At 47.8% G+C, this 244,966-nt stretch overlaps 3 protein-coding genes across 3 annotated transcripts; 1 reads left to right on the plus strand and 2 right to left on the minus strand.

Moving 5' to 3' along the window:
• Positions 1–9,960: 9,960 nt before the first annotated feature.
• Positions 9,961–197,285, minus strand: ADAMTS12 (ADAM metallopeptidase with thrombospondin type 1 motif 12). The gene is made up of 24 exons (XM_036310807.1): positions 196,865–197,285; positions 188,436–188,800; positions 138,993–139,125; positions 96,543–96,739; positions 95,757–95,840; positions 89,674–89,798; positions 86,203–86,352; positions 77,823–77,966; positions 77,125–77,269; positions 75,390–75,482; positions 73,629–73,774; positions 70,458–70,627; positions 62,030–62,163; positions 56,855–56,975; positions 54,482–54,726; positions 53,367–53,505; positions 46,768–46,894; positions 43,358–43,568; positions 37,822–38,937; positions 32,289–32,441; positions 25,032–25,205; positions 22,458–22,601; positions 21,102–21,261; positions 9,961–14,024 (listed from the first exon to the last, which is right to left on the minus strand). The coding sequence occupies exons 1-24, from the start codon at positions 196,989–196,991 to the stop codon at positions 13,846–13,848; spliced, it is 4,782 nt and encodes a 1,593-aa protein (XP_036166700.1). The 5' UTR covers positions 196,992–197,285; the 3' UTR covers positions 9,961–13,845.
• Positions 197,286–210,117: 12,832 nt separating this feature from the next.
• RXFP3 (relaxin family peptide receptor 3) lies at positions 210,118–213,697 on the plus strand. Its single transcript, XM_036308501.1, has 2 exons — positions 210,118–210,123; positions 212,048–213,697. The coding sequence occupies exons 1-2, from the start codon at positions 210,118–210,120 to the stop codon at positions 213,695–213,697; spliced, it is 1,656 nt and encodes a 551-aa protein (XP_036164394.1).
• A 4,095-nt stretch (positions 213,698–217,792) lies between these two features.
• On the minus strand, positions 217,793–241,086 carry SLC45A2 (solute carrier family 45 member 2). The gene is made up of 7 exons (XM_036310812.1): positions 240,609–241,086; positions 238,632–238,808; positions 231,677–232,002; positions 225,230–225,373; positions 224,409–224,532; positions 220,290–220,504; positions 217,793–218,042 (listed from the first exon to the last, which is right to left on the minus strand). The coding sequence occupies exons 1-7, from the start codon at positions 240,991–240,993 to the stop codon at positions 217,818–217,820; spliced, it is 1,596 nt and encodes a 531-aa protein (XP_036166705.1). The 5' UTR covers positions 240,994–241,086; the 3' UTR covers positions 217,793–217,817.
• Positions 241,087–244,966: the final 3,880 nt, after the last annotated feature.

Below are 244,966 nucleotides of genomic sequence, written 5' to 3' on the forward strand. Positions count from 1 at the left end.
TAAGTGCCTTCCCAGGAGGGAATAAATCCCTTCACATATTGCCAGATTCCGGAGGAATTACATAAGGAGAAGAACATACTGATCTACTCTAAGATTTTCTGACTTCCCTTGCTAATTCCTTTTCATGGATTTAAAACAAAACAGTAACTGTTGGCATAAAACCTTTTACCTATGCATAACTATGCCTCAGACCTTCTATTCTAAATAGGCTTTTTCCAGCTTTACTACTCCTGACATGGGCATGGTGACTCAGGCCTGCAAGGCAGTATACAGGCTGCCAACTGTTAGCTGTCTCTCAACAGACTCCAAAACCTGATGGGCACCCTTTCCTGCCCAGTTGGGCACCTGCCCCCTTGGCAGCTAGACACCCTTTACTTTTGGGGGGTCACCCCACACCGCTCCCTTCCAGGACAGCCAACATACATTCAAAACCTGCAAAAGAATCAAAGGTTAATATAACATATCAATACAATGAAACATCATGGCCGCTTTAGGCAGCCAAATCTTCTGCTACTAAACATGTGATCCCATAAATTGTCCTTGTCTCTTTGCAGCCTTGTCCATGAAGATGCAGGCATTATCTAAGTGTATTACACAGTATTGTGGGGGCTCCTGGTGACAGGAGTGATTGCAAGCCATGTTACCAGCATCAGGCAGGTCGAGCACGCCGTAGCTTAAGCTTGAGCGGGTTGCGTTGATCTCGATTGATGCTCCATTTGGTGATGAAGTCTTTCCGGGTCATGGATGGATCCACTGACCGGACGTGAGTGTGATGGATCCAGGTCGCGACGCCGTCTACCTTGAGAGCAGTGGGGGTCGTCAGCACCACAGTGCAGGGACCCTTCCAACGTGGTTCTAGGGTCTCCGGGCGGTGCCTTCTGATGTAGAACCAATCTCCTGGTCTGTGCTGATGAGAAGTTGGGGTTGGGCTGGCCTCGTAGATGGCGCGGAGGCGCGGCCAATGTCCTCATGTGTCTTCTGAAGCCCTCTCAAAGAAAGAGATAGTTCTTGATTTTCAAATTCAGCGAGGTCGTCAGCTTTAAGGTTAGGAATGATAGGGGGTGGCCTGCCAAACATGATTTCATAGGGAGTAAAGCCCAGGGTGTATGGGGAGTTCCTTACCCGGAGTACGGTAGGAGAGCCACCCAGTCCCCACCCGTCTCCATAGTTAATTTGGTAAGGGTCTCTTTTAGAGTTCTGTTCATCCTTTCTACCTGACCTGACCTCTGGGGCCTATAAGCACAATGTAATTTCCAATTTGCCCCAATAGCCCTGGTTACTACCTGCGTTACTTGTGAAATAAAGGCTGGCCCGTTGTCGGACCCTATCATAGCAGGAAAACCATACCTGGGTAAGCTGTCTTCCAGCAGCTTCTTGGCCACCGTCTGAGCTGTTTCATGCTTGGTTGGGTATGCCTCTACCCAGCCAGAGAAGGTATCTACAAATACTAAAAGATATTTATAACCATACTTCCCTGGTTTAATTTCAGTGAAGTCGACTTCCCATTGTGCTCCCGGTTTGGTGCCTCTGAGCCTGGTCCCTCTTTCATTTGATTCCACTCTTGTGTTTGTGAGTTGACAGGTCTTGCAGGCAGATACAACCTGATCTATCTTGGTATCCTGCTGGTGAATCTTGATCCCGGCATGTCGGATTAAGTCCTTCATTTTCTGGGGTCCCAGGTGAGTGGACCGGTGCATATGTTCTAATACCGTGTCCCCGAGCCGGTCTGGCAGTATGAGTTCCCCTTCTGGTGTATGCCACCATCCCTTTATTTCCTTGGCTCTGGGGAGCTTTCTGATGCGTTGCAATTCTTCCTGGGAGTACTTGGGCTGGTCTGGTAAGAATGGGTCCCCTGGGTCTGGTAGTTGTAAGGCCATGGTAGGGACCGAGGTAAGGGCTACGGCCTTTGCAGCCTGGTCAGCCTTTTGGTTACCTCTTGCTACCGGGTCATCGGCTTTCTGGTGCCCCTGGCAGTGGATTATGGCTAACTTGGCAGGAAGCCATAAGGCCGCAAGCAGATCGAGAAACTCCTGCTTATTTTTTACTGTCCGTCCCTCTGCTGTCAGCAGCCCTCTCTCCTGATAGATTGCCCCGTGGACATGAGCTGTAGCAAATGCATAACGGCTGTCTGTGTAAATGTTAAGCCGCTTCCCAGCCCCCAGCGTCAGTGCCTTAGTAAGGGCGATGAGTTCTGCTCGCTGGGCTGACGTCCCGGAGGGCAGGGCCTCCGCCCACACAGTGTCCGTTTCAGTGACCACCGCTGCACCCGCGTACCTGCACCCGTCCCGCACGAAGCTGCTCCCATCCGTGAACCAGGTGGCCTCTGCATCAGGGAGGGGCTGGTCGGTCAAGTCCTTCCGGAGTCCATGTACCTGCTCTAGGATTCCCGCACAGTCGTGTAGTGGGGCATCTAAGTCAGGGTCGGGCAGCAAAGTAGCAGGATTGAGGGCCGCACTGGGGTGGAACCGCACTCTTGGAGGGTTGAGTAGGAGGCTCTGGTAATGGGTTATACGTGCATTACTCATCCATCTGTCAGGAGGCTGCTTCAGGACTCCCTCAATGGCATGTGGGGTTGTGATCCAGATTTCCTGCCCCAGGGTCAATTTGTCAGCGTCCTTGACTAAGAGCGCTGTTGCCGCGATAATTCTCAAGCATGGTGGCCAGCCGGCAGCTACAGGATCTAACTTCTTGGACAAATAAGCCACTGGGCGGCTCCAGGGGCCTAAAGCTTGAGTCAAGACCCCTTTCGCTATCCCTTTGTGTTCATCCACAAAGAGGTGAAAGGGCTTTGTAATATCTGGCAGGCCCAGGGCTGGGGCACCTAGAAGGGCCTTCTTTAACTGTCTAAAGGCAGCTTCATCTTTCTCAGTCCAGTCAAACGCCCTTCCCTCTTTGGGAGCTTCATATAGGGGCCTGGCGATTTCGGCAAAACCCGGTATCCAGAGGCGGCAGTAGCCGGCCGATCCTAGGAATTCTCTTACTTCTCTTCGGGAGGTGGGAGTAGGGATTTTCAAAACAGTCTCTTTTCTGGCATCCGATAACCGCCGCTGCCCGCCCTCTAGGATGTATCCTAGGTAACTCACCCTTTCTCGGCATAACTGAGCCTTCCTCGCAGATGCCCGGTACCCTAAGGCCCCCAGGGTGGCCAGTAGATCTTGGGTCCCCCGCTCACAGTCCTTGGCTGTGTCGGCAGCAATCAGGATGTCATCTACGTACTGGAGGAGGGTGAGGTTGGGGTGTTCCTTTCTGTACTCACCCAGGTCCTCGTGCAGCGCCTCGTCGAAGATGGTGGGCAAGTTTTTGAACCCCTGGGGTAGGCGTGTCCAGGTCAGCTGTCCACTGAAGCCCTCCTCTGGGTCATGCCACTCAAAGGCGAAAAGGGGCTGACTTTGAGGTGCTAGCGGTAGACTGAAGAAGGCATCTTTCAGATCTAATACCGTGTACCAGACTTTAGAGGGCGCCAAGGAGCTCAAGAGAGTGTACGGGTTTGGGACTGTTGGGTGTATGTCCATAACTCTTTTATTTACTTCTCGGAGATCCTGTACTGGCCTGTAGTCGTTTGTCTGGGGCTTTTTAACCGGCAGTAGGGGAGTGTTCCACGCAGACTGGCAGGGAACTAACACCCCCAAGCTCTTCAGTCTCCTGATATGAGGCTGAATTCCCTTCCGGGCCTCCTGAGGCATGGGGTACTGCTTGATTCTTACCGGACCTTCTCCTGGTTTTAGTTCTACCAGGACTGGGGTCCTGTGGGCGACCAGCCCCACCCCTCCTGTCTTTGCCCATGCTGTTGGGAATTCTTGTAGCCATTTGTCCATACTGCCCTCTACCGGGGAAGCCTTCTGGTAGAGGTGATATTCATCCTCTAGCCTCATGGGCAGTACCTGAATGGGGCGGCCCTCCCCATCGGTGACCTGAGGCCCCCCCTTGTCTGAAAGTTATTTGAGCTCCAATTTTGGTCAGTAGGTCCTGTCCCAATAGTGGGTATGGGCATTCCGGTATTACCATGAAAGAGTGGGATACCTGGCCCGTTCCTAAATCTACTGTCCTTCGGGTAGTCCATGAGTACTGGCTCATACCAGTTGCCCCTTGCACCCAGGACTTTTTGTTCGCCAGTTTTCCTTGCGGGGTACGGAGGACCGAATGTTGTGCCCCGGTGTCAACAAGGAAGTTAACAGGAGTCCCCTCCACTCTGACAGTTATCCTGGGCTCGGGGAGGGGGTCCGAACCCTGTCTCCCCTAATCACTCAGTTCACCCAGCTCTAAGACCTTAACTCGGTCAGTCCTGTCTCCCTTCTCACCGGCCTTCTTCGGACATTCTCGAGCCCAGTGCCCTATGTCCATGCAAAACTTACATTGATCCTTCCGTAGCCCCCGCCTCCCCTCTCGGGTGGTCTGCTTACCTCTTCCTTTATTGCTTGCAAGCTGTCGGAGGTGACGGTCTCGCTCCTTGGGGAAGTCCATGGTCGTAGCCAGCAGGACCCTAGCCAGGTCCCGAGCTTGCCTACTGCTAGTGGCAGCCACGACACGAGCTTGCCTGTCTTCTGGAGACTCTCGGTTATTGTATACCTTCTCTGCCACTGCCAGTAAATCCTGTAAACTCTTCTCTCCCAACCTATCTACTTTTTGTAGTTTCGTTTTAATACCCGCAGCCGATTGGTTTACAAAGCTTATGATCACAGCTGCCTTGTTTTCAGGAGCTTCTGGATTCATGGGGGTGTAGGTGCGGTAAGCCTCCATGATCCATTCTAAAAAGGCAGCTGGAGACTCATCCCTTTCCTGCTGAACATTCCCCACCTTGGCCAAATTAGTTGGCTTTCTAGCAACCATTCTGAGACCCCTCATTAGGGTCTGACGGTAGACCGCAAGCCTCTCCTTACCTTCTGCCATGTTGAAATCCCATTCAGGCCTAATTAAGGGAAAAGAGACATCTATCTGGACCTGGTTGGCAGTTGGGTTTCCGTCCACGCCTGGAACCACTTTCCGGGCCTCATTGAGGATCCTTTCTCTCTCTTCCGTCGTGAACAGAACCTGTAAAAGCTGCTGACAGTCGTCCCATGTGGGCTGATGGGTGAAAAGAACAGAATCTAGCAAGTCAATAAGTCCCCCCGGTTTCTCAGAAAACTTAGGGTTTTGTGCCTTCCAGTTATAGAGATCGCATGTTGAAAAAGGCCAATAATGATAGGGCTGGTTGCCATCCGCATCCGGGGGTCCAGCGGCCCTTAAGGGCAGGGTCTTGATAGTGGAGTCGGGTGCTGCAGCAGACAGTTTCCGCTGAGCCCTCTGCCAGGTGAGAGGCGGGCCTCCTACCGAGGCCACTCCCGGAACTCCGCCCCCAGCCACTCCCAGAACTCCGCCCCCAGCCACTCCTGGAACTCCGCCCCCAGCCACTCCCAGAACTCCGCCCCCAGCCACTCCGGGTGTGGAAGGATTGCACCCCCGTGGGCTATATGGGGGAGGAAAGATTAGTTCTTCTTCAGTCCCCCCCTGCAGGATAGGGAGGGGAGGGGCCGAAGGCTGGGTGAGAGTCTTCCTTTTCTCCTCCTTTTCCGTTCTCTGCAAAGCAAGAATGGGCTTCGGCCCAGGAGGACGTGGAGGTAGGAAGGGCCTGAGCCAAGATGGCGGGTCTTCCACGAGGTCCTGCCAAGTAACAATGTAAGAAAGTTGACCAGGATGTCCCCCCCTAAGTTGGAAGACGACATCCCTGACCCGGTGGATGGTGGGGAGGTCAAAGGTCCCCTCCGGCGGCCACCCGACATCACAAGTCAGCCACTCCCTGGAACAAAAAGTCTGCCACCGGTCTTTCCGAACCTCTGCACTGAGGTCCGTGGCTCTTTCCCTTACCTCTCTGAAATGAGAACCAAAACAGGCTTCCAATTCCATGGAAGCCAAACCCGAAAGCTAGACAATGGCCTTATGCCAAACCAGCAGGAGCGACCCGCTTCATCCCAAATCTGCGAGGGGCATACCCATCCCTCTGAGGGGCATATCCATCCCTCCTGGGGTGGCGGAACATCATCCAATTCCCCCCCGCCTGTGGTCTTTTTCAGGCGCGTCCACCTAGACCCCTCAGGCAATTACAGATTCCAGAAACGAGCTCACACCGAACAACACACAACAAACAACAACACACCTACCGCGGTCAGTTAGACTCTTCGGATTAGGGGTCCCTCGATAGTCTTGGGAACCCCGGGCGAGCCCCCAAAATGTTCTGCCCAGATTTCAAGGTTCCCAAGACTCCCAGGGAGCCAGTCAGTCCGATGCAAATGCAAAGAGTCCTTTTAATGCAAGCCGGCTTGCGCTCCCCGTTCACCAGACCCACCAACACAATGGAAAGTCCAGTGGCCGAGAGCAAGAGGACTGATGGGACAGGGGTTTTTATAGGGGGGTGGAGTGAGGGCAGGAGAGGGGACTGTGGGCCCCGCCGATTGGCCAGGCACGAGTCGGTACAGGATATGGTCATAGTGATGGCGTGCACTTCCCTTGATTATTATTGGTTAGTACAGGGAAATCCTGGGTGTGGCTAGAAGCGGCAACTTCCGGGAAGAAGCACATGGCTCTGTCCCAAAATGGAGGACCCAAGGCAAGATGGAGGGCACAGTCCTCGCCCGGCTCCCGCTGCTGTCGCTGGAACACGCCTCAAGGCAGGTTGGCCCTCCCGCACAGCACCTGCGGCCGGCCTGCGGGCGGACCGGGACTCCCGAAGCGGCGCGTCTGGCTGGCACAGGCCCAGCACACGGGGTGCAGCCGGTGGAGTGGCCCAGCTCCGGAAGAGCAGCATCCGTTCAGAGCAGGCCCGGCCCAAGGGGCCGGCGCACTGCAGCAAGGTGGCCTCCCCGGGGTAGGGTACACGCCCCACTCTGCTGCCGCTGCTGCCGCACAGGGGATGGGAGTCCACGCGACCTGCGTGGGCCTGGTCCAGGGGGCAGCGGGCGGGTGGCAGCCCGCGCTGGGCTCCTGCAGTGGGCCGGGGAGTCGATGCCCGAGGCCGCCAGCTGCACAGCCAGGCCGTGCTCAGCGGCTGGCCCACGCAGGCCCCGGCCCCCCCGACCGGGCCCCAAGGGCCGCATGGACCCCCGGCCCCAGCGCGGGCAAGCGGCGACCGACCACGGGGGAAGGGAGGGAAGAGCCAGGCGGTGAGGCCTTCCGCTCCCCTGACCTCCCCCGCGGTCGGTCGCCGCCCGGCCCCACCCCTCGGCCCGCCGCCGGCCACCACGCAGCCGGCCCGGACACTCGGACCCGCTCCGGGGAGGCTGGCGGCCGCGGAGGGATCCCAGAGCCCAGCGGCCAGACTCCTCCTCCCGCACCGCCCGGAGAGGCGGGCGGCGCGCCTTTCAGTCGCCTAAGACCATTGGAAAACACATATATAATTACATATTGTTTTTGTGTTAATCACTATGCTTTAATGATGTTCAATTTGTAACAATGAAATTGGGGGTCACCACAACATGAGGAACTGTATTAAAGGGTCGCGGCATTAGGAAGGCTGAGAACCGCTGGTTTAGAGTGAGAGCGCTGAAAAGCAGGCCATTGCCCTTTGACCCCCGGGGCACCTGCCTGCAGGATGACTCACAGCTCTGTAGGGACCTGTGGGAGCGCTACTGGTGCTGACTTTGGAGATATAAACACTTTAACAAATAGGCACATTTGCAAATAAGGAATTGTGAGTAATGAAGTTTCATTGGCACTTGGAATTAGTGCATGTGGCGGCTTTTTATTTTTATTTTTTAGTATTGATTTCAGAGAGGAAGGGAGAGGAAGAGAGAGAGAAACATCAATGATGACAGAGAATCATGGACTGGCTGCCTCCTGCACACCCCACACTGGGGATCAAGTCCACAACCCGGGCGTGTGCCCTGACCGGGAATCGAACTGTGACCTCCTGGCTCATAGGTCCAAGCTCAACCACTGAGCCGGCTGGCTGGGCCATGTGGTGGTCTTTCATCATAGCCCCAGCGACCTGGCACTTGTCCCATTGAGAGGAAAGACTCCAGTGTTGTGGGTTCAACGCCAACTGGTGCAGAGGTGGCTGGACCCGTTGAAGGGAGAATGAGAGAGAGGAGGGAGGTGGAGGGAGAGGGGGCTGGAGCAGAGGCAGAGCGTGACAAATGACTAATAAAATCGGGAAGGAAGGTTGGTGACCGTCCATGTGAACAGGGCCTGGTGTCTGCGGATGGGCACCCATGGGAGTCAGAGGCGGGCGACAGGTGCCTACCCTCCCTGAGGATCGCATCCAAGGCATGGCTTGCAGGCCGCTGAGAGTGACAGCCCTGGTTGTAGGAGACTCCAGCATCTCAAAAGGGACAGAGAAGGATGGACAAGTGTGAATTTTTAATAAATGCGCTAAGAAAAGGGAGGCCAGGGAACCCTGGGAACAATGTCAAGCTCTCTTGGCATGCTCGGTCTTTCCCACAGGAAGTCAAGGTGGGCTGCGTCCCCCCAGGGGCAGAGTGCAGGCTGCTAGAGCCACAATTGATCGCTGAGTGCAGGGGTTTGGACAGAGTCACTCACGCCAAGTTTTCACAGTTCTCAGTGTCAGGGGCAGAGAAACGCCAGCCCTCTGGGTCCTGCCTGAACCCTTGACCCACAGAGTCGATGAGCACAGAGAAGTCTGGGGGCGTTCGGGGCGCAGCCGTAGTAACTGGACCGTGGCAGTGCACCTCCTCTGGGGGGAGCAGCCCCGGCCCTGCCTCTGGCCGGAGTACAGGCCAGGCAGCTGCAGCCTGGGAGGGGTTGGGCATTCCAGCCTCAGAGTCACGGGGTGACCGACACTCAGCAGTTGGCTCTACGTTCACGCGGGCACAGCGCCACTGTTTGGCTTGGCATCCTGCTCGTAGATTAGAGCCGGGATCATGTCAGGTGGGAGGTCAGGGCGGAGTGGGAAAAGCAAGGCAGCAGCCAGCAGTGCTCTGCTCACTGTGCCAGGAAAAATGGGGTCAGCAAGTAAACAGTCTCCAGGGGGACTGCAGTGAGCAACCCCACAGCGGGGGAGGGCCCGGGGGATGTCCGGGGGGGACTGTGAAGGGACCGGGTTATGAGAAGTTACCAGGTCAGGGGCCTCAGAGAGCACTGACCCAGCCTTTAGCATCAGAACCACTAACACAGGGCGAGGCCCAGGGGCGGGATGGCTGTGGTCCTTGTGGTTGAAGAAATGCCCTTGGATCTTCCTATCTTATTTTAAAAATGTATACTCCATATTACATCTGTGATGCTTTCACCAATAAAGATATATTTTAAAAATAAAGATATGTAAATAGTTAAAAAAATACAAAAAAACATTTTGCTCAAAAAAGTTGTACTCCATACTCCCCAGTAGGCATTTTATATAAAAAACTACTTCCGTTCCCCCAATTTGAATCAAATTGATGATTCAGAGGCTGCATCATGCTCTTCCTGTGGTTTTTCACCTCTTCCTGGACATTCGACTTAGACCCGTGGTCGGCAAACTGCGGCTCGTGAGCACATGCGGCTCTTTGGCCCCTGAGTGTGGCTCTTCCTAAGCCTTAGGAGTACCTTAATTAAGTTAATAACAATGTACCTACCTATATAGTTTAAGTTTAAAAAATGTGGCTCTCAAAAGAAATTTCAATCGTTGTACTGTTGATATTTGGCTCTGTTGACTAATGAGTTTGCCGACCACTGACTTAGACCAATACTCTGGATAAAACAGGAGTAGGTAATGCTGAATACATTGGATCGGGTACTGTAGAGAATTTTAGGCATCACTTCCAATTACCATAGGGCAGATTGCCAATTATTGCATAAACATTCGTGAGAAGAGGCCCAAGTTCTACCTCGCCTGGGCTGTGACTCATCTGGCAACATGCTGATCGAGGGGTGAAGTAGGAGGAATATGCAGGGAGCATGGAGGACATGGACAGCATCCTCCTCAGGGTTGCTAAACTCCAGTTACCGGTGGTGCTGGTGGCGATGGTGGCTGTCTCACAGCAGGGGTCAATGAATCACATGGAAACACCAATGAGTTTGGCCATTTATTGATGCCACACCACGGCAGGCTATGAGTACAGTCTGGTTTTAAATACTGAGGCACCCAGCAGGCGCCCCTTGAGGCTGGACCTGGCAAAGCAGCACAGAGATGCAGGCAGGCAATGGCTTGGGCCATGTACATCACACAACCGTTCTGGAGGGCAAGGATCGGTAGGCTTGTGCTTCCCAACCATGTTTTAAAAAAATTATATAACTTAAAATAATAATAGAAATACGAATAATATCAATATCTGAATTAGCAGTACAAAAACCAGGAGTAGCATCAACTATGTTGGCTAAGTTGTAGCACCAGGCAGTTCACGTCATGTGGACTCTCTCAAGAGTGAACCACTGTGCACCGGGTACCAGACACACTGCCCAGGACTCCCCCCTCAGTCAGTAGGGAGAAGAGCTGAGACCGGCCATCTCTGTCTCTGGGTTAGTGACGTGCAGCTTTCAGAGTTTACAGGACTGGAGCCAATTGTTTGGGAAATTATGACCTGAAAGAATATAAATCCCTCAAACTGTGTTTCAGAAACTTGATGAAGGTTATCAAAAACATTCACTCAACGTCTGAAAGCATCACCCTGGGATGACTGCCAGTTGGGTGTCAGGAGAGAAGGTGGAGGTGCGCTCTTATTTAAGAAAACCCATCATGAAGTCTTTCTTACCAACAAGCAATTGTTTGTCTCATCAAGTTTCCCTATTGAGTCTCTTGCAATGTTACTTTCTCACGGTGCTGGAGTATGTGTTGTGTTCAAGAATTAAATTAACCCATAACTTTTCAGAGAAGAGCTAACTGCCGCGGAGAAAGGCAATGTAAACCAGATTGGGTCTGAGGATCTTAATGTATTTGAGCACCAGGCCTGGTGGCGGCCCCCTCTGGTCACAGAGGCATGTGTCCAGGGTCTCCTGCCAGACTTCTCACTCACTAGTCCACGTTGGGACGGAAGGAGGACATGGATGGAATAAACCAGCAATGCTGCTTCATGTTGGCCCTGTGAGCATCGGAGGGATGGTGCGGATACCACCTGTGTTCTTGCCTTCAGAGTCTCCCTGAAAACCTGAGGCCCCTCTCTTGTTGCAAGCACAGGGACCTGTCAAAACCTTGATGACCCAAAGCGGAGGGATTGTCAAGGCAACAACCATGTTCGATGACTCCAGTAGCAAGTGGGGTCCAGATGGACAGATGTCACACAGCTGGCTCACAACACAGCCCCCATATGGGAGGTGAATGTCCATGATGCGTGACTAGAGGCCATTATTCCGCCTTTGAGAAACTGGAGAATGGCCTCCAGTGGAGCACCTGGCCAGGCCCTCCCTACAGTTCTGCCAGCATTGTCACCTGGGTCACAAATAACATTCTGTGTTTTGGGAAGACCAGCCCCATCAAGTTTGGTGATGTCAGTAGGAAGCCAAGTTTGTTCCTGAGTTTTGTAAGACTGGTCGTATCAGGTCTCTGATGACATGCATGACCTTAGGATAGTACAGTACCAGCTTAAGTCAATCTGGTTTACTCAATTAACCCCCCAGAGAGCCTACACGACACTCAGGGACAGTCTCTGCGAATTGTCTCATCAGAGAAAAATCACCTTCTCCTCTACTCACGTCACTAACAATTTAAGCACCTTCTCTCGAAAACTGTTATTTCACCACAGATTGTCACCAACCAGCAATGCTTATATTTGAAGACAGAGAATACAAGACTGTAATTATTATTTAGACATCAGTTTCCTGGCTTTAGGTAAACATGTCTACTTGCCTCCTGTTTCTGGTCTATCTTGAATTTCATCCCAACCCCAGTGTTTTGTGTTCCACAGAAATTTATCAGAAGAACATACATTGATGGCTTGAGAAAAAAAAGCACCCAGTATAAAAATGTTTAAGTTTCTGGTATCCAAGTAATAGAACTGGCATTGGCCAGCAACACCATTACACGTCGAAGAGAAGATGTGGACTTGCCCGTGTCTATATCTATTTACATGTTTCTGTGAGTTCTGCCACCATCTAGATATTAGCACCATTTTGCAATAGCACCATCTGCTGAACGGATAGATAATTCAAGATCTGGGACGCTGTGTTCCATGATGAAGATGAACTGTACCTGTGTGACTGAAAAATGCTGCCCATCGCATGAAGGCCACCATCCTGCCTTCCCTCTGTCAGGAGCTGAGGGCTTCTTCCCCTCGAGGCCCCACATGCACCCACTCACCGGCCCTCTCCCTCTGGGTTCAGTTCATGAAAATGCCTCCCCTTAGAAGCCAGGAATTCGCCTTGAATTTGAGACCACGGCCTCCTTTGGCTCCTGTTGGGTGGTGGGAACATCCAGGATAAGCCTTCTAACTCTCATTTCGGTTTTGGGGCTCCCCTTGACATGCCTGTGTCCCCCAAAGAAAAAGACCCTCCGAAGTAAGCACTGGGAAGCAGGTCATCCTTACCTCACTTTTGAGAAGGGCTTTTTTTCCCTCTTGACTAGAAATTTGTACTAAGTTCTTATATTTAATACAACTTATCTGATTCTTTGAGATATTTTAACCTGGAGCTCCATTTTCCCACCTGGAATGGGGGCGGGGGTGGCCATGGACTAGGTTGGAGCAGTTGCTGTGTGTGAACCCAGCGAAGAAAAGATGCTCGACCTGCACTGATGACTCAGGCAGGGGATGTGCCGGAGGGGGAATTAGACAGGAAGACACATTTGCTCACAGCGCGGAAAGGAAATTCCCCAAGCAAGTGTGAAGAATAAAGGCCCCGTTCCCTTTCCTCTATGGCTGACCCTTGAACAATGCTGGCTTCGGGGTGCCAAGCCCCACGCATTCGAAAATCCTCATGTAACTTTTGACTCCCCTGAATGTAATTTCCCCTTGTATCCAAGGGGTATGTCAGGGCCCAACCCCACTCCTCGCCACACAGATACCAAAATTCATGGATGCTCAAGTCCCCTACATAAAATGGCAGAGCTCAATGCATCCAGTCTGCCCTCCACACCCACAGACTCCCACTGCAGATGGAAACAGCACAGATCTTAATGGAAAAAAACTCTGTGTATAAGTGGACCCACATAGTCCAAAGCCATGTTGTGCAAGGGTCAACTGTACTAGCACGAAATTAATTTCTGTTCAGGTCAGAAACACACATCAACTGCTCCAGCCTGGCCTTCTGTGTAACCTAAATACCGTAGCGTCACTAAACCCTCCAGTCCCCACCTGCTCCCTCTTGTTCTAGTGTCTCTAGGTGGGCGTGGGGGGTCTGACCAGCTCAGAGAGGGGGTCTCCAGGGGTTAGGGACAGATCGAGGGTGGAGGGGCACTCTCTCCTCCTCTCTACCTGAAAACTGGGTGAAGAAAGGGGCGCTCTGCCTAGATGAACTAAGGGAATGTTCTTGAAAGCTCTCCCGTGATGTTTTAAACAACAGCTGCCCCAGCAGAGAGGGGTGGTGGGGGCAAGATGATTCTACCAAGATCCACTAACAAGATTCTTTGTTCCCTGGATCAGTGTGGCTCTGTTTCCTGGTCCTTTGAGGTAGTCTGGGAAAAACCTGGCCTCTTTGTTTTTCTCTTTGAGGGATGAAAAAGAGACATCATTTCACAGACTTGCCTAACCTGGCACCTGTCCCAGGAGCTGAGCCAGGAGCGGCCTAATTCTCCCGGGTGTCCCCCTGCTGATCAGGGAGTGGCAAGTGTTCGGGGCCCAGCCCTCCTGCGAGGGGCATTGTGTGGCGAGTGGGACACAGCGGATTTTGTTTTGTTATGGTGCAAAGTTGGACCTGAAGTGCACAGAGGAACACTTTCTGGAGTGGTTCCTGGGTTAGCAGAGGGCACGTCAGCAGGCTGCAGCAGGCGATGGTGGCGGCTCCCTCCTGGACTTAGAGCGCTTTGGGGTTCTGGAGCAGCTGTGGCTTCCTTGGCCTTCGGGCATGGACCCCGTGTGCCGGGGCGCAGGAGAGGCAGCACTGAGCCCGCACGGTGGGCACAGAACACTTCTTCATGGCTCTCAGTGTCTGGCAGAAACCTGCTGATAAGTTGTCCTTGGTGCACAGCACATCTGCGGAGGGAGAAACACATTCAGGAAGTACTGACAGTTATCCTTGTCAGTGAATGAGCACAACTGCTGTTCATTCATACGTGAACTAAGAAAGGCTCCTTAACAACCTATAATAATAAAAGGGCAATATGCTAATTAGACTGAACGCCATTCTGGACATCCTTCCTGATGAAGCCGGGGCCAGAGGGAAGCGAGCCCAGGTCCCAGGTGCCTGCGGGTGTCTGGAAGGAAGCAGCCGGGTCCTGGGTGCCGGAAGCCAGAGGAAGGAAGGCCTACTCTTGCACGAATTTTTGTGTGTGCACCAGGCCTCTAGTTCATCATAAAGTGGACGTCCACTGGTTATGTGTCAGGCATTCTGTGAAGTATCTGTGTTAAATGGAATCATCAGTTGTAAGCCTTCACCCCTGTAGAGTGTTAAACACTCCCACCCTTGCCGGGCTGCCAGGTGGGTGATAAGTAAATACTTCTCTGCTTCTGCACTGTGGAGTCAGCTCTCTGACTTGCTTTGGGCAATGGGACGCCAGGAGACGTGATCCCGGTGGGGCCTTGGGATGTGGGGAGGGGTGGCCCTGCCCTGGTGGGTGTTGGCCATAACCATGAGGACGTGGCTCCTGCAGGCACTGAGCCAAGGAGGATGAGAGACTTACAAAGCTGGCCTCAACCCTACCTACAGCTTGCGGCCAAGGCCAAGGAAGGCCTGGCTCGATCAGCTGCACTTTGGCTGACCTGTGGAGGCTGAACAAAAAGTACATGAGTGTAGTTTAAGGCCCTGAGTGCAGAGCTGTTTTGCTACACAGCATTGCTATGCGACAGCTGAATGCAGTGTGTTACGGGCACCGCTTCATTTCCTCTTCACAGCAGTGCTGCCAGATAAGTACAGTGATTCTTTCTGCTTTGCAAATGCGAGATGTAAGACCTCCAGGGGTGAAGAACTGGCACAATGTCATCCTGCTGACAAGTGGCACAGCCGGATCTGGACACAGGCTGCACTGGCCCCACGGCTCTTGCTTTTAGTAGTCATGCCATCAGAGCACCCAGCAATCACCCGGTCAACCAACTAACCAAAGCTCTCTGAGCATCGCTCAGCAGTGAGTAATGTGGTCCCTGCCTCCAGAACTACACATGGAGATGAAGGCATCAGATACACAGATAATGCCCATGACAAGTATGTAATTCGTCACCTGGGCTCTAGCCCTTGTTCCCTTCTAACTAGCTCTGGGCAAGAAGCTCCTTAATATGGCGTGTGTGTTTCAGTGGTTAGAGCTTCGGCCTGTGATCTGAAAGGTCCTAGGTTCAATTCCAGTCAAGGGCATGTACCTTGGTTGCAGGCACATCCCCAGTTTGGGCTGTGCAGGAGGCAACTGATTGATGTTTCTCTCTCATCAATGTTTCTAACTCTCTATCCCTCTACCTCCCTCTCTGTAAAAAATCAATAAAATATATTTAAAAAAAAAAAAAAAATATGGCGTGGGTGTTTGTGTGTGTGTGTGTGTGTGTGTGTGTGTGTGTGCTGCTTTCCTCAGACACAAAGCAGCGCATTTGACTAGATTTCTCAGGAGCTACCACCACACACTCTATAGGTGAGACTGACTGCCTGGCCCACAGACTCCAGGTCTGAAAGGAATTAATTAAGGTCCAAGTCACAGATTTTGCTTCTAGAAAGCGAAATTGTTTCAAAATTGGCTTGAGTGCCTCTGTGAGCTCTGGGTGTCTGTCTTTCTCCTTCACAGAAAAAACTTGAATAGTCCCGGAGAAAAGCTTCTTCACACACAGGCTTCTGTCCTTTGTGAATAGAACTGTAGGTAGAAGTAGAAATTCAGGAAATACCCTCGTTACTCTAAACCTGTAACAATATATTTTGCCTCTTTCTGCTTTCCCACCCAGAGGTCATAAAGGCAAAAAAATTCTTTTTCTCTCTTCAGGACACATCACTCCCCCCACGATGCCTTGCTTTTTGTTTGTTTTTTGTGGAGAAATCAACAGCTTCTGTTATCTCTCAAATTCCATTTTGCGAGCAGATTTTAAGTGTCCTTGACAATAGGTAACATGTAATGCTCCTGGAAGCCCAGGCCTCTTCCTTGCTCACTCTTTTCTTCTTCAGGCCTCTTCTTACACCCGTCATGGCAACCCGCTCTCCTAAAACCCCCCAGGAACTTCGGTGCATGCGCTGGCATCTGAGGACGAGCACACGTTTTGGCCAAGTATCCCTATTGTGGAAGGAAATGTGAGCTCCCTGTCTCCCATGCGGGCGCCCCTCACCCCGCCACTCCCCCCCCCCCCCTTCCCCAGCCCACTTCTCCATGGGGCCTGGGCCTGTGTCACATGTGTTGCTGTGCAGGATAAGGGAAGGGTTCCTTCGAAGGCTTCTGGTTTGAGAACTGGGCTCGGCGTGGAGCCTGGGTGAGGCTGCCCAGCCTCTCCTGAAGCCTCTGGATCAGCCCGTTTGAAATGAATAAAACTAAAAAAAAAAAAAAGACCGTACCCTTTTATGTAATGATGTTTACTTTGAATTTATATTAGTTCACACAAACACTCCATCCATGCTTTTGTTCCGGCCCTCCAGTCCAGTTTAAGAACCCATTGTGGCCCTCGAGTCAAAAAGTTTGCCTACCCCTGCTCTGGATGGTGGACGGAGCAGGTGCATTGCTGGTAGCTCTTTGCTCCACATTCCTTTTGCCATGAGTATGTGAGTGCCCTGGGGCTATGTCCAGAGAGGAAGACAGAGGGGGGTGAAATCTCCGCTTACACCCCTCTCTCCACAGAGCTTCTTGTGGCCATGGTGGGTCATGCAGACCTCTGCTATCCCAGTCTCTGAAGTGGTGTCATTACCGTATTGTTTGCTCAAATGTGGCGCTACGCTCTAACCTGGACTGTTCTGTTCATACGGGTAAGCCTTTCCTCTAAGGGCTAGAGAGTGATCTCTCTCAAGGGTGTCTTCCATTACAAAAAGGGCCTCCTGCAGACCCCCAAATTTTAACCCTGTTGTGGGTTGACTTGTGTCTTCCAAAGTTGAAATCCTGATCATTGATAACTGTGAATATGACCTTATTTGGAAATATTCATTTTACTTTAAATGTTTTTATTGATTTTTAGAGAGAGAGGAAGGGAGAGAGATAGAGAGATAGAGATAGAAACATCGATGAGAGAGAAACATCATTGATTGGCTGCCTTCTGCATGCCCCCTATTAGGGATCAAGCCTGAAACCTGGGCATGTGTCCCGACTGGGAACCAAACTGATGACCTCTTGGTTCATGGGTCGATACTCAACCACTGAACCACGCTGGCCTGGCCTTTTATTTCCTTTTTGCCTTAAAAAATTATTTTTAATTATAGCCGACATACAATGTTATATTAGTTTTAGGTGTACAACATAGTGAGTCCACATTTATATGCCTTACAAAGTGCTCCCCTCAATAAGTCTAGTACCCACCTGTCATCGTATGTAGTTATTATGGTAACACTGACCCTATTCCCTGTGCTGTCCACTGCATCCCTGTGCCTTATTTTATAACGGGCAGTTCCTATTTCTTAATCCCCTTCCCCTTTTCCTGCTCGAACCCCTCCCCTCTGGCAACCATCAGCGTGTTCTTTGTATCTATGAGTTCGTTTCTGTTTCATTTGGTTGGATCATCTGTGTTGTTTTTTTAGATTCCACATATACATAAAATCAAACGGTGTTTGTCTTGCTCTGTCCGACTTATTTCACTTAACATAATTCTCTGCGGTTCCATCCAGGGTCTCACAAATGGTCCTCAAGAGCCCTGGGCACATGCGGAGTCCTGGGAGCCTCCTGTTTGAGGGCAGGGGGCTGGAAGGAAGAGTGGAGGGCCGTGGTGGCCTATATTGGACCCTATGTGCCAGCCTATGTTTAGCAGCTCATTTAGGCAATGACTATGAGCCCAACATCATGACATGGCTGAATTGCATCTGTTCTCATTATTATTGTAAAACAATGAGGCTCGTTATATTCATCAGCCAACTGGATTCCAGCCGAACCATACACAATGCTTATAACTAGGGGTAACTTGGAGAGGAGATCCCCATTTGCCTTTGCCTGTTCAACAGAAAGCATCCTTGGAAATTTAAAGGGACAGTTACTAGTATAAGCATGTTTCCTTGCTGTCAGGTGTGTACCGATTGAAAGGATAATAGTTTGCCCACAAAAGAAAGTTGAAAATCAATTTCAATGTTGTTGACAAATACAGTTTCTGTAAGATATTGGGTTCTTGAAGCCAGGGATTGTCCTACTTATTCTGTACCCTTGGTTTTTAACACTTGCCTGAGACATAGACCATTATCAACACTATTTGCTGAATGAATTACTGAACAAAATCCTATTCATCAAGAATATTCTCCAATAGAAAGTTTGCTCGTTCAGATGTTCATTTGTATCAACTTTGGGTCTAAGTACTGTCCCTGTTACTTTCCTCATTATTTTCTTGCTCTCTCTACCCCTCACTCCCCAAATTAAAACAAAAAATACCCAGGAATAGAATGCATAAGATTTTTTTCTTTGGTTTTTAATAATTACAAATGTAATGCATAGAATATAGGCGATACTCAGTAAATACCTCTGAATGAAATTTCTGATGTTTTATTTCTTAGCCCAGATACATGAAAAGGGTTTTTAGAGTCCCTACTACAGAAATGGTCATTTTGATTTAGATTTGAATTCATTAACAAGTTAGATGGCACCCAAAAAAAGTGCAAAGGCTTGGAGGAGAACAAACTTTACATGAACTCATGCCCGATCTTACAAGATGGACACAGGGGGGTATATTTACTGTGATGACTGGATGGCTGACAAGGACCTAGGCATTGAATGACTTATTTTCAAAGAATTTCAGAGGGCACAGCAGACAGGGTGGGTGGGTGGCTTTTCAATTGAGAAATTTCTTACAGCTGCTCTTTCATATGTTTCTCCATGAGTAAGCGTGGCTCTGCTTTCAAGAGAAGCTAATAATTAACTCCGTGCCCTGATAATTGTTGGCGAATGGAATTCATTATTTCCACCCTTTGCCAGCCAACTGTTAGTTACCATCTCTTCAGTGTTTGAATTCAAGATAAAACTACCAGGAATGCATTTAACCCAGTTTTGATTATTGAAGATTATATTATTCAGCAGTAAGACAGTTAAAGAGAATCTACATATAATTTTAAAATAACTGATAATACTAGGCATGTTCCACCAAGACTGTGTTGCTTCTTCAATTAGAGAAAGTCAAAGCAACATAGAAGGATTCCATTGCCTCAACATCTTATTTTTAAATTAAATTTATTGGGGTGAAATTGGTTAATAATAACATCATATAAGTTTCAGGTGTGTACCTTTATAATATGACATCTGTGTATTCTGTTGTGTGCCCAACACCCACAGTCATCTCCTTTTATTATCATATATATCCTCCCCCACTGCCCTTCACTTCTGATAAATATCATTCTGTGTTCTGTATCTATGAGCTTTTTCCTTTTTCATTTGTTGGTTTGTTGCTTTTTAAAATACCCTACATATGAGTGAAATCACTCAGGTCTTGTCATTTCCACTTGACTTATTTCACTTAGCATAGTCCTCTCAATATCCACCCATGTTGTGGAAAATAGAAATACTTCATCATTTTATGGCTAAGTTCCATTCCATTGTATACATACACCTAGTATTATTAGTTATCATTTTTTAAATCCATTCATCTGTCAAAAGGTACTTAGGTTCTTTGCTCCATGGCTTGGCTGTTGTAAATAATGCTGCAACGAGCATAGGGGTACGGGTATCTTTACAATTTGTTTTTCTGGTAGACAACCAGAAGAGGGGTTGCTGGGTCATATGGTAGCCCTGTTCTTAGTTATTTTGAGAAACCTCCATACACTTTTCCATAGTGGCTGTGCCAATTTACACTCCCACCAGTTGTGTACGAGAGTTCCATTCTCTCCACATCCTTTCCAACACTTATTTCTTGTCTTTTTGATAATAGCCATTCTAACAAATATGAAGTAGTATCTCATTGTCGTTTATGATGTTCATTTCCCTTATAGCCAGTGATGTTTAGCATCTTTTTATATATCTGTTGGCCATCAGTGTGTCCTCCTTGGGTAAGCGTCTATTCAGGTCCTCTGTCCCTTTTAAAATCAGATGGGTTGTTTCTGTGGTTGCTGAGTTGTATGAGTTCTCTATGTATTCTGGGTATGATAATCTAACCTGGTGGCCTTAGGTCGTGCAGGAATAGACTCTGAGTGCAAGTTTGTGTCAAGGGATTCATTAAGAAAGCGCTCCCAGGGAAGACCACTAAGGGAGTGCATGGGAAGCAAGACAGGAAGGGAGGAAGCACCACCAGCTGCCATCTTCGGCGCAGTCCTCACTTCAGCCTGGTTCCACGGGGAGCTCCAGAGTGCAAGTTCTGTCTCAGTCCAGCTCCTGAAGCCAGTGAGCTGCACTGTCACACCCCCACACTCTTCAGCCATTGGCCACCGGCTACCCCAGGGGAAGTGAATTTGCAGGCACTTAAGGCTTTCTAGGTGGAGAGAGAAAGCTGCTGGAGTGTGTGACAGACAACTGAGACAGACCTGGCACCCTGGAGCTCCCCCAGGAGACTAGGCTGAAGCGAGGACTGGGCCGGCGATGGCAGCCTGGTCGGGCTTCCTTTCTGTCTTGCTTCCCGCACTCACCGAATGGTCCTTCCCAAGAGTGTTTTCTTAATGCATCCCTTGCACACAGACCTGCATCTCAGAGTCAGTTCCTGTGGAACCTAAGGCAGGGTGCTGGAGTGCCAGAGGGCCATGCAGTACACGACTGGGGTTCTGAGAAGGCGGGAGCATCTCTGAAAAGTCTTTGAAGAAGGAGAAGTGATTCTCATCCATGTGGGATGACAGTGTGAATGGGCTTTAGGAAAATGGATGAGACAATCCCTTAAGGAATCAGAGTCACACCTCACCAAGTCAGACTGCTTCCTCCCAGCGATGCCGGCTGGCCTTTCAGCATTAAGTTCCCGGCTCAGTAAAGGGGACTGCAGCGACCCAGGAATCAAGTCATGCAGGACAACTTACTGTGAAATCTCTCCCCCTGAGCAAAGCCCTCCACTCACCAGCACTCTTCCTGCAGGCCTGCTGGTTGCACTCTTGGAGTTCGGGAGGTCTGGGTTCATGGTCACACTGGCATTGGTCTTGACCTTCAGTTCTATTGTCCTCTGAGGAAACACAGTGGACAGTCCTCTTCTGAAAGCCACCCCCACAGGAAGTCGTGCACTGAAAGAGTGGGGCACATGGAAAATCAGAATTCTCCCCCAGACCCACCAGGGGAACTCAGCCGAACGCCTCCAACCCACCGTGGTCAAGTAGAAAGCCTCAGGACCCGTTTTGGAGCCACAGAATCATTAATCAGAGGCACTAATAATGTGGAGATGTGAACTTAGGAGGAGTCCATATTACAGATTGTGTGGACTGAAATGGGCTTAATTTACTATTGGGTTCTCAATAGAATGTGTACAGAGGTTGAATTATGTGTAAAATAGAAAAAAAAAGTCTATTTGGGCCCTGGTTTCTTGGCAACCCAGTTTCTTTGAACTAGCTTTGATCTGGGGCTGGAAATCACATGTGAGGAAAGCGTACAGAGCTACAAAGAAAGCTGAGAGCAGGATAAAAAGAGAGGTGGGAGAGGAAAACCACAGTGGGATGGAGAAAGAATGTGGAATGGACCAAGCTGGACCACATGAGGTCTCAAGCCATGCTAACAGGTAAGGCTCCATGGTAAGGTCATGAGGTGGCCACCGGCAGGCAGAAGGGAGGTTTGCTGGCCTGCAAAAGCAGCTTAGACAAGGTTTTATTTTCTAGAGAATCCAGGATAAGACAAGTCAGAGTGACCACTGAATCTGTCTATGGAAGAATTTTATTTCATTTTCAGTATCACTGATAGTTGTATTTATACAATAAAACAACTTTGAATAAGAAATCCTTTCCTCCTTTCCAGTTTAATTCTTTTCCTTATCTCTCCATCCAGCTGGCTGCCACCTAGCAAACTGCTCGGCAGAGGACAAGAGGCCTGGAGCTCGTTAGGCTAAGCCTCAAGCTCCAGGGCACATGCGAGTCCCATTTGCACTAAGAAAAGGCAGAGGATCACAGAAGTTCAGGCCAGAAGTGCCTTTCCTTAGGCTTCGTGCCTCTGGAAAATTTGGTATTTGATCTTCATCTTTTGAAAGTCTTTGATCTGTTTTCTCTTCTGAACTCAGGACAGCAAACATTGACCACCATGTCAGCTCTGGGTCAACCTTAGCAGACTTAGAGGTATATTAGCAGAAGGATACTAGCTCTAAAACATATAGAGACACACTGTCAGTCAGTGGACACCCTGAACATTTACAATGACTATATGTTCTTTTGAAACTAAAGAAAACAAATGCTTTTTTTTAGACTAAAGATACGAAGAGAACACAACTGACTCTTACCAGGTCCCAGTTCCCCGTGGCCCAGTGACAACAGGGGTGCTGGTTGCAGGGGGCAGTAGACACCGGCCGTTGTGCCCAATCACAGAGGCCTCTCGGACAGGCCACACCTCTCTCCTGCACTCCGCCTCCACAGGACCTGGAGCACTAATACACAACAGGGACAGGTTAGGTATAAGCATAACCAATGGACACAAGACACTGGGGGGTAGGGGAGGCCGGGGGAAGGTCAAGGAGGGAAAAAAAGGAGACATATGTACTATTCTTTGTAATATTTTAAGCAATAAAACAGAATTAAAACAAACAAACAAACAAAAAAAAAAAGAGAAAATCACACGGAGACGTCTGCAGTGAGAAGGGAAGAACTTTCTATGGGCACTTTTGTCGTGTGCAGTGTTACTTAGAATATTAGTATCTGTACTGGAATCTGAGCCTCTGTTACAAGTTCCTTACGACCACTCAGTCCCTTCAAATAACAGTGGGGAAACCAAATGAGAGAGAAGGAAGGACACAAAGGAAATTCTGAGGATAAGAGGAGGAGAAAAAAGCAGAAGATGCCAAATAGCTCCATGTAAAATATGTCAACAGAAGGAATTTTGGTTAAAATTCGAAATAAGTCATTCCAGAATGGACGTTGTTATCTGTGTTTTGCCTTCTGGCCCCAGTGTCTAGAAACAGAAATGTAAAATGTAGACATTTTCATTATCATTAGCTGTGAGCACGCGCATTTGCAATACAAGTTTGTTCACCTCCTGTTAAAATGGGATTCAGCTTCTTTTCCTGCTGCATAAAGCTGTGAATTACATGTGTGTCTATTCTGAATAGGCAAGTTAGTAAGTTTGCTCAGGGTTCTGATGCATTGGCTGTAATGCTCACAAAATAAATCTGAAATGACAAGTTGGTTCCTCAACAGATACAACTCTAAAACGTGTCAGCTTTTTGCTCACTAAAATAATTTTACAAGACATATTGTCTCCTCTGCCTAAAAATTTTGGGAGGAAATTAAATAATTCACCAAGAATCTTTGAAAAGAACTTTGAGTACTTTGAAGAATCTTAATTATCATTTGGTAACAAAAAACACACAACACAAAACAATGATGGGTGTCAACATCTTGCCCATATCATGTCAGGCACTATGTGTATGGTGGTACCATGGAAAATGCAAATTATATACAATTAGCCCTTTCTGCTCAATAAAAGAACCAATCTATTGTTTCCACAATGTTCCAACTTTGAGAGTCAACATGGACTTTTCCGCATTTATTCACTCCATTTTTAACTCCATGAGGAGAGGAGAGGAACCCCACATTTGTGATCCGTGTGTGTACCTACACATGGGCATAGAGATTCATGACCGCCTGGCCGTGTAATCTCCAGGCGAAAGGGATGAAGAAGATATAAACCAGCGGTTCTTGAGGTGTGGTCACCAGACCAGCAGCGGCAGCATCTTCTGAGTTGTTAGAAATGAAAAATTTCACGCCCCACCCCAGACCTCTGAATTGGAAACTCTGGGGGTGGGGTCTAGACATCCGTGTGGGAGCAAACCCTCCAGGTGATTCTGAAGCATGCTGAAGCTTGCCACCCACTGGAGCAGAGACGTTCCCACAGCTGCAAGCAGTCTGGGCTGGCTGACTCCACTGACATTCCTGTGTGGCATTAGACAGTGTGTGTGGCCAGAGCAGCATCATGGCGGCTCAGGAAAGCACCTAATATGTCTAGTCTCTCAACAGCTCCAAGGATGTATTCAACTGACTTTTTCATTTTCCACCTTCACTGCTCGGAGCCTAGGAGGGAAGACTTCCAACTTGGTGGTTTGCTCAGAACAGAGACATGAGTCTCAATGTCTTCACCAATAAAGTGGAATTCATAGGCCTACTATCCTGGCTGTTGTGAGAATTAAACCAAATATTGTAGGCAAATGCCTAGCTCACAGACACCCTCAAAACATGCTGGGTTCCTTTTTTCTTTTTCCTATCAGGCATGGATGTATTTGGGAGCAGCATTTTTGTCTACTGAGGCATTTGCTATTGGCAAATTAGATCATCCTACCTCACCAAAGAATAGTAACCTTGTTTCCCTGTGTTGAAGTAGGACAAAGACCTAACAGGGTCTGGGCCCTCACAAAACAGAGGACACGGACACACACACTTCTTTTTCTCTGTGCAATGATCTGGGCATTTGACGGAAAGGTGGAACTCTAAAATATACTGTGTGTGGAAAGGGTCTGTCCATCACCGCCAGCCTGACGCAGAAGCCCAGGAGAGCCATGTGAGACTCCGATATAAATGGCTCTCATCACAATGGTCCATGTACGTGTCCCCAGCAGGGACCCCAAGTCCCCTGTATATCCATTGGGACACTAGGTTCTAATAAAGGCACTGGTGTGTCACCGTGGGAACCACACAACATAGTTCACGTCGTGGACACGGTGAGCCTCCCCACACAGCGTTGGGTCACTGAATGGCAGCCAGTCATCGGCACCAGGCAGGTGTGGTCTTCCCTGAGCCCTAGACTCGCGTGGGGACACAGACAGGCACGTGGTCCGGCCATGTGGACGGTGCCCGAGGGGCTGTACCTGGCTCCAGGGCTCCACCTGCCACTCCTCGCAGGGCTCCGTGTTGCAGCTCATGCTCCGCGGGGGCGGGATGCCGGCCAGGAGCTGGCAGTGAAACGGCCTCAGGCTGCGATGCTCCCTGTCCACGCACTGAGTCTCCCGGATCCGGAAGCCCCCGCTGCAGTTCCTGGAGCACTGTGTGGAGAGAGGATGCCAGGCCTTCAGTGCCCCAGGCCCCAGGAGGGCTCCCAGCACCCGACGGTCTGGGCTGCAGTCGCCAGAGGGTTAGTTCTGGTTCACGACGCCCTGGGAGGTATCACCCACTTTATAGATAAGACAGCCGAGGCTCAGAGTGTTTCTGTGATTTGCCCCAAAGCTCCTGATGAGTGAAGAACTGGACTTCAAAGGGGACCGGGGCAGGGGAGATAGAGGCAGACCCTGGTGCTTCCCAGCCTTTCTCTGCCAGATATTGTGGATGAACAACATGGGTTAACAATACGCCCCGTGGTCCTTATGTCCCGAGTGTCCTCCTTCCACCCTTTGCATTACCCACCAGCCACTGCTCTTCCTTTAGGTCTGGGCTTAAATGTCACCCCTCAGAGAAGCCTTCCTTGGATAGGCCCCTCCAGTTTAACACAGGGATAGGAACTATGGAGCGACTTCTATTTATCGTGTCCATCCTTCCTAGTAGGCTCTCACTGCCATGAAGCTGGAGCCCTTCTCCCCTGGTCACCACTGTGTCCTGAGCCCTTAGCACGGTGCCAGGCACAGCAGAGGTGGCCCACACAAACTTTAGGAATGAACAGATGAATTCCAAGCAAAGGGCAACCAGGGAGGGCTCTCCGTGGGCTAGAGAGACCTGTGGTTCCCACAGGGAGGAGCACATCTTTCATTGTCCTCTGACTCCTTCCGTCACTTATTCCATTGCATTCTTGGCTGAGACAATGCAAGTTATGTCCATAGCTGCAAGGCATGTTTTCATGTGGCCCCCTCTCTACTTGGTAAAAAAATCATGCTCTCTTTCTGGCCGTGATAGGATAATCATGATGATAGGTTCTTGTAGATGGAAAAAGAAAATTCCTCAGAACTTTTCAATCAAGGTAGATCCCAAAATACCATCCCTTTCTTCTGCAACCTGGCATCCCTGGGTTACAGCATGGGAAGATGCGGGCCCGTGTGCTGGGGGGCAGATGGATGCTGCAGTGATCCCATAAACCAACTGTGTTTAGCTTCTCAGCAATAAGCAACACTTGGAAGGCAGCCCCCCAAATAAACTAAAGACTTTGTTTTCCTGCCAGGCTGAATGTACACAGAGAAAAGAGTAGCTGCCAACTTAAAATCAGCCACAGAGGAAATGAGGCAGCGTGCTAATCATTTCCACACAAAGCAGCCATTTTTCCAACAAACAGACGTCTGGGAAAGAGCACATGGTTAGAACAAGAAGGCTCGCTACTAGGAAAAGGACCTTTACAAGAGACATGTGTAAAAAATGCTTCCTTAGCTTCCATTCCATGCTATCGTCTGACATTCCTACATTGAATTCTCAGAACAGCATTACCTTTTGGTCAAAGAGGGACTTCCCATTCAAAGAAACGTGAAGTTTGTTAATGTGCTGAATGAAGAAATAAGGGAAGACACTCCCTAAAGCTGTGACTTTTCTGTTCCATTTTCTAAAGGCCTCAGATTCTGCCAGCGCGAGGGAGGGGCCGGATATCCCATCACTCCACTCCTGACGCTGTTGCACCTCTGGGTGCTGAGGGCCAGTTCCTACATTCCTTTCCTTATTGCCCTGCAGGAGGGTCCCCTGTGTTCCTGCTCTCCTAACCCTCCTAACCCGTGGACCCGACTGAGGACAGGAGCCAGACTGATGAGACTAGAAACACCGGCTGAGGCCCTGTTGCGACCAAACAGGCCTAACGGCTCTCCAGTTACCGCATCAGCTTGTTCAACTGACAGAATCTGCAAACCAGATTGCGTTAGGATGAAGGTGCCCTCAGCTTACAGGGGCCACTGGCAGAGATCAAGTGAAATCAGTGGTTCTCTCTTGTGTTGTTTTTTATTATTTTATTTTTAAAATATATTTTATTGATTTTTCACAGAGAGGAAGGGAGAGGGATAGAGAGTTAGAAACATCGATGAGAGAGAAACATCGATCAGCTGCCTCCTGCACACCTCCTACTGGGCATGTGCCCGCAACCAAGGTATATGTCCTTGGCCAGAATCGAACCTCGGACCTTTCAGTCCTCAGGCTGACGCTCTATCCGCTGAGCCAAACCGGTTAGGGCTTGTGTTGTTTTTTAATTTATGAAACTAACTAACATAGGATCAGGAGGGCAGGAGACTGCACACAATTACCACCCCGACACCAACCGGCTACACGGCCAGCGGGTTAATCACTTCTCCAAGCCTCTGTTCTCATGGTCTTAGAAGGATAAGCCGGATGGTTAAACTATCCTGACATGCTAGAGGGTGTTAAGTGTGGGGTCACTAGATCTGTCCTCTGTTTTGATTTCAGAATACTTTAGTGCTCTTCAAGCTGCATGCCAAATGCTAAACCAGGAGACAGAAAAAAATTCTTTTTGGTTCCTTTCCTTATGCTACAGATTTCTGAGACCCTTAAGATCAAATAATGCATTCCACACAGTCTAAGTTGAACAGCATAAAAATTCGCCCTTCCATCTGTTCCCCCCCCCACCCCCCTTCCTCCAAGGATGGGGCACTTGTTATGCTCCAGGCTCTGAATCCCAATCTAGCAGCAGGGAAAAATGACACCAATGAGTAGAAGCGATAAAGGCTTTATGTCATAGGCTGTCCATGATCTAGTGAGGGCAGGAAGAAGGAGGGATCTGTGTCCCTGAGGAGGTCAGGAAAGGCTGGGATAAAGGGCCGAGGCTGGGGCTGAGTCATGTAAGATGAGCAGATGCTCCCTCGGCTGGCAAAACAGGATGGGAGACATTCCAGGTGGAGAGAATGGCACAGGCAGAGGCGCAGTTCGGAAGGCTTGTTAGGAAGTCGGTCAGAACGCTAGAGCAGAGGGGCGTTGGGCAACGGGAGAGGCCTCCCATCTGGACATCAGTCCTCAACTCCAGCGTCTGGGTTCATGCTTCCTGTGGTCCCAATGGCTCCGATTTACCTGCCATTCCTCTTTAGGGATCCCTTAACCGGAACCCCCCGGGGCGTCAAGAGAGGGCGATGGTTTAGCCATTCAACCAGTGATACCAAGACGAAAACAAACGCAGTGCTTTTCAGCATAGGATCCGCCTTCCTGCTGCTCAGTTTTTGCTTGCTGGGGCCAGAAGCTCCCCTATGACATGCAAGTCTAGGTTCTGACTTTGGCACATTGGGATTTGATATATGTTCCTGGGGACATGTTACATATAAAAGTTGGGGACTCTTTGTACTTAGCAAGACAGAGGCTCTTTCCCTAATTAATTCATTTGTAAAAATTCACATCTAAAAATATGTAGCACTGCCATCGACAACCTGTAAAACGTAGTAACCATGGAGACAAGCAGGACAGACAGAAAGACGTTCACTCAGGAAGGTGGGAGCCGTGGGTGCCGCCTGGCATTGGTGTCACACCCACTGAGGGTTTCAAGCTGGTCCGTGTCAGCACTGCAGCTCTTCCAAAGAGGCACCTTCCTCCTCGGACAGGGTTTAACGTTCTGAAATGGCCGTGCCCCTCCCAGCTGGGGTGCATGGTTCCTGTGCGGCGCTCCCCTTCCTCTGGAAAGCTGTCATTACACTGATGATGCCGCCTCCGGGGGGTGGCTTCTTAAAACTGAGAGAGTTTAGTGCGACCTGTGTGATGGGGTGTTAGTGATGTGCACGCCAAGCTTTTGTCTCCTCCGTGGGAATTATAAAGAGGGGTCTGTATTGGGTGAAAATTAAATTGTTTATCGAAAGCTCTTGTGCAGCGTTGGGTGCATGGTGGTAGTTGGCAAATGCCAGGGCTCAAGGTAGGTGAAGTCCTCCAAGTTCATGGACACTTTGAGTGCCTTGTCTGCCTAGGACGCCTGCTTGAGTCGGTCACTTGGTTGACAGGACTTACTCCACTGTCGCCTGTCCACAGGCCTGCAGTCCCCGGAAGCCAGAGGTCAGTAAACACATGAGAGCCAGTCCTAACCTTCACCTTGAGCTTAGAGTTCCCCCAGGGTTTCACTGGAACAGTCTTTCACCATTTACAAAGTCGTTGCACAAATATTCTCTCTTTTGATCCTTAAAATAACTCCATGAGGCAAGCAGAGGCAATAGTCTCCACTTCATTTTTCAGAGGGGAGCAAACTAAAGCTCCTAAGGTGTTAGATGAATGGACTAGAGTCACATGCTGGCCGGCCACCTGGGGAGAGAAGGTACCCACCCAGGTGTGTCTGATGCCCAGCCCAGCGTTGCTCCCAGGATGCAATTCTGCAGAACTACTTTCCCCAGGTCCGTCTCTGGGACACCCTGAGGACTACAGTCCCGGTTGGTTCTGGACAGACGAATGCATCAAGAGGAAGCAAGTGCATTCTGGAAAACGACTTCTACACCCTGTGAAGCTAGGACCCGAATGTGGCGTCTCATTCTACCGTCACGCGTGAGAAAACAGCCACAGCAGTGGTGTGAGGCTCCGGCAAGCACACAGTGGTAGAGACACAGCTGATGAAACAAGTGCAATTCAGAACAATCACAGTGAGAAACGCGGGGGCCCCAGGTGTGACACCTGTGGGTTCAGGTGAGACTGCAGCACACCCTGCAGTCCCATAAGCGTTAAAGCGTCCCTGGACCTGGGTAGGTATTGGTGGGATAATGCAGAAGGTACAAGGGAAAATTAGGATTCTTCCCTCTGAGAAAGTATCTGTGAAAAGGCAAACCTGTAAACTTGGTAGAACCTAAACCCTTTGGATATTTAAAGCAAAACCAGGGGTCCACTTTCCTACTTAGATTTGCGGGGTTGCCTCTGAGCTAAAAATCCTGATGGAACAGGGAAACTAAGAATCTTTTCCAGTGTGTGGTCGGAACTTCCGACATCCTTATGACCTGTTTAAAAAGTGGGAGTCAAAACCCAGTCTCTCTTCATCATCAGAATTGAAGATAAAGGCCTGGCTGGTTTGGCTCAGTGGATAGAGTGTCAGCCTGCGGACTGAGGGGTCCCGGGTTTAGTTCTGGCCAGGGGCACACGCCCGGGTTGTGGGCTCAGTCCCCAGTGTGGGGTGTGAGGGAGGCAGCTGAGCAATGATTCTCATTGATGTTTCTGTCTCTCTCTCCCTCTCCTTTCCTCTCTAAAATCAATAAAAATACATTTAAAAAAAAAGAATTGAAGATAAAATGGAAACCAACATTCCCAGGCAAAAGAGAAGTCACGTACGCAGTATCCATAACATCTGATCATCAGAAAAAACAAAAGTCAGTGCAACCCACCATCCGTAGCTCAATGGTGTCTGTGATGTTGGGTGTATCTATCATCCCGAGAGAAGAGACGCTCTCTGTATTGACGGGACTGTGTCACCCTAAGGATTAGACTTGAGCTGTGGTGGGGACCACATTCCGCAGAACCTGATGACATGTAGAGACATCTACAGCCACCCAGCATGCTGCGGGGTTAACAGTACTCCCTCTCCCGGCCATGAGGGAGGGACCCAGAGGCAGGGAAGGGATGCCAGGCAGAGCAGGGCTTTCTCGGGGGGTCTGGCCCCAGAGAAGAGCTCCCAGGTCTCTCATCCGTGGTTTACACCAGCTGGAACCCCTAGGGTTTTAACTGGAGTGACGTTTTCAACGTGTGATCTATTCCACGCGTCTGCCCTTCTTATGAGCCGTGTAATTTCCACGGGAAGGACCAAGGGCTAGTCCCAGTGATGGGAAAGTGGGCCTCTAGGACTTGCTCAGAGGTAGAAGATGTTTCTTGAGATTTTTCTGGATATGGAAGAGGATTTATAGCCAAGCGTTTAGTCCTTGTTGGACCCCGAGTTTGTTATGCGTTGGTAGAGAAAGAAACAAGAACCAGCATTCCCCCTGAAAGGAAATGGCATGCCACAGAGGGCGGGGCTTGGCGGGTGGCAAAGAAAGGCCAAGCAGTTTTCTCAGGGAGTTGCCTGCTCCCCCCCCACCCCCTCTTCCAAAAGACCAGAGCCTCACTCTGGAAAAGCCGCGAGAGCAGCGAAAGGACATTCCACCTTCCTGTCTGCAGCTCCGTCTGCCGGGGACCCAGAGCGTCAGTGAGACGCCCGCAGTGCTGCTGGTCGAGGGAAAGTGGCTCCCCAGAGAGGAGACGGGCCTGCAGGGCATCTGGGGCTGTGTGCTTGGCAGACGGGTGCACGCATGGCCCCACCTCTGTGCCGCCTACAACTCACCGCTGACCAGTGCCAGGCAGCCGGGGTGGAGGTCCCCAGAGGCTGGTGTGAAGCAGAGTCAGCCTGGTTAGTGGCCCTGAGCACCCACGCGAGGTGATGCAGCCTTTACAAGAACTCTGCAGGCAGCCCGACGAGCAAAGACAATAAAACCACAGCCCGATCGGCACTTTTAAAGATCAAATTCTCCTTTGCGGTTCAGCTTTCATTTTGAGTCTGGCAGATTCAAGGTAATACTGGCTTTGTGAGCAGCTGCTGGGCCATGATTTGATTGTGCATGAGATAACGTATACTTATTACTTGTAATGGTGAAAGTAAGTAATTCAGAAATAGTGTTACATGCTGGACAAGCAATTCACTCCACAAGTGTCACTCACCCGGTGAGGGAAAGGACAGGGAGATACACACACTCTACTTGTGCTGAGACTACTGTCCTCAGGGTAGTGGGCCTATGGCCACGCCTAGGATTTACTCACCCACAATTTTCTCACAGAACTGAGGCAGAGGGAGGCAGGGACGGGGGAAGGGAGGAGAGAACCAACTTTATAGCAAATGCTTACGTAAGACCTCCTCACCCCCGCAACACTGAGCCTGGTCTGTTACCCTCCCCCCACATACACCCCCCCAACACCGAGCCTGGTCTGTTACCCACCCCCCACATAATCCCCCAACACTGAGCCTGGTCCGTTACCCCCCCTACAACCCACCCACCACTGAGCCTGGTCCGTTACCACCCCCCCCACAACCCCCCCACCACTGAGCCTGGTCCGTTACCACCCTCCCCTCACAATCCTCCCACCACTGAGCCTGGTCCGTTACCACCCTCCCCTCACAACCCCCCCACCAATGAGCCTGGTCCGTTACCACCCTCCCCTCATAATCCTCCCACCACTGGGCCTGGTCCGTTACCACCCCCCCCACAGCCCCCCCACCACTGAGCCTGGCCCGTTACCTTGCTCCAGTTTCCCACTCTCCAGCCGGCGCAGGGACGGAGGTGGCATCTCTTGGCGGGGTCCGGCCTCTGAACGGCCGCACAGTCGGAATCCACCCGGGTGCTGCACTCCACGCGGCGCCAGTAGGCTCCCAGCCCGCATGTGGTGGAACACTGGGGGGGGGGGGGGGACAGGACACAGAGGCTGAGCCCGGCTTCCTCAGACACACCTGGCACCTGCAGTGCTCCTGATTGCTCACTGGAACGGCCCAGCAATCTTAACAAATACCAGCACGGGGCCCCGGCTCCGGGCAAACGGCTGCATCTCAGCTGGCAGGGCCCCCGCATGAGGAACTTAAGTCATTCCCATTCTAATCAACAGCCACGGCTGAGGATCCCTGATTGATATTCGGGAGGACAAGCCAGTGCAAAAAAAGGGGACATTTGTACTGCTTTCAACAATAAAGTTTAAAAAAGAAATGATGCTGGCTTCAGTGCCAAATTGCCGCACTTCACACCAGTGCTGTTCCAGTGACGTCAGACCCACACCTGCCTCCCACCTCACCTCTTACACCACCGCTGTCACTTATCTCAGCGAGGCTCTCCTCACACACTGCGGTGCAAAGGGCATTGTTATAAAGGAACCCAGGCTGGGGAGCTGGCTGGCCCCAGGACTAAGACTAGGATTTTCTGCTTCTAAACCGCAGCACAATATTGCTACAGCGGCACTTCTCCTCCGCGAGTGTCCGTGGGAGTCACCAGGACCCGCTGTGACAGGCAGGTGCTGGCTCAGGAGGTCTGGGAGGGGCTGGAGAGGATGCAGCTCTAACCGGCTCCCAGGGGATGCAGGTGCCGGGGGTCCTCAGACCACATGTGGAGTTAGACAGATGCTATGACAGGATGCTTTCACTCCTGGACCCGATGGCGGTGAGTAAATCAATCACCGTTTGCCACACGCATAGTCCATTCCTCACATGATGTTTTAATTTGTTTATTACTCTTAAATAGCTCAGGTTTAGCAAGGGGTCACCTTGAAAGCTGCACAAACGTTCCCCCTATAATTCCTTGTATCCTACGTGCCTGGTTCTTTCACTTGGTTGCTTTGACTTGCATCCCCTCTTCCGTGCCCATCCTCAGAAGGCGGGGCTGTTTCGGGGCATGAGAAACACAGCTCTGGGCTAGTAAAGAAAAGGGGTGGGAGTTCCATCTATGACATTTTTGGAAGTTTCTTTTGATGAGTTATGAATAAAAACCAGCCTTACATTAATTTCTCTTGTTGCATTTTCACCCTCCATATCATGTCATGTTTCACTGTGTGCGACTTCTTGGGTTAGAACACATATGTAACAGACAAATTCACTGTAGAATCATAGAAAGGGCAGAGTAGAAAACAGCCTAGGCCAGGGTGGGCAAACTTTTTGACTCGAGGGCCACAATGGGTTCTTAAACTGGACCGGAGGGCCGGAACAAAAGCATGGATGGAGTGTTTGTGTGAACTAATATAAATTCGAAGTAAACATCATTACATAAAAGGGTACGGTCTTTTTTTTTTTTTTAGTTTTATTCATTTCAGACGGGCGGATTCGCCCGCGGGCCGTAGTTTGCCCACGGCTGGCCTAGGCCATCATTGTTTCCACTGGGCTCATGGAGCTCCTTCCTCCCCCTCCTTAAGGTTGTTTGTCATTTGGTTTGTATCTCTCAAGTTCCTAGCACTTTCCCCCCTGAACTAGACTATGTGTCTATAACAGAGACAATGACAGCTGAAGTGCACTGAGCGACCCCTTGTTCACACCACGTGCTTTGCAATGGGACTTCGCAGCTCCTCCCGGCAGCTAGTGGAATATAGTTCCCCAGCTCTTGAATCGGGACTGTTCTGTGACTTTGGTGGACAAAACGCAGTGGGTGATGCCCTAACCGGTTTGGCTCAGTGGATAGAGCAGCGGCCTGCAGACTGAAGGGTCCCAGGTTCGATTCCGGTCAAGGGCATGTAGCTTGGTTGCCGGCATATAGCCAGGAGCGGGTGTGCAGGAGGCGGCTGATTGATGTTTCTCGATGTTTCTAACTCTCTATCCCTCTCCCTTCCTCTCTGTAAAAATCAATAAAATATAAAAAATGCAGTGGGTGATGTTGTGCCAGCTCTCAAGGGGCCTTGCTGGTTTCAGTCCTCCCTCTTGGACCCCGTCTCTGCCATGGGAACAAGGCTAGTCTGCTGTGGGATGAGAGATCATGTGGAACCAAGTGGGGTGACCTGGCCAAAGCCATCCCAGCGCGTCCAGCTTCAGCCGACTCTCCAGCAGACGTATGATCAGCCACTCAGCCCAGCTAAGCTGAGCCCCGATAGCAGGACCTCTCAGCTGACCCATAGACCCGTGAACAAACATCAGTGTTTACTGAGGTGTTGTGGTTGGTTGTTATTTGGCGTTGCTGTGGCAATGGACAGTTCTGGGTTAAACATTTTGTTTCCTAAGTTATTTAAGCAGAGCAGGCCCCCGCCTGGTCATGAGGGAAGCGCCTGCCAAGTGTGTGGCTCTGGAAAACTGCACTCTGGGCCGGTTCCCTTTCCCAGCCAAGCTCCCTGGAATTGGTAGCTCTCAATGGCTCCCGCAAGGTTGATAAATTTTTGGTGAACTACAATGTATTCAGTAAGACAGTTTATTTCTGTCAAAGTCAAAGGATGACATCTGAGATGGAATTAATTCTGTGTATCTTGATTAGAATATAATCAAAATGTGTCAATTAACCTCTGGGCTCAAACAGTCGTAAGGTTGAATGTGTACTTCTGTTTATTTGGAGATAGTACTTTCTCACAGAACCGATGAACATTTATCAATTATCACATATTACGTATCTTCAGGACAAAAGCATTAGAACACATTTGAATTTAATAATTCCACAACTGCTTTGAGATTCAGGGGTCAGGTCAAAAGATAAGAGGATGGGAAAAGAAAGTAATTTCTGGGCCATCCTAATGCTACTTTTAAATAAAACTTGTGTATTAACTTGTGGACTGAGAAGGGCTTGTCCTTTCTTATTTGCAGCCCTACTGTGGGGACTCTTCCACCTGAGGACTGTGGTAGTTTACTGAAGGTTCTCCCCTTCCAACTGCAACTTGGCATCCACTGCAGACCTGGAATCACCTTGCGTTATTATGTGAGCGAGAAGTCAACCTCTGTTTTAGCGAACCATAACTTATAATGCTCTGTTTGTCCCAGCAGCCTAGCCTTGTGTGTGTGAGATTTCTAATTACAAATACACATCGTACATATATCACACTTGGAGTATTCTGACATCAACCCTGTAGCTATGCCTTTTATCGCCTGCTCTTTCAGATCCTGTCTGACCAGGCTGCATTCTTTTCAAGGCCCACAGGGTCTTTGATGGTAGGTGCTTTCGGACTACATCTCCATTAACTAATTAACAAAATACTACAAATTAACTAGGAGCCTCAGTTTCCATAATGTGTTCTCTTTGTCTTTGAGTCTGCAGAGGCCATACATGGTCCAGACTGCTTTGATGGGTTAAGACAACAAACCTGTTTATCTGACCTTTAAGACTGCCCCAACTTTTTGGAAGGGAAAATACATTTTGAGGGTGCTACTTTCAAGTGCATCCTTTCAAGGGTGTCACTCACAAAACCCACACAGATCAATTTTATTTCTAGGCTGAACCCACTGGATCTGTGAGCTCAAAAGTACCCATAGAGCCCTCAGTGTTACTTTAAAATACTTCCTGGTGAACTCTGTGATTTTCTCATCTGTTCACCCAGGGTCCCCACTTAATTGGCATGATTTTTATGGCATGTGACTAAAGAAGAAAACAACAGAACAGAAGGCAGAGAGAGTGGTGGTGTTTTCTGATTTGCAAAGTGATGGGTCAGAGGCAGTGAAGTCCGTCCACTTGGGTTCAAATCTCTGCTCTACGACTCAGGGGTGTGTGATACAGGCCAACTACTCAACGTCTCTCAGCTCCAGCTTCCTCACCTCTAACATGGGAAAATATGACCAATCTCCTCGTGCTGTGGTGAGGATTAAATGTGGGAATTTGTGTTAATTAGCACAAAACCATGCTACTGAAGCATAGGACATGCTTTATAAATGCTCCCTGTCAACACCCTCCTCACTAGAGCCCATTAGAACTTTGCTAATGGAAAGAAATATGAGCAAAATGTCAGAAATCTCCATACTCTAAGCATGAATATCTCTTTTCCTCCAGAACCTGTATTTTCCACATGCAAATGGAGATGGTAAGATGCTGCTCCACAGACAGGAAATGCAATAGTTACTTAAGAATTCAAACATGAATCAATGTGAAAACAGAGTTCAAATGTAAACAAAAAATTTTGAAAGTTTGAATTTACCTGTTTATTACCAATGTAGTCAATTCTATGACCCAAGATGATTAATTCATACCAAAAAATTTATACAGCTAAATTGTCAATTGGTGCTGAAATTCACTAGAGACAGTAGATTAGAATAAAAAAAGTTAGAAGATTCATCATCCAAATGACAAGTGTGTCCTTAGACAAGTTACTGAACCACGGAATACCTTGGTTTCTCTATTTATAAATTGGTATTAATCAGACCCTAGATGCTCCTCAGGGCTGTCAAAAGGGAAAAAATAAAAGATTACATATGAAAGTGGCTTGGAAATGAACATGCTTTATAAATTAAAGGTCTTTTTTGTATTAGCTATTATTACTTCACTTCCTTTTAGCTACAAACATGAGCCATGAAATATCACAAAAATGCTGAATAGTTTGAACATGCGGTTATTTTGCCACAAAGTCCTCCTTTGAGTTGTCAAATTACTTTTAACAAGTACATATACTGTGCATTTGAAATTCAAATGGGTGAGAAATGATTTTGATGGCCCCAAGGATTGAAGAGGTTCTAGAAATGGAAAAACAAATGTCACGTCAATGCCTGCAGCCTGACAATAGGGACCGGCATTTTTTCATCACATGTTTTTTCTCCCTCCATATTCTAATTCTTTGAACAAGCTAACATGATCTTTTTGAATATAAGCGAACACACCCACCAGAAAGTAAATAATTGATACCGTGAGCTATAGAATTCTTTAAAGATCGGGTGCTGGAATTCCATCCTAATTGTTCTCACTTGACGGGTTTAGAGGAAGGGCTCAAACGTTAGCTTTCTGAATGAAACGTGCCCTTTCGGTTGGCCATCATCATAGGATGATCACAGCTTATAGCTGGAGGGGCACTGGCGGTGACCCACACTGGCTCACGGTCCTGCAAATGAGAAGCAGGCTCAGTGGGATGGGCCAGTTCCCCACTCTCACACCGCTGGCTGAGCCGGACCTCCTGACGTGGTTCCAGATGCTTTTCACTGTATCTCACCACATCTGTTCTCTGTCCTGGAGATTTCTTTTTTCATTTTTGGAATCAGGGAGGTAAAGAGGGGGGTGAGGGCATAAACCTGATTACTTCATGCTTAGTCCACCTTAGACTGTACTTCAGACAAGCCCATTTTGAAATGTGCACAAGAATGCATCTCCCCTATTTTCCAAATGCAGTAAGAAATGGAACTCCTACCTCACTCCAGTTTCCGACGATCCAGTGCGCAGGGCTGCGGTCCGGGCGCTGCTGGTAACTGGAGACATTCAGCAGAAAGCCCTCGGCCATCAGACTGGTCACGTCGTCCTCGGTGAGGACAGGCCCAGGGCTGTGTGTGGGATTCATGCTGCTGGGAAGTTGCGGGGGGCTGTGGCTTACTGACTTTTCTGAGGGTGCTGGCGGGGGGCCTCCCCGCAGAGGGAGTGACACGGTGGCTGGCTTTCCAGTGACCATCCCCTCAGCTCTGGGTGTCCTGGTTTGGAGAGTAGCAGGTCCCTGGCTGGGTAGCAGTCCTGTCACTGTGCCGACAGGTGGCCACATGGATGCCCCCGCAAGAGAAGGCGTTGGTGGAGGTGCAAGTGGCATGTCTGTGCTTCTTTCCACTGAAGCATCCTTTCTGGGCGCCGTGGTCTGGGTCCATAGGACAGAGCTGCTTCCATTCCTGTTCTCAGGGGGCTCACTGGCTTCCCCTGAGCCGCTGTGACTCTCTGCGTCCAGCTCCCCGCTCAAGGTGCTGGAGAGTGGAGGCACCTGCCGGGCCCCGGGGCTGCTGGGAGCTGGCCAGTCAGAACCGCTCATGGTTGTGGCTAAGAGGCCGCCCTGTGAGGTGGGACCAGGCTCTGAATTGGAAGCATCCTCTCCCTGTGGCTGGGTGCGCAGCGACCAGGCCGTGAGGATGGGCTGCGAGGCAGTCCCGGTGGGAATGGCATCGCGGGTGTCCAGTTCGGTGTGGATGGAGCTGTTCTGCCACCGCGTCCCACCCAGGTCTCCTTCCCGGGAGGCTGTGGTGGGACGAGGGCTGCTGGCGGCCGTGGTGCTTGCGCCCCTGGAGCCGGGCACCGTGGGCGTGGGCAGCATCCTGGGGCCGGATGTGGGCGGGATGGGCTGCCGGGGGTCATGATCAGAGGTCGGTAGCCCTTTCCCACTGAAAACGGTGCCTCTGCTGGGTTTCGGAGCCCTCCGGCCGGACGGGCATTGCTGGAGGCCGCACAGAGCCCGGCTGTTGGGTTTCCTCATCACGTCGCAAGGCTCGTCGTGGTTCTTGGCGCAGGTGACACTGCGAGTCCGCACGCCGCCGCCGCAGGAGACGGAGCACTGGAAGAGAGGACAGCAGTCTGGGGAGGGCGGCCTGGCTCTCCCCCTCAGGTGACGACAGATCAGAAACACACTGCGCAGCTAAAACGTTCACACCTACCTCTGTTTTCTATTTTGCGTCTATACGCCTTTAGTTTCCCCTGGAACTGTGTCCCTTCTGGAGACCCTCTGAGGCTCAGGACCAACCATTCACCCTCCACAAACGGAAGATACAAACCATGAGGGTATAAACGAAGTCTCCCTGGGCTTTGAGTGTTGGACAGTGGATTCACAAAGAGTGCAAACATTTAAATAAGTCACCTAATCTTTTAAAGAGACAGTAGTAATATCCCTCCTAGGGTTCTGATGCTATTAAATGAATGTAAAATGCTTATCCATTCTCTGCAATCCATGAAGCTGGTTCTAATGAACCTTCCCCTTTCTATGTGGGGAATACCCATTGTAACTCCCATAGTCTCACCAACAAGCTCCATTTCCACTCGCCTGGGTCAGGTAGAATCCTATGAAAAGCTAGACATACTCACCCCTGAATGTAGATCCCGGGCCTTTCCTGCCATTTAAGGTGGGTAGTTCATCAAAGGTGGGAGCGACCCTTTACAAAGTGTTCCGTGAGCCCTGTAGCGCGGTACTGATCTATATGGGGTCATGGCCGGGACCACCCCCCTCAGTGTTCCCTCCACGCTCTGCAGGGCACTCAAATCCCAGCCCTGTGCTGGGAGGCGGTGTGACCTTCGAAAAGTTTCTATGCCAGAGTTTCTCCATCTGTACAATGGGGCTTAAAGCCATTGCGAGATACTGTCTGTGCCCGATACGTATTTGCTGTTAATATGTAATTAAATACTGATTGCCGATTTGGCAGTGTCCTTTTGTGACTATGGAAGCAATGCATTAGTCCCCCCCGCCCCCTTTTTTAGATCTCTCACATTTGTGTAGCCCCTTAGCCCTGTGCTTACACTGCTCTGTGCATAAAAGGGTCTGAGTTTGGCAATTGATTTATGGCCCTCAAGTGAAGGAGGCCACAGATAACTCCATCAGGATATTTGGGTGCCACTGGCTGGACAGGCTTGTAAAATCAGAGTAGCATAGAAAATAGACCCTTGTCTTCTTGCCTGATAATAAAATTGCCATCTAGTAAACAATGGCTATTTGCCAGGCACATGGGAAGGGCTACATGGATTATGTTCAAGCCTTACACTAACCCTGTCTTTCTAAGTGAGAAAAGGCGGAGAGAGGTTTCACACTAGCTCAAGGCCGTACAGTGAGGGCTTGCCAGGGCTGTAAAATCTAGAAAAACTGCTATCCCACTAAATCCATTAGCCTAACTGCCAGGAGAAATAGGGGACTCAATGAACTAATACCCGCCACATGGAGTTACTTTACAAGTTAAATGAGACACACTGTGTGGTACAGAGAGCGCTCCACAAGTGATGGATGACATTATTGTTATTTCCATCTATTCACTTTACTTACAAATCATTATATGTGTAGCGTTTACTGTGTGCCTGGCACTGTTCTAGTAAGAACTTAGAAATATTCATTTATTTAATCCTCATAACTTCCCTTGAGGCTAAGTACTACCCCGATCTACATTTTGTGGATGGAGAAAACAAGCCACAGCAAAGTAGAAGGAACCACAAAGAGGTTACCTATCCAGTAAGTGGCCGAGCCAGGCTTTGAGCCCGGGACTCATGTCCCAGAGACCATGTCCTTCACCACTAGACTGGCTGCCTCTCACAGGCTGGTCCCTGGAGTGGTGTCCCCAGTGAAAATGGAGCCACTAGAAATTCAGATACGTTGTCTTTGTTTACAACATAAAGAGCCCCCCTTCTCTATCCTTCTAGCCAGAAAGTAAGTTGGGCAAAACCAAGAGACAAGTCTTGTTGAAACTTGAGATTGGGGGTAGAACCTGGGCTTAGAGGAGAAGGGGCTGGCCATGGCGGGCAGAAAAGCCCTCCCTGGGAGAAGTCTCTAGCTCTCATTACGTCTCCGCTCTGGCCATGGACACAGCTGAGCCCGCCCTTCTCTCCTCGCTTGGGCTGGTAGATCTGCCTTGACTGAGAAGGGCAGCTCATCGATTTGCCTTTCCTCCTTCTTCCCACCTTGGTCAGTACAGGGGGGACCATTCTACAGGAGTCCCAGGCCTCACGGTTCTTGGGTCTTTTGGCCCAGTTACGTGAGAGCTTTAGACTCATCCAGCGTGACCCAAAAGGTCCAGTGCAGACCAAATGAGCAGGCACTGGAATTAAGGTCAATCGCAAGACAAAATCCAGACCATGAACACTATGTGTATATAGCAAGGATCACTAAGTCATCTCTCTTAAAGTAGCTAAGCAGAGCTAGAATGTCAAAGACATTTCATTGTATTCCGGCAAACAGAGTATTTGAGAAATTGAGGGCAAATGTGTACGGCCATTAGCAAGATGGCAGAGGGAAGACAGGGAGACCCATTTGATGAGTATTTTGATTCTGATTTAACTACAGGCACCTGTGCTGGCAACATCTGGATGAAGGCAGTGACTCAGCCTTTCTGCTCTGCTCTGTCAAGTGGAAGGTAGAAACTGGATTTCCTGTCTGCTAACAACACACCTGCAAGGGCCTGTATCTGGAACAACCGACACAAGTACTTGTCCCATCACGCCAACATGTTGGTCCTTTGCCCCAATTAAGTCACATCATTTTGCTCCCCATAAACAGAACACAATAAAAAGAACTCCTCAGCCAAACATGTAATTTCAGTTCTTTTAAAAAGCATTACGACTCTGGTAGTTAGTAAATTCTACATGACAAAAATTAACTGCTTCTGATGCAGCCAAAACATTTTTGGTAAATAGATTTCATGGGCGAGCCACAGTACCCCATTCAGCCTTATTTCAACAACAGTGTAATTTACAACATTGGCTCTCATTGTACCCTCCTGGGAATAGCAGGGGGAATGTTCTGGACTATTGCTGATGTGTCCACATGAATCAGTGCTGCTATCGGCAGTGCACCTGTATTAGTTTGTAGGTACATTTTCTTTACATGTACCTCTGTCTTTTCTTTTTGTCCTATTTCTCCATTTGATAGGACGATCTTATAGTACAGGGACCATACTTGCCATTTTAAAAAAATTTCAGCTACATGACCAAGAATGCATTCTTTACAGGATTAGAAGCTAAATAAGCCCAAGCTGTGACTATGAGCTAATGAAATCGAGTCTTGGAAATAAGGTCATCAAAGTGGCTGTATTCAGAGTTCTTTTGTGTTCAATTAGTTATCTTCAGGGATGGTAACGTTGCTTATACAAATTTTCAAATTCCTCTTCAGTAAACACTTTTAGAGTAACTTTATAAGTGATTAAAATTAATCTCGTTTACTTATAATAAAATATGTTTTAACCCAAAAGGTTTTATCTGAATTGGTCACATTAGTCCCTTAATCATCAAATTTAGTTCTAATTGATTTTCTAATTGATTCTCCTGAACCCAGTGTTTTCCATTTCTCTGAAGGTGAGTTCTAAGAAGCGTTCCTCAGACATTCTGGTCAATGGGAGCATTCCTGTGGAAAGCGTGTGGCTTCCCAAGGGAGCTTATGGAAGTCAGCATCCATGGATAGGTTCTGCCCTGCCGGTTTTTAAAAAGCATTTGTCTTTTCTCACTCCTGAGGTCATTGACTGAAACGTGCATAAGGAAGCAGAGTGGAGCCCCAGAGACTCCAGGACCCTGCGAGATAAAGGGGTCCATTTCCGCCAAAGACCCTGGGCGCATGAGCCTTGATGTTACCAGGTGCCATGGTGACCCAAGGAAAACGGAAGCCTGGAAGTTTTCATGACTGAGCCCACTGATTTCTAGTTACATTCAGAGAATTAAATCAAATTAACTTGGGGAAACGCACCACTTATTTGAATGGATGTGGCTAATAACAGTAGCCATCCTAAACTTAGGTCAGGCCTGGCCTTGACACGTGCTGGAAAGATGGATGTTTCAGAGGCATCTTCGAGGGTCAGGTGCACCGCCTGTCATCCCACCATCAGAGCAACAGTCCTTGGCTTCACTTTACTGGAGCAGCTCCAGGGACACATAAGCCCTGGTCAACGTCTCACAAACTGGCTCTCGGGGTGGTAGGAGCCCTGACTTCCCACTCCCCTGCCAGTGGGTTAACAACAGGCCAACAAAACCCTGACCATTTATCACTGAGCTGCGTGAGCCTGTGAAGCAGGACCCAGCTCTTCCCCGGCAGGTGTCTGACCACTGGACAAGGGAGAGGAAGATCCGTAAGAACAGAAAACAAGCCAATAGAATACTGGGCAGTGGGAAATGCAGGAAATGGGCCAGAGGTGCGACGCTGGCCTCTGCACCATTTTCTCCGGGGTCACTGGGACTGACGCAGAATGGGAGGGGCTGATAAATAATGCCAGCTTCCCTTTGAACTCTGGGCTCACCTCACTCCAGTTGCCTACGGTCCAGTCCGATGGACACAAGATGTCCCTGTTGCAGGACATGAGGGCCTTGGGCTTCAGCAGGTGCAGGCAGTCTTTAGCCGGCAGAGCCTGCTCATCAGAGCCCATGGTCTGGATACACAGCACTGTTCGCGTCTTCTCTCCGTGGGGCCCACATGTCGCCGAACATGCTTCCCACTCCCCTGCCCACCACCTGCAGACACACGTGGACATGGGAGAGAAGATCACCAAAACCCCTGTTATATTATTCTTAAAACAAGCAAGTTAACTTAATTCCTTTTCATTAATCCCTTTGTGAATCTACACGCATGACTTAAGTTTAGAGTCAGATTTTTCTGCTTGTTTGTATCATTTTCATTGTGTTTTAATGTGTGAGAAATACCGTAAATTTGGGTTGATTTGGGGGTTCTGGCTTTAGCATGAGAACTTGTCCATTCGGAGGTCCTGGGCAGCAGCATTCTGTGGTTGCACCGCTCAGCAGACGGATCTGGGTTCAAACCCAGGCTCTACCCCTTGTAGGTAATCGCGTGGTTTCCAAGCTCCGGAGCGTCTGTGACCTGGTGGAGGGATCTGCTCTGCCCTTGCCCAGCTCTTACATCATGCCTGCCGCAAGTCGCCTCTATTAGTTTCTATAACAAAACACCACAAACTTGGCAGCTTGAAACAACAGAAATGTAGTTTCTTATAGTTCTGGAGGACAGACATCCAAAGCCAGTATTACTGGCCTGAAATCCAAGTGTAGGCGGGTGGCACTCTCTCCAGATGCTCTGGGGAAGGCCTGCTCCCGGCCTCTTGCAGGCTGGGGTGGCTGCCAGCTTTCCTTGGCTGGTAGACCCTCATGCCAATCTTTAAGGCTGGTGTCTTAGTGTCTTTCAAATCTCTCTGCTCATGTTTGCATTGCCTTCTCGTGTGTGTGTGTGTGTGTGTGTGTGTGTGAATTTTCCCTCTGTCTCTCTCTTATAAGAACACGGGATGACATTTAAGGCCCAAGTGGATAATCCAGGATAATCTCTTCATTTCAAAACTCATAATCACATCTGCCAAGATCCCTTTCCAAGTAAAGTAACGTTTGTGGCTGTGGGGAAAGGACATGGCTGTCTTTGACCGAGTTTCCAGTCACCACATTCAGGGCCGATGTCCAGTCCCGAGAGCTCAGACTGTGTAGTTTTAAGAGTTACTTTGTCAAGGCTCCTCCTCTGTGTCTACAGGGGTTTAGCCTTGGCTCATTTTCTGTCATTTCTGTCCACCAGCCTCTGCACTCTTGCCCAATACCCATCTCCTTCAAACTCTGCCTGTATCTTATTATAGGGCTACCGCCAACCCTATACGTTCTGGAAATTGGAGGGCAGAGGTAGGAAGAAATAACCACCCTTGTGGAAAGGGAGTTCTGGAAAGAGTGAAGCCCAGTTTGTAGCTACAGGCAAATAAGAAAATGTTAGACACAGACTGATGTCTGTTATAAAACACAGAGCTGCCTTAACCGATTTGGCTCAATGGATAGAGCGTCAGCCTGCAGACTGAAAGGTCCCAGGTTCGATTCCGGTCAAGGGCATGGACCTTGGTTGCAGGCACATCCCCAGTAGGAGGTGTGCAGGAAGCAGCTGTTCGATGTTTCTCTCTCATCGATGTTTCTAACTCTCTATCCCTCTCCCTTCCTCTCTGTAAAAATCAATAAAATATATTTAAAAAAACAACAACAAACAAACAAAAACACAGAGCTGATACCAAATCCACAGCCTTGGACCACATCGTTTTGAGGTGTACAGCCTTGGCCTTAGCACGTGAGTGTCTGCATCCAATGTTTTGGTTCCCACCCACTGCTTCAGACCTAGCCCAGAAAAGAGGAGGGGGGCCCGCCTCTCTGTGGGGGCGCCTGCTGCTCGCAGACCTGCTACGGGCTTTGGAGCCTTGGATTCAGACCTCTGCCATCTCCCAGCTGCTTGATGTGCGGCAGCAATGAACTTTGCTTCCTGTCAAACCGGCACAACAGTTACTTTCCAAGTAACTGCGAACAATGAAGAGAACACATCAGGCACCTCTAAAACGTTGCCAAGAGTGAAGGAGGCACTTAAAACACCCCTACTGTTTGCTTCTCTTCCACTTTCACAATTGCTGTTTCAACACTAAGCAATTCTGACACCAGCTGTTTGGAGTTCAGGGCTCAGTCCCTCCAGACTGCCCACGCCCTACCCTTCAGACGCCCATGGCAAGTCCATGTTGTCCCCTGCGCTTCTCACCTACTGACTAGAAATAGAGGGCTCCCATGACCTCCTCCTCAGGCCCGGTAATTTTCCAGAGTGGCTCACAGAACTCAGAAAACATTTATTTGCTAGATTACTGGTGCATCATTGAAGGATACACTCAGGAACATCCAGAAGAGATGCGTAGGGCAAAGGGCACGAGCTTCCACACCCTCCCAGCACCTCCATGTGGCTCAGCACCCGAAAGCGCTCCATACCCTTTGGAGAGCTTTAATCAATCAATCAATCAATTAATTGGAGGCTTCATTACATCAGCACAACTGATGAAATCATTGGCCATTAGCAATTAACTCAACCTCCACTCCCTCTCCCTCTCCCTCTCCCCTCCCCCTTCCTTCCTTCCTTGCTTCCTTCCTTCCTTCCTCCCTCCCTCCCTCCTTTCCTTTCTTCCTCTGTGCTTCTCTCCCTCTCTTGCCCTCCCTCCTTTCCTACCTCCCTCTTCTTCTCCTTTTTTTTTTAAACATGAACCCCTCATAACAACATCCAAGCTACCTTCTATGATCCCAACATGATTAGTAGAAACTAATATCTCTATTAAAGTGGTTCCAACCAAGGGTGACTTTGTCCCACAGGAGACATTCCGAGACCTTTTTGGTTGTCATGGGTGGGCAGGGTGCTGCTCAGATCTAAACAGCTACAGACCAGGAACCGTTAAAAATACTACAATGCACAAGACAGCCCCCACAACAAAGAACTATCTGGCCCCAGGTCTCAGCAGGGCCGAGGCTAAGAAAGCCAGGGTCGTAACCCTACTCCTCCAGGCAGCCGTAGGTACAGTGGGCACTGGGATCGAAGTGTCCATGTGCTGTCTGGAGGCTGCGGTCCCCTGGGAAGATGCTCTCGGAAAAACCACACGTGATAACGGAAGAACTTTCGGGTAACATAGAAAGTATTCTCCTGAAACTTCGTCTCACTAATTAATTAAACACAGAGCACATCAGCATAGCAACAAGCACCGCTCTCTGTGGAGACAGTGTCCTCGCTCACCGCCTGCCACAGCTCCAGCAGCGCGGCCAGAGGCCTGTGATAGCTCCCCCATATTTATTCTAACAACAGGGCCACGGGCCCACCTTTGTCGCTGAGCAGCGGTTGCAAGCAGACGCCAGCGCTCCAGCTGCCATCAACGCTCACCTGGGCGGACAGTCCTTTTCCCGGCACTTCTTCTGTCTCCCGTTGGGCTGTGTTTCCGGGTCACAGAACGTGGCCTTCACCATCCCGTGGCCCTTCCTCACGCAGTGGGCGGTCTGGCGGCGGATTCCTGGGGGGCGGGCAGGAAGGTTCACACCCATTCAATCCCGAGCCCCCATGCTCGGTGTCAGGCCCCGGGTCATGTTAAGTGCTTATGCTTATAGCTGATGGGAAAGTTGTCCAGAAGGCATTTAATTCTTCAAGTGGGGCAAGGAATAGGTCCTCTTATTGTCCACACTCATGCACAGCTGGCAATGCATGGAAGGACCACAGATATACAGGTAGACTCATATAGAGTCTAACACACAGATTAGAATCTAGCTGTGGAGATAAGGCTCACACACCTGCGCCAAATAAAAAAGAATGAGATTTAAATAAGGAAAGCGGACATCACCACCAGGTATTGCAACACAATTGCTATGATATCTGTTTAGTGAAGAAATAGAGGAGGCAGGGACCTTCATATTAGTTGGGGTTCATCAACTGAAAGACAGGAGTAAAATGCAAAATCGTGTTGTGAAGTCTGAGGGGTTCAGCTTTTCCAGGAGAGGCTCTGACAGCAGGGGCTGAGAATGCTGCTGCCTTCAGCGAGCAGGTCGGGAAGGTAAGAGTGGCAGACAGGGCGCGGCAGGCACAGCAAGCCCCTCTGCAGGCTGGACTTGGCCTTGGACATGTAATCACAGCTGACTCAAGCAGTGCTGGCCTTGACCAGGTGTTGATCTAATCCAGGTGTGTGTCCCAGACAAATACAAACATATAGAAAATGTGTCACCTATGATCAATTTTAACATAAAACTGCAGCCTCACAACAATCCAATGAGGTCAACCCTATCATGTCCACTATCTGACAGATGAAGAAACTGAGGCACAGGGAAGGCCCACGGGCTGGGCAAGGAGAAGGACCCCTGGCCTTGCCAACTAGGCCGTCATTAGCAAGAGAACTTGGAGGAGCGGCCAGAATGTCCTGACTGAGGGGAAGGGGTGGTGAGGAAGAGCGTCATTGTCCCTATGAGAGAGAGAACCCTTCAGTGTTGAAGGCGGAACTTGGGGTGAGGAGACTGAGAGCCCAGGGGACGGAGCCACCAGCTGGCACATGGCAGGCACCTGAAGGCGCCAGCCTGGAGCGCTCATGGTGCACGAAGCACAGAACTGGAAAGGCCCAAGTAGCCCAGGGAGACGGTCACCACCTCACTCTCCTGGCAAGGACGCAGAGGGGCTCCGCTCAGCCACACAGCCGGCAGGACCTGGATGCAGCCAGGCCTCCTACAGCCATCACCGCACCCCACCTCACAGGTGCGCGGCCCCGCCCAGTGGCCCAGGCTGGCATCTCACCCTTTAAAAACGTCCCAGGGAGTTGCAAATAATAAGAAAACCCTTTAAGCCCTGGCCGGTGTTGCTCAGTGGTTAAAGCATTGGCCTGAGTACTGGATGGTCTCGGGTTTGATTCCCGGTCAAGGGCATTCACCTGGGTTGCAGGTTCAATCCCCAAGTGGTAGGGGTGCATGTGAGAGGCAACCAATCAATGTGTCTTTCTCACATTGATGTTTCGATGTTTTTCTCTCTCTTTCTCTCTCCCCCTCCTTCCCTCCTTCCCTCCTTCCCACTCTCTCTCTAAAAATAAAAATCAATGAAAAAATACCCTCAGGTGAGGATTAACAACAACAAAACTATCCTTTAAAATGACTCAACAGCATTATAGTGTTAAATAAAACAGTATTTTTATCCTTTGTGAAAAGAGATGTAACCTTTCAACCATGCAGGCTTTCTCAACTGATAGACGATGTGTTATTCTTATTTTGTCATATAAATAAACCACTCTCATCAGCTGGAAGCGACATTGTGAAGGGAACTTCGCTGGCACAATGAGCGAGTCATTGTTTGGAAAGACAAACTCCCGCAGAGCACCTTGTCCATGGAGGAGAGGGACGGAGAAGGGCTGACGCCAGAGGAGCTGACATGTACCGGCCGCTGTAGCGTTGAAAACAGAAGCTCAGATACTTAGAAGTTTTATTAAAACATCGGGTAGTTTGGCAAACTCTTGATGTCAGAAAATCAAAGGAAGCGAGCAGGTGACTCGCAAAGAGTTTGGAAACATCCCCAAAGGCTTGCTTCTGCGCATGCAGGACAAGGACCAGTGTGCTCAGCGCTCCTGACTCTAGGGCAGCGGTTCTCAACCTGTGGGTCGCGACCCCTTTGGCGGTTGAACGACCCTTTCACAGGGGTCACCTAAGACCATCCTGCATATCAGATATTTACATTACAATTCATAACAGTAGCAACATTACAGTTATGAAGTAGCAACGAAAATAATTTTATGGTTGGGTCACAACATGAGGAACTGTATTTAAAGGGCCAGAAGGTTGAGAACCACTGCTCTAGGGGGAGAAAAAAGGTGCACAAAACATGAAATAAACCCCCTTCGGGATGATAATGACATTGCCCGGGTCAATCCGCTGGGCCAGCAGTGAGGAGGGGACAGACGGACTGGCCTGGCACATACTGTTGAGTGCGTAACTGAAAATTAATAAGGATGCGTCCGAGTTTCTCTGTTGGAATGAGTGGTCCGAACTGATCTAACAGTTTGTTCAAAAGCATAATGCCAGCAATGTGGTTGGTTATGTATGTTTATGTGTATCTTACGTGTATATATGCTTACGCATTCTTATACAGAGAGACATGAGTGACAGCAATGACACAAGGGGTGGGAGTAGGAGTTAGGACGACTTAGTTATTCCAAGGGACTCATGTACCCATGAAGTGGGATAGTGTTATTTGAAAGTGGATTTGGATTAGCCGTAAATGTACATTGTAAACTCCAGGGCAATCACTAAAAAAAGTAACTTAGCCACTCCAGTTAAGGGTTGTCATTAGTTCATTCATGAAGTACAATGGAAAAGTTATCAGACTGACCTCCACTGCGTATCACTTGAAGTTTATTTTATATATTTATGCATGTGATAAACCCCTCATTCCATAGCATATGCTTAAGCCCATCTCAACAAATCCTCCTATTATCTTCATGCAGTCCTACCTTTCATATAAACCCTCTAGCTATTGTTAGAGATCGATATTTGGACTTGGTTGATTTTCCCTGACAATGACAGTGGACAAAGTCAGATGGATTAGCACCAAGATCTGTTGAGACAGTAAAATTCATATCTGACTCTGGTTTTGCAAGGAAGTGAATTCTGTCTGTTACACATCAGGGACGGAGTGGAATATGTGTCCCCATTTATGGTTCTCCTGTTGTATCAATGTATTTGGCCAAATCTCAAGCTACATGGATAGCTGAGCTTTAGTAGAAATGCTGTCAAATACCCCCTGTAAGGATGTTTCTGGAAACCTAACCATCTGTCCCACGCGTGTTTACTTCCAATGAACACGATCGAGTTTCCTAGGCAGCTTAGGACAGTTTGAACCATCTCTAGGAGTGTGGCATGGTCTTTGGCATTTTTAATATTTTCTTTTTCCTACAGAACACGATGCTCCTTAAACAGAGGGACAATGGTAACCCCCAGGGAGAACCCAGCCAAGTGGGGGAGGGAACACCTGAAGTTCCCGGCAGAGCAGGGACGCGTGCTCCCCTTCGTGCAGCCACCGTGGTGCTTGTAGACCCGAAATGCAGAACAGAGGAGTCCACAGAGCACGCACTGGAAAAGCTCACGATCAGAAGTGATGACCCATTTTCTAACAATGGTGCCATCACTACGCGTTTTATAGGAAACAGGAAATGTTGGATAGAATGTGTTACAGCTGACGGAGTTCTGCAGCATTAGAGACGCGATGGGGCAAAAGGGTGGCTTTTACTTCTTTACAAAAGCAGTCTTGCATTTTTGCCAAAATATTTTCTTGTTTAATGAAGAGTCCTGAAGCTTCCTATTGAGACCAGCATCTGGGTCAAGCCATTTCTGCAGCTGTTTCTTCACGGATAACCCAGTGGTTGGGCTTTCATGGCTGATCTTTTGAAGGGCAACTCAGGTGAATTTTCTCAGCAAGTCTTTCGTCATGGGTGGTTATTCTATCCCCTTCCAACTTTTCCTGAAGGACAGCTAGTCCTAAATTCCCCCAGGTCACCCCAAAGTCAGCCCCGGGGGTAAGGCAGGAGAGAAAGCAAGTGAGGCTGAGAGGACAGAAGAATGGACAAGAGCATGGAGAGAGGACCGTCGCTGGTCTCCACGGGCGGTCCCCATGACCTTTGAAAAGTGGGCTATGGAAAACAGGCTGGCTTTGTGACATTCTGCTAAGTTTATAATATTTTGTTGCCAGTTTTTAACATGGATTTATGATCTAGAACAAAGATAATAAAAATTGTCCAATCGTCAAACTAAGGAAATAGCATCTTAGTGAATTTATGCTTAAATAGCCTTTTGATTCAAAGGCACAATAATAATATGTACAATATAAATATAAAAGAAATATTAAATAATAAAATGTAAAGAAATAAAAAGAGAAAGCCAAGAAGACACGATGCTGCAATGTAGGTAAATATCCCCGCAGAAGGGTGAGCAGGGTTCAGGGAAGGGTCTGCCAGGCTCTTGGGCAGAAGCCATTAGTGGTGGCCCCGTGCTCAACTCCAGTGACGTCTGAGGACCTAAGTGCTCACATGAAAAGGGAAGGAAATGAGACTGGCCTCGTCTCAAAGTTTTAAAGCCTTAACTATTGATGAGCTTCAGGCCTAGGAAGCTGGCAGAACAAGGATTCCGCTTTTACCCAGGAGCTCAGCCACGGTGCCTGCTGGCTCCATGACGATTTCTGACATCTCCTCAATGTCACTAAGGGACTGCAGTGCTGAACGACCTTACCAAGTCCTGTCCGGAAATGAGGTCTCAGTGTGGCCAGTGAAATACAATGCATCCCTAAAAGTGAGAGCTCTGAAGACTGAATAGCACATGGAAAGGCACCCATGTTATGGTGTTCAGTGAAAACATGTGTGTGTAGGTACACAAATACATCCATATGCACACCAGTATATGCATCCATGATTAGAAAAATAAATGCTGAAAGGCACTAACGCAAAGCACCAAAGTGCATGTGGAAGGATGGTGACTTTATTTTTAATTTTTCAATAATGTATTTCACTTACTTTTATAATACGGAAAATTCTCTCTGAAAGGAAAGAAAATGTATCGCTGAGTACAGTGTTTTTGGTGGGCTTCCATTTTTACAGTGAGCCGTGTGTGTCCTCTGGGAATAGTATGAGCATTTCATTCTGTGTGTGTGAGGGATACGAAAGGAGACAGGCTGTCTTTCCTCTCTGCCACATAACGGAGCTCACTGTCCCTCAGAGGCAGTGTGGCTGAAATGGCCCGATAGCTGCTGTTAAGGGTTAATCATTGCCTGAGTAAGCAGAGGCAATGCTGAAGGACCAGGCGGTATCAAAACATGCTGCCTGAGACTCACACTTAGTAAGGAGGCCTCATGTCTTAGCTAGCTGGGGTGTACCTTTATGATCACTGCACAGATCGCCCATTTCCCTTGTGTTTCCCAGGCTCTGAAATGTGCCTGCGATGCAAAGGGCTGGTTCATGTTGAAACAGAAGGGAGAGGGGAGGGGGATGGATGTTCTCCTGTTTTATTGAGGCAGGAAGTTCCAGAACAGACTGAGACATGATCCAAAAGGAGTGAGAGAGGGGCACAGTCTTTCTCATATGGCACCACTATCAAAGCCCCCCAAGTGAGCGCAAGGCCCCGAGCCCCGCGCTCGTGGGCCCTGGACAAGTTCGCGGGGCCCTGCAGTGGGAGAGCCGTGCTCTGCAAATGTCCACTCGCCCCTCTGAGTTCCCAGCCTCTCTGTGCAGTGAGATCGTGCCCAGAGGACTAAGTCCCACCATGAAACGTGAGCAGAAGCGATGTGTGTCCATTCCAGGCCAAGCCCCTTACTAGGAGGCAGTCTGCCTCTTCCATTTCTCTCTTCCCCTGTGGGGCCCGCTGGAAACCATGCATTTCAGATGTCTTAGCTTAGAGATTAAATAGGGCCGCCCAACCTGCCTCAGACTTGGAAAGGGTTAAAAACAAACCATTGTGTTGAATTCCTGATTTTTTTTTTTTGTTACTGTAGCAAAACCTACCCCAACCTCACACTTTACAGCAAGGAATCTCTCCAACGCTGGATTTTGTCTTTGTCCGAGAAAACTACTCTCCCAGTTGAACTAAAAACTTCACAAATTTGGGCTAGAAATTAGGTTTTTGGGGGATTTGGCTATGATGTGTAGCATGTCTTTGGGTGGGCTGCTCGACTTTTGTGGTCCTCGTGTCCTCAACCAGAGCAGTGGTTGCTTTAAGTCTTTCTGTTTTGCTTTTTAAAAACACAGGGGACCCTTCCTTTAAACAAAACCTTTCACAAAGACCAGTCTATAAGCCGATGGGAGAAAAACTCTCTCTCCATTTAGACCATGCGTGTACACTTACTCCTCACAGGGTCCCCTGGGCCATCTCTGGGGAACCCTCCGGACCCATGGCTCAGATGGCAAGCCCCTGGCCTAGATGCCTCCACAGCCCATTCTGGAGCTGACGGGGGCTCCTAGCGCGAGCGCTGCCTCTCACCTGTGCCACACGTCACGCTGCACTCCGTCCAGCGGCCATACTGCCAGAAGTACGTCAGCTTCTCCACGTCATTGTCAAGGCCATCTTTCCGGATCGTGTACTCATACTTGATGCCAGGGTTAGTCACCAGGAATAGAAGCTAAAAGGCAAGAAGAGGGAGGTCAGGCCCAACGGTCATGACTTTACACTGGAAACCACGGTCACATAGAAATCCTACACAATGTCCATCGTCTTAAGGTAGTTATGGAAGCAGGCACTGGAGCAAATGCCATTGGAGAACATGCCTCTACTCCCACCTGTACGTCTGTATCTACTTATGTCTATATCAATACCCAGCCAACGATCACCCGCAAATAACCAGCCTGTGTCAACCACACTGGACACTGAAATCAGTCCTCCCAGTGGATCAAATTTTTTTTTTCCATTTCTTTTTTTTTAATTGTCTAAAGTTTTACATATGTCTCTTTTTCCCCCAATTGACACTCCCCCCCCCCCAGCCATTCCCACCCCAAGCAAGCCCCCACTGCCCCAGTGTCTGTGTCCATTGGTTGTGCTAGTATGCATGCTTACAAGTCCTTTGGTTGCTCTCTAACCGCCCCCTCCCCTGCCATTTGTCTCTGGATCTATTCTTGTTCATCAAATTACAGTGGGGCCTTGACTTACGAGTGTCCCAACTAACAAGCTTTTTGAGATACCAGCTGTCTCTCCGCCGATTTTTTGCATTGAGTTGATAGAGTACTTTGAGTTAACGAGCTCCTTAATGAGCTCGGTCTTGGAACGAATTAAACTCGTAAGTCAAGGCCCCACTGTATGTTGATCATTATATCCCACATATGAGTGAGATCGTGATATTTATCTTTCTCCGATTGGCTTATTTGGCTTAGCATCATGCTCTCCAGTTCCACCAGTGGATGGTTTTAAGGGCTCTGGCACTTCATTATGGGGGTTTCAGCCATTTGTAGTCAAAAAAGAATTAACAGCACAAATTAATATCTTGCTTCCCTCCCTGCTCCTTGCTAAAAGAAGTTTTAAGCATTCTTCAGTTGTGTCTCCTAGCAAATACCTTGGGAAAAATTTAACGGATGTACACGTCAGCAGTTTCCTTTCTGCGTTACCTGGAGCCACACGGACTCGTTGGTGGGGCCTGTGGCCATCAGCTTCTCCAGGTCTCCTTTCCTGTCGTACTGAAAGACGGTGCCCGCCAGCTTGTAGTTCCCGTTCCACTGGATAATGAAGCCTCCATTGAGGTAATACTTCTCAGGGTCTTCGCTCCTGATGGCCAGAAAGTTCCCAGCTCCCTCCACCTCCATTACCCGAATGTCCCTTGCTCCTTTAGGGATCAGTCCGATGTCAACATAACCTAAGAAGAGAGGACACAGTGAATGAAGGAGGCACGCCAGCTCAGCGGAACACAGTGGGTTCCTGACACTTTGTTCACTCTCATCATGTAGCACCTTGCCCTCCTCCTGGGTGGTCACTGGGATGGGCAGAGGCACTAAGTCTGGAGAACTGTAAAGAGCTGGGCTGCAAGCAGAATTCTCAGGAGCTCTGTGACTCACTAAGTAAGCAATTTTGCGAGGAGACGTGAAATAAACGCAGATTGTACTCTGAAGCTTTCGAGCTTGATCCAGCGTTTGTTTTTCTGTGATTTTATGTTGATCGCTCAGAAATTGACATCCCCTAGCTAGCTCCTCCATAGCATCTCCGCTCCCCGATTTGTTGCTGCTGCCAGATTAATCATCCTACCATTGCATTGGGTACGTCCTTTGGCTCATCCTCATCGCCTGCAAGTTAAAGATGGATTCTTAGAGGTAATTTAATCACAGTAATTTAATTCCTTAGGAGACTCTTGGGGGGAATCTTGGGTTGATTGCCACCCTGGTGCGCTTGAATACAGCCTGTGATGAGAAACTCAGCTCTGAGCACAGCTTTTTATATTGCTAGATAAGTCTATTCATCAGAGAGAGTTTTTTCTTAGGTTTGCTGAAATATGAACTCATATTTTACTCTCATGTGTTCTAATCCAGCTTTCTAAAAAAGCACTGAGGACATCCGTTTTACGACGGGGATCCGTTCTAGCCAGTCTTCCTGCTTCCTGGGTATCATGGTAGGAGGCACGATGGAGAGGAAAGGAACTAACAGAGAAACATTTCCTCTAAACCAGGGGTCCTCAAACTATGGCCCGCGGGCCACTTGCAGATACAAATATTGTATTTGTTCCCGTTTTGTTTTTTTGCTTCAAAATAAGATATGTGCAGCGTGCATAGGAATTTGTTCATAGTTTTTTTTAAACTATAGTCCGGCCCTCCAACGGTCTGAGGGACAGTGAACTGGCCCCCAGTTTAAAAAGTTTGAGGACCCCTGCTCTAAACATTCGTCCAGCCTATGCTTCTTAAGAACCATCGCCTCATGCACGCGCTAGAGTGGAGGGGACGCGGACTTTGGGGATGGCACTGTGAAGGGAGCACCGAGGCAGGGGGTTCAGAACACTTGAGTTTTAGTTTCTGTGTTGCCACAAACAAGCTCTATGACATTCATCAATTTATTTAACTCCTTACAGTGACGGGGCTTGACTGAGATGATGCTGATGTCCAGCCCATCTGGAGGGGGGTGGGGGGCCCTCAGCCCGGCCTGTGCCCTCTCGCAGTCCAGGACCCCTCGGGGGATGTCCTTAGCGCTGCCACGGAAGCAGGAGAGGCTCCCGCCACCGCCACTGCACTTGCCAGCCGTGAGCCTGGCTTCTAGCTGAGCAGTGCTCCCCCTGTGGGAGTGCATTGATCGCCAGGGGGCAGCTCCTGCATTGAGCATCTGGCCCCCTGGTGGTCAGTGCGCATCATAGTGACTGGTTGTTCTGTCATTCAGTCGATTTCCACATTAGCCTTTTATTATATAGGATGAGGAACCTGAGTTCCCAAGAGAAGAAATCTATGCATCACACAACACAGCAATGCTGGGAGTATATGCACCCATACCCAGGGTTTACTCACCCTTAATCTAGTGTTTTAATGGGGAAATGTGGTTGGCAGAACAGAGATAAAAAACAAATCCTCTTGTATGTCTCATCTTCTTGGGCCTTCTTTACAGAAATGAGAATAATTAAAGAGTTGCAGGAGTAAAGGGTCATTGAGACATTCTATTTCAAGGGAAGGCTTTAGGGTTGGTAAGGCTATCTACAAAGTATCTATAATAATAAGAGCATAATATGCTAATTAGACCAAATGACTTTTTGGACGACATCCCAGATAACCTTTTGGATGAAGCCGGGGCTGCAAGGGCCGGGGCAGCATCCGGGGCTGCTGCCTTGGCCCTCAGAGCCCCTGGTACGCATTTTATGCATTAGGCCTTAATTAAGAAAAATGAACCTATTCATCCACCTTTGCCATTATTTGAAAGTCACAATCTGCTAAAAAACAAAAACAAAACCCAGCCATCGATCTTGCCCTCCATTCTCAGTCCCCTGCCACTTCAGTTATTTATTTGTTTGTTACCAGATCCTTCTTTCTGTTTATACATCTTCCTCACAGTCTGGCAGGCAGAGCCGTCCCCAAGGCACACTCCGCAGCGATCCTCTGTGGCGTTGGAATCGATCTCATAGTCACAGCCGACCATCTGCAGGAAGAGGGGTGGAGGGTGAATGACACGAGCAGGAGGAGTCGCACCTGCCTTGGACCTTGAACTTCCCCTTTCCTTACCCATTCCCCCTTTGCTCTTGGTGAGACTGGGGTTGGGGGCAGATACACTAGGGCACACATGTCTCCTTTTCCTGGTGCAGCAGAGAAACAACCAAAGCATCCACTGAAGGTAAAGGAAAAACTTGCTTAGAGGAGATACAGGGACAGCCTGGGCGGGTCTCTCCCGAGTCAGAGGCAGAACTGAACACAGTTCATAAAGCTTAACTATGAAATGTTTTGGGACTGAAGTTGGGGAAGCAGCAGGTCCCTCCTCCCTTTCAGATGTGCAAACCTCAGGCCCCTCCTCTCTATGGGGACTTCCCAGGGGTGGGGCAATCATTCCACCTGCGACTTGGTTGTTGAATCCCTTTCCATTCCTCCCTGGTTGTTCTCCCTGCCACCTGTCTGAGGACAGCAGTGAACCAGCTGCTGCCAGAGAAAGCTGGCTTAATGCTGAGAGCACTGCAGTCTGAGGGATGAAATCCCTGACATGCAGACCACCCATCAGACCCTGCGGAGCCTCCTGTGACCCCAGCCATCCGGACCTCCTTCCTTCCAGCCGCAGAGCAAGAACTGGCCATTTCTCCTCTGATCGGAGAACAGTCTTGCCCTGTGCACTGGACCAAATCCCTGCTCAGTGCTCTTTCTGTCCATCGGTCCTCCTGCATCTTCATCTTTCCCTCTCCATGACGCCTTCTCAGTCTATCAATATGGCCAAGTATGTCCCACCCTGAAACTCCCGCACTGGCAAAGGAGAGCATCAGTGCTCAGCAGTATCAGATACAAAGAATCATGACACGTGGACTGCAAGGCATGAGCCACGGAGCTCCAGCCGATCCTCCCTGTTGCCTGCCATCTTCCATGGCCTAGGCTCTTGACCACATGTCTATGGTAAAGAGAGGGAAACTAGACCATATTCGATTAGCCAGTTGTTTCTTTTCTGTTTGGAAAGAATTCTGCTCAGTAGTTTTCTTCTCTCTCAAAGGTAATTTTCTTATTTCTCAAATCAATTGGAAGGAAGAACAGTTTGGGTCATAAAATACACTTTCTCTCTACCAGCTAAACAGAGCATTAACACCCACGGACAGAAATAGCCCCATTCCTCAGGCTAACCCTATGGGGACCGGGCCTAAGCCATCAGTCGGACATCCCCTGAGGGCTCCCGGACTGTGAAAGGGCACAGGCCAGGTTGAGGGATGCCCCCACCCCCACCCCCTGCACGAAATTTCATGCACTGGGCCTCTAGTCATTTATAAATGATTTGCAAATATTTCCCCCATTCTACAGGTTGCCTTTGTATTCTGATGACTATTTCCTTTCCTGTGCAGAAATGCATCATCAATTCTTGACTCTGTCATTTGGACTGGAGTAACTTGAGTATTAGAGAAACCAGCTTCCAGTCTTTCACCAGGCCTGGAGCCCTACATGAGTGAATAACCAAGAGGTATTCTTACTAATTCTCACTTTTAGCTTGTAACATTGTTTTACTTATAAATTCTTAAGTAACTGGGAACTAAATACTAACTGGCACCATGACCTAATCCACCTAGAATGTCATTAATTTCCTCCCACAGTCCCTTGGCAAAGGCGGAGACTGGGAGAATGGCTGGTTCTATGATGAGCTAGGTTCCCAGCCAATGAAACTTAGAGTGTGAAGATAGGAAAGATTCATGCTTAACTGAAAAGAACAGGTCTTGCCATTTAAAAAGTGGGACATTAGCAATAATACTTTTCTCATCATAACTTTGATGGCCAAGAGATAGGATGTGAAATTCTGAAGAGAGATCTGCCCACGAGAAATTGATTTTTGGTGTTCAGTATATCACAAAAGTAGCCAAAAAATGACCTTGTGAGAGAACAAAGAATGTTCCAGAGAGTTTCCAAGAGGAATGAGAGAGGGAGCTGACTTAGGACATTAGGAAGGTGGTCAGATGAGGGTAAGGACTCAACAGGGGTTGAAGATATTGATTCTGAAAGGACACAAGTTCACAAATTGGACTTTTTTATTTTAAGAAGTACACAGTAGGCTGATAGTAAGATCAAAAAAGGGCTGTGGTTGGGTTGATCAGAACCGGGATCCTGGAATGAGAGGCTGGTGAAAGGCTCAGAGGAGCTGTCTAGTGGACAGCTGATGTGATAGGTCAGGACATCTGGCTCCTTGGGAGGGACCTAAGCCAAAGCCATGCTGACTGGGAGAAAAGGGAGGAGCAAAGGAACTGAGAGTCAAAGAACTGGGTGCCAGGAGAAGGGCGAGAGGGCTGGCAAGTGAGCAGGCTGCCATAAGACAGACAGCCGGTAAGACTGCAGAGCTGGGAGAGTTGTGATAAAAAATGTCAAAGTTTACATTTATCTATTTGATAAACAAGCTTAGGAGTTCAGTACAATTAAAAAAAGGGGGATGGGCACAGGTAGTTATCTCCTAGGACAAATCCATATCTAACATGCCAAATCTGCATATCTAACATGCCAAATCTGCATATCTAACATGCCAAATCTGCATATCTAACATGCCAAAATGTTGGCAAATATAATTTCAACCTAGAGTGGAATATATGAGCAAAAGCATATATAATAAATATTTTCATATCCACAAAGAAGATGAATTTGACAAACACTGTATACATTTTGTTTTCTGATGGTGTTCAATTCCTTCTAAAAAATCAACAACAAAAAACCTGTAGTAAATGAATAAGACTAACAAAGCTAAAATGTCTACAACCTGGATCTTCAGAAGGTAAATCGCATTGAGGTTATTAAAGGAAATTTGATTTGAGTAATTTTTCAGCTTAAAAACTTAGCTCAGTGTGGTACAGACAGAAAGTAGGTAATTATACTTTCTAAAAGACCTTAACTGGTTTCCAGGAAAAGAAAAGCAAGCAGAGAAAACATGGCATATTCCATTACACTGATTTCACTGGTTTTAAGAGAGGCAGCCAAGACCTTATGTTTTATTCAGAACACCTATGTTTTCTATCACAGGCTGCTGCTGCCGCTGCTATACATGCAAAGGTGTTCAGGCCTAAAAGATCATTCTAGCATCCCATTCATTTCTTGGTGAAATAAGTTCTCAGCCCTAGCTGTGTAATGGCAATCAGCCCCAGCTGTGTATGGGGAGTTTTAAAAATATCAGTGGCCAGGCCCCAAATTCCAGAGACTCTGAATGTTGAGATCCAGCCAGGCATCAGTGGTTTAAAAGCTCTGCCTGTTAGAATCATGGGCAGCCAGGCCTGAGAACCATGATTTGGACAGTGGTGGGCTGTTTTGGCCTGGCTTCACTTAATAACCTTTTTCCCACTCTGGGGAACTCTAGCCTAAAACATATTAATTAATTTTGGCTCTTTGTGGCTACAGCGATAATAAATGAGTCTGAAAGGAATTTTGCCTGAGCTTTTCCAAATCGAGAGTCTGATTAAGTCTGGCTGTTCATCACTCATTCCTGGGAATCAACATATCGCCTCCTGTGCTTCGGTCAGAACCGGAATAAATCAAAAGGCAACTTCAAGGTGGTAAGCGCACCTTCCAGGGGGCTGAACATTGGTGGGCAGGAGCTTTTTACAGTGGCAATTTGGTCCCGTCGGAAAAATACGATAACTATTTGCAAAAAACAAATAAAATGCGTTAAGAGTTTATTGTGTGCCAGGGCTCTGTTACAAGCTTAACATAGATGACCTTATTCAATCTTTCTGACAACTGCAACTATATTTAATTGATTTCAGAGAGGAAAGCAGAGGGAGAGAGAGATAGAAACATCAATGGTGAGAATCATTGATCGGCTACCTACTGGGGATCAAGCCCGCAATCTGGGCATGTGTCCTTTATCGGAATCAAACCTGGGGGACCCTTCAGTCCGCAGGCCAACGCTCTATCTACTGAGCCAATCCGGGTAGGGCTAGATCAGCCATGGGCAAACTACGGCCCGCGGGCGGATCTGGCCCGTTTGAAATGAATAAAACTAAAAAAAAAAAAAAAAAAGACCATACCCTTTTATGTAATGATGTTTACTTTGAATTTATATTAGTTCACACAAACACTCCATCCATGCTTTTGTTCCGGCCCTCTGGTCCAGTTTAAGAACCCATTGTGGCCCTAGAGTCAAAAAGTTTGCCCACCCCTGGGCTAGATGGATATATATATTAACATCTCAATGTTATAAAAGAAAACTGAGCCTTAGAAAGATGCCCAGGGTTACAGAGCTAATAAATAATGGTAATAAGTTTCCATCCTGGAGCCTGAGCATGACACCATTATGCTTTTACTAAGAGTGAGTTAGGTATTTCTATAGCATAGTTTTCCTTTCATTGATTCAAAACACCTTCTCTTTTAAACTGAGGTTTTATGCCTGGGTGTTGGAGCACAAAGCGAGTTCATTAGTTCCTTGCAAAACGAACTGTGAGCAATTGGAAGGACTTTTTCAATGGTTGTACACATAAAAGCATTAACAAATCAACCCAAGTAATTTACATAAAGGCAGAGGTGATTAATGGAGCCAGTGAGGGAAAGTTAAAATAGAAATCAGAAGACCTGTTTATAGCTACCTGTTATGCCATCTCTCTTCCTAGGATCATGTCGGCAATCAATAGAGAACTAAATGTAAAAGTGCTTTGTGAAAAACACTATACAAACTATAATTAAGTTCAGATTTTCCTAAAATTTAACCACTCTGTTGGCAAGAAACCAATGGAAAATGTAATGCCACTGAAGTAATCTATTGCCTTTTTCTAACAAGTCCTCCTTTAATTTGGTTCTTCTTCAATGTGCCCCTGCCCCATGCCTAAAATAATATCCCAGAGCCCATCAACTAATCAAGAAATGAAGACAGCAGGAGAAAACGATTCAGTTCCAAACTGTGTCTCTGATATACACTGAGAAGTCTTGCCTCCCAGACCAAAAATAAAACCCAGACCATATGCAAAGGCCACAATGGGTTTGACGTCCTGAGTTTATAAAAGCATGATTTTATAAAGTTGTAGATTAAGGAAACATACCCAATACCTTACATATGCCATTAATACAGACATTTCTGCTGTTGCCGCCTTCAAAGCACGGGGTACCATCAATGACAGCATCCAGCATTTTCTCGGAAAACTGGCCGTCTATGGGTCGGCAGAAGAGCTCACAAGGACGTGCTGAAGTGAAAAAGAGACAAGTCAGCTTTTCAGCTCAGCACCCTCCCCAAGGACTCTTTTGTACATACAGGTATGACCCCAAGGGGCGTTATCTGGAGATTCCCACCTTTTACCTTTCTATGGCACATGCTGAAAAGTAGGGTTTTGTTTTTCCTTTTCTTCAGTTAGAGTTTCACAGAAAATTGAATTGGGAAGATTGCTTTAAAACACCATGTTCTTTGTTATAAATAATGAGACCTTTCAATCCAACATTAGACTGTGCTTGTAGAAAGAAGGCACCATGCATAAGGGTTAACCTAGAAATTACGTCATTGTCTACCACTGATGCAGGACCTTAGGCAAGCATAACACCTGCCCACTGTCCTCAGCAAGGTCAGCGGACCTCCAAGGGCGGGGGGTTCCCTCTGATAGGGCCAGCCCACCACTATCACCCCCACTACTGTCATAACCCACCCCTAGCAAGTCTCCCTTATTCCCCTCAAGCCCGACAAGCCCTCAGACACAGATTTACAACCACACAGAAACAAGGCATCTGCTTTTTTTTGCTGAAGCTGAAGCCAACCCTTAGAACACTGGAAAGGTCTCCTTCCCCTGTGATAATCATGACATCTCCATGAAGAGGGGCCCTGAGGTCAGGACTTCTCCCCATCTTGCTTCTGCACTACAGAACCATGGCAGCCTTCAGGGTGGGAAGGTGGGGCAGGCGGAGCGAAGCACACTGGGCAGTGGTCAATGGAGTCTTCGTGCTAACCAACAAATAACCTTCCTGGCAAAAGAGCAGCACACGAAGCCATTGCTGTGGCTCCCAGAGCTTGCACAATGACGACGAAGGCCAAAAAGGATCCTCTACGTGAAAGCAGCCACTGTGAAGGGAAGGTTCAGGGCTGTGTAATAGTGTACAAGGCTTGCCTGGCCCGGTGTGGCTCAGTGGTTGAGCATCGACCCATGAACCAGGAGATCACAGTTTGATTCCCGGTCAGGGCACATGCCCGAGTTGCAGGCTTGATCCCCAGTAGGGGGCGTGTGGGAGGCATCTCATCATTGATGGTTCTCTCTCTCTCCTTCTCCCTTCTTCTCTGAAATCCATAAAAATACATTTAAAAAAAACCAAAAAGGATTTATAAGGCTGAACCAGAAGTCCTGTTTATCTGTCCTCTTCTCTGGCCTTTTTTTTCCTGGTGCTCTGGGCATATCATGATGTTGCCCCAGGACACAGGACTCTGCAGAAGGAGGCAGGGGTGGCAATGGAGCGTCTTAGTGGTCATCATGAGTGTCAGAGAGTCTCTGTCCCAGATGTCAACCTCATGGATTCCACAACCTTCACAGCGTTGAGTATTTTCCCTGACTCAAAGGTACTCATCTGCCTGACACAGCCTTTAGTCGGGGCCATGTGACTGTTTTCCCTCCAGCTTTCAAATCCGTTTATAATGCAGCGAGGTGAGAACTCTGAAACTAATTTACCGGTGTACTCTCACCCTCACACATCTGATTCATCCTCTCACAGGAAGCGCAGGGGCTGAATGAACTCATTGCATCAGAGGTTGCATTTTCAATTTGCTGAAACAGGACGGCTCCACATTTTTGGAGGATGATCTTAAGAAGTGATCCTTAGAAGTGAGAGGTAAAGCTTCTTAATAAGGATTAAACATATATCTCAGTTCAAGGAAAAGCTTTGATGCATGTCATGTTTTATGAGTAGATTGCAATTTCACTTTCACCATTAAAAAAAAAAATCAGTTTCTAAAATCCCTGGGCAGGAGGGCTCCATGGGTATGAGCCCTGTGCAGTCGCCAGCATCTCATTTGGCCGGAGGCTTTGTGGTTGCTGTCCTGAAGCTCTCAGTAATTTCATAGTTGAACTTAGACTTTGTAAGTGAAGTCGGTGGCACAATGAAGCGCATGCACGAACAGAAGAGATCTGCCGTGTGCACGTCCGTGGGCCTCGCCAGACTTTAAGAAATACTAAACCTTAAGGGAAAGGCAGAATTTAAAATGTTGTGTTGTTAAAACTAGTTATATTCAACTCAAAAAAGAAGCTCAGTTTAGTGACTAGGCTCAGTTAAGCTGGAGGGGAAAAACAAAGCAAATGAAAACTCCTAATCAAAAATCCCAACTGAAAATCAACCAAGTAATTAGTTAGATTCTGTAATTTGGGGCAGATTTATATGGCATTCTTTTACTTTCTGATATATATATATTATTGTAGTCCCCAAATATATATATATATATATATATATATATATATATATATATATAAGCTAAACATAAGAAGGCATTAAAATTAATATCTTCTACAATAATCACAAACAGATATGAAAACAAGAATAGAACTAATTAAAAAAAAGAATGAAACCTATGTCATTGATGTGTTAGACTAAGCTACCTGTAGTAATGCTCACCATTTACTGTATATTTTTAAGTTCTGTCTCTTGGTTAAGGTGACTAAGAACTGTGATAATAAATCTGTATTGGGCCTTAAGTTGCTTGCTTTAGTGATTAATACAGGGTGGGGCAAAAATTGTTTGTATGGAAGATAATACAATAATGAATAAATAATAATACAAGAATACACTGTGTTTGGGGGTACTCACAGCTGTAAACCTACTTTTTCTCCCCCCTCCCATATTTAGGCTTCAGGATCAGGCCTGGTCTAACGGTTGGCTCTCTGGCACAGTCTGAATATGGCCAATTTACTTAAATTCTCCAAATCGATGAGCTTATCCATAAGAATTGGGTCAAAAACTTAAATTTCCACACGGGATTTTCTTTTGGGGATAAAACAGGGAAATGCATAGAAACCGCAGCGTGAAGTGCCTGGCACAGACTGAGTACCGATACAAGTTCAATGTAAGCTTCAGTTAGGAATGAGTTTTGCTGCCAGTAGTGCTTCCTTGCCTTAAAGGGACAGGAGTTCATTTTCCCCACAAAACAAGAAATCCAAGGGTAGGAGTGTTCAGCTACCCTCCTTATTTCCTCCTGCTCAGCTTCTGGGGTGGGGCGGGTTTCTTGGTTGCAATGTGACTGTGTAACCCTGGTAACAAGAGAGGAAGGGTGAATGGCAGGTGGGCAAGGGACCAAGGGCCAGCTGGGTGGGCACCAGTTAAAAACATTTACAGGAGCTTTTAAAAGATGAGCCTTCCAAGGAAACAGCCAAAGTGTCCTGCGAGAGAGGCCTGGATACAGAAGATGTGGTGCATATACACAATGGAATACTACTCAGTTGTAAGAAAGGATGACATACTGCCATTTGCAACAACATGGATGGACCTTGAGGATATTATGCTAAGCGAAATAAGTCAGAAAAAGCTAAGAACCGTATGATTTCACTCATATGTGGGATCCAAAACTCATGAACGCAAACAGCAGTGTGGTTGCTGCCAGAGGGAAGGGTGGGAGTGAAGGGGTCTTAATCTATGGTGATGGGGACACAGTACAATATACAGATTTTGTAACACAGAAACCCACACCTGGAACCTGTATGATCATATTAACCAGTGCCATGCCAATACATTTAATAAAAAATGGTACTTGTTAAAAGTTGGAAATCCAGTGATTTTGTTTATTTGTATTTCATCCTTTGAATGATCACATATGATCTCACTGAATGAATGGATTATAGTTTAACTAGAAAAAAACAGTAAAAGATGAGCCTTCATCTCTCTCTCTTTGGTCAGAACTGGTCCACAGGAAATATGGGCTAGTGGGTCATTTAGTTTTCCCTCTCCCAGTGTAGGGGAACGTGAGGGTGAAGAGGGTTGTGAATGGCGCTGGGTGTCTGCAAACATCCTTATTATTCCATCATTTCCCCTCTTGAAGCCAGACTCCTAATCTGTGAAATGATAGGCTTGGCTAGAAGATCTCCCAGGCTCCCTGCACATGATTTCTATCTAAACCCCAAGGATTCTGGCAATAAATTCTATGCCTGACCCGCCGGTGGCCCCAGATGCTAGGACTATCCTCCCAGCTCTTGGGGGAGCTGCCAGCATCAGCCCTCAATTGTCACCTGGGCTTGAAAGCACTTCCCTGCCCAGGACACTCACCTCTTCCTGGGGCAGACCATACCCGTCGACTGGTCATGCTGGGCACACAGACATGGCTCCCCTACCCCGAGTGTGGCAACTCAGAAGACCACGGCAGCTCCAGAGCTCCCCGTACAGCTGGGGGAGGCCTTTGTGGAGACTGCATTGCAGCCCAGCTCCCCCCTGCCCAGGCCCACCTCCTCCCCTTTCCTTCCACAGCTGCTGAACTTCCTGCACGCTAGTCTCCGTCTCAACCTGTTTCCTAGGGAACCCGATCTGCAACAATTCCTTAAAGATGTCCCTGAAGGATCCTATCCCACCAGGAGCAGGCTGTGATCTGACCTCATGTCAGACCCTCCACATTTGCTGGAAAGTTCATGGGCATTAAACATTAATTGGGCTTAAATATTTAGAAGCAACAATAGAAATAATGAGCTTACACGAAGAATTATTGGGTGTTCTGAGAAAATTTAAAAAGATCTAAAAAGAAAGAGAGATTCCAAGAAAGTGACAACATCAAGATCAGATTCTGGTTGTTTCCCGGTAGAAGATGCTGGATGTAAACACATTCTATTAATATAGGCTAATGAAGTCCCTGAGAATCTACATAAGTTAGTGTGTGTGTGTGTGGGGGGGGGGGGGGGGCTTCTTAGTCAAATAGACCTATGCTTCAATTCCAGCTTCATTATACAAAATCCTGTAACCCTGAATAAGTGGCTGCCCTCTTGGAGACTAAGCATCTTTATTGCTGAAGGTGGGGGGGTGGGTGAGTGAGAGAATGCACAGTCACGTGCTGATATAAGTAGGGCCTCTGGAGCTGCTGCAGATGCAGGCAGCTCTTCTCATTGGTGCCTGCATGGCTGTGAGCTAGTGGAGTTGCATAATTTTTTTGTCAGGAATGCTGGTAAAGAAAATGCCTATATTAGAAAGTATGCTGATCTAGATTCATAGTTTTCAAAGCTTTTAAGCAGAATTATTTTTTTTTATTCAAACAAGACTTTGCCAACAAGGTAGAGGAAATCAGGATTTTATTACACAAAGATTTTGTAAGTTCAAGTATATAACGGTTAAGAATAAATTAGTGTGGCCAAAACCGGTTTGGCTCAGTGGATGGAGCGTCGGCCTGCGGGCTGAAGGGTCCCAGGTTCGATTCCGGTCAAGGGCACGTACCTTGGTTGCAGGCATATCCCTGGTGGGGGATGTGCAGGAGGCAGCTGATCGATGTTTCTCTCTCATCGATGTTTCTAGCTCTCTATCTCTCTCCCTTCCTCTCTGTAAAAAATCAATAAAATATATTTAAAAAAAAAAAGAATAAATTAGTGTGATTTATAGAAACTATTACAATGAACAAAAATGCTGACATAGAGCTTTTGGATGGCGTTATAGATTTTTATGGGGTGCAGCATCTACTTTTTTCTGTGGGTTTTTGGTTCCCCACTATTGAAGAATCTTGACAAATAGTTGTAAATGATATCAGTTTAGAACAACTCAACCTGCAATTTTAGGGTATTTCTCAGTTAATTGGGTTGATAGGAGACGTTCCTTCTAAGGTCTACAGAAAACCAAATTAATTTGACTGTGTAAGTCAATGTATTGATGATTTCTGATATGTTAAAACCTGACATAATATTTTTAGTGTAAGTGCTGTTCTTTATCGCACTTTTTAAAAATAGTTAATGTTTTTTTGAAAAATGAAATGAGAATCAAGCAATTTCAGAAACCCTGAGATTCCATGAGACAGAGTTAGCAAACTACAAGATTTGATGACGTTTCTATGCTTATTCCAAATGCTTAAATTCTTCTTCAGTCATTGGCTACTTAGCAAATCTACCAAGACACTTAACACTGCCCACTGAGTGAGCAGAAAACTCTGTACATTCACTTCATTCTCTGGTGCCTTCTCAGGGAAGGCTGGAGGGTACAGAGTACTTGATGCACAGGGTAAGTGCTCCATACACAGTGGTTGATATGAATGACCTACTTGTCACTTTTAGGGGTGTCTGTCAACTAAGCAAATAACAACTCTGTTAAGATAAGAGTTTGATGGGGAAAGAAATCAGCGTGCTGGTCAAGGTAGTAGTTACTTCTATTAGCAGGTAAGCCACTATCTATATGTACTAGTATATAAAGCTCTTGCTGGCGCCAATTGCACATGTGTGTTTCCATCTGTCACATGTGTGTTTCAATCTGTCATTGTCGATCATGAATTATAGAGAAAGGGCAAATAACGATATTAAAATATTTCTTCTAATTAATTTCCTTTCAATGTGCATGAATCCGTGCACCGGGACACTAGTGCTCGAATAATAGCACAGGGGCCTGTAAGAAAACCGTGGAATGGAGGATGGAGGCTGAGAGCCCAGGTAGGCAGCGAGCTTAGCTTAATTCCACCATATGGTTTATTCAGCCTCATACTAATTTCAGATGCAAACCAACCACTCCAATGTGAGTGAAATTTATGACTATGTTTTTTTAAAACATTTTTAAAAATTGATTTCAGAGAGGAAGGGGGGGGGAGGGAGAGAAACATCAATGATGAGAGGGAATCATCAATCGGCTGCCTCCTGCACGCCTCCTACAGGGGATCGAGCCCAAACCCAGACATGTGCCCCTGACTGGAATAGAACCCAGGGCCCTTCAGTCTGCAGGCCGATGCTCTAGCAACTGAGCCAAACCAGCTAGAGCATGACTACTTTTATAATTCTCATTTTTTAGTACCTAGTCTATGCTATACAAAAAAGTATGCATGTGATAAATGCTTATAAAAAATGAAAACCCGGTTGAGCCAAATCTTTTTATTCCAAGTCTAACTACTCAAGCCATCAGAGTTCAGAACACACAAGCCCAACTCCGCATCTACAGGGAATCAGGGGAGGGGAAATCTCCAAACTAAGCACCTGCCAGAGTCCTGGGGCAGCTGTGCTACTTTAGTTCTGGAAGGCTGCACCCAGAGTGACAGGACCATGGGCCCAAGAAGTTTCAACGTTCTGCAGAATGCCCAGGGTGTAGGGAAGGCAGCGCCTTTCCTCATTGGTTTTGTTTGCTTGCTTTTTCGCAGTCCACATAAGTATATACATAAGTTACCTGATATTCAAATGCCTGGCTCAGGAAGCTAAGTTGTACCAAAAACAAAATGATTCGTTCTTCTGGAGCATGAATGATGCTAAACTATGGGGAGCAAGGAGCAGACGTTGCCCGTGACAACCAATAGCTCCAAAGTGGACAAAGCACTCTAGGGTCTTTCTTTCCAAGGAATTGACAATAGCGTTTTCATAACAGTTCAAAATACACTGACAATAGCATTTTCATAACAGTTCAAATACATGCTTTTCATTCATTGCCCCACATCTATGAGTCCTCTCGTGTAGTAGCACTACACTGGAATTTCAAAAACTTTCAATCATGAAAAATTAGTTTAGTTATTTTTTTCTTCCTGTCTCAAATCTCCTTCGCTCAGGGAAATCTTTCACGATTCATTCCTCACGGGAATGACGACAAATAGCCCAGATACTTTCTGATGTTAATCTACAGATAATGGTCAGTCATGTTCTTCACCTTCAGAAGAGAATGAGCGACTGGTCCTGAGTCAGTGCAGCGCTGCCATGGCTGCTGCCATTCATGCTCCAGCTCAGCCACATCCCCACCCCTCATGTGCATTCTCCAGATGCCTGCTTTTACTCTCCACCCTTCTTAGACTGTCTTGTATACACAATGTTCCTTCATGGCCCAGAGCTGGTGCTCATTCATTTCTGATGAAGTCATTCCTACATCTTTCCTTGTCCTGTTCTCTGCCCACATGGAATGCCTGACTATTTCGATGCCCCTCCTCTCCTTGCAGTAGAAGGCTACTCAGACTTAAGGATCATCACCGACTGCCTTGGAAGCCTTCTTTGAAATTACTGCAAACCCACAATGACCTTTTCTGAATTTCTGCCCAAAATTACAGTCTGTTTCACACGCTCATCAACAAGCACTTAATGAATTCCATGCGCCACTTATCACTTAATTGCACCTCAGCTGTTTTGAAGTGAGCCACCCAGTTTGACAAACTTGTCTTTTACCTCCTGCAGAGCTCAGCACAGAGCTTGGATGTATTCAACCTTTACTATTTACTGATCAACCTAACTGGACCCTGATTTTACCTGCTAAAATACAAAACATCTAAGGGTACATTTCTCTTTTTGTTGGACTTGGCGGGGTGGCACAGACCCCTGACACATGCTTTCTGATAATGGCTATGGACCTGGATCTGGAATATACTGCTACAGCTCCTTACCTGGATTAAAAACCGGAAACCAGTTGTAGAACGCATTCTTGTAGGGCACCGTGTCAAACTCGCTGCACTGCATCTGCCGAAATGTTGGTGCATCGGGGCGACAGGGGTGGACGTTGCACAGGCGATAGCGTTTCCTTTCTCCAGTGCAGTACTTTCCTCCAAACTTTGGCCTACAGATGAGACACAGAAGCTGTCCTGTTAGTGTCCTTAAAGGCCAGCATCTTCCTTTAAACTCCCCTGGCATGTGGCCATGCTCACACCTTCCCAAACCATGTCCCTCTCTACCCTTCACACTCAACTTTTAAATAAATTCTTCCAAGTTCATACATTTCTGTTTGTGTTGCTGTCCATGAACATTCAATCCCAAGCCTATTCTGAAATAGCTTGATCCCTTTCCACATTTACTCAGTTACCTGGTCATTAGCTGTATTTTTATATTTGTTTCCTCCTCTTTATTTCCATAAACACCAAACTTGTCCAAGCTTTATTTCCATTCCTGTCTCCCCGCTATCCATCTTTTTTTCTTTATCCTTATTCAACCTATTGTACACACTCTTATCTGGTTAATTTTTACAAATACCTGAATTATTTTAGTTTCTTGTTTAAAATCCTTTAATGGCCACCGAATCAAGTCCAGCCTCTTGAGCTTGGCCTTCAAGGCTCTCAAGATCTTGACTTAATTCACTTTACTTCCCATATTCCCCTTCATCTGCACACTGCTCCAGTAACACTAACGTATTTTATATATTTTTTGTGTGCTTCTGGATAGATTTCCCCTCTCTTTAAGTCTCTAAATGTCTATATACTGCCCGTACTTTAAGGACCAAATAAATGCCATCTCCATAATGAATTTTCCCCAGAATCCTACCAGAAGTAATCTCTTTCTCCTCTTACATGACACTTCATCATCCCACTGTATGTGCTTGCCAAAGAGAATTCTCTGACTAAGGGAGTTCATAGTCATTGACGCCCTGTAGGTGGTACAAAGATTTGTCTTTGATATTTGAGTTTAGGCTGGCTTTCTACTCATTATGGTAGAGTGACACTCTATGCCTTGGAATATCTCCAATTCATCTCCATCCAGCAAACATCACTGAGGGCATTTTATGAGCCAAGCCGCACTGGGCTCTCACTGGACAGTGACTAATTAAGGATACAGTCTCAAGGTCATTTGGTCGCTCACTGGCCTGAATCTGTGACCTAAATCCCAGCACAGAATCTGTGACTTGGTTCCACAGGTGTTGTTCTCAGTGAACTTAAGCAAACCGGCCACTGAGATCGTACACAGTCACTCACTGAGGAGACTCTGTGACAAACTGTGGCCTGATGTGGGAATTAGGACCATTTTCTCCCTGAAGCTATATTAGAGAATCACCCTTCAGTTCTTCAACAAGGATGTCCCTTTTTGATAACACAGGTCATTGACCATTATCCCCAAAAGGCTACAGATTGGTGGTAGCTGATATGCAGCATTGACAATGGGTCCCAGAGCAAATCACCTATATTTCCGGATCTCTACAATGGAAATCACTTTTCTGATCACACTGAAATAAATTATAAAATAAAGATTCTCTATAAAAATGGAAGTGTAAGAAATTCTTGGTTTTACATTTATGAATTCACAGAAACCTTATGTTTAAACAAAAACAATTTTTATCAAAGGGTAAGATTTAAAAACAATTTTGTCCAAATTCCTCAAATGTATACTTATATGTGTGGTAAATGATTAAATATCATAATAATGACTATATTAACTACAATTTACTGACAATTTTTATAGTAGGTATTGTATAAAACTCTTTATAGATATTAACTTATTAACCCTGAGAAATTTATTATATATGTGATATGTATATACACATGCTTATATGCACATATAATATACTTATTAATAAAAAGGAGATAGATGAATGTATTAAAAAGCTGTGATACATTTACACAATGGAACACTATACAGCTATTCAAAGAAGGATCTCTTACCCTTTGAGATAGCATGGATGGACCAGGAGGTTAGCATACTAAGCTCACAAGCCAGAGAGAAAAATAAAATATCACATGATCTTACTTACATGTGGAATCTAATGAACAAAATAAACTGACAAACAAAACAGGTCCAAAAACATGGCTACATGGAACAGACTGACAGATCTCGGGGGTGGGGGCAGAAAGAGGTTGACCAAAGAACATTTATGCATATATGCATAACCCATGGACACAGACAATAGGGTGGGGAAGGCCTGGGTTGGGGGCTGCATGGAGGGAGGCAAAGGGGTGGGAATGGGGGACATAAGTAATGCTGTCAACAATAAATAACTCACTAAACAAACAAACAAGTAAATAAAATATAAGATTTGGAATTAAGATATTGAGGGAACTATAATAATGCTTATCATTTGCCTTTTACAAACTATGACTCTTACTCTTCAATTTAGACTAATGTAAAAATAGGTAAAGAAGCTTAATACATTTTCTACTTACAGGAGGTATCATATGTACATTTAAAAAATTATACTTGGGAACTGGTATACCAGAAAATAATGAAATTGATAATGTAAGATATATTTGAACATCAATGGAATTTAAATTTAATTTATATATAATATCATCATACAAATTTAAAATATGAAAAAAGTAAGCAATTTGATTAAAACTTTGAAAGCCACTTGTGAAGTAACTTCTTTGGAATTCTTAACAAGCTAATATGGATCTCTAAGGTTTACAAAATCCTTATCTAAAACTTTAAAATAATAATCCCCAGAAATGTGCCAGCTATTTGCTTAGTTACCTAAGGGAAGAAAAACATTTTTGCAAAACTGTACATTCGTTATGACTGAAGGAAAGCTGCAATCTTATCAGCAAACTTTGGTCTCACTGATCTCCTGCTGATGGTGTGGTTTATCCAGGAGGCCTTAACTGCATAACCTCCTGGAGGCTTTCCCTTTAAAAGAAATGTGCTTATCTCTCCAAGTGATGGAATCGGCTTATTTATCCAAGTTCTAGCAAGAACCCGGTGCCAAGCCCAAATGGAACACGGCAGAACCACTATTTGTTCACCCTCTGGGAATCTTCAGCGTCCCCACTGATTTCCCTCAGCAGGCGTGGGTCACCGATGTTCCAGTGGCCAAGCGGGTCTCCCAGCTACGGGAGAGGGAGGTGCCTGGCCGCACTCACTCGGGGTTGTTGCAGAGCCTCTCCGCGCTCTGGGCCCCGGCCCCACAGGTCCTGGAGCAGTGGGACCAGGGCGACCAGCGGCCCCAGCCTCCGGGAATGCTCTCTGGTTTCTTCCCCACCGTGATGCACTTGCCGGCCATACACCACTGGAAAGAGAAGAGGAGGAGCTGTCAGGAAGGCTCCCACAGCAGGCTGGGTCAAGCACCCTAGACGTCCAACCCCAACTCTCCTCATTGGCTTCCTACAGCCCACGTCACATGGAGAACAGAGAAGAGCTCACAGAAGAATTTCCTCCAAGCGTCTTGGGCCTGAGGAGCAGAGAATTTCAGGAATCGAGGAAACTTCATGGCACCTAGCTGCAGCCAAAGCAGGAGTGTTACTCAAAGTGTGGTTGGCAGATCGCATGCCAGAATGTACATCAACACATCACTCCTTCACGGGGAATGTCCCCAGGAAAAGCGCGTCAGCTCAGTATGCCCTGTAACATAGCTGTTCAGTAACGTCATTGATTTACTTTCTGGCGCAAGCTCCTTATCTTGCTGTAGACAGCAACAAACTTTACAGACTGGTACTGTGATAACACTTCTTTACAGCCCCCCGGGGTACTTAATGTCAGATAACGTTATCCTCCTGGTAAAAGTCCACTGGTTGCCAAAAACCACTACTTGTTAAGAATTTTAAGTTCTTTCTAGTATCAACAAAAATGTCTCTTTTCCTGTAACTCTGCCCAGTGTTTTTAGTTCTGGTCTTTCGAGTGAGTCAGAAGAAAAAAAATCCACTCTCTCCCTCTTCAGGGAAATGCTTTAACAACTGTCAGTTTAGGAGGGTGAACCATATAAAAAGAAAAACAAAAAGAAAATACAACTTGTTAGAAACGGCCACACTACCCGGAAGATTTGGGCATGTTTTATCTGCTGCCCGCCCTGTCATTATTTCTGATCACTGTGTATTGACCAGGTTCTAAAACCTGTGATGAGTCAGGCCCTCCTCTAGCTGCATAAAGATTCCCACCAAATACCTAAGTTCTAGACCAGCCGTGGGCAAACTACGGCCCGCGGGCCGGATCTGGCCCGTTTGAAATGAATAAAACTAAAAAAAAAAAAAAGACCATACCCTTTTATGTAATGATGTTTACTTTGAATTTACATTAGTTCACACAAACACTCCATCCATGCTTTTGTTCCGGCCCTCCGGTCCAGTTTAAGAACCCACTGTGGCCCTCGAATCAAAAAGTTTGCCCACCCCTGGTCTCGACCCACAACCAACCCGATTGGCTTTGTGGAGCAGCAGGCATTACCCACTTCCAGGGAAGTCTAGAGAATATGTAACCTCTCTGAGTTCTTGGGTGTCTGGCTTTCTTGCTTAGCAGAGTGGACAGATCTTCAAGAAATGCAGTCAGGTCGGATGATGCGAAAGAAGACCACAGGTGGCCCAAGTCCACCATCCTTGGAAAGAAGCCACCACGGGCTTGTCCTTTCCGATCTCTAACATGAAGATGTGACCAGCCACGCACTCCACGGAAGTGCATCAGGGGAAGACGGGACGGATGTTCTGCGATTGGAAGTGTAGGATGGGGCTCAGCCCTCTCTCCGTCACCACTTGTTCCCATGAAGGCTCAAAGGCTCAGGGGCGGTGGACCCTTTCCTCCGGCTAGTCCAGCTCTGTGGTCTCCATTCACCCAGAGACAGCCCCCTGCAGGGCCTTCTCCCCAGAACTCAGCGCCCACCGCCCGCCAGCTGCCTGCCTCCGCCCACACGTCACCTTCCTCTCGCCACAGCGGGTCCCATCCGCAGCCGCGTCCAGCTTAGAGCGACAAAAGCCTTTCACCAAGCACCACAGCGTCTGGCAGACATTCTGGAAAACAAATGTGAGATCGCACCTTTTTATATTTCAACACCTGCACAGAAGCGTTTCTACAGTGACGGTAAAACACACACACTCGTCCCCAGTACACGCTGCCGTTCCCGGTGAGCAAGAGGGATGGCCTGGCTCAATGAGTGTTCCTTCTCCTTGTCGATGTGATAGGAAGGAGCCATTGGAGCACTCTCAGCTCAAATGTCATCTGGACTTCGTCATAATTCCTAAACAGTGGCGCGGAGACCATACTGGGCAATAAGAAAATGGGAGATAAAACACATTTCCTAAAAGTTGAGACTGTGATCTCTAGGTGTGTGGCACAATATCCATGTCCTTAGGTAGGGTAACTGGTGGCATTAGCCATCAAGGGCCAATCCAAAAACTGCGGGTAGAAGTTTACGAAGAGCTGGGCGGCTGTAACTTGAGCCTGCTTGCTGAAGGAAACGGAAGGTGTTCCACCCAGAAAGCCTCCGCTTACTTACTCCTGAAAGCAGCCAGCCTGTTTGGGCTGCCGGCCCCTGAGAAAGGAGGCCAAGCCGGGGACACTGCAGTCTCCCAGGAACAGTGGGGTGTAGAGATATTTAGGAGGCAGGATTAGTGGGACTTGGTAACCAGTTATAAGGGAGGGGTGAGGGGTTTTTGCATCAACTTTATCATCTCTGTTCAGGTTTGCTTGTTCTGTGTAAACACATTTCCTTCTTCCTCAGAGTCTTTCTCTAAGTCTCCTTCTGTCTTTATCTCGTTGGATTGGCATGTTTGCATCTGCCTCCTCTCCCAGAGCTGTGCAAGGCCAGAAGCTCTGATTACGGATTTGGAGTGCTCGCCTCCTCCATCTCACTCAGGACACAGCACAGCATCTGGCCCGGGCTCACTGCGAGTTGCTTCTCCTTGTCTACGTGTTCAGAATAATACGTAGACACACCAAAGGGCAGGAGTCAGAATAGTCAAGATCCAGCTTACAAAGAAGTGAAAGAAGTCAGGACTCTATCCTGTGGTTAGTAGGGACCTTAAAATCAGAGAAGAGACATGGCTAGATTTGTGTGTTGTTGTTGTTTTGAAATAACCTGAGCAATGCAGGGGAAAGATTAGGTAGGAGGTAATTACAACAGCGAGGAGAGATGATGAGAGGCCGAATCAAGACAGAAGTAGTGGGAATGAAAGAGAGGACAGAGCCACCAACTCTTTAGGAGGTATCATCAGATGTTGAAAACAAAGAATACATTGGGGATGAATCTTATTCTGATCTTGGGATCTGGTAAAACTCTTTAAACAGATGGGAAATCCAGAAAAGAGAGCAATGTTAGGGATTACATTGTTTGCTATGGAGTCTGTAGGTGTGAATAATTGTGATTCTTAAAAAATCATTATAGAATTTTCTTTACCACCACCCAGTTGCAAAGAATTGCTGGTACCACAGGATACCAAGGAGCTAGAGTCAAGGAATAGAAATGACCCCAACATCAATCCTTCTGCTTTATCAATCCTTCTGCTTTATAGACACGGTGCCTTAATGGAAAGTTTGCATTTCCGTGTCTGGACCTTGGGATTTCCAAATATCTCCCTGGCCCTTCTTTCAGCGTGCTGGAGCCCTCCAGCCCTGCACATGCCCACCAGCGCCACCAGGACACCCGCCACTTACTTCTACTTCCTGGCAGAAGGTAGCATTGGGGCCATACTGCAGCTGGCATTGGTGGTGAACGTCATAGATCACTCCAGGGGCAATGACCTTGGACTTCAAGCCTTTCTTTTGGGGCATATCATTAAGACAGAACCCCCAGCCTCGGCTGAAACGAAGTTAATAGAAATGAGAAGAGATACTTATGATTTCCTTTGTCTTCAGTCTTTCATTCAACAGAAGTTTCTGCCCCTCCAGTTCACTCTTTGTCCTCAAGACAAGCTTATTTCCACAAGACAGAGACCCCTCTAGGCCCATAGTAGGAGCTAAAAGGAAACCCAAACCACATCCCATTCCACTGGTTCAGCTGTGATGTAGGCAATGCCAGCAGCGGTAAAATGAGAGAATCATCACCTTATCCCCCATGGAGTTTGGGTGACCACTTCTGCCATATCCTGGTGGCTCCTGCCAGTCCGCACACCCAGCTCCTAAAGAGCCACCGTGAGACGGGAGCCATCGGGGGACAGGTGTTCCCCTGGCTGTGGCCGGAGGGCAGAGCCCACCTAGATCTCAGGGTCAGAAAGCGGAAGTGAAATCCACCCCTTCAGACGCTGTGGCCTGTGAGAGGAGCTGAGACTTTTCCAGGCCTCACGTAACACGCCACGTGACTTCCAGTGGAAGGGGACCCAAGTGGGGCTGCTCTGAGCCACGCTGTCACTTACTCCAGGAAGCGGGTGATGTACTCCTTGCTGCACTTGGACCACGTCAGCGGGATAGGGTTGTACTGGAGCTGGCGTGACATGATGTAGGGGTGCCTTCTGGCGGACTCACAGTCGTTTTCCTTCCCGTCATGCTGGATGCCGAAGCTGCAGGGAGGCACAAGCCCACAGATATCAAGGAGGCAGGCATGCAACGGGGAGAAGGTCAGAGTTCCCGCAAGGTGAATACCACCGAGCGCTACTTCTGTACAGAAGGCTTCTGCTTCCGAAGTGCGCCTTTCAAGTTGGAGGGAGTAGCTCATTTTCAACCGAAAAGCACAGGGAACATCTGATGCCGGGAGCCAGTCCATGCTTGCTGTTTCAAGGGACCTGGCATATATGGCATACTGTTCTTAATATGTTTGCTCACCTTCTTGGCACTATGTGTTTTAACCAAGGTCTCTGAGAAAGGGTGTTTCCCCAGGTAGGGATTTTTCCCTGAAGTTAGGGAGGGAATAAAACCTCTTAACTAAGCGCCAGGTGGGTAATTAATCACTTTAACTATGAACAATCATGCTTAAGCTACATAATCTTTACTCCCTGGAATGGAGATAAGAAACGCCCTAACCTTTGTAATAGAGATTGATAGGATTGAATCAACTGGTATAAATACAGATGTAATAAGACAGCAAGAGACAGAACTTAGAACACAGAACTTAGAACTCAGAACTTAGAATACAGAGCTTAGAACACAGAACTAAGAAGACAGAACCAGGAGGCACAGAACCTACAAAGAACGTTCTCTAGAGACAGAAGAACTTCGCTGGAGAGAACATGGCAAAAGATCCTGGACAGAAACTGGCCTCAGAACCTAGAGACAGAACCTAGGCACAGAACCTACACAGAACGTTCTCTAGAGACAGAAGAACTTCGCTGGAGAGAACATGGCAAAAGTTCCTGGACAGAAACTGGCCTCAGAACCTAGAGACAGAACCTAGCGAGAGAACATGGGAAAAGATCCTGGACTGAACCTGACTACAGAAATTGGCAAGAGGGAAGAACCTGGCTGGAGAACCTGGACAGAACCTGGCTGGAGAACCTAGCAAGAGAACATGGACACAGAACCTGGCTGGAGATCCTAACCAGAACTTCGCTGGAGATCCTGAACAGAACTTGGCTAGAGATCCTGGCTAGGCTGCTGATCAACTGAACGCTGTCTCCGTGTCATTCCTTCTTCGCCGACTCCATCCACACCTTTGGGGACCCCTGGACCCGCTGGGGTTGGACCCCGGCATCTGGAGCCCGAACAGGGACCCCTAGGTAAGCCCCACTCTCGGGATGGATAGGACTCCACCGTAGGAAGAGGGTGGATAGTCTTCGCCGACTCCGTCCTCACCTTTGGGAACCCCTGGAACAGGATTCCCCTAGGTAAGCCCCCCCGCATTGAGAACCCCCACACTCGGGACGGATAGGACTCCACCAGGGTACTGCAGACCCCCCTATAGAGGATAAGTAGGGTAAGAAGGTGGATAGTACAGAACTTAGATTGAGAAGATGTGCCATACTGAGTCCAAAGAAAGAAGACTCTGTATTGATCTTTAGATTAAGAAGATGTGCCATACTGAGTCTAATGAAATAAGACTCTGTATTGATCTTTTAACACATATGCTTGCTAGCAGAGGAATTAAGGTTACTCCCAGTCAGACAGAACGTTTTATACAAGAAGTATGTCCATGCTTTTCTGAGGAAGGAAAGGTAAATGTAAAGGCATGGGAGAAGGTAGGCCCAAGGAGCCTTATCCTTTACCCCACTGCAGCCTTTCCACCCTGGGAAAGTGCAGGATTGGCAAGCTCTCTCTGGGGTGATAGATCAGGACTCAGGTAATAGCGGAAAGCGCCAATCCTACTCTTAAAATGGATACAAGAGAGCATTTGGGGTTTTTCTTTTTAATGCCCGCTTTTAAAAAATAAAAAAGGGGGAATTTGCCGGGAGCTGGTCCATCCTTGCTGTTTCAAGGGACCTGGCATATATGGCATACTGTTCTTAATATGTTTGCTCACCTTCTTGGCACTATGTGTTTTAACCAAGGTCTCCTCTCTGAGAAAGGTTGTTTCCCCAGGTAGGGATTTTCCCCTGAAGTTAGGGAGGGAATAAAACCCCTTAACTAAGTGCCAGGCGGGTAATTAATCACTTTAACTACGAACAATCATGCTTAAGCTACATAATCTTTACTCCCTGGAATGAAGATAAGAAACGCCCTAACCTTTGTAATAGAGATTGATAGGATTGAATCAACTGGTATAAATACAGATGCAACAAGACAGCAAGACACAGAACTTAGAATACGGAACCAAGAGAGACAGAACTTAGAACACAGAACTTAGAACGCAGAACTTAGAATACAGAGCTTAGAACACAGAACTAAGAAGACAGAACCTACACAGAACCTATAGACAGAAGAACTTCGCTGGAGAGAACATGGCAAAAGATCCTGGACTGAACCTGACTACAGAAATTGGCAAGAGAACCTGACTAGAACCTGGTGACTGAACCTGGCTGGAGAACCTAGCGAGGGAACATGGCTACAGAACCTGGCTGGAGAACCTGGAGAACCTAGCAAGAGAACATGGACACAGAACCTAGCTGGAGATCCTAAGCAGAACCTCTCTGGAGATCCAGACCAGAACTTGGCTGGAGATCCTGGCTGGAGATCCTGGCTAGGCTGCTGATCAACTGAACACTGTCTCCGTGTTCTTCCTTCTTCACCGACTCTGTCCACACCTTTGAGGACCCCTGGACCTGCTGCGGCAGGACCCCGGCATCTGGCGCCCGAACAGGGACCCTTAGGTAAGCGCCCTGCACTCGGGACGGATAGGACTCCACCGTAGGAAGAGGGTGGATAGTCTTCGCCAACTCCGTCCACACCTTTGGGAACCCCTGGAACAGGATTCCCCTAGGTAAGCACCCCCCCATTGAGAACCCCCACATTCGGGACGGATAGGACTCCACCAGGGTACTTCAGACCCCCCTATAGAGGATAAGTAGGGTAAGAAGGTGGATAGTGCAGAACTTAGATTGAGAAGATGTGCCATACTGAGTCCAAAGAAAGAAGACTCTGTATTGATCTTTAGATTGAGAAGATGTGCCATACTGAGTCCAAAGAAAGAAGACTCTGTATTGATCTTTAGATTAAGAAGATGTGCCATACTGTCTAAAGAAATAAGACTCTGTATTGATCTTTTAACACATATGCTTGCTAGCAGAGGAATTAAGGTTACTCCCAGTCAGACAGAACGTTTTATACAAGAAGTATGTCCATGCTTTTCCGAGGAAGGAAAGGTAAATGTAAAGGCATGGGAGGAGGTAGGCCCAAGGAGCCTTATCCTTAACCCCACTGCAGCCTTTCCACCCTGGGAAAGTGCAGGATTGGCAAGCTCTCCCTCGGGTGATAGATCGGGATTCAGGTAATAGCGGAAAATGCCAATCCTAATCTTAAAATGGATACAAGAGAGCATTTGGGTTTTTTTTTCTTTTTAATGCCTCCTTTTAAAAAATAAAAAAGGGGGAATTTGCCGGGAGCTGGTCCATCCTTGCTGTTTCAAGGGACCTGGCATATATGGCATACTGTTCTTAATATGTTTGCTCACCTTCTTGGCACTATGTGTTTTAACCAAGGTCTCTGAGAAAGGGTGTTTCCCCAGGTAGGGATTTTCCCCTGAAGTTAGGGAGGGAATAAAACCTCTTAACTAGTGCCAGGCGGGTAATTAATCACTTTAACTACGAACAATCATGCTTAAGCTACATAATCTTTACTCCCTGGAATGGAGATAAGAAACGCCCTAGCCTTTGTAATAGAGATTGATAGGATTGAATCAACTGGTATAAATACAGATGTAATAAGACAGCAAGACACAGAACTTAGAATACGGAACCAAGAGAGACAGAACTTAGAACTCAGAACTTAGAACACAGAACTTAGAACACAGAACTTAGAATACAGAACCTAGAGACAGAACCTAGGCACAGAACCTACACAGAACGTTCTCTAGAGACAGAAGAACTTCGCTGGAGAGAACATGGCAAAAGTTCCTGGACAGAAACTGGCCTCAGAACCTAGAGACAGAACCTAGCGAGAGAACATGGGAAAAGATCCTGGACTGAACCTGACTACAGAAATTGGCAAGAGGGAAGAACCTGGCTGGAGAACCTGGACAGAACCTGGCTGGAGAACCTAGCAAGAGAACATGGACACAGAACCTGGCTGGAGATCCTAACCAGAACTTCGCTGGAGATCCTGAACAGAACTTGGCTAGAGATCCTGGCTAGGCTGCTGATCAACTGAACGCTGTCTCCGTGTCATTCCTTCTTCGCCAACTCCATCCACACCTTTGGGGACCCCTGGACCCCCTGGGGTTGGACCCCGGCAATCTGAGGCAAGATTTGTCTCGTCTATGCACCCGGGGGAGCCATGTGGCTAATTCAAAAATGTCTGTTTGGTAGAAAGTGAAGAGCTCCCGGTTGGCTTTCTATGAGTCTAGAGTCAGGAGGGCCAATGCTGCCTCAAGCTGTCTTCGTTCTCCTGCTGCGGTACTCACAGCACAAAAGAGCAAAACTGTCTTTCTCCCTTTTCACGTCCTTCTCCCTTTTCACCATAATTTATGGGAGAACATGAAAGGGGAAGCCGATGGGACACTTCGACAAGGGACGCAGCTTAGGAAGGCAGGGTTCTTTGGAAAAGACAATACTGCTGGGGGGAGGGGTGGAGAAGGCAGCAGGAAAAGGGAAAGACCAAATATGAGATGGGTTGACTCCATAAATGAAGCCACAGGCATGAGTCTATGGGAGCTGGGCAGGGCTGCCGAGGACAGCACATCACTCATTCACAGGGCTGCCAAGAGTTAAGCTGACTCAAATAGCATGTAGCAGCAAGATACTAGAACACATCACATTGATCTCCTAGGGGTTTTTGGTAAGGATCAAGAAATCATAGTACCTAAGAAACTGCCTTATTCCATCTACTCATTTCACAGATAAGAAAACAGGTGTAGAGAGGTGAAGGCAATTATCTAAGGTCATCATAGCTGTTGATGGAAAAGCCAGGAATAAGCACTCACTTTTCCCAACTCCAAAGCCAATCCTCTACAGGTAAACGCAGTTTGCAAAGTTCCAATATGACATGAAAAAAATGACAAGAAAGCCCAGGCCGGAAAGGCCAGCCCTGGAATAAGCCAGTCTCCAGGGTTCTTGCCAACGCCACCTTTCCCAGAAGCACACCTGAGCACAGCCCAGCGTTCTGTCCCTTCTTTGGAGGGAGGATTCCAGGCTGGCAGCCGCCTGACAGGCAGGGAGTGTAGCTGAGTCATTTACTTGGCTCCCCTCTGAGTCGCTAGTTAGTGTGATGTGCTCTTATCTGTGGTTTGTAAGTAGCCCAACAAAGTGCATTACAAATAAGCTAAGATCTTTCCTCCACGGGGACCTCCTGGATCCTCCTTATTACCTCACGCAAACATTCTGAAACCAGCTTTTAAAAAATTCATCTAATCAAAGTTACACGTTTTTGGGACAACTCAGACCTCCTGTTCACTGGTGTTTGTTTGATGGTCTTTCCAAGTTTATAGCAGTTTTCAATTTCTTATTTAGTCAATGTTCTCCTTTACACATGGAAGTGAAATGAGACTCACAATGTTACCTACATCATAAGGTCATTGAGATGATTCAGTGGCATGATGCCAAGTGTCTGGCATAAAGGAAGGGGACAAAATGTTACGGGTTGTGACTTTTTAATGATATCAATACAATTATTATTTCATAAGAACTAAACAGGCGAGGAGCAACTAAGATGGAGGCATAGGTAAACACCGGGAAATTATTGCCTCACACAACAATTGAAAATTACCCCAAAGGACTGAGCAAACATCATCCAGAACAACAGGAAGGCTGGCTGAGTGTAAAGTCCACAACTAGAAGGAAAGAAAAGCACGCTGAGAGCCAGAGGCGCTGCGGAGGTGAAGTGCAGAGGTACGGCTGCGCGTGCGCGCGAGGAAAGGGGGTGGCGCCTGAGGACGCGGCTGTCTTTTTGAATCACAAACTCCCGACAGCTCTGAACTCCGGTTCCGGGAAGTCTCTGGGGACCCAGGTCTCACACGGGGAGAAGCTGGTCTGTCCGGCAGCGAGCGAACTTGAGGGCGGCTTTCCCTCAGAGGTGCTTGCAGCCGTTACCGGAACACTGAGACGCGCGACTCCGGGCGGAGAATCGGCCATGGCCGCTTTCTCCGCCCTCTGACTCCCTGAGACCCCGCCCCACCCAGGCTGCCGCAGAGGCTTTTGCATGTGAATGTACCTAACTGCAGCCGAACCAGGCACACCTGGAACTTCCAAGAGAAGGCCCAAGGCCCCGCAGCGGCTTGCATTGCTTCACAGCTGAGCCTCTTCGTGGCTCCTGCTGTGTGGCCTCAGGCAGAGGCTGAATTAGCACCTCCTTAGATCCAGGAGCCACTGTACCCAGTGGTCAGAGGGGGTCCATCCAGACTGCAACTCCTCAGATCCATAAGAGACACACTCAGGGAGCAGACTCAGTGAGCACCAAAGCCCCACTGAAGCAAGTCTTGCCCCAGAAGGGTGTCTTCAGCACAGAAGTTCTCCCACTTTAGACACAGCTGATTCTCACAGCCAATTGGCCTGGAGGTCAATTCCTCCCAGTGATTCTTCAACAACCAAGGCACCAAGAGTGCACCAAGAGTGTCCACCCCAGGTAACTGGGGAGGCTGAGCTACTGGGCCCTACAGGACACCTGGCGCACAGGGCCACTCTATCAACACAGGGAAGCAGCCAAAATGCGGAGACAAAGAAACAGGTCACAAATGGCAGAAATGGAGGAAAGCAAACGACTGGATATAGAGTTTAAGGCCACGGTTATAAGGTTTTTCAAGAATTTTATGGAAACCGCCGATAAATTTAATGAATCCCTCAATAAGTATAGGGAGACCATGGAGGACATGAAAAAGGACCAACTAGAAATTAAGCATACACTGACTGAAATAAAGAATAATTTACAGAGATCCAGCAGCAGAAAAGAGGATCCCAAGAATCAAGTCAAAGATTTGAAATACAAAGAAACAAAAAATACCCAACCGAAAAAGAAAAAAGAAAAGAGATTCCAAAAATATGAAGATAGTGTAAGGAACCTCTGGGACAACTTCAAGCGTACCAACATCAGAATTATAGGGGTACCAGAAGGAGAGAGAGGGCAAGATATTGAAAACCTTTTTGAAGAAATAATGACAGAAAACTTCCCCTACCTGGTGAAAGAAATGGACTTACAAGTCCAGGAAGCGCAGAGAACCCCAAACAAAAGGAATCCAAGGAGGACCACACCAAGACACATCATAATTAAAATGCCAAGAGCAAAAGATAAAGAGAGAATCTTAAAAGCAGCAAGAGAAAGACAGTCAGTTACCTACAAGGGAGTACCCATACGACTGTCAGCTGATTTCTCAACAGAAACCATGCAGGCCAGAAGAGACTGGCAAGAAATATTCAAAGTGATGAATAGCAAGAACCTGCAACCAAGATTACTTTATCCAGCAAAGCTATCATTCAGAATAGAAGGTCAGATAAAGAGCTTCACGGATAAGAAAAAGCTAAAGGAGTTCATCACCACCAAACCAGCATTATATGAAATGCTGAAAGGTATTCTTTAAGAAGAGGAAGAAGAAAAAGGAACTCTTACCATTTGCCACAGCAGGGATGGAACTTGAGAGCGGATAAATACCACAGGATCTCACTCATTTGTGGAATATAATGAACAACATAAGCTGATGAACAAGGACTGATCCAGAGACGGAGAGGCATTGATTGGACTGTCGGGACTTGGAGGGAAGGTAGGGGAGGGTGGGGGTAAGGGGGAAAGATCAACCAAAGGACTTATATGCAAGCATATAGGCCTAACCAATGGACATGGACAACGGGGGGGTGAGGGCATGAGCGGGGGTGGGGGGGGGGTGGGGGGTAGAGGGTAACGTGGGGACAAGGACACATATGTAATATCTTAATCAATAAAAAATATATTTAAAAAAAAAAAAAGAACTAAACAGGCATTGTTTCTCCTGCATTAAACAATGAGTTAAAGCTTATCTCCTTGCTCCTGCTCACCTCATTTTACTCCAGGGAACTGCAGTGTGATGCAGATGGTACAAGCGGTCAGGGCAGAGGAGGCCCCGGGGTCCTTAAAGTGTGTGATTACGTCTAACATTACAGGTGAGGAAGCAGAGGTTGAGGAGGGTGAGTTTCAAGCCACAGCGCCGTCCCACTGCCTATGCCCCTTTAAGGTGCTTCCCATTCCGTCTACTACCTGAGACTGACACATGGACACGGCGAAGAGATCGCAGTTTCCTTGGCCCTTTACCTGTGTCCGAGCTCATGGGCAATCGTGAAGGCCAGCGGGAGGCCCGAGTCTTCATTGATGTTACAGCTCCGGCTAGGCTGGCACATGCCCGACAGGTGAGACAGGCCCAGCGTCTCGCAGGGGCGATTGACACCCCCACAGATGTCTTTTCTGAAAGCAGAGGACAGAGATGCATGAGACATGCAGAGAGTGGAACACCTCCAAAACCTGCCTGGGAAAAGCTGGGCATTCATTCACATTCAGTGTGGTCTGTAGAGCATCATGAAAGTAAGTGTTTAAATGTCCATGCGAGCAGAGGGAGTGATTTTGAATTCATTAAGATTATTCTGATTTCACCCCTGATTAATGAATCTCCCTATCATCTAAGGAATGTGAGAATTTATGCAGATGTTTTATTTTGAGTTGCTTTTGCTCTTGATCTCAGGAAGCAAATTATTTTATTTTTCTCAGAAAAAGAAGGATCTGGTTGAAAATTGAAATTGATTTGGAATTGTAAACAAGGAAGGAACAATAGCAGTCACTGAGGTCTTTCAAATGTGAAATATTTTTGGTTTTTTTTCTGAGGTCTGGGTTCAAAACTCGTATGAGAATTTTTTCTCACTCATGAAAAAGGCAATTGGTCTGATAAACCCATCCAGAGATCAAATCAATTTTCTTTTCAGCTTTACTACCCTATCACTATTGCATATGGGAGGGGACAAACAATCAAAGTCAGAGGGAGAGAGAGAGAGAGAGAGAGAGAGGCATTGTTCCTCTTTTCATCAGGAATTCATTCCCTTCATTATTTCCCTAACCTGAAAGAAGAAAGGAGAGACTCCAGGATCTCCAAAATGCTAGTTACGGCTTTTAAATATAAAAATGTGCACCCACATCCTGGTGGGGACTGTTTCCATCCCTGACAAGCGTTTGAAAGAGTCATTCACTGGTCACTTGGTTTTCTTCGGTTCAAGAAGAGCTCTTTGCCAAGAGTGACTGGCGCAAATGCCAGCAAAGTGTGAGCTTTAGTCAGCTCCAGATCTTCAGCGCCTAGGTTTTGTGCGGATGCCATTTCTGGCCACACATGGTCTGTTTTGTGTGTCCGCTGTTCTACAGGAAAGATAGTGCAGGCAGCTAGGTCCATTAAATAATTGTTGACTGAGTGCTTACTACATGCTAAAGGTGATACAAGGGGGTAATAAAAGAATTGTAGGAATATGGTTTTTGTAGGTAAGCAGCCCAAGCTCCCCAAAAGATCATTAGCTCGACCTCCCCATGCACGGGGTTATCAAAGAGAAAACATGCCTTGACATCCAGCCACCTGCCCCATTTCATGGAGTGTTCAAGCCAAAGCCACATCCTACTGACTGTGACTGTACAGATAACGCAGTTAAAGGGGACCTCAGCATAGTCCTCCCGCAGCCAGCTCTGTCCTATACCTCCCTCCCTTCCTCATCCTCCCTATTTATTCAGGCCAGTGGCTCTCAGCAGGGGCTGCTATGCTCCCCTCCCCATCCTAGGGCACATTCGGGAATGTCGGGGGACAGTTTTCGTTGTCACAGCTTGGAGGAAGGTTACAAGTGTCTCATGGATAGAGGCCAGAGGTGCTGTTGGACATATACTGTGCACAGGACACCCCCCCCACAACAAGGAATGATGCAACCAGAAAGTCAGTGCGGCCGAGGTTGAGAAATCCTGCTTTAGAAACTGCTACTCTCCACTGCGTAGCAGCCAATGAGGTTCATCAGAGCTTGAGACAAGACCCCTGTTCTAAGAAAGAAAAATGATCATGGTAAGAAAAGAAAGGAGAGCAGAGCCATCATACGCACAGTAAGAGTATAGCTAATGCGGTCTATCTGGATTTAAGTCCCAGCTTTACCTGCTAATGGCAATGAGACTTTGGGCAAGGGGCCTAACCAAGCCTCAGTTTCCCCATCTGTAAAATAGGAGTGATTGATAGTAGTCAACCACCAGTGTTCCTGTGGGGATTAAATGGAATGGCGATTGTCTAATAGATGTGGCGCAGTGCTTGGCCCATATAAAACACTCCACAATGCCAGCTCCCGTTAGCTAACTCCCTCATTTCTTCATGTGAGAGTGAGAGGAGAACTCTTCCTGCTTTCAGGGAGAGAAAAGAGACTGAGCTGAGACACAGCTTCCAGGCGACCAGTGCTGGTCCTGGAACCCAGGGTTCTTCCCTGGAGACAGGTCCTGCCTGGACTGAAGTCTTCTCTGGGTTTCAGCCCAGTCCCCTGAGGTTCCCTGGCTGCCTGCTGGCCCCCCACAGCCTCCAGGCTTACATCCCAAACCCTCATTAACCTATTTCCCAGGGAACCCACAACCCGGGCATGTCGCCTGACCGGGAATCAACCATGACCTCAAAATGACCCGTAATCTCCTGGTTCATAGGTTGACACTCAACCACTGAGCCACACCAGCAGGGCCATGTTGGCAAATTTTGATATTTTCACTCAAAAGAGTGAGTCTGATGGTTGGGGTTTCTGGCCAGGGCAAGGCAGGTATTTGGATAGAGTCAGGGCTGATTCTTCTTGGCATCCGATGCACTGGGATTATCCTGTCAAAGGGACAGATGACAGACCAGCGTGTTCAGGGACAACACACACACACAGGGCCTGCCAGTGCAGGGGATTCTCGGTGGCTGAGGGGCCAGGCAAAGGGGCTTCTTTTATTACACATCCCTGGATTTCTTGATGTCTCTGAATCTTCACAGGACTGCCCCATGAGAACTTACTCCACCCTATTAATGTAAGATCTTTATTTGTCTAGATTAAAATAGTATCTGGTATACAGTGGGTGCTCAATAAATATTTTTTGAATTAATGAGCAAACAGAGCCTTCTAAGAGCCTGGGTTTTAGTTCACTAGCTTTTCACAGCTATGAGTCCTAGAAGGTTTGATGTTCTAATTAGAACCACAGGGTCTACCAGTTGTCAAAACAAAATGGTGTGTCATGAGGGTAACGGGTAGAGAGGCATAAGCAAACCCTCTGTCTACTCAGGGAGGACCTGCTCCCCACATTCTGTCCTCAACCTCAGTCAGAGATCAGTTACAAGGAGGACTGATTTCTCTAGAAACTGTCGCATGTTTCTTAACTGGAGGAACATTTTTAAAACAAAAAATAACGGGTGGGAATCCCATGGTTAAAGGTAACTGGAGTCTTTAATGAGGATCCGCAGACAAGTGTTATGATTGTTTATAAAGCCCATAGGGAAGCCATTTTAAAGAGCAAATCACCATTGGGATAGGCAAGGGGCCAGCATTTTGCCAGCAGACAGTTTATTACCACAGAGACTTGCTATCTGTCCCCTCACTCATATGGGAGTCAGGAGTTGCTTAGATCATAGAAGCTACCTTTGGAAATGACCAAGAACAGCAAAGAATAAGGGAATTTCATGAGTTTGATTACCTGGCAGCCCTCCCACCTGCCAGCCCGCCCTGCTTGTAGCCCCAGGCCTCCCCGTGGTCTCTGGGGTACCTGGTGAGAAGGACGGCCACGTCGTGATGGGCAGGGTTGAGGTCACTCTTGGGATTGATACTTTTCTGCCACTTACAGAAGCTGGTCAGTGTCTTCTCGGCATGGTGCACTATTTTCAGTCCTTGCTGGAGAAGGAAGACGAAGAGATTGCAGGGGTGAGTTTACCGTGGTCGGGGCTTATCACATTAGTCCCCAGAAGCAGCCAAGAGAGATGAGCACTGGGTGAGTGCCTCAGAGATCTCGCAGAATTGGGCAGAGGCCAAGTTCCTTCTCTGGGCTAACCCTCTGCTTAAACACTGTGACTCTCATGGCTTCCACAAAGAGAACCTGGAGGGGAGAACTTAGGACAGAAATGATCACTGGGACAAGGAACACTTGAGGGAAAACCAAAAATATGTCAGCAAAGACCCGCAGCTGTTTCAAGTTCTACTTCAGTGGCTCTCTGCTTCCAATGTCAAGACCATTCTGAAAAGGCATTTTTATTGCAAATACAAAATGAATAGACTTGCAACAAAAAGCTCTTCCTTTCACGAGGCATCCCAGAAGCCTGGGGTTGCACTGGGTGGTTTCTTGTCAATGCAACCTTCTTGGTTTGACATCTGTGGGTGAAGGGCCGAGGGTTAGGGCCACTGGTTGTCTGGCAGCAATTAGGATGCTGTAGAAGGTGCCCAGGCTGCAGCTTGCAGGGCTCTTGAGGCACCATGTGGCCCACAGTTGCTAGTGGGGACGGGAGGAGAGGGTTTGCTCCAGATTAACTGGGTGATCACTTGTCAGATGAGGGAGAAGGAAATGGGCTCCCAGCTCCAAGGGCACTCTGGTTTCATTTGAATTTCTGCAGGAGAAATTCCTTTCCCTTTTGGGGGGGGGGGGGGGGGGCGGTCTCTACATTGGCCAGTGATGGCGAACCTTTTGAGCTCGGCGTGTCAGCATTTTGAAAAACCCTAACTTAACTCTGGTGCCATGTCACATATAGAAATTTTTTGATATTTGCTACCATAGTAAAACAAAGACTTATATTTTTGATATTTATTTTATATATTTAAATGCCATTTAACAAAGAAAATCAACCAAAAAAATGAGTTCGTGTGTCACCTCTGACACGCGTGTCATAGGTTTGCCATCACTGACATAGGCCATCCTGGTAAGGGGGGACTACCTGGAGAATGACTAGGGCCACTGGCCCACTGGAATCTCAGTCTATTGCTCTGGGCTCAGCCCCAGGACATCACACACCCTCTTCATCAAACTATGAACTTGCTTCTCCACTATCCTGTATTTTGCTAAGGCCACACCCAAATCAAATTGCCTGTTAGAGACTCTCCCAGCTCCCCACCCATGCTACCTAACCACCAGAGACCATCTTCCTTTCATGAAAGCACAGAAAGATGGCTCATCACTCGTGAAAAGTCAGCAAGCTGGTTAGTACAATGAACTGGAATAGAAGAAACAGACTTTATTGTTTAAAAATCCTCATCGTGCCCTAGCTGGTTTGGCTCAGTGGTTGGAGCGTGGGCCCACGGACTGAAGGTCCCGGGTTTGATCCCAGTCAAGGACATGTACCTCGGTTGCAGGCTAGTTCCTTAGCCCCAGTCAGGGTGTTTATGGGAGGCAACCAATCGATGTGTCTCTCTTCACATTGATGTTTCTCTCTCGGTCCCTCCCCATCCCTTCCACTCTCTCTAGAAATCAATGGAAAAATATAGCCTCAGGTGAGAATTAAAAAACAAACAAAACCACCTCATTGTGACATCATCCAGCAAAATTATGTATCATGGAGGACGAGAGGAGTGATTCTGGGGAACCAGCGGGGCACAGGCAGTCAGGCAGTAGTCAGAACAGCAGCCCTACTGGAATGAATGGCCCACACCCACCATAAGCACTGGCCAGGTGGCAGGCAGCAGGAATGTAAGGGAACAGAAAGGAAGGGAAAGGAAGAAAAGAAAAGAGAAGGAAAAAAAGGGAGGGAAAGAGGGAAGGAGGGGAAAAAAACAGGAAGGAAACATTTCTTAGTCATTTATTATGTGACAGATTTTTACACATATTCTTTCATTTAATTGCACCTTCTCAGCATTATTTGTAAAGAGAGCATTGTTAAGTTCATTATTGAAGAACTAGCTGAAGGTCACTCAGGTCAGATCCTGACAAAGGCAATGAGAACAAGGGCTCCTAGAGGAACCTGTGGTTCTAACTGGGGACCGGCCTCCCTACAATGTCCTTTGAAACATGGGCTGGGCTCACAGCATCGGAAGACCTTACACCAAACCACATGTGTCCGTGTAAGGAAAAGTGAATGTTGATATACTCGAGACACACAATTTAGATGGATCTCAAGGAAGTGATGCCGACTGAAAAAATCTAATCTCAAGAGGTGCACACTGGATGATTCCATTTTATAGCATTCTTGACATGACAGAGTTACAGAGATGGGAAAGAGATTAGTGCTTTCCCAGGGTCAGGTCGGGAGGCAGGAGGTATAAAGGGTAGCATCCTCTCCCCTTGTTCCTGAGCCAAATTCAGCATCAGCAAGGACATAGCCTCAGCATGAGAAAAAGAGTCCTTTTCCAGATGTTGCTGCATGAACTCTGCTTCTAGTTTCCCAGCATTAGGAAGAGCCCATTTCCCCGAAGGACCTTAGGAACTATGCCTCCAATCTGCTCATTTAAATGATGAGAAAATTGGGCCTGGGAGGGGCAGGACCTTAACCAAGTCACACAGCAGGTTTTGGTGGAGTAGGTCCCAGGTTTGCAGCTACTAGTCTAGGACAAGTGGTTTCCAAACGATTGAAGGCTTCTTTACATGTGTTTGCTTTGAGTAACTGAGAGCTTTAGCAACTCCCCAATGGATGACGAGGATTATCGCTTCGTTCTCCACCTCTCACTTCCACAAGTAGACCCTCTACTTCCGTGATCGCCACGCTCTGTCCTCCTCCTCCTCACTGTTCACTTCTCAGTCCCCTCCATGTGCTCTTCTGTTGGCTCATTGCTTAATTCCTTCTCAGTCACAGTCCTATTTTGGGAAATCACCTATACGCTGTTGACTCTCAAATCCATACCTCATTCCAAATCTCTCATGTTCAGATTCATGTATCCAAATCTCTCTCTTTTTTTAAAATATATTTTATTGATTTTTTACAGAGAGGAAGGGAGAGGGATAGAGAGTTAGAAACATTGATGAGAGAGAAACATCAATTCAGCTGCCTCCTGCACACTCCCCACTGGGTATGTGCCCACAATCAAGGTACATGCCCTTGACCAGAATCGAACCTGGGACCCTTCAGTCCCCAGGCCGACGCTCTATCCACTGAGCCAAACCAGTTAGGGCTATCCAAATCTCTTGATGGACATCTCCTTCTGGATGGCACCACAGGTACCCCCATCTCAGCATCCCGGATATTCCTCCCCGGCATGCTGACCTGCTGCTCTCCCCGTATCCCCGGGCTTAGTCCCAGGAACCACCATCAACCCAGCGTCCCAATCTAAAAACACCAGTGTCTGCCCTCCTCTCCTTCATACCCTGCGTCCCAATGTGTCCTCCCGGGCTGCTCATTCTACCTCCTCTTCATCTTTACCCCCAACCACCCTAGCTCAGACCCTCATCACTTCATGCTTGGACTTAGGCGTGCAGCATCGCTTAAGTGCTCTCCTCGTTTCCTTGTTCTCTTTCGTTCCATCCTCCTTGCCGTTGCTACGTCAACCTAATCCAAACCAAAGTCTACCTATAACATGACCCAGGACTCAAGACCCCTCAAAGTCTAGCCTCTGGGGAGCTCTCCCTTCTGTTGCCACCTCACAGTTTATGCTCTAGCAACCTTCAAACTGCTTCTACTACCACTGCCCCCAGCCCTCATTCCCACACCCCACGCTGTTTGTTACCTTGCTCTCTTCAAGCTGCTCCCTCTACCCAGAATATCTTTCTCTCCTCTCTTTCCCCTCTTTAACTTACTCAACACCCATGATTTCTCCCTGCTGCTTTTGTGTGTTCCTCTTATAAGTGAAGCAACGACACACACAGCTGAGTTGCGGATCACTGCTGCTGGGTCCCTGCCCCTGTGTAGAATTTCCCTCTACAAGGCGGGGCATTCAACCCAAGTTCGGCGGCATGGTCTTAGGGATACCTCTCTGCTTTTCTACTAAATGTCATGACTCTTCCGGGAAGTTTTACCAGTGCACGATTTTTTCCCGTCCCCTCAGCCTCTAAATCTCCAAATCTCCTAAGAGGTTAAATCCAAAGAGCACGGACTCATTTAGCTTTTTGAATGCAGTTGACCACAGGTGCCTTGGGAAGAGTCATTAGCTGTGCCTCGCTGCGGTGCAGCCCTCGGCCTGCACAAGACGCAGATGCACCGCAGAGACTACGCTGGCTCACAGCGAGCCTGGGGAGACTTGCGCTAAACAATTTCCATAAAGCAACCTCCGGATTATTTGATCTTGCCAAAACAAACCCCCATCCGCACGAATTTCTCCCCATTTCCTTTGTAAACAAAAATAGATTTTCCTTTTTGTTCTTGCATCATTTTTTTTCTCACCTCATTTTCTCAAGTGAGTCCAATTCACTTCCCACTCCCCCTTTCCTATGCATTAGAGCAGGTGACCTCATCGAGCAGGGAGGTGACCCAGAGGAAGTCAACAACAGCTCACAGAAATAGGCCCAAATGGGAAAGAGAAAATGATTTTGCCAAGTACATGGCTTTTATTATAAGTTGTTCTGTCCCTTTTAAGCTCTTTATAATGAAAAAAAAAATCTTGTCTTGATTTCTTTGAGAAGTCCTGCTGGTAGCAGCTTTTGATTCAATACACAATCTGAACATGCTCCTAGCCAGGCTTGGGTTCCTGGAAGAAAGAGAATGAGCAGAGAAGAGAAAAGCAGTAAAAAGTTTAATCGGAAAACTTCCCAATTGCTTAAGGAATAACTCATCAAACTATCAGAGGAAAAGATATTGGTCTTTCATTTAAAAAAGGAACCAGCCTTCAAATTCTTTGTTAATATTGTTAACATTTATCCTGAAAGAGCAGAAGTTACAGAGGTTATTGTAGAACCACAAATCACCCTGGAGATGGGAAATTGTCAGCCTGGATTCCCAAAATGAGCAGGCTTTTCAACTCCAGAGTCACAAAGTGAACCCAACACAAAACCACTCTGAGACCAAGAAGGCCCTTCTCCGTGATAACACTCATTTCCTTCCTGCCTGTCAGCCCTTCTGCTGCTCCTGCAAGCCAGCGTGACCCTGGATGGCACAGTGACATGGGGCCCACCTGGCTTTATCCCAGCTCCCTGCCTGCCCTCCCAATACTGTCCCTATACTGGGCTTTAAAGAAGTCTCCAACCTCTTAGGACCCTAATCTCACCCTTTAGGCCTTTGACAAATTTTCTCATCTGAGAAATGAGCTAATAATAGTAATGAATCTATAGAGTTGTTGTGGAACCTAAATGATGGTGCTGATAATTATAAGAATCATAAAAATGATACTAACGCCGAAACCGGTTTGGCTCAGTGGATAGAGCGTCAGCCTGCGGACTGAAAGGTCCCGGGTTCGATTCCGGTCAAGGGCATGTACCTGGGTTGCATGCATATCCCCAGTGGGAGATATGTGGGAGGCAGCTGATCGATGTTTCTCTCTCATCGATGTTTCTAACTCTCTGTCTCTCTCCCTTCCTCTCTGTAAAAAATCAATAAAATATATTTTTAAAAAAATGATACTAACAAGTACCATTCATGGACTGGGTTCTAAAGCCAGATACGATGCTATTACATGGGTTAACACATCTGATTCTCCCAGCAATTCCAGGCAGTAGAGGTTATCATCCCCATTTTATAAAACCAAGATATGGAGGCGCAGACAAGCCAAGTAGCCCGCATAACCAGAGTTCAGTGAGGGTGAGGGCAGGAAGCAAGGCAAAGGGTGACAGAAGGAAAGACCAGAAAGACCATGAACGGCTCTGCAGGACATGGTGAGAAAGCTGACATCACCAGATTCCCACCTTTCTGGTACCCTCTCTCTTGTCCATTAAGTGGTTTACTGAAGAAAGGAAGCAGGGAGTACAAAGGTACAGGTCTGAAGAGTGGGGGGAAAACTATCCCTTACCTCTTCCTCTTCAAGTAGAACGAGCCGAACCACAACAATGTGAATTGCATTGCCGATGCTTGGGTTATGGAATAACCCAGTGACCTAGGGTCAGAAATGGAAACCCATTAGCCCATATGAATTGGTAACAGATAAATGCCGGGGGGAGAGGAGGGAAGCAAATGTAATCTTACAGGTCAAGCAGTTTTGTTGGAGTGAAGAGTGAGGTAGGCCTCCAGCCCAACTCACTTTGTGAAATTTACTGTAAAGACAACCTTTCCAAGGTCATTGATCGGCTGTGTGCTTGAGGAGTTGGCGCATTTCTTCTCTTTGCCCCTGTCCCTGACCCAGGGTCTTCTTCTCTTACTATCAGTGACTCAGCAAATGTCCTTCCCCATCTCCACAGGACTAACACTCTCTGGGAAACTAGAAAACATCAATCATGCAAAAGGGAAGCTGGAAATCCAGGGTCATTAGCTCTAACCACCTTGAGGAAATCATTTTCTCGTTTTTGTGCCTCTGTTTACTCATTTGTGCACTGAGGGACATCAATAAGATAAAGTCATACTGAAAGGATTGAGTCACTTGATAAATACTTAGTAGAAAATGTAACTGATAAATTACAAATTGTCCCAGGACACACATATTAAGAGAAGGACTAATATGTCTTGAATGTCCATCCCTCATCATTTCCACGGGGAATAGATTCCTCTCTCATGCTAAACGCACAGCCAGAAAGGAAGGTCTCTCTCATTTGTGGAGTGTGGAGCATTTTTAATGCCGTGTCCCCCACGAAGCCTGACATACCATGTTCATGATGGTGAGGATATAGGACTCCACATTCTCGCTGCCATGATACTCAACCATCTTGGTGTCGGCCACCACCAGCGTCTCCACCCATCTCTCCCGGCTGATGGAGCGCCGGGAGACGCGCCTGCTGGGCCGGGCGCTCCTCTCCCACTGCTCTCGCTGCAGCTCTAGCGCCTGGGAGGTGCCACGGCTGTCTACACATTAAACAGAAGGCAGTCAGTTAATTCTGTGTCTCTCTCCAATATTCCCACTTACATTTGTAAAGACACAAAGCCATAAATTTAATTTGTGATTAATGATGTATGAAGGCACGTTCTTATAGACATGGCTGAAATGGAAGGGACCAATGTAAATGAATATGACCAAGAGAACTGAAATTTGAATCATCCAGGGAAGTTCAACATTGCTGCTTTGAAATAATTGTTACCTATTTCATTAATCAGGTCCCTCACTGTTAACAAGACAGTAGCACCAAGATTGGGAGTGTTCTCTTTCTCTCCTTCTCCTCCTCTAAATTACTCAGTGCCTACTGTCCAAGGCAACGTAGTCGGCTTCAAAATGCCAAGTTGGTACCCTCACCCATGTCTGAAGTATATATTTCTGTCTCCATTTTGCAAATGGAGACACTGACGTTCAAAGTGGCTGGCTACACAAAGTCAGTGTAAGATGCAGGATTTCCTACGCCCTTAAAATCACGCATTTCCCTGGGCATCACACCGTCTCCCAGAGTAAACAACGTAAAACTGGAGAGCAGGAAAGCTGGAAAAGCTACCTGTGGTTCAGGACATCCTACTTCCAAAAAATGGAAAGGGAGCCGGAAAAGACCCAGCGAAAGACAGGGCAATTTCCAGGGCGAGTAACAGCTTTCAGTAGGAATAGCATTTCATAAACGAGGACCGTGGTTGAGAAGGCAAAACCTAGGAGAGGCTACAGAATCATGAGGAAAATTAGAATCATTCTCAACAATCCTGGAATCCTGTAGCGAGGGAGCCCCTCCTTGCAGCTTGAAAGAGGTCTGTTTAAAACCAAGCAGAATGAAGTGCTACTTCAACCATCAGGAAGCTTAGCTCGAGTGGCGGTGGGTCTACTGGGGTCTACTGTAAGAGGCTCCAGTGAGCTCCCAGAGGCTCAGGACAGCGATTTCTACACAACAATAGCCGGCCAGTGTACATGAATCAAAATTATACCGATGTCCTTTGTCAGGTCGGCAAAAAATATAATATATTTTTGCTGTGCCGCAGAATTCTAGAAATTAGCTTATGTGTGCCATGAGATGAGGAAGGTTGAAAATCGCCGGCTTAGGAAGTTGATGAAGGATAAATTTATCAGGAGAATCAAGAAGGAAAGAAGCCTGGGCTGACGGGGAAGCAGAGTCTCAGTCCTTGAAGATTTCTATCTGCCACACACCTCCCAGACCCCCAACCCCTGCACCCCGATCAGCACCCTGGACCCTGGCAGGGGCAGGACCTGGGAGCAGGGTAGCAAACCTCACATCTCCTTCCTAGTCTCCAGCGATGGCCACCCAGCCTCAGCGTGCATACCTCCGGTGGTGGGGCACTCACCTCCTCACAGGCATCTTGTTCTGTTAGTCAGTTCCCTCCTGCGCTGAACTGAAACCCCTCCACTGTCCCTCCCCTCATCAGCCTGTTCCTGCTCTTTGATTCTAAATCCAGGCCCCTTCCTGCAGGTGGCTACAGCCTCTTTGCGTTGTCGAGTTGATTACACTGATTTGCAACATAACCCTTCCCAGTTCCGCAGTCTACGTGAAATAGAACACGCTGAGTAATAGTTACAAAAAATGAGACATAATCATAGGTCTAGGTCTATTCAAATGCTATTATTGTGAATTTTACTTGAAAATAACAAAGCAGCACTTTGATGTAAGACTTTTGGGAAATAATGTAGGGTTGTGTGAGCTTTGGAGGGAGGTCCTGTGAAGGCTTAGGGGGGGAGATGGTTAACTTCATCTGTGGTAGAACAACCTCCTATTTCCCTTCTCACTTACCTTGCGTGGATAAGTATGACTTCCCTAAGAAAACCCCAGAAACTTTATTGGTTTCTAATTCTGCACCCCTACCTACTCCCCTGTCTGTCACCCTCTCATCCCTTTTTGAAGCTCAGGAGAAAGTTCTCAAACTACAATCTGTTTCCAAATCTCTCTGTGCAAGCCAGGAGCAAGCCACGCTCGAGCTCCATGGGGCCCGTGTTTCTGAAGGTTGTTAGCAGATGGGGCCTAGTGGAGGAATCCTATCAGCACGATTAGGTGTGATGGTCTTCTCTCAGTCCTCTCCTGTCTTTGATGTGTGGGGACAGATGTCCTCCAAACTTCCAGAATGCTCACAGCTCTCCAGAGCTAATGTACTCGGACCAGCAGAGAAGCGTCCGCACCCTCGCACTCTCACACAGCCCAGATGAACAGGTCTGCTCCTCTCATGGGGCCTGCAGGCTGGGCGTCCGCCCCCTCGGTGCTGGATCCTCTCCTAGGCTTCAGCTCACAGCAATTGCAGGGACCCTGCCAAAGGCAGCCCCTTAGTTAAAGAGGATCCCTGTGCTCCAGGCTGCAGCCTGGGGTCCCTGGTCAGCTGTGGTCCCCTCTCCTCTCAAGCCCTCAGGTCTCTAAGGTTAGAAGCTGGCAGGGGGCTGGTAGGATAAAGGTGATTGCTCTGCTTCCCGCCATCCTTTCTTTCTTTTCTCACTTCTCCTTTAATCCCCCTCCTCTGCTTTTTATCTTCCCAATGTTGAGAAAGAGAGTTTAAAGAGGGGGAAACTATCTTTAAAGGCCATCAGGTTATTTCCATTTTTCCAGTCAATGATCAGGTGAGTTACACGGTAAACAGTCATGCAGGGGGAATGTGAAAATGAGAGATGGGGCTCTGGGGAAGACAGACATCTATTGATAAATTTTCAACAAAACCTACACTAAGCACTTGCTAAAGGCCAGATCTTGTGCTAAGCACTCTCTATACACAAGATCTCATTCAACTGTGCCAGCAAATTTATGAGATACACCCTAGTATCATCACCATTGCATAGATGGGGAAACTGAGGCTCAGAGATTAATAATTTTCCTAAAGTCACATAGTAAACGTCAGAGCCTGAGGCCAGTCAAGTCTGTCTGATCCCACTACAGCAACAACGGACATTTATGGACCAGGCTGCATGGGTCAGGTCAGCCCTGCTCTACCTGCCTATGAAGAGAGGCAAAGACGTGACCCGATCCTGGCGTGTACAGAACAGCCGTCTATCTAATGTGGCAATGAACACATGACAGTGTCATTATCAGGCTTAGACTAACTCCCCAGGAAAGATACATCAGTTCCATTATGGACAGTGCCAGAGGTTTGTGGACATGTTGGGCTTTGTGCATCTAGGCTGACTTTGCTGAGTCCTGTTGAAGTCATCCCAGACTTGACAGAAGAAATGCTTCTGCTAAGACACTTTAGAAAGTTTGAGAAGCCAGCCGTACACATGTATCTTCAAGGCCTGATGACAAAGGCAGACAGTTCTTCAGGGGCAGGGGAGCTGCCAGCAGTTCTGAGGAGCTCTTCTGGCACCGCCCTCCCTCCACACACATAGACTGGCTTAGTCTGCTCCGGCTGCCGTAACAAAATGCCACAGACTGAGTGGCTCAAACACCAGACATTTATTTTCTCACAGTTCTGAGGCCAGAAGGTCAAGACCAGGAGGCCAGCAATGCTGGGGTCTAGTGAGAGCCCTCTTCCTGGCTCCCCACTGTGTGCCGACACGGTCTCCCCAGGTGTGCATGTGGAGAGAGAGAGATCACTTTCTTGTCCTCTTGTTGTGAGGCTACCAACCCAACTGGATTAGGACCTCACCCTGATGCCCTTATGTAACCTTAGTTGCCTCCTGAAAGCCCTATGTCCCAATACAGTTGCACTGGGGGTCAGAGCATAAGCACAGGACATTTGGGAAGACACATTCAGTCCATACCACACACACACTCTCTCTCACACACACACACACACTCTCACACACACACACACACACACACACACACACACACACACACACACACACACACACACACAGTTAGAGTGCCTCTCTGGGCGGGAATAACTTCTGGATCCCAGCACTTCCCATTCTGCTGTCATTTCCTGCACTCAAGGGCTGTCCAAATAGGCTTTAAGTCCCTAAAGGGCCAGAAGGGCATCTCCTTTAGCTTTGCACCCAGTGTCCAATACCATGTTTGGCAAACAGTGGCACCCAGTGAATGTTTGATGCGTGGGTGAGGGAAAAGCGAGATGAACTGGAACCAATGTCTGAATCACAATACAAACTGCAACAACTGCCTCCTGTTCCCCAGGAGGTGACTTGTTTCAATTAGAGAATTCTCCACACCGCGAGAGAAATCCAGCCGAAAGGACAGGTGAAGGGAGGACATTTTCCCGCCTGACACAGGGCTGACTTTCCTGCAGCTGGGGAAGTGCGGGTCTCCGTGCCGGGCGCCTGCACTAACCGAGCAGAGGTCCCGAGACCCCTGCAGAAGACAAAGAACTGAGACTGTTTCCTTCCCCACATGCTGAGGCAGCACTCACATCGCTCTTGGCTTCTCAGTGCTGCCTCGCTCAGGAGCGGGGGCAGGGTCATCTGCAAGCAAGCAGGCCATGCCTTGAGGAGGCTGCATGGAGGAGGCTCCAGGGGTACCAGGAGCGAGGAAAGTGAAAGCAGAGCAGGAAGCTCTGAAATGGCCAAGTTTCTGGTACTTGAAGGGGGCTCTGGAGCATCCAGGAGCCTCTGGCATGGGCAATGGGGCCACCTCTTCTTCCTGGAATTCATTCCTTAAGGCTCTGCCTCTGACCCTCCCTCAACGCCCCCTCCCCCCTCCCCGAGGTCTCTCCTGCTGCCTCACACCCAGCCTTTCCCTGGAGAAGCAGGACTGCTGCGGCCTGTGGAGGCTGAGCTCTCACTGCAGACAGTTGGCTTTAGGCACGGCCTGCCTGGTCTTCTGGAGAGATCGGAAGGCACACGGTTTCATGGAGATGGAAGGAAACACGACTCATGCTAGGGAACTCAATTCACGTGCGCTTTGAAACACAGCAAGAACGTTCTGAGTGACACCTACTGCACTGCTGGTTTCCCAACTGAGGCGCAGTATGTCTGTTAGTAAGGAGCTGGTAGATCACATATTTCATTTCACCAACTTGATCCCAGGGCAAAACAGGTCTAAGCTCACTCCCCAGAGTCCCTCGGAAACCAAACATCCTGCCTAATAAATGGTAACTTGGCAAGGCAGCAAGAGTCAGGCTGGACGGCGAGTAGAAAGACGACTTTGCGGGCAGTGCTCAGACAACACCTCACAGGGACCTTGTGAAACCAGCCGCCCATCTCTGAGCAGAAAGCAACGGAGCCACTCCACCCCAATGAGGCTTACTTTCAAAGGAAGTCAGAGAGGCCATATTTACATGTGGTCCTAGTTACACACCGATGGGTATGTTATATACATAGATGTTGGGGTCCAGCCCCAGCAGGTTCAAGGAGTCCCCAAAGGTGTGGACGGAGTCGGCGAAGAAGGAATGACACGGAGGCAGCATTCAGTTGATCAGCATAGTTGGGTTCTCTAGCCAGGTTCTGTCCAGGATCTCCAGCCAAGTTCTGTCTAGGTTCTGTTACATCTGTATTTATACCAGTTGATTTCAATCCTATCAATTTCTGTTCCAAAGGTTAGGGCGTTTCTTATCTCCATTCCAGGGAGTAAAGATTATGTAGCTTAAGGGTGATTGTTCGTAGTTGAAGTGATTAACTACCCGCCTGGCACTTAGTTAAGGGGTTTTATTCCCTCCCTAACTTCAGGGGAAAATCTCTACCTGGGGAAACAACCTTTCTCAGAGAGGTGACCTTGGTTAAAACACATAGTGCCAAGAAGGTGAGCAAACATATTAAGAACAGTATGCCATATACGCCAGGTCCCTTGGAACATATGCTGTGCAGATGTTTCTTCCCTGCAGCGACTGTGTCAAGCAGCAAGGATGGACCGGCTTCCGGCACATAGATACACAAGGGCATGATTTGCAGTTCGTTCCCTCTACCTAGTGCTGACTTTCATACACATATAACTTCCCGCATGCCAATTTATTATAAATATAGTATTTACATTCATGCAGGTTTCAAAACGTTCTGGTTTCCTCCCAGCATCCACTGCCCTCCCTGCCCAGCACGGGGCTAAAAGAGGTGTGTTTCCTTACAATCTCCTCCGTGGGGCTTCTTTGGTGGCTGGCTGGTTTAGTTTGGTTTCTAGGACCCTGCACGGGGAATGGCCTTGCCAGAGTGTCAGCGTTCTGTAGGTGACTGCTTTCAGCTTTGCACTTGCTGTGACCTCAGAGACTTGTCCTTAGCCCCACCCCCCTGCCCTCCCACCCCAAACCCAGACCCAGAGCTCTGAGAAGCCGCATCCTCAGCATTTGGCTCTTTTCCCCTCCCACCCTCACGCCTCCCTCACTGTATTTCTCCTTTTCCTCTTCAGCCTCTGAGAACTTTGCTCATGCGCTTACCCACTCCACTATCTGCGCTTAAAGAAACATTCTGTCAAAGCTCTTTCACGCAGAATGGTGAAGTTTTGCATCCTAGGGTAGGGGTGGGGGTTTCTGCAAGGTCCCTAGTTTTCAATATCTTTTGTGTCACTTTTTAGGGTAAAATCCAGACTCACTGTGCTTACCAAATGCTCTCTTTACTTTTCATCAGGGAGGAAGTGCTACGGAGTCTGTAGCTTCCCCGTGTGTCAGAAGAATCTGCTTTCTGAAATAGTCTGAGACACTGAGCATCTTTTCCCTTCGGCCCTCTGCGACCTCCCGGCCTGACCAGCGCGTCAGGGCAGAGGGACTCGGGGGACATAAAATCCCTGAGGGGCATCGGGCCAGCTGCAATCAGGGGTCACTTTGCTCTTGTGCTAAAAAGAGAGATTCTGTAGTTGTTTTTTTTCTAGTAAAAATCAGAATATATTATTCTTATTACGAACCAATGGCAAAATGTTACCTGTTATTGAACGTAACAGATAACATGGACTTGTCAGTTCTCTGCGCTTCATTTCATTTCTTCTGCCCGGACCGGCCTGCTCTCGGAGGGAAGCCTCTCTCCGCAAGGCTGAGCAGGACCAGCGTCTCACTCGTCCGTGTAACTCACGGCCCTGGGGTTTCTTAGCATGCAGTACACATGCTGATTGAGCACGCGGATTCTCTCACTTCATGTTTATTTGTGGGGGTGCACAGAGCAGTAAACGAAACAGAAACAAACTCATGCTCACATTCTACTAGCGAATCTAATCTGAGTTTTGTCTTTCAGTCACTACACATGGGCCTGACTTGGGGGCGGTAGCAGAGAGGAGAGCTCTAGCGAAGCTGGAAGTGATACACCACCCAAGGGCTCCTTTGGGCTCCCCAGGACCCAGTAATGAGTAAATGCTGAGCTGGTCTTAAATATATGTGAAGACAAAGGCAACACCAAGGGTGACAAGACACTGGGCCCTTCATGGGCCTGGTGACAGGTTCCAAAGGTGCTCTGGACCCCCCTCACACAGGACGGACCCCCTCACACAAGATGGTCCCCCTCACACAGGATGGACCCCCTCACACAGGATGGTCCCCCTCACACAGGACAGGCCCCCTCACACAGGATGGCCCCCCTCACACAGGATGGGCCCCCTCACACAGGAAGGGCCCCCCTCACACAGGATGGGCCCCCTCACACAGGACGGACCCCCTCACACAGGACGGACCCCCTCACACAGGATGGACCCCCTCACACAGGATGGACCCCCTCACACAGGAAGGGCCCCCCTCACACAGGATGGGCCCCCTCACACAGGACGGACCCCCTCACACAGGACGGACCCCCTCACACAGGATGGACCCTCTCACACAGGAAGGGCCCCCCTCACACAGGATGGGCCCCCTCACACAGGACGGACCCCCTCACACAGGATGGACCCCCTCACACAGGATGGTCCCCCTCACACAGGATGGACCCCCTCACACAGGATGGGCCCCCCTCACACAGGACAGACCCCCTCACACAGGATGGACCCCCCCTCACACAGGATGGACCCCCTCACACAGGATGGACCCCCTCACACAGGATGGGCCGCCCTCACACAGGACAGACCCCCTCACACAGGATGGACCCCCCCTCACACTGGATGGACCCCCTCACACAGGATGGACCCCCTCACACAGGATGGGCCGCCCTCACACAGGACAGACCCCCTCACACAGGATGGACCCCCCCCCTCACACAGGATGGACCCCCCCTCACACAGGATGGGCCCCCTCACACAGGACGGACCCCCTCACATAGGATGGACCCCCTCACACAGGATGGGCCCCCCCTCACACAGGATGGAGGATGGACCCCCCTCACACAGGATGGGCCCCCCCTCACACAGGATGGACCCCTCACACAGGATGGGCCCCCCCTCACACAGGATGGACCCCCCTCACACAGGATGGAACCCCCCCTCACACAGGATGGACCCCCTCACACAGGATGGTCCCCCTCACACAGGATGGACCCCCCTCACACAGGATGGACCCCCTCACACAGGATGGGCCCCCTCACACAGGATGGGCCCCCTCACACAGGATGGGCCCGAGTGAGGAGCAGACACTGGGGAAGGACCACGTCAGTCTCGGGCAGCCTCTGGGCGCCTTGCCGCTCGTCCTCACTCAGCAGAGGAGTTACCCGTGGGGGGGAGAGTGGGGATTTCAAATGCTGGAGGTTCAATGACCACAGAGGAGCCACGATCTGGAATGTCCTCGCAGGAGTGTCTCGGGGCAAGAGAAAGTCATTCCCAGGAGAACTGGAGCCCAACTGTGCAGGGCCAGGCCACAGTCCAGGGCACCCGAGGCCACAGACTGAAGGCCAGGGTGTGGTTCTGATGGGAGACCTGAATCCCACAAAAATACTGGACTCATCCTTTCCCAGCTTTCCTTGCGGGTCCCTTTCATTCATTCAAGGGACATACCATCCACGACAGGCTCACATTAACTTAGATTCGTTCTTCTTTCCCAACCTCTGCACTTTTCCCGGCATCTTTACCACCTCCAACTCCCAAACCCCAAAGCGAACATGTGTCAAAATTGGGCAAATTTTGCTTCTTAAAGGAAACACTATTCTGGAGTAAGGTGCTCTCCTGCCTCTAAGGGACAAGGGGTCCCACAAAATAACAAGGCATCCCCACGTCAGATCTGAAACTTCTTAGAAGTTCATTAGAGAAAGTGAAATTGGCAATTTTTTTCTTTTATCCACTTTATTCTATTTTCTATATTACTATTATAGCTAGAAAAAGGAACTTTAAAAATATGGTGAAGACCCTGACTTTGATGAATTTTATAATTTGATAGCAGCATTTTTCTGCATTTCTTCTCTAATTCTCGCATTGATGTTTGTCCTTTTAACCAAGGCACCAAAGGCTATTTTCCCCAATCGTGTTTAATGCTCCCCTAGCAACAGCCTAATAATATAATTTCCTACATATTTATTGAGAAATAGAAATCTGCCTGATTTGGCCATTCATTACCCGGTTCTCCCAAAGTAGAGAAATAAACCTGGAGGGGCAATGCAAAATCCAGGAGAAAAAAGGAATTACTCCAAGTAATAATCCAGCCATTCTTCTGTGAAGGCATGAGGTTGGTAAAGAGCTTTGAAAAGATGAGCCAGCACTTCCATTAAGAAATTAGACATACGTGAGGTCTCAAGGGAGACACCGAACTTAGCCAGATAAACACATTCCCCGGGGCAATGGAGAGAAAGAACACCATGGCCACAGGAGCACAGGCCAGCACGTGGCCGCCAGCACGCATGGCATCGAGCTCTTGGAATGTGCCAAGTCAAAACGGAAATGTGCTGTCAACTACACCTGGACGTCAATAGCCGGTGTCAAAAATAAAAGTAACCGACCACATGAACAATGTACATGGATTACATATGGCAATGATAAGATCCTGGGGATCTTGGGCTCAGTGAATTATTAAAATCAATCTCACCTGTTTCATTTTATTTTTCTCTGGGCTGCTAGGAAACTGTGACTTGCATTTGTGGCTCACATCATACTTGTATTGCATAGAATGTAGGTGGAGCTTAAGGCACCTTATGTCAATCCAGGGTCTCCTGTGTATTCGCTGTCTTGTCTGAATTCTGACGCACAGAATTGCTCTGAGAAAGCAGTGAATCAGGATGTGGGATAAGCATCAAGCAAGATACTAGTGCCTGCCACATCCCGGAGTCACAATAAGTGTTATTTTGTTTTCCTCAATCACATTTCGTAACTAAGGATATCACTGCACCAGTAAGTCCTCCAGTGCCCTTTCGGTCCCTAAAGAGACTGGATCAGGGATCCCTTTCTTGAGGACTAAAGTATGCGCATTAAGGCACTGGTATTTCAGGAAGTGGCGTTATCAGAGTAAGACTTTTCTAAATAAACTAACAGTGTAGTTAGCCAGAGATTCCATGTTGCAAAACATTCCAGCGAAATGAGGTTTGACAATAACATAAATTAAACGTCTTTCCCTGGGCTTCTCCTGATGGACCCTAACAGCATGCAGCCCGCGGGTCCCGCTGTGACTTCCTCCCCCCTGTCCCGGGGCCACACTCCATCCATCCTGCTGACAAGCCCACCCTGGTGTAACCTTCATGCCTCTGCTCCCTCTGTACTTTGAGGCTGTTTCCTCAGCAGCTCTTTGTGGCTTAGCATTGTCAGCCTGACATACGGCCCCTGTAGGTCTGCTTGCTTTCTGGACTCTACATTTGAGAGTCTAGAATGGATTCTGCTCTGTAATCCTCCATCTAACTCCTTGTTTGTTGGCCCAAGAAGGCAGCTTGCTCATCAGACATCTATACCACACGTAACTCCTCCATGAGATGGCACTTTAGGCCTGCCGGGTTTTATTCTCAAAAATAGGGTAGTGAACTCAATATACTTAAACTGTGATGTTTAATTAGGCATCAGGTTTTGTGCAAGTATTCACAACCTGCCAGGCCTGTGCTGGTCTCTCTGGGGGAAAGATAAAGTGCAAGCAAAGGGTTGATCGTGTAGCCTTTACAGAACTCAGAAAGGGCTGGATAATTCCAAACGGCCCGATCCCACACTATTTCCATTTACCTAGTGATTAGGGGACATCAACTCTCCTCTGTAATGATGTTACCCTTTGCTTATCCAAATGAGTTTGTGTTTCTGAACCAACACAAACAGGGAGGGTGGGAGGAATCCAGAGAGGCCGAAAAAGGGCTGCAGATAGAGGCTGGGGCGAGATTCTCATTTCACTGCCAAGACTCCATAAAGTGGACATTTCCCATGTCCATAACTGAGCGGTGGGTGACTCACCGTGGTTCCCAGCATAGGGGCATGTAAGTTGAATGGTGCCACCAGAGAAGCTGAAAGAATTTAAAGGGAATGAGTGGAACTGGTTCTTGCCAATAGGAGCATGTCCAAGCTCACACAGTAGCAGCAAAAGCAAAACCTAAACCTAAACCTCCCAATTCTAAGTCCATAGATCAGTGACTCCTCTGGCCCAGGCAGCCCTTCCAAGCCCGTGTGTTTCCTTCTGCTTGAGTGGATTTACCACCAAGAAGAGCGACTTACGAGGAATGGAAGTGGGGAAGGGAAAGAAGTGGGTGTGGAAGTCAAAGACATGTGCCTAAATACAGACAACCAATGAACTCCATCCACATCCATGACGGACCATACAGACCTGTGCTCGCTTCTTCCTTTTGAGTTACCCGTTGAGATTCAAAAGGGAACAGCATGGACAGCTACCCACCATCCCAGCACAGCCCCTGGGAGGCCTGAGTCAGTAAGAAGTTCTCCAAATCTGAACATCTAGAATTACTGAGACACTCTCCTCACATTCGATATGTTCAAACACCTAAAATTTAGATTAAGATGCCCACCCAGGCCAGGGCACAGGTGCTTTGAGTAGGAGCAAACCCATAGCCCTGACCTTCCAAACAACCACACTCAGAGCCGGCAGTCAGGACAATGACCCAGGTCCTTTGCCAACTGAACACTTAACCGTGGATATACAATGCCAAGATATAAACCACACGACCACCAGCACAGTGCCGTTCCCATAGTCTGCCTTCAGCCGCTTGAAATGAAAATGGAAACCCCCCCCTCCCCCGCCACATCCCGCAAACCCAGCCACAGAACCCAAGCTTCCCTGTCATTTTCCTTTTTCAGGTTTCCTGTTAATGTCAACGTAATGGAGAGTGACAACCACCAACAGCAACCTTTAAAGGATTTTGTAGTGCAGACACTGGGTCAAATGGATTTTCTGGGTATTCACCGAAGGCTAAAAACAGATTTAAATCTCCCATCACCCATCCCACAGAAGAAAGGTTACTAACACGACGCTAAATGACTATTCACAGAACCTTAACAAGCACAAAGTTCAGCCTGATTCATCCCTGGGACATCATTCTCTCGTAGACACTCTTTTACAAGAGAAAAGAATTGACCAACTGATGAAGGCATTGATAGCACTAGTTTATATAAAGCAACATCTAGGGGATTTAAGAAAAAGAGTTCTGAAGGCTCGAGCAACTTGCTAAATCACTGGCCAGATCAACTTTCTGCTTCTGCACTCAGGTCTGCACTCCAACGTCATCATAAAGGAAGCTGGAGAATCTCATGTAGAAAATGATCCTGAATCCAGTTTCCGCCACTGGAGCATGGAGTCAAAGAGATGAGGCCGTAGGTTGGACCCCATCACAACCATTCCAGAGGCTCACCAGGCCTCCCTTTTCTAATCCCAATGACCAAGTTTCCCCTCACTCCCTCTCTTGAAAACAAACATTACCAAGCATCTACTATGAGCTAGTCACTGTGCTAGATGATGAGGAAACAACTTGAATCTATTTGTAAAGACTCACCACAAACAAGTGAGACAACCAAACAGATAAAAAATCAGAGGTTCTGCCCAGCCAGCATGGCTCAGTGGTTGAGCGTTGACCTATGAACCAAGAGGTCACCGTTCCATTCCCGGTCAGGGCACAGGCCCAGGTTGTGGGCTCAGTCTCCTGTGTGGGGTATGCAGGAGGCAGCCATTCAATGACTCTCTCTCATCATTGATGTTTCTACCTCTCTCTCCCTCTCCCTTCTTCTCTGAAATCAATAAAAATATTTTTTCTTAAAAAAAACAGGGGTTGTAATATTCACTGTGAATAACACAAAGGGGCCGCAGAGACAAGCAGAAGTGTAGGGGAGAATGTTTTTAGTAGGGTAATCAGGAGAAACGACTTCGAGGGAGCGACATGTACGCTGAGACTTAGGTGATGAGAAACATATGTGCAGACACACAGGGAGAATGTTCCAGCCAGTGAGAAGAGCAAGTATGAAATCCTTACAACAGGAACAAGCTTAGGGTACCAGGAACTATCAGAGCGATGGGTTGGGCCATGATGAATGTGGGGCAAGTGGCAGGGGCAGATGAACAGATAGGCAGGGCCAGATGACACATGGCCTTGAGAGATGGCAACGAAGGAAGCACATTAGGGATGACATAATCACCTCTGCCTCTTCTCCCTTGCACCGAAGATCCCAATAAAGCTGTTCACGCCCACCATTTTCAAATACCATGTTCTTCCCCTAAGCCAGCCTTATCCCAGCTCAAGACCCAGACAATGTCCTCACACCCGAACCATGGCCTGGTGAGTGACTCACTGACCCTGCACAGTTTATCCCCAGAACCCTGAACCTTCTCCCGCTTCCAAACCCCCTCCACCCTCCCCATAGAAATGCACAGGGAACTTGCCAAGGCACTTTGTTACTGATTCCCTGCAGGACAACCACCTTGGGTAACCTGGCCCCGTTGCTAGATACCATTCAATTTTTACAGCTGACTGACTGTTTCTGCTTCCTTTTCCATGATTATTTTGAAACACATAGGAAATACTTTGGATCCACAAGTGGCTCAGGAAGTTCTAAATTAAAGCTCTTGCTGAGCTGCAGCTGGCCTGCCGGGCTCCAGACCTGGGTCCGTGCTGCACAAACAGACGCCTGGGCCTTCCAGACACCCTGCCGCTCCAGCGCCCTCTGGAGGCCGGGACTGTGTCAACAGATACACAGCCATGCCCTCCCACAGAGGCAACATGCGAGATGAACGCCGTTCAGTGAATGTCATCATTGCCTCCCGCGCAGCTCTTCCGTCTCCTCTCTGAAAATGCCCACACCGTTAGAACTGCAGGGTCTTTTCCGATGCGGGATCTTTTCCAATTACTACTCAACACAGACAGCACAATGGACCCTGCGGATGGAGTGACCCTGACCGTGAGCAGCACAGAGGTCAGTATCTTCACCTCAGTTTTGGGCACAGAATGATGTCCACCTGCAGAGGTCTAAAGCTGAATCAGCACTACTGCTTAGCTGCTCCTCAGTGAATCTGGATCATTTACGTGACATCTCCCTGCCTTCGTTTCCTCATCTTTAATTGGAAACATAGCGAAGTATATCTTGTGGAGTTATTATAAAACATTAAATGAGTGGATGCATAAAACACCTACAACAGTAGTTGGCCACAGCTACTTGACTGACACTGTAAAAATGAATGAATGTAATCTATTACTATTAACAATTGATCTGCTAAATAGAAACTGGCTGGAAAACCTAAAATGCTCACTGTCAGTGACCAGCAAGGATAGCCTCAGGGCTTTGGGTGATGACAGCAGGTCTCAACATGACCCCCAAATGCACCGACTCCCCCAGAAAGGGAAGAAGTGTCCACGTGCTTTGCAAAGGCAAGCTTCCAACGCGTAAGGACAAGATCTTGGGGATGAAAAGACACTTGTGTCGAGGAGGGAAAGCACCTTATGAAAAGACAGTCACAAATTCCTCACCTTTGCAGTGGACTGGCCTCTTGCAGGGGTGGATGAGCTTGCAGTGCCACGCCCCGTGGAACCAGTTGTGCATGAGTGAAAAAGTTACAGTGGGTTTCAGTGGTGCCAGGGGTGGGGAAAAGAGTCAGTGAGGTTGACAATGTAAAGAATGAAGTCAAGGCCATTTCCAAGACCATGGAAGTAGGCAAGAAACTACTTCCATGATTATTCATGTAATAAACTGTCAAAGATGAACCAGTTTGGCCTCTCAATTCAAACCTCACCCCCCTTGAGCCTCCTGAGTCTCTCTTGCACAAAGAGATGGATCCAGATGAGATAAGCTGATGCAATGTCCGCCCGGTGCTGGACTCTGGGACTTGGCTCACTCAACCCCACATCTGGTCTCAGGATCGCCATGCTGCCTGTGGACTACTGGCTGGGTCAACAGCAATTCAGGTCATGGCAGCACAGGGGACCTGGCTAGACCCCATATAGCTTGGCCTCATTTTAAAATACATGTGGGAGTTGGGAGGAATTCACGTCTCAATTTTAAACAAATCCTACCCAGATACCCCACATTCCACACTCGTCTTGTAATTGCGAAGGCCTGCAAGCTGGGGTCTTCAGGCTCTGAAGTGATGTTTCTGACTGACACTGGGAGATGCTTCCCACTCAGGTCTTAGAGTTTGATGCACAGCGTGAAACACAACAACAAAGGGGACAATCAGTATTGTCAAAAGGGCCAATCAGGGAGCCATGCTGGCCCCCTCCGTGCAACCTGCTTTCTCAGGAATTATTGTGTGTGATGCCCCAGTCAGCAGCTGCTGGGCATGCTGGGAGCTCACTGCTGGGGAAATCAAGCTCCAGGGAAGCAAAAACAGAACCCAGGGAACAGAAACCACTGATATACAAAACAGTGTCCTCATTAGTCCTCACAGGAGCTTCTGAAAACATAGACTAAGGCTATACCTTTTTCTTGTTTATTCTAAAGCACTTTTGATCCTCAAAACTATAAGAGGCATCGCAAATGGGAATTTGGGAATGGACCCAACATGGGCGTTTGATTTATGTATGGAGCCCGCTTTATTTCACAAAGGGGAGAATGTGGCCCCCAATGTAGACACTGTGTCCAGATAGCTCACATTAGGAGACAACAAGAAAAATTAGGGGAAGAAGCTAAAATGAGTGAAAAACAGCGAGACCAATTTAAAAATGGGTTACTATCTTCTTGTCTGGTCCATAAACTTGGCTCCGTTCTAGCCATTACTGAGGGAAAATGTGATTTGTGGTTCAAGCCAGACTGTTTCCATGACAAAAAGCCCCTTGGGTCAATAGAAGCAAAGCTATTTCTGAGACCTAAACAATAAAAATGTTAGGGCCCAGTTATTCTGGTTATTATCACTCAGGATAAGAGTCTCAAAGATCTAGTCTGACAAGGAATCCCCTTCCAGCGTGAGAGTCAGCCCACATGTCGGATACTTGTCCTCCAGGTGGGGACCAGAAGCATGGGTGTGAGCTTCGGTTGTGATACCACTTCTGTGTATCTGAATGTCAATGAAGTAATGGCCCGGGGCTGTTTAGTAATTACCCATTCTCAGAGTTGATTGACTTGCAAGGGTTCTTGTTTGTTTTTTACTCCAGGCAGGAGTTGGTTGGTTGGTTGGATGGTTGGTAGGTTTACAGACGCACATATCTGTGTCTGCACATGTGCTTGACTCAGCTGTAGACCTGCAGCTGGAGCTCTACTACATGCGTGTAAATGAGGTGTGCGTGGCTGCAGCAGGTCATGTTATCTGGGTTCAAGGACTCTGCTGGTCTGTTATGGTGCTTCTGTGGAACAGATGGCTCTTAAAGATCCCTGTTTGCGATGCCTCTTATAGTTTTGAGGATCAAAAGTGCTTTAGAATAAACAAGAAAAAGGTGTTTAAGTCTATTTTCAAAAGCTCTTGTGAGAACTAATGAGGATGTTGTTTTGTACACTGGTGGTTTCTGTGCACTGGGTTCAGTTTTCAATATGAAAGAAATATTGGATACTTTAGTTAAAAGGTTGTAAATAAGGTGAGTGGTTGAGACTACCCTGACAGTAACATTGTCATATATATATATGCACAAGATAATGAGATATGCTTTTGTTTATTAATGATAAATTAATGATAAAAAATGATAAATTAGTCTTGAAGTGTTCAGTCCGCTCTTAATAAGAGGTGGTAAACATTATCCGTTATCTTCTGTGTAATTGGTCCAGATAACAGACATGGCTACCCACCAGGAAAATCCTGTGCTTTGTGCTGACTTCGTAAATCCTTGATTTTTAGAAAACAAAGAAGGAAGTGCTGAAGAGCTGGGGCTCCTTACAATGATGTTATTGACATATTGCTGTTCAGATACTGGGTTATTGTTCTGGTTAACAGGTAGCAAAGCAAAGCTATTCGGTGTTGTTGGGCACTTTAGCTTCTGTTTGGGAAAAAGAAAAGGTATCTGGTCTCTTTGGATAGCTCTTTGTGCTGTTACTTTTCCAAGATAAGACCCTGAATTCAGAAAAAAAATAGTATTGCCAAAGTAATTTTAAGCATCACATCATCACATTGCAAAACTGACTGTATGGCACAAATGCCAACCACTGGCTTCTTCATCTCGCCGCCCAGGCCGACGCCCGAGCATGTGCAGGAGGATGCTAACAGGGTGAGGCCTGGTGAGCATGCTCCGTGTTTCTCAGCTCGGTCCATACCGTTGTGAGAGCTGCCCTGTTACAGGAAGGGCCCAATCGTGAAAAGAAGCTCACATTCTTTTGCACAAGCAGGACGCTTCTAGGGTTATCTAGCTGTGACATAATAAGGAGCATATATTTGGTCTCTGCCTCTGGTTGCTAACACAGAGCTCCTAAAACTCTTGGAATTTCCTGAGTGAAGGAGGTTATGGAAGCATCTCACACAGATGTTTGGAATGTCCTGGCTGATATTTTTTTCTAATATCTTATTTTCTAATGAGGCGACTGTTGGTGGGCTCCTGGAGAGCATCAGGATGAGGGCTCCTTGCCAAGGACTAGGCCTCGATTAGAAACTTGGAACGTTCACCCCACCCCTCATCCTCCTGGGAGGGGAGGCTTGTGTCAATAATCAACTGTGCCTAAGTGAGGAAGCCTCCATTAGAACCCCTCAGCTGCGGGTTTGGAAAGCTTGTAGGCTGGTGAATGTATGCACACCCCACAGTGGCACACCCCAGGCTCATGGGGACAGCTGCTCCCGCACTCGGGACCCTTCCAGACCTCACCCTATGGACATCGTCATGTAGCTGTTCATCTGCATCCTTGCTCACATCCTTCATAATACACTGATTAGTGTCAGTAAACGTCTCCTTGAGTTTTGCGAGCCATTCTGACAAATTATTGAACCTGTGGGATTGGGAGATGTAAGAACTCCCCACATTGTAGGCAAATCAGATGCAAGCGTGGGTACCCTGGGACCCATGACTTGTGACTGGCATCTGAAGTGGAGGCAGTCCCATGGGGCTGAACCCTGAGACCTGTGGAGTCTGATGCTAACTCTGGGCAGTTAGTGTCAGAATAGAATTAGATTTTAGGACACCCAATTGGTGTCCCGAGAGTTGGAAGATCGGTTGGTGTAAGAAAAACCCCACACATTTGGTGTCAGAAGTGTAGTGGAAGAGAAAAGGCCTTCCTTTATTAGTGTGATAGTATAAATGTTATGATTATGCTATTAGTATAATTATGATGATGTTACTAGTGACAGCATATTAGTTAACAGCATTTATTAATGTTAGTTATTCCTGTTACTAGTAGAAATATAGGCTGTCTCTACGTGTGTACATGGACTTTGAACAATTCTAAAGGCAAGGCTTATTAACAGACATTTCATTTTCAAAGCTGAGCCAGCAGCTGTCAAAGCATGTAGACATTTGGGGGGAACACCCTGTATGTGTCAGAGATCACACACTTTACGGGATGCATGGCAAGGCCCGGGAGATCGTTAATGCCTTCAGCATCCATCATACCTTCTTCCCTCCGGAGAAACCACAATAACACCTGATACCGTGCTTCTGAACTTATTACATGTCCCAGAGAGGCTTACTCCCTTCCCTGGTTTCATTGCTGGTCACCACGTCCCCTCAGGCTGCCACCCACAGAGGCATGCTGGTCCTCTCGGGCGTCTCCCAAGGCTCTGCTAGCAGCCGAGCGAGAACTGGGGCTCCCTGGAGGCCTGTCTCAGGGGCCCAGAGGAAGGAGCTGCGCCCGGTACTCCTAGTTATTATGCTGCGGGCTGGACTGCTGTGTGCCGGCGGGGCGTGGGCAGTGGGCAGCCTGAACCAGGGCACTGAGGGGGCCCCTTGTAGCCCAGAAGCAGGGAATGTCATAAAGCAGGCGGCTCACTAAGATCCAACAGGGCGAGCATGCATTGTGCACGGCAATCAATGGTGTTTCTTTAAAAACATATAGACTGTGGGAATATTTTCTAAAATGTTCTATTTTTAGATAGGCATCTAAAAAACCCCTTTGTTGTTCTTGTTCATGTGTCTCTAGCCCTTGATTTGGCAAAGCATGCCACTGTAAACTGAAATGGCCCATGTATAGGGTAGTGGCAGCTGGGGCTCATTGCTCAGAATTCCAAGATTTCTGCGGAGACTCCTTCCTCTGTGTGGCAAGGGAGTTATTTGCGTAGATTGGCTAAACAATCTGTCCTCTTTTTTTCCTGCAATATACCAGTAATTGAAGAAATTGATTACTAAACTTAGGCCATAGCAGGAGTGTCAGAACTGAGTTATATTCCATTTGATCCAGTCTGGCAAGCCCGCTGCAAAGCAATGAAGGCTGGTGACATATGTGGGCCTAATGTCTACAAAACCACCCTGGGAACTGGTTGCATCAATTCTGTAGCCTGCAGGTTCCAGACTTCCAGGCAGTAAGGAGGGTCGCTTCCTGGTACTCTCGACACTAGCAATTGGGGCGACCGGAGAAGAGAAGAACCCACACACAGTTTCAGGCATTGAGTGTGAAACCTGGATGGAGGTGAATTTCTTAACTTTGTCTCTCTAGTTTTGGAATAAATGAGCATGTGAGAACGGTTAGAACAAGCATTTGGGGAAGTCATCTTAAGAATAACAGAGGTTTTGAGATGAAATCCTAGGTCCTCTCCAGACCAAACCAAATTCTCTGGCTCCCGTGGTTGGCCAGCTTCTCCTGGGGGTGGACTGACAGGCTGTGCAAGAAAGTGGTATGTGGTCTGTGTCACATATGTCGCTCCTCCATAAACAAAATAGGCAACAACCATAAAACATAATGACACCAGCCCTTTTTTTGTGTGATCAAAACTAATCTTCGGAGACTGTTTATGACCATACAAAGGACTCCTAAGAAAAATTATCCAACATTCAGAAGAAAAGCAGAAAGATAACTGACTGGGTGATCTGCTATGGTGCTGGGAGTCATCTGACAAGCCCACCCAAGGTTCATTGGACTCTCCAGGCTCCAGATGTAACCTCGTTCAACTTAACTATTTACCATTGATAAGGGCCCAGGCATTTTACAGACCTAAACAGATAGCTGTCCATCTGTAGAAAATGCATAAACCACAAATGCTTTTCGTCCAGTAGACAAGATAACGACAAAGATTCGTTGTATTGCTTTGTAGGAAATTTGCCAGTCGTGTGTCTGTCTCAGCGATCTCACTGCAGTTTCTTCTTTATTGCAGGCTCACGCGCTAGTTTCTCATGTCCTCCTCAGACTCCACATTGGCACCCTGCCGTCCCCTCATTACTGCGGGCATTAAAGCCTGGCGCACGCTTACCCTAAGTTTAATCAGAACTGTGCTTTTCTGATTCATTAAAAATTGTATTTTGCTATGAACAAAGGAACACAGTCAGCCACTAACAAAATAAATATAAATAACTCGAGTATTTTCTTGTAATAACAAATCATCATGACGAGGATCAATCTCTAAACTCAAAGCATCCCTTCAAAATTCCACTGAAAATCTCCTCCGCGGCCCAAGCTCAAGGGCTTCAGAGTCTTCCTCATTTTCACTTCCGTCCTGGCTCTACAACATGAAACTGGCCTGGTAGGACTACACCCTACTCAGAGGGCTGGGGGAGGCATGGAGCTTGCCGAGAACCCTTATTTTATTGGTTTGGGGAGGGAACAATCTAAGGAGATGCATGCAATGGCCATTTTGGTACCACCATAGAGTTAAAGAAACTCTATGGATTTAAAGGCTGGAAAGTCAAATGTAAATAGAGATTAAGAAAGAAATTGCATTTTTTTTGTTATTGTTGTTAATCACACTGGAGGATAATTTTTTTAGAGAGAGTGGAATGGAGGGAGAAAGGAAGAAGGGAGGGAGGGAGGGAGGGAGAGAGAGAGAGAGAGAGAGAGAGAGAGAGAGAGAGAGACACCGACGTGAGAGAGACACATAGATTGGTAGCCCCCTGAACTTGCCCCGACAGGGACTGGGCATCAAGCCTGCAACCCAGGTACATGCCCTTGACCGGGAATGGAACCCTCGACCCTTTGGTGCCCAGGCTGATGCTGTAACACCTGGGCCACACCGGCCAGGGCAGAAATTGCATATTGTTTGGTGGTTTTTTGTGCATGTCACAGGAGAGACGTGCTGTTGGTTGTCCCATGTCCTGGCATCACAGGGCCTTGCAGTGCTTAGGTTTCCTGGCTGAAGTGCCAGATGGGCCATGAGAAGGGAGAAAGAGGTGCCCATTTTATGCTAGCCACTGCATCCTTCAATAGGCGAAAACCTGAGGCTTGTGTTTTTAAGGGGATAAGACAAAAACTGCATCCCTTCCTTGTCACTTTCTTTTAGCACCATTTTGCCTATGTTTTGCAACAGGAAAGCTCAGTCCTTTCAAGTCAACTGCCTCTCTCTGCATCCAAAGTTCAGCTAGTCTGATGAAAGGAACTCAGAGCAGACTTTACATCTTCTTGTTCAATGGAATAGGTAAATGCATTTTTTAAAAAAGGAGCAATGAACTAATTAAAAATAGCCCCGTGCGAGACCCTATTAGAAGTGCTTTGCATATATTAAGTCATTTAATCTACGCAATAATTCCATGAGACAAAGACAACTATTACCCGCATTTTATAGATGAGAAAAGGCCCTAACTAGAGGTCGCATGGACAGTAGGTGGCACAGCAAGGATTTAAACACAGTCAATTTGGTTCCTAATCTGCATTTTCTCTCAGATATACTCTCCCCTTCTCCCACTCATCAAGCATCCAGTACCAAGTAAAAACCCTTGGTCACTGAATAAATCTTGATAACTTTACAATTATAGCCATTCTTCAACTTACCCAATTTGTCTATTTCATAAGTTATTGTGAAATTAAAATGGTACCTAAGCCAAAATCCACAAATAAGAGTTTGATAATTCTTCTAATCCACTTGAGTTTTAACTCTTAGGTAGGAAGGTAGATGGGTTGGGTGGGTGGATGAAGTAGGTAGATAAATATGTAAGCTGTAAAAACGTGCAAAATATGAGCTACAGAGAAGAAAAAGATAGATGCTAAGGAGATGCAAAGTGGAGTTGTGAAAGGCAGGCTCTACACAGAAGCCAAGGAGAATATGTTTCTGTGACAGGTTTTAAGAGGTGATGAGGCAAACAGACACTTGCCCACGCTGGACTGAGTGAAAAGGAATGCAACCTTTTTGGACCACAATTTGGCAATATCTCTAAAAATTTTTTCTCTTTGACCTAGCAATTTCATTCCTAGAAATTTAACTACAAAATAGTTGCATATGTAACTAACTTGCTGTTCTGACCTGGGAGTGATGAGATAGATGGTCAGGTGGCCCAGGTGTCCAATGAGTACCCATTAAGTACACTGGGTTCACGGTGCTATCAACTTCTAGGAGTCTTACAGGAGTTCGCCATGCAAAGCGGCATTTAAAATCCCTCCTGGCTGAACAGCTACCCAGAGGGCAAACCTTCCTCAACTCCTAGCCACTGGCTTGTCATCTTTACTTGCTGGAACTCAATTTATGAGTAAAAGGCAGCATGGAAAGCAACCATTTTACTAGTTTTCTTCAAAGTGAAGAAGTTACCATAGTTGATGCATGCTATTTTTAAAAAAGTATTTTGCTCAAAACCCAATGAAACAAAAAATTGCTAAACAACTATTAAAAGATGGAAGCCAAAGAGAAATATTTGGGTAGTGGGAAAGGAAGGAGGAGTCAAAGCACTAATTTATATCTAATACCTAATTTAAACATTTACCTGCTACTTATTGGTTGATATGGATGTTGACCCTATCCATCGGTGCTCACATGGCAAAGCCAGAATCTTTAATACAGGGGGTGGTTGATTTGATGTTGAGTGGTGGGCACATAGTACAATATACACGTCATGCATCATAGAAATGTATACTTGAAATCTATATGATTCTTTTAACCAGTGTCACCCAAATAAATTTAACAAAAATTTTAAAAATCTATATTACAAATGTTTGCCAAACATTCCACAAGAGAATATGCTGCTTGTAAAAACATCCCAGCATACACAATGGAAGCCATCCAGAGACTTCTAAAACCGTGAACTGGACAATGGGATTAAGATGAATTCTTTGGTGAGAATGAAAGCGATTTCTGGCATCAACATATTAAGCTTCTTAAATAGGCTCTTAATAGCTCACTCCCCCCTGAATCCACCCCCCCCCCAAAAAAATGATTGCCAATTCCAAAAAGTGGCTTTATCTTCAACGCCAGTAAATATATTTCCAGATTCAGGAATAGCCATTCCAAGTCCTTCCACCCTTGTAGGTCATGGAGAATCGGTCCTTCGATGGCAGCCATCAACAACAAATGCTCAACTGGGTTCTCAGCGCTCAAAGGAAATCAGAACCAAGAATGTGATCTGTGTTTATATACCACCAGGGACTTGGTGGCTCAGGGACAAGTCTCACCAGTCAGAGAGCAGCTGAGGTGAGCAGCAACGATATCAGCTCTGCTTTGACAAGAATGCTGAGCTGCCTATTTGAAGTGTGTCTCCAGTGATATGTGCTAATTCCACGTGCATCTGTCACCCTTGCCCTAGGCTCCAGGGAGACAAAAGTTGAATGGAGAGCAGAGGGAACGCCCACACACTAAAATCGGCACCCCTGAGATAGCCCGATAGGGTTCTGCAGAAACACTGGTTTTCAAACGCCCCCAAGCTGATCTCTAAAATCCCACCAGCTTTCATATTCTGCTTTAAATTCCTCCCAGTGCAGAACTAAACACAGTTTCTCTTTATCTGATCAGAGAAGATCAAACATTAAGAGAAGGCATTTGACAGGAAGCCAGCCCTTCCTTCCCTGCCTTGTCATCGCATCCAGCCCTGAAGAGTGAGAGTTTGCACTACCCAGAACCGCCCACTTACAGAAGCAAACTCTGTTGCCTTCTCAGAGCTCAGAGCCTCTGAAATCCCTAAAGCTCAGTGTGTCTACGCTTGCCACGCACAGGGGATGGCGGGAGGGGGCTGAGAGGAAGCATCTGAGAGCACCTCTCATGGACCAGAAAGCAGCACCCGGAGTCCTGCAGGGTTCAGAGGCCCCAGAGAAAGAGACGCAGGAACTGCAGCCGCGAATGACCTTGCCAGAGGTCAGTGAGGAAGCCTGCATGCGGTGAAGTTTGAATCCAGGCCAGAACTCAGCCTGAAGCCACCTCAGGAATATCCCATCTCAAAGGAGACGCCAAGGGCTAGAGCATCTGCATTCACTGGGAACTTACTAGAAATGAAATTCCTGGGCTCCCCTCAAAACCCATTGAACCAGAAACTCCTCATTTGTGTTTTCACAAGCACTCCAAGGGATTCTAATGCCCACTCAAGTTAAAGAACCACCACTCTCTTAGAAAATGCAGCCATAATTATTTTATTTTATAGCAAGGAAACAGAACAGAGGCTGAGCCACTTGCCCCAGACCACAGGGCTCACTGGTGCCAGGGCCAGGCCGAGAACAAGGTCTTCTGTGTCCTGCTCTAGGCCGCCTTCCACTACACGGCCTGAGCAACAGCCACCAAACAGACCCTGTGTACAGTCATCACCAGAAATGCTCTATAACAGTGGTTCTCAACCTTCCTAATGCCCCGGCCCTTTAATACAGTTCCTCATGTTGTGGTGACCCCCAACCACAAAATCATTTTCGTTGCTACTTCATATCTGTAATTTTGCTACTGTTATGAAATCATAATGTAAATATCTGATATGCAGGATGTATTTAGGCGACCCCTGTGAAAGGGTCGTTCGACCCCCACAGGGGTCGCAACCCATAGGTTGAGAACCGCTGCTCTATAAGCAAGAGGCTTAAGGCGGCAGTCTGGTCGGAGGGGGATTGACCCCCTAGACTTGGTGAACACACCGATTTCCCTCCCACTGGAGGCTCACTTGAGGATGCCTGGGCTGAGGGCTCCAGATGTGGGCGTCTAAAGAGATTCAGCAGCTGAGCTCCAGTCAGCCACCTAGACACCATCTTTGTCTGTAGCACCTTCCTACCACCCATCCTTTACGTCTGATGGAGCTCTGCCCTGCGTGAAGCCGTCCTGCCCTGAGGCCCCGTGAAGTCTCCCTTTGGAAGGCCAGGCCTGGAGGCTCCCTGTCAAAAGCGCACATCCTGGACTTGAATCCTCACGCTGCTGTCTGTCACCTCTGGCTCCAGGGAAAGCTCTGGCTCCAGTCAGTTCACCCCTACCCCTACCCCCACCTCCACCCCTACCCCAAGCCCCCAGGGCTTCCCCCAAAGGTTCCTCTCTCATCACCTCCCTTGGAGGGGTGTTTCCAGTCACCTGCTAGGGAAGAAATAGGACCTCCAAGCAGCAAAGCAAGACAGGGCTGGGCTGGGCGCCATGACTCGGGCTGCCCTGGTCCTGTCAGTCGGGGTTGGGTCGGGTCCAGCCTGGGGGTCTGGCCCTGTGTCTCTGAATGACTTCTTGGTTATCCAAGCGCAGGCCACCCAGGCTGGTGCCTCTCACCTTCCTCCTTGGAGGCGCGTCCTCGCCCTGCGGCTGCCTCTAGAGGTGGCAGGTTAAGAGCAGGCTTTGGGCTGCCAGCAGCGGCTCCTTTGAAGGGAGCACACCCAAAGCAAATCACACCTTGGCCTTACAGTTTGTCCCGAGGCATCGGTTTCTTGGGCACTTCCATTCCCGAGACCTCCCAAGGCCTGTGACTGCTATAGACACCAGGGTTGATGCAAGAGGCCTCCTGTTCCCTCTCTAAGCGCATTCTCTTTCCTGCCTGCCTCGCTGGCCATACCCCGCTTTTAGTCCTCAAACAAGCCAAGGCGTCTGTGCCCCAGGCCTTGGCTTTGCTCCTGCAACACCTTTGTCCTGGGTTTTGAGCCCATGGTCCTGCCCCTTCCATTCTGAGCTTGAGTCCTGCAGACTGTCCATCCCCCGCTCTGTCCTCTGTGGCTTCGTGTTGCTAATTCCATTTCTGATCTGTACTGGTGGCCGTTGATTTCTATTTTAGATGTTTGTCTGGTTCTGTCAGTCTCCCTGTGAGAAGGTGTCTCTCTGAGAGGTACCGCCCGCTGGGCTCCTGCTCTGCCCTCAGTACCTGGCATGCAGGCCCTCAGGGCATCCCTGCAGGCCGGGCAACAGCTCTCAGACCGCAATCCCTCCTGTTCCTAAAGGAAAGGACAGACACGCCTCATAAAAATCGGCTCCAGGTCCTGGTGTCCTGGGAATGCTCAGGGGGCCGTTCCAGGGGTCTTGGACATCCTGCCCGCACCGGGCAGCCCTGAAACTGCCGGTCTCTGCGTGCTTCGGGGCTCCCTGCGGCTGGAGGAAGTCCTTCCACTGGGGATGTTTACTGAAATAACACATTGCAGCTGAAAAGCCAAAGGCTGGAAAAGGAAGGGAGGGGAGCAGAGCCCAGCGCTGACCATGAAAAGGACCCTGTGAAGAAGGCCGGGGACAGCCAGCGTCCTGCAGGGCCCTGTCTGTGTGGGGGAGACGCTCACACTCCCGGCCCTGGTGGCAGGGGGCCCACCTGTGAGGGCATCCGGAGACCGGTGACAGCATGAGTGTTCTGTGCTCACACCTCCCAGTTCTGCCCCTTTCCCCCCAGAGTCATGACCTTGACTCTCCCAGCCTTCTGCCCAGTGGCCCTCACGTGCTCTCAGTATGCGGCCCGCTCACGGGCACTGGGTGAGATCGGTCCATTCCTGGACCCTCCCTGCCTAGGCCATTTGCTCTTTAAGCCTCATTTCTTACTGAGAGAAGGACAGTGTCCCTGCTAGCAGGGGCTCCGGCCCCGGGCTAACACAGGACCTGCCACAAACCTGTTGTCACCCCAGACTGGGAAAGGCCACCTACCCTGGAAGGCCAATTAGAATAGGGAGAGAAAGAAAGAATTTCTAGAATCCAGTGACTAACCAGGAGTGTCAGGTATAGCTGGACAAGTCATGTGACATCTCAGTTATGATCATCTCATTTATAAAGTGTCTCATGACAAATACGTGTGTGCATGTATACATGGACATATATATACACATGTGTAAATGTGCATCTACACACGTATGTATGTGTTTGCATAGGAAAACTGATGTGCACAAAATAGGAAATGCTCACACTAGCTCGGTGTGGTGAGAGTATAATGCTATTTTATGTTCTGCAGACTAGTATGGGTTTCCAAGTGTTACACGATGCAGACATAACTTACACAGAAAAAGACTTTAACGGGAAAGTCACTGCCAGCCCGCCGAGCGCAGGCAGATCTGAGACCCAGTGGGGCCGCGCTCTAAAGTCCTCTAAGCATCAGAGGCAGCACCTAAAGGAGCATCTGGGATTGGGGCAACTGGCAGGTCAGGCGATGCTGCTGGCTGGCAGTGGCAGAGTCTCCCAAAGTTCCCTCCAAACGACAGGAAGAGACCCTGCAGTGGTGACATCCGTAACAGTTTCAGGCAACAGAGCAAGAGGGCTGAAAATCAGTGTGTGTGTGAGTGAGTGTGTGTGTGTTTGTGAGAGAGAGAGAAAGAGAGAGCGTGTGTGTGTGTGTGTGTGTGTGTGTGTCTGGTAAGAGATAAATCACTTAGGGAGGAGTAGATGGACATGAAGGAAAGGTAGAAAGTGGGAAGAACCACAGAATCTATCTTCTGTTTCCTTCCCTCCTGTTCTTATACTTACTTCTTTATACAAATAAAATATAGTTTTAAACATCTATATTTTTTCTTATGGAATTTTAATTCACTATTTTAATCTCTAAGGGAATGAATAAAATCTATAATTTTATTTTTTTAAATAACAGGAAAATCTTCTAAAACAGGCAGTGGTCTTCCCAAGGCTGGGCCCCGCCACTGGTCTACAGGAAGCACGTGTCCAAAGCCCGTGTCCTTCTTCACCTAATTAGAAGCCGGCTGTTTCACTGGGGCCCCCCTTCATGTACTGCCCCCCCCCACTCTGGGAAGATGTCATTAACTCCACTGATATATCTGAACAAATTCCTCACTGTGGCCGTGAAAGAAAGGCAGCTCTTCGCACAGTCCTTTAACCTCGCTCTTCTAGGATAACCTCATCATTTTCCTGAAACTCTTCAGCCATGGAGAGGGCTCCACCTTCGCAAGACAGTGGAAGGGTCAAGAATAATGGCTAGTAGCCCAGGAGTCAGACAGACCCGGATGCAAACCCCAGCCCCACACTAACTAGCTGGGAGATGTCTGCCCTTCCTCAGTTTACTCACCTATAAACAGGAATAGAGGGATAGTATTAAAAATGGCCTCACAGTGCTACTGTGAGAATTAAATGCATGATATTTGTAGAGTATTTAACATAATATCATGCATCTGATAAATGACAACTTATTTTTCATTATTATTATTAATTAATTAATTAGTTTCCTCTCCACCTATTATTTGACTCAGCCTCTGTTTTGTTTCCTCGCTGTAAAATAAGATAATTCTGGGTGCATTTTCTAAGATAGTGGTGGTTCTTTAACGTGAGTGGGCATTAGAATCCCTTGGAGGGCTTGTGAAAACACAGATTGAGTTTCTGGTTCAATAGGTTTTGAGTGGAGCCCACACATCTGTCTTTGACACTCCCGCTCTGTCCTGCAGCCCTTAACTTCACTCAGCTTTGCTCACAGACGGCCTTACCTACAGGTATGAGTGACAGTGAAGCAAGAGCGGGTGGGGCATGGAATCAGCTCCGAAAGAGGGGAGCGATGTCTACGAAGATGAGGGTCAAGTCCTAGGAGGTCAGGGAAGGCAGTCATGAGCAAGCACCGCTCCGGGACTGTGCCGACAGATCCAGAACTGAGGCCGGTCGAGAGGGCAGACCTAGTGATGGGAACACGATGTTCTGTCCCAACAGAGGCTGCTCGGTAGAAAGATGCCAGAAGCCTGCAGATGGCCCGTGACCCTGACCCAGGAATGTTAAGATTGCGTCTTATTAGACTGTGTGTTATGAACAAGACTATAAATTATTCCACAAGTACACGAGATTTAACAGGATTTTAAAACGATTTAGCCTTACTGTTAGTATCAGAGAACTTGTCCTTCTGGAAAGACGTCAGAAGATATAATCTCCTGTTCCAACTCGGACAGGCTGGTCGTGGTTAGGGCTGCAGGTGCATTGCGAAATAGTCTAGGACTGCAGGCAGACCGAGCGGACGGAGTGCTGTGGTGGATTAGTGATGGCTGCCCAGGCACCAGGAGCCAAAGCAGTAATGCAGTTGAGTAAATGACTCTAATGCTGGTTAGAATATACTAGTAAGTGGGTACTTTTATATGTTGCTTTAGAACTATAAATTGCCTTTTTGGGAATACTTGGAAATATTTCCAGTAATTCATTTATAGAAACCTAATATAAGGTAATATTTTAAGATGTGGGCAAAATTTACAGCACAAGACTAATAATCATAAAGAGTTTTACTGTGACAAAATTTTGGAAAAAACACTAAATGTCTAAACTAGGGAAATTGGATCTAACAGAGGAGTTTTAAGCAATCCTTAAAATTATTTCAAAATAGCTTTTAATAACTGGGGAAAATGTTACAACATAAGTTTTGCAGAAAAATTTTGCACATCTTAATTGTGTGCTTCATTATATATTATAGCGCATTATATTTGTATTAATATAGTATTAATTAAATTATTCTGTCATGCTTATATGTCATATTATAGAAGATAAATAAAATACCCACAAATAGTGGTTATGTTGGTGATGTGATTATGAAAATTTTTTACTTTCTTCATTACATTATTCTATATTTTCTCAGTAAAAATAATATGTATTAATTATTTTTTAATTACAAAATTTAAATACAATTTGATTACAACTGTTAAATAAAATTTTTTCAAGCAAGCTAATTGTAGAAAAGAGTCCTAGCCTGGCCAGCATGACTCAGGGGTTGAATATCAACCTGTGAACCAGGAGGTCATGGTTCCATTCCCGGTGAAGGCACATGCTGCGTGGCGGACTTGCTCCCCAGTGTGGGCCGTGCAAGAGGCAGCAGACCAATGATTCTCTCTCATCATGGATGTTTCTATCTCTCTCTCCCTCTTCCTTCCTCCCTGAAATCAATAAAAATATATATTTATTTTTTTAAAAAAATAAGAGTCCTGAGCATGGTAGCCAGAACACAAGCTCTAGAGCTCAGGAGCTGGGAGCTCCTACGACCCCCACCCTGCCCCACACCCTAGTATGAAACGTTCATCATCCAGTTTGCAGATGAGAAACGGAAGCAGGAAGGAAGAGGAGGAGGAAAATAGTCCGTTGCCCCAGGTTGGCCATTTAGTGGGAGCTCAAAGCTGCCTGGCTCCACCGCCCAGGCCTCCCCGTGACCACAGCTACAGTGGACACAGAGAGACCTGATCACCAATGAAATCCCAGAGCCTTCCCGTGAACCTGGATTCCCAGAGAATTCCCCCCTGAAGGGGTGAGGGGAGGTGGGTGAGACGGAGCCACGTGGGGGTTGGTAAAGGCCTCTCCCCGGCTGGCACGTGCTCTCACCCCGGCCCCTGTTCATCGTCTGAGCCAGACCCTGAGTGGGGTACCCCTGCTGTCTCCCACCCCGGGGGCTGTGCTGGACCTTCTGCTACTCAGGCCTAAAGCAGGGACATCTCCGACCAGCGGGCCTCTGCTCCCCTCTCCCCCACGCCAACAGCCTGCTTCCCAACAGACTGTCCCCAGAGCCAGGCATGCGGATTAAAGGCCCTTTGATTCTCTTAACCTGACTGCTCCTGGGGTCCCAGGAGGAATGAGGGCAAAGGGCCTGAGCCCTGCAGAGCGGAGGAGGAGAGGAGGGGCTCTCCTCTCAGGGGGGCAGGCCCTGCTTCGGTGGGGAGAGGCCTGGGTCACAGACGTGCCCGTGGATGCGCAGGGCAGACCTGCAGGGCAGCTGCCTGCCCCCAGCGCGTCCCCACGAGCACCTGCCACGATGGCGATGGGGAGACAGTCCTCAGAGCCCCCATGCTGCTGCTGAGCCCCGGGGAGAGGCGCTCACGGCCAAGGCGGGGCTCCCGAGCCGCTGTGAGCAGGGCTGAGCCCGCAGAGCTTTGTGAGGGTGCAGAGGGGGCACTTCATGAAAAGGGGCCCCTTTCTGTGTAAATCCAGCAGCGACTCCTCAGAAGTGCAGCCAGGGCGGGCGTGCTGGCAGGGAGGACCTGGCACTGTTATTAGCACAGCGCTCAGCGGGGAGCCTTCCTTCTGAGGGGCCTGGGCTCGGGTACGTGAAACAAAGAGCTCCTCTGTCCGCGGAAAGCACGGGGCTTCCAACATGGCCCGCTCGCGGGACGGGAAGAGCCTCCTTAAAGACCCGAGTCAGCACAGCAGCGAGCTGTCTGTCTCCTGGAGCCAGCAGTGCGCACCGCGTGTGTTTAAAGACACACACACGTGCCCCATAAACACACTTACTACATAAGCACACTCTCTACATATGAACACAGACACACAAACATGCATCCATACACATAAACACACTCTCTACATATACATACACACATTGGCACACACAAACACACATCCATACCCATAAATACACACCACACATGCACACACTCTACATATAAATACACACACAGACACACAAACACACACACAATACACATAAACACACACCACCTCTTGGGCTGAATTTAGTTAAAACATGAGGTCCTGAACTTAGAAGAACAGCCCACTGTATTTGACATCACTCAGATATATGTGGATTCTTTTTAACTAAGCCCCCCATTTCAAGAGAAGCATGTGTATGAGAGAGAGAGAGAGAGAGAGAGAGAGAGAGAGAGAGAGCGAGAGAGCGCTGCCTGGAGAAAGAGGCCCTCTAACCTTGCTACAACAGCGGACTCTCACCTCTCTCCCTTCCCACAATTAGGGATCTGGGTCCAGACTCAGTTTCTGGTTGGCCACTTCTTTCCCTGGATGCTCCGACTCCAGGTGACAGACCAGACACACCCACACTCGTGACCTGGTCACAATGCCTGCAGCTGGCCCCTCTCCTTGGCCTGCCCATGACCATCCTCTCCCTGTGTCTTCACCTGGCTTCCCTCCCTCTGTGCAGGTCTGTGTCCACATTTCCTCTCCCTTTACAGACACCAGTCATATTGGCTTGGGGCCCACCCTGCCGACCTCGTTTTAATATGCGTGCCTCGTTAAAGATGCCATCTATAGGTTCACTCACAGTCTGAGCGACTGTGGGTTAGGACTTCGACATATGAGTTTGGGGGCAACACAACTCAATCCCTAACAGGCCGCATTCCTCGAAGGCTGGATAGCCCGTAGAAGCGATGTTGGGAAAAGTAGCACCCTGGGTGCCTGAACCAGTCTGTGGCGTACCCCAGGCAGGCCTTCTCTAACCTTCCCCATCGCGTCAAATCCCCGGCCACACACTCCTCCAGCACTTGTCACAATGCCCATACTTACTTTCAAAAGAAATTTTGTTTCAGTTCTCTTCCCAGTAGATTATGAGACCATGACAGTCCCACTTGGCATGTTCAGAGCTGTGCCCCTGAGTGTCTGGCCCACGGAAAGCACCAAATCATTTATGCCTGCAGGAAGGTCAACCAATGACACACAAACCAATGGAAACCAAATTCCCAAAGGGCCTAGTCCTTGGCTTATGGGCCCAGAAAGTCCCCTGGGGACCCGCTTCTCTGCCTTTGGAGAAGATTTAGAGCCTAAAGTGCTCTGATAATTTCCTCAAATATTCAATTTCAAAATAACCAGTAAACTTCCTTCCCCATAAAGAAACAATCTTATGGTATTTATGAGACTCCCAGCTGCTGCACAGAAGCGGGACAGCGTGGGGGTGGAGCGTCTGTTTCCCCAAAAGGGCACTGACCCAGCGGTGGGACCAGCCACAGCTACCAGGAAGTGCTGCCAGGAGCACACATCCGCTGAGGACGCGTGGAGCGTTCAGCCCCTAGCCCGGGTGTGGTGGGTGTCCCCTCCCCCTGCAGGACCTGCCACGAACACACATCACCATCTCGTTCAATGGACAAACATTTACCAAACAACCAACTATGCACCCGACACTGGGCTTGTACTTAGGATACAAAGATGAGTCCACTGCTGGAAACAGAATAAAGGTTCAACAGGAGAACCACTACTGAAGCTGTGAGTCATTAATTTTCCACTCACACATTCATTCATTCATTCATTCATTCACCAGGTGTGGCAGGCTCTGCCCTAGATGGTGGGGATGCAGCAGAGAACAAAAGAGAGGAAGCATTTGCCTTTAGGAAGCTTATGTTCCAGTTGGGGCTCAATAGATAATCCTATATAATAAAAGCCTAATATGCTAAGTGTCTGGTCATCCGGTCGTCCATTCAACCAAGCAAAGCATAATATGCTAATGATATGCTAAGGTCACTCAACCGCTCGCTATGATGTGCACTGACCACCAGGGGGCAGACGTTCCAACTGGTAGGTTAGCTTGCTGCTGGGGTCCGGCTGATCGGGACTGAGCAAGACGGGCTGGACACGCCCTGGAGCCCTCCTGCAGCCCTCCCTGGCTGGCCAACTTCCCACATCCCTCCCTGGCCCTGATCCTGCATTGGCGGGGTCCCTCAGCCTGGTCTGTGCACTCTCACAATCCAGGACCCCTCGGGGGATATCGGAGAACCAGTTTTGGTCCAATCCCGCAGGCCAGGCCAAAGGACCCTACTGGTGCATGAATTCACTTCTAGTAAGATAATAAACAAATAGACAAAATCACATCAGATGGTGACAAGTGGTGGTGGGGGCAGGGGAGGGAACAAAGCAGGATAAATGGTTTACAAAGTGACCGAGGGAAAGCCGTCTTAGAGAATGGCCAACGAAGGCTCTCTGTTCAGGTGATTTGAGCCTGAGTGGTGTGAGAGAGTGAGCCAGGAAGGAACCTGGAGAGGAGATTCCAGGGAGGGAACAGGGGGACAGTGAGTACAAGGCCTTGAGGGAGTCACATGGAGGAGCACCTTGGAGGCAGGGAAGGAGGGGAAGGATAGGGGGGAAGGGAGTAGGCAACTAGGGGCCACGTCCATCAAAGTGCAGAGTATGCCTGGGAAAGGGATGCTCATTAGTCCTCCCCGGGCAGTCCACACAGAGGAGGGGCCCTCGCAGGAGGCCCCCGAGGATGCCAGGGAATCCGTTCCCCCCGCCCACTGGAGGTTGCAGACCATGTGTGCTGCAGGCTCAGACGCCGCCCCGGTGTGCAGTGTGGCGCAGCTGCCAGCCTGGCCTTCTGGCCTCCCTGACCGCTCACCTTCCGAGGCAGCTGCTCTTCTTTATTCACCTAGAGAGCACATCTGCCCTTCCCACCTGAGGGCAGCCTCAGGCCTGCTCTACATGGTAGCCTGGCGGATATCCTGTTCACCACTGCCTCCCGTCGCCTAGCACAGCACCTGGCACAGGTGAGAGCTTGTTGAGTAAATGAATGCCACTTGCTTGCTCTTATGGATCTATCCCTCTGTCCATCCATCCTTCCACCCACCCATCCATCCACTTCTTTTTTCCAAAATAAGAATTTGCAGCAGCCATTTTCAGCTGCAGCCTCAGGCCACAAGTCCCAAACATTGCCATATTCGTCTCTTATTTCTCCTCAACAGCAAGGCATCACTGTAGACACTGCATTTCTTCAGGAAAGTGTGGGTATTCTCATGGGTTAAACTGGCTCCAGGTAGGTAAAATGTAAGTATATACTGACACCCACATAGGTTAAATATAAGCATATACAGTAGCTACCAAACGACAACCAATGAGCTACCTATGCATCGTAGATAGTGAATTCAGCACTTGGAAGCTCAACATTTCGGAGGTCCTATGCTGGCCAGGAACTTGGCCCGCCCTTGGAGACACGCCTGTGAATGAGCAGACATGATTCTTGTCCTGTGGAGCTTTCTGCCCAGAGCGGGACACAGACGTTCATAATAAGGCCCGTGGCAGGGGGAGTAGCTGCGTAAGAGTCACTGGAGAGGCCTCTTGCAGGCCGAGGGGCAGTCGCGAAGGTTTTCCAAAGGCAGCCACACGGGAGTCCCCCAGAGAAGCCAGTGGAGCTCTGGGAGAGAATGGGTTTCAGGCAGAAGGAACCTAAGTGCAAGGGCGAGAGGAAATGAACAGTCTTTCCTCTGAGGGATCACAACTCGATCAGCATGGCACAGGCTGTGCCTGGAGTGATAAGAGATGAAACTGGAGAAACAGGCAGGAGTCACACCAAGAAGGCGTTCCTACAGCTTATTAAACACCGGGGCCTCGTCCTGCGGCCGGCTGACAGGCGTCTGGCATGGGAAAGATACGATCTGATTTGTGGTCTGGAAATAGTTCTCTGGCTTCTAATGGGGGAGGTCAAGGGAGGGGAGACCAATTAGAGGATTTTGCAATAATGCAAGTGAAAGGTTATGAGGCTGAGGCAAGCAAAGCACTGGGAAAGGCAGACAGTTTAGAAACTATGCAGAAGGCAGAAATGACAGGACTTGGTAATGTGGGTCAATGGCAGACATGGACAAAAGAAGAAAACCCACACCAGGGCTTTGCTTGCCACACGGAGCTTTGAAGCTAGAGGTTGAGTTATTTATTTTTTTAAGGGCAATATCACTGTCCGGTTAGGGCTACTGGTGGCTCCAAGCATGAGCAGACCAGGTCCAAATGACAGATCAGACCCCACCTTAGGTCTCTGTGGGCAACAGGAGGAAGCCAGAAGGTTGGTCACAACAGGATAAACCAGCCCTGGCCGGGTAGCTCAGTTGGTTAGAGCATCGTCCCGATATGCCAAGGCTGTAGGTTCGATTCCTCATACAAGAATCAACCAATGAATGCATAAATAAGTGCACCAACAAATCGTTGTTTCTCTCTCTCCAGCTCTCAAAATAAATAAATAAAATAAAAACTTTTTTGAAAACAATAGGAGCCCAGCCGGCGTGGCTCAGTGGTTGAGCATCAACCTATGAACCAGGAGGTCGTGGTTCAACTCCCGGTCAGGGCACATGCCTGGATTGTGGGCTCCATCCCCAGTGTGGGACGTGCAGGAGGCAGCTGACCAATGATTCGCTCTCATCACTGATGTGTCTATCTCTCTCACCCCCTTCCTTCCTCTCTAAAATCAATAAAAATATATTTAAAAAATAAAATAGGGTAAGTCTCTTCCTGTCTCCACCCAAGGCACATGGAAGCACTGAATGACCAAGGACAAAGCAAGGAGCTACTGCTCATCAAGATGCCTTGTCCATCTCCCTGCAGAGTCATGGGCGGTGCAACAGATCAGATAACTAACAGCTCAGGTAACATGACTGCAGACTTGGGATTTCCTGTCCTACCAGAGAACCATCCTTTACCTGAAACTGACCCTTTGCTCAGATTGATCCAAATCCCCTTCCCCGCCTGGCATCACTCCCCAGTGTTCTCGGCCCTTCCAAAACTCTACGTGCCCTCTGGGCAGCCCTGGCCGCTGACCACATGTGCTCAGCACAGAGCAGCTGGAGGAGGTAGGCTGAGCAGATGCGATGCCTCCTAGGAAGCTGCTTCCTACTTGAGGATGGAAACCTTGCACCTGAAATGACCAAGGAACAAAGGCAGGGACTGCCGAGTGCTGAGGAAATGCACAGGAAGGAGTCACTGTGGCCAGGTCCAGGGAAGGAATAAAGGCCCTGCCGGATAAGTGAGCATCTCCGGGCTACAGAGCAAGTGTGCTGAGCTGCCTGGTGCTCTGAGTTCCTACAGTCTTGGTCTTGGGCTTTACAAAGCAAACACCACCATTCTATCCTCCCATCTGCCCACACATTAAATAGCACCCCCCCCCCCCCCCGCCAGTTCCTTCCAACAGTCTTTTTTGTAAACGCTTGAAGCACTTACCCAACCTCCCACCAGTTACGAAAGCAGGTAATCAAAAACCATACACCACCCTAATAAAAGTAAAAATAAAGAGTGCCTAGCACCGATTACAATGTTAACTGCCTCATAGCAAAGTGTGCATCATTGTAGAGTGGCTATAACCATAAGACAATTAGGCAATCAAGAAATTCAAGGCAGTCTCAGGCAAGTTGTATCAAGGAAGTTTGCTGTGAACCAAGGAAAACTAATAGTGCATTTTAGACTCAATATGGAGTGTGGTGGTCATTTCAAATTTTCAGCTAACTGGATTGCCATGAAACCATAACAAAACTACAAACAATCCCCCATCCTGTATCAGATTAGTGATCTGATATGCTAATTAACTTTAATGAGCTATTGTTAATGTAAGTATAATATTTAACATTGCTCATCTTTAATGCCTGTGCATGCCATTTAAAAGGCAACTCAAACACTTCCAGATGACTTATATAAGAAACCCACTCACGGCTTTGATTTCTTGCAATATGGTAGACTAGCTATTCTAAAAAAAACTCTCCCCATATTAAGCCCCTACCAATGCTTAAAGCATAAAAAGGTAGGGGGAGGGGGGGAGGGATGGTTCAGAAGACAAAAATAGAAAAATGAAAAATAAATTCAGAGAGAAAAGCAGAAGATGCAGAGTGATCATGACCTTTTTATATACCAACTGGCTAGGCTGCAGTCCCCAGTTATTCAGCCCAACACCGATCTGGGTGGTGCTGTGAAGACATTCCGTAGGGGTAACCAAAGCCCATCACCGGCTGACCTCGGCTAGAGAAGCTCTTGATCATCGGCTGGGCCTGATTCAATCAGCTGAAGGGCCTTTAGAGCAGAGCTGAGGCTTCCAGAAGATACTCAGCCGCGTCCGCCCAGGCCTGCGAGGTGCAGCCTGTGCTTCCTGAACGGCCGCCCACGGGTTTCGGATTTGCCTGGCCAGCCCCCCGTCATGGGAAGAATCTCCTGCAATAAATCTCTTAATACACATGTCCTCCTGGTCCTGCTCCTCCGGCTAAAGGCAGATTGAGGGCTGAGGCTAGCTGCTGGTTGGGGCATCTGCTGCTCCCTACTTTGCTCTGGAGAAAAGAGGCAAGTGAGGACCCACAGAGGTAGAAAGTCAGGTTAGGCACTAAGTGAAATAGAAAACAAAGAAACAAGGAAGCAAACCTGAACTTGGCTCTCCAGGTCCAGGGAAGAAGACAATTCATGGAGAATCTATAGCCACAAGCCACAGATTTGGGGCCCAACTTCACAACGGGATACACGGAGCTTCAACATGACGCCCGGGGAAATACCGCTTCATATCTACCAGACTGGCAAAGTGAGAGTATCAAGGCGTGGGCAGGATATGGAATCGTGGAAACCCTGGTTCGCTGCTTTGGAACAGCAACTCTGGGAAGCAATTTTGCATCATCTGGTAAAGCCACAGACGCACATAGCCTTCGCGACATTGACTTCATTCCATTGCTATGTACATACCTTTGACTTCCCAGTGAAACTCTGCTCTAACACACACACACACACACACACACACACACACACACACACACACACACAGGGTCGAACATAATGAATGGATACTAGCCCCAAACTGCAAGCAATTCAGATCCATTCATAGGAGCCGGGATAAAGGGACAGAGACACAATGGAGTACGACAACAAAGAAAGTGAACACATTACAGCTACACATCTGGCACAAACATAATGTGGAATAACAAAAAGTAAAAAAAAAAAAAAAATCTAATTCAGGCATTAAGACTCCATCGCTCTTCACAGCCGGACCGTATATTATAAAGATAAGGCCAGGGCTGGGTCCCTGCTTACCCACGTCCTGTATCCGGGGTGACAGCTCTCCCGACCAAGAACATAACCTATCCCAGCTTTACCCACACAACCTAGGAGAGTACCAGACGTACAGAAAATACCCAATAGATAGTCGTTGAATAGATGAATGCATTTTAAACACAGAAATACATGCCAGGAACCTGACCCTGTGTTTCTAGCCTAGAGTCTTGATGCATGAAACCCCAAACTCTGATCTGACCTGCCTGAACCCCCTTTGGCCACAGCTGACCCTGCTGCTATTGTCACCTGACCTATCTGACTAGTGTTAACTCTTCTTCCCTCACTTCCTACAACCAAGTTCCCCCAGACACTTCCATTTAAAAGTCACGCAAGCCCTAGTGTGATACATTCTTGCCGAAAAAGCTATGATTAAATGAAGTTTTGAAATTTGCTCTAGATTTCATTCAGACAGGCTGTATTTTCCCATCATTTAACATAGAGTCCAGAAAGTTGAAGAAAACAAGAACTTTGGCAAGAGTTGGCAAACATGAGGTTCAGAAGATGAACAGAACAAGCATACAAGTTAAGAAATGTTAGTTCAAACTGATCAAATCGATAACAAAATAGCATCACCATAAAATCCTGAGGGGAAAAAAAGAACTAGGTTATATTGATAAAATAATTATGGTAGAATTCCTGGGTACCCTTCTATGTGGGAAATAAATATAACTGAAGGGACATATTTTAGGGGAAAGTAATGGATATATTTTCTCTCCTAAAGTACTTGAATATTTTTAAAATACATATTTTTTCAACACCACGGGTGTTCCTGCTTTGAACATTACAAAGACAGAACGCTTTACACAAGGTGATCTTTCTTGATCTAATCACAGTAATTTAATCTCCAACACCAACTGACCTAAGAACGAGGTATACTTGGATGTTGGCTAATGACATGGCTACAGTCAGTTAATGCCATTATCCCTGCAGGTACCGTGGTGGACGAACACTGCAGTTACCTGGTACAGCCAGACTAAGTTCATTTCAATTTATGAAGTTTTTAAAATTCCGAATGTCACATATACCTTAAGAATGTTCACAGCACATTAGATTATTCTTGAATCTCTTGCTATCATTCCAGCATTTAATCCCACTGATCACTTTAGGAAGGGAGATGGTAAGAGCAGGGTTGAGGCTTCCAGAGCAGCTAGCAAACCCACCATTCCTTTTTCCTTCTGTCTGTTACATATACTGGAGGCTCGTATTTTCTGGTTTCATCTACTTGGCTATGAATCATTCATCGTTTCATTTCAATTATTTTTTGAATTTCTACTTTGCACCTAACATTATGTTATGTTACATACTATTTGGGGAGGGAGTTCCTACTCACATGGGGCTTTCAAGATTGTTGCTCAAACAAAGTTTATATTCAAAGAAAGAGTTAAAGAATAAATGTGAAGGAATATAAAGCCCAAGATCTAATAGGACCTTGACTTCTGAGCTTGACTATATTCTGAACACCAACTACCTTGAAGCTTTTGAAAAATTCACTCCCTTCTCTGAACCATACGTGCTTCTTTGGAGAAAAAAGGAGGACACTCTCAAAGGTCCTTCCAAGAGAGCTGTTCAAGTGGACAAGCTTCTTTTAGAAGCTGTGTAGGGAGAGATCCGTAACGCAAAGATTTGTTCCAAGATGGGACTACTCAAAGAAGGCTTCATAGAAGTGGAAGTGGTACGTCTTAAGGTTGGCCTAACAGGGGTGGGCAAACTTTTTGACTCGAGGGCCACAATGGGTTCTTAAACTGGACCGGAGGGCTGGAACAAAAGCATGGATGGAGTATTTGTGTGAACTAATATAAGTTCAAAGTAAACATCATTACATAAAAGGGTACGGTCTTTCTTTTTTTTTAGTTTTATTCATTTCAAACGGGCGGGATCCCGTGGGCCGTAGTTTGCCCACGGCTGGCCTAGAAGGACAATAATGAAAAAGGGCATGGCGGGCATTGTAACTGTGGTGCTGTATGAGACCTAACGGGAGCATGACATTTGTAAATCCTGTTCTTTTCCTATCCACTCTCTGTCTTTATGACTAAACACATGCTCTTCTCCATTCGTTATTAATCAACTCTACCTCAACATGAAGTTATGAGGCAGAGATGGTGTTCAAGGTGGGTGGATGAGGAATAGCATAACTGATTTCACAGAGCAATTATCTAGCCAAATCCACTCACTGCCCTAGTAACTCTCTCTGCCAAATTGATTACCTAGAGATCTAAGAAATATTGAATCGCACACACAAAGTGTTATCTATCATCCAATGTAGGACAGAAATTGGGTCATTATCCAGGTGATTGGATCGGTGATAAACTGAGACCTAAAAATTCCCATTGAGACTCAGTTATCTGGATTGGTTCCTTTATCCGTCAAATTAGCCAGACAATACATCTCTTTTCTTCTCTTGATACTTGCTAGAAGGATATTTAGACAGGAAATTATCTAATTTAGGACAAAGTTGCAGTATCCTACTAAAGTTGAGGAATTCAAGCAGCTGTATATTTTTGTGTACAGAAAATATCACAGACTCAAAAGTTTCTGTTGCTTACATACTCTGCTAAAATTACAGAAGAAACTCCTAAGAAGGTCGACATCTCTCATAGGGTAGGGTGATGTCTGTAGAGAAGTCCCCTGTTCTTTCAATTTCCTTTCATTTTTCCCACTGACAAAGGTCAAGTTCTGAGTCCCATTAAATCCTATTATAATCCACCTTCCCTGATTCCTTCATCATCTACCTATTTTCCTTTTGATGTCTATGGTTTTCAAATTCTTAAGACATAAAGAATATTTATTAACTGTCTCCCTAGCCCATTATTTTTTAATTTACGAATAAAGGATGAACTATACAATATTAAAGAAAATGTCCCAATTTCCAATGGTGCTTTATGTATAAACTATTATCTCCCACACATTAAAGAGGAAATAGCCTGGATCAGTTTATCTCTGAAAGCTCCCTGAAACGGTTTAGTACAAGGCCATTCCAGGGGCTTAGGGGCGGGGACCAACCTCAGTGAGCTAGAAACAAATGCACCTGAAAGAAGCTTAGCTAATTTCATCGTCTGATAATGTGTTGATATTTTTTCAGTTTCTCTTCACACATCGCCAGCATCATCACACACTTAAATCTGCGTTCCATATGCAGATATGACAAGCTGTCTGATACGATTCCACGCTAATGTATGACAACATTGCTGATACTGAAATGCATTTTCCTTTAATTAATCTTCCTCTAAGGGGTTCAGAAAAGTGTTTGGTTTTTTTTTAAACCAATTCACCACTATGAATATCATAGGAGTGTTCACTAATGTGGCAAGGATGTAGGAACTGCCCCTTCCCTTCCCATTAAGAACATGAAGGGACTTACAGGGAACTGAAATGGCTAATACCTACAAGGATGCATACGTCTTGCCAACAGAATGGGAAGGAAATAACAGATTTAAATAAGAACCGGTCATGTTGGAATAAAACAGTAACAGAACAAAACAAACTCCTCAGCCCAGTGAGGAGATTTCAGTCACAATACCCTGTAATCCGCAGGCGGGCTCCTTCCTCCGCCTCCTGTAGACGATGTGTGGGTGGTACTCGCCCTCGGCCTGGGGGTGCTCTTTGACAGGCTCAATGAAAAAGTCTCCATGTGGTAGATGGAAAAATCCAGTCTGTAAATATATGCAGTAGAAAGTCTTATTTGAATCCATTCTTTATCTACGCAAAGAAAATTAGCAAAGTGAAAATGGCACAGGTCATGGTGACCCCTAAAACTCGTAAGACTGATGCTTTCATAGCTGCTCTTGAATCTCCCAGAAGAGCTACACAGAAGTAACGTAATGAAAGGTCTTCATAGTCATAATTAAATGTTTAGGGGTCACGGATCCCTTTGAGACTCTATTGAAAAAAGTGAGCATATACACATCTACCCAAAATGTAGTATACAATTTTGCAGGTTCATGAACCCCTCCCCCCCAAAACTCACAGCTGAATATCTATAAATTTAAATAAAGTGCTTCCCAGCTGCCTTATTATGGAGTTGCTACCTGTTCTCCATAGTCCACTGACCTGACAGCTTTATGGAACATCTACTGACCTGGGTGTGGGCAGCCAGCTACATGTTCACACAACTGCTTGACTTGAAGTTTTTAATCCTTTCTGTTTTCAAGAAAACAAAGAACTGTAACACGAAGTCTCTGATTGGAGACTGGGCTTCCCGGTGTCTCCAGTGGAAAGCCCTCTGTCAGTCTCGAGGGAAAGGGACATTCTCATTTCACATACATGGGTTTCGCGACGTGCCGGTCAATGAGTAGCTCTTTTTGGAGGCCAGGTCTGGAAGTGGCGTAGCCTACAACTCTCTTTTCTCTTTAGGAACATTTCTCAGTGCCTGTTTGAGCTGCTTAGGAAATGCCTTTCCTGATGGCCTCCTAGGATGGACTTGAGTCTCAGCATCTGAATTCTGTACCAATGAACAGGGCTTTCCCTAGACAACCTGCTCGAGGTGATCAGAAACTCAGACTCGGGAATTAAAATGGGTTCAAATCCCAGCTCCTCCACTTATTAACCATGTGACCTTGGGCAAGTGACTGGCTCAGTTTCAGATTCTCAGTTGGTAGATGGAGATTAATCGAGGGTTGCTGCAAAGCTCTTAGAAAAGGGCCTGGTTCATAGTCTCATCTATCATAGGCTCTTTCCAGATCTCAGAGTTTATATCATTTCACTGTATTAGGCTCTCCAGAGTCAACATAGCCGTTCAATCAATTTCAATTTTGCCAAAATAAACCTGGGGACATTGGGGGACCAGGGACACTGTGAAAGGCTCCCAAAGCCCACGGCCCTCTCCCCCCACCCAGCGCCTCAGCAGGTCGGGGCACTCTGCTCTGCAGTGGACTGTGAAGACAGCTGAGCAGCCCAGTCAGGAGAGGACCGGGCTCCGTGAAAGGAGGCTGCTCTCTACTGCACACCTGCCCTTGGTGTCTTTCCTAAATGTTTGCTTCATGCACCGGTAATAAAACCAGATCTTCATACAAATTTCCACGACTGACTTCCTATTTTGCTTATTGACCTTAAAATATCACTAATAACAAGGAGAATAGGGAAAAAGGAACACTTTACTGGGAGTCATCACAATAGCTATAGGTCCTTGACTTGGTGGCCCCACCTGCAAAAGAGGGGTGATGCCTACTACCTCATAGGGCTGTTGGAGGATCAAGTGAGCTGAAGCTTGTACCAGCTGCCTTAAAGTGCAGGGTGGTAATGATTTAACTACCAACTCTAATGGTGGTTCTAACTGACTTCAAATTTGCTGACATTTCTTGGGAGACATTTCTTCTCAGTATCATCCTCCAAAGACAAACCACGGGGACAGGAAGAACTGACAAGACCTGGATTACAACAAAACAGCTGGAAACAGACTCGTGCAGTGCTGAGATGTGGTTCGATTTCCACTCCCACACAAAGACCAGGGACACGTGCAGGAAGCGTGCCTATTGCTAATGAAGTTCATTTGTTCCACAGAAGCAAAGTCTAAGTCAAGAACTCCTTAGGGACGGCTGGTTTGGGGTCCCTTTGTGACACTGCTTTCACCAAACACTGATGTCCGTGACAAAAATAAATCACCAACAAGGATTTATGGGCATTTTTTCGACCTCCAATTTTGGACCCAGGTGGTGCAGAAGGAACAGATGGGACTCCAGTTGAGAACATTATAACTACTTTAGAGCAACATGAGTGAGAACGCCTGAAAGCCAGACAAGCATTTCCCCAAAGACTTACTTCCGTTTGCATTCCTCCACCAACCTCATCAGCCTAAATATTTCTCCAAAGGGAGGTGGAGACCTAGGAGAGCTGGGTGGCTCACCAGCTGGAGGGAAGCAATACACCTGCTCACGTGCAAGTAGGGCTGTTGGCCCCAGGACCCCACAGAGAAGGGACCAGGCAGGAGAGGAATGAAGAGACCTCCACTGGCTTGGGGGACAGTGAGGCGGGAAGATTTCCCATCTGAGCTCTGCACCTCCTCTCTCCCTCCCAGCATATAAACACAGAGCGTTGTGCACCGGGTACGGGTGGCCGTGGTTTATTGGTCTCTCTCCTTTAACCAGAATGTCCTGTGATGTTGGAGATGTTATATATCTGCACTGTCCAATTCAACAGCCACTAGAGCATCTGAGATGTGCCCAATGCAACAGATGAACTGAAGCTTTAATTTCATCTAATTTTAAGTATTCACATAAATGTAAACAGCCACGGGAGGTTAATGGCTACCATATGGAACTGCATATTTCTGGAGACTGGCTGACCAGTGAAGGAGTGAGAGCCATGAGCATGGTCCTCATACGGCGATGAGTGCTGTAATTAGGGCAGCACTGGAGAGAAAAGCAAACTGCCGGAACGTCACAGTTCACTGTAACCGTTTGGTTTTCGTGATTGAGACGACCAGGAGCCAGCTTGCACTCAGACTTGAGAGAATTGAAAGAGGCAAAAGTAGGTATAAAAGATGTACCATCTGCCAAAGTTCAGTGAGTCATCAGGAGCTAGTGTGGCAGGACAAGGGCTGTGTGAGGGGCTGCCATTGCCTGAGGCCAGAAAGGAAGGAACATGGATGCCCGCACAGGGGCCGGGGACTGGGGCTGTGATCATAAGGAATTGGAGAATTGGAAGCCAGGCTCCACTTCTAGAGGGAGTTGTCTCCAGGAGATCATGGAATATCAGCCTGCACGTCCTCACACCTCCCTGATGCCTGCAGGGGAGCCTGCCACAGCCCTGATATACACAAGACCACATCCCACTTGCTGGCTGGCAGCTCAGAGTCCAAGTAGTAGGATAAATATCACTTCATTGAGAATGGATGAAAGGGATTTCAAAAAAATTATAAGATCAAAATGTAATGACAAGGCTAAAACATTATAAGGTTTAATAGAAATAGCTGAGCTGTGTGATCTTGGTCACATTAGTTAATACATGGAGCCCTCCTTTTCTCATCTGAAAAATGGGGCAAAAATCTATCTTAATTTGCAGGGTTATAAGTATCAGAGACACTCCTTGCAAAATGCCTGGCAGAAGGCTTGCCAGACGCTGGGTACTCAGTAAATGCACAGTGTATTTTATCACAGCACCATCCACAGGGAACGCAATATACAGTGGTGACCGTGAGCATGTACTCTCCAGTCCAACCACTTGGCTTCATCTCTTAGCTGCAGGCAACTCCTCTGGGCCTCAGTTTCCCTATCTGCAAAATAGGAAGAGCGCTAGTCACTTGATAACTAACTTATTAAAAGTTGTCAGGTGTATGAAGTGAGTCAGTGTGAAGTGTTTGCATGAGTGCCAGCACAAAGTGAGTGCCTCATAGATGGTAGCTGTTAGCTATTATGGAAGTCTAAGGAACGTTCCCACAGATGCCTAACGAGATGGTTCATTTTCTGCATCAACTTGATGGAACATGGGGTGTCAGGTTAATTATTTCTGGTTGTGTCTGTGAGGGCCTTTCCAGGTGGCATTAGCATTGGACTTGGTGGACCCAGTAAAGTAAACTGCCTTCCCCAAAGTGGATGGGCATCATCCAATCCGCTGAGGGCCAGATGTTCTCTCAGACTGGGGTTTACGTCATCAGCGACCCTGGTTCTTGGGCCTTCAGACTTATCACTGGCTTTCCTGGTTCTCTAATTCACAGCAGATTGTGGGACTTCTCAGCCCCATAATCATGTGAGGCAATTCTTCAAAGTAAATATGCATGTGTATAAATGTATACACACGCACACACACCCTAACTAGGGGAGGCTCCGTGGTGATGGGCTATACACCCACTTGTCTGGAAAAACCTGAGAGGAGACAGAATGAATAGATTTATTCCTGCTTTTTTGATACTCAGAGTTAGAAGTGATGGTGGAGGCTTTCTAATCCAACCTCTGACACACCAAGTCATCTCCTCCTGGGAGGTTATTTTTCACAGTAAAGCTCAGGTAACAAATCAAGCTTAACTCCCAAACTGGGATTTCCTCAATAAAATCTTCAATAAACGTCATGTCCAAGTCTCTAGGTCAGCCGTGGATGCTAAGTCCTGGCCTCCTCTTCTCCCATGGGAACCACACAGAGCCAGGTGGCTCTCCTCTGGGAAAGAGCCTGCCTTTGGAGACAAGCCGAGTTCAACACTCAACGCTAGCAGTAGCGGTAGCAAGCCCTGTGGCTCTGTACAGTCGTTGATCTCTCTGAACCTCAGTTTCCTTGTCTAGAAAGGAGCTCTTGAAGAACTAAGACAATACATGAAAATGACCCCAAACAGTGCCTGGCCTTGGCAGTGATGCCATTTCTGAATCTCCTCCAAGTGACAGCGTTTGGACTCTTCCCCAAAACTAAACCAATCATTTCCTCTTCTCGCAGCATGGCTAGCACGGTGGGTTATTTCTAGAAGTGCTCAGTGTTTAGTTCCAGAAGAAAACCTTCTGCTCACGTAAGGGTAGATGAATTGTCTCTTAATGATCTTTGTTTCTCACTTGGTAGTACTTGGAACTCAGTGTAATTATTCAATAGGTATTCCCAAGAACTGTTCCCACAGATTTACGACAGTTCCTGGGAAGAGGGAGTAATTCACAAAGGACAGCCATTCAGCCCAACGAAGTAGATCTTTTTTTTTTTTTTAAAGCAACAGGCAGCTTCTTTTAAATATATATATATATATATATATATATATATATATATATATATATATGTATTTATTGATTTCAGAGAGGAAGGGAGAGAGAGAAAGAGATAGAAACATCAATGATGAGAGAGAATCATTGATCGGCTGCCTCCTGCACGCCCCCTACTAGGGATCGAGCCTGCAACCTGGGCATGTTCCCTTGACTGGAATCGAACCCGAGACCCTTCAGTCCACAGACAGACACTCTATCCACTGAGCCAAATCAGCTAGGGCCGAAGTAGATCTTTAGAATAATTAAAAATGCAGCCACCAAAGAGAACAAGGCATCCTATGACCCACTTATCTCGAATTTCGCTGTGCACAACAATCACATGAAAAGCTTATTTAAAATGCATATACCTAAAAAATAAAATAAAATGCATATGCCTGGAAGCCTTGCCCAGAGATCCCGATCAGTAAGTCCAACGTGATACCCAGGAATCTGCATGTTAGCAAGCACCCTGGGGTCTTAGATAACCCATGAATCAGACTATTCCATGAGGTGGCGTTGATCATTTGTATCTTCTCCACCATCAAATGGCAAAACACCGACTTAGGGCCAAAGGGAACGCCTTCTCTGGTGGCTTAGTGAAGGGAACAGGGGAGCCATGAGGAGTGTGGTAGCATGGTAACTTCACAAAGTGCCACAGCAGAGAAGTGAAAAAGTGAAGAGGAGGTCTAGTGTGAGACGTTAAAGGTGTGGATGTGAACACTCACGGCCTCCACTTTCTAATGTCCCAACTAGAGCGGAACAAATGCGTTTTAGCGACCCTGGAAGGAGAGCAGGTGTGGGCAGGCACAATCTTCCTCCTCAGGAGAACAGACCTCCATCTCATGGAAGACAACATTAAAGTGCTAGCGGGCAGGAGAATAGCAGCTGGGAGAGCCTGGGATGACTGTGTTTAAGAAAGGAGGCGTCGGGAGTCCTGGAAACAACCCAGGTGCAGACAAGCAGCACCCGGGCTGGAGAGGCTGGAGGTGCAGGACTCACAGAGGAAGACGCACCAGCTGGCAGCCAGAGGGGAAGATGTGCAAACAGAAGGTGGGATTTTAGCCTGGGGCATGATGGAAAATGTAGGATGGAAGCTTCTTTATCTTTGAAATCTTCGGTAGAATAAACATTGCTCTCTAATTCTTTGGTGTGACTACAAGTGCTGTGTCCTTCAAAGGTGGCACAGGGATGCAAAAGAGGTGAGTTGCTGAAGGAATACATATGAGGAAACCATTACCTCACTTAAGAAAATGAGTAATCATTTCACAACATAACCTAATTCTCATTCCATGTCCAAATTTCCAATATTGTCCCCCAAATGTGTTCTAGAGCTATTCATTGCTTGCTTCTTTCTTTGTTTATAATCCAGAATCTAATCAAGTTAGTAAAATGCATTTGGTTAGTATGCAATAAATTACTTTTTAAAAACTTCATATGTATTTCAAACACATCGTTTAAAAAGTGGAGTATTTTTAAAAGCCTATTATGAAAAATAATAGTCTTTTGTTCTACCCTTTTTCCCTTATTCTTCTGGAAATTATCTCCGTATTTCTAAAATGAGATGGTATCATTTTCTTAAATCATTTTTAGGCCTTATCGGAAGTACTGTACTTGTTGTACCAGATGAGGATCTGCTTCTTTACCCAACCCCTCTGCCATTCCCCTAATGCCCTTACTTTGTCAAACCAATACAGACAACTGCATTTCCATCCTGAAGCCAGGCAAACCTGGTACTCAGCCAGGATGTGCTGTTACAAATGAAATCTACTCTAATTGGTGTCGATCTCTTCGCCATACAGGTTACTAGTATGTCCTTTCTTGCACAGCTTTTTGTGTTTCTTGGAATTTCTACTTATTATTCTTTTATATTGCATCGTCTCCCTTGTTATTACAGTCCATTCTTTTTAACTCCCAATGTACCTGGCACTATTCTAGAGTTCCCCCTTCCTCTTGGAGACATCCCCTGGAGCTCTCCAGCCCCCGCTCCAAGCTGGCCTGGAGGCTCAGAGGGCTGCCCCCAGCCATCGTCAATCTGGGACTTCCCTTGAAGTCCCTTGATGGCACCTTTAGGTTAGATTCTCGGAACTCTGGCTCTCACATCTGCCTACTTTGTTCCAATACCCAGTTTCAAAATGCAGAAGTCTGATGCCTTTTCGGAATCTCAGTTCATTTTGAATGGCCTCTGTCTCTCTCCTGGAAAGGTTTAGGACAGTGATGGCGAACCTTTTGAGCTCGGCGTGTCAGCATTTTGAAAAACCCTAACTTAACTCTGGTGCCGTGTCACATCTAGAAATTTTTTGATATTTGCAACCATAGTAAAACAAAGATTTATATTTTTGATATTTATTTTATATATTTAAATGCCATTTAACAAAGAAAACTCAACCAAAAAAACGAGTTCGTGTGTCTCCTCTGACACACGGGTCATAGGTTTGCCATCACTGGTTTAGGATTTTCTTTCTACCAGCGCTATTTGGAAATTTTGCATTTATGTGCTTTTGAGTGAATCTTCCTTCACCCATGGTGCTGGACACTCAGTGGACCTTCTCACTCTGGATACTACGCTTCTCACTGATGAGAAGTAATTTTGGGTATTAGACCTCCCAGGCAAGTCTTCCATGTTCCTTACTTTTTCTGTCATATGTTCCTACTCTTAGTCTTCTTTATCTACTTTTTATTTTATTTTATTGATTTTTTACAGAGAGGAAGGGGGAGGAATAGAGAGTTAGAAACATCGATGAGAGAGAAGCATCGATCAGCTGCCTCCCGCACACCACCTACTGGGGATGTGCCCGCAACCAAGGTGCATGCCCTTGACTGGAATCAAACCTGGAACCCTTCAGTCCCCGGCCCGACACTCTATCCAGTGAACCAAACCAGCTAGGGCTTTATCTACTTTTTAAATGTAATATAGTTGACATACAATATTATATTAGTTTCAACATTTATATATCTTAACAATGTCATCACCACACTGAATCTAGTGACCATCACTGCACAAAGTTATCACACTATTTACTAGATTCCCCTTCACCTTGTATTTTATAGCATATTATGGGTTTTAGCTATAATTCGTTGAGTTATATGAGTTAAATGTACCATGCCCAGGAACATTTGGGGGGCACAAAAAACTAACCAAATCATTATATGTAGACTAAAATGTACATTGCTAAAAGGAGACAACTAAAAACAAAACAATGTATGTGTAGAAAGCAAAGCCATAGCCCTCCAGCCCCACCAAGATGCTCAGAAACTGTGAATATGCTGGGTTACATGGCACCGGGGAACTAAGATCGCAGACGGGATTAGGGTGCTAACCATCTGACCTGGGGATGGGAGACTAGCCTGGATTACCCAGGCAGGCCTGATGAACCCAAAGGATTACTCTAAGTGGAAGGGGGAGGTAGAGAGAACTGGAGAGACGGCAATGTGAAGAGAACTTGGCCCCATGCCCTGCTGCTGGCGTTGGAGATGGAGAAATGGGGCATAAGCCACGAAAGTGACCTCCAGGAGCTGGAAAAAGTAAGGAAATGGTTTATCCTCAAATTCCCAGAAGAAAACAGCACTGCCGACCCTTGACTTTAGCTCACTGAGACCCATTTCAAACCACTGACCTCCAGAGCTGTCATCATAAATCTGTGTTGTTTGAAACCACACAGCTTGTGGTGATGTGTTACAGCAACAATGGGAAACAAATACAATATGGCTACACACATCAAGTGCAAAAACTAGAATTGGGGTGCCAGCTCCAGATAAAAGAAGATCACCTAAACTTAGATGGGAGCTGGTGTCTAGCCGTGGGATTGAGGAAACGGGCTAACTTTGCTCCCAGGAAATGTTAACCTCAGACTAAAAAAATGTGAAGGAATTTAAAATGAGGCTATTACATTCGCCTAAAACCAATTACACTGATGGGAGTCCATCTCTGCCCCTAGGTTTTTTACCAAATCAACACAAAGAGAATGTCAAGTTCGTGAAAGTTGAAATAGAATTCTCTTTCTGCTGGGAAGAAAAAGTCAAAATAGCATTAAGGTATTTAGTTGTCTTTCTAGAAATCTTAACATATGATCTGAGACTCGGAGGTGGGAATGCAAGGGGTGAAAAGGAAACTGGCCTAGCAATTAGGAGAAGCAGCTGGACAATGGAAATGATGATACCGGCCCTGCCTCCTCCCATGGGTATAGTGAAAGGCAAATAAAACTGTGTGTATCTGCAAGTAAAACATATGTATATCCCTCCATCATGTTCAGCTTAATAACCACGACCATTTATTTTGCTGCAAATCCCAATTATGCTTTACTAATAGTCGTCTTTCAAAAAATTCATGCCTAGGAAGATGGGTAGCTGCTTTTTATAAATCATGACAGTCCATTTGACAAAGTCTCATCTATGGAAAGCATGAGCTCATGGTTTTAAACATAACTTCATTCCAAAGGCTTCAAAGAGGCCTTCCCAGAACAGTCTGTTTGACCCCAAGGACATGAAGGAGGAAATGGCCCTACGCGCTGGGTCCTGGTTGCTTCCAACTACAAAGTGAATGTAGGAGAACTGAGCTAGAAACCCCCTTTATATCAAGGGTCGGCCGCCCTGGAGCCCATGGGAAAATGTGGGGGCCCTGCTGGATCCTTTCTCACTACTGGGTCATTTGAAACTTGCACACAGTTTGGGGGGAGGGGGAGGTTTCAACCGCCTGTGACTCAGCTTCTCCCGGGAAACTCCAAATAAGTCCAGCTTTCATCGATGACATGCCCACAGCTTTCACGGGGTTTTGTGGCAACATAAGAATGTTTGGAAAACTGTTTCTCCAACCTGTCTAAAATATACATTCAGAAAAAGGCAGGGGTCTAAGCAGAGAGCTCGGCAGCACACCCAGAGGGGATGATTGAAATGCTATTTCGGGATCCCTGCCCTTGAATGCTGCTCTCAGCCCCCTCCCCCAGATACATGTACATACACTTCTGATATCATCTTCTAGAAAGTCCTTCCCTGACCACGCAAACAAAAATGTGGATAGCTCCCACCCTAGCACCCCCTATCCACCTTCTGCCTTTATTCTTCTTCACAGCACGTAATACATACCCTCTACGGGCATATATTTCCCAGTTTAACCTTAGCTAATGTCACTCTCCCCACTAGAATATCAGTTCCATGATAGATGTTTTTATCTATCTTGTTCAGCGCTCTATCTCCTATGGCAGCCCAACACATGACAGGTGCTCAACCTGCATCTGTCCAGTGATGAATATCCAATAATAGACGCTTAAAATTCATAATTAGATCTTCTCCCTGGCTTAAAGTAAATAAGAAATCTGTTTCCTGAAAAACAATGAACATGACTGGAAGAAGTAGCTTATTAAGTGTTTCAGTCTGTAGCAGCGGTTCTCAACCTGTGGGTTGCGACCCCTTTGGGGGTCGAATGACCCTTTCACAGGAGTTGCCTAAGACCATCAGAAAACACACATATAATTACATATTGTTTTTGTGATTAATCACTGTGCTTTAATTATGTTCGGTTTGTAACAATGAAATTGGGGTCACCACAACATGAACTGTATTAAAGGGTCGCGGCATTAGGAAGGTTGAGAACCACTGATCTGTAGGCATGAGCGGGTCTCAGTTCTTTTCTGGGAGCAGATCTTGATACACAAGAGAGAAGTGAAGTCAGAGGCTCGGTGAGCAAGTGGAGAGCGTTGCATAGCCGCACTCTAGTACCATGTGTCCTATTTCTTATTTCCTTGTATATTCTAAATCTCCTCAAGGGATCCGTTTTTATTAGTGAAACTTTTAACTAAAAAAGCCATATCCATCCAGCCAAAATAGATATAAAAGGGGCTTTGTAAGGAGCGTGGAAAGAGCTGAACAGACTGAAAAATCAACAACTCTTCCAGGATCCAGAAGAGGGGCGGACACAGAGCAAACCGCTGACCCCAGGACTAGAGAGAGAGACGGGATACAGGGCAGCGGCTTACCAGAGGCGGGGTGGGGGTGGGAGATGGGATGGGGGGAGCAGAGCCAGGGCGGAGAACCTGAACTGTAATGACAACTGACCTGCTGGAGACTCCGTGCGGACAACTCTGAGTTACCTCCAGGGGCCCAATCAAAGGGGGTCCCTACAATATCGTGGGATTTACCTCCAGGGGCTCAACCAGGTTCCCACAGTGGTTATCAGAGAAAAATCCCTTCATGCTTCCATCAGGGGGAGGGCAAAAAGAACGATTTTTAAAGCACAGAGTACTTTTTTCTTAACAAGGCCTGCCCTCCGGGGGACTAGTTAACCAGAGCCTGACCTGCCAGCATATTAGCAGAGCCCACCTGGCCTGGGGAAGGGCAACGCTCAGCTCTCCCAGCTCTAGCCTCCCACACGGGAGAGAGGAAATACCCAGCTCCGCCCACTCTAGCCAAACTGTTCCTCCTCAGGGGGAGGAAAAAAATAGAAATAAACGTGTGAAGTTCACAGTCCAGATTAGAGAACACTCACTTCCCGTTCTCCTGCACCTCACACCACCACATCACTACAGGCCTGGTGACTGCAGTTCCCTGGACCTGGTACATAATGCCCATCTTTCAAGAAAAACCACCACCACCACCACCACCACCCCCACCACCCCCAATACTAACTAAGTGAGGGCATGGATATGTTCAATAGCTTGACTGTAGTTAGTAATCATTTCACTCTGCATACAAAACATCATGCTGTATACCTTAAACATACACAATTTTTCTTTAAAAAAAATTACAATGCATACCACAATGAAATAACACAATTTAAAGAGCAAGCATCAGCAGCAGCCGTGGCAGGAATGTTGGAACTATCACACCAGGAACTTTAAACTACATTTAATATGCTGAGAGCTCTGATCAATAATGTAGACAGCATGCAAGAACAGAAATAAATGCTAGAGATAAAAACACTAGGAGAAATGAAGAATGCCTTTGATGGCCTAATTAGTAGAGTGAACACACAGCTGAGGAAAAAAATCTGAGCTTGAGGATATAGCAATGGAAACCTCTAAAACTGAAAATAAAAAAGAACAAAGACTGGAATAAAAAAAGAACAGAATATCTAAAAATTATTGGGGCAATTATAAAAGCTGTAACATATACATAATGAGAATATCAGAAAGAGAATAAAGAAAGGGACAGAAAAAATATTTGAAACAATAATGACTAGGAATTTCCCCAAATTAATGTCAGACACCAAATCACAGATCCAAGAAGCTCAGAAAACACCATGAAGGATAAAAAACAACAACTATCCCATAGCATTTCAAAAAACACTTGATAAAGACTATCTACAAAAAACCTACAGCTAACGTCAGACCTAATGAGAAATTTAAAGCTTTCCCACTATGATCAGATATAGGCAAGTATGTCCTCTCTCACCACTACTTTTTGACATGCTATTTGAAATTTCTAGCTAATGCAAAAGACAAAGAAGAGGAGGAGGAGGAGGAGGAGGAGAAAGAGGAGAAGGAGGAGGAGCAGAAGAAATTAAAGGTATACAGATTAAGAAGAACTAAACATGTCTTTGTTTGCAGATGGCATGACTGTATATGTAGAAAATCCAAAAGAATCAATAAAAACCCTCCTGGAACTATAAGCAATTATAGCAAGGTTGTAAGATATGGGTTAATATAAAAAAGGCAATCACTTTCTTATGTACCAGCAAAAAACAAGCAGAATTTGAAATAAAAAATACAGTATCGTTTATAATATTAGCACCCCCAGAGTGAAATACTTCAGTATAAATTTAACCATATATATATATATATATATATATATATATATATATATATATATTCCACGTTCATACATGGGAAGACTCAATATTACCAAGATGTCTGTTCTTCCCAACTTGACATACAGACTCAGTTGGACTATTGGCCTCCAGAACTGCTCAATGCAATCCCAATAAAAATCCCAGCAAGTTATTTTGTGAATATCAACAAACTGATTCTAAAATTTATTTAAAGAAGTAAAAGACCAGAATAGCCAACACTATCCTGAAGGAGAAGACCAAGGTCAGAGGACAGACACTGACCAACTTCAAGATTGACTATAAAGCCTCAGTTATCAACACAGTATGGCAGTGGCCAAAGAACAGACAAGTAGGTAGATCAAGGGAGCAAAACCGAGAGCCCAGAAATAGACCCACACAAATATAGTCAACTGATCTTTAACAAAGGAGCGAAGGCAATGCAACACAGCAAAAGGTGCTGCTGGCCATCGAACTTACACCCTTCACAAAAGCTGATTTGAAATGGATCATGGACCAACAGGCAAAATACAAAGCTATAAGACTCTTAGAAGATAACATAGGAGAAACACAGATTACTTCAGATAGGGCGATGACTTTTTAGATAACACAAAGGTATGAGCCATCTAATCTAACAAAAGAGAAACAAATTGACCATACCTCCGCTACATCCATAAATCACACCCACATGCCACGCCCACCAGCCAATCAGGAGCAGATATGCAAATTAACCCAACTAAGATGGCAGTGGCCAGAGAGCTCGAGTGAGCAGGAGGCTTGGATTGCCCCCGGCAATGGAGGAAGCCAAGCTTTCGGCCTGCCCTGCCGGCCCTGAACTCCCCTCAAGGCTACAACGTTTCAATTATAGAAGATAAATAAACCCCAGATACCTGCTTCCAGCCAGAATGGCCTCCATTCAAGGAGGGGCTGGGAGCCTAGGTTGCCAGGGGCAATCCAGGCTTCCAGGACCTGGGCTCTGCTTAAGGCTACAAAGTTTCAATTATAGAAGATAAATAAATCCCAGATACCTGCTTCCAGCCCGCGGCCGTAGCCAGCCTGAAAACAGCCATCAGCCCCTCGCCCAGGCTGGCCAAACACCCACCGGGTGAGGGTCCCCACTGGTGAGCTTGACCAGCCTGCAAACAGCCATCAGCCTTTCACCCAGGCTGGCCAGGCACCCAAGTGGGACCCCGCCCTGATCCGGGACACCCTTCAGGGCAAACCAGCTGGCCCCCAGCCGTGCACCAGGCCTCTATCCTAGGTAATAAAAGGGTAATATGCATATTAACCCTAACAGCAGAACGACTGGGAATGACTGGTCACTATGACACACACTGACCACCAGGGGGCAAATGCTCAATGCAGGAGCTGCTCCCTGGTGGTCAGTGCGCTCCCATAGGGGGAGCTCTGCTCAGCCACAAGCCAGGCTGACGGCTGCCAGCACAACGGTGGTGGTGGGAGCGTCTCCCGCCTCCTCAGCAGCGCTGAGGATGTCTGACTGCAGCTTAGGCCTGCTCCCCGCTGGCAAGTGGACATCTCCTGAGGGCTGCCAGAGTGATGTCTGACTGCCAGCTTAGGCCCGATCCCCTGGGGAGCAGGCCTAAACCAGCAGGTGGACATCCCCCAAGGGGTCCCAGACTGCAAGAAAGCACAGGCCGGGCTGAGGGACAACCCCCCCCCCCCCCCCGTGCACAAATTTTTGTGCACCGGGCCTCTAGTTAAAGAAATAATTAAGAATCTGGACTTCATTAGAATTAAAAACTGCTCTGCAAAAGACAATGTGAAGAAAATGAGGAGACAGGCCACAGACTGGGAGACAATATTTGCAAAAGACACCTCTGATAGAGAATTGTTACTCAAAATAAACAAAGCACTCTTAAAACCCAACAATAAGAAAACAAATAATCCGGTTGAAAAATGGGCCAAAGACCGGAATCCAACCAGAGACCCGAGGGCTGGCACTCCAACCAGTGAACAAAACTGGCTAAGGCCACAACAGAATTTTAAGAATATTCTGGTAGGAGAGATGAGATAATTCCCACATGTGCCTGCATGCATACATAATAAAGTGTATGCACGAGTGGAAAATGAGACCCTTGTTTTCCTGGATTCTTGGAAAGGAGCCAGGAGGCTGCTGCTTCGCCTCTTTGCATAATGGGAGTTGTGTCTTAAAGACAGGTCTGCACGGCTCCTAAGAACGGGGCCAGCACTGGGTAACTTCTCACTGGGCTCCCTTTACTTCGAGCCCCCACTGTTCGAACAGCATGAATACAAGCACCACCACATGTGACGTACATATGGATAAGGCATGTATTTTGCCTTCTAGACATGGGCATGAATAACTAACTCTAAGACAAAGTGGGCAGAGAGAAGAAGCAGACTCCCTGCTGTGGCTGTACTAACGAGAAAGAGATTCGTTCCATACGCGAAGGTTTCATAAAGGAGGTGTCTGGGATCCGGCCTTGGAGAGAGTAGTGCTTTAGAGTTGGGGAGCAGGACCTTTCATTCGATTGAAAAGACTTTGCACAAAGCTCACATATGGAAGTGCAAGGGATAGCCTGGATTCCAGAACATGTGAGCGATTCCTGGTTGATCTGCTGTTTCAATTCTCTGCCCTCCCCTAACCAATACCCCACTCTGTCCTGCCCTAACCAGACACCCACCCTGTCCTCTCCTAACCAGACAACCAGTCTGCCCTCCCCTAACCAGACACCCAGTCTGTCCTCCCCTAACCAGACACCCAGTCTGTCCTCCCCTAACCAGACACCCAGTCTGTCCTCCCTAACCAGATACCCAGTCTGTCCTGCCCTAACCAGACACCCAGTCTGTCCTCCCTTAACCAGACACCCAGTCTGTCCTCCCCTAACCAGACACCCAGTCTGTCCTGCCCTAACTAGACACCCAGTCTGTCCTGCCCTAACCAGACACCCAGTCTGTCCTCCCCTAACCAAACACCTAGTCTGTCCTCCCCTAACCAGACACCCAGTCTGTCCTCCCCTAACCAGACACCAAGTCTGTCCTCCCCTAACCAGACACCCAGTTTGTCCTCCCCTAACCAAACACCTAGTCTGTCCTCCCCTAACCAGACACCCAGTCTGTCCTCCCCTAACCAAACACCTAGTCTGTCCTCCCCTAACCAGACACCCACCCTGTCCTCCCCTAACCAGACACCCAGTCTGTCCTCCCCTAACCAGACACCTAGTCTGTCCTCCCTTAACCAGACACTCCAGTCTGTCCTGTCCTAACCAGACACCTAGTCTGTCCTCCCCTAACCAGATACCCAGTCTGTCCTGCCCTAACCAGACACCCAGTCTGTCCTGCCCTACCCAGGTCTGCCTGTGGTGTTGCCTTTGGCTGAGAACAGGTCCAATATTTTTAGGTAAATCCCAGACAATATGCCATTTTACCCCAGTTTTATGCTATGGAGTTCTTCAAATTATACATTTTCACACATAACCACGATGCCTGTATCGCGCCGAACGAAATTAAGAACCAGTTCCCAAGGGATACAAACAAGCTGTGGTCTCCTGGGGAAACAGTTTCCTTGCGCTTTATCTGCTGACATAAGGCACAGCCAAGGCCCACTCTTGGCCCTGGGTTGTCTGTCTCTTATGTCTGTTTTATTCCAAAGCAGGCCCCCCGCCTTCCCCCTGCCAAGGGCTGGTTGCAGAAACCAGTCAATTGTCCTGTAGATTGTCCCACATTCTGAACTTGTCCATTTCCTTGAACTCCGTTCTCCTGTAAATTGGTAAATTGAGCTAGACCAGGGGTGGGCAAACTTTTTGACTCAAGGGCCACAATGGGTTCTTAAACTGGACCGGAGGGCCGGAACAAAAGCATGGATGGAGTGTTTGTGTGAACTAATATAAATTCAAAGTAAACATCATTACATAAAAGGGTACGGTCTTTTTTTTTAATTAGTTTTATTCATTTCAAACGGGCCGGATCCGGCCCGCTGGCCGTAGTTTGCCCACGGCTGAGCTAGAAGCTCCATTAGATTCAGTTATATGGTGCAGGTTTACACATAGATATATACCTATACATACCTACACACACACACACACACACGAATCAAATCTAGCTTCCCGTCTCTGTGCCTTTGCTGGTCAAATGACGGAGTCGACGTCTGAAACCGGGATTGTGGCAGCCAATAAAGGGGCTGTGCCTGGGTCATCTGCCCTAGATCCACTCTAAGAGCAGAAGGACCCCTCAGCGTGTGCCCCCTTCACACGCTCCATGCACCCCCTTCCATCCAACCCAGGGGAAATGGGGTTGGGGAAGGTCATAAATGAAGGAGCACGGAGAACAGGAGGCCAGCGCATGCTCTGGGCTAGAGGAATGGGAGACCAACAGCCTTGACAATGCTGCTGGCTCTAGGATTATGCCTCCTGCAAGGACCGGGCAGCAAGCTGTGCCAACCACCCCTGAAACCCGAGGGGCACAGCAACACGCTGCAGGTTTTGTTCACTTTAGAAAACGACAAGGCCAGTTCCAGTTTTCACCCCTTCGGGAGACTTACAGGCTCAGGCGCAGGCACTTGGGTCTGGTGTGTGGCTCAGTCACTATATCACAAAACAATTCTGGAGGCACTACTGAGCTCCAGGCACTGGACTAGCGCTGCAGGACGGAGTGGGGGGAGAAGGTCAGGGGTAAAGAGGAAGCACAATGCCTGCCCAAAGAGCTCAGTCTAGGGAGGCAGATGGGACAAAGCACATGAGAAAAAAAACAAAAAAGAACTGGAAAACTTGACATGAGGGAAATGTGCAGAGGATGAGTCATTGCAGAACTCCGGGTTTTCCAAAGAGCACGATACTATGTATACTTGGGCCATGACCCGCTGGATTCTCTCACAGAGCTATGAGTTTTGACCATGTCCCTCTGCCCTTGACTATTTGTTTCTGCTGCGATTCTCACAGTCTGGAGGTATTTCCTAGAAATAAACAACCAGAATGGTTGGACATTAACTGGCTTTCGGGTTGTCACTAAGGTCTCTTATAGCCAATTCAAAAGCATTTTTTAAGCACTAGCTCATTCCAGCTTGCTCCAAACTAGGGATTGTAGAGTATATGAATTGAGGAGTAGCCTCATCTACTGCTGCAAGAAGTTTACATTTTGTGGTGTGTTGTAGCCCTGTACCTCCTTTGAGAACCATTTGCTAAATACTCAGGAATTTTGTGAGCTGGTTGTTAAACAGAAGTGTGGTTGCTTGAATAATATCCAAAAGATATCAGACCTTAATTCCTGGAGCCTCTCAAGGTTAACTTACATGACAAACACAAAAACACAAAGAACTTCACAAATGTGATTAAAGTTTAAGATCTTGAAATGGGATTATCCAGGGGGCCCTCAATGCAATCACAGACATGCTTGTGAGAGGGGTGCAGAAGGAGATTAGACACACAGAAGAAGAGAAGGCACTGTGAGCACCCAGGCAGAAACTGGAGTGATGTGGTCACAAGCCACGCTGTGGCAGCCACAAGAAGCTGGGAAAGGCAAGGAGTAGGGTCCCGCCGACACCCTGATTTCTACCCAGCGAACCTGATTTTGGACTACTGGCCTCCAGAATTGTGAGAGAATAAAATAACTTTTGCTTATTAAAACCACCAAGTTTAAACCAGCAGCCATAGGAAATTAATTTGGGCAAGAAGTTAATTTGGGAATCAGCCATGGTGGAGTATTTACACCACAGAAATTGGCAAACTCTCGAAATCAAGGCTGTTCGTTTCAGGAAGCTGGTTTGCTTACATTACAACTGGGTCATTCAGCCTTAGATAAACAACCAGAGAATGTCACTTCATGGTAGGATGTGATGTGACGTGACACGACACAGTGTAATGTGATGTGACACGAGATGATACACTGGAAAGTGCACTTAACTTGTAGCCAGGTTCCTCATTCTGCCATTCCCCAAACAGACCCAACTGTTCTTATAAAGATCTCTACTTTTCTCTGTGGTTTCCTTCCTGAAAAAAATAAGAGCCTCAAAACTCAGCATTTACTAAGCACCTACTATGCACCAGAAAGAGTGTTGAAAGTACAAAGATGAGTGAGACAGGATGCCTGTCATGAAGGAGGGGACACTCATAGTGACATCAGATAGCTAAGTGACCCAGAAATGCCAGGATGAGGTAAAAGGCCCGAGGGAAAGGTGCATGGAGATGGGAGGTATTTCCCATCTCTGGGGCTGACACTCTCTAATCTCAGAGCTCAATCAGGGAGGTCATTTGTCACTGGGGAGTGGATCTCCCAGCGGGGGATCCTTTCCCAGACAATCAAAGACCGCTCTCTGAAGGGGGCTGGGTGGGAAGGTTTGTTTCTCTGTTGAACACATGTCCAAACCACGATTTCCTAGCAAAGCAAAACTGAGTCAGTACAAAATTAGATCCTAACCACAGGGTTTGTCAAACAGGAGGATGCCACCCACAGTGTCACAGCAAGGCTGGTGCTCCACACCAGATGCCTCTGTGCCACCAAGGTTGTGGTGACGGTAACATGCACACCACGGCTCGGAAAGCCATCTAGGTCCTGTGTGGGACGTATTTGGAGCAAAATCTTGTCTATTCCTTCATTGAAGAAATGCTTCTTGAGGAACGTTATATGCCAGGCACTGAACTAGGTACTGGAGATAGTTAAAAAGCATGCCCTGCCCTCGGAAGGCTTAGCAATAATCAGCAAGTCAGCAAGTGCCACTGATGTTCGGAAATAAAGTTATCTAGGGTCCAGAGGGGTCCAAAGGAGGTATGGTCAGTCACTCTCAAGAGTCAGAAAAGGCTCCAGAAATTACCAGGTAGATGGATTCTGGGGAGATGGAGACATCAATAGTATTGCTTTTGAATCCTCGCCAAGTTCCCCATAAAAACAGACAGACAAACTAGGATAACCAAACCCAAAACCCACAGATAAAAGGACCACAAACCCCAAAAGAAGAGTGGTGAGGGGAAACAACTCACAGCATCCAAACATAACTGGGGACAGGACGTAAATGCCGTCAATGAAAAGCTTACATTTAGAGAGACAGACAACGAAGTACATGCTATTCACAACCTACCGCGACAAATGCCATAACCAGGGAACACGCCAAAGGTGGTCACACAACTCCACCCTTATGTGCACCAAAGTTCACCATGCACGGACCTGAGCCTTTCTAGTGTGGGCACTCCTCCTCAGATACCATCAACAAGTAACACTCACGCCCTCAGCCACCCTCTGTTCTCCAATGGCAGCCAGAGTGCAGAGGTCTCCATGGTTCATGGGAGACCAGATGGGGAATGGAACTATGTCAGGGAAAAGACAGGAACCCAGCTGTGTCACTTACTAGCTGGCTGTCCTTTATCAGATGTCTAAGCCTTAATTTCTATAAGAAAATGGAGACCCATCTTATAGGCACCTCACCGTGCTAATTAAGAACTGAATGGGATAATGTGTGTGGGAGTTTTTGCAAACTAAAGATGCTCCAAAATATTCATTCTTTTCATTCATAGCCTGTGGGAGATTAGCTTACGCAAACATCTCTCTCTCTCTTCTCTGCTCCTTGACTTTGGGCTGGCCCACATGACTCCTTTTGGTGAAAGGGATGAAGCAGAACCAGTACAACCCAGCATGTGAGCTAAGCTCGTATAGCGGCGCTCACCTTCTGCACCTCTGCCTTTGCCCTGGGAAGAGCTTCTCCCAACAGTTGCTGCCCCTCCACTTGGCCTCAGAAGGTTCATCCATAAAGCAACCCTGAGCTTGCTCTGTGAGGGAGCCATGCCCAGCCCACACGCAGCTGATCTGCAGATGCGTGAGCAGGAAAAAATGATTGTTGTGCTAAGCCACTGAGTTTTCACTTTCCTCCTCAGGCTAAGGGGTTCTGGGACATTGACAGCACTCCAGAAACTATTTTGACAAAATATTTGCAGCGCAGTTCATCAATAAAAAGAAAAATGTTTTGGCCAAAAGGAGGACTTGGCCTAAGGCTGTGGGGTGCGAGAGGGGTGGTATCAGAATCACGTGGAAATTTCAAGTTACACAGACCTGACTTTCTCAGCATCCCCCTCCCCCAATCCTGTGAGATTCACCAGCCGGGAGTGACCAAGCGGGGAAGCAGAGCACTGCACTCCAGAAAGTCGAATGAAGGACTCCTGGGCTGCAGACAGGGGAGCGTTTGGAAGCCGGGAATCAGCACAGCAGAGATGAAGCACCCTTCACTGAGCAGTGCAGTGTTCTCACAGGAATGGGTGTTATGATATCTGTCATCTGCTGTAAAATCTCTCCAGCTAGTCAGTGTGTGATATTAAGTTTGCACCAGCTGGTGAACGTTTAACTTCTAAGATTGGCCAAGCTAACAATGCTTGATGCGCAGGCCAGGTGTGGCCAACTAGCTTTAAAATAAAAAAGAGCCACACTCCTCAATGGCTCTCACCAATCCTACTGTGTGGTCAACATCAACAGTCTAACCTTGATAATTACTGTATATAGATATAAAAGTCTAAGCAACCTTTAAGACTGAACAACCGGAAAGACCGGAACAACCGGAAAGACCAGAACAACCAGTTGACCAGTTGCTATGACACGCACTGACCACTAGGGGGCAGATGTTCAATGCAGGAGCTTCCCCTGGTGGTCAGTGCGCTCCCACAGCCAATCTCCCATGGCCAGCCAACCTCCCCTGGTCCTTCCTCCCGGGTGGCAGGCCTCATTCAGCAGCCGGCAGGCCCTCAGTCAGCAGGCGCCCAGGCCCTGGCCAGCAGCCAGCAGGCCCCGGCCAGCCCAGCCCCCATTGAGACTGGGCAAAGCAGCCAATAGGCCCTGATCGCCGGCCAGGCCTAGGGACCCCACCTGTGCATTAATTTCATGCACCAGGCCTCTAGTTGTGTACATAAAAAAAAATGTCAGTGAAAACATAGTCTTGTTTATTAGCATAAAGAATATTAGATTTGCAATCTCTCTGAAGAAATTGAAGATGTTTAAGATATATAGAGTGCTAGGACAGCAGATAACACTCTCTGTTATTGTGTGAGCAAAGTGTAAGGTGCCAGCAAGGCTGGGAATCTGAACAGGGCACGCGAGCCTGAATCCTCTACCAGACCCACCCAACGGTCAGATTGCACAGCATCCTGCCTGGGACAGTGGCCATGTCTGCCTCAACTGTTTTGTGTCAATGAATGTTTGTCTAGTAAATGTCTGTTTGTGTGACAGAAAAAAGAGGTTATGATGTCTATCCTGAAAAAGAAATAAAGCCTTTTCTAGTTTAGAAAACTGGCTGTATAGAGAATGTAAACTTCAGAACACTTGAAATAATTTAAATATAAGTATGCTTATACAGTCCACTGCATCTCAGGGGCAAATAAGTACAAATATCGAAAATTCAATTTAAAAAAAGATAATAAAATATTTTTTAAAATCATACTTTAAAGTCATATAAATCCTACTTCTTCCATCTAGTAGCTACAGGCCTGCAGTGAGCTGCGGCTTTCTCGTTTGTAATTCAGAAGTCAAATCTTCCTTAATGGAGTGCAGTGGTAGATGGGATAACTCATTATAATGACGGAGTTCTAGGGGCACGCACAGCAGAAGATCTGGAATGAAGAAGCACTGTGCGTTTTCAAAAAGTGTTAGTTCCCACTGTTCCCTCCCCCACAGTACGTAGAAGGCACTGAAGAAGCTAGAAATGTGCTCAGTAGCTACACAGAGATGTGCTAATGGTAGGACAGCCTCTTAAGGATGGGCAGACCATTCCTGGTGGCAGCCTCGCCAAGTACCCTCAGTGCAGGCCGATGGAATGGAACGATGCTGACCTGCTCTAGCTGGAAGTGTTGTAACTTCAACCTTCCATGGAGAAGTAAAAACATCAACAGCCTCATGCCAACCTTTTACTTTCTCAAAATTTTTCTCTGAAATGCAAGTCTAGGAATCCCGGTCTAGCCAGTGCTGGAGCTGGAGCTGAAACTCACCTTCTCCCTGACTCCTGCCCGGAGTGCCTTTCAGGCTCCCTTTGAGCCCCGCTGATGTGCAAACCATCACTGAGCAAAAGCCTGAGGCACTTCTCACCTGGTGAGCACTTTAAAGACACCTAATAGTTTTTGGTATAGAATCTAGACTCTAGAGCAGTGGTTCTCAACCTTCCTAATGCCGCGACCCTTTAATACAGTTCCTCATGGTGTGGTGACCCCCAATTTCATTGTTACAAATTGAACATAATTAAAGCATGGTGATTAATCACAAAAACAATATGTAATTATATGTGTGTTTTCCGATGGTCTTAGGCGACCCCTGTGAAAGGGTCGTTCGACCCCCAAAGGGGTCGCGACCCACAGGTTGAGAACTGCTGCTCTAGAGCCTCTAAATGTGTTAGTAACTGTAGCATTTGTGGAAGAAGTTTACCCTTCTTTTACAATAACAAATATCCTCACATGACAGATTTCTAATCATCCTGTATTTGGATCATACTCCTGCAAGAAGGAGTCTGAGTAAAGTTGGGCAAGTCACACCTCCATGTGACTCAGTGTTTCCCTTCACGTGATGGGCTGTCAGGCTTTATGTCTGGGCCTACTCTGAAAAGAATGTTGTCTGCAGCCCTGGCCAGAGAGTGGTCCAGTACACTGAAAGGTGGCAGGTTCGATTCCTGGTCGGGGCACACACCTAGGTTGCTGATTTGAGTCCCAGTCCCAGTCAAGAGCATATGTGGAGGAACCAATCAATGTTTCTCTCTCATATTGATCTCTCTCTTTCTCTCTCTTTTCCTCTCTCTAAATAAATAAATAAATATCCTCAGGTAAGAAATTGAAAAAAAATCAAAAGAATACTGCCTGCAATCTGGTATCCCGGCCTGGCCCCAGTCCCACCCCTGAATTTCAACTACATCACTTAAAATGACATGACCTTGGTAGGCACTTAAGTCCTCTGAGCCCTGTAAGAGAAGCAGCCAATCACGATTGTGCCTAATATTCTTTCTGCCCTAGATGCTGCATAAGAATAAATGGGTTAAAAAGACCTACATGCTCTTCTTGCCTGATTCCATCTGGATAAACACTGCTTATGATGGCTTGCTTGGAATTCTATCCATTTGTTATTTGCCCATTCTTGGTAGTACTCACTGATCGTTCACTGGAGAGAAGTAATTTAGTGTCCATTTCTAAGTGGTTCCCTATTTCTGGGTGAATTAATTATGTCATTACTTTTATGACCACATAAGATTTAAATCCAAAGGACCAAGAATCAAGCCAAAGGATGTTGACAATAATGACAACTACTAAATCAACAACATAATTCCAGGTTTTTATTTAATGTGTACTGTGGGCCAATCTTTATAATAATAACTTTACACCTATCATCTCATTTTATCCTCACAGGTACCCAAGGATTCTACCATTATCTCCACTTTATAGATGAGTAAAACAAGGGTTACAGAAGAGACAGGTCCCTGGACGAGGGTCACAGCCAGTAGGTGATGGAGCTAGAACTTGCAGCTAACTGTCTCCGTTGTACTTTGGGATTTTATATATTTCTTAATGAACAAAAAAATAAAATATTTACAGGTAAGTCACTTTCTTTTCCTGAAGCTTAATTTTCTTAACTGTAAAGTGACTATTTCAGTAGAGAAAAACAAAAGGCAGCAAGTACACAGGCCCAGTGGCAGAGGGGAATGGGGACTCCAGAGGAGACAAAAGGCCAATATTGTTAGGACAGAAAGAAAAAGGAGAATGATGATTGGGGACACAAAGAGGCCAGAGGAAGCAGGGCCATATAAGCTACATGAAGGACTTCAGACTTTATTCTGAGTGCATGGAAAGCCATTCATGGGTTTTAAAGAAGCAACATGACAGATGCCCACTTTCAAAATATCCCAGAGGCAGTAACACGGAAAATGAATCGCAGGGGTCAGAGTGCAGGCAGGAACCATCTGGAATCGGCAGTCCCTGTGTGCTCGACTGCCCCAGGAAAATAGATGGTAACAGGTAGAGGCGACAGTGACACGGAAGGGAAGTGTAAAGGCGGAATCAACAGGGTGTGATGAGTCGCTGTCTGTGGAGATAACAGGAAGGAGTTGGGAGCGCCAGCAGGTGATAATGGTGCGCTGTACGGACACAGGGGCACTGGCAGAACGGACTGGGGAGAGGAGGAATTCAGTTTTGCACATATTGACTTTGTATGACATCTGCATGGAGAGTGTCAGCAAGCACTTGGAGCTTGAGACAAAGGTCTGGGGCAAAAAATAGACGTTTACAGGCTGTTTCATACAGGTTGAAATGGGGGAGAGATGAGACAGAGAGAGAGAAGGGCGTAAAAATGGAAGTTATGGAACTAGGCTCTGAGAAAGAGTAATGCCGGTAAAAGAGATGGAATGGATTGAGAAGCAGGAAGCAAACTAAGCAAGCGGGAAGGTATTAGAGGCCAAGGGGAGGCCTTTGAGGGGAAGGGCACATTGCACAGCATCAATGCTGTTGAGATCAAGCAGCTTAAACACTGAGTTGTGTCCATTGAAGCCAACAGTCAAGGAGGCACTGGTGACCTTGACCAATCGAGTGTGGGTGAAAGTGGCAGGTGTGGAGGGCAGGGGCTGGAGTTGGGAAGGGGGTTTCATTACCAAAGAGAAGAGAGGTGAGACGGTGGGAGCTCTTTTTCTCAGATGATCAGGGCATGTTTAAATGACCATGGGACACTGGGGCAGACCTAGTAGAGAGAACAAGGTCTAGTACAAGATGGATAACTGATAACTGATTCTAAAAAGTACCCTAGGGAGTGAGGGGAATAGAATCCAGAGTTTACAGGGACCAGATGAACTTGAGACAGGAGGCAGGAGCCCAGGGGAATGAGAAAAATGTACCTCTTCACAGCACACCACTGTGATCTTCTGCAGAGGTGGCGGGAGCCACCAACAGCAGAGCCTGAAAAAAGCTACTTCCAGCAGCAGAGATGCTGTCAGCCAGGGAGTGTGCCAGCAGTGGCTCTCACACTTGGCTAAGCCATGGACAGCCTGAGAGCTTTTAAAATCCTGGCCTCGGGTTCCATCCCAGACCCATCAAATCAGTGTCTCGGAGGTGGTACAGCCACCACCCAAGAGACTCCAACGTGCAGTCCCATTGGAGAATCCATCACCCAGAGGAATTATATGATGGAATATTCACTGTTACAGATTAATTATGTACGGTTAGACTCAAAAAGAACTTTAGAGGGCCTTCAATTTTATCTTTCCAAAATCAACAGCACACCAGTAAATTTATAAGGAAATAGGAGAGGAAATATTCAGATGCATTGCACATAGAAAGGGAAAGCATAATTCTGATAAACGTGTTTAGTTGCATAGGTTCACATGAATGAACTGGGTCAAGCTGTAAAGTGTATTCATTATTAGGGGTCAGGGTCAAAAATGTTTGAAAACCAGTGATCTAAAGAAACTCCTTGTAGAGGTGAAAAAAATTGAGGCTCAAATAGATTAAAAGGTTTCCTTAAAGTCACACACACACACACACACACACACACATGAGCAAATTTCAGACCAGAATCTAGTTTTCCTGCTCCTTCCAGGGCACCTTCTGATCCTCTGTTTTCTGTGCATGTTGGTTTCCATATCAGCTCTATTGTAAGCTCCCTGAGGGTAAGAATTATGCCTTCAAATTATGTTTTTAATATATTCTTATTTATTTCAGAGAGGAAGGGAGAGGGAGAGATAGAGACATCAATAATGAGAGAGAAACATTGATCAGTTGCCTCCTGCATGCCCCTTACTGGGGATCGAGCCCGAAACCCGGGCATGTGCCCTGACTGGGCATCAAATGGTGTCCTCCTGGTTCATAGATTGATGCTCAACCACTGAGCCACACCGACTGGTCTTGTGTTCATTTCTTCAGGTTTGCCCACATTATCTTTCCTATAAGTCCAATTTCCTTCTACTGAAGTAATTTTTAAGCAAGGCTTTCAGTCTCTATTTGACAACACAAACTCTAATGAGCATAAAACACGTGGGGGGTCTTGTGAAACTGCTGACTGATTCAGAGGTCTGGGGTGGATTCTCACCTGCTCCCACGTGATTCTGGTGCTACTAGTCCTTGGACCAAACTTTGAGTAGCAAGATTCAGAATTTTATGTTGACAGTTAACTTCCCTCCCACCCTCCCAGCGAATGAAACAAAAAAAGGTGTGACCAATGGTATAGGAAGTAATTCAGGAGAGTTTAGTGTCCTAGAATCTGTGTGAATAAAAGGGACCATTTGTGTCGCTGTTTAGGTCAACTAGGACTAAAACTGAGAATTGACGACAAAATTTATCACAGCGAAGGTCATATAAAAATGGGCCATTGAATATCCCATGCTACCAAACAGGACACCGCGACTCATGATTCAAAAGTGTTGGAGCCAGGACTCAACCAACGCTCTTGGCTTCTGGATCTCTGACCCACTATAACCTTAGATGAGAACTCAAGGTCAAATCTGGTCATCGATCTTACTCTACAGTCAATTCAGTTTTGCACATATTGAGTTTGTATGACATCCACATGGAGATTGTCAGAGTTCGAGACAAAGATATGGGGAAAAACAGAAGTTTACAGGTTGTTTCACACAGGTTGAAATGGGGGGAGATGAGACAGAGAGAGATGACGCCAACTCAGGTGAGAGATGACTAAAGACTTTGAAACTGTTACAATATTTTGGACTTGGCATTGAGGGAATCTGTAAGAAGTGAAAGACATTTTAACCCTCAAGATATTTAAGTTTAACTGGGAAAATCAGGTTCTAACCTGAGGTTAGAAGCCGTGCAGACGGGATGTACTGATATGCTAAGTTACGGAGTGCGGACAGAGTGCTCAGAGCACAGACAAGAGTGGAAGCACCAGCGAGATTCTCACAGTGCAAATCACTCCTCCCTGAAACCCCCACCCAAGCATTCTGCTTTTTAACTCCAGAGAACACTACTGGGTAAGTAGAACACTCATGATCACAGGAAAAAAATGCTTTAAAACAGGACTGTAAAACAAACATCCACTAATGAATTCAATGTCCCTGAAACAAGGTTTCTGTGACGGGTGCCTCTGAGCTTGCACCCGTAAAAGCCCAGTGTCCCTGTAACCAAACAGTGAGCATGTTTTCACCAGGCAGTGCCTGCTACGTCTCCTTTTCTCTTCAGCTCCCAAAACGATCAAAGCCAAGTGTTCCAATCACAGGACATTCACTAGAAAAAAAATGCTTGGCTCGTCATAGCTCCCTGCCTCCACATACACTATTTATCTCTAAAAATGTTTATGCTAATGGCCCTATTACATGGTAAGCCATCTCCAATCTGTTTCAAAGGCAAGTTGGAGGAAAAGAAAATGAAATGATCTATAGAAATGCAGTCCTGATTCGCTTGCGAACCCCCTGGAATAGCTGAGACCCCCTGAAGGTCTGCGTGCACCAGCAGAACAGAGAGTATAGCATCACAACCCGGGAAGTTTGCCCTGAAACCGAGGGATGCGGGCAGGGGGGGATCTGTGCTTCGCCTGCTCCGCTCCCAGCCTCCAGACGCGGACTAGAGCCAGGACTGTCCTTAGTTGACTCCCGGCAGCCCCTCGGGACAACTGGCTGTCCCTTCGCCAGGCTCTGTCATTTCGATGTCCACACACTCCTCACCACCCCCGTCTTGCTTCATAACGAAATGAGGCCTGGCCACGCTGCTCTTTGGCCCATCTCCTTGCTGGGCTCTCACCCATCTCTCATCACCTTCTCCTTCAGCTGTTTGCCTTCGGGGGTGATGTGATGTGGTAGAAAGGACACTAGCCTGGGAGTCTATTCCTTGAAGACCAAAGTCTTGGCCCTGTCACTTTCTCGCACCATGACCTGGGTCTCTAAGCCTCAGTTTCCACTTAGTTCAAAAACGACTACAAAAAGCCAGAGGCTCATGGTCTGCCAACTCACAGGGTCAAAGTCAAACTCAAAAAGGGGGTGGAAAAGCACTTTGCAACTGGGAAGATCAAAGCCAGAGCTCCCCAGACTTTCAATTGCTTGAGCCCCCCATCCCCCCAGGGAGTTTGTATAAAGGGGAAAGACAAATAATAAGTATAATAAAGAGGAAAATATATAGTTTGTGAAAGGTAATAAGTACAGAGGAGGAATTCCAAGCACAGCAGGGGAGTGCAAGGGAAGGGTGATTTTAATCAGGGTCAGAGTAAGGCTCATGGAGAAGGGGCAGCCGAAACAGACTTTAAAGAGGTGACAGTCGCGCAGCTTTTTGGGGGGATACGGGGGAGGGGTGACCAGGAAGAGGCCCCGTGGGGAGAATGTGCAGGCACACAATCAAAAAGAGGGTTGTTTAGCGCAAGGCTCTTAAATAATTTAAAACCGTTTGAAATGTTTATGTAATCATAATTATTTTTGTTTTTGCAAAGAAAGACTAGATCATTCCCAATGGGTAATTTTCTAATGTATGAGTTTTGCTCAACAGATTGCGATTGAGAAAGAAGCAGTAACTGATTGCGTGAACATTCTTCAGGAGCGGGAAAGCGCATTGGACCAAACCGTAGCGGTTCTCCCCGACCCGGGCCTCCGCTCCCCTCCTGCACAGAGAAATCGCTGGCAGGAAGCCCCTCGGTCAGACAGGTCCTCAACCCTGAACCCTGAAGAGAGGGCTCCGAACTCCACGGGCTGGTGCTGGAGGCTGAGGCTGAGGCTGAGCCAGGCCCTTCCGCAAGTGGGGGCAGAAGACATGCCACCCTGGGACGGAGCCGTCCCTTGCCACCAGAAGGCAGGCATTGCCTCTGCCCGCTGTCTGCCTGCAGGCGGGGGAGTGTTAAAAAGGAAAGCCTCTTACGAGCCAGGCAGATGAAAATGCATGATATTCCCACCTGTGTGTCTCCGATAACTGGTTGGTGATAAGGGTCAGAGACATTTCCAAGGGAAGTCAAGAATGAATTGGTTTTTCTACTTCTCTTCTACGTGTTGCCGTTCAGTGCACGCCTCTTGCTAAGCTTCGGCAGTGTGCTCAGGAAAAACAGTTTGCTTTTCGAGCCACGGAACGGAAACTTTTTTAATGGCAGTCCACTCGGTGGGGACCAGCGAGTCACAGTTCACCTAGCTCCTCCACTTAAAAAAATTGTAATGAAAACAATAGGGATAACATGACTAGCAAATGTGAAGGAGATTATACACAAAAGTTTGAGCAACACAGTATGGGTAACCCAACTGGCACCTCATTGTTTGAAAACATGTCAGAAATATTCCTGATGCTCGTTATTTGGTTAGCTATGTAGCAAATAGCAAGGTAAATTAATAATAAGCACGGTTTATAAATTACAAAGCAAGGATAGTAGGAAAAACAAACAAACAAAAATAACCCAAACAAACAAACACCTAAGTACCATTATTTAAGTCTGGTGCACCAGTAAAAAACCTTTGTCCCCAAACTGCAGAACCACGGTACCCCAGGGTGGGGTGGCAGGGCCCTTTGCTACGATGCCAGGCGTCACCGGGCACTGGGCTTCTTAGTGACATACCAAATTAGAGTCCTTAATAAGCATCAGGAACACATCAATTTCAGTTTATGAATATAAATGTAACAATCCTTAATAACCCACAGAATTGGTTGGCATTCTAAATAGCTGCGTCATCCATATAAATTAAAGTCTATGGAACTGTACGCATCACTTCCCTCTAAAGACCTGGCCCCTCTCCCAGCCCTCCAGGAGGCTTCGGGGGCTGACAGGCGGGCTGGGGGCAGCACTTTCAGCAACAACTCTGCCGACACCCCAACCTTGGCCACCACCGGGCAGGAAGGTCTCATAGGGAGGGAGGGGCAAGGGAGGGCCTTGTTTATGTTGAAGAAATGGGTGAACAGATACAGCCAGGACTTTGTACTCGTAGATCAGGAAGGTTAGACTTCCCAGTCAATCCGCAGTAACTGAACATGAGGCCCTAATATTTTTTTATGCATTATCTCTTTGGCGGTAGTCAGGAGGACCTAGAGCTTAAGGAGTAGGAGCTGACTTCTGGAGGCGCATGGGAAAAGCCAAAGCCAGCTTTTCAACTTCTTAGCTGTGTGACATTAGGCAAAGTGGTTAGTTCTGGACTTCCGTTTCCTCCTCTGTAAAATGAGGATGATAATAATAATAATAGTTTCTCTCTATAGGGTTCCTATGAGAATTAAATGATATAATTGGGGGGGCGGGTGGCAAACTATGGCCCATGGGCCCCACTGTTTTTATAAATAAAGCTTTATTGGAACACAGTCATGCCCACTCATTTACGTACTGCCTATGGCTGCTTTCCCACTGTCAAAGGAGAACTGAGTCCCTGTGAGAGAGACCGCATGGCCTGCAAAGACTGAAATATTGACTATCTGACCCTTTACAGAAGCAATGTGCCCTTCCCGGAGATAACCCGCAGACATCATTTCACACAGCTCCGGCCGTCGCAGCACCTGGCTGTGTATTCTGTTACTTGCAGAAGTTAACTGTGAGCTCAAGAGCTCTGACACAGGAGAGGACAGTCAGCAATGAATGCTAGAGGCCGGCAGCAGGTTCTCAGAACACGTGGTTTCCAGGGGAAGTCGCCCGGACATATGAACATGTAACATAGTTAAAAACAGAGCTGCTTTGATTGAAGCATGGTGGGGCCTGGGAAAATACTGTATCCAACATGCCTAATTATGCAGGTGTTCCTAAGACCTGTAAAAATTCATTGAACACATGAAGTTCGAAGTCTGAATGCCAGAGGGTTCTTCCTTTGATTTCCACGTGCATTTTGATTCCCATCTATGACTCCCGAAAGGCACAAAAACAATGAATAGCAGTAACATACGGTGGCTATATCCCTGACGTCCCTCTGGAGTAAGTGGAGATAAAAAGAGGGAATCTCAAATCACTCTGCTGCATCCCATGTTTTCCTGGCCTCCCATGTCCTACTCTACGCTTTTCCAAAGGGACCGCTTTGCAGAAAGAGACGGGCAGGTGTGGGGCTTGCTCGACAACTACAGAGTGTGAACTCAGGAGGAAACTGTGCCATCTCGGGAGGGACCTTTCATCTCCACAGCCAGGGGGCTGCCTTCCTGATGCCAAGCAAAGCCCTGAGAGCAGGTGATGCGGGGAGCCTGGGCAAGCAGGAGGCCAGGAAAGCAGCTCCCGGCCAGCAGGACCTGGCCAATGCAACTGAAAAGCTAAGTCTTCAAAGCCAGTGGCGAACAACATCAGCCCCATCTTGGGGGAGCGCACCCCACTCCCCAACAGTTGGCAGGCTGTTGGTAACAGACGAGGCAGCCTGACAAAGTCAAGTCACTCGCAAAAACAGGGTGTTTTTGTGGTGTTCGGAACACTGACTTCAGCCAGTGAGCCAGCCCTCGCTTCCTGCATAGCCAGACTGCATGCAGCTCCCTCCATCACGCAGGGATCGGCCCTGGTGGTGAGTTCCAGGATCTGTTTACTCCCAGACCAAGTCAAGAGCTAGGATGAGGATGGTGTCTTCGCAGGAGGAATGGTACATGAACCAACTGTTAAACACACAGACGTAAAGCCCTTCCCTGGAGATCAAGGACTCAGAAAGGATTTATCCAGGTCAGTGTGGCGGGGGGGACGTCGAAGGTGGCCCCAGCCCCTGCTGTAAGCAGGCGTCTCCCAGTTAGTTACTCAACGGAACAACAATATAGGTGCTGTGAAGGGATTCTGTGATGTCATTAAGGTCGAAAATCAGTCCTTACACAAGCCCAGATTTGTATAAAACTCTCTGGTTTTATGCTTCTCCATATTGTAAGCCAGTTTTCTTAACACCATTTGCTCGGCAGTCCACCCGGGGTAGAGATAAGATGAGAAATATGCGTGTGGGCTGGGCTGAGAAGCCAGGGTCCCGCCTGTGGAGGAGGGCATCGCAGTGACTCAGATGCTGGTGGGAAGAGGTGAAAAAAGGGTCTGTTCTCAGCGAGACGGTGCTGACATCCTCTGGGCCCATCTGTTATAATGACTAATCTCTCAGCAGCTTCTACTGGAAAGTGGGGCTCCTTTTCTCTTGGGGGCGGTGACAGCAGAGAAAGGGTCCGGCTGACATACACCACGTCAGCCCTGGTGACGGCAGCAGCTGGCATTAACCACGCTGCTCTGAACGTGTCCCATTCCAGCACCTGTCATTCCATCTTACAATCCTTTTCATCACGAAACCGATGAGGCCCAATGAGATCAACCAAAGGCACAGTGCACTCGGCTGGAGCCTGCCAGTGATGGAGAGGAACCCACTGAGAGCACTGCTCCCTGAGCCGTGCCTCTCTACACTCGCCCCCCCCCCCCCCCCGCCCCCCGAACGTAACAGGAGGGAAGCTCTCGGGCCTCTGCAGGACTTGGGCTCAGACACCGGGCGTCCTGAGCTGCCTTGGCCAGATACATCTTTCATTGGATACTTTAAACTCACTGCCCTCCCTGAGGGTCTGGGGGAAAGTCGTCCATTCCTCCTCTTCCATGCAGCCAGGACTTTCCCTCCGCATCTTTCCAAGGCAGCACTCAACTAACTTTCTGCTGTATCTGCTCCCCTCAACTTTTCTTAATATATATTGTTATTGATTTCAGAGAGGAAGGGAGAGATAGAAACATCGGTGATAAGAGAGAATCATTGATCGGCTACCTCCTGCCTGCCCCACATTGGGGATGGAGCCCGCAACCTGGGCATGTGCCCTGACCAAAATAGAACTCGGGACCCTTCAGTCCGCAGGCCGACAATCTGTCCACTGAGCCAAACCAGCTAGGGCTGCCCCCAACTTTTCATTCCACCTGGAAGTGACTTCCCAAGAACTGAACAGAAGAAGGATCTGACTCCTGGCCTTTGGGCCACCCTTTAACCCCTATGGGTCTTAATAACTAATTCCTCCCAGGGCCTCTCTGTTCCCTTGACCTCATTCCCTGGAAACAACTCCTCTAGACAGCTGTGAGCAGATGCCACTGACCTAAGCAGCTATGGTCACCAAGTGCAAAGCCTCCCTTAAGAACGGCCCTTTCCAGCCCCACTCTAATGCCAACCAGCTTCCTCTGTTCTCAGAAGAACCCAGCCTCTCCTCACTGGGGAACCAACTGGCACCAGTGATGGGAAGCCTAGACCCGTCGAGGGAGGGCAACAGCCTGACTCCCAGGCTCCACAGTGGTGTTCAGAGAGCCCCTCCATCACTCCTTGGCCAGCCTATACCTCACTCAGTGAAACGTTAGCATCCTGAACCCTGACCTCTGCAGGTGAGACAGCCCAGACTGGGAGGGAGGCCGGGGTCCCTGGGTGCAAACAGGCATCACAAGGAAGAGGAGGCAGCCATTCCCGGCCATCCTATCTGGAATGAGGCTTTAGGCGTCGAAGAGCAGAAAGAGTGGGACACTTTGGGATGAAGATGAGGGATCTGTGAGGAAGGGCAGACCTGAGTGAAATAGCCCAACCAGGGCTCCTGGGAGCCACCTGCAGCTGCTCCCCTGGAAGGTTAGAGGGAAAGGGTGACGGGAAGAACGGACTAGGACAACTGGAGTGCAGACTTGAGCTCTATCGCACTTTGCATAAGACCGGCCCAGTGACATGATCATATTTGTTTTCCAAACAGAAGATAATCAGAAAATGGGCAGGCCATCCTCCCTCTCCCAACCCCCACCCCCCTAAAGAAATCAGCTGGTTCATAGAGAACAGAGAAAAAGGTCTGGGGTTGGGGTGGTTCTAACAACTTTAAAGCCACTTGTTAAAGAATTCTGCCTTTTCATCAGCTTCTGCAAAGGAAGCCCATGCTAACTGTAGGCAGTTGCTGATTTGATACCTTCGGTTCCTGATGTAATTTCCTTTTCAAAGTGACTTCCACCGTGACTGTGCTGCAAAGAGACTCCTGCCTTGTGAAGTAGACAACCATGCGTTCACACTTAGTTCAGATGGGGCGTGCCCAGAATCAGAATGGGGAGAATGGCAATAACAATGGGAGAAAACAATCTATACTAATAAAAGCCTTGGGGGCAACCAGGCCAGCAGGGGAGGGCAGTTGGGGGTGATCAGGCCAGCAAGGGAGCAGATAGGCATCAATCAGGCTGGCAGGGGAGCAGTTAGGGGGCAATCAGGCAGGCAGGCAGGTGAGCAGTTAGGAGCCAGCGGTCCTGGATTGTGAGAGGAATGTCTGACTGCCGGTTCAGGGATCGAGCCTACACCAGCAGTCAGACATCCCCAAATGGGTCCCAAATTGGAGAGGGTGCAGGCTGGGCTGAGGTATAAACCGCCCGCCCCCCCTGCACGAATTTCATGCACCGGGCCACTAATAAATAATATTTACTTTGTTCCAGACACTCTTTTAAGCACATATGTATTAACTCATCGAATCCGCACTCTTCAAAATAGCTACTGTTAAATCCACCTATGTTGAGGCATATAGAGACTGAATATCTTGTCCAAAAACTGTGAGAAGGGGACAGAACTAGGATTCCAACCCATGTACTCTGGCCCCAGAATCCATCACCAAACACTCTGTTACCCTGCCTCCTAAATAATGGCGATTATCAGCCCAGCAAAAACAAATGGTGACCTTAAGTCAAGCTCTCCTGGGAAAGATGCCTCACTAATTAGCCCACACAGCCATCTAGCAGCTGAAGGCAAATATGCTGCTGGACTTACTGCATCTTAACTAGTAGCAAGAGGCACATCATTGGTTCCAACCAAAGGGTCCTGTTTCCATCCCTCATCTTAGATGCCATCTTACTCCCCAAAACACATGGGAGGTAGCATGATGCATGTTTGCTGTCCTGATTAATTAGTGACAGAATGATGGGCGCAAATTAAGCTGACTCCTTCCTGATCTCCTTTTTATTCTGGCTACTTTTCACAATTCCTATCCCAGGAAACAAAAGATATTGCCATGACAAATGCCTAGCTCTACAAGTTGAAAACTCCGGGTGGCAGAGATAGTCTCCAAGCCCCGCCCCAGGGCCAAGGCCCCTGCAAAAGCGAGAAGTGGCAGGCCCTCTTGAGTACCTCCTGACTCCCAGGGAGGGTCCTGCCCAGAAGGATAAAACAAGGAGACAGCATCCCTGAGGGGCAGCTGGTACCAAGATGGCTCCTCCCCTTCTGAAGAATGCAGCGTGCTCTTGTGGGCTCCAGATTCAGAGCTCGGGTGGCCACCAACACTGCTGTCTGTGACCTGTCGTTGACATTATCTGCAAAGTTCAAGTGGAAGAAGAAAAAAACAGTAGCCCCAGTTTGCTTTCTTTCTTTTTTTAAAAAATACACTTTTTATTTTTTTAATATATTTTATTGATTTTTTACAGAGAGGAAGGGAGAGGGATAGAGAGTTAGAAGCATCGATGAAAGAGAAACATCGATCAGCTGCCTCCTACACACCTCCTACTGGGGATGTGCCCACAACCAAGGTACATGCCCTTGACCGGAATCGAACCTGGGACCCTTGAGTCCGCAGGCCAACGCTCTATCCACGGAGCCAAACCGGTGAGGGCCCTCGTTTGCTTTCTGAAGGTGAAACGTGGGACTCGGTGGAAGGGCATGGAGGTTGCTAGGCGGAATCATTAAGTGGGAAAGGGGATCTTTGCTCCAGTTCTCAGCAGTGCCCCGACTCATTGTGCAAGCTCGCCATGCCTCGGTTTCCTCATCTCGCACTGTAGGAGCTTCCACCTGACTCCGTTTCTCAAAGATGTACCTCTTGCTATTAGTTACTTAATAAATAAGTGGACATGTTGTGAGGGGGGAAAAGCCTATGGACATGGGCACAGTACATCTATCCAAAATTAAAATATGAAAACCAGAAATAATCAGTGTCGTTAGAATTTTTCTCAAACAGAATGGAATTTCCTTTTCTTGTTTCAGTTGAGTTCCACTCAACTGACATTCAGGCAAATGTGCTACGCATGCAAAACTTCGTAACACACAAGACATGCAGTTTCTACCACTGGGTAGGGCACATGCTCAGAAAGAATGTTTCCGCTGAGCATTGGGGTGGGGGGCATTTCCCCCCTTTTGATTTGGGGACAATGATACAAGTTTGCTTATTTAAAATGATGGCTAACAAAAGTGCTGGGTTTCCCTATCTTTAACCATGCCCATGCCTTGCCTCCATTTATATCAGTATAAATAGAAGGCTCACTCCTTCTGACTCTCATACATGCACCGGAGACATCCGTCGGAGGCAGAGATGAGACTGAGAAGTGTGAAGAGGAAAGGCCACTTGCTTATTTCCCCATCCTTTGGGCAAGTTTTCTTTTTCCTTTTTGATAATTCAGTCAATATAGTCCTCTTATTAGCACAGCTCCCAGGAACACACTTGTGACTCTCCAATAGATCTTCCAGAATATAATAGCTATTGAGAAACCATCACCATGGGCTTGGCCAATGTGGCTCAGTGGGTTGGGCAGCATCCTGTGCACTGAAAGGTCACTGGTTCGATTCCTGGTCAGAGCACATGCCCGGGTTGCAGGCTAGATGGGGTGACTAATAGTTCTCTCTCTCTCTCTCTCCCCCCTTCATCTCTCTCTCTCTCTAAAATAAATAAAAACGTATTTTTTTTTTTACAAAACTCACTATGAATAAAAGATGTGCCCCATCAATTTTTGAAGGCACATGGACATTAGTGTGAGATGCTAACAATGAATAACTACAGTGGGGGTGTGATGAGGAAGGAGCAGAAATAAAATGTGTTAAAAAAATAACTTTGTTCCAATAAGTTCCAAGTGCACTTCAGATCACAGAGTACTGCTTGCTTTTCACTGCATAAATCGCTGCACAAATGGACTTCATTGGACTTCGGCTCAAAAGTGGTGGACTAAGGGGAGAGTTTCGTTTCTCTCTTTAGTGTTTGTATGAATATTTCAAATATTCTACAGTAATATTTGTTACTTTTATATTTAGAAAAAACAGTAAAGGTTATTTTTAAAACAAGTTCTTTGCATTTTTGAGGAAACATAGAAAGACTTTCCTGCAAAGCTGCATACTTCACACAGAGCCAACTGCCAGGTATGTGTCAAGGAATGACTGACTCTTCTCTCAGGAACCCTTGACCGTCTACGAACTCTTGGCTTGCATTCCAGAGGGCCGGGGCCCTGCCCCTCTCCACAAAACCCCATGGAGGAATCCGAAGGATAAAGCCCATCCACCACATCAACCCCTCTTAACACACCCCCTGCACACACACACACACACACACACACACACACGGTTCACCCCAATTCCCTGGGCAAACAGAAATTCAGGACAGATGCCACCATTTCCCTGGAGGATTAGGACACCATGTTCCCACTCTCCATACGCATATGCTGCTGTTGGCCAGGAATATTCTTTCAAATGCCTGCATAAAAATACATATTTAGGTCACACTAAAAGGCTGGGAGGCTTACTGATACTCAAGATGAAAGGACTCATTCTTGGAAACAGTTAAGTCCCTGCTGGCACTCGGGGGGAAGAGAGCCAAGAAAAAAAAGCAGAAAAATCACCTGACCTTGTGGCCACACCTGCCACAGTAACAGCAATGGATATAAAGACAAGTCACCCTCCCTCAGCACCTCCCATCACTCATGAACGCTGCTGAGCATGTTTCAAATTCTCTCCCTTTCCCTCTCAGGACGGCCTGCGAAGTCTATTCTACTTTTTACAAATGAGGCTCAGAGAAGCGACTTGTCCAAGGCTGCACAGTTAGTAAGTGGCCGAGCCAGGACCGGAGCCCAGCCTGCCACCAGAGCCCCATTCGTGAGCTCTCAGGACCGGAAGTTCCACAAAGCACCATGGCTAGTCTACTACATCCGCATGGGGCTCACAGTGAGTATTCACGGAATCATGAGAGAAGACCATGCAGCCTGCCCCCAAATTAGTTCATTTACTAAGAAACCACGGTCCCAGGTAAGGCATTGTCAAGCATGATCTGTAGTCCTTACATTAACTTTCCCCATTTTGGACTTAAGATAACTGAGGCTTGGAGAAATGAAATATGTGCAACATTCTCAGGATTGGAAAATACAGAATAGTGTGAGATTTTACCCCCACCTGGATAAAACTTATCCTATATAATAAAAACCTAATATGCAAATCAACCGAATGGCAGAATGACTGGTGGAATGACCAGTCACTATGATGTGCACTGACCACCAGGGGTCAGACACTCAACATAGGAGCTGCCCCCATCCCACAGGCCCCAGGCCAGCCAAGGTGGGTGCCAGCTGGGGGTCCAGATTGGCCGTGCTCGCCGGCCAGGCCTAGGCACCCTACCCATGCATGAATTTCATGCACGGGCCTCTAGTAATCAAATAAAAGATAATATCCATCCATTATCTATCTATCTATCTATCTATCTATCTATCTATCTATCTATCTATCTACCTACCTACCTACCTACCTATCTATCTGTCTAGGCAGTTTGTGCAGAGACCCAAATACATGCTACAGAAGCTCAGTACAAATATAAATATTCCTGGTTTGATTTTTGCTTTCTTGAAGTCCACATCCTCACTACGTTAAACTATCTCACAGCATTCTCCCAAGTGAGAAAGCCAAGCGAATGAATGGGGCGGCCCCTGACATGGGGTGCTCAGCTGACTCTCAGAGGAGGTGATAAGTAAGCAAAAATGGAAGCACCAGAAGGAACCAGATGAACTTAAGAACGTTCTGCCCCCAAAACAGCAGCAACCAAATACATCCAAAGCAGGCAGCGTGGCTGAAGCCTGAGGACCAGCGGGAAGAACAGGAAAACCAGAGCCTGCAGCAGAGGTGGTGCCGGCCCCCGCAGCAGTCTGGATCTGCCCTAAAAATGATGGGTAGCCCTAACCGGTTTGGCTCAGTGGATAGAGCGTCGGCCTGTGGACTGAAGGGTCCCAGGTTCGATTCCAGTCAAGGGCATGTACCTGGGTTGAGGGCACATCCCCAGTAGGGGGTGTGCAGGAGGCAGCTGATGGATGTTTCTCTCTCATCGATGTTTCAAACTCTCTATCTCTCTCCCTTCCTCTCTGTAAAAAATCAATAAAATACATTTTTTTAAAAATGATGGGTAACCACTGGATGGGCTCAGTGCACAGACAAGTCCCAATTTATGTTCTTGTCAGGTCAACCTGGCTTTCTGTGTAGAATGAACCACAGAGGCAAGGGAACTAGGAATGAGACCAGGTAAGAGATGGGGGCACTTGGACTGGGGGCAGAGTGGACAAGGGGAGGAGAGAAGGACTTGAACTATGCTTTGGAGACAAAAGCAACAGGACTATGACGGACCTCGGTGTGGCAGTGGACAGGGGAGGGGAGGTCACATTTCCCTTGAATTCAGCCAAATACACATTACAAGAAAGTCATCATCAGAGCTCTGCTCACCACACCCACACAAATAAACAAATTCCTTTCGACAATTGGCCACATCGGTCCAACAAAAACTTCTTGGAAAGCATCCATTTCTGTAGGAACCTGTGCCTGTAGGGGAGGGAACGCCTTTGTGTCCAGGGGAATGGGGTTCCTGGGCTTGGGTAAAGCGCTTCCTGCTCCCTTCCCAGCATCTGCACTAACTTTTCTGCTTGGTGCTTCTTGGAGGGCATGATTATTTTGAGAAAGACGCTTAGAGGCGTGTGTGGATTTGATAATAAGGCAATCAGGAGGAGGTCAAGGGCAGCGAACATCTGCATTCAATCACAGCATTCCTCAGTGACCACTTCCTACAAGCAGAGCACTGCTGAGAATTAATTACTGAGAGAAACCCCACTTGCAACTTTTCTCCAGGGAAACAGATTTCCTACTGAGCAAGGCTTGCCTTTTAGAAAACTTACTTTTAAGTTTAAAAGTTGTACACAATAGAGAGTTCAGTACAAAAACTGTAATTAACGAAGAACATTAAAATGTCACAACTCCAGTGTGGCTCAGTGGTTGAGCATCAACCTATGAACCGGAAGGTCACGGCTTGATTCCCTGTCAGGGCACATGCCCAGGTTGTGGGCTCCATCCCCAGTAGGGGGCATGCAGGAGGCAGCCGATCAATGATTCTCATCATTGATGTTTGTATCTCTCTTTCCCTCTCCTTTCCTCTCTGAAATCAATAAAGACATCTTTTTTAAAAAATGTCACAGCTAAATTAGGATCTGTGGTCCAGCTTAACATCTCTCACATTTTTAAAAGGGAGAAATGTCATAAGAAATGACATTGCGTTTTAATTACTCTCCACAACATCCCTCACAGAAATGCTTACATGGAAAATCCCCAACACCTCATGGAGACTCACATGGGTGTCTAGACTTTCATGATGAGCAAAAGCTACACAAATTTAGAAAATACGAAGCAATCTTTCAAGAGTTTAAAGGACTAAACAGAAATCATGCCAATTATATAGTTTCTTAGAGCCCATCAGCCAGACTCAATGGGGTCAGAGGATTTAAAAAAAAAAAAGATTTTAAATCGAAAATGATAGTATTAGAAGACAAGGCAAGTAAAGGGAAAAAAAGCTAAAAGCAGGCTAAGAATCATAGAACATTAAGAGGTTAGAGAAACAGAAGTAGCAGGGGAGAGGGAAGAGGGAGAAAGAAAGGAAGAAAGAAAGAAAGAAAGAAAGAAAGAAAGAAAGAAAGAAAGAAAGAAAGAAAGGAAGATGGGGAAGAGGGCTGGGAAGGGATGAAGGGACAGAGTGTGCAGGAAGAAGTAAGAAAAGGAAGAGTTTACCTTCAAATAAGGAAGGTCCAATCCTGAGAGAAATGTGTCCCTGGACCAAACAACTGACCAAACACTGGGAAACAACAAGCTGGTTATAGTAACTCCCTCTTCTGACTGAAAAACAACTGGACTTGAACATCGCGACTCTGACATTAATCGGAGGTGCTACTTCAACTCCAAGTCCAACCTCCCTCGATGGCAGGTCCCTCATCAGAAAGTGAAGCTCCTCAAACAGGTCTTGTCAAACTTGACGCTTCCGTGATTTAAAAAATGGCCCAACAGCATTGAGATTGAGACCACAGGAACAGGAAGTAAACTTTTTCAGTCTCCTCTCGATGTGTGGCCTTTGGTAGGTCACCTAACTTATGTGAGCTTCAGTCCCCTTGCCTACTCACAGGAGGTGCTGATAATACCAGGTCTAGTGAGGACCAGTCAGAACGGAGCCTGGTACCCCAAATTCCAAGTGTGCTCTCCCTGCTAATCCAGACGGGGGGTTGTAGGTGAACCACGTTTTATTATTTATTTAAATATTTTTTAATTGATTTCCGCTGGGGAAACACTGATGTACAAAAGTCACTCCTTTCAAATGAACACCTGAAATATCTCAAGGAGAGAAATAAGAAAATCACACAACACACACCACTGGGAAATCGCGGGAGGTCGTGGTTCTTTGAAACGTGTTTGGAGGAAGATGTTTCCATGTTGGACTGTTTGGAGAGGAGATGACCAGGTACAATCAGTGAAGAAGGCAGACAGGACAACTGCAGGGCTAACTGAGAAGTGGTTTCTGAAGCAGTGGAAAGATGAACATAAGCATGCCTTCTCTAAGCCCCCAATTATTTGTCAGGGACCAGGGGTTAGGGGAGTAAGATGGCCCCGCCCAGAAGCAGAGGCCTGGTCTCCTGTCCCTGGGTGCACTGTGCGGGGCACAGAGCAGAGATGGAAGCCTTTCTTGCTTTGCCATCACCCTTTTATACCTGGACTTCCATTAACACCTGGGAAAACTCCACACTTGTAACCTCTGAAGGAAAAATTCATAAACATCAAGGTCTCCTCATTCTTAACCCAAACGTAGCATCCACAGGCTCCGTCCCCCGGGGAGTAGCAAGGAAAGTCTACACGGTGTCTGCGCCAGCTTCCCGGGGCCCAGAAAGCCCACCTCTTCTCAAGCACTTGGATGAAGACACTGAAACAAGGCAGTGTTGCTTAGCGCACTCACCCAAGATGAGAATGAATGAGCTGAGGACAGCCGGAAGTTGTCCTGGTCAGATCTGCCCATGGATCCTAACATCACAAAACACTGCAGAGGACAGAAGAGCAGCAAAGATGACAAGGGGCACATCTGGCCACTCTAACCTGCCTCATTTGGCTCCCAGGTCCCGTGGATCTCCTGTCTTTTTCTGAATCACGTCACCTAAGCTTCCTCGTCCACCCTTGCACCCACATTGGTTAGAACAGCACACCACCCCCAGTACTGTTTCTGAGCGTCATTAGGAGTTCCATGTTTGCCAAAGGGATTTAATACATAGAACAGTGTATTCAGATAGAATTAGTGGCTCTGGGTTTGATGGGCCAATGATTCTCAAATTTTAATGCACATACACACCACCTGGGGATCTTGTTCAAACTTAGGTTCCGATTGAACAGGTCGGGGTAGAACCGGAGAGTCTGCATTGCTAACAAGCTCCCAGGCGATGCCCAGGCTGCCGGGCCATGGCCTCACACTTGGCAGCAAGGACCCTGTCCCCTCAAGTCACAGAATCAAGGAGGCAAAGCATGTCATCCCAGTAAGAAAAACAACCCGTCATGTCACACTCAGAGATCGTCTCCAACAACCAAGTAAAACAGTGTTTCGCCCTAACCGGTTTGGCTCAGTGGATAGAGCGTTGGCCTGTGGACTGAAGGGTCCCACGTTCGATTCTGGTCAAGGGCATGTACTTTGGTTGCAGGCACATCCCCAATAGGGGGTGTGCATGAGGCAGCTGATCGATGTTTCTCTCTCATCGATGTTTCTGACTCTCTCTCTCTCTCCCTTCCTCTCTGTAAAAAATCAATAAAATATATATATATATTTTTTAATATATTTAATTGATTTTCTACAGAGAGGAAGGGAGAGAGACAGAGTCAGAAACATCGATGAGAGAGAAACATCGATCAGCTGCCTCATGCACATCTCCCACTGGGGATGTGCCCGCAACCCAGGTACGTGCCCTTGACCGGAATCGAACCTGGGACCCTTCAGTCCGCAGGCCGACGCTCCATCCACTGAGCCAAACTGGTTTCGGCAATAAAATATATTTTTTTTAAAAATCAATAAAAATATATTTTAAAAAAACACACAAAACAGTGTTTCAGTTACCGAAGCATAAACCCAGACCTCCTGCTTTCTCACTTCTCAAGGTCCTTATAAAATCTGTCACTCAATGGAGACATTTTTTAAAGCAACTAGATCTTTCTGAAAGCTGATGTTTAAGCTCCCTGGACCTACAATTCATGCTGCATCAAAAAACAAGAGAAATGTTAAGCCATCTATAATGGAAAACTCTGGACACCTAATCTTCCATGTCTGTCATGAAACCAGAAATGAGAGTCACACTGAAGCGCCTGCGGGAGAGCTATGCAGGCGAAGGCAGTGGTGTCTCTGTGCCACATGGTGTGGCCTGTAAGCCAAGTAATTCGCCCGGTCACAGCCAGAGCGCTGGCCGCTGGTCTCCCACAACAGCCAGGGTCATTCCTTCTCCAGCCCCTCCCAGGACAGGGAAGGTCCCTAATTCAAGATCCAGCAAAAGAAAGAAAGTAACGCTGCTCCTCTAAGTAGAGGCTCTTCCGTCCTCTCTCTAGCCTCCAACCCACCAGGCTGGGAACTCACAGAATGAACCCAATGAACTGAACAGTGAGCAGAAGACGGGGAGAGGGCGGGGGAACCCCCTGTGTTTATGAGCCTGAACACAAAGCAGTAACAGGGAGGGCGACCTCCTCCCGGCCAGAGGCCCCGCCCCTCTCATGTCTGAGTGAGCATGGGTCTTACCCTGCAATCCCAAAGGTCAGGGGTCAGGGGTCAGGGCGAATTCTTCAGGCGGGGAGCAGCGTTAGGAGATGCACAGAGCATTTCTTTCCCTGCTCCCCCCCCCACCCCCCCACGCACCACAAACCCGGGCACACAGGCCTCCCTCAATTCAACATGTTTCCTGGGATGGGGAGAGGGCTGGAAGCCACCGGGCAAGTTTCCCACCGGCTCTGCCAGCGGATCATTCCTCAGCCACACCCCTGGCTGCAGCTGGAGCTCAAGAGCAAGAGGCAGAAACCGTTACATCCTTAGATTGTCGGGAGCAGGACCCAGTAGGACTGTCCTCCGGGCCAAGAGCTGAGGGAGTCGTGTGGTGTAACGACATACACCCCTCTCCACAGAGGCGCCATCGGACGGCCCAAGTTTCTAAGCGTCACTAATCTCATCTGTAGCATTTACACAGCAACACGCAGGGGACACGTAAATCTTGCATTTTTGGAAATTAGAAACTCATACCATTTAAAGAGTTAAAATTATTGTAACAGCATCTCCTGGCAAACACTGATAGCTTGCTGGTTAAAGGCTGGAAAGCTATTCTGAAGTTTCATAGTGTCCTGCCTCCTAAGAGAAGGAAGATTAAAGTGCTTTTTTGGCGCACACCTTCCATTTGGTGACAAAAATTCACATTTTCAGTTCGATGGAAAGATGGCTACCCAAGGAAACAAGGGTTTCCGTAAGCGGGGCTGTTGGATGCAGTTCAGCAGAGAAGTTTCACTGCAGATGTGAGGTTTCTCCTCTGCACATACTTCTAGGGCCTGAGCCTGCATGTAAGTGTCTTCTCGAGAAGGCCTCCTCCCTGGTTCAGCTCAAGGAGCTATTCCCTGGAGACCAGAAGCAGAGACCCCGTGGCTTCAGGAAATAGACACACACTTGTTCTTCCCCTTGACCCAAAGGTGAGATGGGGAAAGGAACTGGTCGCATCTTGCTGCCGCGCAATGGGAAAGGATCTGTTACTAACGCACACAGACAGCCCACCTCTCCACATTGCTATCTGACACTGAGATTTATCGGGATGACCACTTTGTAAGTTCTATAAATGTCCAATCGCTGGGCTGTGCACCTGAAACTATACTGTACCTCAAACTCTAATTTAAGAAAGAAAAAACAGAAACTGAATCTCTCAGACTTTTGGGAAACAACCTGGGGATGGATTTTGGTGTTCCCGTGTGACTGTCCTCTGAGGGCCACAGAGCCAGGCCAGGTCCTGCAGGTAGGGGCCTCCATGGCTACTGTGGTAGCAAACATTTGTGCAAGTTGCAAGAAAGCATGCAGGAGACAGATGAAATTCTAGAAGGTGCCTCCTCAGACAGATGAGTTGTAAAAGGTACCCCATCTCGGCAGACAAATTACAAAAAGGATGCTTCACGTTGGGCTATGGACCCTTTTCCCCCTGAGCCAGGACTTGGTTCCGACTGGCAGACACCAGCACAGCCATTATCCTTTAGACTAGGACCACCCTAGGTGGGCATTGGTGAGTTATGGCACATGAGAAAATGAACTGGAAGCCAGCCAGCTTGTGTGCTCACAGAAAGGAAAGAAACTCATTTGGTGCCTTTTTATAAACATCCATTAATTGTCCAATTATGTGTGAAAGGCTCCAAAGTAAACTCTGTGGATGGGTTCTTCTGGCAAAAGGATTCAATAATTTGGATCTAAAAATTTTCCATCATCTTGGCCACTAGCACATCATTCCACTAGTTAATATTCACTTCTTTGTGCTGCTGTCCTTACTGTGAAGCTGAATTTGAAAATGCCCAGTGGTGGTTCTCACTGCTTGCTGGGAAATGTCCTGTGAGAAATGCCATCTGCGTGGGATTTATCACTTTTCCCTAAGAGGCTACATAATCATCACCTTGGGAAGGAGGGAGGGCCAAGCTGCATGGACCTTTCAGTTCCACCAGTAAGCCTCCGCAGGTCTCATGGGCAGAACTGGAAGAAACCTACTATGTTCATGGATTGGAAGATTAAACACAGCAAGTGTCAATCCCCACTCCCGCCCCAATGACTATCTAAGTTTAATGCAATGCCTATCAAAATCCCAGTAAGATCTTTGTAGTCTGATTATTCTAAAACGGATATGGAAAGGCAAAGGAACTAGCGTTACGAACACAGTTTTTGAAAAAGAAGAGTTAAATGGGAGGAATCAGTCTACCTGAGTTTAAGACTAATTGTATAGCTACAGTAATGAAGATTCTACTGGTGGGGTAAAACATAAAACTCAGAAACAGATTCACAAAACCATGTCCAACTGATTTTTGACAAGTGAAGAAGCAATCCTATAAAAGGAAGGTAGCCTTTTTTTAAAAATGGAGCAATTGGATACCCACAGGCAGAAGGAAGGAAGGAAGGAAGGAAGGAAGGAAGGAAGGAAGGAAGGAAGGAAGGAAGGAAGGAAGGAAGGAAATGAACCTCTACTTAAGTCTCACACCCTGAACAAAAATTAATTCAAATGGATATGAACTGAAATATAAAATGTAAGCCTGAGGAGGGATGGGGCAGGAAGGAAATGTGTGACCATAAAAGGACAACACGAGGGATTGTGATGGAAATGGTGGGCATGGTGATTGTGGAGTGATTTTGCAAGATGTTACCATTGGGGGTCGGGGAGGTGAGCAAAGGGTCCCTGGGATCACTTGCTTTTAAATCTGGCATCTGCATATGAATCTACAACTACTTCAAATAAAATATTTAACTGAAAATAAACACACACTAAAAATGATAACATCTTTCAATACTGTAATCCACAGTCAAGCTCAAAACCAGAAAGGAAGCCTCAGAATGCCAGGAGGGAAGGGAAAGGAGGGGTGGGTGGGAGCTGAGGCTGCATGTCCTGGAGCGAGCCAGGCCCAGCTACTCAGCTTAGGGGTCAGGACTGAGTGCCCAGCAAGGGCTGGAGTTGATTGAGGCTGGGTTTAGGACAGAGCCAAGAACCCTCTTTACTTTAATAAAGCATGAGCGAGAAGACTGCCCCTGATTGTGAACAGAAACTACAAATGTTTTTTCCAGACTCAGATATACAATCTGGGTGGTGGGTACCTAAACCAAGCCCTTGGTGAAAGGGGGGGGGGGGGCATAAGGAGTCTAAACCCCAATCCTGTATCCCACAAAAGTGTGAAGTCTAACGGTTTAAACTATCCTCCAAGCACAAAAACCTAAACTGAAATACTAACAATAAACTAACTTAGAACAAATTCTGTAGGGCCCTGGTAGCAGCAAATCCAAAGCCACCCACCAAGATCCTCACAGGTCACAACTCCCACTGAGGCTGACTTCCGAGCCTAATTGATTAAAGAACACGGATTCTCCTTCAAAGAACTGAGACTGGAACAAATCAACTAAATTGTTCAAAAGAAATAAACTCTTCCCTGGCTGGTGTGGCTCAGTGGATTAGGCACCATCCTGTGCACCAAAAGGTTGCTGGTTCAAGTCCCAGTCAGGGCACATGCCTGGGTTGTGGACTCAGTCACCAGTCGGGGACATACTGGAGGTGGCCAAACAATGTTTCTCTCTCTCCTTCCCTTCCTCTTTCTCTAAAAAAAAAAAAAAATTGATAAACATTATTTGTTATAAAGAAATAAATTCTGTACTTTGAAAGCTATAGAAGTGTTGAGGGGAAAAAGGTGATGAACATGGTTGAGTTGGACAGAGGGAGGGCTGCTAAGCTGGGGATGGGCTAACTCAGTCTGAAGGCAGCCCCCAGGGTTGGGGACAGAGCCAGGTGAGAGGATATTAAGTGGAGGGGGATGTTCACGCCACACCTTGTCATGGGTGGCCTTTCTGGGTCTTCAATTTGCAACCATCTGAGTCTGCTCCAACAGAGAACTTCAAATTAGAGACAACTCCACGAGAACGCAGCCTCTAGCATTAGGAGGACCACATCAAAGCACACACTGTGCCCGCCTGAGCCACAGGAATGAGACGCAGATGTCCGTTGCACATGACAGTGCCTCCCTCCTCAGAAAGCCTTCCAGATGCCACTCAGGGCAGGAGGCTTAGCACCAGCTTACCCTACGCCTGCCATCCTGTGAGTCTAAGTGTGGGTCATCCCTCCATAAAAGGCCAAATGAATACCATGGACATGGAACCCCAGACAAGTGATCAGGAAAAATCAGACGCCAGCCCAACCATTACCCTTTGACTAGGACCACTCTAGGTGGGCACTGGCGAATTATGGCACGTGAGCAAATGAACTTGACGCCAGCCAGCTTGTGTCCTCACAGAAAGGAAAGAAACTCATTGGGCTCTTGGTGACTTTTTAAATTAAATGTATTGGGGTGACCACGGTTAATGGGGTCATATAGATTTTGAGTGTACATTACTATGATACATGATCTGTATATTGCGTTATGTTGCCACCACTCATAGTCAAATCATCTTCTGTCTTGGTGCCTTTTTTAGAAACATCCATTGATTCTCCAATTGTGTGTGAAAGGCTCCCAAGTAATCCCAGTGGACTGGTTCTTCTGGCAAAAATCACTCAATGATTTGAATCTAAAAATTTTCCATCGTCTTGGCTACTACCACATAATTCCATTAATTAATATTTGCTTCTTTGAGCTCCTAAATTTAGTATGAGTCTGAAATCTGAATCTGAAAACACCCACATGGTGGTTCTCCCAGCTTGCAAGGACCATGTGCAATGGAGAAGGTCCCATTGTTCTATTCCCAGCCTGGGAGCAATTGAGAGCAGTGTCTCAACCCTGGCTGCAGGCTGGACTCCCCTGCTACTTAGGGCCCTTCCTCTCCATCCCCCAGATTTACTGACTTTTAACTTCATGCACCTTCTCCTTAACACATTTAGAGACCACGATCATGCACATCATAAGTGTTCAATTCACATGTGTTGACCGCATCTGTGAACCCATCGGCCGTGGGTGTGCAGGTCAAGGTGCCCGGGGTCGGGGGACAGGGGAGGGAGGTGATGGAGCCAGGCACTCACTCACCAGTCCATGGCAGGAACTCAGAGCTGCAGTCCCGATTCTGGTGCCCTGCTGCAGCACTGTGCCCCGGAGATGGCAGGGGGGGGCGGAGGAAGCCACCATCTTAACATGGGACAGGTTCCCATACCTTCTCTCCACGATGTAGCTTTTGGAAAGAAATTCCTGGTTGACCGTCAAGTTAAAAACCAGGTCCTCCTCCTCGTGGGAAATTCTGTAGTACACCCAGTCCTCTGGGCTCTCCAAGTCCCTCTTCCTCCTGCTGCTGCTGGTGAAGGGAGGGCGCAAGCCATAGGACAGGAAATGCCCTCGAGCGTCTACTCGCACGGGTGCCACCACGTGGTACTCTGGCAGGGCCTTGATGAAATGCTCTGGAAAAATAAAAAGGAGACAGAATAAAACAGAGATCCCTGCTGCGTCTGTAGCAAGGCCAATGCTCTCCCTTTGGAACCTAGATTTTAGCTTGTTGATTGCAAGACCCCACTATTGACTTGAAGCTTCGAGATCCTTCCCACCATACAAATACTGTCAACATTAAATTCCCCAAACAACTGAGACGGGCTCCCTCCCCAATGGCGTGACCATTGAGGCTGACACTAAGGCATAGCTCTGGATGGCAGATGTTTCACCAGAGACAAAGTAAGGCGAGAATGGATTCATGAGGAATACTTTTAGGAGGAAGGCAAGATCAGTAGGACGAACGTGAGCATTTCAAGTCTAGAGTTCATTAATACAAACGGTGGTACCTCACTGTCTAGTAAGGAGTTTAAGCACCTTGGGAAGGTTCTGTTAAGTCAGGTTGAAGAAAAATGCAAAAACACAGCAACATCATATACACTCTGACGACCCTCACAACTGTTACAGCCTAAGGGGTCCACAACGTAGCTTAGAGGGTCTTGGGTATTTCTTTTTTATTTTTTAAAAAATATCCTATATAATAAAGGCTAATATGCAAATTGTCCCCTTGAGAGTTCAACCAACGGGGAGTTTGACCGCCCGCTATGACGTGTGCTGACCACCAGGGGAGCGGCACGGAATGAAGGAAAGCCCTGGCTGGCATCCCTGGGAAAGGAAGGCCCCAATCAGCCCTGATCACCAGTCAGGCCTAGGGACCCTACCCGTGCATGAATTTTGTGCACTGGGCCTCTAGTATGAAATGAAAGGGTAAGTGAATCTATGAGGATCTGAGGTATGGGTGCAAGATCTGAAAACTGCCACCTTAACAATGCGAAACAGGACCACTCACTCCTTCCACACACAGGAGCACGTGCACCTTGGATTTCCTCACATAGACCCACCACTGCTTCCTCATCTTGATGATGGAGAATAACAAGGAATCTATTAGGGAGTGATAGATTACTATGGATTATATATAACTATGTAATATAACTATGGATTACAGGCTACTTAAAGCAAACTATCAACAGTAAGATAAATTAATATTTTGCTTGAGGTAAAAAATAGGTAAAAAGAAAACAAAAAACAGTCAGGAAGGAAGGGAGTGAGGGGGCTGCCTCCCTCCTGGCCTCCTCGCAGCGGTACTTACACTTTCTAACTGATATTACTTTGTTCATGTCATTTCTCCAACTACTTCTATGTTGCTCACATTCTCTATCAATATCCTATTTTTTCCTGTTTATGCTTTGAAGTCCCAACTCCAATCCTCCCTCTTCTTTCTCCTGATGTCCCTGGTTGAAGTTGTTCTCTGCCTCCTCTCAACCCCCATGTCCTTACTTTCTGTAGCTCCCAGAATAGCCTCCGTTCACAATGCCTTTTGTTTATTATACTGTCTGTCCCCACACAGCACAGATGGAGCAGTGGACACGTTTGTAGCTGGTTAATTAAAAGAACTGGACCTGCTGAGGTCCAATGACGCAAGACCTTTCTCCCCAGACAACTGCCTCCAAACACACTTTGTAGAGAGGTTCATCTCCGCCTTGGATGAAATCTGGGACAGAGCACAGAGTTTCCCTCTTAGGTACTAACAAACTGTCTCAATTTTTAGGTGTAAAATCTCCAGACCCATTGCTTCCAACAGCAGTTAGGAACAACAGACCACGTTGTGACATGGGCGGATCTTCGAAGCTCAATGAAAAATACGAAACAAAACGAGTTAATACAGAGCCATTTACATTCATGGAAACTACGTGCACACAGAAACAACACTACAAAGTTAGCCAGGGCATACGCAAACAAAAAATACATGTGGAACCCATTAAAATGGTTTTCTAGAGGAAGAATGAAAGTGGGGAATGAGGCAGGGGGGGAGAGAATGCATAGATAAATAAAGCAAGAAAGGGGTTTTGCACAAATTAGTGATGCTATGATGCCAAGAACTAGGGGTCACACTGACTCAGTCCTCTGCCCCGCCCACTCCCCCAGGGATATCTGGGCTCTTTAGTGTCAGAGCTTCCCGCCCTTCCAAGCTCAGCGCTCCGGAGAGGAATGGCCAGGTTGGGTGGGGCGGATGTAGTTGGCTGCTGTTGCTAAGTCTCCTGGGTTTCTCATCTCTTCTGCTACTTGTAGTGAAGTCTCTGGCTCCCCCAGGGTTAGAGCAGTGTGGTGAAGTGAAAGGCAGGAGTCTTATTCAGCTGTGTACAGAGAGCATCACCGTGCAATGGTCCCCCTGTCCGTGGCCAGTGGCCAGTGTCCGGATGCCAACTCCCTCTCTCAGGAGCAGATCTTGTATCCCTTAAGATACAAAATGCTTGACTCTGAAGATACAACTCAAAGAGTTAAGTATGAATTTTGAAAGTATAAATGAAAAGCTAAAGCACCTATTTCCTGAAGAATAAAAGAGCAAGCAAATCTACAACTTTTGACCAAGTTGCCTTTAACCTAATGGGTTTATTAAAGCACCAGCAGAAGGTGGCTATACAATAATATCATCATCATTACTGTAGCCATTCAATGAGCACTTGCTATGAGCTAGGTGCCGTCAGTCTCTTCTCATTCAGTATTCACAATAACCCCTTGATGTAGACTAGTATCCCCATATCATAAACAAACTGAGCCTAAGGGAGAACAGAGCCAATATGCAACAGCACTTGGATTAAAATCTTGTACTTCCTATTGCAAAATCATGTCCTTGCCCCAGGACTTCATGTACATATATGCAGCTGCACTTGGCAGAGATTTTACCAGAGTAGAGGTAATAGCATGGCCCCCGGTGATGGTGATCTAACAAGCAAGGAACTGCTTGACTTCTTGAAGAGGCCTCTAGTTGCGCAGCAATAAACGGAGCTGAGAATTGCCTCCACTGGGCAGAGTAATGGGCGATAAGACTGGCTTTGCCTCTTGACGTTATTGCAGGGGAGGCAGCAAAGCCACGTCAGGCCACAGGGATGAATGGAAACAGGAGGCCAGGAACGGAGTATGGCTAATGGGGGTGGCCCAGCTACAGTTGCCTCGTGTATGCCCTCGGCATGGTAACAGTGTCTACCTCCTTGGGCGTTGTGCTCATCCAACGTATTAACACGGCAAATAGATGCAGAACAGTGCCTGCCAAGGAGCACTCACTAGCTATTACTGGTACTAAAGACAGAAACTTGCCTACCAGTCATCTCTGTGGCATAAATACATGTAACCTCCAAGCAGAGAGGGTGGAGAAGCCCCCACTCACCTTGGCTCCCTCTTGTTGGGCGTTTAGTTTGTAGAATTAGGTAGCTATACCTTGGCCAACAGAAAGCAAGAGTTCAGAGGCAATGTGATAGTGTTACAGAAGAGCAAAGAAATACCAAGCACGCTTCCTAGAGAAAGGGAGGGACCCCGTTTATTTACACTAGTGGACTCCGGGAATCATTTCCAAATCAGAGTGAAGAAACACACGGAGAGCCTGTCTTTATATATCCCGCTGGGGTCTTTGTCTTGCAGATATGCTCCCTGCCCTCTTGGTGGCCCTGCAGGAAGGCCCCCAGTTGTCAGGCCACATCAATGGTCTGTCCTGGCACCAGCATAAGACCCCCCCATCCCTCACCCCCCGCCCCCCCAGGGCAGCTCATTGTTCAGTTTCTATGGCCTGACACGCCTTGCAGGACCAGTTTCCTCCTCAATCGGAATGGAGAAATAAGATGTCAGGAAATAGTCACAGCTCCTAATTCTTACCATGTCTATGGTCAAGCACAGCATTAAGGCAACACCACTTGGTCTTGTCGAATGCTCACAGTTCTGCGGGGAAGGAATTACTAACGGTGTCCCTTGTCTTGGCTTCCATTCCCACCACTTTAAAAATAACAACATGGGGGAGGATTTGTGCCGGGCGAGCTGGCCCCAGAGCCCGCCCTCCGACCAAAGCCTGAGGGCTCCTCGAGGGCCCGCCGCTGAGCCCCAGAGTGGAGCCAGGGGAGGCTAAGACGCACCCTGAGGACATCACGGTCCACACTGGGGTTTATGGAAATAAATTCCAAGCCCTGAATGCCGACTTGCCGTGTTTAAAATTCAGTTTGAAACCACAACTTCTGACACGTGATGAGAAACTGTGAGTGGAGCCCGTTGGCACCTTTGAAAATAGAAAAGGCCAAGTGGTCTCCTACCCGCTGCCTAGAAAGGAGAGAGGTGAGGACTGTGCCCCTGCGGGTTGGTATAGGTTTTAGGTTAACTCTGTGGCCATTTATTTAAATCTTAGAGAGCAATTGCATTCCTAAGACTCCTTACTGGAAAGGGCAATGACATTCCTGTGAGGGAGGTTTATTTTCTTTTTCTTTTTTTAATATATTTTATTGATTTTTTACAGAGAGGAAGGGAGAGAGATAGAGAGCCAGAAACATCGACGAGAGAAACATCGATCAGCTGCCTCCTGCACACCTCCTACTGGGGATGTGCCCGCAACCAAGGTACATGCCCTTGACCGGAATCGAACCTGGGACCTTTCAGTCCGCAGGCCGACGCTCTATCCACTGAGCCAAACCGGTTTCGGCAGGGGAGGTTTATTTTCGTAATTATCCTCCACAGATGGTTATCACCTTGCCATTGTGTTTTCATGTAGAAAACCATGCGTGTGGAAATGTGAAGAATCGCGTTGGTCCCTTCAAAGTTGTAAAACACAGGAGGTTGGATCTGCTCACCAGCCCCATGATTAACCTGCAGAGCGTCCTTGCTCATTATTGTTAACACACAAAATACCAAAACCGTGAAGTCTCTTCCTACACTAAGAAAATGTCTGAAACAGGAATTTTTAGGAGTGAAAAAGATAGATTTAGGAAATTCTAGAAATTTTGGAAATAGAGGACCATGGAAGAAGCACAGGGCTGAAGAGCAGCAGAAGGTATATTTCCATAGAATAGGGGAAGCTGGGAGAAGCAAAAGATCTACATTTACAAAATAAAGGAAAGGAGGCCCTCATCCAGAAGAAGAAGAAAGCCCAAAGGGAATAGGAAAACAATAAGGAAGGAGGGGGGGGAACCTCACACGTCCCATGTGAGGTTGACCTTTGAGCTCAGAGGTTACTGTAGTAACCAGTCCAAGAGAACAGTAGGAATAGTAACCAATCAGAGGGGATATCAAGGCATCAAACTCTACAGCCTTTATAAGCCACAGGGAAAAGGAACTAAGTGGCACCTTTCCCCTTCCTACGTGGGAGTCTGTACTTGCTCTTTAATAAATCTCCACCTTTGTTAGACCACCTTCTGTCCGTGGATTCATTCTTCGACTCTGGCAGACAAAGAATCCGGGACATCCTGCCCAGTCCAAAATTTCTGCTTCAATGTCCAAAATCACTTTCTCCATGCAGAATTTGCTTTTTGCAAATGGTATGAGGGCATGATCATAGCATTTGTGTTGAAATATGGCAACGCTCCCAGCGTTCCCACACGTGTGTGCAGCCCAGAGCACATCTCTAACATGGGGTCAAGGGCCTGCCCTGTTGGATTCATGGAGCTCTCAGGAGAAAAAGAGGCCCCAGAAGTGGCCGGGGACTTGTAAACAGTCCAGGGAACGGCTCGCCCAAGGGGGCAGCGTTGGCTGTAGAAGAGGGTGGTGAGCAAGAGGAGTATTTCCGGTGGTTCTGATCCTTGGTGGGGACCCTGTGGCAGTCACTGCACAACTGAGCCATGTGGGAAGTCTACTGAGCAGTGTGTCCATCTGCCTGGTTCTGGTCCCGGGAAGGGCTGGACTGACCTCTGTACTCCTTCCTCCGTCTAAAATCCTGCCTCTGCCCGGCCCTCAGGCCCAGAAAGAACCTTACTGGCTACCTAGGGTCTGAGTGAGTTTCCAGCTGTGGGACTCTTCGCCCCTTTGGTGAAACAGCAGTGGGTAGGTGCTCAGTGGATAGATGCTGACAGACCGCCCACCTAGACCGCCCGTTCCTTACCTGTAAAAACAAGGATGGGAGAGGTGATACCTAAAGTAATTTGCAAGTTTCAGTGCTCAGAATGCGGGTGCAATTCGACAATGTCCTCAGAGCTCCAGTGGGAGTCTAGGGAGACGGGCTAATGGTGAAGCAGCAGGCAGCTCACCGGGAAGCACACCGGGCCATCCTACTTCCAGGAAGCTCGGCATGTCCTGCTCTGACTGCTCTCAGCTCAGTCCCAAATGGAGCTCCGCTCAGAAACTTCTCCTTCGGGGAAAATGAGGATTAAGGACAACTATGTAGGGAAGAGGCTTTTAAAATCTGAAACTATTTTTAAAACCTGAAATATGCGTGCATCGCTAATAAGCTCCGAGCACTTAACAGCCCTTCCCATGTCAAAGGCTCAGGGCATAGCCCTCAGGGTGGCCGGGAGGGCGACCATCTCCCACGGTCCAGGGGAGAAGCCAGGAGTTGCGGGGACAGAGCTGAAAGCCGGGCTGGGAGAACGTGTCTGAGAACCCAGCCGCCTCCAAACGCCCGGGAAGGGCCCCCAGGCTTTGTCTGTGCTGTACTGAGGAGAGACTCTTCACAAAGGAGCTGTTTTGCAAAGAACAACAGACGCTGCTATTTTAAACTGGGGTGGGAGATGGTATCGGGCCGTTTACACAGGCGAGTGCTGGCGGCTGGTGGCCTGACCTCGGAGCCCAGCGCTGGGGGCCCAGAATCCAAGAAAAGCACCGGGGCTGGCCCTGCGGCTCCTGACCCTGGACCTGACCCCCCAGCAGGTGAGCTCGCCAGTAGCTTTGGAGTCTGTAATGCGGGCATGGAAACCCGCAGAAGGGTGGGCGGGGCTGTGCCCCCCCCCCCCCCCCTCTTAGGGCCAGAGGGGCTCAGGAAGCTGTGGACGCTTCCCAGGACCTGAGTCAGGACCTGAGCGCAGTCAGCAGACACAAGGCTCCAGGGAGCTAGCCCAGGGCTGTGCTGTGCCCGCCTGCATGAGCTGTGCCCGCCTGCGTGTGCAGTGCCCGCCTGTGTGCTGTGCCCGCCTGTGTGCTGTGCCCGCCTGTGTGCGCTGCCCCCAGCGCTGCCCTTGGGCAACACTGCTGGATGGTAGGAGGCCAGCGAGTCAGGCTCCCTGCGTTCAAACCTCCCTCCACCTCTTGCTAGGCCATAAGCTCTCCGCTTCAGGTGCCCGTCTACGAAACAGAGACAGTGCCCAGGGTCCCTGCACCAGGGGGGTGTGGGCGGCCAGTGGGCTGACACGGGGCGCCCCAGCCCTGCACCAGGGGGAAGGGTGGGCGGTCAGTGGGCTGACACGGGGCGCCCCAGCCCTGCTGGTGGCCGGACCGCTCTGCTCTTTGCTCCCCGCCACCACGAACTCCCCCCCAAACAGGAGTCTCTGACCCCGCACGTCCAATGCACTAGCACGTCCAATGCACTAGCACGTCCAATGCACTAGCACGTCCAATGCACTAGCGGAGGCAACAGGACCAGCCTTCCAGGCTGTGAGGTCAGAAAGGTCAGAAAGAATGCAGGGTCACAACAAGGTGTCACAGCTGCCGGGCGCTTTCAGGGCCTGGGGCTTCAGAGATTCCACAGAGACCAGCCTGTGACCGGGAGGTGGGCAGGGCAAGGTGGGCCCCTGGAGCGTCCAGTCCCCCCAGAAGGACTGACATTTCTAAAACACAGCCCTGCATCTTTCCAGGAACCAAAACCCAGCCAAGCTCCCGCAGCAGGGGGCGGCCTCACACCCCGCTTCCCTCACCACAGTTCGAAACGCAATGTCTGCCAGGGCCCAGCTGGAACTTTTATGAAAAATCAGTCCGTGTTCAGAATCTGAAAACTGGGGCGCTGAACCAGGCAGCTTCAGGGGGGACACAAAGGAGGGAGGTGCGGGGTTACTCGCTGCCTCTGGGGTCCTGGCTGCGGCGGCATCCGGGCAGAGAGCGGGGGACACCTACCTTTCGGGGGGACTGAAGGAATCCGCCCCCGAAACGCTGAAGCCCGAGAACCCCTAGTTCCCGAGCTCCGGGCTCGGGTTTCCTTCCAACTCAGCAGAGTTCAGCGCGTGGGGGAAGGGAAGGGAGCCGCCGACTCACACCGGGCAGGAATCCCCGGGTTTCCAAGGAAATAGAGAAAAGCCACCAACCTTGCCTGCGGTCGCGGAAGCGCACCTGGCCGGGCTGCGGGGCTGCCCCGTGGCCCGGGCCCCCGAGGCTCAGGAGCTGGGCCACCACCCAGAGGTTCGCGAGCCGGCTCCTCGGGGCGCATGGCATGGTTCAGGTGTCGGGGGGCAGCCGCGCCGCCGGGGTGAGCTCTCAGCTGGAGGAACTGCTCCCGGGGCCCTGCGGGGAGCCGCCGGCGTGCATGGCCCAGGAGTGGGGCGAGCAGCGGGAGGCTGCCCCGGTGTCCCCCTCGCTTTTCCCAGCAGAAAGGGGCTCGTTACCGCGACCCCCTCCCGCCTGCAGAAAGGGGAGCGCTTCCCGCTGACAGCGTCTGCGGGGTGCGGGGTGTGCAATGGCTGGGGGTGGGAGGGCGCAGCCCAAGCCCACCCAGGTCCCCACCCCTCTCCGTCCGTCCCGCCTCGCGGCGGGCTCTGCGCATCTTCCTCCGGGACTCCCACCCCCGCTCCTCCGGCCCCGCCCCGAGCCCGGGCAGGCCGGCCAAATAGGGGAGCCCCGCCAGAGCCACCCTGGGCGGGACTCCGACTCTGGGAGAGGCCCCAGGCCAGCCCCTCGCCCGGCCACAAGCGGGAGGAAGATTGGAGCGCAGAGCCTGCCGGCGCCCCCTGCCCTGCCCTCCCCAGCTCAGTGCTGCCCCCTGTCCGGCCGCCCTCCTCCCGGTTCCCAAACTTTTCCTAACACCCTCACTCCACTGAGACCCCTTAGCTGGTCTCACATCTTGGGGTTCCCTTGCAGGGCGAGCTGGGACGCCCATGTGAAAAAGTAAGAGGTAACTTTTCTCTCTGCCAGGTCACACACAGGGAGACGGTCTGCGCCCATCCGCTGGCTTGACCTTGGACTAGTCCCTTCCTGCTACAAAAGGTGGGGGGACCGAGTGAGAGGAGCCACTCGGAGGCTGCAGGTCTCTCTGGGCTTCCGGCCTCTGTTACCCACCCTTCCTAGCCCACCTCTGCCTCCCCACGCACACCAGGAGGAGAGGAGAGGAAGCGAGTCAGCCCCAGGAGGTGTCCGTCTCTCTGGGGGCACCCCAACATGCTGCCGGGGGAGGGGGTGGCCCTTCAGGGGCTTACACTTCACGGAGAGAATGCCACAAACCAGGGAGCTTGCCAGGCTTCCTGAGAACTCGCTGCGATAATCCAGCCAAGATTGTGCACCTCTGGACTTCAGCAGGCCCCTTACTCCATCCGGAGGAATTTGGCCCCATGTTGCTTCTCCATGGCTCCCAGCCAACCACATGTACCGAGCCAGAGGCTGGGGATGTCAGCTCATCCAACCAGAAAGAGACTAGTTACCTTGATTGGGGGGGGGGGGGGGGGCAGCCAATTCAAAGCAGTGACCCACCTGCAGGGTGGTCCTCGCAGGCCTGGGTGGAGAGGCTGCAGAACCTCAGACCGGACACATACACCCGGCACTTCCAGGGCTTGTTAGTTCCCTATGGTTGCCATCACAACGTCCCATACACTTGGCAGCTTCAAGCACCACAAATTTATTTACCTTACAGTTCCGGAGGTCAGACATCTGAGACGGGGCTCGTGGGGTTCCAATCCAGGAGATGTTAGCACTGCATTCCTTCCTGGAGGCGCTGGGAGAATCCCTTTTCTCGCCTGTTCCATCTCCTAGAGGGGGTGCCTGCATTCCCTGGCTCATGGCCCTCTTCCTCGTTGTCACAACCAGCAATGGCCTGTTGAGCCTTTTGTGTCACCTCCCCCGTCACTGTCTCTTTTCCCTCCCTCTCCACTTATAGGGACCCTGTGGTTACCCTGGGCCACCAGGACCTACCAGGATGATCCCCTGGTTGCTGAAAGGCATCAGGGATGAAATGCATCGTCTTAAAGTGAGCTGCTCCGCAACCTGGATTCCATCTGCGGCCCTTATTCCCCAGCGTGTGATAGGACACCTTATGTTGTGTCGCCGTGGGCCAGTCATAGATCGGCTGGGAAAGGCGAGGAAATCAGTAATGCAGGACATCACAGGCGTGCCACCCGATAGGCTTCACTGAGGACAGCATCGCCTCGTGAAATCTCCGCCCGCGATACCCAGCCTGCCTCTCAGAGCGAGGAAGCATCAGGCAAACAGAAACTGAGGGAGAGGCTACAAAACAACTGGCTTTTCCTCTTCAAAAGGCCACGAAAGTGCAAGGAAAACTGGAAAACAATTCCAGATGAAAGGAGACCGAAGAGATAGGAAAACCAAATGCAGCCCAGCTCTGAATTGGGCCCTTTGTCACAAAGGACATCGCTGAACAATTCGTTAGAAACTTGAAAGGGGAGGGAGGATTGCGTGGCCCTGTGGGCCCCCTGCCAGTCCCGACGGCGATGCTGTGGTCACGTGGAAGACCCTCCTTGCTGGTAGAGGTACACATGACGGTGCGTGGAACGGTGGGCCGCCTAGTTGACAATTTATTCTCAAATGATTCAGAGCACAAAATGTCCTTTTTCTCTTTTAACTTCATTCCAACTTCTCTAAGTTTGAGATGGTGTCTAAATTTTAAAAAATCATCAAGTGTAACAGCCTGCTGTCATTCTTTAAAATAATTAAGCGCTCGGCGGAGATGCTGTAGAATTGGAAATTAGAGAAGCGTGATAATGAGAAGTTAGCAGACAGTGGAGTGCTCCTGTCTGGTGGTCTCTGAGCTCTTAGGCTGACAGCCATGGGTGTTGCCATTATCAGACTGGTCCTATGTTGGTCCTGGACCCCATGGCCACCAGCCCCTTTATTTTAGTCTGCTTTAAAGATCGAGTCTGAATTTAGTAAGAGTGTGTCTGTTGTTCCCAAGGAGAGGAAGAAATGGGGGAGGAAATGAATCAGGGAAACTTTGAGTGCTACTGCCTTAGCAAAAGAGAGAATACTTCATTTACTCAGTGAACAATATTTATTGACTGCCTACTGTGTCCACACATTAGGAAGGTAGCAATGAATAACATAGTCAAAACTGTTATGCCCAGATTTCAAGATTCCCGATAGACCAACAGAGAGCCAGCCAAGTCCAATGCAAAAGCAGAGAGTCTTTATTATTATTACAGACCCGGGTCTGGCTCCCAGCCTCAACGGCGAGACGAGAGTGCCAGCCCCGTGGGAAAAAGGGGTTTTAATAGGGGGGTGGAGTGAGGGGAGGAGAGATGACTGTGGGCCCTGCCGATTGGCCAGGTGCAAGTCGGGTCTTGTTACACAGGATGTGGTCATATCTATGGCGCGCACGTCCCTTGATTGTCATTGGTTAGTTTAAAGAAATCCTGGGCGTGGCTAGCAGAGGCTTGGGCTTCCGGGAAGAAGGTGCTTGCTGAGCACGTGGCTGCTGCCCCAACATGGAGGACTCGGGACAAGATGGAGGGTGTAGCCCTCGCCCTTTCAAAAACCTCTTTCCTCACGCTTGCATATGATGTAGCGTGGGCGTGGGAGACAGAGGAATAGAGAGAAACAGACAAATAAATATACAATAGGTAAGGTAGTGATAAGAACAGTGGAGAACAATAGGCAGGCTAAGGACAGGGATCAAGGAAGGCAAGCTCCTGTTTTACATAAGGGGATTATTTTTAAGGAGTGATTCACTTGCTCAAACCAGAGGCAAGGGCAGGAAAGGAGTCCTGGTTCCACCTACTCAATTGCATAGAAAGAAAAAAGTGAATGACAGAGAATGCTAACTCCACTCACTAGGTCACCGGTTCTCAACCTGTGGGTCGCAACCCCTTTGGGAGTCGAAGGACCCTTGCACAGGGGTCGCCTAAGACCATCTGAAAACACATATTGAATATATAATTGCATATTGTTTTTGTGATTAATCACTATGCTTTAATTATGTTCAGTTTGTAACAATGAAAATACATCCTGCATATCAGATATTTACATGACGATTCATAACAGTAGCAAAATTACAGTTATGAAGTAGCAACGAAAATAATTTTATGGCTGGGGGTCATGAGGAACTGTATGAAAGGGTCGTGGCATTAGGAAGGTTGAGAACTACTGAGATAGAGTAACTTTGAAACCTACACATCAAAATCATTTTTAAAAAATCAGCTTTGACGCTAGGCCTGGATTAAGATAAAAGCTCTCTTTATGGTTGTGCAGAGTCTCAACAGACGTCCAGGCGGCTGGGTTATCACTGCAGCCGGAGAGGGACGCTGGCGGCCCTTTGATTCCTCAGCGCACAGAGCGCCAGGCTCTCAGCGGCCCTTTCCTGGGACTCTGGGGACAGGGGCCGAGGGCTGGAGGCCTCTGCTAACACCGCACCCACCTGGGCCAGCTTTGCAAACGCTGCTGCCGGGACCGCCCCCTTTGGTGCCTCATAGCCCCTCGGAGGGTTGCAGATGACACCCCAACTCACGGGTTAGTTACCTGTTTGGCGGCCCTGCTTTCTCTCCACCACGTCTCCTGACAGGCCTCCCAGAGCCAAGGGCTGTACTGGCTCAGTCCCTGCTCCCTGCCGTAAGGCAGTGGCCATGATCAAACCCAGGTGTCGTGACTCACCTTTCAAAGGTGTGTGTGGATGTGTGGGTGGGTGGGTGTGGGTGTGGGGGGTGATTTGTATACAGATAGAGTGATGGAGTCTGTGAAACCTGAAGTGAGAAAAATAAGTACAAGGGCCATGCGCACCGATCACAGGCGCTAGCGTGGAAGGCAGAGAGGTGCCTGTGAAGGACTCTAGAAAGAAGCAAAGCTCTCAAGCGCTCAAGCGGTGATTGGAGAGCGGGCAGCTGCTGCCGGTTGGGCAGGAAGGCTGAAGTTAATGAATCTTGTGATTCGTTACAATTGATTTTCCACTTGATTACAAACCATAGGTGCAGGGACCATGTTTTATTCATGTTTGCATCTCTCTCAAGCAAAAATGCCAAAAATGAATATGTGATCAGAGGATGGGCGTGGGGGTGGGGGGGGCTGGTGGGGAAGGTTCTAGGAATGACCTACTTTGAGGCCAAGGAGACACCCCTCTGTTCCTAACTCCGCCTGACCTTGGGGAGTAGATTCTGGTTTCAGGATGAGACTATCCCCTCCTCTCTTTGCCTCAGGGATAAAACACACTCCTTTACAGATTTGCCGAAAGTGAATGTAACTGTTTAAATCACCAGTCACCACAGCAAAAAGAGGTTTGCTAACATCCACCTAATGGGTGCTTGTCACAACAGAAACACCATACACACCTCAGCAGAGGTGGGTACTGGCCACTGCGGGGGGGGGGGGGGGGGGGGGGGCGGGGGGCAGTGCCCTGAGGCCCCTGCCTGCACATGGTTCTGGCCCCAGCATTGTATCCTGGAAAATAGACAAGAAAAAGGATCTAATGGCAGGTACTCCACCGGTGAGCATCTGACAGGAGAGACCCAAACCCCAGGCCTGCACACAGTTTCAAGGAGGGGAGGGATATGATATGGATAATGTACTTCAAAATACTTTATTATCAACAATACTAGTGTGTGTTCCTCTTAATTCACACCCTAGAAAAAAAGAATATGAACCTGGAGGACAGCGAGGCAACATTTTATCAAAAGCTCACACCACGAGTCAGCAACTAAAACGACTTTAACTGTTTTTATCTGTGATAAACACCAGATGTTCCTTCGCTGGAATACTGAAGCGATGCGGCTTGATGGAGCTGTTATAGAGACACTCCCAACCTTGTACAAACAGGGCAGAAATATCTAGCCAGAGAGACTTCCATTGCCAACCTCGATGGACTAACAGAAGTGCAGTTTGCCCTTTCAGCTTAAACAGCTACAAAAATGATGGGTAAAATAGGTGAACAATGGTTTTCACACAACAGACAACGCTCCCTGAGAAGGCAAACGAGTGATGCGAGCCCTACGGTTCCTTGGCCTACCCTTACTACGGTTGTGGTGCAGGGAGAGGGACCCCAGACACTCAGTGGTGTGTCTGCATTGAGGAGACTGGCCAGCGTCGCTAGGAGTTTGCAGGACGGACTATGAAAGAGGGGAGACCTGCCCCAACAGGAGACAGCTGCACGCAGAAAGCGGTTCAGAAACTTGCAGCGGATCCCCTCGAGCCTTTCCTGGAGTGCCGCTCGGCCCTGCATGGGAACAGCTCTGACCAGGAGGAAAGAGAAGGCGCAGGAAAGGTTCAGGTGGGCAGTGCCAGGGATTACAGAGGCCAGGAGCCGCTTGCTCTCCCATGGGCCACCGGGCAAACCTTGTAGTGCACAGGCATCCAGAGGACAGTGCCTTGTGAGACAGGAATTTTTAGGGGTGAAAAAGACAGGTTTTAGGAAATTTTAGAAATTTTGGACATTAAGAGAACCATGGGCGAAGCACAGGGCTGCAGAGCAGCAGAAGGAGAAGGTACATTTCCATAGAACGGGGGAGCTGAAAAGCTGCAACAGGTACATTTCCATAGAATGAGGGAGCTGGGAGCAGCAGAAGGTCTATATTTACAAAGTAAAGGGAAGGAAGCCCTTCATCCAGAAGGAGAAGAAAGCCCAAAGGGAATAAGAAAACCATAAGGAAGGAGGGGGGGGGGGGGGACCTTGAGCTCAGGAGTTACTATAGTAACCAGTCTAAAGGAATAGTGACCAGTCAGAGGGGATATTAAGGCACCAGAATCTGCAGCCTTTATAAGCCACAGGAAAAAGGAACTCAGTGGGACTCGTCCCCTCTCCCCACATGGGAGTCTGTACTTCTCTTCAATAAATTTCCACCTTTGCTATATCACCTTCTGTCCGTGGATTCATTCTTGGACTTCGGCGGACAAAGAATCTGGGTTCCAGTCCAAAAATTCCGTATCACTTGGAAGTGGGCAAAATTAACCTGCAATAAAAGTTGTTCAGGTCTCGCCTTCGAAAGGACCAAACTGTTCACAAGTAGCTTACACATGGCCCCAAACCAAGTGCAAGGATATTGAAAGAGAACAAACAATTGAGCGCACGAGGTCAAATTCACCATGTGTGTCATCTGATTAAAACAGAAGCAGGCATGCGAAGAAGCAGGACAGTGCAGTTCAGAATGAGGAGAGTCAGTCAGTAGAAACAGAAGTAGTAGCTGAGGGTATTTTTTGAGTTATAATAATTACATTTTACAGGTTTAAAAAGAGCATGTTGAAGAGATATGAAAAAGACCCAAGTTAAACTTCTAGGGTTTAAAAAAACAATGTCTGAGAGGAGAGCTACACTCCACAGCATCGGTAGTTTATTGGACACTGCAGAAGAAACTATTAGTGAGCGTGAGGATGTAGAAACTATACAAAACTAAACACACAAGTTGAGACTTAAAAGAAACAGCCACCGCATCAGGGAGCTGCGGAAAAACTTTAGCCCAATATACACGAAATTGAAGTTCACACAAGGGTTGAGGGGAACCCACAACACTAAGCTTACAGAAAGGGTTGTGTAGTTCTTTTGTTTCTGCTTACAAACAAATGTGCGGGGCAGAATTTTCTATGAGACAGACATGCTTCTTTGAAACCTGGTACAGAGGTGGCGGGGAGAGAGACCAAGATCAGCCCTGGCCACCGCCAGCAGAGATGGAAGTGGGCGGAGTGCAGGGGCTGAGAGTCGAAACATTTCTCACCGGCGTAAATGTCTGACCTGTGTGTGAACACTAGGCTGCCCCTCTGATCCCCAGTAAGGGGAGCAAGGAACGGAAGGAATGGAAATGCCAACCCCATGCTGACTATGAGGCACCTGGGAGAACTTAGGACCAGATGCTCTCATTTCATCCCTGACCGTCACATCAAGCCTAGAAGTTCACAGGGAGTTAAGATGACCAGTGCCCTCCTCAAAACAAACAAACAATAACAACAGGGGAAGGGCTTGTAGCCTTGGCCACAGGTCAGAATAACCTGGGGAACTTTGCAAAAATAACATCTGGATCTCACTCCAGACCTGTACAATCAGAATTCCCAGGGGAAGACCCCAGAATGTTTCCAAGCCCCTCCAGAGAGGGCGAGGCAGCTAAAGAGACAAAGCATCATCCATCGAGCCGTATACTGCGGCGGAAGTGTTTCTCTGTTTTGTTTTTCCCTCTGCCGGGCACTCAGAATCGGGGAAGGGAAAAGCAGCCGGTCCCACCCCGCACTCTCTCCCTCCTCTCCATTCTTGTGGTCTTGTTACCTGAGCTTTCTTTAAGGGGAAGAGTAGCTAATGGTTTCTTTGTAAATGTGCTTCAGAGTAGGAGTTGGGGAAAAGCTACTTCTTTGTTTTAGGACAGTGATTCTCACACGTTAGTTCATCAAAATCACCTGGAGGGCTTGCTGCACCCTAGATTTCTGGGCCCCCTCCCCAGAGCTTCTGACTCAGCAGGTTTGGGTGTGGCCTGAGAACTTGCATGTCTAACACGCTCCCAGGGGCTGCTGCTGGCTGAGGCCACATGTGAGAACCACTAACCTGTAGGTCCTGGGGTGATCCTGTTGCATTTCCTCTCAACAGTGAAAGAAACAGAGTTTCAACAATTAAAGCAGGAAGTGCTCAACCCCAGAAGATGGAGCACCTTAGGAATGGGACGGGAGGAAGGCTGGGGAGGTCAGAGGGGTGTGGAGCATCCGAGGTCAAAGACGGCTATCTGATGTCTTGTGGCATCAGGGCCATAACCTTGAGATACTCAACAGAGGATCCGGAGCTGAGCTCAGCACAAAAAGCAACACTGGCCATGGAGGTGCCCTCTCTGTTAGGCCACTCAGACCTGGACGAGCAGCGACGGCCGCGGGGTGCCAGCGTGGCGTGAGGACCAGGCCCTCCCTCTCTCCGTGGGACTGCATGAGCCTAGGTACTGCCCCAGCGAAGAGCAGGAAGTCTCTAAAGTCGACTGGTCTTGACTTCTCTCCAACTTAGTCAGGGGAGCATTAAGCCAGTTTTAATTTGATTTAGAAAAATAATAAAATGTGACCTTTTTTTGCTCTCAGAAAGCTATCAAATAACCCAGACTTGTTTTAATATCTTCTGATGAATCAAGTTCCTAATTACCACTTAATTGTCAAGTTGTGAGTGCGTGGAACATGGGGAGGAGGGCGGGAGAGAATTTGAAACCGAGTTTACAGTTTATGGCAGGGTATTCCAACGGGGGACTGCTTTCGGATTGCTGCACGGTTAGTAAAGGCATGGAATGGATGACTCACTCATGGATTCAAGCTGCACACAGTTTTCCAGGGGCTGTGTCAGGAAGTGAGGATACAGAGCGGGATGAGACGTGGAACCTCGCTAGCTCTCAGGAGGCTTAGAGGAGGGCAGATGTTTATCATCGTCTGTCTGAGACAGTCATCGCGCTATAATAAATTTCATACACCGTCCTGTGGGAACCAGAAAGGATGACTATTCTCTCTAGGAAATATTAGGAATAACAAGATCTTCCAAAAAGGAAATGATGTGTGGGCTGAGCCTTGCAGGACAATCAGATCACCAGTCAGGCAACAGGGATAGAAGAGAAACGGCCATTTAGGCAAAGGGAACACAGTGGACAAAGAGGGGGTAAGGGAGCTTGCTTATAGGGAGGACAGTGGGCTGATGGTAGTGCCTTTCAGCAGAAGGGATATTGCAGCCGGTGAAGAGACGTTGATAATTGTGGTACAATAGGCGGTGGGATCAATTTGAAAGACCCCATATTCATATTCAGCTGGTGTGAGTGAGTATAACCGAAGGTTTTAAAGATGTTTATATGTCTCCATCCCTATTGGCTAAGCCCTGCCCCCATCCTCCTGAGTAAGGCCGCCCTGGGCTGCTTGAGACCCCCTCCCCTCATCTCTCTATCATTTAGCAACTAGAAGGTTAACCCCTGGCATAGCAGAGGCCCTCTCCATATTTCTGCTCTTATGTTTAATATGTCCATTCTTCTTTCTTTGAAATTAATTTATTTGTCTTTCTCTAGTACAATGGTTCTCAACCTGTGGGTCGTGACCTCTTTGGGGGTGGAATGACCCTTTCACAGGGGTCGCCTAAGACCATCAGAAAACACATATATAATTACATATTGTTTACAGTAGCAAAATTCCAGTTATGAAGTAGCAACGAAAATAATTTTATGGTTGGGGATTGCCACCACATGGGGGACTGTATTAAACGGTCGCGGCGTTAGGAAGGCTGAGAACCACTGCTCTAGTATCTTAGGTTGGAAGCTCAGATCACTGATGTTTAATGCTTCGTTTTTAAATTTTATGTATGTATTTATTAAATTTTCATTGTTGAGAGTATTACAGATGTAGATGTCCGCCCTCCTTTCTTCCCCCCTTTTGCCCCCCTCCACCTGGTTCCCACCCTGCCCCAGGCCCTTACCACCCTATTGTCTGTGTCCATGGCAATGCACATACGCATGTAAGTTCTCTGGTTAATGTCTTCCCATGCCTCCACCCCCCTCTGAGATTTGTCAGTTTGTTTTCTTTCTTTCTTTCTTTTTAAAAAAAAGCACTTATAGCCATAAATTTCCCCTCTAAGTACTGTTTTAATTGCATCCCACAAATTTTGATATGTGATATTTTTATTATGATTTACTTTAAAATATAATTTTATAATCTATAACATTCTATCAATGTTAGTTCTTCTTTAATCATGGCAAAAATAAGTTCTTAATTCTGAAGCATTTGAGGACTTCTAGTTATCATTCTTTCGTTGATTTCTAGTTTCATTCAGTGTGCTCAAAACACATGTTCTGTATGATTTCAAGCCTTTGACATTTGTTGAAACCTGGTTTGGGCCCAGCATGTGGCCTGTATTGGTGAGTGTTCTATGTATACTGGAAGGAAGTGTATATTTTGGGTTGCTGAGAATAGAGCGAAGACCTTACCCTTAGGAGGTGCCCCTCCTGAGGTTTTTTCCTGAAAACCCGGGCTATTTTCTTATTCTTCTCCACCTGACGAGGCTTGACCTTCAATCCCCATTGCCCATCCCTGTGTAGTTGACATATCTACTCAGCTGAGTAGCCCTTCAAATCCTGTCTTCTGTTGGGCCCGTGACAATTTGCCACCCCACCATGAGCCTTTAAGATGATCCCAAATGATTCTTGCCTCATACGCATCATATTATTGTAAAACTCCCCTCTGTTTGAGTATGGACTGGACCTGATCCCTCATCTCTGAAGAATAAAATATGGCGGGAGTGATGCTTCTGATATTAGGTTATAAAAACACTATACCTTTTATGCTGCGTTCTCTCTCACTCATCACTCACCCTGGTGGAAACTAGTTACTGTATTGAGAATTAGCCCTGCGGACACTTCCACATGGAGAAAGATCAAGGCCAACCACCAATCATGTGTGTGAACCTTACGGCAGCTTCCTCACCCTCCCACTAAAGCCTTCATTCAGGTAAAACCACAGCCCCACCTGATAGCTTGACTGCAACCTCATGAGAGCTCATGAGTCATTGACATGGTGCTGCACCTGGATTCCCGCCCTACAGAAACAGATAATCAGTACTTGTTGTTTTAAATCATAAAGTTTTGCACAAATTGTTATTTATCAAGAGGTAACATACAGAGAAAAATAGAGAAATAATGAGAAGTAGATGAATTTAGGAGGTTTTTTTGGTTTGAGGAGATTGGCTTTTTTTCTTGAGGAGATGCTAACAGAACCTACTAGACTGGGTTATATTGAACAGGAGAAGTAAAGAATTACTCTTGAGTTTAGCTTGAACATCTAAGTGAACAGTCATGCCATTTACTAAGATTGAGAAATCTGATGACAAATCCGCAGCCAAGGTAGAACTGCCAAGCAGCAGTTAGTATAGAATTCTGGCGCTCTGAGGATTCAGGGCTGGGAATCAGATTTGGAATAATAATAGTACCAGCCTCGCTGGTTGTGAGCACTGGGTGAGATAATGCAGATAAAGCGTTTTGCACAGTGCACCCACCTGTCATCTGTAGTAGGTAGAATTGTATCCTCCAAAAGGTATGTTCAAGTGCTAGCCCCGGTACCTGTGGACGTGACCTTGCTTGGAATGAGGGTCTTTCAGATACAATTAAGATGAAGTCATACTGAATGAAAACAAACCCCAATTCAATGACTGGTGTCCTAATAAGGAGAGAACACACACACACACACATACACACACACACGAAACTGTTATCTGAAGACAGAGGCAGAGGTGGGAGTGACTCAGCTACAAACCAAGGATTTGCCTTAGAGCAGCAGTGGGTAAACTACGGCCAGCGGGCCGGATACGGCCCATTTGAAATGAATAAAACTAAAAAAAAAAAGACCATACCCTTTTATGTAATGATGTTTACTTTGAATTTATATTAGTTCACACAAACACTCCATCCATGCTTTTGTTCCGGCCCTCCGGTCCAGTTTAAGAACCCATTGTGGCCCTCGAGTCAAAAAGTTTGCCCACCCCTGCCTTAGAGCCATCAGAAGTCAAGGAGGGTGTGGGCTGCTTTCTTCCTCAGAACCTCCAGAAGAAAGTAACCTATCAACACCTTGATCTCTGATTTCTAGCCTCTGGAATGTTGATACAATAAATTTCTGTTGTTTTAAATCATCTTGTTTGTGATCATTTGTTACAGCAACCCTGGGAAAATAACACAGTGTCCAAATAGATGTGTAATGTGAATGGTTATCGTTGCTTCTATTATTATTCATATTGTACTATTGTTGTTGTTACTATGTCTCCAAACACCTAATACTTTGCTTTGCACATAGTAGGACCTCAGGTCATTGTTACGGTAGACTGTCTGCATCCCAGCAGCACTCTCTGAGGTCGCACGTGGGAAGAGCGTCTCCAGAGGACTCAGTCTGGTGGTTCTGGCTAGCACGCACGGCCCTCTTAGCCCAACAGCGAAGAAAATGTCACCTGCTGGGCTTAAAATTGATTTTAGTGAAATTCAGCAAACCCCCCTTCTCTTCCTTTGCTTCCCATCCCAGTGTGTGATAAACCACCATTGGACCCTAATTCTTCTCTGGCGCTTACATTTTTTTACATGAAGAGCTAGAAAAGGAATAAAAGTTCAGATGTTCCTAAACTTGGGGAGAGGAGAGGGGATTAGTCTCACCTGGAATAATGTGCTTAAAACGCAGATTCTTGGGCCCCTTTCCAGTTCCACTGAGAATCAGTCTCTCTGGGGCTGGTTTGAAGCTGGGAGGAGGCTGCAAGCTCCCTAGCTCACTTTGATGTCACCTGCTCAGCACCTGTCCTCAGTATTTGAAAACCAGAAATATGCATATCAGGAAACTGGGTAAAGGGCTTAACAGTATGCCCTCTGCTTCTTTGTTTTGCAACAGCACCTGGAAATAATAGAGAGGGGGAGGGATTTAATAGAGAAATAGCTGGTAAAAAATGAAGTGAAAAGTGATCATGAAGGTGAGACTATTAAAAAAGAGATAAGAGGTGTCCACAGATGCAGATCGTTGATTTAAAGTAGTAATCCAGGCAGAGCTGCACTTTTCCACATCAGAATTGTTCAAAGGGAGTGGTTTTTTGTTTTTGCTTTTGCTAAAGCCCTGGCACCCCCTAGTGGGAAAGATAAGCAGTTCAGCGTCTGTAAGAAGAGGTTCTCTCCAAAGTGTTCTCTTGCTTTGGAATGAATCAAAATTGTTTCCATTTCCCTTCATAGGCTTTGGGCACAAAGTTCCTTTTCTACTAAATTTTTTTCCCCTTTCTCCTCTGCTTCAAAGTCTTGGCCTCTTTATCTGTCAGTAAAGTCGAGAACCTATCAGGACTGAGGACTGTTATGTTTAAAGATACTTTTGTTTCAATTTAGTTCCAGGCAGTAAGGAAAACATTTCAAGTTTTCGGAAGTCCATTCCAAAAAGTGTCAGCTGTCATTGAAATAAAGCCCGATTTGAGAAGTAATTAAAGTGATTTATACTCGTTCCCTTTGCCCAAAGGAACACAGAAGCTCCCTTAGAGCAGCAGTTCTCAACCTGTGTGTCACGACCCTTTTGGGGGTCGAAGGACCCTTTCACAGGGGTCGCCTAAGACCATCGGAAAACACCTATATAATTACGTATTGTTTTTGTGATTCATCACTATGCTTTAATTATGTTCAATTTGTAACAATGAAAATACATCCTGCATATCAGATATTTACATGACGATTCATAACAGTAGCAAAATTACAGTTATGAAGTAGCAACGAAAATAATTTTATGGTTGGGGGTCACCACAACATGAGGAACTGTATGAAAGGGTCGCGGCATTAGGAAGGTTGAGAACCACTGCCTTAGAGTTTACTTCCTTTGGCCTGGAAAACACCTGCTAAGGAGTTCTTATCAGAACAGTATTGGGCAGAGGGAGCTGGTGACCCAAAGTAGCCCTGTGTGGTCCTCTTTCGACTCCATCAAGGCAAGGGAGCGCGGGTGTGTGTGAGAAACCGTTTGTTGAAGAACATTGGGCTGAGGTCTGGACAGGTAGAATCCAATGTCTGTGAATTCGGCTCACCGATTGATTTTATGTCTACTCAGCTTCCGTTCTCAGAATCTACCAAAGGAGAGGGTAGCACTTGAACCAGACGTTTAAGACGGGAAGATCCTTTGAAAATCCTGACAACCTCAGACACCCGTTCAAGTGGCCACTAACTGAAGAAAGCAGAGAGAAGCTTGCGTCTGTTGTGTATTCAGCAAGAGCCCGCCCTCTGGTTTGGCGTCTGGGCATGAAAAGGAGCCGTGGCCATTCGTTACAAAAACAAATGGGCAGGAGTTCAGACCGTGCACGTTCAGAACCACACTCCATCACATTTCAAAGATAAAGCGGGAGCGAGGAAGGAAACATCCCTATAGACACGTTTGGCAATAAACTAAAAAGAAAAGGGGGTCGCAAATCCAAGCAGACGGTCTCCAACAACACCGGGGAGTAAAAGGCTGCGATCATTTCCTCCTGAAATTTGGTAACAAGAAAGGGGGAGCGGGCGGGCGGGCTTGCCAGCTGCCCTCCTCCCTGTCCTCCCCGGGGCGGGCGCGGCCAAGTTCAGCACCTCGGAAAGCGCCCCCTCACTCCCTGGGGTTCACGCATGCTCCTCGCGAGCCCGCAGCCTGGCTTTGCGGGGCCGGGACCACTCGGGCGCGCGGCGGGCGGCTCACAGGGAGTCGAGGACAGCGGCGACGCGGGCAGCGGGGCGACATCGACAGACCAGACCTCGGGAGAGTCAGAGCGAGGGAGGCGGGTCTCTCCGGTGCCTCCTTTTCCCCCAAAGGACAGAAACCTCCTCGGAGCTGCAGGAGAAACCCACAAAGGTATTTGAAAGAGAAGGCGCGGGCCCCCAATAACTGGATGGGCTGTGCGCTAGCGCCCAAGTGACAGCGGGGACCCCGGAGACTCCGGTCTCGGCCCCAGAACCCTCGCCGCTGGCCTTAGGAGCTGCGACCCTCCTCTGCTCGCCGACTCCCCCTGCGGAGCAGAGCGGAGCGCATCTCCCGCGCCCAGGTCCGCGCGCCCCAGCTCCGAAAGCTCCCTGCCCGCCCTGCGCCCTCGCCCCGTATCGGAGCCCCGGGCGAGCCGGACGCCCTCGGTCGGGGCTTGTCCCCCGGAACATGACCTAGGGGCACCTGCACACTCCGGGGCCGCCGCTGCCACGAGGGCCACCATGAGCGCGGCGGCCGGCGGGGACGAGCTCGCGGGACTCGCCCAGCGGATCCCGCACCTTCTGCGGGAGGCCAACGCGAGCGCCAACGCGTCGCTGCCGCGCCAGGATCCGTGGTGGGAGCTGGGGCTGGAGGCGCCCGAAGGCGCGGCGCCTGGGCACCCCCCGGGGGGCGGCGGCGGGGCCGGGCGCGGGGACGCCGAGGCCCGGGCGCGCGTCCTGCTGAGCGCGGCGTACTGGCTGGTGTGCGCGCTGGGGCTGGCGGGCAACCTGCTGGTGCTCTCCCTGATGCGGAGCCGGCGCGGCTGGCGCCAGTCCTCCATCAACCTCTTCGTCACCCACCTGGCGCTGACGGACCTCCAGTTCGTGCTCACCCTGCCCTTCTGGGCGGTGGAGAACGCGCTGGACTTCAGGTGGCCCTTCGGCCAGGCCATGTGTAAGCTCGTGTCCCTCGCGACGTCCGTGAACATGTACGCCAGCGTCTTCTTCCTCACCTCCATGAGCGTGGCGCGCTACCGCTCCGTGGCCTCGGCCCTCCGGAGCCACGGGGGCCGGAGGCGAGGCCCCGGCCGGCGCTGCTTCTCGGCCCAGGCGCTGTGCGCGCTGATCTGGGCCGCGGCCGTGCTGGCCTCGCTGCCCAACGCCCTGTTCGCCACCACCGTCCGGGTGCTGGGCGAGGAGCTGTGCCTGGTGCGCTTCCCCGACCGGGCGCCGGGCGGCGGCCGGCAGTTCTGGCTGGGCCTCTACCACCTGCAGAAGGTGCTGCTGGGCTTCCTGCTGCCGCTGGGCGTCACCAGCCTGTGCTACCTGCTGCTGGTGCGCTTCCTCTCCGGCCGCCGCGTGGCGGGGACCCCGGGAGGGGCCCCGGCGGCCGGGGGCGGCCTGGCAGCCGCCAGCGCCCGGAGGCGGTCCAAGGTCACCAGGTCGGTGAGCCTCCTGGTCCTCGCCTTCTTCCTGTGCTGGCTGCCCAACCAGGCGCTCACGGCCTGGGGCGTCCTCATCAAGCTGGACGCCGTGCCCTTCAGCCGGGGCTACTTCCTGTGCCAGGTGTACGCCTTCCCGGTGAGCGTGTGCCTGGCGCACGCCAACAGCTGCCTCAACCCCGTGCTCTACTGCCTGGCGCGCCGCGAGTTCCGCCAGGCGCTCAAGGCCTGGCTGTGGCGCCTGGCGTCGCCGTCGCTCACCCACACGCGCCCCTTCACCGCCACCTCCAAGCCGGAGCCCGAGGACCCGGCGCTGCCCACCCTGGCGCCCCTGCGTCCCCTCGCGGAGCCCGACCTGCGCTCCTACCCGCCGGGGGTGGTGGTCTACAGCGGCGGGCGCTACGACCCGCTGCCCAGCAGCTCTGCCTGCTGAGCCGGCGGAGGAGCGAGGAGAGAGGGTGGGGGTGCCTGCTGGGGGCGGGGGTGCCGGGGCTGGCTCAGAGCGGGAGGCTTCCGAACCGGGTGGAGAGGAATCTGGCGGAGGGGCCGAGTCAGCCTCACCCGGGGCCAGGCCACCGCCCTCCGGCCCTCCCATGGGCACCTCTCCTCGCCTCCCGGGCCAGCGCCGGGCAGGGACAAGGCATCAGGACTGTGGAGAGCTCGGGGCGCGAGGAATGGGGCTCAACCAAATGGAGCAGACAATCCAGCGCATTTGTTCCAGCGACTTTTCTGGAGCCCTCGAAAGGGTCCTCTAGGCACATGCAGGCAGGGGTGCCCACCCCAAAACCTTTCCTCTGCCTCGGCCCGGCCCGGAGACTGCCACGGGGCGGAGGTCTGATCTGCGTGGCTTTGCGGGGGAGAAAGGAGTGACAGTCTCTGCCCGCAGGAGAAAAGCACCGTGAGAGAGGCACCCCGGGGGCTGTGGTGTCCCTTACCATCCCCATCTCCACTCTGCGGGACCTCTGCCCTCCAATGGCTTGGGGCAAAACACTTGTATCCAGAGCAGAGCCATTGGCTGGGGAGTGCATCTCGGAGGCGGGGAGTGGAGGCCGGGTGACTAGAGGGGCTGGATAGAGGCCTCCTCAGGCTACTGCCTCTAAGGAAAAGGGGGCTCTCGGCTCACTTAACAGCAGGAGGTGAGTGCACTGCCAGTAGGAAGCCAGGGCTCCGGGTTCTCCCCAGAGCCCCTTGGGTGCCTGGAGACACTGTGCCTCCCAATCTGTGCCCTGCAGATGGGGAGCTGTGCCCAGGAGCAACTTGAAGAGGTCTGAGTAGACATGTTACTGTGTGTGTGTGTGTGTGTGTGTGTGTGTGTGTGTGTGAGAGAGAGAGAGAGAGAGAGAGAGAGAGAGAGAGAGAGAGAGAGAGAGAGATCTAGCTCCCTTCCTCATCGCAGCAGCCCATTCAGTGTCCATCTGAAAAGAGCTTCATGTGTAATAAAGCGCATGCCCTGTGGTTGGCCAGAGGTGACTAAGTTTGACTTCCTGGGGGTCCAGGTAAGACACACCCTCCCAGCTGGCCAATCATTCATTTCAAAGTCTTCAGGCAAACACCAGAACAGCCCCTGGAGAACAGGTGAGGAGCTGCACACTGAATTCAGGGAGTGATGCCATTTGCACTTGCAGAGGCCCAGGCCGGGTCGGCACAACAAGAAAGGCGGCTTGTTGCTGTTGCTTTTGTCATGCCCAGCGCAGAGTCACGTGGGCTCCTCTGGGTATTCACCCCAGGCTCCTCTCAGTCAGCCTGGCCTTGCTTCTCCAAGTGGGGTGATGTGAAGGGGAGCGGGAGGAAGGAAGACTGGGGAAGACCGAGTAGCTTGACATGTGACTCCCCCAGAAGAATGACTTCACTTGGGAGTGAATGTACCAACAGCATGCAGGGGCTGGTTGGCGGCAGGCTGTGAGAGGCAGCCTGTGGAGAGGACAGCCAGGCTCAGAGGCTAAGGGGAACAATAGCACGCTGCGGGGGAGCGGGGGGAGACAGCCCCCCTCGGTGTGGAAATACCCGGGGACCTGGAGAAAATGGAATAAACTGCCGGAACCTGGAGTGCCTGGCGCTGGCTTCCTGCCGTGGGTCCTGCAGGTCGCAAGTGTGAGCGTTGGGAAGGGGGTGCCCCCTTTGGTGTAAGCCCCCACCCCACCCCCGCACACGGCCTAGAAGGGCCAGGTCACAGGGCTGTCCCAGATGCCCACACCAGCACTGCTCGCCACAGCTGTGCTAACCCAGTAGCAGCAGAGAGTGGCTCTTAAACAAAAAGGAGGCAATTAGAAAAGGAGGCAATCAAGACAATTGCAGCCGCCACCTGGAAGCCTGAACAGCAGCAAGAGGAGGAGGAGGGTGAGCTAGGAGCTGCGGTTTGAGGCCACGGGAACCTGGGAGGGAGCGGGAAGCTGCCGCACAAGGACAAGGGGTCCGCTCTCTGGCTATGCCCTGAGGCCGTACTGCCCTTAGACCCGGGGTTTGATTACTAGAGGACTCTGCTCTCCCCTCCCCTCCCCCAGCACCCTCCCCCATGGCAAGGAATCCACAGGGCGACCTGGGGCCTGGGCCCCGCCTGCATTCTAGACTATGCTACAGCGCCTGGACCTCAGAATCCCCATGGGAACGGCCTGAGACAACCTACAAGGCCATGGTGGGTCCTTTCCTAGTCCATCCCCCAGAGGGTGACCACGGCACTAAGTCTGCACCCTGCGGTGTGAGGGGTGGCTGAGGGTGGCTGTTTGCAGGTGTGGTGGGGGATGGGGGGTGGGAAGGCTATGGATGTGCCGATGCCAAAGTGCACCCCAGGGCTCTCGGGGTGCTGGACAGAGCTAGGGGTGCAAGAAGAAGGGGTGGGCTGTGGACTCAGGGCCTCCATTAGTAGGCCTTGCTCTGGGCCCTGCGGGGGTGTGAAAGAACCCCAAGCCTTCCACGGACCAACCAGAGCACACGTCCTCTCCTCAGCATCACTACTCCAAAGGCGCCTGCCCACGCCGCTGAGCCCACCCACCCTCCCACACACCTGGGGACAGACGCCATAGGGCAGATCCCAGTGTCTCTCCTCACAAGCAGCTCGTTGCCTTTCTCCACATTCCCGCCAGCCCTCAGGGTTTGGTAAGTTAGAAGTTCATCTGAGGCAATGACTACTCTACAGGGCCCTATGGTGAGGCAGGAAAAGGAACCACGGATATTTTTTAACCTGTAAAGGCCATTGGGCCAGTCTCCATTCCGCCCTGCTCAGGCACAGCTGGAGCGTAGACAAACACTTACAGCGGAAGGGCAGATGGAGGCATGGGGCACAGGATGGGAGCCTTCCACAGCCGTGGCAATAGCTGTCATTCATCCAGCGCAGGCCAATCGCCAGCCTCCAGGCTCTGAGAGGAAAGAGCAGAGCCCGAGTGCCTGGGTTCAAAGCCCAGCTTGGCCACCTGCGAGCTGCGTAGCTGCAGGTGAGGTACATACTGCCTGTCTGCCTCAGTTTCCTCCGCTGTGAACTGGAGGTCAGCCACACACCCACTCCCAGGCTGCCGCGTGAGCGCGGGTGGAGCGTTCAGAGGGGCCGTGAGCATGCTCCAAGTGTCACATGTCATTAATGGCCACAACTCCCCGAGGTTGGAATTATCACCCCCAACGTGCAGATGAGCAAGTGCCTGGGGGACATTCAGTGGTTGGATGCAGAGCAGCAAATCCAGGACTCCCCAGCCCAGCCCTAAAGCCCTAAAGCCCCCGGTCCGTCCAGGCAGCCCTCGATGCTGCCTCTCAGGGCTGTTGCTGCCCTGGCCCATGGGCAGAAGGGGAAGGGAGGGGAGGGGAGGGGAGGGCAGGGGCGTGGCTGGAGGAGAGCCTGGCTTGGAGAGGAGACCACAGGAGAGGGAGGCTGTTTGCAAAAGGCTTTCCCACGGTCTCCAGAGGATGGAACAGGTGCAGACTAGCACAAACTATTTCCACTGTGTCCACGACATGAGCTGCCCTGGGCGGCGAGTCCTCCACAGGAGCTGTGCAGGCAGACTTGCCCAGGCTGTCCTGTCCTACGGTAACATGAGTTCACTATGAGCGAGTTTCATATGAATTAAATACGAGCAGGCTACTGTCGTAAAATCCGTCACCAGCAGTATTTTGAGTACTGGTGAATTTGATGAAAAGAAAATATGAGCCCCCAATCTGTAATAGTCTCAGCAATAAAAATAAATTCTGAAAACACACACACACACACACACACACACCCTAGAATAAATCCAGGAGTTGTGTGTGAATTCATCTGCTTCTCAGGTTTCCTCAAGACCTGAGAGGCCCCATGGAAAACAGCCCACCTCTCCACCCTGCCCTGAGACACAGCGAGAAAGGGGCATGTGGGTGCCTCGCCTGATGGAGAGGTAGTCCAGTCTCTCCCGGGACAAGGGGTGCCTGCAATGTGGGGACCACTGTGCGGGGAGCTGGGTGTGAGTGGGCGGGCACATCACTGCAGCCTCAGTCATAGCCCTGAGCTTGCAGTGGGAAGACCCCAGAAGGAGAGACTGATTTCCTGCCGGGCGCGCCCCTGCGCCTGAGGTGGGGGACAATGTCTCTTTATTGACCTACTGCACGTATCTCACAAAGAGAGCCACAAAGCAACAGCCCATCAGCGCCACCAGCGAGGCCGAGATCACCACGACGACCACGCTCCCGGCCATGTTGACCAGGAAGCCCAGGCCCCCTCCGACCAGGATCTGGGCCAGCTGGACCATGCAGGTGAGGGTGGCGCAGTCCAGGCCCTGCCCGCGGCCGCCGCTGTCCGGGGCCCCTGCCCGGGCCTTCTGCTTCTGCAAGGGAAACACGGGACAGCGTGTGAGCTGCACGGAACGCGCCAGGGCTGAAGCCGGCAGCCTTTCTGTAAAGAGCCAGACAGTAAATGCTCCCGCTGGGTGGCGGCTACTCAACCCTCTGCCGTGGCCGAGGGAAAGCAGCTACAGCTGGTAAACCAGTTGCCTTCCAGCACAACCTCACGGACACGGGGACTTGAGTTTCCTGTTATTTTCACTTGTCACTGAATACTATCTTTCTGTTGATTTATTGTAAAAATCATTTAAAAAGTTTTAAAGAACTCTTTGTTCACTGGCTGTACAAAAGCAGGTGGCTGACCACATTTGGCAAGGAGACGGACGTAGCTTGCCAAGCCCTGATTTAAGGTGGCCAAGATTCTTCACCCCCTTCCCCAAGGCTGTCAGAAAGCCCTCAGTTCCACCATTAGCACCTATGGCAGTTAAATGGTTAATAAAGGTAAGTAAAATCATCTCTTCCTAAAAGTCAGTAAGTACAATGTAGTGAAAACAATAAATTACCCCACTCTTTCCTTCATCAGTGCTACAAATGCAAACATTGTTAGGAGGCTGTTGAATCACAGATATACATAGGAGAGGCAACATCAAAGAGGAATTCAACCTTTCAGAATATGGTTGATTTGGTTAGTATATTAATACTTGACTAATATTTGATATTTGGTCTGAATTGTTTGATAATTTGCCATCTGTTGGGTGTCTGTCATGTGCTAGGTGTTGTGTAAGGCTCTTTCACATGTCACTTCGTTTCATACTCCACCACCTCCGAGATGTACATATTATCATGATCCCCATGAGAATAATAAGAATAATACTATCATGTTTTTTGAGTCTTTGCGGGTGCTAGTTAGGCAGTATGCTAAGCATATTATCTACACTATCTTGTTTCATTTGATATCTAACAACCCTAGAAGGTGGGTATATTGTTCCCATTTGATTGATTAGAAAACTGAGGCTCTGAGAGTTTGATAATTCCTATACTGTTAAGACCAAAAATACATTGTGCCCCTCAAATGCATATTATCCTTTGAATATAAAGGGAAAGTAAGAAAAGGGATTCATATTGCTTAATTTTCACTTAAAAACACTGGAAATATAAACAAAAACCTAAGCGTGGTTACATGTAGGGGTGAGCAGAGGCAGGAAAAAAGTGGAGGGAGGGGTGCGCTCTCTGTGTATCCCTGGGATGGATGAACCGTGTGTATATGTCTCCCCTGTGACCTGCCTTTAAGTGACATTTAATAAATCAGCGAACAACATCCCGTGTCACGCAGCTGCCAAGTGGAGGAGGCGGGATTTGACCGGGTTTCTCTGAGTGCAAAGCTTTGCGTTTCTGCCCTAGAACCGCGACCGCTCTCCTCGGAGGGACAGTCCCCATGGCAGCTGCCTCTTTAATAGCGACCCCGCCTGCCTGAAACGTCGGGAACACGTCTGCCAGGGGATGAGGGCGGAACGCTGGTTTGAAAGGTTTTAACTCCAGGCGCTCTCTGCCTGCTGCGGCGTTCTCCAGGTCAAATAAAGGAAAAGACAGCCCGAGCTGCATCACATGGGCGTGCCTTCAGGGACTCCGTGGTTTCAGGCTGTGCTGGATTAAACTCCGCGTTGCCTCCAGCTTTTACATCACGGCTCCAGCTAAGGAACTGCAAGCCTACTTCCATGGGGAACAAGTTGCATGTGTCTGTAAGATGTGATCACCTTAGAGCAGAAATCCCCTACCTCGTGTTCTCTTAGGCAGGTCAGGGCCTTGCCCTCTGGCCTCAGGTCCAAGGTGGAGGTGGGGCAGGCCTCCCTCGAGGCTGCTGGTGGGAGTGACGGCCTGGGACCAGCTTCCCTCCACACAGGGCCTGCTTCCCAACAGCAGGACTTCCAAGGAAACTGTTGCTTAGGAACGTGCTACCCTCAGCCAAGAGCCCCAGAAACCGCACCATGCACTTCTGCAGTGGCTGGGGACCCAGAAATGTCCCAGGTACAGTGGACATGAGAGGCAGCTGTCAGAAAGCCCGGGTTCCCCTTCCCTTGTCTCTGTGTGACAGGGCTTCAGAGTGAGGAGGAGGAGGAGGGGTGGGCTGGGCAGGTGGCCATGGCTTGGCCAGACCATCATTATATCTGGCTGGCATTTTAGTGCTGCTGTTTCGAGAATCCTTATTTTCCAGCTCTGCCTTACACTTTCCTACCAAATCCCCCCGTTGTCAGGTGAGCCTGGAGCCCGCCTGCGCAGAGGTACACACGCACCTGCTCCTCCTGCTCCTCGCGGTGGTACTCGGCCATGAGGTTGAAGGGCACGGTGTACAGGGTGCTGGACATCACGCCAAACGAGGCGCACAGTGCCAGCGTGGAGTAGACATTCGGGAAGAGCCCGATAAATCCTGTCCCCAGGCCGAACAGCAGGTACCCCATGAAGTAAAGACCCTTTAATCCAATGTAGGACACCAGAGCTTTCTGGAAGTCTGTGGGAGGAAGAGGGAGAGATTACAGCGGGCAGCGCCTCGCAACACTGATGGTTTCACACAATCCCTTCTTTTGAAGATTCGCTTTTCTTAGGAGCCTTTTTCTTGATACTGAGTCTCGAACAAAAGAACCTCCTCATCTGTGCTTGACAGCAGGGGCTTGTGAAATCAGTTTTAAACCCTTGAATAAAACCCTAGAAATTGCTTGCTAGGTTGACTTCCTTTCCCACACAAGGACCAGGCACTGTTCAGCAGACAGCAGGACGCAGAAGAGGTGGGCAAGGTTGGCCTTGGCCATGGACCTGGGGCTACGGGACAGGGAAGAGAAGTGGGGGTCATTCTGCTTCATAGGGGTCTCGCCTAACAGGCCCTAAATAACAACCCAGGCCGCCCTTGGCCCCACGGCCCAAAGTCAGGTTGGAGGAAGTGAAAACAGCCAGATTTTACAGAACGATCCAGGCCATTCGCTTCCTCACCCCTCCTGATGCCGTCTGCACGCCTGCGAAGGAAGCAGAAGACGTGCATTGTCTGCAGACACCTCGCCTGACTTGCCAACCCACCGCCGGCTCCCCACTCTCTGCGGACAGCTTCCTTAACTTCTCAAAACCTCAGCTTCCTCATCTGAAAAGGGGGACTCATAAAGTCTTTCTTGGGGGTTGTTGTCAGCACAAACGAGATAAAATGTCTGTGAACTCTCCCAGCCCAACGCTGGGAAGAAGAAGACATTCAGTTAATGGTGGCTACCGTTATTTCGTTGATTCTTGGGTTCCCTCCCAGCAGGTAACCTTGGCTTGCCCGTGAAGGTACTGCGGTACAGTTCATTTTTAAAATTTGGAAATTCTGCTTTAGAATGTTTTACATTGTTTCCCACCATGGAAAATCCCTAACAATGTTTATTTCCCTTTTCCAATCAGTTGTCTTTAATATATACATTCCTATCTTTCCCTGCCCCTCTATAATGGAACACGTGAACCCAGGGGATCAATGATAGACACCTGAAATGAGCCTATTCAGGAGTGAGATTTCCATATCTTTCCAAATAATTATTGGACTTACAATTGCATAGACAATAACCCTAATCTACATTACATTTGAATCAATTATGAACCTGAACATGGTGTAGGTCATCCATGGAGGATGGAGCTCTGAAAAGGACAAGAGTGTGGCATTGCTTCCCCTGTTGAATGTGTACCATACCTCGAGGACTGTTGTCAAGGCTGAGAATGACAGCAGTATAGAGCCATGTCTGTTCCTGTTTGCTTAATGATTGTATTTATGCAGGAAATGTCATCTAAGGTGCCTCAGTACCTTACAGCTACTATTAATATTCATTAGGAGACTGTTCTTTATCCAAGGGGGAAAGCAGAGAAGGATAAAAAGATATTGGAAACATGAGCAACTTCAGTACAAAGACTGTAAGTCTGGCACAAAAGGCTTTACTCAGGACGAGGAATCAATAAGTATAAGGGCCACGCTGATCCCCGGGCCCGCTGGGCCTGACACCTGGTAGTGGCCACTGTGCCTCTGGTGGGGTTGGAAGGTAAATGATAGGTTTAAGCAGCAGCTATGAATAGCAGTGTATGATATGAACAGTTGGCTATATTTTGATACTCACTGCTGCTATTCTCATTGGTCTAAGAGTGCTTGCTATGCAATGAGCTTGAAAACAAGCCACTTATCACCATGCCCCAGTTCCCACCTCAGCAGCCAGGCTGCCCTGCCAAGCTCCATCCTGATAGAAATTCTGGATTTGCACCTGACGTTTCATGATGAGCCCCAGATAGAGGACTGTGTGTATGCTCTGGAACTGAAGGGAATGACTGATTCTGCCGAGGGTGGGTTGGGGCGCAGGGGAAAGATGTGAGAGAGTTCACAGAGAAGGTTACATGGGAGCTGGGTTTAAAAGCATCATTAGGAGTTGCCGAGGTGGGGAGGTGGGAAGAGCGGTTCATTTAGAAAAGGAAACAAAAAGCAGTGGCAAATGCACAGAGATGAGAAGGTCTCTGAGGTGAGTCACGAGGCTAGTTCATCTGTGTGGGAGTGACGGAGGTCAAGGTGGGAGCCAGGCCTGACTCCTGGAATGCCAAGCTCAGGACTCTGACTTTATCCCATGGACATGAGAACCCCTGAAGATCCTTGGGCAGGGCTAATTGGTATTTTATACATAAAATTTTAGTTCTAATTTACAATGATAGGAATCCCATAGATTTATACTTAACACTTTATATATTTCAGATAACTTTGGTAAACTATTCAAGTAATAGTTTATTTTGTATAGGGATTGTAAATAGAAAGGGCCTAAAAATAATATGCTTTTAAATTTTCAAATGCCATGAAATTCATACAGTAACTCACACTAGAGTAATAATACCTAGTAGGGATTATTTGATTTAAACAAAGGTTAAAATTGACACAAAATTAAAATGGTTGTTACTTGAGGGAAATGCGTTCCTCTTACAAGAATGAGGGGAGTAGCGAATAGCCCCCACCTCTGGAAAGCACATAGGCACTGAGATGGATTATGAGACCCTGTATCTATCACTCCCTGATTCTATTCCAGTGCTTAAAATCTTCCTCCCGGAATTCTCTTAGTTCACATGCTCTGAGGGGAAAAAGAGGGTGTGCGTGGGAAATGTTAGCTTTATGCCACCACTATTTGGTTATAACACATTTAAAGGTAATTAACTCGATGGCTTTCTGCTATTTGGGCTCATGAATTCCTTATATGTTTATGTGAGGTGCCCTTTCCCAGTTTGCTATGTTTTGAAGAGAGGTTCTTGACCTCAAAGCAGGTTTCCTGCTGTGCCGAGGCTAGTCAGAGGCTGAACTCCAGACTGGGGGTCATTACATGCCTGTACCCCATTCCCCCACAAGAAGCACAATTCAGTGACAGAAGGATGCCCTGGGCATGGTAACAGGGATTGCCCCCATCGCCAACCCTCCCTTACCTGCTCTGGGCCCCTGCTGTCCCCAGGGCTTGTCCAAAGCCTAGAGCTCTGCATAGGGGACAGGCTATTCCCCCCGACCATGCCAGAGGAGCTCCCGAATTCCCACTCCAAATGGGGCCTGCATAGATTTTTATTGAATGGAGTTTTCACTTAATTAAATGTATACAAGTTCAGAGATTTCCATACCCATTAGCCAGCACAAAAGGAGCCTGTGTGATGCCCAGCACTGGAGCACAGCAGTTTGGACTTATTGAAAACCCGTCGCAGAAATGCCTTTGTTTACAGTGCCCCTGACAGCTGAAACTCAGCTAAGTGGGGCAGTGGGGTGGAGTGGGTGGGGGGGAAGAGGGGGCAGCGGGCGGGAGGGGGGAGGTTTAATAGGCTCCAAACCCCATGGAAAGCTGGGACCTGAGAAGGAAGCCATTGTCCTCAATATGGAACAGTGCTCCTGTAACATACCACCCTGCTTGTCTGAGCGAAGGTCATTTTACATGTTCTTTTTGTCACCTAGCATATTACCCATCCATCTTATTTTGTGTCATCTACAAATCTGATAAGCGTATCTATGAACCTCCGCCACGATCTCACTCCAGTAGAACCCAGGCTTGTTGGTAATTAAGACTCTGCTGGACTCTACCCCTGGTCCATCCAACACTTTGCCATCTTGTTTACAAGATTTCCTTTTATTTTCCAGGGGATCTTGATCAGGGACACACTGATTATAAGGACAAAGTAGTCATTGAGGAAAATGACAGCTAGAATCCCCTATGAAAAAAGATTTCATGTGGTCCTTTCTAAAGGAATAGTTTTCCCTGCTCTCTATATATTTATCAAAAATCTGGTATTTTTAAAAAGCAAATAATAATAATGATAATAATAATAAATATAGAAATATAAAATCCAACATTCTTCTAGACCAGAGTCCTTAGACGACACCATAGGAGGAGTAGACTTACAAGAATAGAGTGAGGAAAACGCTGCGTTGATGCACAAGCCCCAACATCCGACCTCAACCCCTCTTTCGTAGACGAGAAACTCGGTGGAGTTGTGTGCACTGTAGGGATTCCCATGGTACACGATCTGAAAGAGAGGTTTGGGCTATTGAGCCACTAATGCAGGGTGGTAGGGACCCCTCTTCGTACACTCTGCTCCTCCATCCCTAGGGAGCAAGATGGCCCTGCCCAAGGGCTGCTTCCTAGGGCACAGAGCTCATCCATGACCACAGCCCCCATTTCATCCATTCACACCTCTACGCAAGGCCCTTTAGGAAGCCCTAACGCTACTGCATCAAGTCTAAACATCTCCTCTCTGGATCATTACCACCCCTCCTTCCACCCAACTTCTGGCCCCACCCAACTTGGGCTACCCTGCCCACCACTTTTGGTACAGCCAGTAGGCTTCTGACTCATCTCCACAAGTGCCATTCCTATTCCTGCTGGGAGTATTTTCTCCATCTCCTCTTTCTCCAACTCCAATTTACCCTTCCAGGCCCAGCTCATACTGCACCTCCTTCATTAAGCCTGCCTTGGCTGCTACAGCTCACAGTGATTGTCTCTTATTTGCTGTTTTGACCAAGTACTGGTCTCATAATATCCTCCAGTTGTCTAGGATGTAGTAACTTGCCCCTAGAACCTGTCTGTAAGCCAGCCCCTTAAAAGTACTCTTTCCTACACTCTTATGTGCCCATCTTAGAGGCTAGCCCGGGAGAAGGCCCACAGGTACTGAGTGAAAGATTGATGCGCAAGTCAATGAGTATGTATATAGACGTGTTCATTACCCGGCCCATGAAATCTGTGAAAAACAGCATGTTGGACAGGAAGGCGGTCCATCCAATGAGGTGGCTGATGCAAAGGCAGCGGTAGTGGGAAGGCATGTTCACCAGTGCCCTCAGCAGTGACTTCATGGTCATTGTCCTCTGAATCTGGAATAAACATAAAGCAGGTGTGACCTTGTGTGCAGACACGCAGCCAGCTGTGGGAGCCAGAGCACACAGCCATGTTACATATCTGTCAGTCCACCATCACACAGGGTCACACTTTCTGGGCATGGCACTAAGATTTCCACAGAATGGTCTCTAGGAGATGTTAAGTATGTGTAGATGCTTAGCAGTTGCAGTCCCAGAATGTGGCTTCGAGGACCTGAGGGGACAGGGGCTGGAAATGGAGCTTGCTTTGGACGAAGATGCAAGAGACATCTAGCATCCTATCTTTGAATGACAGAACAACTGCATGGGGACAGAGCTCACAGACTAACATAAGTCTTAGATTTCCTGACTCTGAAAATGTGGTAGATAATTCTAAGAGGCCATGATTTCTATCTTCTGGTGTTGCCTTGTGATTGTGTATTGTTTAGATACCAAAGGGATTTTGCAGATATAATTAAGGTTACTAATCAGTTGACTTTGAGTTCGTCAAAAGGGAGATCATCTGGGTGACCCTAACCAAATCACATGAGCCCTTTTTAAAAGCAGGGAGTTTTTTTCTGGCTGGGAGCAGAAGGGGAAGTCAGAGTTCAAAGCAAGAAAAGTGCTAGTTTTGAAGATAAAGGGAGCCATGTAGAAAAACTGAGAGTAGCCTCTAGAGCAGTGGTTCTCAACCTTCTGGCCCTTTAAATACGGTTCCTCATGTTGTGACCCAACCATAAAATTATTTTCGTTGCTACTTCATAACTGTCATGTTGCTACTGTTATGAATCGTCATGTAAATATCTGATATGCAGGATGGTCTTAGGTGATTCCTGTGAAAGGCTCGTTCGACCGCCAAAGGGGTTGCGACCCACAGGTTGAGAACCGCTGCCTAGGGGACAAGAGCGACTCCTAGCCAACAGTCAGCAAGATAACAGGGACCTCAGTCCTACAACCACACGGAACTGGATTCTACCTGAGTGAGCTCAGAAGCCTATTCATCCCCAGTTGAGCCTCTAAGTTGAGAATACAGCTCCACTGACACTTTATTTTAGCCTTGTGAGGCCCTGGGCAGAGAATCCAGTTGAGCCCACCCAGACGTCTAACGTATAGAACTGTGAGAGAGTATGCTGGTGTGGTTTTAAGCTGCTAAGTTTATGTTAATTTGTTCTGTAGCAACAGAAAACAAACACAGAGAGCCAACTGGCTCCCTGCTCTTGGCCAGGTACCTCCTACCAGTTTATTTCTGTGGATCCCACCACCAGCCAACACATGCAAATTAATCCCCATGTTGGGTCAGAAGTGAGAACTCTGTAGAACACACACACACACACATACATACATGCACAATGGATACATATGCCCCAAATTCTTTAATTTAGACAACTATTCTGTAAAAACCAGAGGCTCCAATTTTTTGGTCAGAAGGAGCCTTGAGAGAATAAAAAAAATTTGAACTATGAAATACAAAGAATAAAACAGCCTTTAACATCTTGTCATATAAGAGAAGAAAGAAACCTCAGGAATACTAAGCAGTCAGCTGCCCTGAAGACCCCGAGAGTATAAGCATCAGCCGTGCTGGGGTCTTTCTTGTCAGATTTTTATTTATTTGAAGCTTGACACAATGAAATTGGATCTTGGCTAGTTTATTTATAAGACGGTCTCCTGAGATTTTCTGTTTTAACGGGAATAGTACCTTGTGTTTACAGCTCTTGACCTTATAATGATAGTGCTTTTAGTTCCTTGTTGCAGAAAATTGCATTTACTCATGGTAGGTATGTTGTATAAATTGATTTTTTAATTCATCAATTTTATAGTATTTAGTCTACTGACATGACTGAACTGATTTGCTTATATTTACTCAGTATTTAAAAGTATAGACCTGTCCTAACTGGTTTGGCTCAGTGGATAGAGCATCGGCCTGTGGACTGAAGGGTCCCGGGTTTGGTTCCAATCAAGGGCATGTACCTTGGTTGCAAGCACATCCCCAATATGGGGTGTGCAGGAGGCAGCTGATTGATGTTTCTCTCTTATCGATGTTCCTAACACTCTGTCCCTCTCCCTTCCTCTCTGTAAAAAATCAATAAAATATATTAAAAAATAAATAAATAAAAGTATAGGCCTGCCCTGGGACTTAGGAAAAATAACTGCTTTCTAAACGTGACATATGGTGCCTGTCAAAATCAATGGTGAGCACAGCAGAAACTCAGGCTGAATTACTACCTTTCCCTTGACCATAGGAAGAAGCAGCTAAAGGTATAGACTGAGACACAACTGAGTGACTTATCTTCACTTTCCTTCTTGTCTTCCCAAAATGCAAAATTTTATAAAGTGAATCTGGCCAGCAAGCATTCCACCTCATTCCAAACATTAATTTATGCGTCTGCCTTATACATGCTTTTCAGCCTGCTTTCATTGTTAGCCTAATATTTCCTTTCTTCCAAAAATAAATGAGCTTTCAGGCTGTGTCTAATATTTCTGCAAAAGATGGGAATATGCATATTCAAAGCTCCTTTACTATTTCAACTCAGAATGACAATTCAGCTGGCATCTTATTCTCTGACTCATCAGCTCCTTTAGCAAAGCCCTTTCAGTGGTCTGAGCCCCTGGGAATGAGTGTCCTGCACGTATTGTGTGCCCATGTCCACTGGAGATTGGGTGGATGGATTTGTAAGTGGAAGGGCACAGAGCCATCAGCGGGGAAGAGAACCTCACAAGAGTCCAGTCCAAAGGAGCCCATTGAGACAGTGAAGGGGGTAATGATGACGTGGAGGCATTGCAGGTGAATGTCCTTCTGATGTCCTTCCGGACGTCCTTCCAGACAAAGCCACAGTGGCTGTGAGGTCCGAGGGCAGGCAGATGTGGTGGTGGCCAGCAGTGGCAGCAGCAGCAGCGGGGTGATGGGGGCAGTGCCTTAACCTGATCAGCCTGGTTGCCTCCTGCAGAGGGAGGCCAGACTGCAGCTCAGGGAGCGGGCCTAAGCAGTCAATAGGACATCCCCTGAAGGCTCACAGACTATGAGAGGGGGCAGGCCGGGCTGAGGGACCCTCCCCCCTCCCCCAGTGCATGAGTTTTTATGCACCAAGCCTCTAGTGTTTTAAATAATTGCTCAAAAACACACACATATTTTGATGATTATATGGGTTCCATTGCATAGATAGATAGCCCATGATTCTCATGTTGCCTTACAGAACTACACGAGGGGGCTCCAGTCTAACTGGGAATCCCGGAGTCCTGATCTGTTAGCAATGAATGGGCAGGGGGTGTCCGTGCTCCCTGCGCAGCCTGGGTTGGGGAAGGGTGGGCTCACCAGGTCTCAAGGGACCAACACTGTCATGTCTTCTCTGTTTGCTGTGAGGTCAAGATAAAATGAAGGCCTCATCCCAATAAGCTTTCAGTTCCTCCTGTGTCCTTCCTGTGCTGGAAACACTACACTCATGCTAAAGTAGGAGCTGTTGGTGGAAGGGATGACCAGTCCCTACCATTGCATTCCCCTATCAGGGAGGCATGGTAGAAGGCAGGTTGATACACCTAATGCCAACACAGATGTGTTCAGAGGCAAGGCCTCTTTTGTAAGACCTGACACAAGTAAAAAGTTTGCCAATTCAAACCCAAGCAATGCTGAAATTTACTTTGGTATTAATTTTTGAAAAATACTAAGCTAAAGAATAGAACAAAGCACTTAATCTTGAGAAAACTATTTACAGGCTTTTATAACTCGCTGCTAAGACTCACCACTTTTATCCATATACGTAATTGAATAGATGGAAATGAGGTTTTCTAGTGACTACAAGTAGCAAATATATCTCCTTGAAATACCTCTGAAAGAAAACACAGTTTCAAGCATTATAAATCACTTAGCTAAATGCGGTGTGGCATCCTGGATTGGATATTGGAACAGAAAATGACATTAATGGAAAAACCGATGAAACAGAAATGTCTGCTCTTTACTTAACAGCATTGTGCCAGCGGTAACATCTTAGTTTTGACAAATGGTTGCGTAAGGTGCTAACATTAGGGAGAAACTGGTGAAAAGTAGACCTCAAGATAAGGAACTCTCTTTCCTCTCTGCCACTTTTCTATAAATTGAAAATTATTCCAAATTATGCATTTATTAAGATAAGACAACATGTAGTTGCCCTTTGATAGGTGCCAACTCTGAGGCAGGGACAGGGTCCGTCCTCATGTTCAGCTGGGGTAGGCTTTCGTTAATAGCGGCTGAAGAATGATCTGTGTACACAATTGGGCCGATTCTGATAATTCTCATTATTCACCCAAACAAATTCCAGCAAGATCCATACTTCAGATGGCCGTTTCTGCTGCATTCATCCAACAAACAACTAACAGAACACTAGTTGCCAGCTTCCTACGTGCCAGGCGCGGAGGTAAATGTCAAGGACGAGAAAATGACTCTGTTCTCTGTGCTGCGCTTTGCAACAGGGCGATCACTTCCTAAGGCAGATACATGTCCAGTCACTATGTGGTACCCTGAAACGAATACAGTGATGTTGTATGTCAACTACGATTGAAAGATAACCTTAAAAGAAAAAATAATGGGGAAATGGACCGAGGCCACCCGCCCTCAGGGAGTTCCCTCACCACGCGGTAAGGAAAACACAGGCGAGTCAGCACACAAGGCAGACGAGAAGTAACTCCACGTGAAGACTCCACATCACAATACCAGTGAGGAAGCCCTGGGTCCAGGGGTTGCGGAATGCACTATAGTCTCCAAGTCATGGCTATAGTCTCCATGCTACTTGCAGCTCAGTGTGGCCACTGACTAAGTTCTGGTCAACAGTACGTAAACAGAAGTGATGTTTGCAACTTCTGAGTTGTGTCCCTTTCTTCTTTCCTGCTGGCAGGAATCTAGATGTAATAATGATAACAGAAGCCATCTTGGACCTCGAGATAAAAGTTCCATGTTGAAAATGCAAGCAACAAAACAGAAGGATCCGGGTCCCTGGTGGAATGAGTAGGATAGCCTAGCCCACCCACCTGGGCCTTCATAAGAGAGAGAAACGAACTTACATCTTGTTTAACTTAACAAGGGTCTCCTATACACGGACTCACTCAGGAGCCCAAATTGAAAACCTAACCTGTTGTCCCAAAGCTCCTGCCCCAGCAGAGAAGTTGAGCTCCTGGAGGAGAGGAGACCCACTGAGCATGCTTGGAAATCTGTGCGAGTGCAGGTCTAGTCTGTTCCCGACGTGTGCTGAGGGCACTCAGCACCCCACCAGGCTTATACAGCATCGACACCTAACACCTTGCATGTGGGAGGAACCATTCTCAGTGACTTTGCACGGAAAATCTCATATTATCCACACAAAACCCCTGTAGGAGGTAAAACGCCTTTCTCATTTTATGTGAATGTAAATGCCCAGGCCATACATTGCAGAGGTGGGAGAGGCGGGCTCTGGACACCTATGCTCCTAAGGGTTAGGCTGCCCCCAGCAAGTGCTGACGGTCATTTTCTGAATGGAGAGCACAGGTCAGCCAGCTATGGAAGCCAGGATTTACAGCCAGGCCTTCCACAACCTCTTGGCCAGTGAGGGAATCCTTCGCTCTCTGTCCCTGAGGTATTAGTATTCAAACTCAGCTTGAAGGGGGATACGGAGCTTGCTACAGTGATGGACATGCTCTATAGCTGCAGCATCCTATACAGCAGCTGCTAGCCGCATGGGCCCATGGAGCATTCGAAATGTGGCTAATGCAACTAAGGAACTGAAGCTTTCATTGTATTCGATTTTAATGAATTTTAATTTAAATAGCCCCATGGACCACTAGCTACTCTAGTTGGTCAACATAGGTCTAGTCTCTTCCCCTTGACCATTTTTTTTTCCTTTTAACCTGGTTCCATCTCTCTGGCATTTTATAGAGTTTTCTTTAAACATTTTAAGCTAATTAATTCATTGAGTAGTTCACTAGGAGTGGACTAATAGGAATATCTAATCAGCTCATGAAAAACAAATTCAATAGTCACCAACCCTGAGATACTGTCATTTGCAGAAACACATTTACACCCCTCATCTAAGAACTGAAGACATTTCTGTGGCCTAAGATATGTGCGGCCTGGCATTTTGCACCTGGCTTCATCTCCCCTGGTGAGATGTTCTGAAAAGAGAAAAACGCGCACAATTTTCTTTGAAGTACGAAGTTTCCGTCTAAGGGATAATGGCTACTGGGGGTTGGGGGTCCAATTACACTTCACAAAACCCTTCACATCAAACAAAACAAAGACAAAGCATAATTTAAAAAAAAATGAGACTAGCAAGAACGAGAATATTTTTCCTCAAGTAAAGAAAAAGGAATTTGCATCGTTACCTGTTCAGCAGGACTTTTGGTTTTTTCTCCCTGCACCGTCAGCTCTGAGTGTACGTAACCGTTTTTAACCTTCTCAATAGACCCATACTCGTACGTTTTGTCTGATGACAATGGCGGGTCCTGGCGGGCTTGCTGCGGGAGACTGTCCTTTGCAGTGTCTCTAAGTGGGGCTTCAGGGATGCTGCACAGATGAATGATGAAACACAGAGTGAGGACCAAGGCGGAGAAGAAGAACATGACCTGGAACTCCGTACCTAGCACTCTTCCCAGTTTCAGGTGGGCCCAGTCGATGGCACCCAAAAGGTAGCCTAGGGCACCTCCAAAACCTAGAAAGCAAGGAGAGCTGTATCAGCATATTTAGCAAACCGGCTTCCCTTTCCATGGTGCCCGCCCTCCCTTCAGGGGGAAAGCTCCCTGAGGACAGCATGGGCGCCTGGTGATGACTGCAGAGGCCACAGGGAGAGGCTAAGACACCTGCAACCGGGAAGGGTGGGTGGGCTCAAGGCTTGGCTCTTGCATGCACGCGCTGTGACCTTGGACTTCTTTACTTAGAATATGGGGATAAGAGTGAAAGAGTAACCTACTAGAAGAGTCATAACTAGAAAATGGTGCCAGACTTAGCCAAGTGCATAGTAAATATTGCCACTGTCCGAATTCTTGTGGCATTTCCAAACCAGACTCTTACGCTTACGCCTGACTTTAAAGATCCCCAAAGAAAACTGCTTTCTAACAGCAATAAAAATAATTATTTCTATTATCATTTACCTATTAACTAGCTTTCTAAGGTGATGAAAGTTTGCAAAGATCCAAGAATGGTGGCAGAGTGCACAAGTCTGGTCACTTCACATTCTGGTTAGTTGCAATTTGCCATAGAGGATAGTTACAGATGACCAACTGTTTAACCACTGAATTACAGACATAAAGTATCATTGCCATGCCCTGAGTACCAATGTGTATTAGTGTGGAATTATGGGAAATTGTGGCCAATAGTGGGCAATGAAGTAAAACATACATTCTCTACTAACAGGAACATATGATATAGTTATTGCTGATGGGCATACACATAAACAGATAAATGACACATACGGTGACCTGTTGTGGGTGGTAGGTGCCCAGGACCTGAGAGGAAGGGGAGGTCCTTGAGGCAGCCACAATCTGTTGCTGATTCAGAGGACAGTTCTGGGATTTGTGGCACCTCTAGGTCACCATGAGACAATGACTCTCTTTACCCAATTGTGGGTATGCCCAGGGTGTCAGAGGTCATGTGATAAGCCAAGCAGTCAACCAAAAATGCATTAAGTGCAAAGCATTATTCAAGGGTCTATCTAAATTAGGGTTTCTTAGTCCTGGCACTACTGACATTTGCTGCTGGATAATTCTCCTGTGCAGGGCTGTGGTGTGTATTATAAGGTGTTAGCAGCCTCTCTGGCCTCTCCCCACCACCTCTCCAACCCTCCCCACCAGTTATGACTATCAAAAATGTCTTCAGACATTACCTAATGTCCCCTACGGGCAAAATAACCCCCAGTGAGAACCTTTGACCTTAATTAACACTAAGAAAAACTTACACATTCCTTTTTTCAAACTATTTCTCACTTGCAACCAGATCAATGGTTGTTAAATGTCACTTAATCCTTCTATTCTTCTTCTCTCCTTCAAATTTATTGTTCCACTGAGCAGAGGAAATACAGAATAGAAGACACCGGCCCATTTGAAAGAATTGATATGTAAAATAAATCATCCACTGTTCAATGGAATGGTGATTAGTTTATGCATATAAGTATAATGATGGATTTATAATAATGGATTTATATTAGATCAGTTGAGTTCTATCATTGGAGGATTCCCTAGTCAGTTTTGTGTCTACTGGTTGAGTATGGTTCAGTAAACATTTACAGAGCACTGAAAAATATGTAAAGGACTCTACTAGTTTCTGGGGATATAACCATAAATAAGAAGGCAATTCCAAGTGGGAGGAGCAGATAAGTAAACAACTATTTTAAGAAAACTGTAATAAATAAGAACTTAGAACTGTGAGCTGGGTGCTGACATGGTATAGAGGAGTTCTGAAGAGTTATTTGTGGTGCTCAGTTCATGGTAACAAGATGATGCTGACTATTAATAACTGTCCCAAGAGTCCTCTTAATTAGCAATGAAGTTCACAAAAGTTCGATACATCAATGAATGCCGAAGCTCTAGAGGTAGAAGGATGTCTGGAGCTTGAGAAGTTGAATTAGATGAGAAAGCCACAGGCTACAGTGGTCAAGTGGTGGGTGACAGCGTGAAAAGAAGGGGTGTGGAATTACGCCCGGTTCCCATTCCCACCTGTGTGCTTTCTCATCATGTGATGATGGCATCCTACTGGGAGGAAGGGGGTGGTGATCCTGCTTGTCTGAGTTTCCTGTGGGTTAGCATGATGATACCGTAAAACACTAGCACATATAGTGGCAGAACCAAGATCAAAACCCAGTGAGCAGCTGACTTCCTACAGAAACCCTAACTCTGAAGCCTCACCCCGAAGCAAAAGAGATTGAGGATGCTTCTTCACCTACAATGGGGTTATCTCCCAATAAACCCTCGTGGACTGAAAATGTAATAAGTTGCTATAATATTGATCATAGCTTAGCCTCACCTACTTAACACATGCTCAGAACACTTTCTTTTGCCTACAATTGGGCAAAATCACCTAACACACACACACACATACACACACACAGTGCAAGAATTTGGGAAAACTGTTCTTTATGTCTTCCCTGTTGGTTCACTCATTAATCAGTTAAGTAAAACCTGACACATGCTACAAATAACTTAGAATTTCCAATCCTCCGTTCTCTTTGGGGCCGGGTTGGGTAAGCGGGGATGGGGTGGGAAGACAAAAGAAGCAAACCTGTTTTGTTTGTCCCAAAGCTACTGCGGGGTGCAGCTAAAAGTTCTGACAGAACATACCCTGAAGGACTAGTGGACGACTGGGGACATTATCCAAATATTTAAGCTTTATTCACACTGCCAGACATGATAAAAGCCAGTAGGGGGCTGTGGGGATTAATTGGAGGCTTTCCTGTTTGCTTCCACTCCTTAAACTAAGGATTTTATCTTCAAAGATGGTCTTTATAGAAATCCCAGTCATTTTAGCTTCAACAAAGGCTAACACCAACCCTCACATCTATATCCAGACAGAGTTTATCTCTATTGATAACATCAACCTCCTTGGGGCCCTAGAATAGATAACCGGGCCATTGGCTGGAGCATCCAAAGGACATCTGCTGCCACAGTAGATAAGAGCCTTACAAAGAAGGGCCCACAAGGGGTCCAGCTGTCAAACTCAGACCAGAGCCAACCTCATGCATACTCTAAAGTACTGAAAAACAGAGAAGTTACTTCCAAAGATGTTTATGGGGCCAGTCCCTCACTGAATCATTCATTACAAATAAAACTACTGCAAGCCTGGTGGGCCTGGAGGAAACGAAATACATATTAACATTTGGCATTGACTCATTTTAAATGGTTCCTTGCTCCAGGCCTGAGATCCTTTGCCAGAATATTAATTACTAACATGTGTGAAGATTCACAACCCTGTGAGGAAACAAAAGCTCAGAAATACTGAGGCCGCTCAGCAGTCAAGAGGAGGAGCCAGGATTTGAACCTGGACAGCCTTTTCCATTATGCTTCATCCCAGCCTCCCACTACTGGATGGAGCCCACTGCCAAGGATGGCAAGGCCTTGGGCTCAATTTAGCAGAAATATCCTTGATTAGAAGCATTTTGACAAAAGGAGGAATTTCCTATTGGTAAGTGTGGGTTTCACAGTCTCAAGTGCACCCAGAGGTGAAGACTGGGGTGAGAGGATGAGGGTGGAACCCTGAGGCCCACCATGGCTGCCACATACTAGTGGGCCAGGCATGGAGACCAGGTAGCGTTACCTTTAAATATAGGAGACAGAAGAAGCCGAAGGATGAAAATGTCCTCCTGGGACCAGAGTCTTTTCTTAAAAAAAAAAAAAAAAAAAAAGTCATGCCCTGACCGGTTTGGCTCAGTGGATAGAGCATAGGCCTGTGGACTGAAAGGTCCCAGGTTCAATTCCAGTCAAGGGCATATACCTTGGTTGCGGGCACATCCCTGGTAGGAGGTGTGCAGGAGGCAGCTGATGGATGTTTCTAACTCTCTTTCCCTCTCACTTCCTCTCTGTTCAAAAAAATCAATAAAAAAATATATTTTTAAAAAAGTCAGAAATATGCTGGTAGATATTTTGGCAATGAACCTTTTGACACTTATTTGCAAAGCTCTTGGAATTGTTAGGCCTGGACTATAGCTCTGAAATAAATAAAAAGAATTTCAATTTACTCAGATGACTGGCTTCCCTGGAGGAATGATATCTTAGTGTTGGTGGGAGTCAAAATGGGCCCTGATACTGAACCTGGCTTTCTCACAAATGCTTGTTTCATGCAGAATGCTGTAGCCATCTCTCCACCAAGCTCATGCAAACTAGGACGTCCTATATGTGTGCAAGGCAGGGCAGAGTGGCCGTGCACTGCTTGTTGTTTTCACTCCATCTTTCAATGTGGCCTGCCACTCAGAGCAAGCCACGTGGTGGGGTCACAGCCACACTTAACCCAACAGAATTCACCTAGTCACACTTTGCAAAGAGGGAGAGAGCACAGAAAGACAAAACAGCATTTTATATAACATGGGTGATCCTATCCGCCGTTGCATTCATTGAGCCCATGTCCAGGAGTAAACATTAACAGATATATTTATATGTATCCATCACTATGCAGGTCTGTATGCACAAAACAAGCCATACTGTAGTTCATGGGTGATAGGAGAGATGTTCACAAATAATGTAGATCTCTGGGATTATCACTTAAGCCCCAGTCAGATATGTCTTTTAGGAAAATGAATCTGGAAGCTGTGTAGTGGTTCAATTAAAATAGGAGGAAGTTATAGGCTGAAAAACAGTTAAGGGATAAATACAAAGCTCAGATAAGATGTAGTAAGATCCCAAACCAAGGTAATATATCAAAATTATACATATTTGCTGAGACTACACCTTATGCCAATATCAGCAGAAAACCTCCAAATATTTTCTCAAACTCATAGAAGCACTATCATGTGTTAGCCTTGAAAAAGTAATAAAAATATAGAGGTTCAATCTTCGAATATCAGAGGCAGCAAAGCAGAGATTGTTTGGCCAAGACTAACACTGTCGTAAACTGGGAAGTGGCAGCCACATTGCCAAATATTAGAGCAATGTAATTATCAATGTGTCGTGTTCAAAAGCCAACAAGTCTCCCATGACTTTGCTGTAATTAAATTCAGGGCATTATGATAGAGCAGAAGGAATTACGGGATTTAAATCAGGAACATGCAGTTGAATCTCTCTGCTGTAGACAGGATGGTCAGGGCCAGTGACAGACAGGAATGGACTTCTGCTCCCCCACCTTCCCCGAAGCGAGAGGAACTGCACTCTATCTTGGGCAGCCAAGTGCTCAGACATTCAAACATTCAACCATGTGGTCAACAACAAATATTGACCCAATGGCTTCCCTGTGTGGGCACTGCTCTTCGCTATGGAGACAACAGAACACGGGATCCTGCTTCTCACTGGGACCTACTGGCCATGAGAGGAGAGAGAATTTATCAAAATAAGAAATAAATAGATTGGCTGGGCTAGGAAGTCGATCAAATAAGGTGGATTGGTAGAGTAGATCAAATAAGGTAGACTGGTAGATATAAAAATCCTCCTGGGCCGGGATGATGCTGCAGCCTCAGGTAGAACCCTAACCCTAGAACAGTCCTATAAATGCATGCTGAATATTAGTAGCACAGCTCTAAGTGAATGACCCACAGCAACCACAGGAGGCCAGCAACAGCCCCGGGAACAGCCCCGCTGTCCTCCTGCCATGGCTTCTTTCAAACCAGGAGGTCGAGGAAATGCCAGTTCTTTATGGAACTAAGAAATCTCCCAGGGGATTTTCATTTGCTTGGTTTGTTTCTATTTCTGTTTTTTAAACGTGGTTCTTGGAATACTTGCCACAGAATCATCTGGGGTACTTATTAAAAATGCACATTTCTAGCCAAAGTCGGTTTGGCTCAGTGAATAGAGCGTCGGCCTGCAGACTCAAGGGTCCCAGGTTCGATTCCAGTCAGGGGCATATACCTTGGTTGCGGGCACATCCCCGGTAGGAGGTGTGCAGGAGGCGGCTGGTCGATGTTTCTCTCTCATCGATGTTTCTAACTCTCTATCCCTCTCCCTTCCTCTCTGTAAAAAATCAATAAAAATATATATTTTTTAAAAATGCACATTTCTGTCCTAACTGGTTTGGCTCAGTGGATACAGCATCAGCCTGTGGACTGAAGGGTCCCAGGTTTAATTCTGGTCAAGGGCATGTACCTTGGTTGCAGGCACATCCCCAGTAGGGGAAGTGCAGGAGACAGTTGATCGATGTTTCTCTTTCATCGATGTTTCTAACTCTCTATCCCTCTCCTTTCCTCTCTGTAAAAAAATCAATAATATATACATATTTTTTAAAATGCACATTTCTGGGGCCCTACACCAAATCCACTGAATCAAAATAACTGGAGGGGGCAGGGGGCAGGAAACTGCATTTTTAACAAGCTCTGAAGTAATGCTGATGCTAAATTACTCATTTTTTTTCTTTTTAAGCAACCAAAAAGTAAAGTGCACAAGGCCTCTTTTCATTTCGGTTGTAAATGTCTCCACAGATGGCTCTTCAGAAAGCTCTTATGTAAACTTCCTTTGCAAAACTCCGCAGCCTGGTCACAAGCTGACTTTGTTTAGAGAAATACACTGGGAGCAGAGCCCCGCGTGATGGGAGCATTCCATCAAGTGATCCATTCATTCAAAAAAACTCAACGTGCAGAGAGACGGGATGGCTTCAGTGGAAGGGCCTGTCCACCTGGGAGCTGGAGAAGAGACTTTCTGGAATATTCCCTACCTGTGAAGAGGGCGTGGTAGTGGAGGCCCCTCTCCTTGTCCTGGTGAGAGCAGACATCAAACAAGTAGGCTTTGATGGGCCCGTCAATGAAGTCCGCAGCAAAGTCAAAGAGAACCACACCCATCATGGTGATGGTTATGGCCCAGATCAGCTTCCTCTGTGGGTCAGCAATCAGTGCTAGAAGAAAAATAAACAGTGGGCACCTACAGCTTGGTTTGAAATGACTCGCATTTTTATTCCCACCCAAACTTCCTGGCACCAAATGATCTCCCTTTGCTTTCATTTTGTTTTGTTTTCCAAATAAAAACCTTACTATTTTGTTTGGGTTTTAAGAATTATTCCAATAAAGGGCCAGAAAAGGCAAATCGATAGAGACAGAAAGCTGATTGAGTGGTTGCCTTTACTGTGGGGAGGAGAGAATGCGGTGTGACTGCTAATGCTTACTGGGTTTCCTTGTGGGATGATGAAAATGTTGTGGGATTAGATAGGGTGATGGTTGCACAACCTTGCCAATATACTAAAAAGTACTTCATTGTACACTTTAAAATGGTGACTTTTGTGGTATGTTATTCATATCTCTTTAGAGCGGTTTTAAAAATTGTGCATGCTTATTGTAAACCATTTCAACGATATAGAAAACCTGGGGAAATGCTTCAGATCCTAGGGCCAGTGGTGGCCCTCCCTCCCACGTCCCTTTATGCACTTACACACATACAGAGAAAAGTGTACATTTGTGCCTTAATGCGGTGCTTTACAAACTTTAGCACACTTAATCAGCGCTTGGATGACTTGTTAATAGATTGGATGGTCGGACTCCATCTCCCATGAGTCTCCATGGTTCTCCCATGATTCCTCAGTAGGTGTGAGGTAGAGCCTGAGGATTTGCATCTCAGGAGCCCCAGTGATGCTGCAGTTGGAGGATCAGGCTTTGAGAAGCCCTGACTCACGGGACCATGTGCACATGCTCATTTATAACCAACTCTCTCCCTGTCTTCACATTCCAATTAATGAAGATCAATTTCACAATTTTTAACAGCTAAATAATATTTATTCTATGGATATGTCACACTTTATTCATCCAATCTTAACAATTTTTCTTGCTTTCAGTTAATTTTTTAGGAATAATATGTAATATATGCACGTTTTTTAAATGATAGCAGAAAGTAAGCCTATCCTCCACTTCTCACTGCCAGTCCTTTAGTACCCCTCCCTGGAGGCAACAGTCTTATCGGGTTTTCTTGTGATTCTTCCAGAAATACTCTACCTTTATGCACTTATGCCCTCTTTTAAATATATATGAAAGATAACTAAGTATCCTGCCTCATTATTATACATTCTGCTTGCCTGGGAGTTAAAGACCTAAACATGTGTGCTATTTTTACACTTATGATCCTTTTTTCAGTGCAACTTTTTATCCACTACCACCAATTACTGACTAATTAGTGATTAATTGGTGGTTGATTAATGGCTAGAAAAAGTGCTCACCATCACGTCTGTTTTGTCCAGAATTTGCCAGAATGTCCCCTGGAGCTGCAGACGGATGCCCTGCACCCACTAAGCAGCTCCGCATAAAGCTCTGAGCAGGATTAACCCTTATTTGGACACACAAATAATTTATTGCAAATATTTATAGCTGGTTAAATGGACAAAGTACTAAATAGCATGTAATGGGTTCCAAACATGGCAATTAATAAATATGTGAAAACATTAAGTTTGATAAAGTAGATACAAATTTAATCCTATTTTAAAACACACACACACACAAGCACCAAACCAACAACAATGCATCCTCATGTTTCTAAAAGTAAAATCTCAAGCACAGAATGTGGGTCATTCCAAGTTGGAAGTTCATGGGAACCTAGGAGAGATGAACGGGTCTAAGCAATTGTTAAGTGTCCCATAGAGAACCCCAAATACTCCTACTGAGTTACACAGTAGGACCCTTTCCCGGCCTGCCGCCTGCAGCAGCGCACTGACCTGATACCACGGTGTCCCCGTTGAGGTACAGAGCCATGCCCAAGAGCATCATGACGCCCAGGGCGAGGATGTAGGGTCTGCGGCGGCCCCACCCGGCCCGGCAGTAGTCACTGGCCGACCCCACCACGGGCTGCAGCAGGAAGCCCAGGATGGGGCTCAGGAGCCACACCACGCTGTACAGGCTCTTGGGCAGGCCCACGCTGAGCAGGACGGGGGTCACGTAGGCCGCCTCCACGGCGTAGCAGAACTCCCGGCCGAACATGGCCATGCTGTGCATGATGAGCCGGCCTGTGGGTCTTCTGGGCTGCTCCCCAGCGCCCAAGGGGCCGTCCTCGGCGAGGGATCTGTAGGTGTGCGTGCCCGGCTGTCCACTGTTGCCGCCCATGGCCACTGGGTGAGGAACCTGCCTGCAAGCCCGCCACCTCCTGCGTGGCCCCTCCGACTGGTGAGCTGGTTTTGACTTGGAGCCTGGCTGAGCAGCCCAGGGAGAGGGTTAGGCTGGGGGAAGGGCTCAGATTCTTTCATGCCTCTCAGATCACAAGTTATGATGAGAGGGAAGGGAGGTGGGGCCTAGAAAGCCTGCCGGACGGAGCTTAGCTGCTCTGAGCCCTCTGGCTCCTTAGGATGTTTCCCTGAAGGAATCTTCCTTCGCGCTGTTCCCTCTCCCTCTGTCTGTTTCTCTCTCCCACTGTCTCTGTCTCTCTCCCTCTCTGTTTCGATTTATCTCTTTCTCTTTTCTCTCTCTCTCTCCCCAACACACACCCATTCTGTTACAATCTCACACACACAGCTTTGGGACAATAAAGACCTAAATGCAGGTGCTAAGTCAAAAGATCTTTTTAAAACTTTTTCTAGATATAAATATTCTGTTCTTTCCTGAGCACAAGTTTCCTGCACGCACACCTGAAGAGTCACTTATCAGACTTAAAAGGGCAGAAGGCTGTACCTCTCCTCTAAATCACTCGCTGTCAGCACTGCGATGGTTTCCTGCGTTGCACTCAATGCACTTTATAATTCAATGGTTGTGTGTTTATTCTATTTCTCCTCAGTCTCTGATCAGGACCATGTTGCTTCTTGTGGTATCCCCAGCTGCTAGCAAGGTACCAGACACCTCTAGTGGGTTCTCAGTAAGCAGTTGCTACAGAACTGATGGAATGAAGCGTATACACTACACTTTGTAGTGCCAGTCAGCTGCCTATTTGCTCAGGTCCATTGCCTGCCCTTCCCTCCATGCTCTGTACCTGAAGAAACTACATTCCCAGGTCCCATGGCTCCCTGGCGATGAAGCAGATTTGACCAATGGAGGGACTGCTGAAAAGACAGAGGCGGGAGAAGGGAAGAAATCCCACCCTCTGCGCCCTTTCTCCTTCCTGAGAGGTCTCTGGCGGCGGCTGCATCTCCACTCGGGTCCAGTTTCCACCTGATAGCACTGCCTTCGTCCCTGCAGACACAGGCGTGGTCGCGGCTTCCCAGTGCTGCTCATATCTGGGTTGACTCATTGTCCTCTTGGCTTTTCAGCTCTTTTTTCACCTCTTTATGCTCTATCTCAAATTCCCTCTGTTTTAAAGACCGGAGCGGGGCTTATTTTCCTTGCTGGAACCTGAGTCCAAATGAAAAGTCTGAGTGCAGGTGGACCATGATCATATAGGAATGGCTCTAAAAATGGTTTAAACAGCGGTTCTCAGCCTGTGGGTCGCGACCCCTTTGAGGGTCGAACAACCCATTCACAGGAGTCGCTTAAGACCATCGGAAAACACATATATCATTACATATTGTTTTTGTGATTAATCACCATGCTTTAATTATGTTCAATTTGTAACAATGAAATTGGGGGTGACCACAACATGAGGAACTGTACTAAAGGGTCGCGGCATTAGGAAGGTTGAGAACCACTGACTTATGGGAATGTAAATTTGTACAGCCACTATAGAAAACAGTATAAAGGCCTCTCAAAAATTAGTAATAGAACTATCATATGACCCAGTAATTCCTCTTCTAGTATTTGCCCCAAAATGTGAAAACACTTATTTGTAAAGAGATATATACACACACACACACACACACACACACACACACACACACACACCCCTGTGTTCACTGCAGCATTATTTACAATAGCCAAGACAGGGAAACAACCTAAGTGTCAACTGAGGGATGATTAGAGAAAGATGTGGTACATATACACAATGGAGTACTACTCAGTCATAAAAAGACAAAATATTGCCATTTGCAACAACATGGATGGATCTTGAGACGATTATGCTAAGTAAAATACGTCAGATGAAAAAGAACAAAAACTTTATGATTCACTCATATGTGACATATAAAACAAAAAGTAACCAACTAATAAAACAAAAACAAACTCGAATTCAGACAACAGAATGACGGTTATCCCAGGGGAAAGGGGGGAGGGGAAGGTGAAGTGGTAAGGGGGTCAGATGTATGGCAATGGAAGGAAACTAGACTTCGGGTGGGGAGCACACAGTAGAGTACACAGATGTCCAATTATGATCTTGTAACCTGAATTTATATAATATTAACCAATGTACCCAATACATTTAACTTTTCAAATTAAGTAAAACAAAACGAATGTAATCCCTCTTTCACTAGAATTTCCATCCTCTTACCTGCCCCCTTGCCTATTTCTAAATCTACAGTTTGCCAAAAGATAACTAGAAAAAAGAGAAAGTATAGCATTTTCTGCACAAGGCCTTATACTCTTCAGAAGAAAAGTATGGGTCACTAACAAAAGCTAGTGACTTTACTTATATACATTTATTCACTAAAAGTTCACACCCTACAAAAAACTTTTCATTCAACATTTTATACAAAGTTAATCAATCACGGAAATCAATACTCTAAGCCAGCCCATCTGTTTATTTACAAGTTTTTGCCAACTTATTTTTATCCTTTTCCTCACTAATCTATTCAACAGATTTTTTAGCACTTTATGACAGTAAAAAGGTAAAAATTACTTGGTTTATATCCATTAGAACGGTGCTACTCAAAGTGTGGCCTTTGACTTGGAAGCAATATAAGAAAGTTCGGAAAAATGCAAGTTCTTGGGTCCCGCCCTGGACCCACTGCATTCCAATCTCTAGGGCTGGGATCCAGATATCTGTGTTTTAACAGTATCTCCATATGATTCCTTGGTATGCTAGGAGTTCGTGGCCTAGTGAAGAGGTATGTAAACTACACTAAAAACAATTACTATCTTTGGAGATATGTACAAAGTGTAGTGGGAACGTCACCGGAGCTCCTAAGACTAGGAGCTAACACCTAGCACCTAGGGTGTTCCAGGCACGGCAAAGTCATCGTCTCAGACATCACAACTGATAGAGTGAGATTCGAACCCAAGGCCTTTCTGCTCCAAAGTTCATAATCACTATACAAAACCACCGTAGGGTTGAGAAATGAAGGAAGCTGCACTAGGAAGACTGTGTCTGAGCCAAGTTTGAGTTTGCTAGGTCATCGTGCTGGAGCAAAAGGGAGCAGGAGCATTGTTGAGTCCTAGAAAATGGTGCAGCGATGGAAAGGAATGAAGCACATTTAGAAACGCTGGGCAGTCCAATATAAAGTGCTGGGGAGGGGAGGGGCATGGATGGGACCGGACAACTAGGTAGAAGTCTTATGACAAATAAAGGGTTGATGTGCTATATGAATGAGTTCGTATTTTATCCCATAAGAAAAAAGGATCACTGAAGACTACTTTTCCAGGCCTGAGAAGACCAGCCTGGAGTCAAAACCACGATGGAAATAAATGAAGGCAATGACACTGGAAGTCAAAATGAATAGGAAGCTGTGCAGTAGTCCAGGGAAGCAGTGACAGGGCGGGAATGAGTAAGCAATGGGCAGGGCGCCGGGCACCAGGGCTGTGGAGGTGGGACTGGCTGCACATCGCTACTGACTTGCATTCCTTTAATACATATTCCCTGTGTCCACCATGGGCTGGGCACCGTCCTAGGAGCGGGGGGTTTAGCATGAATAAACCCTACAGATCCCGTATAGAGCTTCCCGTCTAGCATGCAGTGCTTCAGAGGGAGTGAGGGCTGGGGTTGGCAGTGATGTGTGCTGTGAAGAAAAGTCAAACTGGGCGGGGGGGGGGGGGGGCGGGCAGCGAGGGATAACGTGACTGTGACTTCAGACAGGGGTCAGGAAAGGACTCCTGTAAAGTGGCATCTGGGCAGCGGCCTAAGGGAAGTGAGGGGTGAGCCAGGACCTACAGGGGCAGAGGGAGACGCGATGGGACTGGGGACCAGAAACGGGTGAAAGGAAGAAGTCTGCGAGGCCCGGCAGGTGGATGGCAGTGCGGGTGACTGAGTCAGGCCACGGGTGGCTGACGCTGACGCGACCGCACG

The sequence above is a fragment of the Myotis myotis genome, unplaced genomic scaffold, assembly GCF_014108235.1.
Source record: "Myotis myotis isolate mMyoMyo1 unplaced genomic scaffold, mMyoMyo1.p scaffold_m19_p_5, whole genome shotgun sequence".
Lineage (NCBI taxonomy): Eukaryota > Metazoa > Chordata > Mammalia > Chiroptera > Vespertilionidae > Myotis > Myotis myotis.

Coding starts and splice junctions, on each gene's coding strand:
- ADAMTS12 (XM_036310807.1), bottom strand. CDS start 196,991: ATGCCATGCGCCCCGAGGAGCCGGCTCGCGAACCTCTGGGTGGTGGCC. Junction 70,628..73,628: donor AGGCTCTGCAACAACCCCGA/GTGAGTGCGGCC, acceptor TCTCATCTGTAG/GCCAAAGTTTGGAGGAAAGT. Junction 62,164..70,457: donor GTTTCCGGTTTTTAATCCAG/GTAAGGAGCTGT, acceptor TTTTCACTTCAG/CACGTCCTTGTGAGCTCTTC.
- SLC45A2 (XM_036310812.1), bottom strand. CDS start 240,993: ATGGGCGGCAACAGTGGACAGCCGGGCACGCACACCTACAGATCCCTC. Junction 238,809..240,608: donor CGGGGACACCGTGGTATCAG/GTCAGTGCGCTG, acceptor TTTTTCTTCTAG/CACTGATTGCTGACCCACAG. Junction 218,043..220,289: donor GCGAGGAGCAGGAGGAGCAG/GTGCGTGTGTAC, acceptor TTTCCCTTGCAG/AAGCAGAAGGCCCGGGCAGG.